Source organism: Natator depressus, chromosome 10, assembly GCF_965152275.1.
Source record: "Natator depressus isolate rNatDep1 chromosome 10, rNatDep2.hap1, whole genome shotgun sequence".
Taxonomy (NCBI): Eukaryota; Metazoa; Chordata; order Testudines; family Cheloniidae; genus Natator; species Natator depressus.
The window spans coordinates 71,423,086-71,704,162 of NC_134243.1; the positions used below are offsets into that span (position 1 = coordinate 71,423,086).

At 45.4% G+C, this 281,077-nt stretch overlaps 1 protein-coding gene across 1 annotated transcript; it reads left to right on the forward strand.

Moving 5' to 3' along the window:
* The first annotated feature begins 14,351 nt into the window (after positions 1 to 14,351).
* SLCO3A1 (solute carrier organic anion transporter family member 3A1) lies at positions 14,352 to 227,264 on the forward strand. The gene is made up of 10 exons (XM_074966503.1): positions 14,352 to 14,696; positions 47,466 to 47,931; positions 174,848 to 174,946; positions 181,068 to 181,331; positions 195,001 to 195,165; positions 199,476 to 199,674; positions 201,211 to 201,349; positions 207,280 to 207,455; positions 212,397 to 212,461; positions 217,310 to 227,264. Exons 1-10 carry the CDS (start codon positions 14,523 to 14,525, stop codon positions 217,687 to 217,689), a joined length of 2,127 nt encoding a protein of 708 aa, XP_074822604.1. The 5' UTR covers positions 14,352 to 14,522; the 3' UTR covers positions 217,690 to 227,264.
* Positions 227,265 to 281,077: the final 53,813 nt, after the last annotated feature.

Sequence of the window (281,077 nt, forward strand, 5' to 3'; positions counted from 1 at the left end):
ACAAGAACATTATTTCTGAAGCTCTCTGGTGCAGCCATCAAAGCAAAGGGGTGAGAGGCCTAAGGATTCTGGGGTTCCAAATATACTGATTCAGTTCGTGACCTTGAGCAAAGTCACCTGACACTCTTGTGCCTCCAGATAAAGCCAGCTGGAAAACTGATTAAAATACAGGAGCTCAATGAAAGCTACATCCTTCATCGGAGCTGGGAAAATAAATGACTAGATAAGCAAACAAATGTCCCCATCAGAATGCCCCTTCTAGGAAGCAGCAAAGTCCTGCGGGTCCCATAAGAGGTGACTGCATGCTGTAAATGCCACCTTCCACTGGAGCCTATTCTAAATAAGCTTTCTAGCTTAAGACTTCTTGTTCTAGGAAAGTCTCTTCTGCTAGCTAATGAATCACAGTTTCACTTTGCCATCGTTAAGTACAGACACCTGATTTACTGGGACGCTACATTAAAACTAACCAAAAACCATCAAGGAAATCTAAATGGATCTGACTCGCCACAATCTCTCTAATCTGTAATTTCTCTGCAAATAAAAAGTACTCATAAATCAGGGGAAGCCTGTCAGTGTATCCCACTAGAGACTGTATATCTGTGGGGAGTGCAGGGGAGGAAGGGAAGTCACACAAAGCCAAGTTGGCAATGTAAGTCATTATCATCTGATGGCTGCTGAGAGCCCTATGTAAGCTCAGTAGTGCTATTACTCCTGTTCCTAATAGCCAAGGGTTTACAACGTACAACTGGCTAATTGGGGGGGGTGGAGGGGGGAAGAGGAAAACAATTTCATGGAGATGTTTGAAATGTTGAAGGTGTTTCCCTTTCGCAAGGTTAGAAATGGACTCCTTTTCCATTTTTCATGGAATCTCCCATGATAGTTTTTAATCAATATTTTTATCATCATTTTTATCAATCTGATTTTCAACAGCATTGTTGTCAACAGGTTTTTTGTTTACTGAAAGCTGCATCTTCTTACTGAATACCAAGGAAACGAGTAATTTCAATCATGATTTCAAAACCGATTTAGATCCAATTCGTGATAAAAATATGGTGGCAAATTTCACAAGCAAAAAATGGGCAACCCCGCCGCCCCCACCCCCAGTAATCTCAACAATTTTTCACAAAAATGTTTAATTTTAAAAAAGGCAAATTTTTGACCAACACAGTTTGTAGAAATATTTTGACCCACCCTGCTACTTAGCTCTTTTGCTGACAAGCCTTCACATTAAATGAATGAAGAGAGATTGTTCCCCTAAGTCAAGAGGACACACGTTGGTAGGATAATGGGACTGACTGGAGAAGCACTCCATATTACAGCCACTTTGCATGGGTTTAAATGGATACTCAGTGTGCAAGATAGTGGAATGCATCCGATGAAGTGAGCTGTAGCTCACTAAAGCTTATGCTCAAATAAATTGGTTAGTCTCTAAGGTGACACAAGTCCTCCTTTTCTTTTTGCAGATACAGACTAACACGGCTGCTCCTCTGAAACCTGTCAAGATAGTGGAGAGTCAGGCCCAGTGTGTGTGAAGTCTTTATTTCTGCTGGCCATGCTACAGATTTACTACTGTTCTTCAGCGGCCATTCTTAAGGAGAAGGTACCAGTCACCATGGCTGCATGGACACTGAACCATTTTTGTTGCTGAGCTCAAGGAAATGTCTCTGACGAAAATAGCTTGGGACCTCATACTACCAGTAAAATGATTTCCACAAGTAAGGATGTTGGGTGTGACTAAAGTTTCACTGTGGTTAATTAGTTTTAATGGGAAAGAGGATACTCTATGCTAAAGGGAGAAAGGATGGTGTTGTGGGCTATAACACAGGAGATCTGGGTGCTTGGGGATGGTGCTTCTGCTCTTTGTCTGCTTAGACTGCAAACTCGTTTGGCCTGGACTGTCTCTTACTAAGTCTATATATACTGTCTAACACAGTGGACCTCTGATTTCGATTGGGGCCTCTTGGCACTATCATAATACAAATAAATCATTAATAAAAATCACAAGGAGGACAAGGGTATTTGAATGTGCCATGAGAATTCAGCTGACAATTATTCTCTCTCTGTATATATACACATCATGAAAACTCACTGATCTGATAGATAATCATAATCCAAAGCCTTCACATCTATACCCTGAAGGGGGAAGGAGGTAGCCATAAAATTGAATTTCCCACTGAGTCATGGGGTTGAAATCCCCTACACCTGTTGTTGAGGAGCAAATTCAACCTATGAAATTCCAAAGGCTTGCCCATAGATAAAACTAACTGTAACTTCCAACATCCATGGAACAGATTCTAGGATACTTTAATGAACCCACTTTGTTCTTTTTTTAAAACAGCCGTGAAAACTGGAGCAGGAATGTAAGTTTAGTAAGTAGCTGCCAGTTTTTCCTCTCCTTGCTGCTTCTGTTCATTTTTGCTCCATTTTCTTCACATTCATTGTGTGTTCTGGAGTTGGAGCCAGACGGGGTTACAGTTGGGAAGCTTCAGAACCCAGATAACAAGCTTGCAAATCTCCTTTAATAACTCCCTACCCTCCCATGCCATGCCTTTAAGGCCTGTCATTTTCTGCTGTGGTTTTCACATGAAGGTTTTGCAGTTATCCTAGCTGAAAATACTGGCTTTATTAGCTCTGTGGCTTGAAAGATAATAAGAAAGTAATGAATTGTTGCATTTGTTTTCCCAAAGGCACAGCTTGTTTTGGGGTCACTGAGAAAACCATTTGCTGGCTTGGTGAGGAATTAAGTTGCTGTTGAACAACCTGTTCTTATCCTTTGATTGACCCTTTGTTTGCCCGTCCCTGTTTATATGTTTGAGAGTAAGTTCAAGAGCAAGTGAATCTTCTTTATCTTCCCCTGGCTAATCAAAGTTCTAGCAGGGTGAACAACATCTCCCTCCTCTGATTCCGCAGGTTCTGCATTATTATTTGTACTGCAGCAGCAGCTAACTGAAACTGGGGCTCTATTGTGCTAAGTGCCGTGTGAGCACACAATAAGAAAGTCCCTGCCCTGAAGAGTTTGAAGTCTAAAGAGACGAGACAGACAAAAGGAGGTTGATTTTCCCCATTTTACAGATGCAGAACTGAGATGAGACTTGCTTAGAGTCCCACAGGAAGTTTGGTGTAGAGAGGGGTATGTAGCCAGCCCTAATCCAATGCCTTAACCCCAAGATCAACTTTCTATTCAGATTTGAATTGAATGGAACAGTGCTGATTTACACCAGCTGAGGATCTGGATCTGAATATCACAACGAAATATTATTTACTACAGTAGCTAGTGCTATAGATATTTCAGTGTACAGAGTTGCAGTCATCTCAAGTGCTTTACAAACCCCGAGGAAGGCAAGGTTCCTGCCTGAGGAAGAAAGCTGGATGGATATAGGAGAAAGAATATTAACTAATACTCTCTGGAGTAAAACTAATCAATCTCTCTGATTGCTTTGCTGGTAGGCCTACCACCATCCATTTGCTTATTTGCAAATATTCCAGAGAGCAAATGTGATCTACAAGAATGTTCAGTTTATTGTACCGAGTTTTCTTAGCAAGAGAGAGACCTTGCACCCAATGAGTTTAGAGTTGAATTTAAGACAGAGTAGAAGCATCATGAATTTTGGCAGAAATAAATATTCACTCGAGTGTTCATTCCAGAAATGCTGTCACTGCCATTTTGTAAAAGCTATTTTTTGTGATTATTTGTCCCATAGATTGCCATCCAATTCAGGACACATCACTATGTGACTTCTGTGACCAGTTATATGGAATGAAAATGCAGACGGTGTGCCTAGATGATGAAAAAGGTGCTTTTTAAAATGGTTAGCTTGATCCAGTTTGCACAGCCGGAACCCTCCATAACTCTTGAACAGATGCAGGTCAACACCCAACAATCATATTAAGTGGTCTGAGAAGGGAGCCATCGATTCCTCTGTTCAATTCCTAGAGTCCACTAGTCAACAGCCGGTGAGAATTCCAACTCTGGCTAATGAGAACTGCAATATATTACTTGGCTTAGGACAGTTATTTCACTTTTTAAGAAGCCATCATAACAAAGGATGGAACCTATACAGTTCCTCTCTCTCTCTCTCACTCTCCCTCCTTATTTCAAAATCCAGCTATTTCTATTAAGTGTTTCATAACTGACTTGGTTCTTTTATTGTTGGTTAATTGTGTCTACTGCTGTCCATGCAGAGGTTAATCTGATACTGTTCCATGGGTATCACTGACTTTACTTGACAGAATTAACATCTTCCTAAATGGAAAGTGGCAGATCTTTGTGCCTAATATACCATGACTAAAGAGGCTGATACACGTTAGAACATGATTTGGCCAGTTGTTTAGTAGTAGCTATAAGAATATAAAAATAATTACATCTTTCAGTCCTAGGCAAAAACCAGGACACCTGAACTCAATATGGGCCAAAAGCTAAAGTGCTTGCTCTGTTTTCCCTTAGTCAAAATTTTCCCAGGCAAAATTCCATGGACTTTGGGATTGAGTCATATGCACATAACCAATGTGGTTATAAAACAGAAAAAAGCTGACCTATCTCCTACAGGTTCAGCCAGAGGGATTCCTTGGTAGAACTACTAGTTTTGCATCCTAGGGAATCTAACTCGCATCTCTGTGGCAGTAATATGTAGGCAGCAGATCCTGCCATCAAATGGGGAACTGCACCAGTAGGTTGTTTGGCTATTAACCAATAGACATAATGGGGCCAAATTCATCCTGTTGCTCTGACCTCACGTGAGTTACAGCAGGGATATATTTGACCCAATAGGTTTTAAATTACATTGGTCACTCACTCTCCAACTAGAAGCAGCCAACCATGGTTGTCTTTGTGTTATTTGAGTTCATCTGTGTGTAACCTACTGGTTCGATGTGTTTTATGTGTATCCTGTTCTAGTGGCTGGTCCACATAAGATGATAACCTAATACTGCTCTCTTAATAGAGTTGCTCCTTTAGCTCATATGTTAGCTGTCTGTGCTATAGCAATACAGGTCCTCAGTTCTAGCCCTGCAGGGAGTTTCTACAATTGCAAAGAAGTCTTTATTTTTTTAAAAAAACCATTCCCTATATTTGCCAAATAGGCAAAGTATGTCATGACCAAAGACATCACACCTAAGGCTCAGACTGCTTTTTCTCTGAGTTTTTGTTGTGAACCAAAAATAAAAAGGCATATTTTCCTGCTGTTTATTTGTGCAGTACAAGTCTTCACATTGTTTTCAACATCCAGTCCTGCATGCAATTTGGGGATTTAACCAAGTGATGAAGATAGTGCAGCAATGTATTTTGCAATTATGTAATTCTGTAAAATGTTAGCAAACTCTAGGACCCTGCACTGGATTCCTCTGTTAAGTCATCCTGTTATCAGGTGCTTGAACATGTGGATTCAGTAATTATTGCTGAGTCATGTTTGCATGTGCATTCAATTAGCTCAAACCAGATTATAAAAGGGCTGAAGCCAGTTTAAGGGTGGACAGTAAAACCAGAGAAATACTGCAGGGAAGGTGCTGGTATTAGCAGCTGCCAAGTGTTGGGAGATGGCTTAGGTTTATGATGAGCTGCTGTTGTTTCTTACTAAGACAATCAACCCCCAAGAAAGGGTAAGCCTGGCTTTTTTAGAGTGTGTATATCCTATTCAGAATAGAGTTGGAATTCCACCTGCTTTCAATTGCCTTCCATCCCTGATGATCTCAAAGCACTTTCAACTTACTTATAGAGGCCTTTACTTCCCTTAATGCTGAAATGCATTAACCTACATGGGGGAAGTGGCAGTTGTCTGACAACACTTACATGATTCTAACTGTTCTGTATCCAGTTGAAAGCAGAGAAACAAAGTAGGGAGCTGCAATGCACAAAGGGCTCTTTGGCTGACATGCCAGGGCTAGCATTTGTATTGGACACAAAGTGTCATGGTATCATTAAGTGAGAGACCTTGGTTTGAATTCTCATCTGCAAGATCACACCACCACTACCCAGGCACTCGCTACTATCTGGAAAACTAGTTCTGAAGGGACTTTGAGGGAAACATACCCCCTAGTTCAGCTAGCACGGCTCCCTGCACAACCATGGTTTTCCTTAAAGGTTTCCCATTCAGGTGCTGAGTAGGTCCGATGCAGCTTTGCTAATGAGACTGGACAAGAGCACATCCCAAAGTGCTATTACAGCTCGAAGTAGAAGACTAGCTCTGTAGAAACCTGTATCTCTTACCAGTATTGTACTGGCTTTGTAAATGCACACGGATCTCTCTAAGCTCCACACGCTGCACTGAGCTGACTTCAGTGGGAAGGCATTAAGCTCTAGCTCCAAAGTGCTTCAAAACAGAAGGAAACGTATGCTCGTAAAACCCCTTTGAGCTAAACTAGCATTTAATCCCATTTTATTTTCCAGCATGTGTACTGCTACTTATTTACCTTTACTCTATGTCCAGCACATGCTTCTGTCTCCCCTTCTATAAATGGGTCTAATAATGATAGAATCATGTTCTAGCATTACAGTGTCCAGCTCTCTTCCTTTACAACAAAGCAATTAAGCAAATGTTTTTATTGAATATTGACTTATAGTTTGGATTATAATTTCCTTTATGAAATGTTGATTAACAGAATGGAAAGCTGTAGTCTATTGTCTAGTACTTTGCTCCGCAATTTCTGAATCTGCAAATGACCTCTCCCATTAAATGCAATGGAAGGCCCATGTCAATATTTGCAGGTATGCTGCAATTACACTGTATTTGTTAGGTCACATTGATTTAATCCAAAAGTTACTCTGGCTTCCATTTGGGGCCTGATCCTGTGAGGTGCTGAGGGCCTAGTGCAATATGCCCTCATCTCCCACTGGAGTCAATGGAAGCTCGGGATATTCAGTACCTCACAGGTTTGGGCCCTGATTAGTTGGAAAAACATAATTATGGGTTAGGAGCTAGGTTTATACAGTGTAAATGTAGACTGTCATCCAGTTCTTTCATTTGTGAATCTCTCTCCTATTTTATGACCACTTGCTAAGTGGGAGACTTCAAGGTGAACTTGTACCTCTTGTTAAGCGGATGTCTTAATTTTCCACATTTTTTTTAGTTTTAGTGAGATGCTCTCCAGTCTTTCATCATCTAGGGGAAAGGAACAAGGCACCTAATCAGTCTGTCTGAAGGAAATGCCTTTTTAACGAGCCCAAGTCTCTGGCAGAACTCAAAATAGTAATGTGATCAAGTCTGACATCTGTATAAAAAGCAATTGTATTAAGAAAGTTAGCATGCCATTGGTGCCCTGTAATTATTGTTGCTGATCCACAAGTCACTGCAATGTAAAGCTGACTCCCCATCACCATCTCTGTTGTAGTCAATTCACTGGACTTCCCTGCAACTCTTTAACAAGATGTATGCCTTAATCACACATGCATTCTGCACTAGCAAGTAATTAAAATCATTCTCTATCACCACCTTAAGGGGGCAGACTCCTCCACAGGATTTTGCATCAGAAAATTGCAGAACACAACTTCTGTCCAAGTCATGATGGAAGGCTTTCATCTCGCATGGCCGGGAGGTTTGTTTTAGTTCCTAGCTTTGAACCATTTCTGAAATTATCCCTTATTTACTTAGCCTGACATTGTTCCTCCATACAAATATACCAAGTGGGGCTTTGCAGGGTGGGGAGATATTAAGCAGATGCGATTTATGGTACCTGTAAATGCATTTTGACAGAGCAAACCTCACACAATGTGAGGCTGTTCTCTTCATCCAAATGGCTCGTGCTGAGCTAAACTCAGCCTCTACATAGCAAGTTGCACAGGAAAAAAAATGCCCCGTCTGAGTAGTGCCATTGGGCCTGGCTCTCATCTCCCTGGGGAATCTCCATTGACGTTAATGGAGCTGCTCCTGGTTTACACCATTTGAAATAAAAGCAGCAGAAGGCTCATCACTACCATTCTGCCTATATAATACTGCCAGAGATACCAGGAGCAGTAGGCCGAGAAACCTCAGGAAAGAGGTAGCCTGTGCTCGCAGCAGTGTGCTCTACCTGGAATTTCTAGCACACCCCCTGCACAGACGTGTCCCCTTTGAGAGCCCTCACACTGCAGTAGCCCAAATTGAACTCCTCTCTCTGCTCCCCTGGGCTCCTCCTGAGTGGGCACCTAGGACACCAGGAGCCCTTCCGCCCTATCCCCTCTCTAGTGTAGTGTAAGGCATATCTTATCCCACTGAGGTGCTGAAACTTAAATAGTCAGTTTGGGGTCTATAAATATGACTCTGAATGGGACTGCTGGGATGGCACTTGATGGTACAGACCAGCTTCCTGTGTAACTTCAGTTGCTATCTGGTCACCCTACAGATAAAGGAGGTGCTTACCCCCGTCCCCTCTACAGGGGACTCACAAGCTGCTCTGTGTTCCACCTCCTGCTATTAATCCAGTTGCCTGCTAGGTGTGAGTTCTGAAGTCTTTATTAATGGTGACAGCTACTGTTGATGTATGAACTTGGGGGAGAGGGTGACAGTTTTTAGCCTCCACAACAGTGGTCCCCAAACTTTGGGGGTGTGCTTCTCTCGGCATGAAGGAACAGTCGGAGGGGGTGCGGTGGAGCCTGAGCCAGCCCCCATTGGGAGCGGGGAGGGAGTGCCGTTCTGCCCCAGCTCCTGGCTGTGGTTCCACTCCCAGCCCCGCCCACCTGCGGCTCTGCTCCCAGTCACAGCCCCAGCCTCGGACCCTGGCTCGGATGTGACTCCGGCCCCAGCCTTGGCCTCCAGCTCCCAACCGTGGGCGGGGGCAGGGCATTGATGGGGTGGAGGGGCGCGAGGTAAAAAGTTTGGTGACCACAGCTGTACAACTTGATGTGCTGGTAGGGAAGAGAGATCTTGGCTTGGTTTGTAATGAACCAGGGTTGACCTGGGGCACAAGCTAAGCAGAAGGCTACCTATGGCCCCACATCTCAAGGGGGCATTGGTGGATTGTCACTGCAATCCGCTGCTAATTGGTCAGTTCTGACCAGCTGTTTGGGGCATTGTTGCACACGTGGCCTCCATCCGCTTCTGCACAGTCCTCTGCAGTGTCCTCCTCTGGGTTACAGGTGTCCCAGAATCCTTTGTAACACCCATTGCAGTACTGGCTTTAAAAGTAGCATGAAGCAAAGAATTGTAGGGCACAGCAGAGGTCTGACCCTACGGGATGTCCTTTAGGAGGAGGAAATAACAGGGTAGAGCTGTGGAGGGAGCAAATGTCAGGTGGCAGCACAAAATCCCACCTTCGCTCAGGCCATTCCTAGCATTGCCACTATCTCGGGGTGTGACACTGGGCAAGTCAGTTAATCTGTGCCTCAGTTTCTCCACTGATGACCTCGGGGAGTAGAGTCTTTGTGAATTACTGCCTCTGGATGGAAGGTACAGGAGAAATGTGAAGTATTTCATCTGCTCTGTGCTTTGGCAGGTTCTGAGGGTGAAGCTCTCAGGACGTGGCATATTGCAGAAATCCTGGAAAGCTTGGGTGCCTGTTCAAACCCTTTGAGCCACCTTCCCATTCTTCTTCCTCCTTCCTGTCAACCTGGTTGGGCCTCAGCAGGTGGCGATAATCTCATTTCACCTTTAAAGAAAGAAAACTAGTTTTCCTCAAGAAACAAATGGGCAAAACGTCCAAAGCTTATTCTCCCCCAGATGCTTACTCCATTGGCTTTATTGGGATTTATGTGCACAGAAAAGTATTCTCATGATGGGGAGGGAGTGACCATTAAAAGACAGAATTAGCTTTCTTTATTAGTTCTGTGTTCTATATGTGTCTGTTTTTCACCAAGCTTATAAACTTATTAATGACATGCTATAACAACATAGGCATCAATAGTTACTTTGTATTTTCCTGAAGCAAAGCATGACGGGGAAGTCAAGATTTATTATAGAGCTGGCTTCCAGCTTAACACCAAAGAGAAATCAAAGGGCTCCTTGAAACTCTTAACCAGTAGTTTTCTGTGGATGTCAATGGTGTAGATCTGCGCACGATATCAGGAGCTGGACAGGAGATGCTGTCCCAATCACAAACCATACCAGGAGATTCTTTCTTAAGGAATCATTTCCCCTTTTTTTCTAAAAGGGAAAACATATTATGGAGGCATTGCAATATTTTCTTTCCTTGCCATCAATAAAATTCTAAATGTATGTCATTATTCAGTGAGGGGAAATCACAATATTATTGCATTTTTGGAGGCTTATATTAAAATAACTTATAATCTATAATAAAACTTTGGTGGAAGCAGATTCCTGAAAACATTTGGTATAATGACTTAAATGTCTGGTCCTTGGCTACTTTGCTATGAATGTTTTGGATTCTCTAGTTTATTGCAAAAACTTGTGGTTGCTATTTGTGGATGGAACTCAAAGAAAGGTGTTTAGCCAGAGAGGAAGGTTCGTCCAGTGGTTAGACTCAGGGCTTGTCTACAGTACGTCTACACTCTTGTCTACGTTGAGACTCAGATTCAATTCCTGCTCCGCCAGAGGCTTTGTGTGTAACCTTGGACAAGTCACTTATGTCTCTCTGCACCTCAATTCCCCATCTCTAAAATGGGGGAATAGTGCCTCATGACTTTTAATGTATTTACCTTCACAACTCCTCCGTGAGGTGTTCAGATGGTATGGTAAAGGGGGACTATATAAATTCCTGAGATAGTCCTAACAGACTATCTTCTAAAAATCTTTATCAACTGGTAAAGATGTGGCTAGAAATGAGGAAAAGGTTTGCTTGATGATGTGAACAATAGCTGCTGATTTTAGGAATGGGAAAAGAAAAGTTGTGTGTCGACAGCTTAAAATAGCCCACAACAAAGGCATAATTCTTCATTCAGACTGCCGATAAACAGCCGAAAAGAGCTACAAGTATGAATCAATGTCTGGAAAACACACCTTATAGTAAAAAGAAAAGGAGGACTTGTGGCACCTTAGAGCCTAACAAATTTATTTGAGCATAAGATTTCGTGAGCTACAGCTCACTTCATCGGATGCATGCAGTGGAAAATACAGCATCCGATGAAGTGAGCTGTAGCTCACGAAAGCTTACGCTCAAATAAATTTGTTAGTTTCTAAGGTGCCACAATTACTCCTTTTCTTTTTGCAAATACAGACTAACATGGCTGCTACTCTGAAACCTTATAGTGAGAGACGACGGAAACTCAATCTATTTGATTTGTTCAAGAGAAGGTTAAGAGGTGAAACGATCACAGTTTTACAAGTACCTGTATGGAGAAGAAACTGCTGCTGATAGACAGTTCTTTATGCTAGCAGACGAGGAATAATGAGATCTAATGTTTGGAAGCTGAAGCTAAACAAATTAGACGAGAAAGAAGGTGCAAATTTTTAAGTGAGGGTGATTAACCATCAGAACTGAACAACTTACCTAGGGTTATGGTGGATCTTCATCACTTGAAATCTTTAAATCAAGATTGGATATCTTTCTAAAAGAGATGCTGTAGCTCAAATAGGAGTTATCGGGTTGATGTCGAAATTATTGGCTTGTATTATGCAGGAAGTCAGATTAGATCAGAATGGTTTCCTCTGGCCTGGAAGTCTGGGAACATGACATATCTTACTAAAATATCAGTATCGGTAGAACACATTTCAGCAAGACAGAGGAATTGCAATGTATTCTCTGCTGAAATATTTCAATGCCACAGATTTATGGAAACCTGGAAAAGGGAATTCCAGGGCTATTGATGTATCTGACTGAAAATATAATGAACTTAATTATTTTGCTTCACACCAGATCAATTCCACAGTAAGTCAATGGAGTTATACAATGCTTGAAACCCAGTATAAATGAGAGGAGAATCAGGTACACTGTCTCTGGAGGACAGAGTACCTGATGTCTGCCATTTGCTGGAATAAAAATGCCCTGCAATCCAGCCAGAAGTCTCAGGCAATCAATATGAAACTTGGATTCCTTAGGAAGCTGTTCTCCTTGTCATAGACATGTCAGTGCATCTGCCTCCTCAACCTGAAATGTTAACATAGAAATCTTTTGTGACACTCCAAGGAGACCTAAGACTCTCGCTTCCCTGATCCCAGGCGTTGAAGCTTCTCATTCTGTCCTATTAAGGAGGGAGAAGAAAGATGAACGCAATTGTTAGACCCATGGTCCATCTCCTCTGATATCCTGCCCCTAACAGTGACTTGTTGCACACTTCAGAGGAAGGTGCTTGTTCTTTGTTTAGTCATGGAAGCCGTTACTAGGCAACTATATGGACTAACCTGAACGGAGGGCTGGTCAAGGAATGGAAAAACTAGTTTGAAATGAAAACAACTTAAGCATTTTTAGTAAGTGTTTGAAATGGACCCTTTTCAGTTTAAAGAGATTTAAAATGAATTATTTTAAATATGATTGCAATAGCTTATCAAACACTTATTAATTTCTCATTGCCTTTTTGCAACCCTCCCAGCTTTTCAAAAAGGCAATTTTTCAAATGAAGAATGAAGAACCTTCTACTTTAAGCCAGTTAGTGGTTATCTGATGCCCTGACTGATGATGGGGGAACATTTTCAAAAGCACCAAGTCCCATTTGAAAAAGTGACTTTTTCAATCAGTGCCTAGATCACTTTTGAAAATGGGACTTGGGTTCCTGAATCATTTAGGCACTTTTTACGGCACTTTTCCTATATCCTCATAGAACTGGAGGCTAGAAGGGTTTAGCAGCTCATCCATGCTGACCTTTGTCACAGATCACTACCCAGCTACCCATACAAAAAGCCCAACAAGCAGAATTTCCAAATGCAAGTACTATCCACAAAAACCAGAATTTCCCGTAATGCCTGGTCCACATACCAGTGGTTGGGGAATTAATAAGGTAAGAAACCATGATAGAATATGAGAATGCACACTCAAACTTGAAAGGTATGCCCTCAGAGAAAAGCAGGAGCTCAGGTTTTTGCTGCTGGACAGAGAAGGAATGTGATCTGTAATGGTAGAAGTGCTATACAGTGGCCTTTAAAAGGAGATCGCTTGACATTAGAACTCTGGAGCTGGTGACAATGTAAAGCAAGTGACGATTAGAAGGAGAAGTGGTCATGCATATACCTTAGAAAAGAGCTTGTCAGGGGCATAGAAAGCGGTATTGGGAGTGGATTTCCATTCTCATTAATTGTCTGCCAGCAGCATAACTTGCTTTTGGTAGGGTTCTTAGTGGCCGAAAGTCCATGTGTTTTCAGACACATAAAAGCAAGTGCATGACCAGAAAGGAGATGGGGCTGGATCCTCAGCTGCTGTAGCTCATTGTACCTCTTCTGCAGTCAGCAGAGCTATGGCCATTCACATTAGCTGAGGATCTGGCTGTTTTGTCCACAGTTCCCTTTTTTGCCGAGGCTTGTGTTCAGACAAACTTCTGCACGTGCTTTCTCTCTACCTAGGCTTTCCTACTGGGCCCTTCCCCATGGTATCAGAATATTCCCCTTCCCCCTCCCCATTTTCCTGATGGGAACATCTAACATTTCTGGTCTTGCTCCTAAGAGGCAGTAAAGCAGGTTGCACTAGGAAAAAAAGTCACAAAGGTCCAAAAACTAGAACGAATTGTAATGCTGGTAGCCCGGGATCCACCCCCTCTCCCTCCAAAGTGCCAGAGGGAGCAGCACCGAGTTGAACCACGCCGTTGGGGAAAGGAGCTGGCTAATGGCTGTTCTCGAAAAAAATCTCTCCATCCGATATTTCTGGGGGCTCTTACACGCTAAGGGCAGGCACCCCGCAGTCAGTATATATAACCAGCCGCCTGGGGAGTGCTGGCGCGAAAGGAGACGCCACCGATGTGCCGGGGAGCAGTGGGTTTGCCTGAATCCTTGGCTGGTGCCCGAGAATTGTCTGTTTATTGTCTGGACTCTGTTGGTCAGCGCCAGGGCGCTGGGGGTCTGCCTGGGGTTGGCATGGGCGAGGGAGCTGGGGTCCACCAGTCAGTGCCCAGGAGCTGTGGGCTGGTGGGTGCCAGGGAGCGGGTGGGCAGCTGGAGGTCGCCGGGGCAGCAGAGCTGGCGGGATCCGTTCAGCAGCTGGATCCTTCTTGCCACCGTGGGGAAATGGGCTGCGATGGGCACTGCCCCTTGCTAAGAGCTGCCGCTGGGACTCTGGGAGGGGCTGCATCGCTCCCGGCCCTGCCTGTCCCGGGACAGGCCAGCCCAGCAGCCCCCTTAGCCCAGGCTCAAACCCCCTTATTTGCCCCCCACACAGCCACTCCCCGCCCTCCGCCGGCTGCAGCCGCAGGAGGAGAGGGAGCGCGCTTGGCTGGAGCCGGGCTGGCGAGAGACAGCGGCGCTGCCAGCCCGTGCGCAGCAGGGCGAGCGGAGGAGGAGAGGAAGGAAGGAGGGAGGCAGGGCTAGCGGAGGAGGAGGTGGGGAGCTGGCCCTGGCAGCCAGAAGAGAAGCAGGGGCCGGGCAGCGGCCGCTGTGATTGGCACACCCCGCTCCGGCGGAGGCGGAGGAGAGCAGCCGGGGACGCAGGAGCCCCGCTGCGCCCCTCCAGCCCCTTGGCAGCCCGGCAGCAGCGGGAGCCGGGAGCTGCTGGGCGCGGGGAAGCGGCGGCGGAGGAAGGATGCAGGGGAAGAAGCCCGGGGGCTCCGCGGGCGGCGGCGGCGAGCTGCAGGGGGACGAGGCGCAGGGGAATAAGAAGCGGAAAAAGAAGGTCTCCTGCTTCTCCAACATCAAGATCTTCCTGGTGTCCGAGTGCGCCCTGATGCTGGCCCAGGGCACGGTGGGCGCCTACCTGGTGAGTGTGTGCCGGCCCCGGGCACGGGGCATGTCTAGGGACAGCAGGATCCGCTCCCCCCACCCCCAAGCAAGAGGCTCTCAGCAAGTGCTGCAGAGGGGATGGAGAGCCCCAGCCATCGGGGAGGGGGCCGGGAGGCATTGGTGCCCCAGATTGCAGAGGGGAAAGGGCCGGGAGCTAACCCTGGGGCTGGGCTTTCGATCCTCAGGTAGCCTGATGCGGTATCGTCTCCCCAGTGCCGGGGCTGGCCGCTGCGCCCTGGCCCCGGCCGGGGTGACCCGTCTCCGCTAAATCTACTCCTGCCTCCGCTTCCTGCTCTGTATTTAGTAGCGCCAGAGCGGTGTGCTCCTCGCTTCGCTTCGTGTCTTTCGGTTCTCTGCTAATTCCCCGCCAGTAAATGGGAGACAGACAGACAGACACGCGTAATTGACCGAGCACTTTCTGTGCGTCCCACTTGGCAACCCGCAATTGTTTGATGCAACAGACAAGCTCGATGCGGTGAAGTGTGTGGCCCAGATCTGGTCCCCGGGCTGTATGGGTAGCGGTTTCCTTTTCCCCTCTCCTCGAGAGCCATCTTCCACTGCGGCGGTGGCTAAAGTTACAATACCTGATGAACGGCTGCAAGTCGCTGTACTTTCTCCGGCTAAGGCTTAAAGGTGAATTTCCTATCGGCCGCTTCTGTGAATGCGTCTGGTGATTGCAGAAAAAGACAAGGGGAAGTGGAAGGGTGTTTCCGTTAACCCACAGCAACGTGGCTTGCAAAATCCCAAGGGGGAGCAATCGTGTTTAAGCTGTGAAACGCTTGGCTGGTGTAAGTGACTCAGCACTGCTGAGGGGTTACCCTTCTTCTGTGTCTCTTGTTCGTGTGCCTGTCTAACTCTAGGGAGACTGGGGGGCTGGTTTCCAAACCCAAGCGCATTTAGTGGGCGTACAGAATAGATCGGTAGGGTTGCTGGGTTTCCAGCTGGCCGGTGACTGAGATCAAATGTCACAGTGCCCGAGTTCTGTTGAATAGATACGAAGTAGATAGAATAGGGCATTTATTCCATCTCCCCTGTGTTACTGGTATTCCTTGTGCTAGTCAAGTGATACACTGGTAAGTACAACACTACCACAAATCTTCACTGTTAGGTAAAAGTGCTGTAGATTGTCTATCACAGAAGCTACATAATGAGGTCTGTTATGGGAAGGTCCTTGTGTCTGGTATCAAAGGCAGAGGTAATAGTAAAAGAGTGAGAAAATGATGTACGTCAAACTGAGTTTGCTTTCTGTGTGAACAACTTAGGGACACCTCTGCAGAAACACGCACACCCTTGCATATGTGTTGGGACAGCCTCCGGAATTGAAACATATTCTTCTTTCAGTGTGTGTAAATATGAGTGGGATTTTTTTTTCCAAACAGCCTAGGTGATTTAGGGGCATAGATCCAATTGAAAGCCCATGGCACTTGCGTTTCTAAATAGGTTCTTGAAAATCTCTCTCATCCCGCATAGTATGGTAGACCGTCTGTAACTTAAACTGATATGTAACTATAATAAGCACCATTAATATGCCCTAGCATATGAAATAAAAATTCGCAGTTGTTTCCATATAGCAAAGCATGTAGCTTTATATATGTATAATAAAATGCACCACACTTTAAATTCAGCAATGAAATCAGATTATATGAGCTTCTACGGATATTTAATGTTTTAAGTGACAGCTTGTGCCATGCTTTACTCACACTGAGTAGTATCTTACTTCATGAGTAGGTACCCCGATTTCAGTGGGAGCTACCTGTCAGTGTGAATGAGTGAGGCACAACCTGATGCTAGACTAATAAACCAAGGAATAATATACCACTTAGATGGTCTCGCTTTCAGTGGCACCAGTAGAGGGAATTCATGTGAATTTTTACGATCGTAGGGGTTTACGCACATCCATCACCGTAGTATCTGAATGCTGACCATGTAAAATCAGTAGCAACAGTGAAGCTCCAGATGGAATTCAGGGAGACTCTGGCACCTCTGCCTTTTGGGGGTATAAATTCGACATAGGCCTTGCTAAATTTTACCCTCCTCCATCTCTTTTAACAGCATGCTATCGTCAAACTTTATCTTGTACAGCAGGATATCCTGCATTAACACCCAGCCAGATCTATAAACAGTACTAGACAACTAGCCAATGAAAAATATCACAGCGTGAACCAAGGCCAGTGATTAGAGCTGCTGTTTTCCTGTATCACTTATTATTCAGCCTCAACAAACACCAGACAGTCTTTAGTACAACTAACAGATGCAAATGTGGAATTTCATTTGAAGAGCAATATATGGCTGTGTCTACACTAGCATTTCCCCACCTGCGCCAGCACCTGTGGAGCTGAACTTGTCCCTGAGCAGGCGTGGGAAATGTTTCATAAAATACTGATGTCAAGGCTGAGGACCTGGTCCTTATTCAGACAAGTGTCCCAAATCCTATTCTCAGTAACAGTGGTGAAAATCTGGAGTAACTACTGCACATTGAAATCAGTGGAAGTACTACAGAATTGCACAGAGGTGACTGGGAGCAGAATTTAACCCATTGGAACTACTCATACGAGTAAGGACTATTTGCATGAGCATGCATGGATCGCAAGACTGAGCCCTGAGTGACAACTCCGGCTGAGAAGGAAGCCACTGAGAACAGAGAAGGAAAAGCAAATAGGGAAATGCTATGTGGTATAATTACAATATGTAATACTGCTGGGATGTTGAATAAACACCTTATTTTGCCTTGTTAGAAATAACCAAATAACTCATTCATGGTTCCATTTTGCTTGACCACATAACTTTCCTTAGTTATATGTAACTCCTGGAGCCGGTGGGGGGGGGGGAATTACCTTTTGGGGGGGAGTGACAGACTGGCTTGCTCAGAATTCATTTCTGCTGTGTCACGCACACAGTGAGGATGATTGGAAAACTTAACTTCTGAAAAGCGGGGGGGCAGGAGCTTGCTTGTTAGGCCTGACTGAATAACTCACTCCTGGCTGTGCTTTGCTTTGACACTATGGAATTTGCTAGTGGTCACTGGTTTCTTAGGGAAATAAAAAACTTCTTACATATGTGCAGATTCTGCATGTGTATTATCTAATCTTATTTACATACCCACACAAGCATGAGCTGTGTGTGTACATGCTCTCTCCAGCCATCCTGTAGCTGCTGTGTGCACGGTTCTCTTTTTGTGTGTGTCTGTAAAGCACCATGAATGGCTATGATACTATAGTAATCATCTATATAGCTCAATCGTCCTGCTCAGTTCAGTGGCAAAATACCCCAGGACTCCAAGTAGTAGATGTGTATGTTTAATCAGTCTGTCTCTTTGAGATTATATGTGAAATCTTCTGGAAAGTTTGATGGTCATTACCTTCTAGAGCATTTGTCAGTTACACTGCACTTGTCTGCTGTAATTTACATATGTGAAATGACTGTGTGTACCTATCCTTATTATGAGCCTGTTTTGCATCGCGTATGCAAATGATAACCTCCTCTGCATGCTTAATTTTTGAGGCTGGGGCACACTCCCTGTTATTTGCATGTTCGCTGAAAAATTTGTTTGGCTTAGTCAAATTGTCCTGTGTCCTTTCTGAAAATAGAATTTATCGGCAATTGTCGCGACAGCAGTGAAAGAACAGCTCATCAACGGCAGCCTTTCCTGCTGCAGAAGGCTGCCAACAAGTTGCTCAAGATTTTAAGCAGCAACTTGAAAAGATGGGATTTTTTTCTTCTTCTTCTGCAGCATAGACCCACAGGAGAAAACCGAGATTTACTATCTTTACTTGTGTGTACGACGAATAAAGTGCCAATAGCACGAACAGTGAAAGGCCGGAGCCAAGATCTTTCAAACAAATGCAGCAGTATGATCAGTCATGCTGGCCATGCACAGTGACAGTGATTTAGATGAGGCTGATTCAGATACCTTGGCAACAGTTATTTCCCTGAACTCTTACTTTCATTATATTTTGGAATAGTTTAAGTGGAGATAATGCAGCAAGTGCACCTGATGGTTGATCACCAAGGTGTTTTATCGCCCTGCCACTCAAATCTCTGCATAACTGGTGGTGAATTCATTGCTTTAGCGTACGAGAAGAGATCTGTTTGACAGCTAACATCTGTGGAGCAGGAGCACAATTTAATTTTCTCTCCTCTGTCTTTAGCCTCAGATAGCTCCAGTGCAAACTGACCTAGTTGTGAGGACATAACATCTGCTGAAGTCAAGGGCCGTTTAGATAACGGGCATGCATATGGGAAATATGTTTGAAAAATACTATGCTTTTGTGCACCTGTTTTTACAAGGATCTACTGAGATGTCTGTTTGCTATAAACAGCTTTGAATGCAGTTATTCATGTGTTTTGTCGAGTGATGGAGGAGGATTGGTTAGCGTAAAGGATGCAAAGGAAAAATAACTTTTGGAACCTCTTAGTATGTTGGAGCTCACATGGAAATGAATGCAAAACTGGTTTTTTAGTTTCCTGAAAGAAAACTTTAGAGGACTGCACTCAACTCCCTCTGCAGAGCTTTACCATGGAATAAATGTTAGCTGGAGCTGGCAACAGGCCCCCTTAATATGTGTGCAAAACTGAGTGTGCTTTAGGTCTGTATGAGATTGGAATGTGCTTGCATTTGGTATCTGAGGAAATACTCAGCCTGTTCTTATTTTTGTATCCAGAATTATGTTACAAAGCTTTTTAAATGCCAAATTCAAGAAGAAATAATCATCAAAATGATTCCAGCAGCGGTATACACAATCAAAAAGCCCCTCAACCAGACTCTGCCCTTAGGCACAAGAATACAGTTCTTAGTGACCAGCATAACTGAGCTGGCTCTGACATCTTTGGCTTGCTTCAGTTTAAAAAAAAAACCCACACAGACACCGAAGATTAGCAAACATGGTACTTATGATGCAGTTATTTCACTATAGGTCACTAAGAAAGAAAAAAGATGTTCCCGTGATGCAGACATGCTCCAACTCCCAAGGGAGGAGGATTTGAATCCAGATCTTCATTGGACATTTCTTAGAAATACTTTGAGTATATTAGCAGTATTACAGTAGCACCTCGAAGTCCCAGTTGAGGCTGAGGCCCCATCACGCTTGGTGCAGTACAGACAGATAGTAAGAGGCATTCCCTGCCCCCAAAGGGCTTGCACAAGACAGATAAAAACAATGGGAGGAGGGAACTATCATCCCAATTTTTCAGATGAGAAACTGAGGCACAGAAGCTTGATCCCAGGCTCATTGAACTCAGTGGCAAAGCTTCCACTGAGTTAAATCCTGCAGGACCAGGGCCCAACTGATTCATCCGAGGTCAGACTGTGATAGTGCAAACAATGGAACCCAGAGCTCCAGTCCACTGGCTTAACCCCAAGGCAAGCTTTCTCCTGCTAGTTTATCACATAACTTTGATTCAAGTAATTATTTTCCTATAGTGAGAATTTGCATTAAAACCTCTTTCTTAGCAGTGCTGAGGAACTAGCTGTAAAGTTAATATGTTTGCCACTTGGGTATTTTTTAAAATAATGTAGAGTGAAAAGAAATGTTTGGTTGGGATGGAATTTGCCAGGAACTGTCTGGTTGTCATTTACGGGTCATTTTTCTGTGATACATCTTTGCTGGCTGTGTTATTTCTGGGAAGCTGTCTCTGATGCGCCTTTTCCATTAGAGAATATTGTCTGTTTTGCAGCTGAAAGTCATTCTGGCACTGAACAAAACCGGCTGGTTTGATAACGTTTCTACTTGCTGTGTGAGGATCCTTCTGATGTTTCTTATTTTGGGGTCAGAGAGGGTCTGTGACTGCAAAATGGGTATCAACCCCATCCAGATCAAGATGCTGGGGATGTTCTTCAAATTCCTGGGGATGTTCAGATCAGGAGTTTGGGTTTGACCCACTGGAAAGCTTTTGCATTGCAAACCACTGCAAATCATTTGCAACATTCTGATCAAGATCTGGGCTTGGATTTTGAACTCCCCTAAAGCTTGGGGGAGATCATATTTGGGATTTTAGTTTGGGACCTTCTTTTACTTGCTGCTAATAGATAAGTATTTATATGGGTAGCATTATAAAGATGAAGAATGCTATAGTACGTGTCTGTTCTTTGTCTTTTGCTGAATGCATGTTTTGATTATGGTTTTTGATTAAATGTGTAAAGGATTAAATGTCTGATCCTACAGCAGGCGTTTGGGCTGATTAGTTTCATGAATTAATTTTTTTAAGTAGAGAAATGCTTAACAGTAGCTTCTGCTGCTGTTTTCCTTAGGGGCACAACAAGTACTTTTGATCTCTGGAGGAATGATCAGCTGCTTAAAAGTACTAAGAGCCATCACAAGACCAAAGTCCTCTACCGCTTTCCTTGTCTTTGGCCAGCCTGAGCTTCCAAAATACTTTTGCCTCACATATGCATGGCAATGGCCAATCATATCTGTGTGTATTTTAATGGCCTGAAGTATTATAAACATAATTAGTGGTTGAAGGGGCCTTGAATTGGACAGCAGAATGAACTGGATCCAAGAGCACTGTGGAGTTGTTCTCTATGTACAGTATGAAAGAAGAATTGTTCTTTTCTTTATGTGTTTACCCTGCTTCCAAACCATCCTTTCATACAAGCAAACATAAGTGTATTCCACACACAATTAAAGTAGTACTTAATGGGGCAGATTCTTAGCAAATGTGAACTGGTGTAGCTCCATTGACTTCAAACCAATTCAGGTTAACACTAGATGAGGATCTGGCCAGGTACTTCAATGAATAGCCATACGATAGTATGAAATCGATATGTACTACATGACAGTACTTTGCACTCTACCTCTCCGCCAAACAAGCCTTTGATTGAAGTAAGTAAGAACTACTGTTTCTATTGTCTAGGTGGGCCAACAAAATCGTGAAGTACTGAGATGTTTTAGACTTACAAGGTTTCATAACAACTCAGTGGCAGACTGAGAAATAGAACCCAGGAGCCCTGATTCCACATCACCCTGCTATAACCACCAGCCATTCTTCCTCTTCATGCTGATTATTTGTATCACCGTATTGATCTATCTTGGGCTTTATACTGCTGCCCGTCGTGATGTCTGAGTGCCTTCCATGTAAAATCAATAGCAACAGAAAAGTCCAGAGTGGAATTCATGGAGTCTCTGGCACTTCTCCCCACCAGTAGTACTGCCTGGAAATCCCAACTTGAAATCCCATAGGAAGAGACAATCCCTGTCCCAAAGACCTCACAATCTAAATAGACAAGAGAGACAGAGGAGGGGAGAAGAGTGCAGTAATACTTCCTGTTTTAGGGATGAGACACGTGACTTTCCCAGTGGCACACAAGTGTGTCGCAGACCTGGGAACTGAATTCAGGTGTCCTGAATCCAGCAGCCAACAATTTGTTTCCAAGCCCCACTTGAAACGCTAGTATGCTGGTGGAGCTACACATATAATAATTGACCTGCCTGGGGGTAGGGACTGTCTTTTAGCTTGGTTTGTGGAGCATCTGGCACAATGGGGCTCCTAGGCTCTCACACTTCCAATAATCAAGGATTCAAAATGACTGCTCACGGCATGAAAGGGAGAACTCAGTAACTAAAGAGACAGAGTTGTTTGTGTATGTATTGTTTTCCTTCCCTGCTGCTTAGGAAGCAGAAAAGCAAAATGTGTTTTCCCTGATGATGTCCCTTCCCATTTGGCAATCACGGATCTGATTTCCCTGCATTTCTAATTGACCTTGAAATTAACACGTCTTTATCTTTTGTTTTCTGCATCTACCTCCTGGATGACAGCACCACTGTAAGAACCGCATGGTATTTTTGGTTGGTTGGTTGGCTTTTTTATGTCCTACCTACATTATGGACACTGCTATAGAATAGCTATGCCTCTATAACCCTGCTGTGCAGATGCAGACTGGCATTGTCACTGTAGGAACTCCACCTCTCTGAGCAGCAGTAGCTAGGTTGATGGAAGCATTTTTCTGTTGACCTAGCTGGGTCTACACCAGGGGTTCCTAAACTTGTTCCGCCGTCCATTGGCCTGGAGCAGCGAACCGCGGCCACTGGGAGCCGCGATCGGCCAAACCTGCCGACACGGCAGATAAACAAACCGGCCCGGCCCGCCAGGGGCTTTCCCTGCATGAGTGGCGGAACAAGTTTAGGAACCACTGGTCTACAGAGAGGGCTGGGTTGGCTCAGCGATGGCACTCGAGGGCATGAATTTTTTTTTACTGAGCACAATAGCTCTATCAACCGAAGTTTTAAGTGTAGACCAGGTCTTAGCTAACAGCTATGGGAGCACAGAACTTTGAATTTGTTTAGGTCCTACGTAATGAGTTACTTTCCCCGCAATCCTCCTCTTGGCAATAGAACGGTGGAGATTTTTTTTTAAAAAAAAATGATTTAAATGTCATTGGAAAGCCCTTACATCATAAACAATCTAAATTCTTCACTTATGTTACTAATAGCACCTGAGCTTACTGGAAGTGGAAAAATTTAAAACTGCCAGTTTACTGTCACTCCATGGTGTTTATTAAAAAGTTCTTGGACAATGCTGCTGCTTTCGAGGTCCTTATAGCACACCAATCACTGTAGTATATAAAGTAATTAAGACAGTTTCACTTTTAGGTGCTTGGTGTCTCAATGTTTGTTTCTGCTACTGTGGGGAATGGGAGGAGTTTTTGTAAAAACAAACAGACCAGGCTGTTTTTATCAAGATTTTGGGGGGAAATTGTAGAAATATTTTTAGTTGGCATTTCAAGTAAACTCTGGGCCAAAATCAAGTTGACCCCAGCCCTTTATATCTAGAGCATGTTGCTTTGAAGACTCTATATAGTTATTTGTAGAGCCTGGCAGCTCCAGTTTTGGATCAGGACCCTATTGTACTAGGCACAGTACAAATACAGAACAAAAATACATTTTAAAGTAATGTCCAATTGGCTGAATTTTGTGCCTAAAGTACTTGATGTGTTTTCCCTTTTAATTCTAGATTTGGCATATAATGGTCACATGTCATTAGGCTTGGGAGGATTAGATTTTTATCAGTAAATGCCAGTAAACATTGATTTCACCCTACCCACACAAACTGATAAACATCGATAATTGACATTTCAGATAGGCAAAACAATGCTGTTTGAGAACTTTTGATTTTAGCCTTTCTCAGGGTATTTACTGTTTATATTTTGACAGGTGATGTTGACAGTTTTGTGTTTGAATGGTTATAAAGCTTTAACTTTTTGAATCGCAACTGCTGTCATTAAATTGTCTGATTCCCCCAATGTCTGACCCCTCGCCTATAATTTCCCACAAATGTAGAAAAATTATATCAATATCAGTTGAAATTTAAAAAAAAAAAAAACGTGCCAGGCCCAGATACAAGCATGAGTGGTGATTTGTTCTATTTCAGTTATGTGTGAGTGAATACTTGAAATAACAAATGTTATACTACAGTAGTGGTGGGCAACCTGCGGCCCGTGGGCCGTAGGCGGCCCGTCAGGGTAATCCGCTGATGGGCCAAGATACAGTTTGTTTACATTGGCACGGCCGCCCACAGCTTCCAGTGCCTGCGGTTCGCCGTTCCTGGCCAATGGGAGCCGCAGGAAGGGGCGGCCGGCACATCCCTGCGGCCCGTGCCACTTCCCGCAGCTTCCATTGGCCGGAAATGGCGAACTGCAGCCACTGGGAGCTGCGGGTGGCTGTACCTGCAGATGGTCAATGTAGACTAACTGCTCATGGCCCGCCAGCTGATTACCCTGATGGGCCGCAGGGTGCCCCCACCCCTGTACTACAATATTTGATCAAAAGATGGGTGTTTGGTTTTTAACTTTCACAGTTCTGTTTTTCTATGTTTCTAGGGTTGCCAGGTGTCCACTTTTCGGTCCCACCCCAGAGCCTGCATCCCCAGCCAGAGCTCTCACCCTGCCCGCACCCCAACCCCATGCGCCAGCTCGGAGCCCCTCCTGCACCCTGAACCTCTCATTTCTGGCCTCATCCTGGAGCCTGCCCCCCGCCCAGCTGGAACCCTCCTGCACCCCAAGCCCCTGCCCCTGCCGGGTGAAAATGAGTGAGCGTGAGGGAGAGCGAGTGACGGAGGGAGGGGGGTGGAGTGAGTGGGGGGTCAGGTCTCAGAGAAGAGGTGGGGCAAGAGTGTTAGGTTTTTTGCAATTAGAAAGTTGGCAATCCTATTTATTTCACATACTAAGCTATCTCTTCTTGAAAATCTGAATCTATTCTCCCTTCTCCCACCCCCTCACTAGCATCTAAAAAGCATGAGTGACTCACTTCACATGGGGTTATTCAGTTTCTTCACTGTCTCTGAAACCAGGTGGCACCGTCACTTGGCACCTAGGTTCAACTGTGGCCTGATGTCGTGTGCACTCTGAAACAGATGAATTTGTATGTGAATTCATATAAGCAGAAATATAAGCAGAATTTTCTGTAGTATCTGGCTGATGAATCTTGCCCATATGCTCAGGGTTTAGCTGATCGCCATATTTGGGGTCGGGAAGGAATTTTCCTCCAGGGCAGATTGGAAGGCCCTGGAGGTTTTTCGCCTTCCTCTGTAGCATGGGGCACGGGTCACTTGCTGGAGGATTCTCTGCTCCTTGAAGTCTTTAAACTACGATTTGAGGACTTCAATAGCACAGATATAGGTGTGAGGTTTTTTTGTAGGAGTGGTGGGTGAAATTCTGTGGCCTGCGTTGTGCAGGAGGTCAGACTAGATGATCATAATGGTCCCTTCTGACCTAAATATCTATGAATCTATTAATCTATGAAATGTAAATATTTTTCCCCTTGAGTGCATTTGGAGTCTACATTAGATTTGGTGAGGCTCAAACATTCTCAGATGCCTATGAGCACCTAAATGCTGGGTGGGCAGAAAAGAGCAAGGAAAACTATGCTCCATATGATGCCTAGATTCATTGTGACAAACTGATGGATACACATTTTTGCGTTAAAGATCAGGACAGGGCCCTAAATTTCCTGTAGCTGCAGATTTGCTTTATTACTTCCATTCTGTGAGGGAACAATGGAATGAGAAAATACTGTACTACTCAGGTTTACAGCCCATCGTGTTAAACAATGAATGTGTTTTTCATTGAGCTCCAACAGGAAAAGTGCTGCAAATGCCTTTTTGAAAGGGAGGATGTGAATTAGCTGCTACTTCTACCCACTTCTGGCCTCTCACCCACAGAATATAAATTGGCATGACATTAACAGAGGACTAGTGTATTGCTGAGTGTCATTATTACAGAGGAGTTAGGGCCGAATTGTGCGGTCTTGACTCAGACAGAAGTCCTGAAGACCGTGGGAGCTTGGGCCTGAGTGCAGCACCAGGAAGAATCCTCACTGCTGCCTAAGTTCACAGTATGACATATTTGGGCAAAAAGGGCAAAATGCAAATGGAATGTCACGCTCTGCATTTTTCCTTTCTTTTTAAAGAGACACTGTGTGCTTAGAGGCAATAATGTCAGCTTACTTTATATTTCTTGTATCTGTTTGCAGTTATGGTGTAATCCTATTTTGAGGGTTTTTTTTAATTTGCTCCTTTTTCTTAGAAGGCCAGCCGTTGTGCATGATGCTACAGCACCAGAGTGCGCCCTGCCCAAAGCTCATGGAATCCCTACTGTAACGAACCAGCTTTCGCAAGGAAAGCTGTGCGAATAACTGATATTTTTTTAAGAAGCCTTTACATTTAAAAAAAATAAAATTGAAGTATAATTTGGAACAAAAATTGTTTGGAATCCAAAGTTAGAAAGGATTTTATTCAGATCTCTTGTTTGTTTGTTTTGATCAAAGCAATTCGGCATACCTGACAAGAACTTTCAAAATGTGCGAGTCAACCTGAATCTGCATTTTTTTCAGTGAAAAGCTCCCCCCACCCCCAAAATCTTTGCCTAGCACTATTCATGAGCAATTTTACAATAACGTGTGTCTGTGCAGCCGAGTGATTGAGACCCTATAATAACAAACCAAATTGTTCAGCCCTGCATTCATGAGCAACTCTACAATAACAAACCTGTGTGCAGCCAAACTATCATGAGAACCTATGTTAAAAAAAAAATAAACAAAAATCCCTGCTGTGCATCCACAAGCAATGCTACAATAACAAACTGGTGTGTGTGTGGTCTAGCCCTTACCAGCAACACTGCACAAAACCCATTTGTGTGTGCATACACCTATGTAATGGGGAGTATTCAGAATGCAAAGATTCAATGTCAAGGTTCCAAGGAGGAGTTATAAAAGGTGAGTTAAAGAAAACCATTTGGAAAATTATGAAAAACACCCTGATGTACTTTTAATATTCATTGAACTCTTCCAGCCACTTTTGTGCCATATTCATGTTTTTTTTTTAGTGTGAAGATATGTTTACTTTTTGCTTTGACATTTGTATTGTGCACCATTTATTTTAAGATACCAGATTATAAAAAGATCAATAGATAGTAAGGGAGACAGATACAATGTTTAACAGATGGAAGATTCCTGGTCTCTAAAGATGTGAGCTAGGATTTAAGTTTTCAATCTTATTACCTGGTTCTCAACTTCTGACTCACCAGCAGGTAGAATTGATTGTCACAGCTCGCTTAGCAAAGTCTATCTCAAAGTCACTTTCCCAAAGCTTTACATTTTCTAAACTGTATCCATCCTCTTGGCAAAGTGTGCACCCATAGTTCTTAAGGCTATGATGTCCTTCTAACCTGACCAGGATTTAGATTGGAGACCTCCAAGGATAGGACTGGAAGTGGTGTGAGTGGTTTGATAGTAATCCTGATCCTACTGAAACAGTATTGCGTACATTCCCCCAGTCCAGTGGTGGGTATGCTCTTCTGAAAAAGGTGCCATCTTTTGGACCTGAAACGAAAGCCTTAACCACTTGCAGTCACTAAAGATCCTTTTGTACTTTTTGCACAAGTATTGGTATTAACTCCAGCGTCCTGGCCAAATTTCCATTTGGGAAACAGTATTCTCCATCCATGAATTCCTCCTGCAGTTTCAACTGCACACAGTAGTCTCCATATCCTGACTGAAACTGTTGTGTAATATCGCTGTTTGATGCTTCTATGTTCCATCCAAGTGAGAGGTGTATTTCACTGGTGGGCGAAACCATTCATGTGGATGTAACTTACATGTATAGTGATCTTGAATAATTGTGTGCGTATAAAATTTGAGATTCATTGGCGTGAGCAACACTATATGTATATAAAAACAACAAGGAGTCCGGTGGCACCTTAAAGACTAACAGATTTATTTGAGCATAAGCTTTTGTGGGTAAAAAACTCACTTCCTCAAATAAATCTGTTAGTCTTTAAGGTGCCACCGGACTCCTTGTTGTTTTTGTGGATACAGACTAACTTGGCTACGCCCTGATATATGTATATAGTATCTTTCATTTGTAGAAGGAATACATGCTCTTATAAAGTCTTCATCAGTTTAGGTTCTTCATGTGGCATTGAGAAAGACAACATTTATTTGGACTTCTAGTACCAGCAGAGAGAAGCCTGTGTTTTTTGTTTTTGTGCCTTGTTGGATAGACAGTACTAAGGGCAACTTAGTTACAATGAGGCCTTTCAGCCTCTTCATGGGAGACGTGCACTGTGTTTCCTGCAGCATATTGCTGGTTATAATGCAAGCCCTTATGTCTGAAGTTATGCAGCTGAGCGCTGGTAGCTTTAGTAGAAGGGAAGCCTTGTCTTAAAGGGGGGATCAAACATATCTTTGGTGGCTGTTCCCTAAGGGCAGTAGCATTAGCTGTAGTAAGATCAGCCAGTTCAGAAGATACTGTAGTTCACAAAATGGATCCTGGGCACTGGCTTAATCCTGACAACCATGGAGCACCCTCTTCAGCAGTGCTTCTGCAGGGATCTGCTGGTGGCTTTGGTTCCTCCAGCTCTGGGGTTGGAGGGCAATGATCCCGTCCTATGCTCAACTTCTGTCCTCAAAGCGTTGTTGTATCGCATGCCCTATTGCTAGTTTGAGCATTGGAATCCCAGTGCTAGCTTAGTTTTTCTCTTTTCTGTTTGAAGTCCTTTGCTGGGAGACTAGATTTAGAGACCTTCCTAGAGTGGGGAACCAGCCATTCTGGACAGTTTGCACATGGTTACTGTAATCCCTTCCTATAAGGGACTGGGAGTCAAGTCCACCATTACCATGTGCTTGAAAGCAAGAGCTGAGCCAATGAAATGTGCTGTATACTCACCTGTACAAATTCATCCACCGCAAACCGCTTAATTGCCTGGTTAAGTCCCACTCTCTGTTCGTATGTCCCTCCACAAACAGATCAGTTTCCAGAAACCTGTTTGGTGGGAGTTACTGCTGGCTGCTTTAGGATAGCACACTTCAGCCTCTGGGGCGCTTGCATGCTGTTCTGCTGAGCGTGTGGCCTTGGCTATTCGATTGCAATTTGAAACTTGAGCTGGTTTGTTGGGATAAAATCTTTAGCATTCTGGAGCCTTATCACAGAACTCTGGGATGTTTTCTTCCATGAGTGACTTTGTTGCCTAAGGGACTGCTGTAGATGTCATTCTATACACCTAGGAGTGTTGTGCTGGTGGGAGCCAGGGCTATCTCCCTGCTAGGGAGGAGAGCATTTCAAATTTCTAGTCTTTGCCTTGTGGAATTACTTTAATTTTATGATTTCGGCTCTGAGAGCTGAGGCAGTATTGATTGATATATATATATATTTTTGGGCAATCAACTTAGTTCTAACCTGGCTAAGCTTCTGCTGGTATTTTTATGTTGCCATCTATCATTTAAATAGATCTCTAGTCTCTTACTGTAATGGTACCTGATGGCTCATGGGAAGCTGTGGACACGGTCTCTAGAAAGACTTATACTTACAATCTCAGTTTTAAAAACATGACGTAAGCTCTTTGGGGGTGTGGCCCATCTGTGTGTTTATGTTTGTACAGCGCATAGCACAATAGAGCCTTGATCCATGTCTGGGGCTACCACAGTGTATATGTGTGTCATGTTTATCTGTTTCTTTCAGTAGGAATTTATCCCCAAAACAGAATCCAGGGGCAAGATAATGTCCAATAGGTAGGGGTGTGTGAGTGTGTGTGTGTGTAGTGTTCACTCAGTTGGGATGGAGTGGAGGGGTCTGTGGATCAGCTGCATCTGGGCTTCCACTTTCCCCACCCCCAGCCTTCAGACTTTGGACCATATGTGCTCCCTTCAGATCTGGGGATTTGTGCATGGGGAGAGGTTGGAAGGGAGGCAGGAGGGTGGTGGTTAACTTCCCCATGGGGCCCACTCTGTGCTTGGGGAATCCCTTTACAATGGTGCTATGGCAGGTAGGGGAAATCCTGGTAATGTGTCTCCATTGGAACTGTATTTCCAGGAACCGAGAGGACGCCACAGTAGGTCTGGGGGCGTGTGGCCTCTTTGTGGTTAGTCCTGTGTGTATACCCACAGATTTTAGTGGATTTCAGAGGGCAGGAGGCAAACCTTACTCCTGATGGAGGGATTTCAGGATACTACTGGAGTGGAGTCTCCTGGAAGTTTACCGTCTCTTCTGTAGGAGGCAGTTTTGGCATCTCTTGTGACTCATTGTGAGTCTCATAACATTTGGTGTTTTTATTTTAAGCCCCAGCTCCTGGACTCCTGTGACTACATGAGAATCTCAGCTTTTTTTAAAGTAAATTTCTCTCCCTCGTGGTGGTGGTGGTGGCGGTGGTGGAGAAAAGCTTGAAAATAAGAATTGAGTGGCCCCTAAAGACTCATACACCAGAAAGCAAATAAAAATCCCCAATTTTTAAAAATATTTTTAAAACCACATGATTGTAAAGTCAGTCTCATGACTTTAGAGCACTTTGCAATGGCACATGGAGGCATGCTCTGACTCCATATTTTTGTAGAATCATGGGACTGGAAGGGACCTTGAGAGGTCATCTAGTCCAGTCCCCTGCACTCATGGCAGGACTCATCTGCTCCTGCTGTCTGTTTCCCCATTTACATCATCAAAGCATCACTACCCATGTGACTCTCACCACAGGTGGACTGTGCAGATGTCAGGTGGGCCTGAGGGTCTAGCTCTTTGCTTTTCAAATCTTTCATAAGCTGTGACCATTGTGGGCTGCCTTACTCATTCAGTGGCAGGGTGGTAGCTTTTACAAAGAGATCTAGGGTTAGGCTTTCAAAAGCCCCTAAGTCCTATTTTCAAAAGTGACTTATTCTTATATATAATATAATATAAAAATATAGAAAATAGCACACATTGGGAGGTGGAACTTGTGGGTTTGGCACAGAGATGGGAGTTGGGGGTTGTATTCCCAGCATTGCCATAGGTTTCCTGTGCACCTATGGCAAGCTATTTCCCACTCTGTGCCTCAGTTTCCTCATCTGTAAAAGAGTCTGTTTCCTGGGAGTGTTGAGCTGGGAGGCTAAATTAACGTTTGCAAGCACTTTGGGATCCTTGGACGGGTGGCAATCGAGATGGGCAAAAGATTTCTATTAGCTGAAGAAAGTGGGCTCTGAACAGAGGACCAAATTCTCTCCTGTTGTAAATCGGCACCGCTTCAATGTCACTGATGGAATTTTGCTTCTTTACATTAGGGGAGAATTTGGCCAAGCATGCTATGCCGTTTTTCATGGCATGTCATCACTGTGATGTTGCAAAGTGTGCTTCTGTATAAATCTAAATAAAACTCCAAGGTACTGGAAATGTAAGTTAAAAACGAAATGACCTCTGCTTTCTTCTTTTTTCAATGGCTTGTAGTATATAGATTCAGACATTTTTTTTCGATTTGGTTCCCGGCGTCCTGATTACACTTGGAACTCTTTGTATCCAAACGACATCACAAAAAATTACATTCATGGAATATATCCAGGACACAGTGTCATCATGTGTTTCCTTAGCCTTCCCCCTGATCCCTACCCCTCCGACCCCCACACACAACTGAGAGAGATTAAATGATGGGAAAACAGTAACTTGTTCGCTTTAAGCCAGCACTCACTATGCAGAAAATGTGGATAGTGACATTTTGGCAGGGACTGCTCAGCATTCCTGCTGCACTTGGTAATGTTTTAAAACTGGAGTCTTGCTCTGCATTGTGCTCTCTGGAGCTGTCACATCCAAACTGTCTCCCTTCATGAGTCAAGCCTTTAATTTCCATGCCCAGAGAAATCAGCTTTCACTGGCATTTGAGCAGATGTGACACCTGGCAGTCGTGGGAGCAGGCACCCTTGTATATCTCACGGTACCAGTGGTTAAGAAACTAAGAATGGGTGCATGGTCTAGTGGTTAAGGTACTGGCCTGGGATCCAGGAGATCTGAGTTCAATTTCTGGATCTGTTTCAAACTTCTTGTGTGACCTTGAGTGAGTCACTTGATCTCTCTTTGCCTCGGTTCCACATCTGTAAAACAGGGATAATAGCATGGGTGTTGAGAAGATAAATACATTAGTGTGTGAGGGTCTCACAACCACTAACTGTTATCTGATGCTGTAAAGTCTTCGCTGGCAGAGGTTTGGGATGAACCCGCTATTTTATGTGGACCAAACCCTGGCATGTGCCCCACACAATTACAAACTGTGCCTCATGGCACTTCATCTGTTTTTTTGCATTTCTGTAATATGGTCAGTATTGTGTATTTGTCACTCTCTAATTCCAAAAGGGGGGGAAAAAACCATATTGAATGTGATGGAACAGAGGTGTTGTGAGTGTAGGCCCAGGGCCCTATCCAAAGGAAGGATCAGACCTACTGCTTATTGCTACCTACAAATGCAGTATAAAGCCACTTTTATATATTAGTTTGAAATGTAGTCTGTGCTGGAGGAGTTGATGGGATGTTGATCATGACCACAGGCATAGAGTGCACAGATAGAGAGGGGTGCTACATACCATGTCTTAGTTAGAGCCATTGTCTGGGCATCAGTGGAAATCTCAGCACAGCTCTAGGATAGATAACTAACCTCAGTTAAAACTTTTAGGCTCTCTGGGCTGTCCCATGGGTGGGGGGAATGAGGGATGGGGAGCTTCCCTAACCTTGAAGAAAGGAATCTCTGGGGGCTGTAGAGTTGATATAGCCAGTCCTATGGTGCCTGCTCCTGCCGCACAGCCCCAGTGTAGGAGACACTTCGGGGAGGAGAGGTGGGAAGGGGGTGTCATGCCAGGGATGGGGGAGGTTGTGGTCCAGCTGTGCTCCTGTTTCAGCTAGTGCTCAGCTGTCCCCATGATTGGGGGAGGAAAACTACTCGTGTGACTCTCACCCCAGGTGCACTGTGTAGAAGTCAGGTGGGCCTGAGGGTCTAGCTCTTTGCTTTTCAAATCTTTCATCTGCTGTGACCATTGGGGGCGGCCTTATTCAGTCAGTGGCAGGATGGTAGCTTTTACAAAGAGATCTGGGGTTAGGCTTTCAAAAGCACCTAAGTTCTGTTTTCAAAAGTGACTTATTCTAAGTGATTAAGTCACTTTTGAAAATGGGACTTTGACGCCTAAGTCACTTAAGTGCTTTTGAAAAATGTAACCCTACTTAAAATCAAGAGAACCTGACTTATCAGATTCTAGCAGCTTTAAGGCCTAAACATAAGGATGGTGGCCACTAAATTATATCAGGGCTACCACTCTGACTAGGCGGAACCTATGGAAACATCCATTGTGTTCTAGGAAGGAGAAATAGCTCCAGAGGGTCCTTTGTTTAAAAGGAAGAGTGAAGAACTGAGGATGTAGATAAAAAGAAAGGAACTGAAGGAGTGGCAAAAGCTGTAGGGGGAATGGAGCTGAGAGGAAAGGCTTAAAGGCAAGAGGGAGAAGACAAGGGAAGTCAAGGGGGATGGGGAATAGAATGGGGCAAAGAGTCTCCTATCATGCATCAGAGCTATTTGGTTTTCCCTGCTCTGCAGGAGAGACTGACATCCAGCAGATGCCCATCTTCCTGCTTTCTCTGTGTGTGTTTAGGGGATGAGTCATTCATTCTGTTGTCACATCAGCTCCCCAACAACACCCAGTGTGATCCCGCTAGTCTGTAAGTCTCTTGGTTACCGTCCACTTAGCATCACTACCAGCTTCCAGGCTCAGGGTCTGCATGCCCCGCTTTACTGAGAGATCTGTGGCTCTGCTTTGCCCAGATTAATGCACGGCATGCAGACGGGTCCCTTCACATTCCCTTGCTCAGAGAGTATCTCGGACTGGAACTTGTGCAGCTGTGGAGAACGTAACCTTGGGGATGGCTGGCTCCTGTTCTACAGCCTGAGTGCTGCACCTATTGCCCTCAGATACTGCGTGGCCTGTGTTATCTCTCCGCGATATGAGGAGCAGGAGAAACTGAGCAGTCCAAAGGCAGTACAAGGAGAAAAGGGCAAAACTAGGGCTTGCATTGGCAGCAGTAACCAGCTGGATACTGAGTCAGTCTCTGATCCGGTCTGGTTTTATTTAACTGTTCATAGAAAGCTTTTTTTTTTTCTCTCTTCACCTGCCAAGACTTGAGTTCCGAGCATGTGGGGGAGCAAAATACCTGCCACTGAGATGTCGTCAGTGGTTGCAGCAGAAACACAAGAGCCTTGAATTTGGATCTTGGCAGGTAAGTAGAGGAGAAAAGAATGTAACTCCCTTAAATATATTTAACTTTCAAGGGCCCTGGAAGGGTGCTCTTAGCTCTCGTGGGGCATTCAGCACATGGCAGAAAGTAAGATGGCACATGCAGCCTGCTGGGGCAAAATTCAACCCTCTGTGTGCAGTCACTGAGCAGCAGCCTTTATGAATTGGCTTTCTGAGAGTGCTGCTTGCTGCAGTGTGTGGCACTCTTTGGTGAGGGAGGTGGCTATCAGTGACCCCATTTAGTGGGAGAAACTGAGGCGTGGTGAGCCTCTGACAAAGCTGGGCATTGAACGCCTATCTCTTGTTACCAGTGCTTTTATCACAGGGCTCCTTTCCTTCCCCCATGTTGAGCAATTGTTTGCTATTTAAACAGCCTCATGGTTACTCATGGCCTTTTGCAGATGCATAAAGGGTGGCTCTCAGTCCTAGTGAGAGATGGCAGAAAGAGGGCAAGGGAAGAATGAGGTTCATTCGATACCAAGTCACTAGGCTATTTGCTGTGTCATTGACCACCCCGAGTATTTAAAAAATCGTGAGCCAGGGTCCTGAAAGGTCTGAGTGGCTCAAAAATCACAAGAACTTTACCCAAAGACTGTTCTTTTGATTTCTGTTCATGGAGAAGAGTCACATTTTCAAGCTTTTCCCCAGAACCTCCAGTGATACAAACTCACTTTGGAAGGAGGCTGAGAATCTTGGGTAATAACCTGATTCCAGCCGCCAAGGCTTTAAGAAAAATGCCAGAGAACATGAGGCTTACAATAGACTCACAAGGGTCAGCAACTCCATTTGGCTATCTGGTGAGGTCCATTTTTAAAAAAGGCTTTCCCTTTCCCCCCTCGCTGTATTGGCTTAAATATTTCGGGAACAGGACTGAACATCAGCAATATTGTCAGAACCTATGCAGCAGAAGAGATAGGTCCTGCTCCCCATGTCATCTGTTTTCCCCTCTTAGTACGTAGCTCTTGTATAATCACTACTGTCCTCCAAACATGAGGCCTGAACTCTGCTTCCTTCGAAACTTTTGTTAATGCTGCTTGAGAATGGCCGGCATGTGTCACTTCTGTCCTGGTTCCCTGCTCCTGCCTCGGAGCTGGGAAAGCTCCCATGACCAATTCCATTGGCCTCGTTCACCTTTGTCTGCATGTGGGCGTAACTCTGACTCAGCCTGTAGCCCCGGATTTGTCTCTTGACCATAAATTAGGCTAATTATATTAAGGCCTCTGCGTGGCATATTTCCCTATGATGGTGTCCCCTGAATAGATATGTGTACACAGTTGGCAACGGGCTTTGTTGCAAGGATAGGTTCCTGGGTTAGTGGTTCTGTTGTGTAGTTTGTGGTTGCTGGTGAGTATTTGCTTCAGGTTGGGGGGCTGTCTGTATGCAAGGACTGGCCTGTTTCCCAAGATTTGTGAGAGTGATGGGTCGTCCTTCAGGATAAGTTGTAGATCCTTGATGACGTGTTGGAGAGGTTTTAGTTGGGTGCCAAAGGTGATGGCTAGTGGCGTTCTGTTATTTTCTTTGTTGGGCCTGTCCTGTAGTAGGTGACTTCTGGGTATTCTTCTGGCTCTGTCAATCTGTTTCTTCACTTCAGCAGGTGGGTATTGTAGTTTTAAGAATGCTTGATAGAGATCTTGTAGGTGTTTTGTCTCTGTCTGAGGGGTTGGAGCACAATGTATACCTTCAAATCAGCAGCACTGCTATGGGTATCCGCATGGCCCCACAGTATGCCAACATTTTTATGGCTGACTTAGAACAACGCTTCCTCAACTCTCGTCCCCTAATGCCCCTACTCTACTTGCGCTACATTGATGACATCTTCATCATCTGGACCCATGGAAAAGAAGCCCTTGAGGAATTCCACGTTGCCAACTGTGTCCACATATCTATTCAGGGGACACCATCATAGGGACTAATCACATCAGCCACACTATCAGAGGCTCGTTCACCTGCACATCTACCAATGTGATATATGCCATCATGTGCCAGCAATGCCCCTCTGCCATGTACATTGATCAAACTGGACAGTCTCTACGTAAAAGAATAAATGGACACAAATCAGACATCAAGAATTATAACATTCAAAAACCAGTTGGAGAACACTTCAATCTCTTTGGTCACTCGATTACAGACCTAAAAGTGGCAATTCTTCAACAAAAAAACTTCAAAAACAGACTCCAACGAGAGATTGCTGAATTGGAATTAATTTGCAAACTGGATACAATTAACTTAGGCTTGAATAGAGACTGGGAGTGGATGGGTCATTACACAAAGTAAAACTATTTCCCCTTGTTTATTCCCCCCCCCCCATCCCCCACTGTTCCTCAGACATTCTTGTCAACTGCTGGAAATGGCCCACCTTGATTATCACTACAAAAGGTTTTTGCCCTTCCTTCCCCCCCGCCCCCCCCCACTCTCCTGCTGGTAATAGCTCACCTTAAGTGATCATTCTCATTACAGTGTGTATGGTAACGCCCGTTGTTTCATGTTCTCTATGTATATAAATCTCCCCACTGTATTTTCCACTGAATGCATCCGATGAAGTGAGCTGTAGCTCACGAAAGCTTATGTTCAAATAAATTGGTTAGTCTCTAAGGTGCCATAAGTACTCCTTTTCTTTTGCGAATACAGATTAACACGGCTGCTACTCTGAAACCTGTGATTATATTGTAGTGCAGAGTGCTACCCTACCGCATGACTCTATTGTCTGTTTCACCTCTGAGTCATGTGGCTAAGACCTACTTTTCATCTTGTCCGAACTGACTCGTAAATCAACGCCTTTGTTCAAATTAAAGACGTCTTCATTCTACTCCACGCAATTGCACACTGAGCACAAGGGAAATCGGAAAGTTCATATTAGGGCCAATAGGAACCTCATCAGGGACTGCTTCAAAGGTCAGTCCCCAATGCCTTAGCCATCCCCATATAAATAGTCTGCACAGGACTCCATTAGTGCATTTCAATCCGATATTAAGCACTGCCCTTTGCTAGTGCTATCGAGGCGAATGTTCCACTTTCACTTTTGTAATGCATCGTTTGTCTGGATGTAACGTTTAACAATAACCAAGAATTGAAATGGCCTCTGGCTTCACCATATTTGTATTATTAAAGACCAGTAAGTCTCACAGACCACTAGACTGGATTTACCACGTAGATTTGTTTTTCCAGGCCAGAAAATCAACTGGGTTCGCATCCCAAATGTGAGGGTACTGAAAGAGTGATGATGGTTAGTGTTATCCCAGGTGCCAAGGGGTGATCCCAGTCAGGATTTATACCTGTTTATTTCTGAAAATAAAAAAATACTTTTTGTTAGTGAAGTTCAGTGCACTCTAGTGGTTAGAACAGGAGACTAGGAGTCAGGACTACTGGGTTCTAGTCCCAGCTCTGGCCCTCTGTGGTCAGTACATTCATGTTGTGAGGGTGCTTATAGTGAAGCTGACTACCTGTGACCGTCTGGTCAATTGTCCTTCTAGCTGAAATGTCCAAGAGTTTCTCTGCTGGTGAGTCAAAAATGACCAACGGAACCTTGTGAAAGGGCCATTCCTGTACTGATAGATTCTGGTAATGGTGCCTGATCTGCTAGGAGACGATGTCCCTTTGGGATTTGCCATGATGATGATGATATGAGATTCACTGAATTTGCGGATGACTGTTAAGGGAGGTGGGGAGCAAATCGCAGTACTTAATCCCTCTTTACCTCATCATCCCTTTCCATAAAATGGGATGATACCCCTTCCTCAGAGGGAGGCTTACTTCCTGGCTGCCTCCCGTACTTTGGGATCCTTGGACAGTAGATGCTAAAGAAAGTGGCAGCAAAGTATTGTTACTCACTGCTGCACAAATCTACTTGTACACATCTGGATCCTAGAATTATGGCTTTAAACAGCATGTATAATGATCTGTAGGCTTACCAGACAAGCTTGAAGTTGTTCTGGGTCAGGTTTGAGATGCACCCAATTAACTTACTGTGGCTGGAACAGAGGGATCCTTGCTGTGTTTGGTTCCCCTTCTTTTTGTTATCCTCCTTTCTCCCATATGCCCTTGTAGAATGTCCGGCCTCCCTTGTGTCACTGACAAGATCTGTGTGATGGGAGCTAGTCAGCAATGGACAAAGGTTTTCCATTCTGAGTTACGACCCCCTGACCGAACAGGATATTCCATCTGAATGCTGAGAGTTGTCTGATCTCTTCATGATGCACAAATATTCTGGTTCCTGGAAATTGCGTGGCATGGCTCGGACCATGCAAAATGGTGTCACAGAACTGCTTGCATTCAGCTGTGTCCTGCAACAGCTGAGGGCAGACAAAACAGACTGAGAGACTGCTGGAAAGCTGAGAGGGCAGGTCTTTCAGATACAACCAGTGATTTGGGCAAACCTGTAGAACAGCTCTGTACGGATTCCAACCTTGGAAAAACACCATTTCTGGAGTGGGGTTAGGTGGTGACAGGTTCCTTCACGGTGCTCCAATTTTACAGGCTGTAGCCTATAACAAGAGGCTTAATAGAAATTACAGGAGAAACAGTAGACACTGTGTACCCTGCCGTACAGAACTGGGATAGGTTAGATTAAACCACAAGCTATTACTGAGCCCCATTCTTGGTTTTCCTTAGCTTTAATATGGCTTGGGATCGCAGGTATTTTTTTCCCCTCACTGCTTGAGATGAGACTGTAGTCTCTTGTCTCAAGTATTCATGGTCGCCCCAGTAGACTCATGTCTTTCTGCAGATATGGCTGGGCAATGTCGGCAAAAAATGTCCAGCAGTGAAAGTCACAGGTCTGGATAGCCTTCCTGAGATATCACACCTTGAATCTTGCCCATCCTACACTTGGGTGGGGAAAGAAGGAATCATTTGTCAGATAGGTCGTTTTTAAAACAAAACATGAGGCACGCACACAATGTTGTGAGCAGTCCTGTGCAGAGATGGGTTGGTAGGCTGGCCGCAGCTGAGGCCATCAAGGATGCATGATAATGGTGGTCTCATTTTTCCCACAATTTATCACATGGCTGTTCCAGTTTCATATATGGATTGCATGTATATGTGTATCATTATGGATAAAGTTAGGTATCAATTCTTGGTAAGACTTAGTGGCACAGTTCTCCCCTCTGTGCACAGGGGGCATTGCTCTGAAAATCCCATTAACCCCAGCGGCTAAAAGACCAGTTCATCCTGCATTTGAATGATGGCAAAAATAAACTCCTCTCTCTCCCCCAAGCCTTCCTTATTGCTGATTTTTTTACATCTAGCATCTATGTCCATGGCTGCTGATTGATATACCTGGTGTACTGTGCAGAAGGGAGAAAGCATCTTCCATGCCATGCTGTTGAATTTGCCCGGTACATCCTCAAGCTGCAATTCATCGCATGGGCTGGAATTTTCAAAAAGGCCTAAGGGGGCCAGATGCCCAATTCTCATTAACGGACTTTCAGTGGGAGTTGGGCACCCAACACCCGTGGGTCCCTTGGAAAATCCCAGCTTTAAGCACATGCTTAACTGTAAACACATGAATTATCTCATCCCTATTCAACAAAGCACTGAAGTGTGTGACTTCAGTGGGACTTATGCACGTGCTTAAGCTTTAAACGCTTTAGCTGAACGGGTTCCTGAGTTCACTGGAATGTGAACAGCATTGTAATAGGTGACTTATGACCTGTCATGCAAGAATGAATAAATAAGGTCCTTTCTACTGACCTGAGCAGAGAGGAGCACAACTGGGCAGAGCAGCAAGGGAGGTGTAGAGCTGTGGCTTTAAGGATTCTTCTGGTAGCTGCATGGTTGGGTTCTGTGGTTGGAGTCCAGGAGAATCATTTCCTACCCTCAAAATTATTCAGCCAGGCATCTGTGCCAGGGTTAATACTGATGCTTGTGGCAATGATTGCTGTTTCTTCCCTTCACCTCTCTGTGGAGGGGGTGGAAGTACTGGGCAAGGTGCAGTAAGGAAGCTCTTGGTATGTCTACACTGCGACTAAAGACCTGCGGCTGGCCCGTGTCAGCTGACTCAGGCTTGTGGGACTCAGGTTTGTGGGGTGGTAAAACTGAGGTGTAGACGTTCGGGTTGGGCTGGGGCAGGAGCTGGTGCTCTGTGACCCTGTGATGGGGAAGGGTCCCGGAGCTCAGACTCCAACGTGAGCCAGAACATCTACCCCGCAGTTTTGCAGCCCAAGCCCTGCAAGCCCAAGGTAGCTGACATGGGGCAGCTGCAGGTGTCTCATTGCAGTGTAGATGTGCACAAGTCTTCACGTATTAAAGAGGCTCTAGCTCAGCGGCAAGTTATGGTCTTGAGGCAGGATTTATTGGGTGAGATTCTCGGGCCTGTGCTATGCAGGAGGCCAGACTAGATTATCATAATGGCCCCCTCTGGCCTTAAAATAACTCATCTCTGGGCTCTGTTGCCTGGAGGGGAACAGGGAGGCCAGTACTCCTGAGGAAAGGAATTCATTTCCCCCCCCTCCTGCTCCCAAATACATGTAAGGGAGACTATCCAACCTAGGGATTCTCCTGGGCTCAGTTCCCATTCTGTGGGCTTTACTGGAGGAGAGGACCATGTGTTCCAAATAAATTGTCTGTGGAGTATAAGATGGAAGCTGTGCAACTTGGTAAGGTTGTGTTGGCTCTTCAAGGAATCTGAAGCTCTATGGATCTGTAATGGAGGCTCTGGAAACCTGTTCTCTTTTGTTTCTCCTTTGAGGATATAGTTACCAGGCAATTATTTCACACCCTGTAGCACTGCAGACATGTCTCTTCAAGTCCAGTCCCTTACCACGTGGCTGAGAAAATGTATTTTACATTAAAAAAGAAGCCTTTAAAGAAATGCCCTCCAGGCATAAAGCCAATGTGTTTTCTGCATATAACTGTTATTAATACAATGAACTTCTCTTCAGACTCGCGGGGAGCGGGGAAGGGAATGTGACTTGATCACTGGAGATATGAACGATATGATACTCATTTTCAGTGCATTGTAGGTCTGATTCCATCACAGCGCCCCAGCCCGGGATTCATTTTGCAGTGATAAAGCAGTGCGACACTGTAAAGCAGGTTTATGTGACGTGCGTTCCTGCGGAACATTAGTATAAAATAAACAGATTATATAAGCAATTTTACGTTGGCTCAAAGATGCCAAGATATATAGATCTGGGCAGAGTGGAATGATAAACAGCAAGTATGATTGAAAACTTGCATAACAAAAGCCCCACTGGTGTTAGTGATGGGAGTAAAAGAAATGTTGCTTAGCTTTTAAAGGTGATTATTGATTTTTGTCTCAGTAATTTGTCACTGTTTATTACATGAGATCTTTTTACCTCTGGTTTGACAGTCGCCCTGCACACCTCTAACAACATCCCTTTCTTTCACTACTGCTCTTCCATGACGCTTTGGAAATGGTGGAGGCCACTTTGCTGGCACGGATGTCAGCTACTTTGCTCGCAGATGCCAGTTTCCCCTGGATGCTTGCCACTGGTATGATGGGGTTTGCCCTTACCAGAGAAGTGCAGCCAATTTCCCCGTCCCTTTGCTTCCAATGACAGTTAGCTAAGGGCAGCATTTATATCAACTGCGAGAGCGTTGGTAGCCACTTGGGCAGTACCGCCACATCCAGTATGGGACAGGGAGGGGCTCAGTGCCCCAGCCACGGAGAAGGGGGAGCTGTCTGGGAAATGTGGCTGAGCCAAGCAAGGGAAGAGGGAACTCCCGTCTGCTTCTCGCAGAGGATGGGGAATAGCACTTTCCCTGAAGACATTCCCTTTTGATAAAACCCTTGGAGACATCCATCCAGTCTCCCATGTTCCACATCCTTGTGTCACAAAGTAAGAACCCGCACTCCTTGCTCACTTGTAACTTGTGCTTGTGATGCGGGCAGGGAGGATCCAGATGTGTGTTTGAATGGAGGTGATTATTAGGTGGAATGTGAGAATTGTTGAGACTTGGGGCCACATCCACGTGGGATGTTAGCTTTCAGGAAAGGAAAAGATGAAACCAAACCACCCCCCACACTTAATGGCTGAAGAAGCAGAATAAGAATCCGGACTCCTGGGTAGGGTGACCCAGATGGCAAGTGTGAAAAAGCGGGACACTTTTTTTCGGGGGTGGGAGGGTATAGTTGTGTATATAAGACAAAGAACCTAATATCAGGATGGTCCCAATAATATCAGGAGGTCTGGTCACCCTACTCCTGGGTTCCATTTCTGGGCCTGCCATTGGCCTGCTCTGAAAGTTACCTCAGCTGGAATTTTCACATTAAACTGTTTAAAATCAGGCCTTACTTTCTGCAGTGTTGAGTACTCCACAGGGCATCTTGACTTCAGGAGGAGGTGACTCTCTGCATCTTTGAAAATCAGGCCACTTTTTTAGGTGCTTAAATATCGGTGGGTGGTTAGGGACTAAATGTAGACAGCAAAGTTGGATCCTGTTGGGAGAGACTGCCAAAGGCCACAAGGGATAGTTGGGGACCCTTGCTGCCTTTTGACCTTTGCAAACTCTCCCTTTGACTTTAACCTTGTAACTCAAGTAACTTCGTCCTCATACTTGCCTCGTTGATTAATTTGGCTACCTGTGACTCAGTTTACACACATTAAGAATTGTCACTTCTATTCTGATCTGCCCCATAGGGCAAGTGGGGGTCTCCAGAAGAGAAGCTCTAGGGAAGTGTTTTCTGTATTACTGCGAAAAACATCTCTGGACAGATGAAAGTGCTGATCCCAGAGGAAGGGTAAATTCTCTAGAGAGTGTCTTTTAAGAGCAAGAAATGTATAAAGTGCACATAGGGAGAATCATCACTGCTGTGTGCCTTGGCTTCCCTACCTATAAGATGGAGATGATGGGCAGGTGTTACTGTGGCAAACTGTATTGCACTCCTCAGATGAAAAGTATAATGGGAAAGAGTTATAATTGTTCAAGTGTCCTGAGCTGTAGGTGGATAGGAAATGGGATAATGGACACAATACCTCTTGCTGAGAGTTGCTTATGAATCTTAACGGAACCTGCCCCTCCTCCCTTTTAAAATGGGTGTGAGAGGTTGGACCCCCCTTTCGGGGTGCCACCAGATATGCTGGAGTCCCACTGAGCCTGCCCATTCCACAAGCCTGGGCTTCCTCACCCTGTCCTTGCTGTGCCAGGCCCTCAAGCCTTCTTTAGCACACACACAGGGAAGGCCACACCCAGCTGCAGACACAGACTGAAATCATCTTTTTGTGGGAGGATCAGCTCGGGGATTTACCCAGCACTGATGTGGACACCTCCTTTGGGGTGTAAACCCAAAATAATATTGTCTTGCACTGTATAGAAAGCTCTGTACAATGCAAGCTCATAAAAATCACCCCCTCCCTCAGTGTGGAGGGAGATATGCACAGCTTTTTGCTTTTTGCCCCTTCCCACCCCCAACCCCCAGATATGAATTGCACAAACTCAGTTTTGGTATAAACAAGAAATAAGTTTATTAACTACAAAAGCTAAATTTTAAGTGATTATAAGGGATAGCAAACAGAACAAAGCAGATTACTGAGCAAATAAAATAAAACACACAGACAAAGTTTAATACACTACATAGGTAGGATATAAATTAGCAAATTCTCACCCTGAGTGATAAGCAGGATGGCAGATTCTTAAGGCACAAGTTGCCTGGGCTTTCCCAGGTTTTCATACACAGTCTAAAGACCCTTCTAGCTTGGGACCATCACTTCCCACAGTTCCGTCTTTGTTCCTCAGGTGTTTCCAGGTGTGTTGTTGTAGGGAGCGTGAGGTTCCCCCATAATGTCATTGTCCCCCTTTTATGTCTTCTCCCCACTTGCTAGAAAGCTCTTTTGCTGTGACATAGGTCAAACAGTTCCCATTGTGTGGTGCTAACTCTGAGAGGTTTCTATTGTACACAATTCCTGGGGTAATCCTTGTGCTTGTGCGCATTTCCTCAGTAAGCCATTAACATCGTTTGGCCTCTTTACTCTTGTACCTGAAAGGCTGCTTGTGGGTGTTTTCAACCTCAGGACATGTTTCAGTGACACATACATAGCCAAACTTCATAACCTCACATATGACAATAGCACATACAATCCAACGAGATATTACTGTTGAGACTTTAAGAATGACACCTCACAAGGCATACTTTGTATAAAGCATATCCTAATTACATGACAGTGGTGAATATTGGTGTGTCAGGATGTCACAATGGGGGTTATGGTTTCCACAGAGGATGTGGAAACAATGCCATCTCTGTTAGATTCTGGGTTGGACTCTGAATTCAAGTTCTGGCTGTCTGAGCGCCGAAGCTGCATTTACTAGAGAGGGTTCCTCGGCGTGCTGTGTATCTCAGAACAGCAGTTTCCCCTTTGAATCACACTGTTTCATCTCATCAGGCATCCTGCCTCTTAACAGTGATCACCCCAGTGCTTGAGAGAATGATGAGCAGTCCCCTCCCTTCCATAATGCACTTACCCAGTTGTTTAATGCTGTATTTCTGGGGTACAGAGAAAAAATATTTCCATCACTTTGTCTTGAAGCATGGGATTTGATTTTTTCCCTCATGTTGTCTTACATTCCATATGCAAATATTACTAGTGGACCCCTTCAAATCCAGCCCCACCCAGTATCTGACCTGACCTTTTCCTGCTGCAGAATGTCTATGGAGAGCCAGCCTACTGCTTATAGTCAGCGTCTCATGGGAGTAGGCCCTTGATCATGTGTTTGATCCTTTAGGTATGTAATCATTAGAATTTTGGCCCTAGGTGCACCCTAGATTTGGGGTGCTTGGTTCTGGCAACCATCACGTTCACTCCAAAGCATTTCCAGAATCGTTTGTGCTGACTGCAGTGAGGATCCCGATAATGGTTGCTCTTAGAGGCCCCCACATAGAGATTGGTCTCTCCCCATGCAAGGTGCATTTTACTGACCTCCTGCAGATGAGTGACCATGGTGGTGTCTCCTAACTGTGGTGCACTATGGGGGCTGCCTATTATACTGATGCCTAAATGCAGCTCTTGGTACATTAGAAAGGGGGCACTAAGTCACTAGCACCAAAAAAATAGTGGTTTGGATTCAGGGGAGGACAGTTGCAGCTGCAGAAATGATGAAAATTGTTTATCATACTGGAGTCTTTGGATGTCCAGGAACCCGAGGTCCTTATCTTTCACACAAGTAAAGTAACAGAAGTAGGCTATTCTGTTCGTCCATTTTATTGCCAAGAGGCATTTCTTTGGCATAACAGCATCCTGGTGTATCCTAATAGGGTCTAGCTGCCCTGAGAGGAGAGCTGCTGTCAGAATACTTTAAAGTTGGACAGAACATTTCCTGCTTTTTGAGGTATATCAGCAAACATTCTGACCGCCTCCAGTGGGAGACTATTTTTATACTGTCCAGGGGCTGTCTTATATTATGAGATAGCTATCACTTTTTTTTATTTGAATCCTAACTGCATGTCTTAGGATGACCTTAAAAATATCATCTCCATCTCTGAGAAAAAAAACCAGATACCCTGTTTCCAAGATGGAATTGGGTTGTCTTTTTTAAGGAGACATGACCATGAAAATAAAAGTATGTTGGATTTCTTCCATGAGCGTGGCAGAGAGCAGTTGTTGTACCCAGTGCTGCATCTTCTTGGCTCTAACCTGATGTTGCATAAAACCCACAAGTGTATTTCTTTGCATTAGGTAAATCTTAATTGGCCTATCTCTTTTGAAATTGTCTTGTCAGTAAGTGAAGCTCCCAGCTATTAACTAATCTGTAAAAGATTCTTTTAAAATGTTTGTTCAACTTAATTTTTATTTATTTTGCAAAGAAACTTTCTGTTGGGGCTCAACTCCTTACCTTTGTGGCTGCTTCTTGAGTCAGTTATGTGACACGCTGCCGATGTGTGAGCCAAGTGTCAGTGTGTCAGCAAGGCCATGAGTTCAGGCAGAAAGGGATCAGGTGCCTAGCTTGTCTGATATGAGCTTTGGTGTGCGTTCTTCAACTGCTCCATGGGAGAGTTGGGTTTCAGTGTTAAAACCACGGTCCCAAAAGGGAAGGGGTGAAAAGTTAGGCCAGCCCTTGACAACAGGCAATTCAGCTTTGCAGAGTGCACAGTAGAAAGGAGCTCTCCGCACACACCAGCTCCTCCAAAACATATCTACTTCTGATGGGAACTCAAACTAGTACTGAGGAACATGGGTGAGTTTGAGGGGTTCACCGCTTGTGCTGCTCAGTGTTAAGGATGTGCTTGAATGATACCCATGCACCCAATCAGATTCAAACTTTGGGGTCAATGTTTATAAAGTGCCTATGGGAGTTGGGAACCTTTGGCTTTTAGGACTCCAACCCTCTTTGTGAATGTGACTTAGGTGCCTAAGTCATGCAAGCATTTCTGAAAATGTTGCCTGTGGTCTTACACCAAGGTCTGGAAGGCATTGTGGTTGCCTTGCCTAGTGCTGCGAATACAGCATCTGATTATACTAGCACCCTTGATCATGTCCCATAGCCCCTTGCTTCACAAGCAGGCAGACGTTCCAAGGGACTACTTGCAGTGTAATGGCCTGATCCTGTAGGATTCATACAAGGTTCATGCGCTTGGCAACATTCAGGGCACACCCGGAGTGTTGTGCTGGACCTGTGCACACACAGCTCCTCTCAAGGGCATCAACCTTGGAATCTCGCCCAAATGACATGAACCGTGGGAAGCCTCTCAGGACTGGGCTAAAGGCCCGAGAGCAAGGAATGCGGTAGATAGAAATTGGTAAATAAGAATGTTAAACAAAGCCAGTGTATTCCTTTTATCTGTTGGAGAATGTAATGCGCGGGGGGAGAGAAGGAATAAAGGGGAAGGTGGAAAGCTGACAGGCAGAAGCCTGTTAGCAGACTAGCCAGCTTGCTTGCTAAAAGCTGTGTTCTGTCTTGTCATTGAACCGCCACATGATCCAAAGTCCACTGAAATCAATGGAAAGACTCCTATTGACTTCCCTGGGCTCTAGATCAGGCCCAAACATACTAACAGCTGTGAGTCATCATGCAAGATCTGCAAATGGAGTAAACAGAATACAGGTTATTAGCCAAGATGGGCAGGGACGATGTCCCTAGCCTCTGTTTGCCAGCAGCTGGGAAGGGTGGACAGGGGATGGATCACTTGATGATTACCTGTTCTGTTCATTCTCTCTGGGGCACCTGGCATTGGCCACAGTCAGAAGACAGGATACTGGGCTAGATGGACCTTTGGTCTGACCCAGTAAGGCCGTGCTTATGTTATGTAGGTTATGTGCTCTTTAAGTAATTGTCTCTGGATTTCTCTCTCTTTGTAGGTGAGTGTTTTAACTACCTTGGAGCGGCGATTCAACCTGCAGAGCGCTGATGTGGGGGTGATAGCCAGCAGCTTTGAGATTGGGAACCTGGCCCTCATTCTCTTTGTGAGCTACTTTGGAGCCCGGGGGCATAGGCCACGTTTGATAGGATGCGGAGGAATAGTCATGGCTCTGGGCGCCCTCCTTTCTGCGTTGCCTGAATTTCTGACCCATCAGTACGAATATGAATCTGGGGAAATACGCTGGGGGGCTGAAGGGAGGGATGTATGTGCTGCCAACGGGTCCACCAGCAACGAGGGACCAGACCCGGATCTTATCTGCAGGAATAGGACTACCACGAACATGATGTACTTGCTTCTCATTGGAGCGCAAGTGCTCCTAGGCATTGGTGCTACCCCTGTACAGCCACTAGGAGTTTCCTACATCGATGACCATGTGAGACGGAAAGATTCCTCCCTATATATAGGTAAGAGTTTCAAGTTTCTTGAATGCAGTTGAGGTGTTCCTGCTATTGCAGCTCATTCTGTTGTCTGGTTTATCCGGCATCAATAGAAAGGATGAATTTGAGGTTCTTCTCTGTGCTTCTATGTCTGTGATGGTACCTTGGCTTTGGTCTACCAAGAACTAACTACTACAAGAAACATCTCTCTGCCACCTCTAACCATTGTGCCCTCCCTGTCCCTTTTCCACTTAAAATACCATGGCAGAGAAATGCAGGGGTCTTCGCTCTTAGTAGAGAAAGCTGGTGATGTGTTGTCATCCTTTGGGTTGGCAGTCATAATGAGGAAGTGGATGATTAGGAAAGATGTTCCCTTGGTATTTCTTTTCATAGCAATTTCCCATGTCCCTCAAACTCCAATGATATTGGTCACTTGTCGCTGAGCTTTAGCTGCAGAACATCAAAGTAGCTCATAAGACAGTAATTAACCACCTTATCCAGCATACCCTAGCTGCCTCCATAGCGTGTTAGTTGACATGTCTAATGGTTACTCTATGAAGGCACCGGATGCAAGGGGACATTTCTCCTTGCAAGTTTTCTAATAATTCCTTAGAAAAGCTATTCTGAGCACACACCCCTGACAGACAAAGTTCTCTTTGTAGAGCCAGTGCTCCTACTCAGCATCTTGTGGAAAGACCCCAGAAAATGTTACCGATACGGGTGCAGGATGGCAAAGCTGGTAAGTCTATTGTGATCTATGGGGAGTTAGGCATCTAACTCCCAATAGTGGTGATCATGCTGCAAAATTACTCACTCTATCTCAGGCAGCTTGGAGTTAGTTGTATGATGTTACATGTTCAGGGGTAACGCTCGGTTTTGGTTATCAACTGAAATATCCTGGCCTTAGGGTAAAGAGCTCATGGGTTTCTGCGAGGAACCCCTCAGTGACTGTGCTTCAGAAAACTTTGTGAGTGAAGTTGTCCTCTGAAAGCCTCTAGACTCTGTGTCCATCTGTTGTCTATATCTGCTCCATTTCCATAGGACTCAGTAGTAACTAGCCACCAATTCTACTGGCCCCAATTCAGCAAAGCACGGAGGCATTTGCATATCTAATTTGCCTGCCTGCCTGTGTTCCTCTTGTGTCCCTCAGCATGGTATTTAATGGCTACAGAAACTTCACCCCCTGACCTACTTTGACTGGAAGCCAAAAGACAATCCCATCAACAAACCACCCTTGCTATGACCTCTCCGTTTGAGTTACCAAATAGAACAAAATATACCTGGCTGGAATCACCACTCGGGTAACCCTGCTCAGCTTCTGTTGCCATTTCTGAATATGTCCCATGATATCAAACTTAGTGAAACAGCGGGGACACCGATCGGATAGGTTGGCTGTTGTAGTCCTCTCCTAGATTAATGCCTCTTGCATCTACTTAATAAGGTTCCAGCATGTGCACGGCACAGCCCATTCATTCCTTAAGTGGTCATAAAATCATTATTTCAGCATTTAGCTCCGCACACTGGAATTTTATGTTCTGAGCATTTTACTTGAATTTTGTGTGAGGGTTCCACTGTACAAAGAGGACTGGAAATATATCACTTTGTGTGTAAAATACAGGATAACAAATGGCCTCAAGGTAAATACAAAGCTGAATTCACTGGAGCAACTCTGTCAATGCCACAAACCAGGAGTTTAAATTAAGCCTTATAACGATTTCAGAATCATTGATCATAAAGAAATATCTTGAAAAATTAGCAATTTGCTTAAGTCAGTGGAGTAGATACATTGGCAAGATAGATATGACAGCTCTGAGATCGGGACTGGGGAGGGGTATGTGCGCAGGGTGGTAAGGAGGAGGTGCTATCAGGAATTTTGTTCGAGACATTAAACTTGCTGCTTTAACATAACCTTTAAAGAGTTGGTGGTTTAACTGATGCTGGGAAAATACTGACAAAACAAAGTCCACTCAACAATCATTTGAATTTCCTCATAAACTTGCTTCCCAACTGTTTTGGTTTTCACTTTTTGCAAACAGCGTGTTTTTGTTAAACTGGCATGAATGTTCATGAAAACTCATTCCTAGCAGTTCAAAATGTGATTATTTGTGCCAGAAATGTGTGTGCACTTATTCAGTCAGGGACCAGCAGTATCAATGAGTAATTTCTGACCCATCGCACCCAGGCATCACAACTTGGCTTGTTAAATACTGTTTATCGAATGCTTTCTTCAGACTGTGATCAATTCATAGAGTAAAAGAGTGAAAATCATTCTCTGAATAAATATGAATATAAAATAAACAAGACGGAATCTGGATCTGCTTTGTATTTGTCACTAGCAGGAAGGAAGGTTAAATTCTTCAGATAAAATACTGATTGTGAATTATTTGCTCAGCTTTTAATTTAGTTGACTTTGTCAGTGATGTCAAATGATAGAATTTTCAGTGACCTTGGCAAAAAGACCTTGGTTCGTTCTCCATTGTGTTATACACCCTCAGTTATTCCCTGTTTATTGTCACCATGCAGTATTTTATACCAACCTTCTTCTCCTATAATAAAGTGTTCACTCTGTAGGTTCACTCTGTAGTGTTCACTCACTCTGTGCTGTATGCATCCAGGATAACAGATTCCTGGGATAAGTTCTATAATTTTAAATCAGGAGTAAAGTGAACACAGATTACTGCCATAGGAGAGAAACTAATTAATAATGATAGTCCAGACAGTCATGTTGTCACATTAGACAGCTGCAAAGAAATGATCATTTCTTGGCCAAACTATGTAACTTTTGCCATATGGCTCACTTCAATAATGTGCAAATTGTGTCTGGTCTATGATTGAGCTAGGCAAAGCATTTATCTGACTCCTAGGTATTAGTTAATATCTGCTCACCCCTGACTTGACCAGAAAGGATAAGAATTCCTTCAAGAATGCTCATACAGTGAACTGGATGGAACTGTCCTAGTGTACTGTGTCTATTTCTATTCATTCATGTTGCACAAGAGTGAGACATTCTGGCAAGTAACTGTAGAAGGTGTCTAATGCCACCTATCTAGTGAGAAACTGACATTTGGGAAACGCTTCTGGTGGGGAAACTCCACCATAATATGAGGTGTGGGGGGCAGGGGGGAGCGGACCATGGATTTGAAAAGTATCATGAAACCTGATAGAATTAAGGGAAGGATAAACAAATTGGGAATGTAACTGTGTGAGCCTCAGGGCTGGAAATTTGTTACTACATAATGATACAGATATTGCAGTTCACGGGCCATCCATTCCTCGTGTAACTCCACTGAAGGTGATGGAGAAAAGGATGAATTTAGACCATTCTGTTTAGGCTCAAAACCTTCAAAGACTTATGCATATGCTTAATTGTACCGTCTCCGTGAATAGTCCCATTGGATCTAAAATACAAACACTTTGCAAACTTAGTGTATTATAGTCCCACAAAATTTAGATATGTCATTACATGCACATATGAAGTTATGTTTAATTAGCTACCCTGACCACAGCTGCATGTACAATTGTGAAAAGTGTGTGTGCTAGTTAGAGCCCTGATCCAGCAGTTGGATCCATGCGGGCAGATCCTTGTGCCTGTGCTCGTCATCATGGACTTCAGTGGGATTCCATGTGGGTCCCGTTACAGGTTTAAGAGTGCAAATTTATGCATGCACAATTTCCCCCCCTCCACTTTTGGAAAACCTGACACATGGCATTGGGGAGAGTGTCCAAGGCCCTGACTTGGCAAGATACATAAACATGTGCCTAACTTTAAGCATGTGTGTATTCCCATTGAAATATGGGACTTCTCGGGTGGTTAAAGCTGGGCCCATGTATATGCACCTTGCTGAGTCAGAGGTGCAGCTTCTTTGGATTTCATCCTCGCAAAGAGCGAGGGGTGAAATGCTAACAGAAGGATATCTCATCGGGATCGGCTCCTGCTATGTTATATTTCAAATTTCTAGAGACAGTAGCCGTGCTTTGGGTTTATGATGCATGCAACATGTTGCTTCCAATCGCAAACAGACTGTTGCTGAAGTAACCAGCCCTAGGAAAATAAGAAGGAGGAACTTAGTGGTAACTGAAGGAATATCAAATCAGAGTGCCCCACTCCATACAAGGATTCTTAAAAGAAAGACAGTTTTGCCTTAACATAGACAAGGCTTTGCTGTCTCTTGATATCTTTTCCTACTAATGACGGGATACATTTTCTTTCTTTTCATCTACCAAGAGTTCATTTAGCTCAAAGGTCATGACAATAGCAAAAGGAGCCAAAGAGATTTAAAAAAACAAAAAAACTGTTAGATCATTGAGGTTGTGAAAGGCATTTGATTCAGTGCTTGTTTATTTGCTTTTTTTTTTCTTATCCAACATCATACTGTTTCATCTCTTTAAAACAAATCTGATTTCCTCTCAAAAGATTCCAAGCCAGGGAGCAGTTCCAAAGCAGTTTACCTACTTTACATGTATGTTTCTCTGTAGTCATCATAAAGAAACAATTTTGGATGGGGAATTCCCCCCAGGGGAACCTGCGTAGCTCATTATTCCTCTACCTTTACTGACAGTGATGCTTCCCTCATGATATCCATTTTTTCCAAACGGTAAATTATTTCTATAAAATAAATGTTAACTTCTAAATAGTGCAATTCTCTCCCATTACCCCTGCTAACAGCTTTTATTATGAGGAATTCTGTGTTTATACTGTTCAGCTGCCCATGGGTCTGATCTTCACTACTGAAGCCAATGGGGATTTTGTTACTAGAAGGATTGGATGCCATATGGGACATATAGTATAACTGGGGAAAACATATTTATGTAAGTCCCTGTTTATCGTTTTAAACTTGCTGCCTTCTGGAGGAGTATTTTGTGGTCATTAAACATCCAGCAGTTTAGACATTAATTTGTATATCCCGGCAAAATTCCATCTTAAAGTAAAATAAGCCATCTCCCTAAAGTCCTTCTGCGTGACAGTGGATGAAGGTTACTTAACTGTTGCATAAAGTTGCCATTAAAGGCTGCCCCATTTCACTCAAGTAATTGTTGCCTTTTGAAGCTGAGTGAATGACCTTTGTATAGTCAGCATATGACTTGGCATAATTAGAGATGAAAGATGCTACGTGCATTCAGGAGATTATTACTATCTAAATCATTCTGTTGATATGGAAAATTAAAAGGGACTACATCAGATCACACTGGCTTTCCGTTCCTTTCATTGGGCACCGGATTGGGCCCTTAATGTATTAAGTTTGAGACGGCCCCAAAATTTGTCCTTCCCCAACATTGGTTTCTTTATTGACACGTCCTCTGAATTCAGGATTCCCATCACTGTAAATCTCCCACAGGCTTGCAAGAGTGGATCCCCTCTGGAAGACGGAAAAATTGCATTAAGGCACTTCCAGAATGGTGCAGAGCAGTTCTGAGCACAGGAAGCAGGCAAACTCCTGTCGTGCTGCAGGGAAAGTAGAGAATGAGGGGAGGGAGAAAATAGGACAGGTCCAGTTAGGCCCTCCTAATTCCATCTTTCAAACTCCATGTCCTTGCACCATATGTAGTCACTGGCACCTGGGCAAGGTAAATGCCATCCCTGGTGTGTGAGTGGAGAATTGATTTCAATGTGTTCTCCATCCACTTTGCACAGGTATAAATGATTAGATGAGGCAGGCGGGAATCGGGCCCTTTATTTTCATTATTCACTTTCATTCCTGCAGTTTTAGCATCTTTTTATTTTAATTTCCATGTGACTGTGTGAAACCTTTTTTTTTTTTTTTTTAAGTTCCGAAGAAGTGCCGATACTCGCCTCGTGTGAGCTCTTGTTTGATTTAAGCACCAGCTCAAGTCTGCTGAGCTGCAACACAGGGAAGACCGATATAAAGTAGCTTGAATCCTGAAGTCTTCAGTGATAAATGTCAATTGAAAACCCACTCAAATTAGTTCGTGTCCGTCAAAAAGACAGCAACCATTGTGCCTGGGAGAAACAGAAGTATTTTCTTTATTGACCAGTATTAAACCTGCAGATCAGTAACTGTGGCAATGGGTTAATAGCCAGTTCAAAGCATAGGATGCTGAATATAGAAGGGCATCAGATTTTGTATTCTGGCAACCACTGCTTTGTATTACAACACAAAATGTTGACATGTTTTTATTTGAGAGGTCACTTTAGCAAGCTAAGCAAGTACTGTGAACCTCAAGACCATACATCTTATATGTTCATTATGTTAGGGCTGGTCAAAAAATTTCTGTCACTTTTTTGATGGACAATCAGATTTTAAATTAAATATATTTTTGTGAAACTGAGCACTCGAATAAGGTCCAGGTTTGTCAAATGAGCTCATCACATCCTTGCAAATCTGGCCATACATTTTGCAGTATTTGCTACTGGGTGCACAGAGTACTTCTGAAAAGTCTGGCCCTTATTTAGGTGCCTAAATAGGAGCTGAAGACTTGAAAATCTGCCCAGGAGCTCCATTGGAAATTGGTTCCCATGTTTCCTTATGTAACACATTATCCAAAGTATGGTGTCTTGTTAACACTGTAGATGGGTCAGGCCTCTGAGCACAGGCAAGAAATGCTGCCAAATTCTGCAGAACTGTTTTTCTTACTTTCTGCAGAATGTGTGTGTGACTTTTTCCCCCTTCTGCAAGCAAATTTACTCAGATTTCCATGAGAACCCAAGTAGTTTGCTGGTGCTACTGATAAGTTTAAAAGAAAACTTAATTTCTCACCCAGTCTCGTCCATCTTTCTGAATTTCCCTTCATTTTCCTGAAATGTATGCTTAGGATCTACACTGTAAAACAAAAAACATTTGCCTTTAGAATGACGTTTGACTGTATCACTTTTCTCTCTTGAATCCCTTTGCTGGCACCCCTTGCTATCACATAGAATCAATGGCGTAGCTAGGATAGAAAAACTGGGTTGGCCCTGGCTGTCAGATGGGTGAGCAATGAGAGAGGGGCCATCTTCCCCCACAGAGGGGACGTATGGTTTTGTGGGGCCTTGGGCCAGGACTAGTGGGGGTCCCTCCCCACCCCTTCCACCTGCAGTCCCGCCCCCAACCCACGCTCCTGCCGGGGAAATGGGCTCGGGACATGGGGGCTTGCCCTGTCCTCCTGCCCAGCGCTCCTGCTGGGGACCAGGGTCTAGGCACGGGGACTTGCCCCGTTCCGCCCACCTGCCCAGTGCTTCTGTCAGGGAGCAGGGTGGGGGTGTGATTTGGGTGGGCTGAGATGCCGCTGCATTGAATTTAAGCTCCTGGCCACCTTGAAATCTCTGCCCCGCCCTTGCTGAAGCTTCCAATTGCTCCCAGCCCCCTTCATCCTGCCCATGTTCTCCTCACCCCTGACCCATCCACTTGTCAATATCCCACACACTCACATCAGTACCTTCTCTCCTGTGGCCCTTTTATGCTTGGTCCTACTTCCCTGAGCTCATCCACAAGGCCTCTGCCTTGTCCATATTTAAGACCCTCTAAAAGTCCACTTCCGTCATGCCATCTACAGTGACTCTAGTTGGCTTGTCTACATGCACCCTGTTCCCTACCCTTAATCTCTATCTGATTGTCTCTCAGACAGTATGAGCTCCTCAGGGTAGGGATTCAGTGATGTATTGGTAAAAAATGAAGTGGGTAAACTCCCCTTCCTGGTGTTCCAGGGCAGTGGCCTGGTAGACACTGAGGATTCCTTTATTTTGGATTGGGTTTAGGGTAGGATGACATTAGGGGTTGGAAGTGACATTAAAATGCACTTTGGGGTGAGCATAACTAACTAGTAGATAACGTGCATGGCAGTTGTGATGTTCATACAACCAGGATGTACTTGTCACAGGAGAATGGGAATGAATAAATGCTTTATCCCTTAAATGAAAAATGGGTAAACTCCAGATTCTCCAAATGAGATGTTTTCCCTTGACTACACTACTGTAGGGACCATCCCTTTTGAATAGCTGGAAAGCATCCTACATGTTGTGAACCATAAACATACAATAGGTTTGCTTGTTCCAACTCTGTCACTCACATTCACACACACTCTGGGCACAAGCATTGAATTCCCTACGAGTATGTACAGTTTTAAAGGTATGTAATGTTTTTAGCCTTAAGGATTTGGCAGTATTCTGTAATCATATTTGCTAGCACTGCAGTAAACTCCTTTTCCGGCTGGTGATTGGAGAGAACCTTTTCTTTCGGCTACATACTCCCCACGGGGTATATATTGAGAGGGGACAATGTACTAATGCCAAACGAAAAGGAGAGCCATCTCCCGCTTGAATGCAAGGACATCTTTCCATCATTAAAAGGTGTCCTCACATCAGATTCATTTCTCCTCCCCCACCCCCATACTGATTCTGATAAGATTAAATTGCATGGCTCCATAGGGATATCCCTGCACTGTCATAGGCCACTGATCCATTGATAACCTTGCAGTGTTTTAAAATAAATCATTGCGCTTTGGAGGAATCCATGTTGATCTCATTTGCTGTATTTGAGTGGGGCTGGGTCGGTTACACATGTCCCCTTTTACAGCCTGATGCAGGTAGTAATATCCTGGAAAATTAAATTGCAACATAAACAAGCGTGTAGCCTGCTTTAGAGGGCCAACAATAGCCAATTAATGGAAATAACCTGACACACTGCAGGCGGGAGAATTGAGAATGGAGGCTGTTAAATGGACGTACTTATTCAATTACAAAAATACACAGTCATAACTGCTGTGAGCTCCATTATTTTACATCAATTGCTCCAGATCCCTTAGCCCTCTGCTAATAGCTTTCTGTGTCATGAACTGAATAAACAAAGTGTGCATCCGGACAGCCACAATTCATTTTATGTTTGGTGGGTAGGTGATGCTGGGAGTTGTTTGCATGTTACTTTAGAGTCCTTAAGCATTCTGCAGTTGCTTTTGATTTTGTGTGGGTCTGTACTACAGTCTCACTTTGAGTATGTTGATTTTTATGCTGTATTTAAATCAGTTGTCAGTGGGGAGAGTCTCATGAGATGTACCATCCCCACGGAGAGAGCTGCTCTATCCTTAATTGGTACGCACACTAAGGAAAATACACAATAAACTACCCAGAACTCTGTGGTATGGTTCCTAGAGACAATTAAACAGAGGGGCTCGTCTCTGAAGATAAGTTGGTTCTGAATGCTCTGTTAGTCATCAGAGAGACAAGGTGGATGAGGTGATATCTTTTATTGGACCAGCTTCTGTTGGTGAGAGATGCAAGCTTTTGAGCCACACAGAGCTCTTCTTCAGGTCTGGAAAAGGAACTCCGAGCGTCACAGCAAAATGCTACAATATGTGCTAAGGGACCATGTGCTAACTACTTATGCTAAACTATCTCTTCTACCTTTCATTTTGCTGTTATGCTAGGAGTTCCTTTCCCAGACCTGAAGAAGAGCTCTGTGTGGCTCGAAAGCTTGCATGCAATGCTACCAGAGTGGTGTACTGTAGCCATAAAAGCACAGGAACTCACTGGAGGAGATTTTCTCCAGTGAAAGAGTACAAAGCTCCTGATGAAGGGAGTAGGCCAGAATGAGAGGGGGCTTGTCAGGCATGTGTTGGGCAGTGTTGCTGTAACTTATGCCGAGGATACATTGGTCCCTATCTGGCCCAGGATCTGGGCAAATATAAAGGAAGTTTAAAGCCATATTTTGCCCCCTGGGCTTTACCTGCTGTGTTGTCCCTCAGTCCACACTGAGTAGTGTCCTCGACTTGAACTGAGGACCTAGAGGGGAGAACCTCCCTAGCCTGGCGTGAAGCCTCTGATGTGAGTCTTCTCAGCAATAGCAGCAAATACAGAATTTGGTGTGGAAGATATCTTAATACTTGTCAGAAAAGATTATCCCACTTGTCCTCAGCCAAATGAGCAAAAGAGGGTTTTCAGGAATTTCTCCTCTCTGTCCTTGTAACCTTGCAATGAGTGGTGAGCAGCGAACAGAGTGTCAGAGGAAGTAGTGTTAAAACATAATCACTGCCTTAACAATTGCAAAATAGTTACCACTCTTCTTATATATCCTGACACACACATGCATGACCGACCGAGGCTGGTATCTTACTGCTTCTGGAGCTTACCAGAATGTGTACTGATGCAAAGATGTGTGCGTCCCTTCGTATCTGCCCTGCCATGTCTCTTGACTGTACCTCATTGTGAGTGACCGCATTCATGGTGCACAACAATGTGTGTTGCATCATCCCAAACATCTTTGCTTCTGGCTCCCTGTTTATTTCTCTAAATAATCTATAGGGCAAGGTGTTTCAACTAAGAAAACTTGAAACTCGCTCAGTGCAAGAACCTTGGTTTATTTTATGCTTCCTGCTGCGAAGTGCACATTTATGTACGTAACACACATTTATTGACACTTTGTTATGATTTATTGTCACACACAAAGGCCAGGGTCACACATTGAGGTCTGAGAGACTTGTAAGCGATGTCCTCTGGGCTTAATTTCAGGATCCAGTGATGTCCTTATGAGAATGATGTCCACTTGCTCTGGTAGCTGGGTGGCATGTTAACCCAATTTTCATCACTTGCCGGGGGCTCCCTACAATTCCTGATCTTTGGCCCACTGTGTGCACACATTCTTCAGATGCCAGACATGTGAAATATGCCTAACCTTCTCCAAGTTGTTTTTTGGAAAGCCCTGAATAGGACAGTCGGATAAACATAAATGTCAGGCCGTGTTCCCTTGACATATGAAGGTAGGAAGAACCTTGCATAGTTGCCATTAAGCTAAATTTTTATCTTGACGGCCTTCCTGTACGTTGGCTTTTCAGTGTAGGTCACTCACTGATCTAGCGGCTCTATTGCAGCAGAACTGTTAGGAATCATATGCATGGGGGGGAGGGGGTAAGAGAGTGAACTTAGACAAACCTTAGAGGGGGAATTAAGGATTGATGACAGATCAAATGGTGGAGGAGATTTCCCCATGGCCTTTAACTCTGCAAGCGTAAGTGGTATCAGACATCCAAGGGGCTGGCTAATCAATGCGGTGGGTTCGATACGTGCACCCGGTGAATGCCAGGGGAGTGGACATGGCAGGTGTTAAAGGGCCCATCAGAACATCTGGTATTCCTTTCATGAGGCCAAGGGACCAAGCTATTACATGGCTGTTGAAACATCAGCATGATGCCATTAACAGCAAATGTATGGTCATTCCAGGTGGGGACTGGGACAAGAAAGCTAGTCCAGCGAGGTTCTATTATTGGGGACACAGACAGCAGCAGTTGACCACTAGATGGGATAGTAATGAGTGCATTGGAGGTGGATAAGACCGATCAGTTTCTAGGAAGCACCCCTTGCTTATGTTATTAACCAACAAGTAGAGACTGGTAATGGGTGCAGTATGTGGGCCCCGGGTGGAGGGAGGGTGTGGCTGCTTGCTGAAGAGCTCTCCAGCTTCCCACTCTGACAGACTTTCCAGTGCTGGGGTGCCAGCCCTGGGGTTTATGCCATCAAAAGCCTGCACAGACTCCTGTGAGTCTGGCTCATGATGTTAGCGAGAGACCACGCTGTATATTGCCCCCAAGGTGTGTTCGTGCTAACTGACTAGTGATTTAGTATCTTTCAGAGCTGCCTAAGCTATCAAATAAGAATGCTTGTCACAGAAAGAATGTGCTGCGTGTTCCTTTTAAAAAAACAAATAAATAAAATAGCCAGCTTATCACACATGGCAAATCTAGGGAAGTGTTTGCTGGCTCAGACTGAAAAACAATGCAGGGCAGAAACAAAATCCACACCCCTTTTTTAAATTTTATAATTATATCGGACTTCCTGCAATCAGACTCAGATTTTCTGTCCTTTGGTGTGTTTACAGATACTGGGGGGCACCGGGGCAGGGGGGTGGGGGGAGGGGATTAATCAAAATGGCAACTCTATGACAGAAGTGAAAATTGATGAGATGCCTTTCACGTTACTGGTGCATCAGCAGGGAGACTGGAACAATTTTTATAGTGAGGGTGCTGAGAACCATTGAACCAAACTGTAAACCCTGGATATAATGGGAACCACTTCAAGCCGGGGGGTGAGGCAACACCCCTAGTTCCAGCACCTATACGCACCACTTCAAATACCCATCTGTGTGGACAGAAGGGCAGATTCAGCTGAACATGATTCTCTCAAAACACAAAAGTGTGTGTGAGTGAGAGAGAGAGAGAGATGCCATGACAATACGAAGAAGAGGCTGTTTATTGAGACAGAGATGTTGGGCTTGTGGTCTACATGCTAGGCTGGGACTTGGGGTCTCTGCCAGCTTTGCTACTGGCTTTCTGAATGGCTTTGCCCCCTCAGGAACAGGCCACTGATCTTTGCTCTTTGCTTACTATTTTAATGGCACTGCAGTGCTTTACATCAGTTGCCAATTTCTTATTGCCAGGATACCACAGATCCTCTAACTGCAGTGCCAATTACTTCCTTCAGTTTCCCTTAGGCCAAACTTGGATCTTCTTCCTCAGTCTAACCGTCTATTGACTTGAGTGCAGGTTTTGTCTGAGTGAAGACATCAAGATTTGGCCCTTTCTTAATTGTCCAAGATTTGAGGATTTAAATAGTCTTCATGGGTGGTTTGCAGCAGGGTCAGATTTTTCACTTGTTATAAAGTTTGACTCTGAGTATTTCATGTTAATTAAAGCCTACTCCAGGCTGAATCCTACCCTGGGAAGGGCAGGATCTGAAGGCACTCTGATCAAAGCAGCAGGAGAAATTCAACAAGAATGTTTTCTAGATAGGAGAGCATGGGGGGGGCCCTTTCTTTTCCACTTGCTTAATTTAGTCATCCTGGTTTGTTTTTAGGTTTCTGAGTGTTTGTGCGCAGGGAGGGGATGGCTCTTATTAGAACTTACAGGAAATAAAAAAAAAATTGACAGCTTTGCTGTGGCGAATGTTGTTTGTAATTGTTGCACATACCAATTACCCCCCCCCCATCAAAAACTACCTGCATCTTATTAACAATCAGCTAATGACATATGGATCTCTTAATTCAATCAGACTGATCATCCAAAGAATAATATACTAGCGGGAGAAAGCTTGAGAGCTTTGGTCTTTGGAGCTATCATGAGAGACTAATGCACTGTGGGGATAGAAGTGGGAGGGGGCATGCGGGAAGTGAATTACCTCCCATCAGGAGGAAACTAGGAAGAATATGTGAGTGCTAGTCAACTCTTCAGTGACCAAGGCCAAAGTTTTTGTTGCTGTTTTTGAATCACTCGTTTGGGCCCGGGCTGTGATTGTTTATGTTGTATCATAGCTATGCAGCATCGTTTGCAAATATGAAAATGTAGTGTGGTAGCTTTTTCTTTCCTTCATGCACTTTTCTGACAGACAAATTCCCCCCCTCCCCAAATGTAAGGCTGTTTTACAGCTTAGTACTTTATGGGAATAGATGGTCGTGATGGATGTCCCCTGTAAAAAGCAGAATTTACCGGTATTTCTGGTGGCAGGCTAGCAGGCTGCTCTCTGGAGCAGTTGCCAGTGAGCGTGGAGGTATTTAGAGAGGCACAACTGAGGGTAACTGAACTACCTTAATTTGCAGAAGTTCGACTTAGCCTTGGCAGAGGAGGCTACAGTCACAGTTGCTTCTCTTAAATTCGGTAGAGGTACAAGATTCTGTATCTGGTTATAAGAGAGATCTTCTCCATACACATGCATAACTTTTGATGCTTGTCAATGAGGGCAGTTTCTTGCGGTTGGAGCTAGGGGCTGGGACTCAGGATTCCTGGGTTCTATTTTGACAATCCTATTGATTTGCTTTATAATCTTGGACAATTCTGTAAACCTTTCTTTGTCTCACTTGACCTATCTGTAAAACATCTACCTATAACTGAACAAATACGGTTTGAGCTGATGTTTTTTAAAAGTAAAAGCTATTTTCCTTTGTCCCTGAGCCTGCAGCCCTTACTCCAGCAAAACTCCCATTGAGGTACATTTTGTTAGTAAGGATGGTAAATGAGCTTTGCCTGAGTAAGGACTGTGAGGTTGGGCCCACAGCATTTTACTTCTGCCAAATAAGTGGATGAATCCAATTTGCAGCACTCCATGGGACCTGTGTTCTTAATAGATTCTCCTTGTACACAGTATTATAGCTTAGACAGTGAACTATGTTATTTGAGTAACTGCCGACAAATTGTATATTGATCATAACATCTCTGAATGCTGCATATGCCCTTCTTTCTGACAGCAGTTCCAATGACATCAGCGAGAGTGGCAAAGTGGGTCAGGGTCACTGTATAGCCCTTTAGTGATCATTTGTGTACCAATCTAAGATGGCCGCCACAACAGAGAGAGACACAACTAGGTAAACATGAGCATCTCTGCATGCGCCTTGGAACAGCCAGGTGTCATTCCAGCATTCAAGAACTCAAGCCACTGCCATTAGTGAAAGAACAGACATTTGTAACTCTTAATATAATGGGGACTGATTACCAGACGTTGCCGGGGGGTAAAAGGGGGTGGGAGGTGTCGACTGGTTGAGGTATGCATAAAACCTCATAATCAAAGGTATATTGCACTGAAGATATTAACCCATTCCTTCCTGTTATGCACCAACATGTTGTAGCTCATGCAACTGTCCCATTAAAAACAAATACAGCAAGTGTTTTCATATGTAGCCCTTCATAAAATGTATTGAAACCACTTTGCAGACATGCAGAATAGTCTTTACACAGCAGGATATGGTGATTCATCCAGCAGGAAGGGGGAAAACGAGAGAGAGCGAGCGAGAGTGAGAGCGCGTGCAGGCTAAGAGAAATTAAACTTGAAAGATGGAAGAAAGTGTTCCTGCAAGCTAGCCCCAGGTACAGGAAGATGGAGAGAGGCAAAAATGTGGGCAGGGTCAAGGAAGAGGTATGGGAGTGAGCGTCAGCGATAACCTAAAGTGGGCCGTGAAGGTTATAAAGTGAGATTGAAACCAAAAGTATTCAGCGCCTCAGAGGGAAGGAGAGAATTCCACATAATAGGGAAGTAGAAGTGAAGGTTACCCTTAACATTAGAGAGCTGTGGAGAGGGGACATAGGGAAGCCACAATGGCAGTTTGTTTAGGTTTATAAAAATCTCCCATCACTAGGTCTCCAAGAGCATCCCCAATATTCAGCGCCTACCAAAAATCTAATGGCATATTGATTAATATTGGCTCAAATCCCACAGTTTCATTGGATTCCAAAGCCTGAGTAAACAGATGAGACTGACACTGTGCCTTATGGTCAGCAAGGCTGGGCTTTGTCAGTCCTACAGGGCTGGTGAATTCCAGCATGAGTGGGAGGAGGGAGAGGAGGAGAGGTAAGAAGGTATAACATCAAATAGGATACGGTAAAGCAAGTCGACGAAGCACACAAAGTCAGGAGGGCAATTTTGAAATAAATCTACAGAGCACCGGGAAGCTCATGAAGGTGACTAAGGGTAGGGTGGTTCCCTAAATGGTAAAGATTCAGGAACTCCATGTGTGGAGATTGGATGTGATTAGACCAGGAATATAACATAAGAGGGGATTCTAATACTGGCACAGAGGTGGGGATCAGCATATTTACAGACTGGTGGAATATGAGAGCCAAAAGAAAGCTCAAGGTCAGGAATTTCTGGCCTTACAAACCAAAGATTACAGTCTGAGCTATGCAGAGCTATAGCAGAGTCCACGATATGGGTCATAAGAACTCAGGTGCATCCTGATTTAAATACACTGAACATTTAAGGAGATTCTGCATTATTAAAAATCTGCTAGAAATGACTGAGTACCTCCCAAAGGCACAGCTCCATGCAAGCAATCTTTTTATTATTGAAAGGGGAGCCTATTTCATGAATATACAGTACATTTGGGTGTTGGGGGGAAATGTGTATCCTTGTTCCCCACAAGATCTCTGCATGTTCTAAAGATCCTGATTATCGCCTCAAGCCCATTATTATTTTTGTCTTCTGACAGCGGTATGCAGACACACTGCACAAAGATGCTGACAACTGTGCTAAAAAAGAGTAGCAGTTATAAGTAAAAAGAACCCAGTCACTGTGAGGCTGCCTGCTATTGACCTCCAGAGCTTATTCCTTGGCTGCCACTTTTGGAGAGGCAATTTTTTCTTTAGAATGAAGGTGGAAGAGGAAGGAAATAGATTATATAAAAAAAAAAAAAAAAAGACCCAGCGGCCATTTCATTAACTGGGGAGCCTCCAGCTGTGTAACTGGATGCTGTTATTGCAGCTACAAGGCAAATCTCGTTCCTAACTGTGCAACCAATAATAGTTTCTCTTTTGTGTGAACCTGCCTCCTGGGGTTGCCATGGATCAGGGAGGAAAAGAAAAGTGACACGTGCCGTATTCTGCCGACCCAATGAAAATGTTGTTTCGTTTGTTCCGGGAATGACCATTTTTTGAGTGGAATGTGAGAATTTGAATAAAAATCCTGTCAGAAACTTGTCAAAATGAACTTCGGTCTGAGCGGAGGTTCCAAGGATGACAGAACCAGCAGAAATATAGTGGGGTTTTTTAACAGGCCAAGTTAGGCTAATACGATTTTTGGTGGCATGAGAGATGGGTATGAGCTTTAAAGTTCTCCAAAACTTGGAGGTTACTCTAGTGTAGATTTCTACTGCAGTATGCAAATAGTGTCTTGCAAATGATATTCACATGGAAGAAGGCAACAGCACCTGCATTTAACATTATCCACTGGGCACTATCCAGATATTTAATGAGTTAATCCTCACAACATCCCTGGATAGGGAACACGAACTCTGGCTCATTTGTTTTTTTACTCGCTGGCATTACAGATGGGAAAGCTGAGACACGGAAATTAAGTGATTTCCTCAAGACCACACAACACATCAGTGACAGAGCTGGAATGAAAACTCAGGAGAAGCTCTGAGTCACAGGATTGTTTCACTCCGCCACACTGTCTTTTGTATGAAGGAAGACTGATTGATCTATAGGTATATACATATAACTAGTCTATTATCACCTGAGTTTGGTCACTGGAGGTCAATGGAACCTATAAAAAGCCATTTTTAAAGTGATCCACCACTTCTAGGGGAGTTTAATCCATCAGTTTGTATTAAAGATGGGTCTAAACCAAAAGACTGGGCCTACTTCCACCTACTACTGAGTCTGGCAGATTTGGGTTACTTTACCTCTATAGGTTTCAGAGTAGCAGCTGTGTTAGTCTGTATTCGTAGAAAGAAAAGGAGTACTTGTGGCACCTTAGAGACTAACAAATTTGTTACTAAAAGTACTCCTTTTAGTTTTATCTTGATAGTGAGTTGAGATTAAAACACAGAATCTAGACACCTTAGACCTCTAAGGAACTTCAGATTTAGTCCTAATTTTACCCATTAGGCTCCTCTTCAATGTGTGCCCTCTTTATCCCAACTGCCCCATTCCAGGTCCTTCTCCACAGTGTATATAGTAGATTCTCTAGGTACCCTGCACCAGTGGGACTGATGGTTTCTGGAGGAGGAAGAAGTGGTCACAAGAGTGAAGCATTCAGAGGCGCGTTCTCCTGGCCTCAAGTCCCTCCCTCTCAATATGGTAACAGCAGCAACTTCACAAGGGGATAGGTAAGTGGTTCACTCCCTAGTGGTACGACCCTGAAGAGCTACAGGACAGCCAATGAAACTGATCTGCTTCCAAAGCTTTCTGACCCTTTTGCTCTTCCTTCTGCTGGGCTCTAAATGCCATGAAACCCTTTGCTGCTCCATCCCTTGGGATGCTGACCCTGTGACGTTCGGGTGTCAGTCTTGTGCTTGTGCCCCTTCATTCGGTACGACTATGGAATAACACAAAGCTAACAGAGTGGTACAGCACAGTTAGCTGTACAGGAGTGCTAGTTTATTGGGTACGCGTGAAGCAATGAAAAGAAGGGGCAGGCTAAATAACAGAGATGCCTGTAGGATGTGAGTATTTCCAGGCTCTCAGAAATGGGCCCTAGTTGTTGGGCCCTAGTGTCTCTGATTTCCAATAGGCTGAGGGCTGACCTTGTTCATTGCATGGCTTAGTGGAACACCCAGCAGCTGCAGGATGGAGGTCAGCCCAGCGGCATCACTTGTTAGGAGTTCAGCAGCTGACTCATCGTTTCCCCTGCCAGCTCTCCTTTTGAGCTGTATTGTGTGGCACAAAGGCCATGGCAAGCAGGCGGCCGTTATATTTATGACCCAACAGAGGGTTGTAAAAGTTGCACAGCAGTTCATGTGAGTTCTCTATCTCCAACAGTGGGAGGGTGACCAGATAGCAAGTGTGAAAAATTGAGATGGGGGGAGGGGGTATAGGGCCTACATAAGACAAAGCCTTGAATATCCGGACTGTCCCTATAAAACTGGGAATTTGGTCACCCTGGGGGACTCTGCTTGATTCCTCCCCTTTCCCACAAGACTCCTTTTGAAAATGGGAGCCAGCATGCCAGAGAGTAAACAAACCTGTTACACCAGGTGTCTTGCAGGTAGGCAGAGGCATCAGAGCACAGGTGCAAAGCTCACTGCTGGTTAGGTCAGGAGCTGATAGAACCGTTTGCCAGGCTGAGAATGCAAGAGCTGAGCAGAGGGAAAGCAAAGCTAGCTCCCACTATATTGCTTCCCGTAACAGTGACACTGTGCACCTTCATAGGGGTCCGAATGCGTTTTATGAACACAAGTGCCCTGAGGTGAGGTAGGGAAATGGGTGCTGTTAACTTACAGATGGGCAGATTAGAACACAGAGCCGTTAAGGGTCCAATCCTGCAAGCTGTAAGCATCATCTGCTCTTAATACTTGATTCTTCACTGTATCTGCGTTCAGCCCAAAAGGAGCATGTGAGCAAGAGAGGGGGCCTGTATGAAGCCCATTGAGGCTCCCCGATTCAGAGCAGCTTTTCCCCAATACGGGCTAGCACTGCAGAAGGACAGCTCTGCTCTACTATGCTCCCTCCCTCCCAGTTCCACCCCGACAGGCCCTTTTCTTCCTCTTACCCCCATAGTCCCTGGTGCAGGAGACAGCCTCAGCTTTGCAGTGGTAGAGAATTCCCTTATACAGGGTCAGTGGAATTCTCCAGCTGGTTAGAGCTACTTTGTTCCATGTAAGCAAGGCAAAGTGATAGTGGACTGGAGAATCAAGTCCCTAGTTCTCACTGGCTTCTGCAGGAGTTAGCTTTGCAGGAGGCACTCGCCACATGGTAGAACCTGGCCTCAAGAGATTTGCCAAGAGGTTCACAGCAAGTCTGTGTCAGAGACAAGAACCAGAGCCCCCAGTTTCTGACCCCTAGGCAAGTCCATAACTACACTAGACCATGCTTCTACCCTGCATACCTTATTCTCGTCCATTTTGGTGTGTGCATGACTATTACACAGAAACATAGCTGAAGAAGAAGAATGGCTGAAAGACTCCAGTGGTCTCCCACTTCAATCCTAGTAAATTGATATGCTTACCTGATCTTCAGGGGCAATCCCTGCACAGTGTTGCAGAGGAAGGTAGACAAAGGTTCCTGCTAACGTCCCCACAGGGAAATCGCAAATCTACCCCTGTGCTTTTGAGTGAGAATCAATATAGCTGAGCGTCAGTCACTCTGTTTCTGTGTTGTATTGAGCTGTTTGTTCTGTCCTGTACCAGCTGGTGCAGTTAGAAAACAGCCACATGCTATTTATTTACTGTTTGTTGAGTGCTCCATTGTGCTTGATGTGGTATAAAATCTAGAGGCAGGCCTGGTCCCTGCTCCATGGTTCTTCCATTCTGTCCCAAACAATACACTTCAAACACACGCTGCCCTGGATTCGCACAGGATAATAGCCCACTCCCAGGCAGTTCGGATTGCTTAATCACTCTGCTCTGTCCATAATGGATTAATGTAATTAACGTAAACCCCTTTCGGACTGGGGACCTGTTCTTTGTCTGGCCCTGCTCTCCATTTGTACAGGCTGAACAGGCACACATGGGGCTATAAAAATGATGACAATGATCTAATCCCACTGATGTCCCTCAGTACCAAGTTAGTGTCCATTTAGAGGCAAGTTCTCTTCATGGGGGATTTTGGATTATTAAGAACAGCCAAGAAGGCCTGAGGTCAGGTCAGAGTGATAAAGTGCATCACAAGGAGAAGTGAAATTGACATGTTTTAAATGTAATGGGATCTCTTTATGGAGCAAAATTAAAGCTACTAATAGTTCTGGGTTTGAGTATGCCTTAGAGGCACTGGTCTGCTTAAGGGGCAGTGCAGAGTCTCCCCACCTAGGGAGCTCCCCAATGTGCAGAAAGGAGCATGCCTGCCACTGCTCAGGGGTGCCACATGCTGTCTCCTGCACTGCCGGCCAGCTCTGCTACCAGGAGCACATGGTGGGAGGTGTGTCATGACTCGATCTCCTTTTGTGGCATCTTGATTTCCAGGAGGCATTAGGAGAGAGCTCTGAGCACCACAGGGCCTGCAGTTGTGCTTGGCTGCTGTGCAGGAACACAAGACTGTGGGCCGAACGAGCCTTTCCCTCCCCTCTGCCTGCATCTGCTGAGCAACTGAGCATGATCTGGTCCAAAGTGTGAGACGTAGTGTGTCTCCCCTTTCCACTCCCTACATGGTGTTCCAGCTGCTGTAGATAAGGAAGAGGGTGAACTGAAGAGCTGGGTGGAAAATGCCAATGATTGTTTATTGGGAATTCTTTTTTTAAGCATTTTCTTCAACGTTTCCTGTGGCTTTTTTATATTAAAAAAACCACAAAAACTTTGGCTTTAAAAACCCACTGGTTCTGGTTTTTAAAAAATGACTGAATATCAAACGTTTGTTCTGAAAAAACATTCCGTTTTCAGCCAAAAACTCAAATATGAAATTTTTTTCTGCAAAAATTATTTTCAACAGGTTTTAGGTTTTGTTTTGGCGGGCTGGGGGAGTTGACAGTTCATGAGTGGCTTGATTCCTGGCGAAGGTGTAAGATCCTTGGCACGTTTTCCAGGTAACCGAGCCTGCCCTTGAAAATTAAGCTGAAAGTGACATTTACATTTTGCCAGCAGCTAAGAAGCCTGTGTTCTGTCTGAGGGGTCAGAAACAACCACTGAGGAGCTACTCTAGCCTCCAGGGCTCCGCTCAGAAAGAGACTCACACAGATTCTTAAAGAAAAGTCATAGAAGCCAGTGATTTTTGGGTCTGTCTCGCCATGGAAATTGGGAGAGCTCCCACACACAAGCTCTCCAGCAGACTGATTTTCCATCGTGCTTCCTTCGCACACAGTACAGGAAAGCAAAAAAGGCCTTTCTTAAAGGGTCAGGCTACAGAAACAGTATGAGACTATCAGCCGATTGTGCAACAGACAATATAGACTTGACTTTCAGAAGCAACCTCTGATTTTGTGTCCATAGGGTTCTCGCTACCTGATCTGCGGACATAAACAGTTCAATGTCTCAAGCAATGGCATTTCCCCACCATTTTCCCTCACACATGAGCCAAGCAGGCTTGAGGCCTGCCCATGTCATGTGAGCATATGGAAACGGTGGCCATCAGGCCCAGGTACAGTTGGGACAGATACGTACACTGAATGGAGGAATGTTTCTCTTTTGGCTGAAAAGCCCAGCATTTACACTCAGAGCATGAGGATCATTGTCTGCAACAAAATAAGCGTCCTGGTAGGTCACGTTTTTACACAGCACAGACCCTGCTGCCTTCCCAGCCCTTGTATCTGTAACTCGCTTGAAAAAATTGCTGACATCTGCCTGAATGCCGATATCTCCTTAGCCACGTGAGCATCTGAGCTTCACAGTGCTGCCAAATGCAAGCCGCTGTCGCAGCAGTTGGAGAGATCCGAGCTTTTAACTCACTGGCTTTTTAATGTTCCCCTTCCCTCCTTCCTTTCCTGTGCTCCTGGATTGTAGCTGCTGGTTCAGTTACTGATTTTTCTAATTGGCCTATGATTTTCAAAGGTGGTCGTATCTCTTGGGCTGTGATCTTATCAGATAGTGCATGCTAAGTGGGATTGGGTCTGGCCAGTAATTGGGTGGTGCTGCCATCTCCTTCCTTGTCACTTCCTCCCTTCTTCCCTCCAGAATAAAAATGGGGACGTGTTAAAGCAAAGGATAGGGTGAGAGATAACTCTATTGGCTCCTCTGCATCCTCTTTGCTGCTTTCTCCCTATCTTTAACCCCCTTCCCTTTTTTTTCTTATTGTGGTCTTACTTCTGCAGTTACTTTCTTGAGTAAATCCCTCCTGTGCAACATTTTACCTTGTTTTTATTCTCTCCCTTGTCCCTATGGTGTCTTCTCCTTCTTCTCTAGGGTAGATTCTGCTGACTGCCTCTGAGCCCTTCTAGGGTTTTATTTTTCTCTTCCCATTTCAGTGATTCTCTTTATCTGAGGGTCCTCGAAAGTGCCTTTCAGCATAGTACATCAGCCCATCTCTCTGCCTTACTCATTCATTTTCTCTCTCATTCTCTCTGCCTTACTCATTCCTTCTCCACCCAGAAACAGGATCGCTTTTGTCCCCAATGCATACCTCCAGTTAATAAATTTGGACTCTGACAAACTGATGTTTAACGAGGTAGTCCTATAATTAATTGAACCTTCTGAGCTCTAGTCTGATGTAGAGATGGGTCCGAGCTGCAAAGTTTTAGATACCAGCTTTCACCCAAACTGATGGCTGGATCCGGGGCTTTGGTCTGGCTCCTTATAGAATTTGTGTCAAGGCCACGTGTGAAATTTGGATCTATCACAATTAATGATAGTAAAAAATTTTGCAAGGAACATTAAACATCATGCTTCAGGACTTAAGCCAATTGTTTAGATACCAGGATGAGACCTGGCTGGGAGATTATCACACATCTGCCTTTTGCAGGGCTCTTGGACCATCTTCTGAAACATCTGGGGCTGGCCCCTGACACAGGCAGGATAATAGATGGACTGCTGGTCTGATCCAGTCTGGCAATTTCTGTGTTCTGACCTGAGCCTTCCCAAATGGAGGGTTGTCTGAGGTGGAGATTTGGGGCCAGCTCCTCCTTTGTTTGATTAGATCGCAGTTCAGTGCTCTGTTGCAGATGCAGCAAGAGTTGCCAGTGAGTACCAGAGCTGAAAAAGTAGGGAGTCTTAACTTTGGACTGAGCGTGTGAGAGGAAGGAATTAATGCCATGTCATTCTTATTATTACTTTTTCTTAACCATTCACTCTTATTTAGGGCCTGATTCAGGTCCCGCTCTGCCTTTTCTCCCCTAACTTCAGCAGAAGTGGGACTGGGCCCTCATATCCTTACTGATGACTAGACAACTATCTTTTTTCTTGAAAACTCACTCTCTTTATAATGCTATAAAGCCTAGTTCACAGCTCCCTTGAAGACGGCCGTAAGCTACCTCTGTGTAACACGCACCTTGCTTTCCCAGGTAGAAGACTCCTTGAGCAGCAGAAGCTGTACTGAAACCCACTGTTTACCCCTGAGGTGTGGTGGATCTCACGCCACTGCCGAGCCAGTGATTTAAGATTGATAAAGCTTATGCATCATGTCCTGGAGCAGCAGTTTGAAGGTATGACATTCAGGGTTAACTCGTATGGACTGGCTCACTCAAGAGTTCTCTGCTGTTGCCAGCAAAAGGACAGGAGGGGGTGAAGACGGTATGTTTCTGCCTACAGTACTCAAGGCAGAATTTGCCCTAGGAGGACAACGGCAAGCAAAGCTCCCGTCTCTCCCCTCCTGCACTTTGAATGACACTCTTTCAGTGTCAATAGTAAGAGTTTGGAAAATAAATATTATTTTCAGCTTGGAACAGCTATTAAAATGTTACTCGCTGCAGGAAGGCTCTTTGAGGAGGACAACAGTCTTCATTCATGTGGAATAAGTGCTGAATAATGGAGAACTGTAGTGTTTCTGTAAAAGAAAGTGGCGTTTAAATCCAGTGTAGATGTTTCAGAGATGGAGGGAAAACAAATCCAAGCCTGGAAATGGTGGGCAGAATTCACGTGGCAGCAGAATGGCAGCTTCTTTCTTCTGGTTGGTGAGGCCACCGTAAAGGCCAGCAGTTGGAGCATTAAGTCATGCTTGTCTCACCTGCTCTGGTGGATATGCCTTGAAATACTTCCCCCCAAAACTCCCTCTCGCACAACCCCTCTATTCAGACTTTCTCCTCTTATCTTTAGTCCAGGAATCCAATTTGTAGCTGCTTCCCCTGCTCCCCAGCCCAATTTACCCTCCATCTCCTCTTGAGCTAATTCACATTACATGCTTTTTCAGAGTCTTCTGGCAATGTGTGAGGCATTTCAGCTGCTCATTTGTGGAAAGAAGTGTGTCCTGAACAGTTTATAGGCTTCCCACCCCCTTCCTTGAATGCTTTGATTCTAGGAATTGGTATTGCCTACTGTCACCTACTGTTGAACCCTGGGGGAACTCTACGTTCCCACCCCATTGTCAATGCTAAGAGTTTATGGCGTGGTTAGGATCTGCAAAGTGACTCTCTGAGAATAGCCCCTTCTTACTCAAAGGGTTGTTTCCTGTGTTTCTGACTCCAATCTTGTTACCTTATTGACTAATATCTTTTTGTGGAGCCGGTACAGCTCTGGGCATGCTAGCTGGATTCTCTTCTGCTCATTCATCCTCAGCCAAACATCCGGCAAATTCCACTTGCAGTGTCTCTGTGACTAGTGGTGATGTAGGGGACAGGAAGATCAGGTTTTCAGCTCCCAGGGGAAATTTGCTATTGGAAAAATTTTAGCTTTATTTGACTCGTAAACAGAGCAAATATGATCTGCAAGCCGCCGAAAGAGAATGGATTTTGAAGGTGCACAAGGTCAGTTTTCTGAATATAACTGAATGTTACTTTGTGGTTCCTTGCTATAAGTCACAATTTACTGGCACCAGTATCATTTTCACCATTCCTGATGCCATCTCCTACATGCTGCTGTGTGAACTGCCCGAGCTGACTCTTGACATCTGCACTTTGATGCTAATAGGATCAGCCTTTAGTCGAGAAGAAAACCTGTCATGCTGATTTAGCACAGCTTTTTGTGTTGCATGTGTGTTTCTGTCACCGTGAAAAGAGGACAAAGTCCTTTTGGTGTGCGGTTGGTTAAGGGGTTCAGGGGAACCTTTGCTTCACTGATGAGGGCTGCTGGGCAAAGTTACAAAAAATAGGGCACCATTGGAAGGGAGGAGGACAGAAAAATGAGGTTTGGGTCTCGGAGAGCAGGAGATCTAGAAACTTCGCTTGTTGCCAGTCGTGGGGTTGTTCAAAAACAGCAAATACTTGTTTGCAACACTTGATGATAAAGTATTCTCCATTTTGTGGTCTGAGGGTATTACCCATCTGGCACTATGGACATATGCGATGCTGTGTTATCATGCACAGCTACCAAGGTCTTGAGAAACCAGGCTCACCTGCAGTGGGACAGAGAGCCTCTCCACACAAGGGAATGAGAGCCTTGTGCCGAAAGCCTGGCACTAGGCATCTGGGAAAGAGAGTTCTATTCCCAACTCTGCTATGGACTTGCTGGGCCATATGCTGTGCCAGTGTAAATAGATGTAGCTTCATTGATTTCACCCATTAACGCTGGCAGAGAATTGGACCTATTGGGTGGCTTTATGCAAGTCACTTAAGGTATGTTTACACTGCAATTAAAAACTCATGGCTAGCCCATGCCAGCTGACTTGGGCTTGGGCTAAGGGGCTATTTAATTGAGGTGTAGATGTTTGGGCTTGGGCTGCAGCCAGAGCTCTGTGACCCTCCCACCTCGCTGGGTCCCAGAGCCCGAGCTCCATCGAGAACCCAAACATCTACACTGCAATTGAACAGCCACTTAGCCCAAGCCCAAGTCAGCTGGCATGGGCCAGCCACGGGTGTCTGATTGCAGTTTAGACATACCCATAACCTCTTTCTGCCTTAGCTTTCCCCATCTGCAAACTGAGCATAATAAATATTTAGCCCTCCGCATAGTGGTGGAGTGAGATTTAATTCCCCAATATCTGCAAATATTCTTGCTATTGATTGCCACATGAAGGAAATCACTCTAGCCCTGGTTGTGGGTATGGGATCAGCACAAAAGAGGGTTAAACAAAGGAATGGTAGTATATCTACAGGGCATCTACCATGCCACAAAGACTCCCTAGTCAGCCAACCTTTCAGACTCCTCTCCTGGAAGCCCTGCCACCTCCTTTCCGCTTTGCTTGTAATTACAACAAACAACAGCAAGAAACTGTCTCCTGCATCTCTCAAGATCTAATCTGCCGGGTATCCCCGCGCTGCTGCACTAAGTGCCCCGGAAAGGTTTATAAAGGGTAAATATTGTACAGCATGCTGCATGTGCAGCGGCATTGGTGCCAAGCTCAGAGTAGGTGAGCTCTGCTCTCCACAAGCCATCTAGTATTGTTCTTTTCAAAATCCCCATCATCGATTAAAAAATAATGAAGTAATGACAGAAAACGTGAGTCACTGGTATGACACTGGGGGCCACATGAATAGCGTTAATGTTCTTGCACAGGATTGTGGAGTAAAGGCTCTCTTGTACATTCGGCTTTTTGCTTGTCTCTGTTTTCCGGGCACTTGGAAACTCAGGTTCTTCAGGTCAGGCAGGAAATCAGACTCTGAAATGTAAAGCTCTGGGTTGCTGTACACCTGTTAGCAATCATTCTGTGTGCATTGTTAATGTAAACATGGACCACTGCTCTCAGACAGGGCATGTTTGTTTAGGGGCTATTGTCAGTTTCAGTTGCGAGGAGTTCATGGGGACTTTTTCCCCTCTCCTTCTTTGTGTCTGTCTCACTGCATAGAAACACAAGAATTGCCAGACTAGCTCAGATTCATGGTCCATCTAGTCTTTTATCCCACCTCCAACAGAGATCACCACCAGATGCTTCAGAAAAGGGTGCAAGACACTGTAGGCCAGCTTTTCAAAGGTATTTAGACACTGAAAGGTGCCAGTGGGCATCCAGTGGGATTTACAAATGCCCCTAAGTGTATTGGGTACCTGGCTCTCATTGAGATCGATGGGAGTTAGGCACCTAACCTATTTAGGCTCCTACTGGGATTGTCAAAAGCATCTATGACAGGTTTCAGAGTAGCAGCTATCTATATCTTTAGGTGCCTAAATACCTTTGAAAATGTGGCTGAACATATCTTGCCCACAATAGACAACCATGGAAGTCTAGGTTGCGTAAAAGATGGTTTTCAGCCCTGAAGCATGAGGTTTTATATTCCTTCCACAATTCATCTTTTAGCATTAAGTTCAGGTTTTGAACACCCAAAAATATAAAGCAAAACTGAGTCAAAATTCTCAGATGAGCCATGTTTCTAGTAGAAATTAGGTACTGAGCCATGTTTGCCAAAAAGTTGAGAAGACCTCACCCAGCTAGTTCTGGACCCTTGGTCTTTTTGGGAACCGCAAAGAATCAAGCACATTCCAATCATTTAGCAAGTATGTAAAACCTCTGTGTCTCTGCTTCCCATGGTATTTTATATGTAACCACTCTTTTCATTCAGATGACCCCCACCGCCCCCCCAAAAAATCCTTAAAAAACGGTGTTTTAATGACCAATGAAATATTTGTCAGAAAAAAATAAATTTTGCCAAAAAGAAAACCATTTTTCAATCAACTTTTTTAAATGACAAATTTGAAAATTTGAAATTCTCTCACTCCTTAAACTTTTCAGAAACTTAAAAATGTGTTTACCTCAGTTTCCCCTCCCCATACTTTCTTTTTTTATACCTTAATTTTTTTCTCAGTGGAAAAAGGAGGAGGACACAATTTTTAAAAAAGAGTAGGACTTACCCCATTAAAACAAAACAAAACAAACAAAAAATAAAATTTCACCTGAAATTTAAAAAATCTTTAAATTTTTCATTAAACATACTTAGCTATTCCAAGCACTTCTAGCTAATAGGTCCTTCTAGTTCCATCATCTAGTTTAATAATTGGTGAACTGCAACAAATTTGTTAAACTCGTATCAAGAGAGTAACATTTTTGAGTACAAAGTGTACTGGACTAGGGAGTAGTTGTCGGATAATTAATTGCAAAGCGGATATGGGAAAGGAATATGCGTGTGTGTGTGTAGTCATATGGGCTAAGGTGTTAAAGTTTTACATACAATAGCAATGGCTTTTTAAAAACCAATATATTGAAAAGGCAGAGCCACAGATTTAGCCTTACACCTGTATTGCTTGTGCAGTAAATATTTGTGTAAAAAATCAATACAGGAAGCCTACTCAGCAGTGTAAATCCTGTGTAATTATTGAGCAGAGAATTATAGTTGTCACATATTGATTTCCTTCTGCTTTGCCAAACCTTCCTGCTTTCCAAATACCTGATTCACATTCACAGGGCCAGCATTACACAAGTGAGGAAGGACTGCATATGCATGTGAACCAATATCTGTAAAGTGTTGTGCACACATACCTACACATACATTCCCTCTGAGAGTACTTAACCAGCTGATTTGGAAAGTAGAATCTCCATTTCATGGGAAATTTAGGTATGTCAACATTTTGGTTTCATCCTGAATACGGACAAAGTTAAAATTTAAAGTCTTTTGCAGATGGAAAGTTCAGCAAAAAATTAAATTTGGAAATGCTGAAGTGCTCTATTTTGGCTCAGATCAACATTGAACTGCATGCATTTGAGGTGCCGTAGTGGCTCATGGGAGTTGTAGTTACAGTTCCTAGCGACCCTGTTCTGCTCCATTGGCAAGGCTGCCTAACTGGACTACATGCCCATGGTGGGCTATTGCCTCCTGTCTCGATGAATCGTAGGAATCATCTGGAGTACTGTGTCCAGTTTTGGGCCCCACACTACAAGAAGGATGTGGATAAATTGGAGAGAGTCCAGCGAAGGGCAACAAAAATGATTAGGGGTCTAGAGCACATGACTTATGAGGAGAGGCTGAGGGAGCTGGGATTGTTTAGTCTGCAGAAGAGAAGAATGAGGGGGGATTTGATAGCTGCTTTCAACTACCTGAAAGGGGGTTCCAAAGAGGATGGCTCTAGACTGTTCTCAATGGTAGCAGATGACAGAACGAGGAGTAATGGTCTCAAGTTGCAATGGGGGAGGTTTAGATTGGATATTAGGAAAAACTTTTTCACTAAGAGGGTGGTGAAACACTGGAATGCGTTACCTAGGGAGGTGGTAGAATCTCCTTCCTTAGAGGTTTTTAAGGTCAGGCTTGACAAAGCCCTGGCTGGGATGATTTAACTGGGAATTGGTCCTGCTTCGAGCAGGGGGTTGGACTAGATGACCTTCTGGGGTCCCTTCCAACCCTGATATTCTATGATTCTATGATTCTATGAATCCCGTGACTATAGAGTATCCAGGGAGGTGTAGTCTGGCAGGGCAGCCCCACCCACAGATAAAAAAGGGGACAAGAGGCATTGAACCACAACTCCCATGAGGCACCACATCAGTTCACGCAGATACAGATTTCTGTTGAACTGACTCAAAACTAAATATTTCAGTTTGGTTCAACAAACCAAAATATTTCAGTCCTGTTCAACATTAAACTTTTTGTTTCAATTTTCCTTTTAGGAAAAACAAACAAAAAAAAAACCTGGCAAAATTGAAAGTTTTCTGTGGAAAACTTAGATTTTGCTTAAACTGTATTCTCTGTCGAAAAACAATTTGATGGAAAACTTCCAGCCAGCTATACTGGTGGCTCATGCTCACTGCAATTAAAATTAGAGAACGCTCTGAAAGGCATTAGTAGAAATGGGTCCGTATTAGGCTTCAGACAGTGTAGGGTTTTGACAATGCAGCCTTTTGGCAAGCTCTCCTTGTAAAATTTGGAACACTCGTGAAACTGACTAATTCCTAAAGATCTCTGCCCTCTTGTGCTGCATTAAATCCAGTACAGGGAGCCAAAGGCCTTTTCCATTGTGAGATCCAATTCTTACTCAAAATTATTGTGGTGGGTTCAGATCTGGAGGTTAGTGTGAAGTTGGATTTGAGGTTCTGGCTCAGGCCTGTCTTTCTAGCTTTAAATAACAGCATCAATTGCTCTCCTGAAAATTATTGTGTAATCAGCTGCCATGGTCTACCCCAGAGGTGGTTGCAATTCAGAGGTGGGCAAAGTGATACATGAATATTGTCTTTAGAGTACTATGGATCTTTAAGATGGCATTTTTCTCCAGCTGTATTGTTATGCTAACTTATATTTTAAGTGCAGTAAACTAAAGAACAGAATAAGGGATTTGAAAGAGATTAGGAAATCATCTTATTTTACAAATATTCTGGAGAGGAAGGTGTTGGACCTCATCACCCAGAGTCATGGGACCGTCACACTGTGTGAGGAAGCAGTTTTGGTTTAAAGCTACTCTGGAGAATGTTCGTCTCCCTTCTGAACACTGGGAGCATCAGCACAGGTGTAAGCCTAAAACCCAGATCCTAGCAGCGACTTAAACTGACAGCACGCTGGTCCAGGAGCAAGAAGGCTCATGTTGTGAGCACTGTTCATTTGTAGCAGATCAAAGCCCACCTGCTTTGTCTGCTGAACAAGAAACACTTGGCCTTCAGCTTCCTTACACTTGTGAACGGTGCCCAAACCCCTTTCAGATGCCAGCTGATGTAGCCTCTCTTGCAAAGCTGCTGTTTCATTACTCCGCAGAGGCATTTCTCTTTTCTGGATGGCTTGAGTGCTTCATGATTCTGGCACCTTTGAACGTTCCAAGATATTACCGCCAGGGCGTTTCTGGAAGCCGCTGAACAGGGCGCGGTTTCAGCAATAAATGCACTGACATAGAACTGATGGAATCCCGGTGCTGCACCTGGAAGCATCGGCGCAGCTCTCGTCCTAGGGGATGCAGTAAAGTCCTCCTCAATGGCCTTCCCAAGACCCATATCTTGCCTCCGTACAGATGCAGCCTCTGCAATCCCCTTCCGTATCCATAGCTCTGAGGCAAAAACTGCTCTAAAGTTTGGACCGAGGAGGAGAATCTTTTGGACGTACAAAGCCACCTTGGCAGCAGCTATGCCACTACTACCTTCAGCTGCAGGGGTGTGTGTCTGTGGCTAAATGAACCTTGAGGCTGCTGGGAGCGGGCACAGATTAGGACAGCTCTGAGGTTGCTCTGATCTGCATTGGGGATCAGTTAAGTGCAGAGCAGGCTTCAGGATGAGGGAGATAGATGCAAAGGACTTTTTTGCTCCCTCCCTCCCCTGCTCAGCTGAGCCCAGTGCTCCCTGAGCACCTGCTGCATCCATGCCGCCACCTGACAGCTTTGGCAGAGTAGTGATTGACAGGCTGCAAGCCCGTGGCCTGAGCACCACAAGATGTGCTGTCCACGGAGAGCCAGACTCACAGTGCTCCTGGGGTCCCTGATTGGCCCACACTACTTAAGCCCGGAGGGAACACCAGGAAGGAGTCTGTGCAACGAGGTGACTCCCTAGTTGGCTTCCACAACAGGCCTTGCTCCTGACCTGCTCCCTTTCCGCTCCTTCTTTGTTCCTTTCCTGGCCTAGTCCAAGCCAGCCCTGCTCCCTGGCTTCTGACTCTGGCTCCATCCACTAGGCCTGGCCGCCCACACCCTGGCGGTTACACAAACCCCATAATAGTTGCTCAGTAGCAATGATTTATTAATATAGGGCTAGATTCCCAGTCTCCCTCACACCGTGTAAATCTGGTGGCTCTGCTGATTTACTCTGAATTTGAACCAGGGTAACTGAAAGCAGACTTTGGCCTAGAACAAAGGTGGGCAAACTACTGCCCGTGGGCCACATCCGGCCCGGAGGACTGTCCTGCCCAGCCCCGAGCTCCTGACCCGGGAGGCTAGTCCCCGACTCCTCCCCTGCTGTTCCCCCTCCTCTGCAGCTACGCCGCCGCACGGACAATGGGGCTGTGAGCTCCCGCTGCTCAGAGTGGCATGGTAAGTGGTGGTGGCGCATGCGCGGCAGTGGAGGGGTTGGGTAAAGGGTCCCAGGGGGAAGACGGGGCAGTTAGGGGCGGGGGATCCCGGGGGGCAGTCAAGGGACAGGGAGCAGAGGGCGGTTGGATGGGGCAGAAGTTCTGGGGCAGTCAGGGGACAGGGAGCGGGGCGTTTGGATAGGGGATGGGATCCCAGGGCGGGGGGCGCAGTTTGGGGCAGAAGGTCCCAGGAGGGGGCAGCCAGGGGACAAGGAGCAGTGGGGGTTGGATGGGTTGGGGGTTCTGAGAGGGACAGTTAGCTGGCAGGAAGTGGAAGGCGGTTGGGGCCAGGCTGTTTGGGGGGCACAGCCTTCCCTACCTGGCCCTCCATACAGTTTCACACCCCAATGTGGCCCTCGGGCCAAAAAGTTTGCCCACCCCTGGCCTAGAACCTCTCTTACATCAGGCCCTGGCATGCAGCGGTTGACATGACTGTCATTTGTGGAAGGCAGTTGACTTCTTAAAGATGGGGAAGGAATTGAACAAAAGGGTCAGAGCAAGTTTTCTAGGCAACTCTTGTGATTCATTCAAGCATTTCCAAATGCCACCGAAAGAGGAGTGTACCCGCTTTGCGTCGTTCATAGCTATGTTCGCTGCTCGTTAATTATTACGTTTGTTTTCAAGTATAAGACTTTATTTTGATGCCCTGTTCCCTTATCACATATAAAATAAGAAGTTGGTTTATTTTTTATTACTATTATTTATTCCATTTGGAGGAGTGGCAGTAACCTCGTAAAGAATTCAGCCATTGTAACTATGGTTAGCATTACATGTTAGAGGAACTTCCCACTTCTGAAGAAAGCAAATTTTACTTTTTTTAACAGTAAAACACAAATAGCTCCCAATTTTTCCCCCCTCAGGCTGCACCAAATCAAAGCTGCATCATTGCTCTGCTGGTTTCTATTTACCACTATATTTGGGTGTAAGCTGCCTGCAGTGGAGAAAGCCAGGTCGAGGATGAAAATCCTTTACTAATCCACTGTCTATTTAATTTCAGCTAAAGCCTCCCTCCTTTCTGCTGTTTACCTCGGCAGGATCAGCTGCCTGGATGCTGTATTAGGCTCAGTCATGCACTGTCACCTTGAGGAGGAAGTTGCCACGTTTGTTCTCATCCTGATAAAATGCCCTGTAACTCCATCACAGTCATGAGAGCCTTCTCCTTTGTAGCCTCCGCTGTCTGGAGCAGCCTCCTGCTGTCTCTCTCTGCCTCACCAACTCTCCATTTAATGAAAGGCTGCAGCAGTGACCAGTCAAAAGCAAAACCAATCTGGATTTTGGCTGCAGAACTCCACATTTGCACACTCTGTCTCAATATATAAGTACATCTGCCACCCAGCTAGGGTGACCAGACAACAAGTGTGAAAAATTGGGACAGGGGTGGGGGGTAATAGGTGCCTATAGAAGAAAATGCCCCAAATATCGGGACTGTCCCTATAAAATAGGGACATCTGGTCACCCTACTCCCAGCTAACCCGCACACCCGCAACGGCTGTGGCTGAGCCCATTGTACTGCCGTCCTTTACTCTTAATATTCACTGCTTTTCAGATCTCAACTGGAGGCCTTCATGCCAGGGCCTCTTTGTTATTCCTCTGGTTATTATTTCGCACTGGTTTTCAAATGTGGTCACTTAGACTGTACCCACAAGCCCCACATTTGTGCACAGGAATGGACACTTGGATACAGTGGCGGAGCACTCCATAGGTTGTCGCTTTGGAAGACTAGGCCCCCCCCTCTGCAGAATGTTTGGGAGGCAGTTTTGTTTTCTAAATAATTGCCTGCATTGCAGATTGTGACTCTTCATCTCAAAGAGACGGCCCCGGTGCTTGGGAAAAGTGGAAGGTGGAGAGTCTGGTGAACACGTAGAGAACACTTCAGTCTTTGTCCCCTGCTGAAAGAGGCTTCAGCTTTAGAATCCCTAGTATGGAACTTTGTTTTACAAGAGCTGGAGGTGGCTGAGGTTTTGTAGAGAGATGAAAAGGGACACGAGACCAATTAATTCCAGAGATAATGCGCCCCCCCCAAAAAAACCCTCTCCCAAATCTGTCTCCTAGGTTAGTGGAGAGCATAGGTAACAAACACTTGAACTGTGTATCTTGGAAAGTCCAAAAGCATTCTCAACCCGAGTCATAAAGCAGGGATTGGCAACCTTTGGCACACGGCCCACCAGGGAAAGCCGCTAGTGGGCCGGGCCAGTTTGTTCACCTGCAGCATCTGCAGGTTCGGCCGATCGCAGCTCCCACTGGCCGCGATTTGCCATCCCAGACCAATGGGAGCTGTGGGAAGGGCGGCCAGCATATCCCTCGGCCCACACTGCAGGTAAACAAACTGGCCCGACCCGTCAGCAGCTGCGTGCCAAAGGTTGCCGATCCCTGTCATAAAGCAACAAATGTCTCAATCCCAAGGATAACACAAGGAACTGAGGCCAGATCCAAAAGTGTTTAGGTGCCTAACTCCCATCAAAATCTAACCCTCCTGCTTGGTCCCATGCACACAAATATCATCTTCTATTTTTATGCCAGAGCCCCAAAATACCCTCCTCCACAGTGTCGCTGGAGGGGACACGAAGCTGGAGATGCTGCATGAAAGCTCATTTCCATGAGATTTACAACCTGGTTTTGCAGGCATAAGGGATTTGATAAGCATCCAAACCACCCAGCATTCAAGTCAGGTGCAGATTTGGGGGCAGAATTCAGGTCTCCTGAGTCACAACCTCTGTATTAACCACCTGGTAACATACACTCCCTTAAATATATGTACATTTATCAGTGCAATGCTTCTTTTCACTGTTTGTGTTCAATGCATCTCCTCTCCTGAGATAATGACGTCGAAAGCAAATAAATAGTGCGAGGCCGCTGTCTTAAATATTTCTACAGTGCCTTGATATCTTAGGCCTTATCTACACACACAGGTTGTACCACTTTAACTACAGTGGCATAGGCAAAGCAGTACACCCCTTAGCAGTTTTACCAGTATAAATGTGTGTGCAGGAAGGGGAATAAGCGACAGTGGTACACAGCATCTTTCTTCCACTACAACTTCATCCACACTTGTATAATTATATTGGAAAAAAGTTATACCCCCTTATGATATAAAAGAGTTTAGACCAGGCTTTTAGTAAATATTCAAGAGCCCATCTTTGAGAACTTGCCTCTCAGGTAGAATTAATCCTCTTGCAAGTTTTGTTTGTTTGTTTGTTTGTTTTGTTTTTTGAGGCCCACAAGTTGCCTTGTTTTGGTAGTCATCTGTCCAAAGGCATAAGAACAGAACGGCCATACTGGGTCAGACCAAAGATCCATCTAGCCCAGTATCCTGTCTTCCGACAGTGGCCAATGCCAGGTGCTTCAGAGGGAATGAACAGAAAGGGTAATTATCAAGTGAGGCAGAACAGTGATGCCCATGAACCAGAAATACTGTAAGCCCAGTTGCCTCAATATTGCTGTATTTACCAATGACTGCAGAAGAGCATGATGTTTAATGGAACTGAAAGGCCTAAAATCTCCGATAAACATTGCATCCCTCCACCCCCAATCAAAAAACAAACCAAGACAGGTTCTATTTGTTTTGACTTGTTGTTCTGGGATGCACATGGAAACAGAATATTTATACCCAGCTAGAGAGTTTCTGGCTGAAACAAGGTTAGCAAACTAAACCTTTTTTGTATTAATACCTAAATATGAAATTATGCTGCCATCGAATATGAGGGCAGAACAGACTGGGAATGGAACCGTGTGAGCTGGGCCACATCCCAAGCAGCTCAGATTCTATCTGACCCCCTCAACGAGAAAGTCAGACCACATGCACACCACAAAAATCAAATATAAATCTGATGCCATATTTTACACTCAGCTGCTAGGCACTCATTCCCACGCAGCCTGCCAGGAAGAGCTGAAATAATGGAGTCAAGTGAATAAGAACAGACAGTTGGGGAATGGGAGTTATTTGTTTCTTTATGGGTGGCTGTGAGGATAAATGCGGGGGTGGGAGGAGGAGGCAATTGCTGTGAAGAAAATTTAGTGAATTTTAAAAGCGCATTGTAAGTAAATAAATAATAAATTTGAAAATTCAAGCCCTGGGTGTCTTTGCAAGCACTCCCCAAGCCATGAGGCTGGTTCCTAGGAAAGCTCAGAAGCTTGCAGCCTCACTTTGAAATAGCGGGGAGCAGGCTATGGATTCTGGGTGTTGGCAGGCATCTCTGCTTTGCTTCTGGATTTCAAATTCCAATATCCAGCTTGGCCAGAACAGGGAGCTTTGGCATCTGGCTGGGAGATGGAATAAAATCCTATGGCCAGATTCTGCTTTCCAGATATGCTGGTGTAAATCAGGAGTCATTTTATTGAGGTAACCAAGAACAGAGCTTGGCCTTTGGTTGCCCGATTAGGTACTGGGCAATCTAGAAAGAGCTCAGCACATTGGGCGCCTAAATGCAGTTGTGTAGATGGCAGCTGAGCATCTAGGCCTTAAGTGATGCAGACAGCAAATCCACGACAAAGTCGTGAGGAGGACCCTGGTGTCCTTACTCCTTGTTCCTTGCTCTGATCACTAGGTCATGCTGGTTCTGAAGATCAGAGTTCCTGTGCACGATTGAACATATCCTACCTACACAGTTTATACAGCTCCTCAGCTTGGGTAAATCAGAATAGCTCCATGAACTTCCATGGTGCAATGCTGATTTTCACAACCAAGGATCTGGCCTGAGCTCATTCATATTTAGTATTTTATTAAGTTCTGTTTATAATGAAAATGTTCAGGTTTTGACTCCTCCTCACCTGCCGTTGGTCTGCGTCTCCTTCCTGTGGATTACATCAGCGTTCTTGTGTCGTAATGCAATGTCATGCTGGATAATGATGCATCAGGCTAGGAAACATGACTTGGCCCAAGATCAAAGCTGTTTCACAGTTCAATGTACACTTCACAGAAGATTTTTGGGACATGTGAATTAGACTGTGCAGATTCTGATGCACTTTTCTTTATCCTCATGTTTTTAGGGGGTTTGGACATGCCCCTTTTGAAGACTTTTAATTTTTTTTTAAGTTCCTTTCATTTTCTCGCATTTGAGCAAGTAATTAATCCATTCACTGCTGCATTTAAGAGCAAGACAAAAAAATGCACCTAGCCCAAGCTCTGGGTGCCCTTGACAATTGTATTAAAACACACATCAGGCATGAAAACAACTCCAGCAACATCCTTCACCATATACAGTAAAAACTGACTAAGCCTTACAGCAAAAGGGGAACTCAGGGGGAATAAGCTACTCTCATAAACTCTGCATCTCAAGCCACAATCCCCATCTCCAAGAGCCTCTGCATGAAGAGCATTGGACTAAGGAGTTGATTGGCTGTTTTCTGACCAATGAGGGAGCACGTTTCAAAGCTGTAGGATACTCTGCCCACACTGTTTTCTTCTTTATATTGAAGGAGCTCCTGTTCGAGCACCTCTGCTGATCAGTTGTGACAGCGCCCACGGAGGGAGAGGGCATCTCTCAGTAGGCAGATCCTAGCCTTTTAGGCCTTTATAGGTCAGAACCCACATTGTGCATTTCACCTGGAGAGCCACAGAGCATCAAAGTTACATGTTGACAGAGAGAAAGCCCACTTCTCAGTTGGGGTTTTTTAAGAGCTCTGCTTCTGCTCTTTATTTCTGACTTACTTCCCAATCATCTATTTTGTGTAATCAGTATCTTCTCCACAAGCAACAAACAATGTCTTCACCTTGGACTCTGGTGTCACTGTGTGGTCTAGTGGGCTTGAACGTCAGAAAGGAACCGTGAATAAAGTTTCTCTTCCTGGCTTTGACACTCATTAGCTGTGTATCCTTGAGACCCAATGGAGCACAGAACCTAGCTTGGGTTTATGTATACATAGAGTGTGCATCCCCAGTTGCTTTTCTGCTCAAGCAGAAGTGCATGTTCACATTTTCACGTGCACTCTTGAAAATAGACCCTCAGCGTCTTAACCTTTGTTTTATTTTTATCATCCATAAAATGGGGATGATAATATTTGCTGATCCATCTTACAGGTATGTTGACAGGCTTAATTAATGTTTGCCTGGGGCTTTGAAACATTAAATAAACACTATTAATGTGATGTTGGGAGCAGCAGGAGAATTGTTTTAAAAATAAAGCAACAATCCAGTGTTGTCATGCAAATTGTCTAGAATAACGATAAGAAGGAAGAGCAGAGGAACAGAAGAGATGGAAGCAAAACTGGCGTTTCAGCTGAAAATTTCCAAGAGACGCGAATGAAGCAAATTCCCTGCATCATGTTTCAGGCTTTGCAGCTTGAAGCCTCATCTGGTGACTTACAAGTGTTTTAAAAAATAATAATTAAATGAGCAGAGAGAGCTTTATTAAATGGAGTAATTACAGGAGAGAGACAGCTTATAGTGATACGATATGCGAGACCTATTGTTATTTATTGAGATTGCTACAGCACACACAGCGCACTAACCACACACGCCGCAAACACGGAAGGCAGTTCCTGCTCTGACAGGTGTGTAATCTAGAAAGACAAGGATGGGAAAAGGGTGGGGATAAGGGATATGACATCCCCAGAGAAGGAGTCAGGGTAGTAATAATCGCATGGTGCATGAGCGAGCATTTTAGTTTTTTAAACTAAAGGGCAAAATCATGGAATACTGTCCCCACTTACTCCCTTGGGCTGGTATCACAGGTTGTAGCATGGGAGGAAAAGTGGGCTCTACAGAGTTGCTGCCTCCCACATACCCATGAAGATGGGCAAGAGGGAGGGGTGGATTTTATGGAATGGAGCCTCCGTCTCCCAATACGCCCAGCAGCATGCAGAGCACTGAGTATGGTCCTGGCACTGTTTATATCCCCTACCCCCAGATAAACAAGGGAACTGGGTGGGTGATTGTGGTAATGATTGGGCCTGGCTGGGAACTTTTCATCAGGATGATTCTCAGATAGAAACTGACTTTCTGTAGAATTGACATTTTTAATGGGAAAATTTTAACTTTACTGGGAAATTTTGATTTTTTTTCTTCTATGGGAAAATCATTCCTAGCTTCATGGCTCCTGCACTCCTCAGCACTGCTGGAAGTTTAGCCTCTCCGGCTCTGAAACAGCCTTCCAGGGCTCCCAACTCTCAGCCTCCCTGAGCTGCCCTGCTCTCTACCTGCCAGGTTGTCAGGGCTCCAGGCAGCTTGTGGAGTGCAGGAAACATTTTGAAAAGGTGGAAACAAAATGTCACTTTGCCCTTTTTTTTCTTTCTTTTTTTTTTTTTCAAATGCAGTTTTATGAATTTTCATTCTGCAAGAAATTCCAAACATTTTGATATTACGGTCCATTTCAGAATGAAAATGGATTTGAAATTTCAGAGTTTCCTGTGGAACATGAATTCCGGTTCCCAGCCAGCTCTGGCGATGATATAGCCTGAAATTTCCCTCTTTCCCCTGTCATCGTTCCACAACTCAATTTCCCCCATCTCCAGTTCTCAGCTTTCATCCAAGTATCCAGGTGTCCTTCCCTCCCAGTACAAAATCCCCTCCCCGTGTATAAAGGAGCAGTTCCCTCATCTTGTAAACAAATGATCCCTGCTAGTCAGTTGTTAGAACTTCTGTGGCATCTACATAAAGTAGCTAACTGTAATGGATATTTCTAATCCCCGAAATCATTCAGGAGAACGTACAGTCTCTCCCACACAGCCATATTCTCACACACTAGGTTTGTGGGGTTTTTCCAGGATTTCTGTCCTCCTCACCACTCTCAGGCCATTAAAGTAAAAATTACCACAGCCCATCACATTCTAGAAAGCTCCACGCACAGTTGCAGTTATGAGGTACTCATTAAAGTCCATGGGAGGGTGGGTGACGTAAACCTCTGCATGAGACACTTTCAGAAATTGTCATTTCTCATTTTTAAGCCCTTTCAGTGGAAAAATCAATCCCATAAACACAGGGGACGTCCTGTGAAGTTTTGAGTATGGAAAAATAATTTCAGTGAAGGGGAAGAATTTGTTTTCTCCAGGATATTGAACATGTGTGTAGGATATCTGTGGGATATTTGAGAGGATAGGTATGCTGTGTACACGCTGGATGGGATTTTCAAAAGCACTTGTCTTAGGCCTCACCCTCCTCCCAGGAGGAGAATTAAGCCAACAGGGAGTGGTTTTTGCAAATCCCCTCCACTGTGTGTGTGTGTGTGTGTGTGTGAGAGAGAGAGAGAGAGAGCAAGAGCTCGAGGATACCTGCTCCTAATATCCTGTTTTGATTATTTTCATTTCCTAGTAGTACCCCCTCTGCTCTTCATTTTTTCTTCCCCTGGAGACCAAGTTTCACCTCTCTGTGGGGCGTGTGTTCTCCAGCTGCCAGAAAAGGAGGTTGGAAGTTCTGAGGTCACCCTTCATGTCCCTGCTGCTAGGGATAAACCATGATTGTTGTGCTTTTGCCTTAGTCTTTATGTGCCTGGAGAGTCTTCTCCTTTCTACCTGTCCCCTCCCTATGGGGAAGCTGCTTTCCGTACAGCTAAGGAGAAATGGAAAATCCAGACCAAGTAATTGCCTTTCCAAAATCCGCCTGTGCCTCATCATGCAGCTGAATTATGTTAGTCTAGGATAAGCACACAGTGCACAGTTACCTACATAAGTACCCTGAGCACCCAGTGTGTGGGGAGAACATGCAATAGAGATGATACAAATCAGTGTCACAGACAACAAGTTTGAGGGTGTCCTTGCTAGAGATGGGTTACCTCAGGATGAAGTGAGTTGGCCTGGATGTAATGTGAATAATGTTGTTTTTTAGCAGACTGATTCAATAAAGGAGGGTTAGCAGCACCAGTGAGGTGGCAAGAGGGGTCAGGGAAACCATGTTTCTTTTTCTAAGTGTGTGCATGAGCTAGTTTCAGTTTTTTCATTAGATTTACCTGATAAAGAACACACACTGCCTGCCCTGCTGAGACGCGCTCTCGAAAAGCTCTCCGGGAGATACTTGTGGAAGCCGGTAAGCAGACTCTGTACTGAGAGGACACAATGTTTGCAGAAAGCAAACACATAAACCATGCAGCTCACCTCCAGAGTACCAATGTCGGTTGTGGGTTTGTTTGTTTTTATTCCCTTCCCTTTATTGTTCATGCAGATTAATGATATGTCAGGAGTTCCTGTAGGTGTTATAGAGATTGCGCACGGCTGGCTTTAGCTTTTCCCCTCTCAGAATTTGGCTGTTGAGTGGCTTTTTAAATATTGCTGCTATGCATTGATATCTGGCACTGCAGAGCGAAGAAATGAGCCTTTCTGTGGACATAAAGTGTGCGGAGCCCATGCCAACAATCTTTAGAGTTTTTAATTACCAAGCCATTCAAAACCTGCCACCTCCGAGAGAGATAATTTGACACCAGTTTAAGGTTTTAACATCTGCTCTTTGTACAGAGCTGAGATGGTTGATGGAATCTGTTTAATTTTTCATTGTCAGATGTTTCCTTTGTGTTCCTGTAACCGCGATCTTTAGTTGACTGAGTGGAAATACTGACCTCCAAGGAAGCCTGGCTAAAGTGGATCTTTGTGGTGGGAAAATTAGCTGTTTCTCAGTCCTCAGCTCTTCCATAAAGAGATGAGTGTGATCTAGTGTTCAGAATATAGGAGTGGAAAAGAGGATGGCCTGGATTATAATCCCACACTGACGCTAGCTCCCTGTTAGATCTGGGTAAATGATTACATCTCTCTCTCTGTGCTTCAGTTTCCCCATTTGTAAAACCTCCCACAGTGTTTTGGGTATTACTGATTGGTATCTGTAAAGTGCTATTTCCCGTGGTTGCCACTACGAGTACCAACCTTTGTCACGCCACAGAGTTTTACTTCTCCTTGGTTGAGAATTATAGCTACCACATTTTGTGTTTTCACCATGGTGTTTCCTATGCTGGGGAAGTTCCATCATTTGTGTGGAAGCCTCATATTTCAGTGAGGCCTGTGTTGGTGGTAAGTGCCGATGTTATAATTACCCCTGGATTTTTGCTAGGGTTAGAGGCAAAAATAGCAAAATGCTGCAGATGCGTTACGCCTGGCACGAGCTGAAACCAGGAGCTAGTGATCCTCCACTAATATGACTGTCAGAACTTTCAGAATGAGTGGGGGATGAGGTTCAATAGATTTCACGGTCCAAATTCAGGAAAGTATGAAGGCACATGCTAAACATTAAATATGTGCTTAAGTGTCATTGAAGTCAGGGCAGGGATTGTCTGTTACTGTGTATACAGTATGTACCATGGTGGTGCTCTGATCTCAGCTGGGGCTTCTAAACACTACTGTTCTATACGTATTAAGTCATTTATGATTTGTATTGCAGTAGCACTTAGGATTCCCACTCATGGGCCAGGATCCCCTTGTGTGCTAGGTGCTGTATAAGCACAGAGCGAAAAGACGGTCCTTCCTCCAAAGAGCGTACACTCTGAGTAATAGTAAGTCACTGACGGAGAAAGCTGAGATTCAAAGACTGATATCTTACAGCAGTGACCACCTCCTCTCCCCCCATATATTTATTTATTTTATTCCCACAGCTTTATTTTCGGAATCAAAAAGTGAAGCAAATACAAAGGATTCATAAAGGGCTGAAAGGAAAAGGGACGGGGCATTTGCCTTTTCACTTTATGGTCGTCTGCCTTGAGCTCCAATTTCCTGATGCCATGCAGGCCCGGGATTTCTGTAGCGATAAAGGGCTTGCACTGCTCACTGTGTGAAGCTCACTTGAATGCGACAGCCTTCCTAACGTCACGAGTATCATTCATATTTAATTCCAATTCTAATTCTGGGTTTGTACCACTGGAGTGGAGAGAAATCTCTGAGCAGAAACTATGCCTCTCTCCTTAACTGCGTCTCAATTAGACACCTGCCGCTGTGGTTTCAAGCTGCTCCGTTCCCCCCAAAGGCAACGTTTTATAAATAAAACACCCCATCCACTCACCCTCCTCCACTCTCTACCAGCTTAGCTCAACAAGTCAGTGGTGCTCTTTCATGGGCTACAACTGCTGGCCATCAATCCCACTTGAATTCCAGAGCTGTGGGTAGCATTAGAGTGCTGTGCCCAGGATAGCTAGTAGGAGAGGAGTTCAGAGCATCGCCCCTGTCAACTGCGGTAACCTCCAAAGCGTGCTGCGCTCTTCATGCCAGCCGGGTTTTAATGATTCTATCGTCGTGCATGTCAATAGTGTCACAACGAAAATGATGATCATTTTAAGGCACTATTATTACTTTATTAAAGTGTTTGCTGCCGACAGTATTGTAGCATCTGGGGTATCGGAAGGCATGCAGTGAGACCACGTTGTGGTGAGACCACATTGTTTAAAACACCCAGTGCACTTTAAGGCAGGCAGCACCATCACACGGCAGCGGCTGCCTCCTCTCGACCTGGTGACAGGTGGCTGCACCCAGAAGAACACTTTGTTTCTGTTCCCCCAGCCTCTCCTTCAACAAACCAGGCCCACCTGCAGCCCAGCTAATGGGGGCGGGGAAGCCCATTTTGCTTGGACTGGTATCAGATAGGCAATGAAGACAGTCCCTGCCACAAAGACCGTTGGAGAGGTTTGGCAGCACATAATGTCTCCTCCTTTGTGGAGATGGCTGGAGGATGTAGAAGCACAGGAGGTGCGGTCTGTGTGAACGGCCTACTGGCAGAGTAAGGCACTGCCCACTGTGTGTAAAGGTGGGAGAATCAAGCTACAGCAGTTATTGCAAAACCATAAGGTCTGAATTTTCAGACCTAAGATCAGATCTTCAGCTAGCGTAAACGGGCAGAGCGCCAGTAAAGTCCGTGTAGCCGCTCCAGTTTTCACCTGCTGGGATCTGGCCTACGGTCTCCACATTTGTGCATGCCCAGCCCATCTCTGACTCCACACACAGAGCAACAAGGGCAACAATCAAGTCATTTCATTTTGAGCCATCTGATACGTGGGTGCAGAACTGCCCATTTGTGTGTGTTGTATTTTGCCTGTAAATTTTGCGTGTGCATATTGAGAAGCTGGTTTGAGGATGGCTGAATGTTTTGCCCTCAGTCTAATCCCTTCAACTACATCTTGACTATGGAACAACATCCCTCAGGGACGGGCCCCTCTCCTCTCCCATTCTCCAGCAGTTGGAGAGAAAGCACAAGCACTTCTTGCTACGCTTGTAAGGGAAGCCCTCCTAGCTGAGTTATAGAGGGATCGCAAACTTAACTTTGGCATAGGTTTTACTTGGTGTCATGGCAATACTTACACAAACACAATCCCAGAGATGTCTCATTTCCTGTTTTAACAAGCCTCGAACAAAAGAAGCAAGCTTACTTTTCCCAGAACTGGGGTGATAAATTTGACCAAAAAGCAGGAGAGTTTTCTATACTTGTCCTTGCAGTGCATGGGAATCAAAATCTCATGCACACAACCACCATGACCCTCTCTGGAAGTGCAGGTTCCATAAAGAATACAGTGTAGTGCAGCTGTTTGCTACTTGTCAAAGGCGGGTTTGTAGAAGCTATAAATAGGGAGTGTGCACTGTTCACACACATCTAAGAAGCGACGTCTCAGCCATGCAAATAGCCAGGGCTCAGTCTGGTGTAGATCAACATTCCATTTCTGCCATAGTGTTCTCCCCTCAACACCCAGGTGGGGAGCAGTAAATTTTGAAGACTGCAAACCACATTCTTGGCTGGGTAGCTGAAATCACCGAGCGCCTCACTTACTCCCCTCCAGCCTCATGTCAGCTGGCAATATATCAATCGCTCTTTGTATGTACAGCTTGGCCTGTCTGTCTGTTTCCAGCTGACGCACCGACAAGCTGCATGCTTTCAGGCAAGTCACTTTTCTTGGTGCCCGGCCTTCCCCATCTGTACAGTGGGAGTATCTGTACTTTACCCTCCATGTGAAGTGCTTGGAGTGAGATCTTTGGATGAAAAGTTCTATATAAAAGCTAAGTGCACGCTCGCTCACTCGCTCGTTGTTTTGTGTCATTATTAGTGCACTCGTTACTATGGCTATCCAGGCAGCATCAATTATATTTCCTTATTTCTCCTAGCCCTGGTGACCTATTCATTCAGTAGTTGATAGAGCGGTTAGACCTGGTGATGCTGACCATAATCATCTCTATTTTATGGAATATGCTTTTTTTCCCTGCGTACGCTGTAACACAGACCATTGAGTACAGTCAATAAGCTATTTATTGGAATTAATATTGAGGTGAGATTTGATCAATTAAGGCCCCAATTTAGGGAAGCACTTAAGCATATGCTTAAATCCCATTGGAGTCAGTGCTAAAAGGTAACATGATTAAAGCTAAGCGGCTACCTTAGGGATGGAGTTAGGCACATGCTTCCAGTGCTTTGCTGAATCAGGATCTAAACCTGTCTAACATACACATTTCTTTGTGTGTGAAATCCTTTGAAAGCCACGATATATATACTTTAGACATCACCAATCAAAAGAGTATACAAACGTATCAGCCCACACAATAACTATGCAATTCAGTGCAAAAACATCTGGTCACAGGAAACATATGCTTGCAGGAGAATTGCCACAAAACTCTGGAACTCCATTTATCCTGAGCCAGGGATGTATTTCTTTATAAGTGTCTAATGAGGGCTGGCAAGGCAAGATCTTTATGTGGAGGTGTAAAAACAGGAGACATGAGCTAGATGGACCTTTGGTCTGACCCAGGATGGCCGTTCTTGTGTTTTTATGTAGGCATCCACCACTACTTTAAGAGCTGATGGTTTATGGTTTTGAAATGCTGGCACTTAATAAGCATATAGCACAGTGGTTTTCAACTTTTTTTTTCATTTGCGGACTCCTAAAACATTTTGAATGGAGGTGCGGACCCCTCTGGAAATCATAGACATAGTCTGTGGACTCCCAGTGGTCTGTGGACCACAGGTTGAAAACCACTGATATAGCATCAGACTGAGGAGGGATGGACAGATGTGGGAGATCTCTGAGGCCAAATGAGGTGCTTTCCTGACAGTCAGCAATGGAAGTGCACAGTTGCGGGACTGAGAGGCAGGGAAAATTCTCCTTAGCTTTAAAGCGTAGTTTTGAAAAGGAAGACAGCAATTCTCTCATATAATGACATGCAGTCATGTGCAGCTGTACACCAGCAGAATCCACCATCAGCTATGGTAATAAAGGAGCTGTCCATGTACTCAGGCCAATGCTTGTTGGCTGTGCCACTTCACCTTTTCTTTGTACCAGGGTTAGACACCTATTCCTTCCAAGAAGTGCCATGGAGGTATTTAACTTTCATCAGACACAGGGCCAGTTCCTTGCCTGATTTACACTAATCAAGGATCTGGCCCTTAGTCAGTAGGGATGTCACAGTAACACCACATCTACAGAATGGCACACCTAACAGCCCACCAACCCCCCACTTGCCCTTGTTCTGCATTATAGTGTCAGCAATTAATTTGTTCGGGGCCACTGCACCAGTATTGCCCCTCATGGCCCAGTAGAGCACCCCCTCTAGGCTCCTGGTTTCTTAGCCGTCACCTCTCCTGGGCAGAGACCTGCCTCTCTTCCCCCTCCTGACCAGGGTTTTTCCAGGTTGCACAGTTCCCCACCTACGCTATGAGTTCCCTGGCAAGTCAGGCTGTCTAAGCAGGCCTATTGTGCTTTCTCCTCAGCTGCTATAAACAATGTAATAGCCCACAGTTAAGTTACCACATTACATTACAGCATTACAGTCAAAACTTTAAACCATTAAAGAACCTACATGCATGCTAATAAGCTGACCAGAGATCGCCCCAACTCCAACAAGGACTCTGACAGGTGATTAGTCCTTCACACCCCACCAAGGGATTTTTCTGTGGTTACAAGTTCGCAGCAGCTCTTAGCTCAGAACAAGCACTCCCATAAATCTATGAGTCACATCTTTATTCAGTATGGACCTTTGATCTTGGGACCCTGGGAACAGATAATCAGCAGACAATCGCCTTCTCCTCAGGACTTAGTTCCAATGGGCTGAGTTTTTGCATAACCAGAGGCAGGATTTACATTCACCTCCCCCTCAGTATTTAACAGGAAATCCCCTTCACACGTATTGTCCCAGAAGTTCATTCTTGTCTGCCACATTGTTCAGTATAGTTCTTTGATCATCCAGGCCCTCAAGAATACATCACCTTTGCATTTAATACAATGGACTCCAAAGATACTTAAACTTAATTCAGTAAGATCTCCCAAAGATAGTGCAGGAAATTGCCATACCTGACACAATATGAACCCAAAATCTGGTGACGAGGGAGTTTAGACCCCATAACCTTCAGCCCCAGAGGTAAGAGTGCTGCCGACTGAATGAAAACAATACTCTACTGCAATCACACCAAGCTTTGTTGTGTTCTTTTTTCTTTATAGGCCTGATTTCAACAATCTTTATATGAAGATTTTTAGGCCACCATGGTCAGAAAAACTACTTGGCCCAACTTAAAACAACAAATTCCCATTGCAGTTTGGATGCACTAAATATACATGGGTTTGATTTTTGAAGGAAGTGATTTTTCCCCCCACCCCCAGTGGGAAATTCTGCCATAATACTTGCTGTCAAGAGCAATGGGGACTTTATCCAAGAGGCGAGAGGTCATAACTTCTGGGCACCTATATATAACTCTGGTTATATAAATATATCTAAAATGTGCTCAAATAATGTTACATTTCTAGTCCATAAAACAGCCATAATCTGGATCCAGAGGCCATAGTATATTTTCCAGCTGAATCGGTTTATATAAAAAGAAAAGGAGTACTTGTGGCACCTTAGAGACTAACCAATTTATTTGAGCATAAGCTCACGAAAGCTTATGCTCAAATAAATTGGTTAGTCTCTAAGGTGCCACAAGTCCTCCTTTTCTTTTTGCGAATACAGACTAACACGGCTGCTACTCTGAAACCGGTTTATATAAAGTTTGTTAATAAAAGGAGCAGAGTCACCGGGAGAGATAGAATCTCTGCAGTTGCATGAGCGCCCTCACTGCTGCTGGGTTTAAAGAACGGCTCCTGCAGTTGGACCTGGCAAAGACTCTTTCTAAACAAAATTCCTGATACGAGTCCAGAAAAGAGCAAACACCCCAGCTGTTCCAGACAGAGGCTGAGCGAACTGGCCTGTTTCATTCTTTCCATTGCTGCTGTTCAAATGGACTGCTCTGGGAGAAGTGGCAGACAGAAATAATGATAGGAAACCCTTCCTGAGAGGCTGATTCTGCCAGTCTTACCTTGAGTAGCACCTTACTCCACACAGGGTACATGGGTCTCAGAGCCTGGGCGGGACCGTCTACATGGCTATTTTAAGCACTAAAACAAGAGCCCTGAGACTGTAGAATCAGTTCTGAGACTCACTGTGGTGTGGTGGGTTTTTTTTTTTGCAATATAAATGTGCAGACACAGAACTGCTGGGAGGGAGGACAATGGAAATGAGTTTGCATGAGTGAAAACCAAGGGGTAGATCAATCCCCCCTGGTGTGTGAAGGCAAGGGCCTTGGGAGAAATTCCCACTCCCCTTTTTCAGCCTGCACTGGGGCCAGACAGAAGTGCAGACCCTGCGCTCTGGAGAACATAGGTTCTGCTTCTTCTGTACTCCTAGAGAGTACCAAGTAGGCACAAGGAGGGATAGGCAGGCTTAGGGTTGCCAATTTTCTACTTGCACAAAAGCGAACACCCTTTCCCTGCCCTCCTCTGAGGCCCCACCCATGCCTCGCCCCTTCTCTGAGGCCCCACCCCTTCTCACTCCATCCCCCCTCCGTCTGTCGCTCACTCGCCCCACCCTCACTCACTTGCTCATTTTCACCGGGCTGGCTCAGGAGACTGGAGTGTGAGAGGGGGTGAGGGCTCTGGCTGGGGGTACGGGCTCTGGGGTGGGGCTGGGGGTGAGGGGTTTGGGGTGCAGGAGGGTGGGATCCCCGGACTGGGATTGAGGGGTTCAGAGGGCAGGAAGGGAATCAGGGCTGGGGCTGGGGCAGGGGGTTGGGGCCCAGGAGGGGGTCAGGGGTGCAGGCCCCCGGCGGTGCTTACCTTAAGCAGCTCCTGGAAGCAGCGGCATGTTCTCATGCCGGCTCCTATGCAGAGGTGCGGCAAGGCGCTCTGCGCGCTGCCCCGTCTGCAGGCACTGTCCCCGCAGCTCCCATTGGCCACAGTTCCCAGCCAATGGGAGCTGCGGGGGCTGCCCCTTCACATAGGAGCTAGAGGGGGGATATGCCGGCTGCTTCCTGGGAGCCGCGCAATGTGGAGGCTAGCAGAGAGCCTGCCAGCCCCAGTGCACGGTGCTGCAAACCGGAAAGTCAACAGCTCGGTCAGCAGTGCTGACCGGAACTGCCAGAATCCCTTTTCGACGGGGTGTTCTGGTCAAAACTGGACACCTGGTCACCCTAGGCAGGATGTATGTCCCTTCTGCCCTACACACTTTTCAGGCTTCAGCAGGCTGGCTTTGCATCGGGTGAGGGGTATATAAGGTTTAACCTCACCTTACAAAGGGGAGCAGCAGGCAGAGGCTGCCTCCGAGTAGATGTCCGTGGTCTGGGCCCGAATGTTAGTGCCCCCAGTAAAGACTTCATATAACTGTCCAGAAGGGACCACCAGACCTGACCTCCTGGATATCATAGGCCACCAACACCACCCCTCACGGCACACTCAATCCAACAGCCAAAGTGAGAGCAAAGCATTACAGCCCACAGGAGCCTCTGCCACCGGCAGAGAATAGGAGGGACTGAGGTGCGCTGGTGCCTGAGGCCCCGCAATTGCAGGGGAATGATTAAATTACACCCAGAGAATGCTGGCAACTGACATGCACCTGCATCCTGCACAGAAGAGTGAACCCGCCTCCCGCCCCCAAATCTGCCCTGGGCCAATCTGTTGCCAATCTGCCTTGGGGAAAAATTCCTTCCTGACTGCTGGGTTTATCCCATAGTTTGGCATCAATAGTTCGCGTCTCTCTCTCTCTCCCCCCTTGATGCTTCTGTGGAGCATTATAAGGTTTTAGATTAGTGCAAACATTCTCCTCAGAGCATCGCCCACTCCTGGTGTTGCTCTAATGATTCTGATTGTCAAATTCACTGCAATATCTGCTCCTTGTGCCTTTCTGAGCAATGTCTCCTTTTGCTTCTCATCTTGGCCAAACAGGCTGTCCATCAGGCTTAACAAATAGTACAGTAACTCTCACCTCTTCTGTGAAGTAGGTAACTGAGTACTAACCCCATCTGACAGGGAGTGAAACAAAGGTAAAGAGCTCAGTGACTTACATATGGCCACAGGCGGAGAAATTGTTGATGTCAGTGTTAATAAGCAGGAGATCCTAAAGTCCAGTCTTGTGCTCAGACCACTAGACCATGCCTCTCTGGAAATAACTAGACTTTCTCATGGAAATACTAGACTGAAGTACTTGTGTATTGTGCAAGGTGTGGGACTTCAAGTGCTAGAATGGAGGGGGTCAGTTTTCCTATGGTCTGGTGAGGTACTGGAGTTGCTCCTGGAAGTAGCTAGCAATGCTCCAACTCCGACTGTGGGTTGCACAGAGCAAGTGATAATGTTCATAGCTGTCATTGCTCACCCTTGAGATAGAATCAGGAGTTGAGCTGATCCGAATTTTGATTTTTTTTATGATTTTTCATTGAAATTTCTGATTTAGAAAAAAAACCCAAACCAACCAGATTATTTCAGGGGTAGGGGCAAAACATTCACAACAATTGATGAAGCATGTTCTCACTTTTTGACCAACTCTAAGCACCAGGAAAAGTAACAAAGTAACTCTTGTTACTTTCTGATTTGAAAAGTAATCCTATTACTTCTCAGGATTAAGTCTTTAAAAAGCACCTTGTTATTTAAATCAGCTAATTGAACAGCCTTGTATAAAGGTTTGGGGAGAAATGGCATCTCTTGCACAGTGTTTAATAGATGCATAAAAACATCCTAGTTCTCATTAAATAAGATGTGTGCTGGCCCTTTAAATTTTTTGCTCACTAATATGGGAGAGGGAGAGATGGGAAATCCATGGTCTGTCTGGACTTGTAAAGGAAGGAGAGATTATTGTCTTCAGCATGGAATGAATGTCCTAGTGCAGATAGGGCTATGCAGAGTCTGAGAAAATGGTTTTCTAATTAGATATGCAACATTATAGATATTTAAATCATATTAAAGGTCCCTCCCTGTGGACTGCTTTTGAAAATGCTCTTCATGTGTGTTTTGCTCTGGATTGATCTCGATTTATATGCATATCCAACTCTATTCAAGTTTATTTTTTGTTGGCTCCCATCTCCAAGCAGTTAATAAGATTTATTTTTATCTCCTCACATATGAATTCTTCAGGATGGCTGGCAAAGAGGCCTCAGCTGCTATCTTGATATCACTGGGGCAGATATCAATAGAGTTTGAAAGGACAAATAAATAAATAAATAGCTCTCTAGCATTGTCAGGCCAGCTTTGTAATAATCAGCCAGCAGCCCAGGTGGGAAACAAGATGAGCTTTCTAGAGGAAAAAGGATACAGATATAGATAGATCCTTCCTGGTATCTGTGGGGAAGTCATGTCTCTCTGGGTCTCAGAGGAATATCTGAGCAAAGAATGGAGCATGGTTTAGTGGTTAGGTCAGAGCACTAGGCGTTTGCATGTCTGTGTTCTATTGCCCTTCCGACTTACTGTGTGATCTTGTGCAAATCATTTAATCTCTCTTCAGCTCTATTTTCCTATCTATAAAATGGGGATAGTACTTATCTGGTGGTATGAGGCTCCATGTATTGTATTGAGCCTCTACCACTGATCTGCTGTGTGACCTTGCAGAAGTCACTTTACTTCTGTTTCCTTTACCACCCTGTGTCTGTCCTGTCTATTTAGATTGTAAGCCCTTCATGGAAGGGGCTGTCCAGAGCTAGGTGTCTGTGTGGTGCTTAGTACAATGGGAACCTGATCTCATTTGGGGCTACCATAACAAACAGTAATAATGTAGAGGAGTGCTTTGAGATTGTTGGATAAAAGGGAAAGTATTATTATGAATAATGAGCATCTCCTTTCCCTGTGCATTGATCAGTGGGGGAAAGAATAGTCCCCTTGGAATAAAAGGGACTGTAGATGGCATCGTGGCCACATTAATTTGTTCTGCAACCTGATTTCTCATAGAATAATTGTACTATCACAGCATTTACCAGCTAATGAAAACCAATTTGCCGAAACAGCAATATAACAGGGAGACTAACAATGAATTTTTTAGAAAGCATCCATTATTCATGAGTCCCCTTTGTACATGTATCACTGTGATGGGTTTGTCCAGGACTCTCGAGCGAACTCCTCAAACCTAATAGAGCCACATATAAAAATGTGTATTCAGATAAAGAGGCGCTTATGAAAGACCAAGTGCAGAGCCGTACAAGCTAATAATGGTGAATAATGTATTTGTCAAATGTAGTCCTCTTCAGGTACTACTATTTACTTGTGTTGTTGTAGAGAGCCTGGGAGCCTCAGCCATAGACCAGGACCCTGTTAGTCTAGGTGCTGTACAAACGCTGAACAAAAAGACAGTCCTTGCCCTTCTCTGTGCCCACCCTGGGTAGCATAAGGAAGCTGCTGCCCCAATACACAGCTCCCACATGGGCTGACAGTGCTACTGGGGCCTTCTGCAGAGAGAACATTGTGAACATCTCTTTGAAAACGGGGCTCCCAGTGGCACCCTTCCCTTTTTCGTCTGACTGGGCCACAGGCTAGATACTGGAAGAGAGAGAACACTTCCACCTCTCTGCATCCAAATACCAGTGAGACCTGGCCCTGTTTGTTCTGAATGTATCACAAGCTGAAGATGTACAGGTGCACGGGAGCAAGTCCAGGTACATCCCCGTGCTAGAGGGAGAGAGAATCTTTACTGCCCCAGGGAAAGCTCTGCTTCGGAAGGAGCCAGGGACGGCAGTTATGCCCAGCAGTTGCAGCAAGGGCACAAGTGTGAGGGTATCGCAGGCTCCCCCGGACGCATACAGCATACTCATGCACTGCTTGGGCACAGCAAGTGAGCGAGTCCCTCTGTAGTAAAATGTGCTAGCTCTGACCTCTGTTGTTAGGTTGCTGACTAACGAGGGTGCTCCACATCCAAGTGCTTAATTACATTATTTAGTGGAGTGGGCGTTTGGGATCCCAGACTGATCATTTTCAGAGCAGCTCAAACAGCAAAAAGAAAACAAAAGGGGGTTAAAGCTGCGGTAGGGTTTGTTTACATGTTGTCTGGTAGCTTTGTGTGCACGGAGGGTGGGTCTATTTTGCTTCCGTTTTAGCTGCACATGAATTTCAGGATGTGGGACTAAAAGCAGCCCAGGAAGCCAGTACATACAACGTTTAATCTTGTGGCTTCCGACGCATGAATGTCTGAGGTCTTTGCTGGGCGAAGAAACATCCTGGCTCCTTCTGGAGAAGGTGCCCTGTAAGAATTACAAGCTAAATACCGAAGCCACATTGGTTACTAAAGTACTGGGTTCTTCTGCATTAAGAGTGGATTAGCCAGTGCCACGGCAGCAGCTACTGCCTGTGTGTTTGGAAAGGGGATTTACAGAATTGATGGCTTTTAAGCTTTTTGAGCCGCAGTACGGCCATCAGATGCTCAGCCCCACTGGGGAACGGCAGCAGGGCAGGGGGGAGCTGCGCCTAGGGTAGGGACCCATTGAATGACAGATTGTTAGAGAGAGTGAGAGCAATAGGGAGGGAAAACAGGGCTGGATGCAAGTGAATGGTGTATGGAATTAGAAGGGGAAGGGGGTATTGTCCTCTGCTGTGGGCAGCATGGGAGGTGGTTATCGTAGGCAGGGGGAGGCTGTGCCTCCCCAAACAGCCTGGCATGGCCCCACCTATGCTCCGCCCCCAAACCCCGTCCTGCCTGCTGTTCCCTTCTGTGGCCGAGAGGCTGGGGCGGGCTGGGGGCTGCGGTGCGCACAAGAGCCCCAGGCTGGGACCACGCCGGGCTGCGCTGCCCGTCCTCCCAGTGCTGCGGCCGTGCTGGGTCCAGGGGCGCTCTGGCCGCGCCGCCTGCCCAGAGCTGGGGCATGGGGGGGGGCAGCAGCCGTGGGGGGGCAGTGTGCTCTGGGCTCTAGTGGGGAAGGAGGAGCAGAAAGGGCAGGGCCTCAGGCACAGGGGGAGGGAGAGCAGATGGGGCAGGGCCTCCGGCAGAGCGGGAGAGGCCAGGGGCCCCCCAAAGGGCGCATTCACCTGCCGCCCATAGTGGGCGGGATACTGAGCTAGATAGATCAAAGGTCGAGTGCAAAGCAAGCATCACACAACGCAATGGGCAGGCCACTGCAGCTGTTTTCCTGGCTTTGCAGTTGACTCCCTATGTGTCCCATTCACTTCACTTCTGTGTGACTGTTTCCCTAACAGGGATAACAATTAGAACTGGGTGGGAAATGGTTTTCCTGTCCCATGGAAGTTCTCGAGACGTCAACAACTTTTCCGATCCCAAACTGGGATTAAAAAGTCAAAATCCTGAATGTTTTTATGAACTGAAAATCTGAAAATTTTCAAAAAGTTTCATTCTTATTTTGACCGTGTCATATTTCTTTTTCATACAATTAGCTCACATTTTAAAACAAAATAAAAAAATCATTTGAAATGGGAGAAACTGTTTTGGTTTGTTTGTTTTTAAGAAATGTCAAAACAAAATACTTTCACAATTTTGAGACTTTTTTTTTAAAAAAAAGATTTTGATTCAAGAAATTTGTTGGAAGTGACCCTTTCTCGTAAAAGGTTTGTTTCGATTAATCGGCATTTTCCAACAAAAAACGTTTAATTGAAAAATCCCAACCCGCTCTAATAATAATGTGCCTCTGCTTTGAAAAGTCCTATGTAAGTGCCAAGCATTGTTATTCTTTACCATCATTTATTATTATAAGAAATCCTGCTCTCCTGTGTGGGAAGGGGACCATGTCGTTTTTTTGTGCCTGTCTCTCATCCCATTAAAGTTAAACGGTAAAGGGCTATTGGGTAAAGTGAGCAAGTTTTGGCATTAAAATGGTAAAGACCCTGTTCACTGGGGGAATTCATCCTGCTACAGGGAGAAGTTTTATATTGTTTAAGAAGAGAGGTTTTCTATATCAAGCTAAACCACTGGTTGTACAGCACAGAGGGTGGGATGCTGGGGAAAGTGTAATGAGACTGCTAACCGTGTGGTCTTGCCTAGAGGAAAACACACGGTGAAGTACCACCAACGAGAGAGACTGGTGAATCCATGTAACTTCATTCTGTTCATGTTTTTATGTTGCCTTCCTCACTACAGTATCTGAGCCCTGGTCTACAATAGAAAAGTAATACCAGTACTGTATAAGGATGTTACTAAGGGGTGTGACTTTTTTTTCACTAGTTATTGCTGTAAAAGCCCTAGCACGGATGAAGTTACACTTGTACAGTTTACACTCATGCCACTGTAACTGTATCCACATTGTGGGGGGCTGAAGAGAGTTGCCTCTTTAACTACACCAATATAGCTAAAGCAGCAAAACTTTCTAGTGTAGACAAGCCCTTGATTTGAACTGCCTGCTCCAGAAAGTGCCAGCACACTGGATCGCATTCCCCTCAAAAAGCCTGTGGATCCCCTAAAGAGACTTGCATACTTCACCATTCAAGAGCAACATTTTTTTTTTAACTGCAGTTGTCTCCTTGACCTTCTACTCTAAGTCGTCTCCCCACTCTGATGCTATCCTGTCAGTAATTGAATGCTTGGAGATAAACATTCAAGCTTAATCAGAAAAGGTAATGAATTTCTGTTAAAATGTCACGTTTTCACGCGCCTTTCAAAGCTCTCATCCTCAGATGAGCAGCTCGTGGATAAGAATGTATAAGGGTATCCTTTTTGTCTGACTCTCTCCTCTAAGCAGTCTTGTCCTCCTGCTGCCTCTTTAGTGTGATAAATTCTATTCTCCTGTTCTGTGATATTTATGGGAATGGGGGTAGCAGATGAAATCCTGAGGCTGAGCATGGTGCTGTTGAAGATGGAGATGGAAAAATGTTAGAGAGACAAGGTGGGTGAGGCAATAACTTTTATTGAACCAACTTCTGTTGGTGAGAGAGACGAGCTTTCGAGCCACACAGAGCTCTTCTTCAGGTCTGGGAAGGGGACTCCCAGCCCCACAGCAAAATGCACAGTGGAAAAGATGGTTTAGCATGAGTAGTTAGCGCATATATTGTAAGGAAGCATTCAAGGTAGAGTGACCTGTTACCACCTCCGCAGTCATAAGACAAGGGTATCTCTTCCAAAAGTCTTCTTCGGTTGAAAGAAACCACTAAATCTTTGAGGGCCAGGTCTTTAAGAAGGAAGGGAGTCTCCCTCTTGCCATCACAGTCTGCATCCACATCTAGACTAGATGCCACAACTGCCCAGACTAGAAGTTCCACTGTCATTTGATTGGAGGAGCAAGTGGTACTCACAAAAAGGGCGGTTGGGCCCCCGCCTTTTGGACACAGCCCCCTTTAATTGTGGTGGCGGTGAAAGGGTGATTGTGACTTTGAGAGTGGGGTAGGCAGGAAAGCGGAGGATAAAGGAGGGGGTTATCCTAAGGGCTTTGATTAAGGACATTCCTTTGGGGACGGAGAGAGAAGAAGAAATGCTATTTGATTGTGTACGAGTGCAGGGGGTGCAAACTTCTAGCACGCACAAATCTCATTTTAGTGCAGAAAATCAGACAAATATTTAGGATTAGGACCTAAATCCAGCCTCAGATGTCTGGTAATCCCCCAAATCTTCCCATTTTTAGGCCATTCATTTAGCTCTAAATAGCTTCTCTTTGTGGTCATATTGTTTATGATGTAGGTCACTACACAGCACTAGAGTCCTAAACCTGCTACGAGAGAGACCAAGCAGTTTAGAGAGTACCTGGCCGTACATGGGATTTCAGCGTGTCTAGCTGCTTGAAATGGTGTAATTACTCTGCGCTATTTTTTGGCACTGCTGAGGCCCTGTGACACCTTGTGTATCCTAGGGTGGGATGGAAATGACACCTGGTTTATACAGATGATGGAGTTGGGAGAGCAGCGATATTCATGTTGGCTATAAGAAAAAAACAAACTTTAGCTCCTGGTGAAAGGGAATGAGGCTTTAGGATTGGTAACACCTTAGGACTGTGAGGTGCGTTTGCTCACATACCTGCCCCTGTCTTGATATGTTGTGCAAGGAGACCCGTTGTACTGAACTTCTCCCAAATTTTCCACAGGTCCCTTTGGCTGGGTTGAAGCTAATGTTCTTTAGAGAGTTCATATTCCTTAATGATACACGCATTGCACTGTTAGGCAGATTGCATATTGGATAAGTAGATACAGTGGTCCTCATCAAGCATGATGAGAGTGCAACCTTCATCCCTTTGAGGTCAGTGGCAAAACGTCTACTGATTTCAGTGGAAGCAGGATCTGGCCTGCCCCTGAGATCCTCCTGCCCTTACCCTGAACTTACAACAGGAAATAACTGCAGAATCTCAGGTACGGTCCTGTGGTGACTGCTGGTAAATGTTAGCTTTTTGATGGCGACTACTCACTTAGTCTGATGGTACAGCTGTACTCCAGTGAGTAGTTCCAACGGCTGTGCTTCTCCCAGGGGTAAGGACTATAATTTCCAAACCCTAAGTAGATGGCTCTATAACCTGCTTGAAACATTCATATTGAATGGATCCTTTGCCACTGGCGCACTCTCTCTGCTTAACTCCACCGCAGCACTGACATTTCCGTAGAGACTAGATATGTGGGCCAGCATTGGTGGTGGTTTATGCTGCATTGTTTTGCCTACCACATAAGGCCTCACTGGAACATCACTAACTTTGGAGCCTGTACTTGCATTAGAGAAACAGCGTAAAGTCAGTTTGGGTCTCCAATTTAGCTTCTGTAAATTAGCATGACTCAACAGAATCCTAAAATCATTGGACATGTTCCCAATATTGTGTTTGTTTTAAATTGCAATGGAAAAAGTTTATTTTTAAAGAAACAATACACTCCTGCAGCGTTTGGTCTCTGAGCATGGGAACATCTGGCTCATGCAGGAGAACCAGAGAGCGAACATTAGTCAACACGGGCTCTCAACAAGAGTGAAATTGCCAGGGGCACAGGAACATTTCAAAGGGCAGCCCTGCTAGCTGCCAAGGAGGGCAGGACATTGCTGCTCATCCATCTGCCACTCCATCAGTTGTCCCTCCCATGCCACTACTTTCTGCAGACCTGGCTGTTTCTTTCTTTCTTTGCATAATTGATCTTAAAAGTTGCCCCTCCTGTCTCCAATGCTGAAACTGGCTGCCAATTAACCCTCTAAACATGATGTCTCTTGGCAGACTTGAAAAGGGGAACTAGAGCTGAAGCAGTCTACAGGTGTTGCTTAGTTGTGCTCTTGGGTAAACCTGCCAAAAGGAACTTTAAGAAAAGGAAAGAAAAACAAGTGTTCTCATAACTGTACAGCCACACAGGGTAAGGTTCTTAAATGCACTTTCAATATGCCTTACATAGGAGAAAACAACCCTTTCTGGGTAAATCTCTGTTTTTCTATGTTGCTGTGGGACTCGGGAACTATTGTTTCTTGTTTTCTGATTTCACACACAAACTCCCAAAGAATTCAGTGGATTTAATAAAAACCATTAGTCTGTACTGGGGAATTATTGCTGCTTAGCTGACCTTGTGCTGAAATGCAACTGCTGGGCACATTGACGTTTCCACTGATATTGCTGAAGTTCCTAAGGGCCAGGTTTTGCTACATTTAACAGCCTGATTGATTTTTAGTTGGGAACAGTTCTTGGGATAAGGCACTGCTCGTTGTAAATAAGCATGGCAAGATCTTGTCCTAGGTAAGATGATCAGTCATTTTTCAGAACTTTCTGCTTTTTCTGGTGTTCAGGTAGCCAAATTTTCTTGGTAAAGTCATGGCATAATAACTACCCTGAGTAGTGCTGAACCCATAGAAGCAAGCAACATCTGAAATCTGCCTACAGAATTTGCACCCAGGGCATCATGCATTGCAAAGGAACCAAAGGTCGATCATACAGTTGGCCTTAGGGGACTGCACACCTCAGGCCAGACAGATGGACTGTGTTGTGTGCATCATTCACTGATGTTATTCTAGGGAGATTCCCTCATGTTTGTCATAGAAACACTTGGCACTGTTTTTTTAGCACAAACTTGGCTTAATATTTATATTTATGCTGCAGTTAGAAGGTCTGCAGCCCTAATGCCATACCCATTATTGCTCTGAACCCAGCTGTGTCAAGATCGCATGCTGGGTTTATTGGTAGATACAGCAGAACTAGTTAAGATAAGAGTTTACCCCCAAACTCAAACTGAACGTTTTTTGAGGTTTGTTTTAAAAAATTCTTTTTTGTGCCCTCCCCCCCCCCTCCCCCGGTTCCCTTATTATTGTTCATTTTTGTGGCTGTCCTCGCACATCAGGACTCCAGCTGGGCCTGGAACAACCCAAGTACCACGAGAAAGGTTGTCATCACTGTGACCGTTATTTACATTAAAGTAACACCCACGCACTCCCAATGAGATCAGGGCCCCATTGTGCTAGGCGCTGTACATATGCATAGCAAGAAACAGTCCTTTCCGCAAAGAGTGCACAGTCTAAATAGTCAAGCCAAAGGAGGGGGAGAAAGGAGGTATTACTATCACCATTTCGTTGACGGGAAATATGGGGGCTGTGACAGCCCGGGTGTCCAGGCCAGGGCAGCAGTCAGCAGAGCAGTCAGGGAAGTGACAGGGGGGAGGGTGCAGCAGGCTGCTGCCAGGGCAGGGTGGGGCTGCTCTGCCTCTTCTCCCCCCACCCCAGCTCCCCTGACCACTAGGGACTTCCTGTGCACTCTCCCCACTGTTGCCCTGCCCTGGCCCAGGCACCTGGCCAGCCGCAGTCCCGTGTCCATCTCGTGCCCCCCCACCCCCATTACCTCATTGCACCTACCCTCAGAGAGGCGTGCCCCACAGTTTGAAAACCCAGTGCCCTGTAGGTGTCTATTTGCTTTGTCTCTGCAGAGCGGTTTGCAAAGCACTATCTAGAGCCAGCATTCAGCATTCACCCAGTGGCCGGAGGCAGCTCTTATGCCAAAGGGTATCCGCTTGGTGCAGCGCCAAGAAGGATGGGGAATCCTTTTGGCTTGGTGTTGAGGGGAGATGTAAGGCAGGGGATCTGCTGGGTGAAGAGAAGCTTACTGAAAATCCTGGGCAAAGCAGGAGTTATTTTAATGAATAGAAACCAAGGCTGCAAAGACATTCATGGCTTTTTGGAGCTCCCCACCTCAGCTGAGGTCTCACTGCTGTCATCTGAGGTTCCCTCAAATCCTGGGTCTTGAATTTGCCAACACGCCAATATTAGAGGACCACTTTTTTTTTTATCATCTCCAAAATGTGGCCAGGCTGATGTCCCATTCCAAAGGAATTGAGGATGCTGATGCATGCTGGATTACTCTAATACTTTACATTAATTTGGCCTCCTAGAGGTAAAAAATCCATCATACTAATTGGGTGCAGTACATTGCTGCCAGGTTCATTTACAAAAAAGTTAGATGAGGAAATTTCAACCAGCTCTGGTCTTCCTTAAACTGATGAAAGCTCACACTGTTCCTACTCAAGTTTTTAGGGCCAGGCTGTGTAGTTCGTACACAGCCCATGTTTGGGAAGCAGCACCACCATGGTGGGAGCTCAGGAAGGGATTGTGCTCTGTAGGCTGCTGAGGACAGATTGTTAGATCCAATTCTCTTTGGGAAGCTTTCCAATCTCCTGGAAAAAGAAGGCTGGATTATGACTAGCATTACCCACTGATGGACATCTTCCTCATGTAGTCATAGGCACAGAATCCAAGAGATGGGGCAGTTGTACCGGTTGAATCTGTAGTCTTAGAGGGATGAGCCCATGTGTACCTCTAAGGAATAAAAGACTTTCAGAGATGTTAGCTGCAGGAACTCTATTTCTGCCAAATAATAGAGCCCTAAGTTCGCCTTGCCCAGGTACATGCTGTCATGCTGTCTGGAGTGACTAACAATGTGAGTGCCTACCTCAGGGCAGACACCCAGAACTGATGGAATGTCTACCTTGCCACCCAGACCAATTGGACTTGGTGATAAATGGTCACCTACACAAAAAACCACACAATATTCAGGTTGCTTCCAGTCCTGAAAGATCACTCACTTACCCCAGATCAACTGGTAGCCTGGAACTTACACCAAAGACCCATGCCTGTAGCCAATCTTGTAATAAACTATCTAAAGGTTTATTAACTAGGACAGAGAAATAAGAGTTATTAACAGGTTAAAGCAAGCAAACATATACACAAATGAATTGCAATCTAAATCCTAAGAGTAGCATAGTTGTAGTGCTCTGTCCATTCAAAGTGTCTTTCAGGGCAGAGCCAGGAGGTAACCCCTGTGAATCTCTGGCTTCAGTTTGGTTCCTTTGGCCCTGTGAGAGTTCAAACAGCAAAGGGATGAAAAATCTTCAAATCAACTATTTTTATTTCCTGCTCCCAGCGTTCAAAGCAATGGGATGATACTTCTGCATGTTCTCCTCAATGGGTGTGATAGGGCCTTAACCAGACCTTCATATTGCAATGTTCCTTGATGGCCCATCTGATTTGGATAGTTCTTTTGGATGGGCCTGGGAGAGGATTCATGGGCCTGGGTTCACAAGTACAGAGCACATATTTTCAAAGTTATAAAGCAAAACTTATTTTCTTACCGCATGGAATACAGACATTACAGGTGAGATTAATGCGTGCAGCAATTTACAAGCATTTCAGAGTCTGAACACTTGATACATTCTTATAAAGCTAATACCTACTTTGAGCAAAACTAACATAGGTGTGAACTGGTCAGGTTTCCAGCTATGAGTTTGTTAGTTTTTAGCTAATGCCTACAGTCTTGGCAGCAGCTGGCATCTGGCCTGCCAGCGTCACACATGCAAAAACAATCATATCACTGCAAGGGGGATGATCTATTTGAAAGTCTAAGGGCTCTTTAAAGGTTCAGTTAAAACGTTGACTCTTCTTATATGTTATTTGGCTTGCAGCGTTATTAACCTGACAGAGAAATCCTGGAGCTGACTACTTTGTAGCTGTTGTGAGCCAGCAAGTAAGAGCTAGAAACTTGGTCAGTCTTCACAAAATGAAAGCACCTGTGACAAGAGGAAAATGATGGGGAACAATGAAGGCAGCAGTCACTTTATGCACAGCACCTGTAGTTTGTTTCGGCAGGAAGGTTTCAAGCTGAAGCATCTGAATGACCACGTAGTACCATTCGACTTGGCCTTGGCCAACCTGGGTCAGTTCCTGGCTCTGCAACAGATTTTCTGCTGAGAGCCAGTGCCTATTTCAGAGAGCACCACAGCTGTTTTAAAGGAAGCTCTCCTGTAGAAATAGACCCACTTGAAAACAGTAAAGTCTGGCTATTTCAAAGCCTTCTCCTGTGTGAGATTTAAAGCTGGAGACCTTGACCCAGCTAGACCAAGCACAACATGTGCTGCAAGTGGGTGTTTTACTTCTGGCTTTTTCTCTTATCTTTGTCCTCTTTACACCATAGAATCAGAGAAATTAGAGCTAGGGAACATCTATAACGTTATCAAGTCTGTCCTCCCAGTGAATGCAAGAGTATTCCCTATAGTATACTTTCTAGTGCTCTGTCCAGTCAAGTTTTAAATGACGCATCTGATGGGGTGCCCCATGGGAATCTGTTCTACAGTCTAATAGATTATGATTGACAAAAGGGGCCTACGCTTAGCACCCCCCGGGGGAGAACGAGAGGATTACTCAATTTGACAGTTTCTATCCAAAGGAGAACGGATGTTAATTTAAAACCATTATTTTAAAAAATATTGAAAGTGATTTTAGTGCTTCTGAGGTCTGCCAGATTGACAGCCTCAGAGAGCAATTTTTCTCTGTCCCCAGAACAGGAACAACAGTGAAAAGTTCACCCCACACAGTGCCCACCACCTGCCAATCTGCCTCATCCCAGACCGGGAGTGATCACCTCTAGGGGTGAACTCACTCTTCATGTCTATTCAGATTCTTGGCTTTGCTGCTGAGATGTCCCACAAATAAGGCCAACTGGTGCTGATTTGGGGGTGGGGGCCATTTGTCATGTAGACAGCCATCACCAGGGACAGGACTGAGGCCTGCCAACTCATTTTACATAGGTCACTTAACAGCTGTCAGATGATAGTGACTTTTGATTTCTAATGACCTGATTCCTGATTAACACCTGTAAACCCCCTCTGTATTCCATAATCCTGTGAGCCATCTAGATCCTTCAATCTCCTCCACACAAAAATAAGTCTTTTCAGGGACACATTCTAGCTCCAGTTGTAATTAGTTGCTTCTCCCACCTTCTTTTTTAAGGGCACGTCTTTAAAATGTTCACCTATGAGATGCCCCGTTTTCCAAGCGTCTTACCGTGATCAATCACAGCTTCATTTTTATGGAAAAAATCTTTGCCAGTCAGTATTGCCAGTCAGTATTTTTACACGTGTTAAGCTGCTAGTTGTCAGTCTCACTTGGTTGCTTCTGGAAAAACAAATGTTTTCTTGTTGCTTTTGTATGCTAAATATTTCAAACCGAAAAGCACTCGGGTACTTTTCTTTGGAGCCAGACCTTGCCACCCTTACACATGATGAACAGTCCCATTCTCCAGGAATAAGGTCCCATCAATTTCAGTGGGACTAGTCATAGAGAAAGTTACTACTCAGGGAGTAAGGGCAGAAGAATCTGGCCTTTCATTAGTAGTAGTAGCAATAGTTCCACTTACAGCGTGAAACCCCTTTCCTCTGAGGATCTCAAAACTCTTCTTGAGGTTGAATGAAGCTGCTCATCACCCTTCTGAGGTCGGTACTTGTTACATCAACATCACATAAAGGGAAACTGAGGCACAGAGCACTTCAGTGACTTTTCCAAAGTCATACAGTGGGTGAGTGGCAGAAATGGGAATAGAACTCATGATCCTAGCTGTCAAGCCAGAATTTTGGGCCTGAAATCAATGGGAGTTAGACGTTCAAATACCGTTGAGTAACTGGGCACCAGTCCTTTATACTAGTCACTATCTATAGCGTTTGGGCCAAAGGTGTAACTCTACTGAAGCAATGGACTTGCATCATGAATTAATTTAATCCCTTTATTGTCACTGATTTGAACAAAAATATTTATTTGCAAAATTGGCTAATGTGGATCTCTTAAATGTCTTTACAACGTTCCCTAAATGATCTCTCCAATGATGTATTATACATCTTTTATTGAAAAGTCATTTTACAAAACAAGACAACATTATAAATTTATCTGGAACACTTTTTGGTGCCAAGTGTAACAATTGGTGCCAAAACTTTTTGTTTTATATTTCCTGACCGTTAAAAAAAATCCCTCTGTAACATTAAAGTTGCATGTGCAGAGTTTTTTGCAATTAATTTCCTAGGTTTATTTTTGAGAAGATAAAAGAAAATAATGTGTCCTCTGTTCTAAGAGGTGCCATGCATCATCTATTTATATCTAAAATCCTATGTGTTACTGGTAGAATGTCATGGTCAAAATCAACTCTTGAAACATGAAATCAAGAGTGACGAAGTTCACAGCTGAGGTCCAGAGCAAGATCTCTGCTGCAGCCACTCTATCTGAGAAGATTTTATAGATCTCTGATGTGTAAAACGATTTTGTATCATCATAAACTGAGTCTTCGGCAGAGAGAAATTCAAGTATATTGTTTTTGACATTTTTTTCTGACATTGTTACACTTTGACATTTCTCTATCCCAACTTGTTTTCCTACTCACTGACCCACAATATCATAACAGTCTGGATCAAGGGCTGCAACTAGCCTCAAATTTTGTGCTCTGTTGAGCCTTCACTTCAGTTTAGTTTAGTGAGCTGTCAAGTACCTACCTTTAAAAATCAGAAAGCATTAGAGACCCATCACTGGAATCCTGATGACTGGGAAATCATGACTGGGGCACAAGGCAGGATTCTATACTGTTGCTATTGCATTATTCAAGAGAATAATAAATAAAAAGTTTTTGCCCTTGGGATCATCCCATCTCCTCTCTGCCTCTAAGGTTAGATGTGTAAGCCTCTGGCGACCAACCGACCCAGTTGCTAGTCAGTCAAGAACTTAATACAACTGGGCGGGGAGAGGAAGGGGTTGTTTTAGCTCCCATAACTGCTGAGCTGTCTGATCTTTGTTAACCTCTGGGTGCATTCAGCTGAGTTTTGGGGTTTTATAAAAGCTCAGTCCAACCTAAATGTGCTGCTTTAAAAGACAGCCATGCAAAGGGCAGAGTGCTGAAGTAATATAACCCCCGGAAGACACATCTGACGCTGCAGATCCATGATATGAGTGCACATGGAGGTACCAGACGTTCTGGCATTGCAGTTGTTTAGCATCAGTTTTGAAAAGAGCATCCATTCAAGGTGTGCAGAGAGCGCTGCAGCAGTGCAAGGGTTAAGATCTGATGCCTACCCATCTGTAGAGTTGCATAAAATAGAGTGCATCCTGGAGAAATGCCGATCACACATTCACCTGCAGTGACAAAAAGGAGATTTGGCAGCATGAGATGCCTTTGTACTGGAACACCCGCTTGCTCAGTGCTTAATTTGTAATGAAAGAGGTGCCAGGGCTCAAACAGTTAGGTGCTGGGGCTCAAGCAATTTTTCGACTTTCATAATTGACGTGGCAAGCCCAGAGGTGCCGGGGCTAGAACTGCCAAGCCTAGAGATGCAGCCCCGGCACAAATTAAGCATTGCCCAGGCTCCCTGGCAATAACACTGTGAGACCACCTCCCGTGCAGCGAAGGATAGAGGCGTGGAGAGGGTCTCATTATCTCATTTTGGGAATGGTGGCTAAAGCTGGGGACAGGGAGCCAGAACTCCTGGGTTCTATTCCCCAGGGTGGCTCCAGGCACCAGCTTTCCAAGCAGGCGCTTGGGGCAGCATTCAGAATGGGGCGGCAGCCCGTGTCCTGCAGTGGCAATTCGGCGGCAGCTCTGCTGCTGTTCCGGGGGTGGCGGCAATTTGGCGGCGACTGCTTGGGGCGGCAAAATTGGTAGAGCCGCCCCTGCTATTCCCGACTCTGCCACTAACTCCCTGTGGAACCTTGAACAAATCGCTCCATGCCTCAGTTTCTCCATTTGTAAATGGGGATGATGATTCTGACCTGCTTCCTGGGGGTGCTCTTTATTCGTTCAGATTTGCAAAGTGCTCTGAAATCATACAGTGAAAGGTGTCATACAAGTGCAAATCGTTATCACTGGGCTACGTCCTGCAGCTCTTTTCAGGCAAAGCTCCCTTTGACTGCATCACGATTATACTTCCGTATGGATGTGTGCTCCATGAAGACTCTGGGCTAAGCAAATTATGCTCCTCCTTGCAACTGACCAGACTGCTTAGATCAAAATGGAACATTGCATGCTGGGACATGTAGTTCCCAGAGCAGCTACAGGATATGGTGTGGAACTTCCCAGCTTGCATTTGGCCCGTGGGTCACACTTACAAAAGTAGACTAGATAAAGCAATAGAAAATATTCTGTAGGGAATCGTCCCACGCTGGACAGAGGAGTTGTGATCTTCTACGACTTTTGAACATGCTACGTGTTGCTGCTAGCAAAGAAAAGTGGCTTCAAAGCAGAAGGTTCAGAAGAGAAGCAAGAAAACAGGATGCAAATTATAGAAATAGAATAAAACAACCTCAAGAAGAGCTGTCCCTTAGTGTATCTATTACTCAGCTGCTTCACGGGGCAGGCTCTGTAGCGGTTGATGTGGTGACGTGCCTTTGATTCATCCTCAAGAGTGATTATTTCAGCACTCGGTTATTTTAGCAAATGCAGTTAGGCCATATATTTATATGATGTGATTGTCATTCTCCCTGTGAGTAGTCTGTTGCTAGAAGAAAACAATTACTGTAAACTCATTGCTGCTTACTTTTCCAGCAGAGATTAGCGTACAGTCGCCATTTCCATTTCTGCTAAGACATAGTACTGTGGCGTCTTCTCATGCTGGCTGTGTCCTGCATGTGTAGGGGATGGACTCCAGAGTTTCATGGCTCATTTCCATCTCTAACTCCTATGATTCTATGGGAGACCATTAAAAGTCTCTCTCTGAGGTGCAGCCTCAGTTGTTTAATAATAATAATAAAGGAGAGAAAATGAATATTCCCTGGTAAGATCTGATAAAAGAACAGGCTTCCCCAAGCTGGGCAGGGCCAGCCCGATTGCCTGATGTGTGCTTTTGGGGTCCTTCTCATAAGCATCCCTTTCCCCTGCATTTATCTACAACCTTCCTGGCCTGCCATGGCTTTCCCCCTTGAAAAACAAACTTGGAGACTCAACCCTACCCCAGTCCCAGCAACAAGCAATCCTCCCTAGCAGCTACTTTTTGACCCTCATTCCACTCCCAGGTGCCAAAATATTCCCACCACAGTGGCGACAAGTTCCTTGACCCCCTTCCCAATGACTGGAAGCTTATTATGCTTCATAGGGCAAGCCACAGGGGTCAGCCTCAGGCCTCCACCCATCAGACTTTGCACAGGACCCTGCAAATCCTAAGATAGTCGGATGCTGTACCACAGCAATGACGAAGTGCCTGACAAGCCCTGCAACCGGACCAAAGGTCTGGAAACCAAAAGGTCTGGGAGCAGAGATTGGCTTTCTCATGCATAATGTGTTACCTTTGCCACTTCTCTGTCATGCCAAGGTATACAATATAGATATGAAATGGTGTGTATGTGTGTGAGAGAGAGAGAAAGAGAGAGAGAGAGAGTTTATCCCACAGTGACAAACTACCAAGAGCAGTGGTAGAATCTCCAGCTCTTGATGTCTTCAAATCAAGACCGGAAGCCTCTCTGGAAGATAAGCTTTAGACAAGCATAAAGCTTTGGGGCTCAACATAGGAGTGACTGGGGGAAATTCTCTGGCCTGTGCTATGGAGGAGGTCAGATTAGATCATCTTCTAGTTGTCCCTTCTGGCCTTAAACTCTGTGAAGCTATCCAAGGCCAGCACCAGGAGAACTGTCTTTCTCCTAGCCGGTTGCCAGTAGACATCTGGGCTGCACAGACAGGTGCGAGGTACACTGTGACTTTTTCATAGGCTGCTCTGTCCCTTGTAAGTAAACCTGAAAGAAAAGCCATGAGGCAGGTCATGGAAAGTGAGCCTGTCTCGAGCCTCTCCTGGAGGCCATGAGGAGGGTTTAACAGACAAATGGTTTGAATGCACATAAAGCACAATCGCTGTGTGGTAGGGTTACCGCAGCAACTGTATCATACCGTAGTGCATCATAGCCAGAGTCCCCTGAGAAATTTCAGACTTTTTAAAGCATGCTGTTACAATTGTTCTTTGACATTTGAACCGACCTGTCAGCCACCAGCGCATCATTATAAATGCAGCCAGCCCACCATGTGGAAGAAAGAGTGGATGGGTAAGTCTGCCATATGCAGCTCCTGTGCTAAGGTAGCAAAGCTGGATCAAGTTACAGGAGAATCAGAGACTGGTTTGTTAATGACATCTCCAAAAATTATACATGCCTGTGCATGGGTGCATGCACTCCCCCACCACCCTCACACACACACACTCTCCTCCAATTTCAGTGCAGGCCTTCTTGTGCTGCAGTTTCTTTAACTGTTACTTTTGTAGTTCTCGCTCTCCTTTTTTTAAAGGACAAGTAAAAGTAACCATGGTAAAGTAACCAAGTAAAAGTAACACAAAAAATAGTAAGGAATTGAGGCCAAGGTTTCCAAAATTGACCAGTGATTCTGGGTGCCTGGTTTTGGGTCCCCCAACTTGAGATATCTGAAAGGCATTGATTTTCTGAAAGCGCTGCATAACCCTTAGAAAGCCCTTAGAAAATCAGGCCTCTAAGATATCTTCACAGTTGGGCTCCCAAGAATTGAGGCTTCTCGTCACTTTTAAAAATTGGTAATGGCCAGTGCTGCCATTAGAGGGTGCAGCTTATTCCATTTGGCTTAAAAATACCAAATGCCTAGAGATATACAATGTTCTCCCTTCAGTCTGACTGAATCAAGGGGAAACCAGACCTCTCTAATTTTCACCCATTCCAGTCATGCCTCCCAGCAGTCATGGTGGAAATCTCTCTTGTGACACCAGCAAGAATCTGTGGTAACCTGCCATCTTACTGGATTGTTGACCATTATGCATTGGTCAAAATGGGGAGGAAAAATTTAAACTCCCTCCTCTCCTGCTGTGGTACCTGCCCATCTCTCTGTAAGTCAGATACACAGCTACGTGGGCTGCTCTCACAGCATGAGAGAAGCCCAAGTGCTGGAATGGTTTAGCCCGCACGCAGCTGAATAGAAGGGTAAGATTTTAGTCTGGACTCTGAAAAGGCTGGGAACTGCAGAATCACAGCATCCATCGTCTACAATAATCAAGTCTACACCAGCCTTTAGAATTCCCCAAAATAAAGTCATTTTAAGAGTGTGTCATCCATGGATCACACTCGCCACATCCTATAAATACTTTGGCCCTGCCTGAACCAGGGGCATCATTTGCTCGAGGGGCAAAAGGGGCAGTCATCCCCTCCCTCCAACCTTTCTTTGTCCCCCGCCAAAACTTTTCATAGGTCTACATGCTCCATTTTTTGCCCCCTGAAGACTTTGCAGGATATAATCTAACCACAAGTAACGTTCTATATGCTGACACAACTCCCCTCCCGCTTCCCAGAAACGATGCCCAAGTCTTAACATTTCTGTCCTGTAGCTCTGCCATCAGGCCAGCCAGATTTGTACATGCTTTTAAACTGCATATACATGTGCTGTAAATGTAGCCACGTATTGTAGCATAACAGCTGGAGCCCATTATGCTGTGACAACATTGCTCTTCTCCATTTCATAGGAACTTTAATTTTCCGACCCACGTGTATCTCCGGTTCCACGCAAAGCTGCTCTCTAATCTCACTTGTGTTACTGGAAAAGACTGCCATCTGAAACACGAAACAGAGGCTCACAAAAGATGTGTGTCATGCTAAGGAAATGGAGCCCATGTTCAGAATCTGCCTTGCATTTTGGGGTCTTTTTCTCACATACTTGTCTGCTGCCAAGTTGAGAGAGACAGCACTTGTGGATGCAGTGCCTGGGATTATTCGTTACCATGAGTGCTCACTGTTTTAAATCTTAGGTTAGAGCTGAGTGTTTCATCAGTATGGAGGTGGGGCTGAGATAAATCCTGATATGGCTGCTGGCAGCAGCTTTACAGGCCTGGTGCACACATGCCATCTGAACAGGCTAAAGGGCATCCTTTTGGGGCAGGCTATTTTTGGAGGTTGCAAATCCTGCCTCTTCCATGTGCTGTGCTATTTTTAAACAAGAGTGCTGCCTAGCGTGGCTCCTAGATGGGATTTACACCATTCCCGTATTATTGTTTAGTTGAAAGCATGTTGGGCATTACAGAACAATAGACTCATGCTAACTGCTTTGGGTTTCTCAGTGGCAAAGTGGTTACCTTTTAGTTATATGACTTTGTTGGTTTTCTCTCTCTGCCGTTATTCCGAGTCACCCCCCGCAGCGGGGGCTTAGCTAATCTTGCTTCCAGCAGTGGCTCGGTAAAAGTAAATTCAGGTTAGCAATGACTGAGCAAAACTGCACATGTTGGTGGAGCCATCACAACATTTACAGTAATAGAGGCATTACGCAAGTTAAAGCAGAGGGGCTGAATGGGAAAGTTAAGAGTATTGTGTAACCTCCATTGGAGGCCTCAGCTACAGGAGTGAACTCGGCACTTCTGCTCCTCAAGATCAGGGAAGGGTGAGGGTGCCATGGGGTGAGGATGCTCGCTGCCTCCTGAGGGCTAGGGAAAGGGAGGCGGGGCTAACGGAACTGTGCATCCAACTATCTTGCTTTGATCCGCTGTAGAGGCAGTAGCCTCCCCACAGTTAAGTTGCAGCCACGTTTCCTTGACGATATGAGATGGCAGTTCCCCCCTCTCAGGTTAAGGGTGAGCCTTGCAGTAGTCAGTGTAGAGGACAAAGGCTATGGGGATATAGCCAGGACCAAGAGAAAAATGAACTAGCACCTACTGCCCAGAAGGATGGAGGCACGTGGTGTCACCAACTGAGATCTCTGTGGGACTTGGTGGTTGGTTCCCACCAGGCTCCAAACTCAGCTTTGTGTGAGAGGTATCCCAGCTCCAAGGATTTGGGCCTAGATCCTTCTACAGACTGAGTTCTTATGTTTCTATCCACTCTCTCATTCCAGTCCCCTCCCACGCTGGATGACCTGGTCCTGATGTTGACCAGCCTCGGTTGACTGGGTTAAGGCAACATCGTGTGCAGCAAGAGGAATCATGGTGCTCCACTAAGTGGTGAAGAATCACTGCCAGTATGGAGCTGCAATGACCTGGGCCAAGAAACCAAGCAGTTCACTTCCACCTTGGGGGTCTGCTAGTCCAAGAAATGGTCCCTTCCAAATAGTAGCACATAAAGAGCAACCAAGACTGGGGCCCCATTGTGTTAGGCACTCTGCAAACACAGAGTATTGTTATTGATTATTTGTATTGTTGTAGCAACTAGGAGGCCTAGTCATGGGCCAGGATCCTATTGCGCTAGGTGCTGTACAAACACAAGACAGTCCGTGCTCTGAAGAGCTTACAATCTAACTAGACACAGAGTGGGGGAAGGGGTAGGAGAGACAAGCAGAGTGCACAATGCAATGGTAGCAAACATCATGTTTGTCCCCCAGTATGTTTTATTTTTTAGGGGGTGAGTTTAGTTAGGAGGGGATCCGCTCAATGGATAGTAAAAGGAGGACATTGAAGGGAAAGGGGGAGGGGGACAGGGCAGGGGAGAAGAGGGTAAGAGGGGCAGGTGTGGAGTGGAGCGGAAGTGAAGAGACAGTGAGGGATGAGGAGTGGGAGGGCTGGAGCAAACAGCCAATCTTCCTGGGGCAGAGAAAGTCCAGTCAGAACTGTAGGGAGTTTTCTGAACGGCCAAACACATGGCTGCTTCTGTTCTGAGTCTCTGGCTGGTTCTGCCCTGCCATTTTCCCTCAAAGCTATGTGATGAGGGTGGGGCCCCTAGTGCCCCCAAAATGGTGGGTCTCCCCTGCAAAGTTCTGGGGGGAGGGCTGGCCCTGGCTGGACCCCATTTTACCTCCTCCAGCCCAGTGCAACAGACCCTGCTTTGATCACTTCTGCAGCTGCTCCTACCTGCTGAAACACCCTGCAGCACAGGGGCCCGGGGATACTGTAGTTCACACCCCTCCTGACTTTCACCCCCAGCTATTCTGCAGTCTGCACTGGCAGAGGGATGTAGCAGGAGGGAGAATACCTCCCAGACTCTGACTTAATAGATACTGTACAGGACAGCACTGCTCATGCCTCTTGGGAGTCGCGTTCGACTGGGAATTTGGCTTGCCCCACTGCTTTGCCCTGTAGGAGAAAAGAAAAACAAAAGGGATTTGCCAAGGCTTTAATGCAGATCAGAGACGCTGCGCCCGAGCTCCCCAATGAGAACCCGTAACCAGGCATCGCAGCAACATTCGAGGCTAAACTTGCTTTGGCAGTTGTCAGCATTTGTGGGAGTCTCCTTCCTGCGACAGAGCTGGAATCTGCAGCCTTGGGGCAGTTGTTTAGAGCTAGAGAAAGTGGCTTAGCCCCCATCTAGTTCATCCCCCTTCCCAAGGATCCAATGCAGGATTGCTCCCTGCTGCACGTTCTCTAGTGGTTCATCCAGTCATTCTTTAACCTAGGGTAGAATCCCGGCCCTAACCAATTAATAGACGTTGACTGTGGCTATGAACCATATGGACCAAGCTGTGTTAGTTTTTCAAGAGTGGTGTGGTGAAACTTAGCGAGATTAAATACTCAGAAATTCTTCCTCAGTTATCTTTCATCATTTGAAAGTAGCGAATGTTCAGGTGTAAGCAAATTGCCTCTTTCCCAGTTTAATAATAACAACAATAAATAATACCTAGCACTTTTCATAAGCAGATCTCCATGCGCTTTACAAAGAAGGTGTCAGTATCATTATCCCCATTTTACAGATGGGGAAACTGACGTGCGCAGTGGGGAAGTGACTTGCCCAAGGACACCAGCAGGCCAGTGCCAGAGCTGGGAACAGAATCCAGGTCCCTGAGTGTCTCTGTTTACTAGGCAGCACTGTTTAATCCAAGTGTCTCATGCTTCCTTGATGAGTGATTTTTTTCCATTGAATGCAGATGTTTCTTTCAGTCCTGTGTGTCTAGACGATTGGCTGCTGCTTAGCCGTGCTTCAGAGAGCCTGCAGCACGTCACTCGAAGAGCTAATGCTCCCTGGGAGTTCCCACTGGAAAAAGAGCTCTAAAACAGCAGCACAAACATTTCTAAAGTTACTTAACAGATTTTATGAAGTGCTATTAAGCCCCATAAAGGAATTTGTATTGAGCGAGGCCTTTGTTTATATTGAAGTTGGTTGCTGGCATAATTGTGCGCTTAGCCAGCGTGTTTATGGGGGAGAGGTGATTCTTGTATGGCTGATGAATGCCGTCTGTCTGTAGGCATGTATGTGTCTGTCTGATCTAAGTTTATAATATCATATTCTTAAAGCACCTATTACATTGGTATCTCCGCACCAGACATAGTTATTTAAATAGACCAAAATATCTAATAGTAGCTAGCTCTCTAATTTAGCAGAAAAAGGCATAACAAGATCCAGTGGTTGGATGCTGAAGCTGGACAAATCCAGAGTAGAAATAAGGTGCATATTATTAATAGTAAGGGTAATTAACCCTCTGAATAACTTAACCTAGGGATGTGATAGATTCTGCTTTACTTAAAGTCTTTAAATAAAGACTGGGTATCTTATGCAGGTCAGACTGGATGATTGCAATGGTCCCTTCTGGCCTTAAAATCGATGAATTCCCAACGGGTGCTCTTTTCTCTGCCTTCCCATAACTCCACTCTTTTTTAATGGGTAAAAAAATCATAATTGGGGAAAGACATTAGTGTAAAAAAAAAGTGATCCTTGCCTTTCAGTCTGCGCACAGTCAAGCTTCAGCAAGGAGTCTCGCAGCAGAGAACTCCCACCTCGGTGCCTGAACTCCCATGCACTGCCCCTGGATTGCTAGGTGGTCCTGGTTCTCTCCTGATCTGATCTGCTACATTGATCTCCTTGTGATCACTCCTTCTCTTGCAGATCCCTGTTCATTTTACACGTATAAATTAGATCCATCAAGAGAATGTGGAAAGTAGGAGGAGGGACAAGACCTCAGCTCCAAAGGCAGATTAACTCCCCGGTCCTGGCTGAGAAAAAATGGTTGACACTATGATGCTCGAATGAGGGATGGGAGAATCCATTCAGCTGGACAAAGGCCTGGGTTGCTTAATATTTTATCATACGAACATAACTGAAACCCCTTTCTGCGGTCCATGACACTTCACAGAAGTGTTATCATCCTGTCTGCTTACCTCTGGAGTGGGACTGCAAGTGGGCATGTTACAGCACTATGATGTCTGTCTGTCTGTCGTACTTACACGGCCCCTATCACCATCATATCTAAGTGTTTAATGTGTCCTCACAACATCCCTGTGAGGAAGGGCCTTGCTATTATCCTCATATTACAGATGGGGGACTGAGGCTCAGAGAGGCTAAGTGACTTCTCCGAGGTCACTCAGGAAGTCTGTGGCAGAGCAGGGAATTGACCCCAAGTCCAAGGCTAATGCCTTAACAACTGGATAATCCTGCCTTTATGAGACAGGCTGTTCTTATGGTGCCTCCATCACAGTGGGAACAGGAGGTACATGGCATCTCAGGAGACGGATTATTCTTGTCAGATTTCATCTCCACTTTGCAGAGCCAAGAGGTTCCGAGATATGTGTGAATTTTTGGGTGGTTATGGGAACCAGACTAGCTCTGAGGTTTCCCCATCACTAGCTATATAATTCTGCACCTGCTTTCCCTGTCTGTTCCAAAAGCATTTTACTCCTGGCAGGAAGGAACTGGTTTGGCAGAAGAATTAATATGTTTCACTCAAGTAGTTTTTTTTCATTTCCCATTGCTAGGGTTAGTGTGAAGGGCTGCCCTGGTTTACGGAGATATTCTCATTTGTTGGGACAGTCCCAAATGTCCTGGCCACACTTACTGAGAGAGGTGATGGTGTAACTCCAGATCTAGGCACAGAAGAAGTGCAGTGAAAATGAACATTGCAGTGATCTATTGTAATCAGGAGCATCCCTAGCTGTTTTGCTGGCCGGGGCAAAAAACATTTTTGCCCCTCCCCCTACCCCGTGTGCGTATGAGCGTCCCAGCAGTACTGCACCCTCTGGAAGTTGGTACCCAGGGTGACCTCCCTGCATGACTGTCCCTAGAACTGGCGCTGATTATAATACCTTAGGGCACAACAGTGGCCTATGTTATGTACCAACAACGGGGAGTAAGCAGGCACATGGCACCTCCTGACTCTCCTATCCAGGTGACATTGTGGGAGTGCAACTTCTGAGTGGCTGCTACTCCCCATCTTGCAAAGGTGGTTGTGGGGTGGTTGAGCAGAAATTAGAGTGGGCAGGGCCCCCATCCAAATGTGCTAGCCAGCACAGGTAAACTGGCACAGAGGGGAATAATCTCTGCCAGCCAAAAGGCTGGTGCAGATTATATCCCCTATGGAGCAAGAGAAGGGACTACTGTCCACATAGTAAGTCTCTGAGTCATAACACAGTCCCTGGTATTTTACGGGCCACTGCCCCTTTATTCCCGGTGAAGTCGCAATCTCTCTCTCTTGGAGAGTCAAATAGATATTGCCTAAATAACACTATGGGCTCAATCCTCCCTGTCACTATTGCCTTTGGGTGAAGAGCCCGTTGCCCAGCTATATTATATTGAAGCTCAATTTTCAGAGGAATATTCAGTGATCCCTTTCATTCTGCTGGTATCGCCACGTGGGAAATGGGCCTAACGTCTCTGGCAGTGGAGGCTGCCATTTTATTGATACAGCCCCGCGTGTCCCAGCAGGAGGCCCAGATTTAGCCGGCTCTCAAGATGGCATCTCCTTGTTTGATTTGTTAATTATTATTCTTCATTATATTTCAGACACTTAAACCATTATTTTTAGTGATTTACTCTTCTTTGTAATTAGGCATAACGGCTGGAATTAGCTTTTCTATTACAATATGTTTCCCGTCAAGGCTAAGATTGCAGCCAAAGTTAGGGATTTTTATCCTCCCTTGCTTCTGTGCATTTTTTACAGTCTGACTCAGCTAAACAGATGAAAAGGATCTGAACATCTATGAACTTTGGGAACCTTCAGATTCAAACTTGGGTGTGGGGGGTGTTTACTGAATTAGATAATCTCTGAAAGCATTGTGACTCTATATTAGGTGGGGTTGGATTTCTGGCTTGCAAGCCTTACTGTGTAGCAAATGACAAGTTCTTCTTTATGAAAGCACTAGGCATAAGAGACGTGCCAGGGTGCTGTGAAATACAGGATTTATCCACTGCGGCAGCCGCACTCAGAGCAGATTATTAATATTTTGCACAGTCTGCCACGGAAACGCCAAGTTTGGCTGGAGGATTCTGGCATAATTGTGTCACAACCCTATCTGATTACATTTTACGCTACAGCAACCAAAAGTGGGGCAGTTACTTCGATAGTACCACGTGTGATAAAGACTTGAAACAAAGCTGATACAGTAAAGGCACTCAGCAGCTTCTCCCCTTTCTAGTAGATCTGAAAGCCCTCTAATCCTCTTCTGATTTGTTTTGTCTGTGCTTTTCCTAAAGGCAGTTTATGGTACACGGTAAAATGCTCCCTATATAACTTCCCACAGTGTTGATGTTTGATTAAGCTAATGGTGAATGATTCAGTTAATAGAGTGCTATTACTTATGTTGAGATAGATAGCTATATTAATGGCACCTACATCAATATTGGTTGATAGCACAAAACTGCTGTTTTCAACCCTGAAAACTATTCTGTAGACTTGCAGAAGAGTCAGCTTAGATGCAAAGAGCTCAGTGACACTGGTGCAGTTCCACGGACATCAGGGGAGTCAGAGTGGATTTACAGTGGCATTACCAAGAACAGAACAAGACCCAGAGTGCGTACATCGTAGCTTAGTCAGCAGATTTTCAGGAACTACAGGTTTCTTTTTACTTTCAAAAGAAAGTGTATGCACATAGGAATTGCCAGACTGAGTCAGACCCAAGGTCCATCTAGTCCAGTGTCCTGTCTCTGACATTGTCTAGCACCAGATGTTTCAATGAAGGTGTAAGAACTCCACAATAGACAGGTCTGCGCCCCCGCGCCCAACCCCCATATTAGATTTCCTCCTAGTAGTTAGCTTAAGTCCTGAAACATGAGGTTTAATACCCCTTCCAAAAGAGTTGTTGGTATTGCTAACTATTAGAAAGTTTTGAGAAATGGAACAAACATTATGGCTTGTCTTGTGTAACAAACTGGCCTGGCCCGCCAGCGGATTTCCCTGATGGGCTGCGTGCCAAAGCTTGCCGATCCCTGACATAGACCATGGTCAGAAGGAAATCTACATTGAATTATGGGAGATGCAGGGAGCTCAGCCCATAGGAGAGAATGGGTGCCTGAAATACAATTCCCATAAGGTAATGAACTGACAGGGACATGCTATTTAATATTTTTTAACAGTAATCTTGTGATTACTGTTCTCGTGTATTTTGACTATCCGTAATTCTCCCTATGTATCTGCACAAGAAATCTTGAAATCTGAGACCTCCGTAATGACATCATAAAGGCCATGTGTGTTGTGGAGACCCCTTTCACATGAAGTAGTGGTTTCCCAGAGGTGGTTGGTACATTAGCTGAAATTTGTGCTCAGCAGAGACAACATTTGTAAGACAATTTCAAGAAGAGCCACGCTTAGATGTGTATGATATGGTTCCACCATGTGCAGCGGAGGTGGATCAGATGGTACCCTTGCTACTGCACTAGGAGTTAATAGGAGAATATGAGCCAGGCCGAGAGCTGTGGGATTTTCTGTGCTTTAAAGATGCTTCAGATGTACTTCATGTCGGAGTCTGAACATTTCACAAAAAAGCTGGTCAGGAATTTGTAGTTTGCACAAAATCAAAGTGTTGGGTGAGGGCAGGGAGGTGGAATCTGCTGGGGTTGTGTTCTTTGAAAGAAGAAAAAAAGAGAAGGAAAGATTTTTATTTGAGGAAATATTTTGGTTTGGGTCAATTCGACCTGAATTGGAATAACTTGTTTTGTTGAACTGATCTGAAACATTTTTTCATATCAGTTCAATAAAATATTAAATAGCATGTCCCTGTCAGTTCATTACCTTATGGGAATTGTATTTCAGGCACCCATTCTCTCCTATGGGCTGAGCTCCCTGCATCTCCCATAATTCAATGTAGATTTCCTTCTGACCATGGTCTATGTCAGGGATCGGCAAGCTTTGGCACGCAGCCCATCAGGGAAATCCGCTGGCGGGCCAGGCCAGTTTGTTTACCTGCAGCGTCCGCAGGTTCGGCCAATCGCAGAAACAAACTGGCCCACCAGCAGATTTCCCTGATGGGCCATGTGCCAAAGGTTGCCGATCCCAGGTCTATGTGGTGCATCATGGGAGACGTAGTCCAGCCGGGGAGCCTAGCTCATAGGGAAGAATGGGGCATCAGGCTCTCAAGCCACAACTTCCATAAGGCAATGTGCCAAAATGGGGAAATGCAGTTGAATGTTTAAATGACTTGAAATGAAGTGTTTTGGGTCATTTCAACAAGTCAAAAGTTAAACATTTTGATTTGGCAAATGTCAGAATGTTTCGTTTTGATCAAAAATGTTGAAACGGTTTGCGCGGACATTTCCAAACTGACACTTTTCAGAATTCCCATTCCATGAAAAATGTCAAAATTTCAACTTTTCATCCCGATTTTGGACAGAAACATATGTTGAAATGTCAGAATTTTCCACGGGATGGAAATTCTGAATTTCCCACAACTCTAGTTTCATGCAATGCATGTGAGTGAGCTGACTTGAAATATACCAGTCGGGGAGGGACTCATTCTCAGGGCTGCTTATTCATGGGCAGCATATTTTCCCCTGAACACCAAGATAAGTAGGCTAATTGAAGACAGGAAAAACCAATGGAAATGTAGTGAAGGAAAATAAAAAGATGGCTGAGGGTGTTTCTGTAGCGTGTGTGAATCTTTGGGTAAATATCCCCTTATATATGTGTTAAACTCCTAGATACCTACGCGGATACACTTGGTCAAGGATTAAATTCCTGTGCCTCAAACAGTGAAATATGATTATTATCAGAGCTGCTGGATGAATGAAGCTCTTACATGAATACATCTTTGCACCAATTAATGTCAGTGGTCAATAAAAGACCTTTTTGATGAATCCATAATAAAGGAGCAAACCTCTAAATACATTTGTCACACTTATTCCTAGCAAGTCATGCCACTCTGGTACCTATGCCCTTGATGGTGACCTGATCCCAAATTTTGTGGAGATATTAGAAAGGTGTTTTTAATATAATTTCTTAACCACCAGCTTGGTTGTTTGGGGTTCTTTAATCACCCCCATGAGAAACAGCAGTTTTAGCCTGGCAAGAGAAGGTTTTGTCTGTTGGCATTACAGCACAGAAGGGGCAGGGCATGGAATGGGACCACACTAGTCATTCTTTAGTATGTTAGGTTTAAAGAGTGGCTGGTCTCTGTGTTTGACACCACTGGCATTATCTGATACTTGGGCACTGTGCTACCTCTTGAAGAATCGCCATTAGAACGCTGGCTGTGATATCAAGTTGTTGTTGTTAACTTGGTGCTGAATGGCTCTGAATACCTTTGAGCCATCCTCAGCCTGGTTTCTAGGGCTGTTGCTCTGAGTTACTGGATCTGCACAGATTTACACTAGCCCCAGCATCTCTGTAAAATCCCTTCCTTGATATGGTCCAAATGCCTAGGTCCCTCTGGTGGCATTGCAGTACCACAGAGTGCATCCTGCCAATCTATTTCTGATAGAGTACAGGGTCTGAAAACAAAGCAACAGGAGTCAAAGTCTGCTGTTGGTGACACTAGTGAAAATCAGTAGAGTTTCTCTGGATTCACACCATTGTGATCCAGGAAAGCACGTTACTTATTAACTGAACCAGTATGATCAACCAGTGTCGACAGGAAAGGAAGTCGGGGTGCACAGTAGAAGAAACCACAGATGAGATCCTGGAAGCCTCACTCAGACAAAATTCCCACTGGTATCAGTGGAAATTCTGCCCGTTAATCGGGACTCCCTGATTTGGTTTCATACGCATGGGGTGAATCAGTCAGGAATTCAGTGGCCTGGATCATGGTGAGATTATTACGCCTCAGTCCACTCACTGGTGATACGTTCAAATGTCCATAAATACATTATATCTGAGCCCTAAACTCTTCTTCCAGTGTTTGTTTTCTAACCAATCCAAATGTCTCTTGTGTGTGTGTGTGGGGGGTCTAATCCCAACACCCATTTCAAGTCACATGCGCTCACTATCCTCCTTCCGTAAAGTTCTCAGTGGTCTTTAAACTAAAGGCTGGGTTTTAAAGTCTCTAAAGCCTCCTGGACCCATGAAATGCTATTTTGTTCCACTGCCCACCCTGCAGTACCAGGCTTCCCCTGCTCATAATTTGCTCCTCTCTATCTAATTTATGTTGTTACTCTGCCCTTTGCAGTGTACAGTGGCACTTCATCTGATGCGAGCTGTGAGAACCCCCTTGTAAGCTAAGACAGTGACGGCCTGTTATCTAAGCAGCAGTCAGTATCTTGTGACTAAGCATAAAGACAAGATTTGACTGTCACAACAGGAAAGGGGCACCTGTAACACACACATGGGCCGTGACGTGCTCCTGTGGGTTACCACGTTACAATCCATGGATGTACACACACAGAAACAAAACAGGCACCAGTTGACTTCATGCCTGCAGCACATGGCACTCATCACCCTGACTTCTACCCGCTAGTAATAAATCACTCCCCTCTACGGGGACAAGTGGAAGGAGCTGGTCACCCATTCCACAGCTCGGGGCAAAATTCAAGCTGGCTGACCTATTCTATCCAGTAGAGGACAATAATACACAAATACTTAAGACAGTTCAGAGAAATACTTTCAAACAAATAGGGCATGAGGACCCTGTCAGCCAGCAACACCACACTGGGGAGCAAGCGCTCAGGTGCCGACAACCTCTCTCTCTCCCCGTTCACACTGGAGCTAAATGTGGATTTGCTGACCGGTCTTAAATTGCTTCAGCCAACACACTTTCAACCCAGTTTGGCTGGCCAGCAGGGCGCAGTGTGAACCCCGTTCAGCTTTGGGTCCCTCATTGTTAGCAGAGTAGATAGCAATGCCAAGGTTGCCTGACACTTCTCATTCGAAGACGCTGTTTTCAGTTGCTTATAACTTTGCCAAACTTTACCTGTTTTGGCTGAAGTGTCCCATGCCTGGTGTCTGCCCTTGCAACATTGAGGCCCTGTGTGAGTATGTATGGTGAGACTTTAATTGCTATTTTTCCCACCAGGGTGGCCAAGAGTCTATCTTTTCCCCAAGCCAGTGGGCACTGAGGGTGAAATCTGCCCCTACTGAAGTTAATGGGAATTTTGTCATCTGCTTCAGTGGGACCAGACTCACTCCAAGTGCATAATGGAAGATACACCCATTGGAAACAGGTGGCAAGGGAAAGGGTCCAACCACAGCCCCTGTATTACATCATCCACAAAACGGAATGGACATTGGGAGTAGGGAAGGGGAGAGATGGGGGAGATGGAGCCAAACTAGAACTTCCTGAATTTCCAGGGGATCAGAGGCAAACTGGTAGAGTATAGGGTATAAAAACAAAGCAACCAGAGTCCAGATTTGAACCCTCAGATTGAGACCTGCCACAACAATTTTGGGTGTAGGTTGCATCCAAACCCAGAAGGGGCCTGTTTTGTGGATCTGCCTCACACACGCCAAGATGACGAAAATCTTGTGAGATCAGCTGCTTTCATGAGATTGCCACTGTTGTGAGCCTAAATCTCATGAGTGGCTCATGGAGATATGGCACCGCTGAATCTAAACGCAAACCCGAACGTTCACCCGTGTGCAGACTCGAGCTGGAAGCTCTGAGGGCTACGCTGGACCAAAGGGGTTTAGAAAGGGAAATCCGTGCTCTGATTGCTGAAATCTGCACTCCCTGACACGCCATACAGAACGTGTGTTACAGTAGGGGAAAAAATCAGTGTTTTTCTTCCCTGGGGCTAATCTGGGTATGAGTGCAGAGCAGCTCACACTGTTTATAACTCTGGGGCAACTGCCCTAAGGCACAGAAGCAGTTTGGACAAGATTGTCAGCTGGTGTAAATCGGCACTACAAGACACAGTGGAGCAGTGCCGATTCACACCAGCTGAGGATCTGGCCTGCCCCCATTTTTTTCGTAGTGTAAAAGTGGCCAGAGTCCGTGTTTTCCCTTTTTTGGTGAAATAATGAGCCACAAACCAGCATGTGTGTTATCTGGATAGCGTCTGAGCAATAATGTTTTTTTCCTCCAAACCGCCTTGGCTCGTTGCCCATGTAATTAAGTCACAACGAATAAGCAACACGTGCCTTGACTGTGCCATGTGGCCACCTATTGTATGTCTTACAATAGAGCGTCTCAGGACATGTGGGTTAATTAACATCTTTTAGGGCCCTGAATAATAGATAATGGTGCACAGGGCTTTAATGGGTTAGTCTCTAATCAGTTTATTAGAAGACAGATGAAGACAACACAGCAGGATCATATTACTCCTGGCTAAAGCCCTGGAAAGTAAATTGCATGGCATTTATTTTAAATTTACCAAAATGCAATCTCTTTAAAAACCCACTAGGGCCCATTTCATTCAGGTCAGTCTGTAGTTTTTTGGGTTTTTTTTTAATTGACTAAGAAAGGGAACTCTTGGAAGGAGATTGCAGCCATATTTAACCCTTTACAGTGTCTTTGCCCCAGTCATCATTAAATCTACGAAATTTCCCTTTAGTTTGATTAACATAACTGTCTATAACATTAATTAATGACTTTCAAATGGCAATATTAAAGTTGTTAACGGTGACCTCTGGTCACAATGACCTGACCTCTTGGCAGTACAGAGAAAGCATAAGGGAGCCAAAAGCAAGCAACAAGGCTTTCTGCTGATCTTTTGACCATAAAATCATAGAAATGTAGGACTACAGACAGCCCCCCAACCTGAAGCAAATACTCACCAACAACCACATACCACACAACAGAACCACTAACCCAGGAACCTATCCTTGCAACAAAGCCCGTTGCCAACTGTGCCCACATATCTATTCAGGGGACACCATCACAGGGCCTAATAACATCAGCCACACTATCAGAGGCTCGTTCACCTGCACATCCACCAATGTGATATATGCCATCATGTGCCTGCAATGCCCCTCTGCCATGTACATTGGTCAAACTGGACAGTCTCTACGTAAAAGAATAAATGGACACAAATCAGATGTCAAGAATTATAACATTCATAAACCAGTCGGAGAACACTTCAATCTCTCTGGTCACGCAATTACAGACATGAAGGTCGCTATCTTACAACAAAAAAACTTCAAATCCAGACTCCAGCGAGAAACTGCTGAATTGGAATTCATTTGCAAATTGGATACTATTAATTTAGGCTTAAATAGAGACTGGGAGTGGCTAAGTCATTATGCAAGGTAGCCTATTTCCCCTTGTTTTTTCCTAACCCCCCCCCCCCCCGAGACATTCTGGTTAAACTTGGATTTATGCTGGAAGTGGCCCACCTTGATTATCATACACATTTTAAGGAGAGTGGTCAGTTTGGATGAGCTATTACCAGCAGGAGAGTGAGTTTGTGTGGGCGGGGGGGGGTGTGAGAAAACCTGGATTTGTGCTGGAAATGGCCCACCTTGATTATCATGCACATTGTAGGGAGAGTGGTCACTTAGGATGAGCTATTACCAGCAGGAGAGTGAGTTTGTGTGTGTATGGGGGTGGGGGGTGGGGGTGAGAAAACCTGGATTTGTGCTGGAAATGGCCCAACTTGATTATCATACACATTGTAAGGAGAGTGATCACTTTAGATAAGCTATTACCAGCAGGAGAGTGGGGTGGGAGGAGGTATTGTTTCATGGTCTCTGTGTATATAATGTCTTCTGCAGTTTCCACAGTATGCATCCGATGAAGTGAGCTGTAGCTCACGAAAGCTTATGCTCAAATAAATTGGTTAGTCTCTAAGGTGCCACAAGTACTCCTTTTCTTTTTAGAAATGTAGGACTGGAAGTGACCTCGATTGATAATCTAGTCCAGCCCCTTGAACTTCGTATTATCTAGGCCATCCCTGGCAGGTGTTTCTCTAACCTGTTTTTAAAAACCTCCAGTGACAGATTCCATAACCTCCTTAGGTAGTTTGTTTGAGTGCTTAACTACCCTTCCAGTTAAGAAGTTTTTCCTAATGTCTAAGCTAAATTTTCCTTGCTGCAATTTAAGCCCATTGCTTTTTATTCTGTCCTCAGTGGATGAGGAGAACAATTTATCACCCTATAACAATCTTTTACATACTTGATGACTATTATCATGTCCCCCCTCAATCTTCTCTTCTTCAGACTGAAAAAACTAGGTTTGTTTAATCTTTCCTCATAGGTCATGTTTTTGTTGCTCTCCTCTGGTCTTTCTCCAGTTTGTCCACATCTTTCCTGAAGTGTAGTGCACAGAACTGGACACAGTACTCCAGTTGAGGCCTAATTAGTGCTGAATAGAGTGGAATAATTACTTCTTGCGTCTTGCTTACAACACTTCTGCTAATATATCCCAGAATGATGTTTGCTTTTTTGCAATGGTGTTACATTGTTGACTCATATTTAGTTTGTGATTCACTATAACCCCCAGATCCCTTTCTCCAGCAACTCCTTCCTAAGCTGTCATTTCCCATTTTGTACTTGTGCAATTGATTGTTCCTTCCTAAGTGGAGTACTTTGCATTTGTCCCTATTGAATTTCAGACCATTTCCCCAGGTTGTCTGATCATTTTGAATTCTAATCCTGTCCTCCAAAACGCTTGCAACCCCTCCCAGCTTGGTATTGTCCACAAACTTTATAAGTGTACACTCTGTCCCATTATCCAAATCATTTATGAAGATATGGAACAGGACCAGACCCAGGACCTTTCCCTGCAGAATCCCACTCGATATGCCCTTCCAGTTCGATTGTGAACCATTAACAACTACTCTCTGAGGATGCTTTTGAACCAGTGGTGCACCCACCTTATCGTAGGTTCCTCTAGGCTATATTTCCCTGGTTTGTTCATGAGAAGGTTATATGAGATGGTGACAAAAGCTAATTAAAGTCGAGCTATTACTGCTTGACCCCTATCCATAAGGCTTGTTACCCTGTCAAAGAAGGATATTAGGTTGCTTTGACATGATTTGTTCTTGACAAATCCATGTTGACTGTTACTTATCACATTATCTCTTGTAGGTGTTTACAAATTGATTGGTTGTTTGCGCCATTATCTTTCCGGGTGTGTATTTCCCTGAGTTGTCTTTATTCCCCTTCTTATAGATAGAGGTAGGGATATAGTTAGATAGGGAGGGGGTAGATGCTTGATTCTGTGGCTACACATCTCCGCCTTATCTGTCCACTGAACAGAATGCAGTAGGGTTCTGGAGGATGAGATCTAACAGTCTGGTGCTTCTACATTTTGATGCCCTCTCTTGGATGTGCTGTACCATCACTTGTATGGGTTAGAGTGGTGTTGCATTCTCTGCTGTTCCTGATCTATGGAATCTTACGGAAAGGCTATCGTACAACCAAATTGGGGTCTCCCATCTGAGTACAGACTGGGCCGAACACTGCTTAGCTTGAGAGCTGATTACGTTGTATCTAGGGAGGGTTGTAGGAAACATAATAATCAGCTGCAAAAGTGGTATCGCTCCATCACAAAAACTAGGAAAAGTTACAAGTGAAGGATGAGCCTCGTTCCTTGGAAATAATCTGGGCAGCAAGCATAATGCAGAACGGTCCTTGATAACTCCGGATATGCATCCTAAATAACTCATGCTTTTGTGGATCTGTGAACAAGTTGGTTTTATCTTTCTTGGCAGTGGGATTCTACAACATGGGGGAAAAACAAACCGCTCAAGTCTGATGGCAGAGATCACTGTGTCCCAATTAAATATCTCCTTGCCAGCCCTTCAAGTTTGGACCAATGATGTCCAATTTTTAACTTGTGGAGCTCCCAGCCTCCATCTAGTCTGGATGTTCCCCAAGTGGTTCCTCCTGATTCAAAGCTAGGCTAACAATGCTGTTGTGACAATGACTTTATCACAAGTGACCTGTTAAGGTAACTCTGCCACGCTATCCCTTTAATCACGAGCGTGTGGTCAACACCCGAGACCATGACGAGCCTGGCTGGACTCTTGGAAAAGCTGGCAATTATGCAAATATCATTGGCACCTCTTAAAAAACACCAGCATCAGGTGTCTTCCCGGTGCCCATCTCAGCCTCAGCATTCTCGTCTGATGGAGGGGGGAAGCAATCTTTTATCATTATTTTGGTTGCTTTCCTCTAGTGAAGCATGGGAAAGGTGCGGCTAGAACACGGGCTGTGTTTCTGTGTCCACCAGTCCTCCTGTCAGCCTTGCTCCAGTGTGTGTCATCAGCCACATTCCTCCTATTAGGGACCTGCGGTTCTGACATCTCCAAACTTTGCCCTCTGGTGGCTGGAGCTTACAGAGCCTGTATAAGCTCTACTACTAATACAGGTATATGAGGGTTTACCGGGGACCCGTTGGCCCTGGAAAATTAGCTAGTGAAATGTGACTGTTCATACTGCAGTTTCAGAGGGAAATCCATTCCCCAAGTAAGGAGAGTGGGGCCAGGGATGCTTTTAAAGGCTTTACTGGTTAGAGAGCACAATTCGGTTTTGTTTAGACCCCCTCGCTCCGAGCGTCTTTGGATGCCTCACTCTCTCCACAGATGCGCCGCATTGGGCAGCAGCCTGTAAGCCTTTGCTTGAAATCCTGGGGCTTGCTGGTATTATCAGAATGCAGCAGCCTCCGCTCTTGAAGGGCTTTAGTGAGATGAGTGAAAGTGAGCTGCCTCGGTCATGATAGTGGAATGAAAGGGGAGCTTTCATCCAAAAGAGAGAGAGGAGAAGGAAAGGAGTGGGAGGGAATTCTCCAGCGCATCAGCTCAGCATCTCCTTCCTCATTCGTGTACGAATAAAAATATCTGCAGAGACGGTCGAGCAGGAACAGAGCTGCTGCAGCTGACGAGAGCGGTAATATGGCCACTTGGTGACACAGTTGCAGAGGTGAAACTCCAGAGCACTGTCCTGCAGCATGGTCCACAGTCAGATTACAGTGACCGGAATGCAGCGGATTATGCCTGTACAGGTTCAAATCCTGGAAAATGATCTGTTCAGCCCCATAACTGAAGCTCCCTATCCCTGTATTAGCAGTTAATGGGCCTGATCCTGTGAGGTGCTGAACCTCTCCTGAGCTAGCGTTCTCAGCTCCAGGTGAAATCCATGGAAGTCCATGGCTCAGCACCATGCAAGATCTGATCTTTAGGAAAGCGAAAATTCAGCCCTCTAGAAATTATTACCAGCAAATTAATGAAGAGTTAGTCAGCTAATGGCCCATGACAAAGCCAAGGGCAGTTAATGCTCTGATGAACAGGACATTAACTGCTGCAGTGACCAATTGCCCAGAGATTACTGAGCCTGTAAAGCAGACAGGGAAGCGATGCATTTTTACGCAGAAACAAATGGCCCGAATGAGCCTGCAGCATTCAGTTTAAATATTAAAAGCGAATGAGGTTGTTTTGTGCCATTACAGGCCCACTTTTCCAAATCAGGCCTGCACCTTTACTGCAGCCAGGCATGCAAATGGCCGATGGGTGTGATATTACAGTCATTGTACGTGCACATTAGGCGGATGATTAAAAATGTTGGTTTTGTGCAATACACTGTGTGAAAATTAGGTCCATCATGACCTTTTAGTACCTGAGTGAGGATAGATTGGGTATGTCTACACAGCCTTCAGCAGCAAGCCCCCTAGCCCAGGTCGACGGGCTCAGGCTTGTGGGGCTCGGGCTACAACCCTGAAAGTAGCTGTGTGGACAGCGCTTTGAACTTACAGCTCAGGCTGCAGCTCGGGCTCTGAAGCCCACTCCCCGTCCCTAGCCGCAACATGACACACATATATTTAGTGCGGTAGCATGAACCCAAGTCTGTCAACCCGGACTGGGAGGCTCGCGCCCGCGGGCTGTGTAAACATATCCAGTGAGGTTTGTAATCGTTACACTTCACACTTATATAAAGAGATGGGCCTGAATCAAAATCCTAAAAACACCCCAAACACAGGAATTGGCAGGTCCATCCAGTGCAGTATCCTGTCTCTGAGAGTGGGCAGCACCAGATTCTTCAGAGGAAAGTGCAATAGTAGTGAGCGGATGTGTGTACATCTGTCCCCTATGCTCGGTCTCATCCTGGTCTCCAATAGCTAGAGATTCCCTTCAGTCTGGAAACATGAGGTTTAATGTCTCTTCCAGAATGTGTCTTATCATTAATAGTGATAACTCTGGATATTCTTGCTTTCCATATACATGTCCAATCCCTTTTAAAATCTGTTAAGTTCTTGGGTTCCAACAACTTCCTGTGGCAGTGAGTTCCACAGTCCAATCACAACTTGTGTGAAAAGTGTGTTTTCCTTCGATCAGTTCTGATTTTCCCACCTTTTAATTTCATTGAATGTCCCTTTGCTCTTGTGTTATGAGGCAGAGAGAACAGATACCCCCAGTCTAACTGCTTTAGACCCTTTTGAGGAAAGTTTCCAAAAGCTGCATGGTTTGGCTCCATCTCTGGTTCCCCAACACCTCGTTGGAGGATGTAAAATTGCTTTTCAGACAGCAGGAATGTAATGTAGGCCAGTGGATAGAGTGGTGAGCGGGGAGTCAGAAGACTGGGCTTCTATTACTTCCTGTGCTGCTGACCTGCTGCAAGAACACAGGCAAGTAAATTTTGTGGCTAAGTTTCTCTTATTTTTAAAAATGGGGATAATGAGTGTTACCCTTCTTTGAGATCAGTGGATGAAATGTGCTATATAAAAGCTACATCTTACAGCACCTCCTCTACAGCAGGTTATATCACTATTATCTAGAGGAGGGAATCAACGTACAGAGAGATTCAGTGAATTGTCCAAGATCAGAGTCATTAACAGAGCTGAATGTGGAACCCCGGAGACCTGGTTCCCAGTCCCCTGTTCTAATCGTTACAAGCCCTTCTTTAATAACTATGGAAGTCCAGAGCATGTGACACTTACAGGCTGAACTCCAGCCTAGGAGGGTACAAAGCAGCATATTCAGCCCAGTAGCTTCTGCTGTTCTGTGTTGTTTAATTCATGACAACATAACACCCTGCTGTTTCTTTACTAGCAGGGCTAAAGGGAGACAGGAGAGGAATTTGCATTCCTTCTGCCAGCAAAGATTAAACAGGGCCATCGTGCAGGGTAGAGTCTGTGCACTGCAACTCTTCCTAAACTGCAGCATCTCCTTCAGATATGCTATCTGCCTTTGCCTTCTCCCTGTGGATTATTCACCAGCCAGGCAACATGCTGCCAAATACCAATAGCAAATCAAGAGATATCAAGTGTTACCTCTAACTGCATTATTATGAACAATTTAGATCTTCGTTTTCAGGCTTAAATGATATTTTGGTGCAAAAAAAGGCAAGTCTCGGAGTTGAGCTGGAGTTGGCTGTGATGTCACAGGGACTGTGATTTGGGGCGGGAGGGACAAATCCACCATAGGGCTAAGCTTGCTCAATCTTCTTATGTTGATGCATTTGAGAACCTCTTTCAGTTCACTGTTAGCAAGAGTGACAGTTTTAATATATAGCAAATGTGATTTGTGACTCTGCTGCATATAACAGTTTTCCTCAGGCAAATCACCTCTTCCCTGAGCTACAACATTCAGATCCAGATCATAATTTGGGGGAGGGAGGGTATTTGGACCTGCGGTTTTGCCTTGGTCCATTAGAGAAATAAGGTCAGTTGCGAAATTTGGAATCTGATAGAGAATTTATCCCTGGGTGCTTGGCTCTGGAGGGTTGGTTCAGGCCCATTTCTAACCTCATCTTCTCTCTCCCATTTTAAGATGCTCTTGTATTTCTTTTGTGGGGAGGGAAGAGACAAGCATAAGTTTCATTTTTCTCCTTGCCTGGCCCCAGGTTCAGAGAAGGTAGCACTGAGAGGCTGTAGGCACTTATCCCTCAGCATAGCCAACAGATCCCAGAGATGACAGGGGCATATATGCTTGGACATGTGGTTTTCTCGCAGGTCTCTCTGCCCCCTAAGTCTCTGATGGTTACTTATTCTCAGCTGCACTTTCAGGGAAGTAAGTACCTGATCTTGCATCATGCACTGAGGGTATGTCTACACTGCAGTAAAACACCCCGCGAGGGGTCCCAGAGCCAGGGTTCCAGCTTGAGCCCAGATACCTAAACTGCAATTTTACAGTCCCACAGCCTGAATGTTTTATTGCCGTGTAGACATGAGAGGCTGTGACTTTGTTGGTTACAATGGTGATTTTTTTACCTCATCACTCGCCTCTGGAACAGGAATGCCAAGAAAAAGAAGCACCTGACTGGAATTCAGGTTGCTCTGTGGCTTGACAAAGGATTGTGTAACATTTTTCCCAAGTAATCCATCACTGTGAGCCTGAGAGGCCAGATCCTGCAGTCAGCATGGGGGTTGAACTGATGAGCACCCAGGAGCAGGGACTGCTCAACCCTGCCCTTCCTGGGAGAGCCAATCCCTAGAAAGGGGCTGTGAGGAGAAGATACACCCATCTCTATCTTCCAAATGGCATTTATGGTGCAAAATCTCTTCTGGTACTTCCCTGGCAGCAGGATGGCTCCACGCTTCCCCCTACACACGGGGCTGTGAGTAAAATGCACTGTGCGGCCCTTACAGCAGCACCTGAAGGCTGTCAAAGCACCTCATAAACTCGCCCCTAAGAACTCCAACGGTACTGACCGTAAACAGTATTCGGAACATCCACAACCTGAAATTCACATCACACAAATGTGGGGCTGCCTCGTAAAACAGTCACCATTTCGGTTCAGAAGGTCGAATACTGCACTGATGTGCCTAGTATAAACGCAAGGATAGGCAGATGGGAAGTTTGCTTAGAGTTACATTTAGAGTTCCTCTTGTGGAATCCCCACGGAGGTCAGTGGCAGTTTCATGCACAGGAGTGGCTGCAGAATGTACCACTAAGTATGTAAAATTTTGCCACATACAATCTTTAGCAGAGGCCTGATCTCTGATAACTTGTGGATTCCAACACAACAGCATCTGAGTATCTCGCCCAAGATTTGGGGGAAGAATGGAGCTGGAAAGCCAAGAAATGCAGTGTGAGGAGGATGCTCTCTGGGGTGGATGTACAGGGGTAGGGACTGTCACAGATGCTTGCTGAAGTTTTGGCAGTGTTGGCTAGTGGCTAGAGCACTGGACTGGGACTTAGGAGACCTGGATTCTATTCCCAGCTCTGCCACTGGCCTGTTGGGTGACCTTAGCCCAGTCACTTTACCGCTCTGTGCCTCCGTTTTCCCATCTGTAAAATGGAGATAACGATACTGAGCTCTGTGTAAAGCATGTTGAGATCTACTGATAAGGCTTTAAATAACAAAAAACAGCAGTAACAACAAGAAGCCATGGCACGAACATGGCATTTGGAGACCATCACTATTCACATGTTCAGTCCTTTTCCCTTTAACCCTGTGTCTCCCTTGTCCTTTACACTGCAAGCTCTTCAGGGCTGGGATTGCCTCTTCCTCTGTCTGTACAGCATCTAGCAGAGTGGGGCCTCATTTTCGGTCGGCCCCCTAGGCACTACGGTAATAAAGATGTCTGGAGGCACACATGAAGGCATGGCAAGGTGCCTTACTTTGAGAACTTAGGGGCAATACTCGGAGGTAGCATGCCTGAGTGGAACCTTCCTCAAGCCACTGGCTTGAAAACCTAGGCCCTGCAAAAAAAATGTCAAATCATTCACATCGTTCCAGAGAAGCCACCGAATTCCCTCTCCCACTGAAGCCACTTTTGCTGCTTACTTCAGTGGGGCTCACAACATATGTGTCAGAATACCGGAACTGTAGCAAAATGCACATTAGAGAAACCTTAAAAAAATTCTCCAGCAGACCATGAGACCAGGGTTATTCAGTCTGAAGGGTCTTTCACTTCTCATCACCACATCAAGAGAAAACTATCAAATCCATCAACCTCCCATTTTTGGTGAGTGCGCTGTCAGCAATTCAGTGGCATCTTAAATGACAGATGATCAGAGCCACAGATACTCCAGCAATGCTACATTTGATGTCTTAAGCATGGGCCTTATTCTTATCAAATACATTGAACTTTTGGTCTGTCTTTGAAATTTCTACATCACCCTAGAGTTGCTCAAATTGCCAGTATTAATGAAAGGGCTGTAACAGTTTTGTGGAAGTCCAGTCCCTGGGCTACTGAACAATGCAGACCTGAAGTAGACATTTAGCATTTCCAGATGAAAGGCATTCTCTTGCACAGAAACGGAGCTCTGAAGTCTGTGTTCTGAATGTCAGGAGCTGAGAGTATGTAATGATGATCTAGGCTAGGAAGAGGTTCAGACATTATCCCACAGCTTCATACTACTTTCTCTAACTTCCTCTGTTTTCACTGCCTACCTGATCAGCTTTTAGGTGAGGTCAGAAAATGCTCTCCAGAGCTCGGAGCAAACCATACTTCTTTGCAGAATCCTACCCACAGTAATGCCATCCGAAAGACAAAGATTGGGAAGAAGATAAGGAGACAGACAAAAAACTTCTATGTTTAAGTGCCTAGTTACTAAGATGGCAAAGCAGAGCAAATTATTGATTGTTTTAATGTAAGTGGTACCCATGAATTACAGCAATTGGCCTTCTATAAATACCCCAAGATAGGCAAATAGATGAGACTCATTCTTGACCTGTACTCCTTGGTTAGATCAGGCCTTGTAGGACACATCAAGAGGTATAGCTCTCCTGGTGGCCACCCCACTACATTCTCTTTTCTACCACCTATGAATGCTGTCACTCTCTACCTGATTATTCAAGCTCATGGTTCAGCTAAACTGGAGTCGGAATGTTGAGCAGTCCAGTAACATTGTGACCAGCATGGCATTGTGCTCTGAGTGATTTAACATTGCTGAAAATGTTAATTACTAGTACTCCAGTAGCAATAAGAGGCCCCAACTGATATTGGAGCTTCATTGTGGTAAGCACTGTACAGACCTGGAGTAAAAGACCATCTAAATAGACCAGACAGACAAAGGATGGGAAGGGAAATGTGAAGTGACTTGCCAAAGTCACATAGCAGGTTAGTGCCCAAGGCAGAAACAGAACACAGATCTCAGTCCAGTACCCTATCCATTGGACCATGCGCCCTCTCTGTAACTGGATCCAGTGACCTTGCAGATCTGTGGTCCTCAGGCCTGGAGAACTAGAGAGTTGCTTCATTGGCTAATAGAACTTCAGCAAGCCACCAGACTTTAGACTGATGTCGTGATGGGCTGTTGCATTGTTCTATCCATCACTCGTGTGTGGTGCAATGAACACCACAAACACCGCACTGCGACATCAACACATTTTGCGCTAGTGGTTCTGTGGCACAGAACTTCCTCTGTCCACTCTCCTTACACATAGACCCTTGAAGCCACAGGATATTTCTTCCTGCTTCCTACTTGAAAGGAAGGTTCAGTGTATTTTCTCTTGCGTGCCATTGTTCCACTTGCTTTGCAGGAGAAGAACCAAGCCAGATGCTCACCTGAGACATCCTCTCTATTAGTGTTAACATCATTAGGGCTTTAACCTTGGGGGGAGGGGGTTTACCTTCCTCTGAGACATATAGGTGTGGGTCACTTGCCAGGACTGTCTGGGTACATCTCACTTAGTCGTTTCCTTGCCATTGTGGGGGTCTCGGACAGTGGTGCACCTTGATTCTTCATATTCACTGCCTGTGGTACATACCAGTCTAGATTCCCATGGGCTGTAATACTTTGGTCTCAGTTCAGTTGTTGGGTTAGTGTGAGAGTGTTGGGTGGTGTTGGTGTCCTGTGATATACAGGAGGCCAGAGTAGATGATCTAGTGGTCCCTTCTGGTCTTAGAGTCTTAATAAAACAAACAACCCTAGCCCTCTCTGCTACAGCCGGAGTCTGAGCAGCAGTTCTCTAGAATAAAGAGACATTCAGGCAGCACTTCCTCTTTTGTTTTTTTTTTTAATCCCCCTCTTCCAGTAAACCTCTCCTGGTCTGGGAGCCTTTTGGTTTTACTCTGTGTAATCGTCTGTGCACCAAAAGGAGACCTGCTTTCCTCCTCCTTATCCCAACTGTTGCCGCAAGGCCCATGGGCATTTTACTTTCCAGACTCAGAGAAGAGTGGAGGAGAAATGAGCCAAGGTAATCATTCAAGCTGCAGGTGTTCTGTTCACTGTCTCCTTTAGTGAAATGTGGCAGTCACAGTATGCACTTCTTCACAAATAGGTTCAATACTTGTGAGCAGTTCACAGGCTGAATTAAATGCCCCTTTGGTGGCTCTGGCCCATTGTGCTGTCATTTTGGAATAAATGAAGGGTCCCTTACAAATAGGATCATTGATCTGCATATACCCAGAGGGGTTTTATTTTGCAAATATCCCAATCAGCGCAAAACTATCTGAGCCATTAAAGCATCTGCTATTAAGAGTAAGTTCAAAAGCTTCTCTCTTTCACCAAGAGAAATTGGTCAGATAAAAGAGATTACCTCACCCACCTTGTCTCATTAAGAGCAATAGTGGTTTTTTCTACACATAATGGACCAGATCTTCTCCTGTACTCCCTGCCCTCTATATGCCTGCAATCTAAACAAGTTAGACATCTGTGCGCATAGTTACTAGTTCCCCAGTTTTACACAATTATCCATGTGCATGTCTGAAAATCGATCCCGTACGAAAAGACTGGAAAGTACAATACTTTGAAGAAGCAATCCTGCATTGTCTGTGGAGATTCAAGTAGATATGGTCTAATACAGGGGTCATCAACCTTTCAGAAGTGGTGTGCCGAGTCTTCATTTATTCACTCTAATTTAAGGGTTCGTGTGCCAGGAATGCATTTTAATGTTTTTAGAAGGTCTCTTTCTATAAGTCTTTAATATATAACTAAACTATTGTTGTATGTAAAGTAAATAAGGTTTTTAAAATGTTTAAAAAGCTTCATTTAAAATTAAATTAAAATGCAGAGCCCCCCAGACCCGTGGCCAGGACCCGGACAGTGTGAGTGCCACTGAAAATCAGCTCACGTGCCGCCTTTGGCACACGTGCCATAGGTTGCCTACCCCGGTCTAATAAGTCTTTTCCATGTGTATTTTGTATGTCCCTATGTGAATAATACAATGATTTAACTATAAACTTTGCTAATGTCAGACTAGATGGTTTGATCTGATATTGCAAACTGTATCCACTCTGTAAGTACATACCTCTATTAACATTCAGAATTGTTACTAACCCACTTTATAGTCTGGCTAATGGTCAGTGACAATGAAAGAAACCTGCTTTTCTTGTTCCTAAATGGTAACATCATAATCTTCCTGAGGGCTTCAATTTCTTCACAGGAGATGATAAAATACATCATCCAATACCCAGGCAATATCTTTTAGTAGTGTATTTCCAATTATAATCTCATTTAAGATGTCACAGAAGTGCGTGTTGCCTTGTTGAAATTCTCTGATGCACCATCAGTTTGTCAGAGAATGTTCATAACATTTGCATTAAGTTCAAGAAACTCTGACTTGTCATTGTCAGATGGATCACTTTTCTGTCAGACAATACTAATTTGACAAAATCTAAATGTTTCATGGGAACTTGTTGACTTTGTTGAAATTTTTAAAAGGAAATTGTTGAGATGATTTGGTTTGGTAAGGTAAAACGTGAATATAATGTAGTATGATATATAATATTTATTGAAACAGTAAAATCGAAATGAAACATTTCTACCTTATTGAGATGAAACATTTCAATAAAGGTGAAATGAAATATTTTGGAATATTTTATTTTGCAAAAAAAAAATCCCAGATTTTTATTTTAGTCCTGATTTGGGAATACACGAAACTTCAAAATCTTGGAATTTCCCATGGGATGGAAAGTCCATTTTTGACCAGCTCTGCTAGGCCCATTTTTCTAGCCTACCGTAGAGACCTGTGTCATTGGAACTGCCAGTTGCGAGTTCTGGTCCCTGTGCTGCATTGTATGCAATTTGCTGATGAGCCCAGTTGTGTCTGTACATGTAGGTGACTACAGAGCAGTAGCCCCATTTAAGTGACTTAGAATATGGGTGCATATAAGCCAACACATCAGGAGAAAAACGAGGGGAAGTGAACTAGGTATGAGCATGCTTTAGAGCTGTACTTACACAGAGAGGGGGGACACCAGTAGATAGTAAAAAGAAACATGGCCTCCTCAGGTCTCAGCAGTTGCATTTGTGGCTCTGGGCTTTGTTGCCTCTACAAACATACCTTGCAGAGATTAAACTATCAAGGGGCCAGGGCAAAGCAATTGCTTCTTAGATCTGCAATGGGTACATTTAAAGTTAGCCAGTGCAACCGTTCCAGAATGAAAACCTACTGGAGAAGATAAAGTGGCATAATCGAAAAATAATAGGTAAGGCGGTAATAAAATCAGGGGCTGTGATTTTGTTGCATAAACCACAGCTTTCAACCCACATTGAAACTTTTTATTGCCCCAATATTATTGTGACCCCCTGCACCAAGTCACAATACCACTCACTCAGATTTGACCCGGCTGTCTCTCCATCATGAATTGTATCTGTCAGCAATCACCATTTCTTCCCTGGAGAAACCTTAGTATGGTAGAAGTTAGAGGAGACCTCTCCTCCTGTCAGGGCAGAATTATTACCTCTTACCTGCTGCAGATGAACTGCAAAGTCACATCCTTTGGTCTTTTTCATTTCTAATAATTGCAGTAAACAAATTTAATTTCTATAAATAAAAAGGGGGCACATTTTTATGGTCAGTTTGCTACTTCACGACCTTTGGTCCTGGAGCTCGGCTGAGAATGGTAGAAAGGTCAGAATGATGTCATTTCAGTCACGGCAGGGGACTTTTTATTTGCAGCCACTGCAGAAGTTCCTGTTGTGACCTCCCCCTGCTCTGGCAGCGAAGAAATATGTGCTAATGAGCTAGCAAGCAATCTTAGCAAATCTGACTTCACACAGCCAACACTTGGAACCAAAGTCGAATTCTCAGGCTAATGTCAGCATCTGGGGACCAAGTGAAAGGGGACAGCTGTGTCAACTTTGGAGGAAGTGGGAGATGTATCAGCCTGTGTTGGTTGTATCATTGGAAGGGGGGTGTCACATCAGCGCGGGGCTTCAAAGTAAGGCAAATTACTCATACCAGAATCCAGGTGTTACCTGGCATGTTTGCTGAAATTAGGGAATGATGTAAGGGGATGACTCTTTGCCCATTATGAGGTCTCATGGCCATGCCAATGTTGCACACACGATTTTCTGTTTTTAGCACATTGTGATCATACCACCTTAGGAAGGGATTTCATCTGCTCTTGCAAGCAAAGCAGGGCTGGGCTTGGATAGGAATTTGAATGGGAGACATGCAAGGAAAACCCAAGGTGTTGTAGGACACGGTGCAGGTGATTGACTAGGGAGTGTTCTTCCTTGTGAGCCAATACTGATCACTGTTGTTCTAGACTCTGCTTCAGGGGCCAGTTCTGGCAATTCAGAAGAAGCTGCCATTCACGAGTCAACCGAGCTAATACCCCAGCCTGGGGTGGGTGCATTGTGCTGTGAGAGGGGCAGCCTGGAAGATGAAAGATAAAATTGAGTTCTTCACTCTTACCAAGAGCCCTTGATGCTTTTCACAAAAACAGCCTAAAAACAAAAATAAAGGGGAAAAGTGAACCGGAACTTGTTCAGACATAAAGTTCCAGAGTTGCAATAAGTTTGGTTCAAGTTCTGGGTGGAGATGAGGGTCGGTTGTGATTGCATCCGAACATTGTATCCCTAATTGAAATGAGGCCAAAAGATGAACCGATTTGTGCCTGTATTTACACCAGTGCAGTGCCACGCTCCAAAATCTGTGCTGCTTTATGCCCTACAAGCCTGTGGCATGGGGGTTGCTGCTGATGTTCCCCCCTATTCCTCAGGACCTTCCAAGCATACACCACACTCTAGCAGGAAGATTGACATGAAAGCTACCATACTGGAAATGAATGCTTCTCGCAATGGTTCCAGCATGGTTTTAATAACAACTCGAGGCTGGATTCCTAACAGGTGATTAAAGTGGGCCTCTTGGTCACCAGATTGACCACCTGGCAGACAGCCTTTCCTGGAAAATGTAATTACTATTCTAAAGAATACAACAAACTCTGCCAAAAATAATATAAGTAGATCATCCTCCAAAATGATACCAGATGAAACATGTGGCAGTAGCTACTTGTCAGTCAACGCGTATACTGCAGGGGCTGATTTATGGCAACTTCAACCAAGCACAGCCCAGTTTCTTGTCATAACAGGAAGATTGGGGGGAAAGTAGATGAGGCTAGGTTCTGATTAGCTGAAGCCAAGCCTATAAATGGCCTCAAAGACACACTGAAGCTGTCACTCCCTGACCGTATTGAAATTATTTGGAGTTGAGCCTGGAAAAGTACTACAGAATTTGGTCCAATACGATAGTCTTGTGAAGCAAAACAGAGAGTGATGTATTGTATTAACTGACTGAGTTTTGACGCTATCCATTTGTTTCTTCTCATATTGTGTAGGCCACGCATAATGCTCCTATACTCTCTCTGTTCCTATGTTGCTCAAGTACATTGGATCAAAGAAATTTTATATTGCTACATTTCTGATCAATGATCACCTACTCTTTGTGTGATGTACAGAAGAGTGCACAGTAATTCAAGATCCCCTTTATCTGTACCAACTACAGTTGAAACTATATGAATGATATTGTATTATTTGAGAACTTGTAAGTAAAGTTGTAAAAAGGCATGAGGGCAGAGTTATGGTGTTTTGACCAACCTCTACTGTGGCATTTCCAGGCCTCTGCCTCCTTCTTATTTTATTTTATTTTATTTTATTTTATTGCATATACTGACTTACAAAACCAGAAAACCTGTTTTCTTTTTCATTTTAAAATAATCTTTTTGTCTGCATCTGTGAGTGCATCTGTGGCACCCCTGAGTGCCAGCCTGCTTCATGCCTTGGTCAGAGCACAATCCATGTCCACACACCAGTTCATCAGCCATGATGCAGCGAGCAGCCGTTGCAATGCTCTGTGCCACTGACAGCAATTGCAGTCCCTGGGAGCTGGGTTCTGATTGTCTGATCAGCTTGCTCACAGGTTTCCATTACAGTACTGCGTTGTACTTGTAAAGAAATAGAACATCATGACAGAATAATGGTCTCCTACTTTGAGAATAGGTGTCCTGGCTGGGCCTCATTCACGCTGAGAGCATTAGCCTTTTTTTTAAAAAAAATTCATAAGCGAATTTAGCAATGGTGAAAGTTGCTGGGTTGATAGCACCAGAAATTGGAGGCTTCCAGTTAGCCACAGCACGGGAAGTTGCCAGGCAGTCCTCTCATGCTAAGCAGCCCCTATCCCTACCATTGACATGCGTCTAACTGCAGAGCTGCCCTGACTTTATGCTCCATTCGGCCCTTAGCCTCTGTTGAGGCTGCGAGCGAGGTGGTGCTGGCGTTTTAATGCAGGCCTCAGGGACTCCACTGAGCTACACTACTACACTAAGAAAGGCTGCTTGCAACTTCTGAGTGATAATCAAAGGGCTGATTTGGACCTCTTGTCTTGAGAGGCAAGCGGCTAATATATCAGGTCACTGCACACACACACACACACACACACACACACACACACACACACACACACACACACACACACACACACACACACACACACACACACACCAATGTTCATGTTAGGATTTGTGTGGCTGGCCCATTATCTCAGGCCTTTTTTGCTTTCCTCAGACCCAGAGCTGACCCCAAAGAGACAGCTTTAAGTGGAGAATCTGGATGTGTTTAATTCACTTCTCACGCTGAGAAAGCGCCAGATGATAGTGACGCTTTGGTGGGTGGGCTGCTGATTGTGTTCACGTCATCCAGCACTGCCATCTTATCCCTGCCTTAGAAGACAAAGGGGCTTTGTTTTCACCTTGGAGCTTTGGCTATAGCTGCTTAATTATGGGCAAAATCCCCACTCTGATGGCAGCAGGTGCCACATATGCTGGAGGGAAGGAAAATCTTTGGGGGGTCTCTATGCTTCTTTGGAGGGCGTAGGGGGGAGTTTTCCCACAAAAGCAAGACTGAGGGACCTGCTCACTACTGATGGTGTAGGAAATAGCAGCATGATGTAGGCACATGGCCGAAAGCTTTGCCAGGTGGAACAGTCCAGCTGTAGAGCTGTGTCTGTGTTCTGCTCTTGCCCTCAGAAACATATGGCTACACTGGAACCAGCAGGCCTGATTCCCAGCTCGAGGAGACATAGCCGTGATTGAGCTAGAAAAAGCAGTGTAGCCGTGGTCAATAGTCACTATTAGGCTACTATACTATTAGTGTCCAAATTCGCTTCAGGATTTCATCTTTTTGTGCTCCCGTAGACGCTAGCAGGAGGAAGAGCTCAGTAGAACAATGACAACCCACAAACTGGAAACAGCACCCAGCAGTCCTGGCTCTCTGTCCCCTGCTCTAGCCACTGGGCAAGTTACGGTATAATACTCTAGCAAAATTGACCGAATAGTATAGTTCTGCCCTAATCTCTGTCCGAGCAATCCCACTGGTATGGATGAGATAATGCAATTTAATCAGGCCTGCTGTGTTTCTGAGTTGGCATGAAGCAGCACTGCGTATTTGGTATTAAAGATAGGTATTGTTTTAAATGGATGGGATGACACTGGAATGAATACCATACAAAAACATGTTATTCAAACCCTGTAAGTGTACTTGTCTTCTAAGTGCACTTATCTTCATTGGAGTAAATGGCAGCTGCTTCCCACCGAAATTAGTGAAGAGATGTTTGTCTGCAATGTGGAAATCTCCCATTCAGGTCCAAGGCTATTAGTAACATGTTTGCATTGTATGTCAAAGGTAGGGAATTCAATTCCCGGCTGGGCCAGACTTCAGGGTGTAATAAATCTAGCACAGAATAGTGAGCTACAGCTAGATGCATTCTGAGGCCAGCACCTTCCTCTTCAGCCTGCTGAATTGGCTTCTGTTGAAGATATGACAATGGACAAGTTCCAGTGCAAAAGTATATGAACGAAGCGAGTCATTGGTCTCTTCAGGCACACAATAAGACAAGATAGGGGATTAGCTGGACCATTGTTTTTCCGGGCTGGCAGGGGCCAGAATACCAAACTGTTGTTCTGTTAATGTACCAGAAAGCAGGACACCGGATGGAATGGATGCTGGTTCATTTCTCTTACGGAGGGTGATGGGATACTAGACTAAATCAACATTAGTCTCCTTTCCAAAGGTGTTTGATCCAATTCTTGTTGTTAGTTTCTTACCTCTTGCTGCGTGTCTGTCTAAATTAGACTTTAAATTCTTTGGGGAAGAGACATGGTCTTTTAGGGCTGCTACGGAATGTGTGCACCTTCCAAGAGAATGCTCTATAAATAACATCATTGAATAAAAACCAACGCAGGACAGTGTAATGGAGACATGGTGTTGTACAGTGCAAGTAGATGCACCTTAAAACAGCAGTCAGAGTACATAGATTTGCAAAGAATGCACACATAGATTGCTCGAATGGCAATTTTGTGGTCTTTTGAGACTCTTGTAGGTTGCTTATACACACAGTGTATGTAAATATTAGGAGACAGGGAAAGAATTGCTGTGATTTAAATAGGAAAATACTACTACAATGCAGGCTCACTCTTAATCCTACTCGAGTGTTCACTGCCTTAGTTAAATATGCAGAGACTGATGGAGATTGCTACAGGATTAGCATCTAGTACCAGTCACACTGTGGACTGTTTAACATAAACAACTTTGCTCTAAGATTTATCACAACTGATGATAGAAAAGGAGCAGCGTCTCCATTGCTTGAATTCTAATCAGGAAGAATATTTAGGACAAAGGGAATATCAAACTCTCAACGCCAGCTGCAGTGTGTCAGCTTAAGTCAAATATTTTTAACACAGATCTCCAGGGGATTTACTTTTGCAATCTTATTCAGGTTGGTGCGGTGGTTTGTTTTCTTTTTTTTTTAATTCCCACCCTGCTTCAGCTACTGGCCAAGGCAATGACCCAACAGACCAATACAAGCAAAAACCTGCCTTTTGTTTGTGTCTTCATTACTTCAGATCATATCAGGGAACACAGCAGAGACTAATGACCTTCTGTGTCTCTGGACTTCGTGAAGTGTAATTATAGTCACAGGAAATTCTGGGCTGGCTGGTCAGCCCAGCTCCCAGTCTAGGTGTCCAATCCTTTTGTGAGCTCCTGCACAAACAATACTGTGTGCTCATCTGGATCTCCTGAGACAGCAAGTTAATGGCATATGTTGCACTGGGAATGAGGAGTTGCTGAAAAAACAAACTTTAAGGCTTAGTAATAATTGAAGGTGCAAGATGACTCACCAGGCAAAATAACTGCTTACAGGAATCACATTTCATCTCTCTGTCAACAGAGATCTCCTTGGAGATAGCCTTCTAAACTCTGATAGAAATCGGTATTTAAAAGGACACTGCCAACTTGGGTAAATGCCTAAATTTTATGTACCTTAAAATTCTAGCGATCTCTTTGTGGATTGACACTTGGACTCTAAACATCTTTCACAACAAAGACATTGTTATCGTGCTACAAAGCCCTTGAAATAAGTAGCCACCTTTTTGGTGTGGACACACTGAAAGCATACTGTGTGAGCTTTCTCTACTGCTCTGCGGGGGTCATGTTACCAGAAATCGTTGTCCCTAGCACAGTGCTGCCACCTCCTGAGAAAGCAAATGCTGCACCAGCCTCCCAAAGTGAAATAAATATAAATATAACGGTCTGTTAAATAGGAGGGGTAAAGTCGTATCTCAGCATCGGAACGTACGCTACAAACCGTGGAGAGTAGAACATCTTTAAAAAAAATTATAAAATAGTAGCTGATGGATGTTTTCCAGGTTAACTTCCTTACCAGAAAGTGACTTAGTAAATCCCTGTCTAGCTGCAGAGAAGAATGGTTTTCTAAGGGAGTGTAGGGAAAGGGGTTGAGGGAAGCTATCCTAAGACAGGCATTCTGAGCGGCATAAAATTCATAGTTTAACTCCGATGCAGATTCCACTGGCAAGCGGGTGTCAAAGCCACGATCACAGTTCACAATCAGAATCGGGGCTATGGGGCATGCATTTCAAGGGGCTTTGGAGAGACGTATATACCACGAGAGTAGGAGGAGAGGCATTATTTTGGGGGTGGTTGGAGAAATACAGTTCAGTATGAGGCTTCCGTTCTGCAGCATGGTTATAGTCTCATTGTTTGGTTAGTAACGCTGGCTAATGAATGCCAAAGGCGGAACTTGGGAAAAGACTCTGCACACAGTTGATCCATGGGAAATCATGCTGGTATTCGCGTTCCCTTGTCCTCGCTGCCTCACCCCCTCACTCGTTTGTTTGTTTCATTCGCTTGGGTTGCATCGTTGCAATTACAAGGCTGTAGGCTCTTTGGGGGAGGGACGGTCCCTTTATTACTTGTTTGTGCAGCGCCTTGCAAAAAGGGATCCTGATTGGCACCTCGAGGCGCTACTGCCAAACAAATGATTGATGATGATGGTAATGCATTCACTGTAGGAATGGATCTAACTATCCAACTGCAGTCATAGATCCAACAGGTATATGGCTACACAGCAAAGAAAAACCCGTGGCTGGCCTGTGCCAACCGGCTTGGACTCGCAGGGCTCTGGCTGTGGTGCTGTTCCATTGCTGTGTAGACTTCCGGGCTCAGGCTGGAGCCTGAGCTCTGGGACCCTCCCACCTCGCAGGGCCCTAGAGCTGGCATGGGCCAGCGATGGGTGTCTAGTTGCTGTGTAGACATACCCTGAGAGGCACAAGGGCTTGGATTGATACCCACAGTTCGTTTTGCAGGCACAAACCATCCTCCCCACTAGGAGTTCCCGCTGTGACATGTGGGACCCATTTGTGCTGAGCTCTTCTGAAGATTTGGCCCCAATTGTTGGCGCTGAGCACTGGAAATTTTGGCTCTTAGAGTCTGTGCACTTTCCATGAACCCCCTTTGGCCGTCCACAAAACCCAGCTGCACTTGGCATCAGATATAGCTAGCCAGGTGCAATCATAATCAGTGATTCATTTGTGCAATCCCATTTATATTTAAAATGTTAAATAATAATTTAAAAAAACACTCAGTCCTTTCCCCCCCTGTTTGTTTGATGCAAGTGTATAGTTGAAACTGCTTTGATCCCCATCAGAATAGAGGCTAAACATTAAAGTGAACCATCCCAACACTGCTCCTCATTAATTAGCAGCTGCAGGCACTTCGAAACATCTGTCAGGATTGCTTTGACATTCCCTTTGCTTCACTGGCTGCACTGAAGAAGCAGAACAAATCAAAGTGAGCCAGTTTTTTTGGATGATGCCTGATCTTGGTTTCTGCATTACACAACAAAAATAAAGCTAGGTGTTAGTAATGATGCCACGGACGCAGGCTTCGTGCCATGTGAGTTAATAAACGTCAGGGAAGATGATGTCTCTTCTTGGGTAACCATGGAGCAAAGAGATGAAAAATGCCCCAATGGGGTCAGGAGCTGATTCCTGGTAGAAGGTTCTTTGATCGGCTCTGTAGGGCCAGGCAGGAATGGGGACAGGGGCAGCTTGATGCACTTGCTGAACAGAGAGCTGTCTGGCATGCTGTGTTTCAAGAGGAGTAGGGTGCATTATGACTAAAAAGGATTTGACCCCAAGAAGTTATCAAACCAGATTTCTCCTCCTGGCATCCTGATCCCCGCATGCCTCAAGGACTAGATCATCAGCTAGTGCATATAGGAGTAGCTCCGCTGAAGTCAAAGGCATTTACTGATTTACACCAGTTGAGGATCTGGGCCCAGGAGCTGATCTTCCAAACTGCCTGAGGATGATTAACCCTTCTGAAGATGGTGGGAAGGAGGGAGATCAATGGGGAAGTCAGGGAAGTGAGAGAGAGCATGAGGAAGAGGGATGGTAAAGTAATAAACAGCCATCATGGCTGACTCTAGTCTAGAGGTAGGGAACCCCTCAAAATTGCTTGACTTGAGTGCTAGCCCCTACTGGCAAAAGTACATGTATCATGCTGAGGCCAGGCTAAAAAGCTCATGCCCCTGCCAAGAGGCGGAGAAAAAACTAAGGTTCCTGCAGTGTCCCTGCAAAGTACATTCCTGGTAGTATGCACTGGATTCCAGCCCCCACTCTCCCCCAGTCAGGCCGCAGCCAGTTTGCCTGGCCTTTATTGGGGAAATTTTACAAAGTTCCTTCCCAGCAGAAAAGTTTCCTCCCTCAGGAAACCTAGTGCCTGAGGCAGCAAATCATTTGTCGCTGAATGATCATGAACAGAACACATTATAAAGCGAGTTAATCAACACGCTGTTCTCCTGTGGGAGCAAAGAGAGACCTCTCCAAGTGCTGGTCAGTAGCCTGTCTGGGTCTCAAGGACTCAGTGAGTACTTGTTAAGCAATTCAGTTATGGATGATAAGGGAGCTCCTAGTTTCAAAGCCTCCTCAACGGTCATCTTGCCGCTTGCATTGATAGAGCGAGATCAGTCTGCAAGAAGAGAAGCTGTAGTGAGTCTTTCCAGCTCTGGTTTTTTTGCTTTCACACAGTTGTGTCATAACGGGGAAGTATGTGAGCATCATGGATGGGGGCTCTGTGCTTGTGGCCTCCGTAACCTTTCACCGGTGCACTCTGGAAGAGTTCTCCAAAGCGCAATGCTGCTTTGCTCATTGCCCCACCTAAACCTGAATGCGATTGTATTCATAACCATTGGGCTTTGCTGGATGGGGCAATGGGTAAGATCACCGTCAAATTACAGGTGGCTCTGTTGTGTTCACGTGGTGCTCTCAGCACAAGGAAGTATCCTCCGCAGCAGACACAACCAGCAGGATGGGTGTGGGCAGAAATGATGTCTAGGGACAAGCACGGAGTCTGGAAGTGGGAATGCCCGGTTCTGTTCTGGTAATTATGCAACCTTAGGCATTTTCCGGTCTGCATCTCGCGTTCCCCATCTGTAAAATGGAGGTGATGACACCGCCCTACCTCCAGGGCCGCCGTGAGATTTAATTATTAAATGGTAGTTAAAATGAACTATGTGAGGTTAACAGTAGTAAAGTTCTTAATGATATTTCCCTTGTGCTTTGCAGCAGAACTGAGCTCCTGATCCTCCCATCTCTACTCTCATTTCCTCCTGCTTCCCCTCCTCATGCTGCCCACACATTTCCCTGGATGTCCTTCCAACCACCACTTCTGCAGTCTTCTACCACTTTTGCCTTCACACATTCTTCTATGCTGGCTCGTATGCTTGGAATTCCCTTCTTCCCCTTGTGCACCAAACAACTGGCTGCTCCTCATTCAGCTCCCTCTGCAGCCTTCAAGAGTAACCCGCTCAGGTAGGGAGTTTGTCACCCAGCAAAGGGCTTTCTACCCCACTGAGAGATCTGACCATTGTCCCAAGTAGCTAAGCATCCTTGTCTCCAATTGAGCTTAGTGGGAGAGCTCCCCTTAGAAAGTAATCACCGTGGGACAGAGATTGTCTCTCCTCTGGGTTCCGTACAGCACTGATCTCACGAATATTGCTCGGTATGGTGTAATGCTGAGGTCACATTCATTTCCTTGGCAACAGGCTGTGATGTCACACACTGAGTTATGACCACGCTGCAGGACTGAAGAGGAGAAGCTGGCCTGGGCAGGAGAGATGCTCTTAGGCCACATCTAAACTATGAGGTAGGGGTGTGAGTTCCTGGTTTCTGTACATATAAGATAAGTGCGGGGGGGAAATGCAACAGAAAGTCTCAAAACCATGGTCAGCTTGAGCTACAGGGCTGAAAATAGCAGGGTGGATGGTCCCACTCGGGCTGGACCTCGGAATCTGAGACCTTCCCCCTTCCCCAGGTTTCAGACCCCGAGCTCCAGCCCGAGCAGGAATGTCCACGCAGGTAGTTTTTAGCCCTGTAGCATGAGCCCTGCAAGCCCGAGTCAGTTGACCCACACTCCGAGACATGCTGCCACAGGGGGGGTGTGCAGCATAGACACACCCATCCTCACACTAGTGCTCCCTGAGCTAGCGTGAGTATAGATAGTAGTGTCACTGCGGTAGCATGGGCAGTGGCAATGGAGCTGAGCCGAACCAAGTACATAGCCACCGGTTTCAGGCAGATTTGTACTCGGCACAGCTAATCCATGCTGCCGCTGCCTTGCTATTTATACTTACGGTCGCTCGATGAGCGCTAATGCGAGTGTGCATACTCAAGCCGGGGCATCACACCCCTCGCCCACAGTAGAGATGTAGCCTCATTCAGATGTGACTGTCTGCAACAGAAACGGGCCTCAGCCTAAACCCTGGACGTGAGCAAGGCCCAGTTGCCAGATGTGTTCAGGATCAACACCTGCACCTGCTTCTGACTGTGGATTTTACCAATCGGCCCCTGTCTTTATGATGGGCTGAACCACCTACCTTGATCCAAGTGCTTAGGGAATTTGAATTCAGAACCCCGATCCAGGCCTTGTAAAGAATAGGGCCTTTTGCAATGGGCTGAACCAAAATCCCAGCTCTGAGTCTCTGGGCTTGGCTGGGGGTTGAAATCCAGATGGAAATGGTGCAGGTTGAGGCCACCTCTAGAAGCCATGGGCTCGCTCGGTACAATGCCTTGAATCTGTACAAATGTTCCCGTTGCTCACGTCTGCTGCAGTGCAACAGGGGCTCTTTAAGGGCCCATGACAATATGGGTTGAGTATATCATAGAATCATAGAATCATAGAATATCAGGGTTGGAAGGGACCCCAGAAGGTCATCTAGTCCAACCCCCTGCTCGAAGCAGGACCAATTCCCAGTTAAATCATCCCAGCCAGGGCTTTGTCAAGCCTGACCTTAAAAACCTCTAAGGAAGGAGATTCTACCACCTCCCTAGGTAACGCATTCCAGTGTTTCACCACCCTCTTAGTGAAAAAGTTTTTCCTAATATCCAATCTAAACCTCCCCCATTGCAACTTGAGACCATTACTCCTCGTTCTGTCATCTGCTACCATTGAGAACAGTCTAGAGCCATCCTCTTTGGAACCCCCTTTCAGGTAGTTGAAAGCAGCTATCAAATCCCCCCTCATTCTTCTCTTCTGCAGACTAAACAATCCCAGCTCCCTCAGCCTCTCCTCATAAGTCATGTGCTCTAGACCCCTAATCATTTTTGTTGCCCTTCGCTGGACTCTCTCCAATTTATCCACATCCTTCTTGTAGTGTGGGGCCCAAAACTGGACACAGTACTCCAGATGAGGCCTCACCAGTGTCGAATAGAGGGGAACGATCACATCCCTCGATCTGCTGGCTATGCCCCTACTTATACATCCCAAAATGCCATTGGCCTTCTTGGCAACAAGGGCACACTGTTGACTCATATCCAGCTTCTCGTCCACTGTCACCCCTAGGTCCTTTTCCGCAGAACTGCTGCCTAGCCATTCGGTCCCTAGTCTGTAGCGGTGCATTGGATTCTTCCATCCTAAGTGCAGGACCCTGCACTTATCCTTATTGAACCTCATCAGATTTCTTTTGGCCCAATCCTCCAATTTGTCTAGGTCCTTCTGTATCCTATCCCTCCCCTCCAGCGTATCTACCACTCCTCCCAGTTTAGTATCATCTGCAAATTTGCTGAGAGTGCAATCCACACCATCCTCCAGATCATTTATGAAGATATTGAACAAAACCGGCCCCAGGACCGACCCCTGGGGCACTCCACTTGACACCGGCTGCCAACTAGACATGGAGCCATTGATCACTACCCGTTGAGCCCGACAATCTAGCCAGCTTTCTACCCACCTTATAGTGCATTCATCCAGCCCATACTTCTTTAACTTGCTGACAAGAATACTGGGGGAGACCGTGTCAAAAGCTTTGCTAAAGTCAAGAAACAATACATCCACTGCTTTCCCTTCATCCACAGAACCAGTAATCTCATCATAAAAGGCGATTAGATTAGTCAGGCATGACCTTCCCTTGGTGAATCCATGCTGACTGTTCCTGATCACTTTCCTCTCATGTAAGTGCTTCAGGATTGATTCTTTGAGGACCTGCTCCATGATTTTTCCAGGGACTGAGGTGAGGCTGACCGGCCTGTAGTTCCCAGGATCCTCCTTCTTCCCTTTTTTAAAGATTGGCACTACATTAGCCTTTTTCCAGTCATCCGGGACTTCCCCCGTTCGCCACGAGTTTTCAAAGATAATGGCCAAGGGCTCTGCAATCACAGCCGCCAATTCCTTCAGCACTCTCGGATGTAACTCGTCCGGCCCCATGGACTTGTGCACGTCCAGCTTTTCTAAATAGTCCCTAACCACCTCTATCTCCACAGAGGGCTGGCCATCTCTTCCCCATTCTGTGATGCCCAGCGCAGCAGTCTGGGAGCTGACCTTGTTAGTGAAAACAGAGGCAAAAAAAGCATTGAGTACATTAGCTTTTTCCACATCCTCTGTCACTAGGTTGCCTCCCTCATTCAGTAAGGGGCCCACACTTTCCTTGGCTTTCTTCTTGTTGCCAACATACCTGAAGAAACCCTTCTTGTTACTCTTGACATCTCTTGCTAGCTGCAGCTCCAGGTGCGATTTGGCCCTCCTTATATCTTTCCTACATGCCCGAGCAATATTTTTATACTCTTCCCTGGTCATATGTCCAACCTTCCACTTCTTGTAAGCTTCTTTTTTATGTTTAAGATCCGCTAGGATTTCACCATTAAGCCAAGCTGGTCGCTTGCCATGTTTACTATTCTTTCGACTCATCGGGATGGTTTGTCCCTGTAACCTCAACAGGGATTCCTTGAAATACAGCCAGCTCTCCTGGACTCCCTTCCCCTTCATGATAGTCCCCCAGGGGATCCTACCCATCCGTTCCCTGAGGGAGTCGAAGTCTGCTTTCCTGAAGTCCAGGGTCCGTATCCTGCTGCTTACCTTTCTTCCCTGCGTCAGGATCCTGAACTCAACCAACTCATGGTCACTGCCTCCCAGATTCCCATCCACTTTTGCTTCCCCCACTAATTCTACCCGGTTTGTGAGCAGCAGGTCAAGAAAAGCGCCCCCCCTAGTTGGCTCCCCTAGCACTTGCGCCAGAAAATTGTCCCCTACGCTTTCCAAAAACTTCCTGGATTGTCTATGCACCGCTGTATTGCTCTCCCAGCAGATATCAGGAAAATTAAAGTCACCCATGAGAATCAGGGCATGCGATCTAGTAGCTTCCGTGAGTTGCCGGAAGAAAGCCTCATCCACCTCATCCCCCTGGTCCGGTGGTCTATAGCAGACTCCCACCACTACATCACTCTTGTTGCACACACTTCTAAACTTAATCCAGAGACACTCAGGTTTTTCCACAGTTTCGTACCGGAGCTCTGAGCAGTCATACTGCTCCCTTACATACAGTGCTACTCCCCCACCTATATCCCCCAGTAATCCCTTCACACGGCCCCACCCCTTCCCCATCCACCACGGAAGCAGGGAATGTGGGACAGGCAGGGTTTTGCGATTATCTGGCATGCTCCATATGCAGCCAGTCCCCTTTTGCTGTAACGAACAGCTCGTTCAAGTGCTGGGTAGAAAGCACCCATGCCAGGCAGGCTGGGAAGCTCACCCCCGAGTGTTAATTCTTTGTTCATGCACACCCACATGCATGTGTGCACCTCCTCCTCTACCATATACACCCACATGCACCCATGCAGCCCTTCCCCCACCATACACATGCATGTAACCCCTCCCCCCACCATACACATGTGCACACATCCATTTGCTGCCCTTGAATGATCTCTTCAGGATCATTCTCAGCAACTAAGAATTTAAACTTTTCCGAATCTGGATGTTTAGGGGGATTTTTTTTTCTCTTCCCTTCAAACCAAAGAAATAAAAAACAAATCTATTGTGAGCCAGTGATCGGGCCAGGAGTAGAATCTAGTGCACCCAACATGTCAGTTCCTGTCTTTACCCACCGGACAGCACTCCCATCCATGCTGATAAATAATACATTGGGCCAGGCCCTTGGGCCCAACTGAGCTGAACTCGACAGAACCTGGGGCTAGGAGCTGTGGGGAAAGATGCTTCTAAGCCACCCATTCTGGGGCTGAGCAACAGTCCCATTGGGATCTCTCAACCAGCCAGGAATCACAGGAGCGCAGGCCACTCCAGCCACACACCCCATCTTGCCCCTCACTCCATCACGGTGTGTCCCCTATGCCGTGGCAGGCAGCTGCACTGGGGCCTGAGGATCTGCCCCATTGAACCTATTGTTATCTCTCTGTCAATATTTTTTCCAGGGGATATAATGCATCCACAGTGCGGGCCTGCATCCTGCATCCCTGCCAGCCATTAACGGAAGGCTGCAGAATCAGGCTTCTCTCTTAACAAATACCCATGGGGCTGGTTTTCCTGACATCACTGTAGTTGGCAGTTTTAAAATAAAAAGTGGCGGTAGGTCCTACATGTAAACAAAGCTGTGGCACAGGCATCCTTTGATTGTTTTAACATGCTTCTTCCGGAGAGCTCAACTACGAGGCAGCAACCTCCAGATTTCAGAGTGGCCCCTTCTTTCTATTGGTTTTTCCAGTTGGATTGACTGAGGCAAAAGGAATTCAAGTGACTGACCGGAGGCCTCCTGGAGGGAGCAGCCCTGCACTCATGTCAAATGCTTCAATATTTTCTCTCCTGCTTCCTTCATCAGTGTGTGGGAATAAAAATGCCCACAATGCAGGAGGGTGCTGTTTCGCCATAGAGGATTCTGTGAGCTGCTTTCATTCAGCTGCTTTCTGCAGATGGGGCACTGAGAGGCACTAGGGTTGCCAGGTGTCTGGTTTTCGACTGCAACGCCCGGTTGAAGAGGGATCCTGGCGGCTCTGGTCAGCACCACCGACCAGACCATTAAAAGTCCTGTCGGCAGCACAGCAGGGCTAAGGCAGGCTCCCTGCCTGCCCTGGTTCTGCGCAGCTCCTAGAAGTGGACAGCATTTCCCTCCAGTTCCTAGGCGGAGGTGCGGCCACAGGGGCTCCGCATGCTGCCCCTGTCCTGAGCGCCAGCTCCGCAGCTCCCATTGGCCAGGAACCATGGCCAATGAGAGCTGTGGGGGCAGTGCCTGAGGATGGGTGGCAGAGCCACCTAGCCGCGCCTCCACCTAGGAGCCAGAGGGACATGCCAGCCACTTCCGGGAGCTGCCTGAGGTAAGTGCTGCCCGGAGCCTGCACCTTGAATCCCCTCCTGCACCCCACCCCCCTGCCCCAGCCCTGAGCCCCATCCCATACCCCAATTCCCTCCCAGAGCCCACGCCCCATCCTGCACCCCCGGCCAGTCTGGTGAAAATGAGCAAGGGTGGGAAAGAATGGATGGAGTGAGTAGGGGCGTGGCCTCAGGGAAGGGGTGGGCCAGCGGTTTTCGGTTTTTTGCAGTCAGAAAGTTGGCAACCCTAAGAGGCACAGGGAGATCCAGTCACTTTCTCTCCTTGGCTCTCAGTACTAGACAGCACAGCTGGTGTCTGGGAGAGCACAGCGCAGGGATCCCCACGTGCTTCATTCTGAGTCAGGTGCAGGTTTCTACACCCTGAATTCCTGGATCAGCGGCATCCTGTCTCTGGATCTCAGCCCATCGCAGCCCAGATCAACCACCGCTCCTTCACAAACCAACACTGGAGCCTCAGTATTGATGCCAGGGACTTGTCTGTCTTGGGGGGGACCCAGTGCAATTCTTATGCGCCCCCCCTTTCTATCCCTAACATTCTGCTGCTTCACTTGGAGCCAGCTCCGATGCTTTTGCCTGTTAGCCCGAGATGTGTACATCTGGGGGCAGGCTGCTCTTAGGTAGAGGATTCTGGGCTCTGAAATTGTACTGCTCTGCCGGTGCTAGGCATCAAGGCAGGACAAAGGCTTCTGCTGAAGGGACGATGATTTTGCTGGGGTGGGTGTGCATGATTTTCAGTGGAGAGAGAGTGTAACCTTCTCAGAGGCAGCGTGACTTAGGCACCTGAGTCACTGTTAAAAATGGGGGTTAGGTTCCTAAATCACAAAGGTGCTTCTGAAAAGGATACTCGGAATCTTTATGGGCCAGTGAGTTGCTTTTGTGCCTCGCCCGGAAGCTGTGTGACGAGAGCTATTCTAAATCTAGGTCCCCTGCCCTCGGTGCTCAGTAGATCCCCACCCTGAGAACTGATTTCTTCTCTCCTCCTCTATGACTTTATTGCTTATTAAACGAGTCCTGTTCGCCTCACACGCAGACTTGAGAGATGCTGTATCTGTCCGCTCACATCACCCCTTCCCCATGCAGGCCCCTCCCTTGAACTAGGGTTGCCAATTTTGGATGGACTTATTCCTGGAGGTTTCATCACACGACATGACCTTTAATTAAAGACTGATTTTGAAATCCTGGAGACTCCAGGGCAATGCTGGAGGATTGGCAACCTTTTCTTGAACAGGTTTCAAAGTAGCAGCCGTGTTGTTAGTCTCTAAGGTGCCACAAGTACTCCTTTTCTTTTTATGTTGAACAGTTGCCCGGCAGGTGTTATAGGTCTCTGTGTTGGAATATAGGCCCACGTTAGATCTGGGTGAACTATGGTTTTAAATTGAGTTGGGATCTAACATGAACAATAGCACCAAAGCATATGACCAGAAAGAATGAGATCATGAGAAAGAAGAGTTGTGTTAAACTTGTAGTCACCCTCCGAAATATTAGTGTTCTCTTATTTAAGGCTGGGCTGAAGTAACAGGAATAAAACGCAGTTAATTGGGTACCAGGTGCAGTAAATAACTGGCTATATAAGAAACTGCTTCATCTGGTCTTAGCTAAGGTCCGATAACTGGCAATGACATCGCTTGTTTGTTCAAGGGTCTAAAAAGTAAACTCTTAAAGGATTCATTGCTAATCCCTGCCTGACCAAGCTGGAGCCGAGCAATATGAGTCTGAGCATCCCAGGGTTTAGCCTGTTTGTAAATATCTTGATCAGATGCTTATAAATGGTTTGTTACTGTTTTGATGTAGTCAATTTGCTTATTATTTAGGCCTGGTTAGAGCAGTTGTATAAATAGCATTCAGACTGGATTTAATAAAGGAATTTACAGTTAAATTAGTGTTGTGGTAATAGCCTGCATAAACAATAATAATTCCTAGGCTGTGATAGGGAGCTAGAAATAATAATCAAGATTAGCACTCAGTACAGACGCTAACTCAGCAGCACAAATGCCCCGTGATGCAAGGAACAGTTAAAAATTCTACATGAGGCAAGGAGGTGAGTAAGGTGATTTGGCCAAGGCCACTCAGGGACTCGGTGGCAGAGTCTCTAATATGCTAGAGATAATACCTTGCACTTAAGTCTCTTTCCATTAGTAGCTCTCAGAGTACTTTACAAAGGAGGGCAGGATAGTTATCCCAATTTTTCAGATAGGGAAACTGAGGCACAGAGCGGGGAAGTGACTTGCCCAAGGACACCCAGCAGGCCAGTGACTATAAGAACTTATATGTTTGAGCTCGGCTGCCTAGGCTACATTGTCTCACTTTAAAGGCCTATCCCAACCCAATGATTCATTTTGGAAACCCTCATAATACATAGTATTTTCCACGTTCAGAGCGCTGCACAGACATCCATGAATGAATCCTTACACAGCCCCGAAGGGTGGGTCAGTACTATAGTATGTCCAACTCTAAGGGTTCAAAAATCATGAGTCAGGTTCCTAAAAATTGTGATTTTTTTTAAAGAAATCTAACAAACATGGGCTTCTTTTCTGTGCCTCCTGAGCCTTTAGGTGCCCTCAGGTCAGATTGTGATTCCAAGCTCTTCCCTGCAACCACCAGGGCTAAAAAACAATGAAAACAGAGATTCTCACCTGATTGCATGCCTCTGGGAGCTGGGGCTTTAAGTAAAACATCAAATATTGTGAGAGTTGGCAATGCTAGTAGTATTAGGCCGGTTTTACAGTGGGGAAACTGAGGCATGGGGAAGCAAAGGGACTTGGCAAGACCACAGTGTGTGTCAGTGGCAGAGCCAGTTTGAGAACTCAGGACTTAATTCCTAGCCCTTCCAATGACTTGGTCTGATTGCAGAGGTTGGTAGGAACTAGAGGAGATGAATTTTGTTAGAACTATATAGTCCATATGTAAAATCATTAATGAGATTTTGTCAGTCTCTGTGGCTCTCTGCTAGTTCTTGGGATTGCAGGAGCGCCTTCTGGTGGCTAATGTGACACCTGAAAATTCTTAGCTGTTTTTTTAAAAAACCCAGTTAATTTTACTATATGCAGTGTAATGTGCAGTAATTTTACTGGTAGATAGGAATTTAGCACAGAGAGCTGCATGTTCAAATTCCATTTGGGATTCCCTCTGGATTCTTGGCTGGGCATTTATTTTGTTTTCTCTTAGTGTGATCTAAGTGAATCTGTGAACGACAATCAATTTGTTAAACCAAAAAAATAAGTTGCAAGACTTGATCCAGAACATCGAATGTGTCGAAAATGATAAAGTCAAGGCAGCAAAATCGTCCATCGAGGGAAAGGATTACTGAATAAATGGCCATGCTTAATGGGACACAGTAAGAGCACTCTCTCCCTTGCTCACAAATAAACTAGTTATTGAGAGCCCCTAAAATAAACTGTTACTCTGCTTGACCTTAGCCACAAGGATATCACCCTCGCACCTTTTTATACAGATGCCCTTTTCTACATTGGCTTCTGATGCGCATGTTAAAAGGATGCTGACATCTCAGGGAGACTCACTAAATAAAGACATCTGCTTATGTATTTATATTTCTCCTATGATGCCTCAACACACCTGCTGTGTCACTTCACCTCTCACCCCCCTTGTTAACCTTTCCCCTTTCATTGTCTCTTGCTTGGGGCTCATCACCTACATAAGGCCCCAATATACAGCAAAGCTCCTCTTTAAGCACATGAAAAGTTCCTTTGAAGTCAATGGTTAAAGTTAAGCACGTACGTAAGTGCCCTACTTCATCAGGTCCTAAGCCCGTAACTCTAAATCTTGCAGGGAGCAATATATAAATATATATCCTCCAGGGAGTGGGGGTGCACGTGTGTATAAATATTATACGTTACTCTCTTCAAAAACAGCTCAACCATTCTGTCTCAGTCATTCACTAAAATAAATTCAACTTTGGGCAGAGACCAAGCCTGGGAAATTTCTGAGTGAGTGAAAATGGGAGGTTAGGAATGGAAACTGTTATGTGACCTTAACTAGAGTTGTGGGTTCTGAATAACCGATGATCACGTGCACCCTTGTATGAATGCCCTGTGCATAAGAAAATATTGTCACTCTCTTGGCATTTCTCACCTGGTCTCATACTACGCACCTATCACTCGTCAGGAATGCTGTGAAATATAGCCATCTCTTGCTCTTTTGCTTTGGGCACAACCTGGCTTCCCTCAGTTCCAATCCCCACTCGGAGGCAGCTGCCAGAGTAGTGAAATCGCAGATGGATCGCTTTGCAAAGCTTTCCAGTAGAGATCACAGCAAAGCATTCTGGCTTTGCTCTGACCTGCTTCACTTCATGTTCGTCTCTGCAAGGTGCACTCTTCTCCTTTTGCTCGAGCACCTGCAGTGGAACTGGCATTTAGCGTTTAGCACTAACGGGTTTTGAAGTGAAAGTTCTTGTTCCGTGACCCGTTGCCTTTATCCAGCCCACCACTGTGCACTGGAGCTGCTCTTCTTCACGAGTGATCCCTTCCTGAAAACGAACATGAAACAGGCTCCCTAAAGAACAAGCATGTTCGTCCGGGTATTTTTCATGTTGGAGTCTGGTTTCCAGCCAGGAGGCATTTCTGCTGTGAGTTACTGTTCCATGTTAACTCACTACAGGGATTCAGGACAGATGCTTCTCCCACTTCTCATTGCAAACACAGGGGGCTTGAGTTTTCTTCAGTATCTCTTAGCCAGCAGTGTGTAGCAGGGTTTGCCTAAGGATTGCTCTGCTTCACTGCAATGTTGAAAACCATTCATTCAGTGGGATGTTTCCCAGCTCTGTCACTGACCTGCTGTGTGACTTTGGGCAGATCACCTCACCTTCCCTGTGCCTCGGTTTCTCCTTATGTGTAAGGGGGGTAATGATACTTCCTATCACTCCTCCTTTCCCCTCTGTACCGTGCTTGGAGAGTTCTAATGAAAAGCATGACTGATGCGCTAGGTTTTATTATAATTGACTAGAGCTGGTCAGGAATTTTTTGATGAACTTTTTTGGTTGGGAAATGCCGATTTGTTGAAACCAAAACTTGTGGGAAAGGACTGATTTTTTTTTAAATAAATTTTTCGTTTTGAAAAACATTAGAAAAAAGTTTCAAAGAGATCTCATGTTGACATTTTCTAAGCAATAAAGACCCCTGTTTATTTCTGTTCGAAATTACTTTTGGTTTGACATTTAATGGGGGGCGAGGGGGTTAATTAAGATCTTGAAATCAAAATATATGAACCAAATATTTATTTATTTACTTACTTTTTTTATTTATTGGATTGTCAGTTACTGAACATTGTCCAGATTATGACTTTTCGTCCTGATTTGGGATAGGAAATCTCAAAAGTTTTCCTGGGATGGGAAAACTAGTTCCTGCCCAGCTCTGTTATTGACCCTTAATAGGAGTCAAATGCTGAAAAAGAGACACTCCCCCAGTTGGTTAACCATGGGGCCCAACAGGTGACTATCACCTGGGAAAACAGTTGAATCACCTGGGAAAACTGGCTGGAGTGAGTGCAGCTGTCCCAAAGACCAGGAGAGCTGCATTTCCAAGGCAGCATTGTGTCCACCACTGCTCATGCCTGTTACTGAAGCAGGGAGGTGATGACACACTGCAGCTGAGCCCAAGCTGGGAGAGAGGAACCCACACAGAGACAACCAAAGGAAGGAGGCTGAAGCAAGACATACCAGGCCAGTCCTGGGGCCCGTTGCAGTCACTGGGAGTTTTGCCACAAATTACAGTGGGGCCAAGATTTGACCCACAGTCTCTCTGCTGCTGAAAACAGATCACAACCTACTTGGAAGAGTAGTTTTCCATTAGCAGGTTAGCAGGGCCTACGGGTCCCTCATGCCCTCCACAGCCACATGAGACTGATTTCAAAGCAAGAGGCAAACACTGGAAAAGGCCTAACAAGTGGGGATAGATAGGCCAAGCCACAGGATTCAGGATTTTAAAACACCCTCCTTTCCATACTGTATCCCCTTCCCCCCCAAGTTTGGGACAGGATATTGGGTCAGGCCTATCTCTACTAATACGTAGCTCCTGCTCCTTGATAGCATTAAAGGCTCTTTGTTGCTGGTGGGTGAGATGGAAGCGTTCTTAATGAGTGGGGTCACAGAGGAAGGGGGTGACTGGAAAACTTTAACATGGGTTATTCCACTCCCCTAAATCTGGATACAGTATTCTTCAGCTCCTGTCTCAAACTGTTGTGCATTGTGGCTTGCTCTGTTGAACCTCTGTCATGATCCACCTATCTTAGGTACTTATATGGCCCCCATCACTGTAGGTATCTGTAATGTATTTGTCCTCACAGCACCCCGGTGAAGTATGGCAGAGCTGTTATCCCTATCGTACCCCTGGGAAACCGAGGCACAGAGAGACTAAGTGGCCCACCCAAGGTCACACATGAAACTGAACATTTGTCTCACAAATTTGAGGTGATCACTTACCCAGTGGACTGTCTTTCCGCTTCACTTCCATGCCAGGTGCAGAATAGCTGTACGTAGGGGCTGTGCTTTGGGAACCCTCAGATGAGTTACATTTTATTTTAAAGGATAATACCGTACAGGCAGTCCCTGGGCTCATGACACAATTGGCTCCTGAAAATCACATCTGAAGTCGAAACGTTGTAACTCGATTTTCCCACAGGAACAATGTCGGCTTGAGCGTCACAAAGTCGAAAGCAACATCAGAAAGTCCAAACAGGATTTCAGTTTAGAAACGTCGTAAATACTGTTCATCCTAACTCGAACGTCGTAAAGTCGAGGACTGCCTGTAATATATTGTTAGTACATGGCAGGCGTTAAGATGGGATCCTCTGAAGAGGAACACGGGGAGAGCTTGCTTTTAGGGTAAACTTTAAGGAAAGTAAAAAACACAGTTACCTTTGGGGGGGGGTAATTGCAATTAACCTGGAGGTGAAAGATAATTTAATGTTTTAGCATAAGATACCTTAAAAGTCCATTCTTTTAGCAGACACTTTAATCCCACAGCGCCCTCTAGTGGTGAAAGTTCAGCGTGACGTTTTCCAGTGTTCAGTTTTACCAGTCTCTCTAATGCTTTATCAGCTCGCCTAACACATTCTTGTTCGCTCCCTGCGTTAGAAAATGGATCTCCTTTCTCACATGCTGATGTCTTGCTCCCTCGGATCTCTGTCTCTGTCCCTTTCTTGGTCACTGCAGTCCCAAACCAAGCTCTGATTCAAGTGGGCCGGCTTACATACCCCTGGAGTCTGACACAACTGAAACTGGGACTTGTCACTGTGCAGGAAAACAGCATGAGGCCAAACGCAGTCCTTCCTCAGCCCAAACTCCCACTGACTTCAATGACCCCATTGCCAGAGGATTAAGGATTTCAGGGTTTGGCCTCTCGTGACATGCCACGTGTGACTTACCCCAGTGATCCCGCGTGGGCAGCAAACAGCAGCCTTTGAAAGTTCACAGAGCTCCCGAGAGTACAAAACACTTTGTGAAAACCAGTGGCTGCAATTCGTGGACTGACGCCCTGCTGGCTCTGGAGAACAGGTCAGACCCCAATCACAGCTGGCTTAGCCTGCCTTCTGGGCTCCAGCCCAACACCACATGTATTTCATTCTAAGCTGCAGAAAGCTACATGTCGCCTGCCCTGGTGATGGCCCTGGAACTTGGTGGAAAAGCCCGTCTGCTGACCAGGACTATCCTCGATCCACATACACAATGCCCACTGGGAGTACTGGGAATTTAGTCTTGGCTTTAGTGTGGCTGTTAGGACACTGATGTCTGTGGGAGTCCGTCACCACTCTAAGCCGTTCTATTGCCCTCTGTGACCTTATCTCAGGAAGAGAGCAATCTCTGTAACTGCTGTAACAATAATATGGGGACGTGTTTGCCTGAGAGCATGGTGCTTCCCAAGAGCAAATCATCTGTGTGCGCTCGCTGGGCAAGGACCCAAAGAGTGCATGTTAGATAAGGTCTTATTCATATGCTGGGGATCACGTTAAGCCCAGGGGTGCAAGTAAGTTAGAGGACCTCCCAGTACGCTGGAGTCCTGAGCAGGGGGCGTGGCCTCAACCGGAAGAGGCGTGGCCTCAACCGGAAGAGGCAGGGCCTTAAATCCCCGGGCCCTTTAAATCTAGATTTAAAGGGCCAGGGCTCCAGCTGCGGTAGTGGCGGCTGGGAGCCCAGGGCCCTTTAAATCACCCCCGAGCTACCAGTTGCAGAGGCGGGGCTCGGGGGCAATTTAAAGGGCCCAGTGCTCCTGCTGCCACTACCGCAGCAGAGCCCCAGACCCTTTAAATCACTGAGGAGCCCTGGGGGTTCCCGGCTGCCACCGCTACCCGGGGGCTCTGGACTCTGGGCGCTGATTTCCAAGAGCCATCTCCATTGGCTTCAGTGGTGCTATGCCAATTTTCAGCAGATGAAATTCTGACCCTGTGTTTGCTCAGACGTGCCTGTTCTGCCCCCCACCCTCCCTTGCAGCCCTGCGCACCTGAGAGCAAGGAGGCAGGGATTTTGAGACTCACTTCTGCTCATTGCAGAGGGCTACCTACGCCTAGTGCTTAACCATAGGTGATAGGGGGCTTATTCTGTCACCCACTTACTTCTCTGGTCCTTCTCGCATGAACAGAGAGCAACAATACCCGAAGTCCAAAGATGCAAACAATTCAATGTTTATTGGGGTGAACTTCCAGCAAGCATGATTCCAGTTTCTTTCCTTAGTGTCCCCCTTCCCAGTTCCGACACCACAGAGCCTTACCTGTGTCCCTGTTCCCATTCCTGCCCTTAGCTAAACATGATTCCAATTTCCCCACCCCCATTCCTTGTTCCCATTTCTCCCATTTCCCCCTTTAGGAAAACATGATTCCAATTTCCCCACCCCCATTCCCTCTTCCCATTCCCTCCCGCCCCCACACACACACTTCCTGGTTGACTGCAGACTACATAGTAAAACTGGAGTTCTGCTTAGCTATATCATTTTCCTGAAATTTAACTAACCAACCCTAACATATTGTTACATGATTATTTAACCAGTTATATCCCACCACCTTAATTAGTTTACACCCAGCAAAATTAATTATACAGCAGACAGGAACAATCACAGAACCAGACAGAGATTATACAGACAAACAATAGGGAAATGGGGACTACAGTGACAGAACAATACAGAAATGAGGATTTCACATCCCAGCTATTGATAAGTGAGTTCTTGCCAGACAGGATGCTATCAAACTAAGTTTCCTTTTACATCTTCTAGGCACTTCCCTTTCTCTGGAGGCGATAGGCATTATCAGGACAGGATTGTACTCCTCACAGCCCAATAGCACCTTATTTCAATGTGACTAGTTTGGAATGTGAGGATGTGACCATTCGCTTTTTCCCAGCTTACAGCTGCCTCTGCTGCTTAGCCAAAGGCCTTAGCCTAAGCACAGGGCCTCAGACTGTCACAGTAAGAGAAGGCCCTTACACCGGCGGACAGTGATTTTGATTCTTTCTTTTATAGCTCTATAACTAGCTAAGTGATAAGAATACACCTCAATTCTTAGAGTATAGGCCTTTACAGACAGGCCTGAATATCTATATCCTAACAATAGGTGCCCCCGTGTGTAGCCTCTGCTCATACATATACTAGAGTGCAATAGGCTTGCACATGGTGTGCTGTGCAAGGACTTCCAGGATCCAGGCCTTATCGTGTGCCTACAGGTATTTAGCAATAACTAAGGCTACGTTTTAGTCACGGGTATTTTTAGTAAAAGTCATGGACAGGTCATGGGCAGTAAACGAAAATTCACAGCCCGTGACCTGTCCATGACTTCTACTATATGTACCATGACCCCTGACTAAAACTTGGGCCGGGGGGGCTGTGGGTGCTCTGGAGGGGGTAGCAGTCTGGGGGCGACATGGGTGCTGGGGGGTAGCCCGGGACCCCCGCTGGTGCTGGAGGGTATGGGTGGGTGGCAGCAAGCTGCCCAGGACCTGGCGCTGTGGGGGTGGCCTGGGACCCCCACTGGCACTGCGGGAGTGGGGGGCTGGCTGTGCTGGAAGGCTTCCTACCCAGCTCTGACCGGCATGTCCCTGCAGCTCCTAGGGAGAGGGAAGGCCAGGGGGGCTCCAGGCACTGCTCCCATCACAAGCATCAGCTCCGCAGCTCCCATTGGCTGGGAACCACAGTCAATGGGAGCTGCAGGGACAGTGCCTGCAAGAAAGGACAGCGCACAGAGCCCCCTGGCTCTTCCACCTAGGAGCTGCAGGGACATGCTGGCCTCTTCCGGGAAGGCCCCCCCACAGATAAGCACCACCCTACACCCCAACCCCCTGACCCAGCCCTGAGGCCCCTCCCACACCCAAACTGCTGCTGGCCCAGGGGCTGCCCGAGTTTTCGGGCACCCCCTGAGCCAGCCACACTGGCCACTGCAAAAGTCATGGAGGTCACAGAAAGTCACAGAATCCGTGACTTCCATGACCTCCGTGACGGACACACAGCCTTAGCAATAACACATATGGGGCTAATTCGCAGTGGATCCCCCAGTCAACAAAACTCTGACTTTGCACACACACACAATTATTATTACTGTCTAGCACTATTATTATGATTAATATTACATAGTGGCATATAAACAAATTATTAGTGCATAACTCTGTGCATACCCACACACATATAGCAGATCCTTGCTCATTCCCATGTTGACTGGCAAAGCACCTGTGAATTAGTGAACCTTGTGAACTAGCAAAAAAAGTGTTCAAACATGCTGATAAAGCCTGAATGCTGCATTTCAAAAAGTGTGCTCCTTTCCTTTTCTTTTGTCAGTTGTAGTTTGGTTTGAATGCTGGGAGAGTTTGAGTAAGTGTACTGCGGTGTGTTTGATAAAAGTACCAGTGTCTCTGTCACTTGCGGCTTTTGCTGTACTGTAGATAGATGGAGGAGTCCTGCCAGCTTTAGTGTAGAGTCTCAGGTTAGTGAGGTTCTCCTGCACGTTCACTGTGCCATATGCCTGAGTCTGAAATGTGGCAGATGGCAGCGTGGGATCATATCTAGCAATCTCCAGCACACAGTCTGAAGTGGGGACTGAATATGATTTATCTTAGCTCAAGATCAGCGTTTCCCATTACGCTGAGTTCAGCCGTGCTCTGTAGGCTGCGACTTACTCTTTCTCAGTAGGTCTATTTGCAATGTTACCTTTGACTCTCAAAGTGTGTCAAGACAATATTACAAGTTAATCCTCTTAGATAACTAGTGACATCAAGAAGTGTTTTCCCTTTAAAAACCATGCACCTTGTTAAGAGCACCAGGCTAGCATGGTGCTTTGGACAAATCCAGCCCTAGTACTGCCCATCACCTCTTGCTGTATCTGGAGACGCTCCCTTCCCCTCTGACCCCCGTCCATCCATGTCACTGCCACCCATAAACAAATCCACTAGCCCCACAGTGCTCCAGGGGCCAGCAGAGAGTTGATCTGCTTATTTTTAGAAACCTCTGCAGTCTTCATCCAGCCTCTCCCTCCCCCATAGCACCAGCTTCCTTCATGCATTTTTACACTGATGGCAAGAGACCCTTCTCCTCTGCAGCTCCCACCCCCTGCAACAGTCTTCCCTGGACCCCATTTCTCTGAGAGAGATCCCACCCCCGCAGTGTCCGAGCCGTGAAGTGGCTCACAACACCATAGTGTCTGAGCACCTGGCAGACATTAGTGAACGTACCCTTTCCTCACCAATGTGAAGTAAAGGAGGAGTATCCTCATTTTACAGAGGGGGAAGAGAGGCACAAAGAGATTAAGGCTTGGATTGTCAAAGGATGCCAAGTGATTTAGGAGTACAAGTCCCATCACCCTTCCATAGGATTTAGGCACACACCGGGCCTTTGAAATTCCTACCATAAGTGACTTACCCAAGGTCACACCTATAGTTTGCACTCGAGAGGGGAATCGAATCCCGATCTCCCAGCCTAGTGCTTTAACCACAAGGCCACCATCTCTCCCTCGCATCATTTACAAAAATCTCCTCAGAAACCCGCTCTTTTCTCCCGGCCTCTCCCTTTCTCTCTCCCCTTATTGGTCTTGATTTCGGTGCCGGTATCGGTGAGCGCCGTTTGCACGCGAGACGCTGGAGGGGATAATGGTTGCTCCATGGCATCAGTTATTAAAGCCAAGCCGCGCTCTTGAAGGAGCTAACACATGCACAGAACTAAGGCAAAGTTATTTCTGGCCAGGCAAACTCTTCCTTGCTGCCCAGCCAGGCTTTCATTAGGGCACGTGGCTTTGTTTCAGTAGACTTGGTGTTCCGTCACGGGTATTAAAAGGCCACTGCTTTTCTCCAGCTCCTCTCTCTGCCCCCAGCTGTGCAGGTCATTTCTCTGATTGCTGAGAATTGCGCTAGGAGAAAATGCTTCGGGCTGAAATCTTGTTTCGGGTTAAAGGGCTGGGAGGCTGTGGTTAACCAGTGCGTTACCAATCCGCCGAGATGTCAGGGCAGCGGCAGACAGCTTCTCTGGATGGCTTCGCAGAGGGGACAAGGGATGCGTCCCACTGCCAAACTGAAGTGTGAGTTCGATATACAGAGTGCAGGCAGAGGCAGGGTGGTGGGGGGAGAAATGTCCCAGCTGGGACTCAGATAGCTCCTTGCAGGCCCCACAGCCCCCAGGGGGGAATGAGCCCCATTCAGCTCCTCTGATGTCAAGACAACGCCCCCTTCACCCACCCCCAGGAACACTGTGATGCTGGGGCACCTCAGTGGAGTGGCAGAGTGGGAGCTGCAACTGTAAGGGAGTATTTCAACAGCTGAAAAGGCACATTTACACCATATATTATAGCAGCTCAGTATGTCAGGGATAGGCTGGCCCCAGGCGCTGAAAGTATCCAGGCCTGTCTGGTAAATGGATGGTGTTTAACCTGGCTGGACACAGGTGAGGATTTCCCTGGTGGAATCTGCCCTGGGAGAAGAGTTGTGTCTGCAGTAGCTTGTGCTCGTAGCAAGGCATCCTGGGAAGTGACCCTGCCAGTTGAGACCTGGGCACATCTGGCCACTAAGCTATTTGCTGCACTTGCTGTGAAAATCAGGGTCCAGACACCCCAACAGAAGAACAGGGGGTCTGAACCCCAAAGAATAAGCAATTGAATTAATTGATTGTATACAATGTTGTTGTGCATAAAAATATATCGAGTAAGGTCTCTTATGAAAGCTTGTAATGTTCTGAACTTGATGGTCATTACGAGATATGTATACAAACTGCCGTCACGAGTTCATGTATTTGTCTGTATGTATAAAACTATACTGTACTCCTAATTTGTGCTACAACATTCAGCTCCACCTCCTGATGGGGCAGTGGGCAGTCAGCCAGGGAGGGGCTGCCTCCCCAACCAGATGAGACTAGCTCCAAGCACCTAGGAAAAGACAAATGGTGGGCCATTACAGTGAATGGGAAGACACTGAGACACCCTGGCTATCAAGTCAAGAGGGAACTTCTCCTGCTCTCAGTGACCATGCGAGAGAGAGACAGAGAGAGAACTGCAAACCCTTTTAAAAGAGAAGGGTTTTGAAGTGAAATCTAGTCAGAAACTGAGGGACAGCATCTAGGCTGGAAGCTGTCTGGGAAACACTGATCGCCCTTGCAGTTAGGAGGTATGCTGGTGTAACCCACACACCTTCAGGGTGTGGTATTCTGTCCCATCTAGTGGCACCAAGACCACTTAGAAAGAGAGTTAATGAGTCTGCTCTACAGCCTTAGCTAACAGGCAGTTGGCTTTTAGCTCATGTGGTAGAGGCTCATGCACTAAGCTCCAGAGGTCCCTGGTTTGATCCTGCCCACCGACGACCAGCGTCTGTCAGCATTGCACTGGGACACTGTTCAAAGGTAATAGGTACCTTGTATTACAACAGGGGTTTCATCTAATTTAAAGTGTAAAGCCTGAGGTTCCATTATGATGTTTATTTTCTGTGTAACTTGCATACATCTGCTTTCCCTCATGATTTCATCTTTGGCTCTGGGGGTTTTCTGCTTAAGAAGCTTTTTTTTCATTTTTACCCCAAGCAGGTCTCTGTATGCAAACTGTATGGCGTGTGCATGTCCGAGCAGGCTGGGGGCTGGTTTCATACCTTGCGGGGGTGACGAACCAGAAGGGAAAAGTCAGAGTATCTGTTAGTTCAGAACTCGGCGTGGACAGGTTTGGGGAGACTCGGGACTGGAAGGGCTTGGGGTCACCAGCAAAGTGTAACTAGGCTGACGAAGCCAGGATAAGACTTTGTGCATGTGGAGGGGCTACTGGTGTCAGGGCTGTGAACCAAAGATATCCAGCATAAATGCACCCAAGATTACAGGGCAGGAGGTGAGAGAAACCCTTCCTGGTCTGGGTGGTCCCCAAAATGTCTCACAAGCCATCGCTTCAGGTGTACAGAAATCCTTCCTGGCATTCAGCCCCATCCATCCCTCTCCTCTGAGGAGCTGGGGCAGCACAGAGAGCATTATGGGGGAGCCCTTGTGTTCAAAGCTTGTGTCCAACCGGCATGACATCTCCATGCTCTACAACAGCGTTTCTCAAACTGGAGGTCCTGACCCAAAAGGGGGTCGCAAGGCTATTGTAGGGGGATCGGGAGATCACCCCAATGTCGCTGGGGGGGGTAAAGGGGAGTTGGGGGGGATACAGCAGCTGCCACTCTCTGGCCACCCTGCTCTGAAGGCAGCACCATCAACAGCAGCACTGCAGACGTAAGGGTGGCAATACCATGAGTATGCACCTATGAGTATGTACCGTAATTTGCTATCACTTGCGGGAGGTCACAGCCTGAAATATTTTCAAAGAGTGGCCCAGCGAAAAAAAGTTTGAGAACCCCTGCTCTACAGTATTCTTTGGAAGCAAATCTTGACTTGATGTCAGTAGAGCCTGGATTTGGCCCAATGTGTGATGAACGATCTGTGCCTAGTGTTTAATTTCCCTGTGTTGTTTTCTGCTTCTTTGCAGGGATCCTGTTTACAATGCTGGTATTTGGACCAGCCTGTGGATTTATCTTGGGCTCCTTCTGTACCAAAATCTATGTGGACGCTGTCTTCATTGACACAAGTAAGGCGAATTGTTTCTGAGTTGCTGTTTAAGAGCATTCATGATGTATTGTGGGACTAAGATGTTGAGATTCACTCATAAAGCCCCCTCTCATTGAGTCTCTTAGGCTCATGAGCATAACAAGGCAGGAGGAGATCCTTTTGAGAGAGACTCAGCTGCTGGGTGGGATTCAAAGCCTTTCGCCTCGATTCCAGTGGAGAAGAGGTTGGAAGCGGCTGGAAGTTGTTCCCATCTGGGATGGTTTGGAATCTCATGTTAAATGAGGCTGAGGGGATCACAGCCCCGTTCTTAGTAGACTGACTTTGCATCGAGATGCCACCATCACAGCTGGTGCTAGCTAGCTCCCATGCATGCACCCTCCACCAAGGGACTGGGGACAGTATAGGCCAGGGAGAACGAACTCCCCATTTTGCCACTACAGGAAGTCTTTGCAGCCCAGCATAGAGGCATATCAATAAGGAAGCTTCTGGTGCTATCTGTGCGCTATTTCTCTTGGTGATAGTTGCTATGTAACTCTCCTCCCTGAGCCCTACTCTTTAGTTTTTCACAGTTAATGATATTCTAAATGTCACTCTCTCTTGATCTGTCTTTCTGTCTCCTCTTCTATTATTAGAGATATTATTCCTTTTGTCAGTAGACTCCAGTTACACTGTACATTAGCCCAGTACGCCTCTGAAAGGGGAAGAGGAAAGAAACAATAGGGTGATAGATAATAAAAATGTTCATGGTCCAAGACAGGGAATTCAGATCCTTTATTATTTAGACCCTGATCCTGTAAAGACTTAAGCACACACTTAATTTTATACCTGGGAGTCATTCCATTGAAGCCAATGGAGTAACTTCAGTCAATGGGCCTACTTGTGAGTGGAAAGCAAGCTCATAAATAAGACTTTTTAGAACTGAACTTTTAAAGTGCCCTTGATAGAACCTTGGTATTAATTCTGGGGGTAAAGCTTTCACAAAAGCAAATAATAATTCCTGCCAGGATGCTGCTAAAACTTAGCAACAGAAAAATGTCTTAATCAGAGCGGTTAAAAATATTTTTAAATTAGGTGACGTTTTTCGTGAAAAATGTTTGTGGATTTGAAAATTTCCAAATTTTTGATGAATGATTCAAAATGAAAATGTTTCCATTTGGTTTGTTCTTTTTTGCCATTGGAAAACGGGATGGGGTTATGAACAGGGGAGGAAAAGCCTGAAAAACACAAATCAGAAATTTCCAAGTTCACTTGAAATGATCGCTTTTCACTTGAATCATTTCATCAAAAAATTGCACCGAGGTTTCGAATGAAACGAAAATGTTTCATTCTGTTTGAAACTTTTTTATTGGAAAAGAATTCCCATTTTTGTGACAAAGCCTACCAGTAATAATACTCTCACTTTATTCCATTAGCCAAAGATAGAACTTCAGGGGAGGTAGGTCAGGGACTCTGAGTTGTTATCCCCATGTGACCAATGGGGAAAAGGAGGGACTGTGATGGGTCATTTGCCCTGGGTTTCCCTGTAAGACAGAATTGGGGAGGAGACCAAGGAGTCTTGATTCCCCACTTTCCCGCCATTCCACAAACTCAGACTATTAGGAAAGTCAGGAGCTGGTCCCTGACAGAGGCTGGATCCTAGTTAGATCAGTAGTCTGATTCATGTGGCAGCTCTTATGTGTGAGTGTCAAAACGTTTTCAAGTAACTTCCATGTCCTGCTTAAATTTTTGTAGGTGGATGGGTACATTATTGTTCAAGAAGCAGAACCCTTTGTTCATTGCCAATGTCATCCCTTTGCCAGCAGAGGGAGCTATAAACCAACCGATCCTCTCCTCTGCTTTCCTGACTGCTTGGTTAGTTTACAAAGCTGGAGCTTCTCCCTTTTGTAGAACTTTTCTCCGCCTTGTTCAAAGGCCTTTGCCTATGTCTCCCCTCCAACAGGCTCTATCAGCATCTCTCATCTTTCTTCAGGGGTGTTGTCCCCTTTGGGAACGTGCTGCACTTCTGTGATATCGCAACACATCACAACACCATAAATACGGTATTTTGTACGTCCCATGAGGCTGCCTTGCAGGGCTCGGAACAGGCCTCTGCAAATTGGCTCAAAGGTGCGGAGCAGCCACTGTGTCTTGTTCTATCATACACAAGGGGCATGTACAAATTCATCTGAAAACCAGACACTCACTGGCTTTCTTTGTGCTGCTTGCCCACCTGTAAATATATCTTACTGGGCAGCACCTCTGACTACCCAGCATCCCTGCCAGGGAGCTCCTTGTTCAAACTTTGAGTGGGCCCATTTAATCCATTGATTTCAGTGGAGTTAAACCAATGATGAATTTGGCCCTATAATAATAATACCTAGCTTTTACATCAGTAGATCTCAAAGCACTTTACAAAGGAGGTCAGTAGCCTCAGCTCCATTTTACAGATGGGGAAACTGAGGCACAGAGAAGGGGAAGTGGCTTGCTCAGGGTCACCCAGCAGGCCAGTGGAAGAACCAGGAATTAGAACCTAGGTTAGCTGAGTCCTAGTTCAGTGCTCTGCCCACTAAGACACACTGCCTCATAGACAGCGTAGGCCTCCTTTAACCATGCACACATCAGACTACTGAGTCTAAACCACTCCAGAGCGTACATGGTCACATTTACTGCTGAACAATAAAATCAAATGTGGCCTGTTCCTAGTACCACTATGGCACTGCTAACGAGGGCATTGGACCATGAACTTTGGGAAACGCAGCGGGATGGGATGGGATGGCTCAGTCGATGATCAGGGGCATAGAGAACTTTCTAGATCTGGCCTAGGTGGTTGGTGACGGCCTGTTATTGTCAGCTGAGGGTTGTTCAGAGGTCTGCTGGGTGGAAACCAAACTGGCGGCCTGAGTCTATTTTCAGATGGATGAGGGTGTCCACGCCCCAGCTGGACCTGCAGTCTCAGCGCAGAGGCCAGGAAAGGAATGTTCCAGGAGACTGAACTGCGCTCTTATCCCCAGGCCAGTTCTCAGGCACAGGGACAGAGCAGTGAGGGGGAGAGATTGTGGCTCCACTGCCCATACTGCACCTGTCTGGGGAATATACAGAAGGCCTGGCTGTCAATCTGGCACCATTCCCGGGAGCTAAAGAAATGCATCTCAGAGGGGGGGAAATAACGGGCACGAATTCAATCCCTCAAAAATGAAAATATTTTCGAGCTATACAGTATTTTCCCCTGGGACTGAAGCGTCTCCTTCCCTCTCCGCTTGAGAGACAACTTGATTACTTCACGTCAGACACAGCTTTTCAGATTGACTATAACGCAAAACACACAGAGGAGATTGTTATTCGAGCCGCACACGCACGCAAACCCCCACCAAGAATGAGCTCCCAGGAGCGAAGGCACACATTGGCCTTGCTTTCCCAGCGGATCTCTTCAGAGGACACAATGTTATGCTTTCCGTCTGAAAGAGAAGTTCTCATCTGCCACAGGTTTTATCCCCCAGAATGACTCTCATGATTTACAGATGGGCTTTTTTCTGTGTGCTGATTGATTGCCGGGGGTAGGGGGGGTTACAGACCAGGAGCCAAGACATCCCGTCCTGGTCTAGTAATCGCACTCAGGAAACGGGTTGCAGCCATGGCCTTCAATGAAGCCGGACCTATTGCTGACTTGGAATAACAGGGGAAACTGAGGAGCAAGGCAAAAAGGCTCCCACGCTCGCTCAGCAGAGTGTGCTCATCATTCCCCTGCACTCAGCTGGACGGCCACGCTAAGCACATTCAGAGTAAGTCAGGTATGGGGTGGTCTTATATGCTCACCAGAGCAAGAAGCTCTCCAGGGAGGCTGTCCCACCGAGGCATCAACGAATGTGGGTGGCTGAGGGGCCTGCTCAGAGTAACGCATTCCAGGGGCTCAGAAGTTACTGGGTGATGTCCAGCCCAGCCTCACTAATTCACATAGGCACCTGGGAGACCGGGTGCCAGGTACTGAATTTGGGCAGTGAGTGAGCGAATGCCAGAGCGGAGCAAAACCAATGCATCACTAAATGTGCTTTATTCATCTATTTAATTATGATTTGTTATGAGAGCACAGAGGGGCTCCACCTGAGATCAGCCCTATTGCGCTAGGAGCTGTACAAACACAGTGAGAGCCAGTCCCTGCCATGAAGAGCTTACATTCTAAATAGACGAAACAGGCAGGAGATGGGAGGGGAAACAGAGCCCCGAGGAGATGAAGTGAGTTGGGCAAGATCCCTCAGTAGGTCAGTGACAGAGCCTCAGAAACAGAACCCAGATCTCCTGACTCTCAGCCCAGGGCTCTATCTATTGGACTACGCTACCCCTCATTTTTTGCCAATTGCCCTTCAATTTTCATTGCTCATGATGGTACGTAGATTCACAGATTTTTTTAAAGGCCAGAAGGGACCATTGTGATCATCATCAACACAGGCCTGAGAACTTCCCCCAAAGTAATTTCCAGAGCAGATCTTTTAGAAAAACATCCAATCTTGATTTAAAAATTGTCAGTGATGGAGAATCCACCATGCCCCTTGGTAAATTGTCCCAATATTTAATTACTCTGACCTTTAAAAATTGAGGCCTTATTTCCAGTCTGAATGTGTCTAGCTTCAACTTCCAGCCACTGGATCGTGTTAGACCTTTCTCTGCTACATGGGAGAGCCCACATCAGTAAGTGCATGACAGAGTGTAGGTTGTAACACGAGAACTGATTGCACCAATTGCTCGGGAAGTCTTTTGCTGAGAGCTGGGGACCAAACAAGTTTGGTGTGGATGACAGGGTGTGCAGTGGAGTGGGGTTCACAGCCTGATCATAATGACCAGCAGGAGCAGCGGAATTGGGGGGCAGAGAGGGATAGAACGCCTGCAATGGAAATGTTGGGGGACTGATGTATGTCCCCCCCAAAGTTTTCTGCCCCCCACAATATCTCGCTGAGGTGAGAGGGGAACCCGGCTATGTTTCTACCTCTGCAATGCATGTGTTGTGAGGGTGGGACCAGGAGGAGGGCCTGGAGCAACTCTCTCGGCACACAAGATCAGGCTGGCTGCTGGGGAGCAGGTAGGGTCAGTGCTCCTCTCCCTGCCCTGCAGCCACCAGGATTCCTGTGGAGACACCTGGCGTGAGGGAGGGATGGGAGCATGGGTGGCAGCTGCTGGGAGGGCTGGGGGACAGGGGACCAGCACTGGGGCAAGGGGGATTGGCACACAGGATGCTGGAGGGGAAGCACAGAGTGCTGGGCACCGGCTGCAAAGGAGCTGCCTTAGGAATGGCAATAGGAACTGTCTTCTGAGCCTGAAGCCAGCCTCTCTCCTCCCCTCCTTTCCCCCCACAGCCAAGACTCCCCCTCCTATCCCTCTCAGTGAGCCGCCACCCCACCGCTACCAGCGACAGGTCTTTTCACTCGAGGAAGAATGAAGTAACTTTTGGGAATGCAAAAGTGCAGGGGAGGTTCCTTCCCAGTTGCCTTTTGTGGTGTTTCCTTTCTTTTCCCTCCTGTGGGGGAGCGAAGTCCCCCCTGTGTGCCTCCAAGACTTGGGGTCCATCGCTTTGTACTCCCGTGCAGGACACACGTGAAATCTGAAAGTGATCGTGACCCTACAATGAAAACTCTGCTGAACAGGGAGCTTGTTTCCTGTGTGTTTGGGCAGCACCCAGCGCTTACAAATAACAGTAGCGTAAGCAGGGGCGTGTAATGGGGGAGGGATGAGTGATCTTGGGGCAGTGTCATGGAGCAGATTGCTGTTTGGATCCCATTGCCACTAATAGATAACAGTCACTTCAACTAGCTGTTTCGAGTCTGCAAGCTTGTGTCACGCAGAAACGCCAAGGGGCCTTTCTGAGTTTCAGACGCATTCAGCCTTCAGTCGTGTGATCCAGATCCCTCCATCCCTCTTCATCAGTAATAATATTAACTCACAGTTCTATGACCTAGAAGTCCCAATCAGGATCAAGACCCCATTCTGCTAGGTGTTGTACAAGCCAAAGTGCCAGGTTCCTTGCCCCAAGCAGTTTCTTTCTGTGTCTGTTTTATACCCAGATTGCTACTCAATGGGGATATCCTGGGGTTGACTTTAGCCCTCTGGGTCTTTAACCCTTTGTGTCTCTCTCCTTCCATTGGAATCACTGATGTGTGGCTTTGCCGTTGCAGGTAAATTGGATATCACCCCCGATGACCCTCGGTGGATCGGCGCGTGGTGGGCAGGCTTCTTGCTGTGTGGTGCCTTACTTTTCTTCTCGTCCCTCTTGATGTTTGGATTCCCGCAGTCCCTGTCCCCCAGGGTGGAGCATGCAGTGGAGAGCGAGCAAGCCATGCTCCCCGAACGGGACTACGAGAGGCCCAAGCCAAGCAATGGGATCCTGCGGCACTCGCTCGAAGGGGAGGACGGTGCCTCCTGCCTCCAGCAGCTGAGAGGTGACAAACTCCCCTGCAACTCATTGCGTTTCTACGGCAGGTTCATAGCTCACTAGATTCATAATTTGGCTCTGATTTTGGCTACCCCACCTGCCCACCCACCCACCCCAAAAAAACCCTGTTGGAATTTCTCTCCCTCACTTTTACTTATCCCTGATAGTGCACTCATTTTAATGGGAGACATTGTTCCACTTAAAAGGCTTTGGTTTAAGCTACAAGATGTAGAAATCCAGAGAAAGCCATTAGGGTTCATCAAAAATGGGGCTAAGGGAGGGACGGGGGAGAATGGAGGGAATAAAACAGTGGACGACAGAAGTTCTCCAAGACACTTTGTGAGTTTCTACTCTCCAGAACCTCACCGTCTTGTAGCTTGGCTATGCCTGCGGCTCACACAGTGGGGACAGGCAGAAAGCAAGTATGGCTGATTCAAAGAGGTTTGGAGCTGCCTTTTGATGGAGCCATGGCAGGGCCAACAGAACCCCATGCTCCTGAGTGTAAAGCAGTAAATGCTGGGCACCGACACAGCAAAATACCAGAGTGCAGAATAGGGTTAGGAGGAAGCCTTTAGAAAGGGCAAGGCCAGAGAACAGTCTGAGTATCAACAGAACCCTTGTTAGGTCATAAAACAGCCAACACGTGTCAGAATAGAATAATCTGGGCCAGATCCTCAGTTGGTGGAAATCAGCATAACTCCAAGGAGGTCAAATGACACCAGATGAGGTGTGTTTATGTGTGTGTGTACACACCATGTACATATGTAGTATTACAGAATTCTTTAGGTGAGAGGACAGCTCTACTAGGGCATCTGGTCAGCTCCCACTTGCTGTCATCACAGCAGAGAGTTGGTTTCCTTATCCCTTAAAGCTTCCTGATAAACAAGGGCCAAACCACTTAATCCTGTCCAACCCTTACCGACTTCATTGGGGCGTGCGTGGTGCGAATGCAGGGAGGGGAGAAAGGAAGCTTGGAAGGATTTTGAATAGAGAACATTTTGAGTAATGGATGTTGTTGCTCCTTAGGAGAAGGTCAGTTGTGATCAGAAAATTTCAAAAATTTGAGCATAAAAGGAGGAAATTTTTTAAAAATTTGCTGTCATCCAATCCTTCAGGCTGCAGGGATTTGGAAATGGAATGTTGCATGGGTGGAGATTGGCTGTCCCACCAGCCAGTCCCTTCTGCCAGTGGACATATTTGTTCCATCCATCCAGATAATTTCATGGCTGTCAGTACTATAGCATTTGAATGTCGGTGTTTGGATCTGAGCACTGAATTGACGTGAAGGACAGCAGAGGTTCAGACCAATTGGGTCATTGCTCAGTTTCAGACAACCGTGTATGGTAACATGTAACACAATTTACCTGCTGCACCAAGTGGAAGGAATTCTGCTCAAGAGTGGTGTGGAGCAAACTGCGTTATTGAGTTACTTGCTGAATGACTGCCTTGCAGCATAGGTACTGTGTATGCTCTAGGGGCCTATGTGTCACCCAGTTATACCAGATAGTGTTTGTATCCCTAGAAATGCACTCCAGAAGAGGGTGATGTTCTGATTGGTTAGTACTACAATGGAAAGCGGACAAGGACAAACCATTCCACTGAAGTCGATAGGCTGAGACCAGGGATAAATCTGGCTGTGTGTACACTTCTGTGTGTTTGAGAGGAGACACTTCTTGCAAACAATGGCAAGATATAACTAGGGGTGTTTGGAAGGGAATACTACATACCTTCAAATTCCATTGAAACTTTATGTTTCAGAAGGTGGAGGAAGTAAACCAAGGGACCTCCATTTTAGACTTGATTCTGAATAATAGGGAAGAATTGGTTGCGAATATGAAGATTGAAGGCAACTTAACTGACAGAGATCATGAAATGATAGACGTCAAGATTCTAAGAAAGGGAAAGAGAGCAGCAGCATAAAGATAACAGACTTAAGAAAAGCAGACATTAACAATCTCAGAGAACTTGTAGATAAGGTCCCATGGGGAAAAAATGTAAGGGAAAAACAAGTTCAAGAGAGTTGGCAGTTTCTCAGAGACAATATTAAAGCCACAACAGCAAATTCTCCTGGTGCAAAGGAAATCTAAGAAGAATAGTAAGAGGCCAGCATGGCTTCATGAGCAGCTCTTTAATGACCTGAAAATCAAAAGAGAATTCTACAAAAAGAGCAAACATGGACAAATTGCTAAGGATGAGTACAAAAGAACAGTGCAGGCATGTAGAGACAAAATCAAAAAGGCCAAGTGAAAAAATTAGTTATACAGAGCAAGGGGCATAAAAGGCAACAAGAGAAATGCAAAGGAAAATTCCCTACTTAGCAGAGAAGTAAAGCTAGTTACGGACGACATGAAAAAGGCAGAGGTGTTTAATGCCCATTTTGCTTCAGTCTTCACTAAAAAGGTAAATTATGACCAGATACCTAACACAATTAATATGAACAATAAAGGGAAAGGAACACAAGCCAAAATAGGGAAAGAACAGCCTATAAGAACAGATGTATTTGAGTTGCCAGGGACTGATGAAATTCACTCGAGGGTACTTGAGGAACTAGCTGAAACTAGCTATTAGTGATTATCTTTGAGAACTCAGGGAAGGCAGGTGAGAACCCAGAGGACTGGAGAAGGGCAAAGGTAGCATATATATTTAAAATGGGGGAAAAAAGAGGAACCAGGGAATTATAGACCAATCAGCCTAACTTCGATATCTGGAAAGATACTGGAACAAATTATTAAGCAATCAGTTTGTAAGCACCTTGAGGACAATAGGGTTATAAAGAATAGCCAGCATGGATTTGTCATGAACAAATCATGCCAAACCAACCTAATTTCCTTCTTTGACATGGTTATTGGCCTAATGGATGTGGGGTGGGGGGAAATATAGATGAACTGTATCATGATTATAGTAGGCTTTTGACACAGCCTCATATGACATTCTCATAAGGAAACTAGGTGAAATGTGGTCTAGATGAAATTACTGTAAGGTGGGTGCAAAACAGCTGAAAAAAAATATTTAAAGAGGACTTTGCTGTCAGACGGGGGGGATGAATTTAGTGGGTTCCCACAGGCGACTGTTTTGGATCTAGTCAATATTTTCATTAATGACTTGGATAATGGAGTGGAGAGTATGCTCATAAAATTTGCTGATGACACCAAGCTAGGAGGGTTTCAAGCACTGTGGAGGACAGAATTAGAATTGAAAATGATCTGGACAAATTGGAGAATGGTTGTGAAATCATAAAATAAAATTCAAGAAAGACAGGTGCAAAGTACTACACTTAGGAAGGAAAAATCAAATGTAAAACTACAAAATGGGGAATAACTGGCTAGGCGGCTGTACTGTTGAAAAGAATGTGGGGGTTAGTGGATCAAAACTTGAATATGAGTCAACAATGTGATGCAGTTGATAAAAAGGCTAATATCATTGGTATATTAGGAAGAGTGTCATATGTAAGACATGGGAGGTAATTGTCCTGCTCTACTTGGCAGGTGAGGCCCGTGTCCAATTCTGGGTGCCACGTTTTAAGAGCAATATGGACAAATTGGAGAGAGTACAGCAGAAAGCAACAAAAAACTAGAAGATTTAGAAAACCTGATCTCTGATGAAATGTTTGGGAAAAAAAACCTGGCATGTTTAGTGTTGAGAAAAGAAGAGTGAGGAGGGACTTGATAACTGTCTTCAAATATGTTAAGGGCTGGTATAAAGAGAATGGTGATCAATTGTTCTCCATGTCCACTAAAAGCAGGACTAGAAGCAATCGGCTTATTCTGCAGCAAGGAATATTTAGGTTAGATATTAAGAAAAACTTTCTAACAATAAGCACTGGAATAGACTCCAAGGCTGGTTGTAGATTTCCCATCGTTGGAGATTTTTACAGGTTGGGCAAACTCCTGTCACGGGTGGTCTGGGGTATACTTGGTCCTGCCTTAGTGCAGGGGGCTGGATTAGATGACCTCTTGAAGTCCCTTCCAGCCCTATAATTTCTCTGTTTCTATGAAATCCATTGGACTACAATTGCCTTTGGGAGTGTTAAGCAGTTGGCATTTATTTTGTTGAAAAATAAGTGCCATCCCTTCTAAATAGGGGCTGTTGGTATATATGGGCTAGTGTGTGTGTGTGTGTGTGTGTTTGTGTCTTTGGGTGCATGGGGTTGTGGTATTTATGTATTTGTGCAGCTGAGTCAAGGAGGACAGGTGTGTATGTCCATGTGTGTCTGGTTGCATGGGGTAGTGTGTGTGGATTTGTGTGGATGTGCATCTCTGTGCACAGGGAGGCTGTGTGTGTGTGTGTGTGTGGGTGTATTTGTGTAATAAATCTTTGGGTAGGTGTGGGGGTTGTTTGTGAATATGCAGGTGTTTACATGTTTCCGGTTGGATGGTGTTCTGTGTGCATATTTGTGTAGGGAGGTTGTGTGTGTGTTTTTGTGCATGTGCATTTCTGTCAATTGATGGGCTTGTCTACACTGGGAACTTGCATGTTGTCTCTCTCCCGAGGGGCTTGTGGGTTTGTTGTGTGGACAAATGTTGTCTGTCTGGGGGAGCTGTGTGTGTATGTTGATATGAAGGATGAATTTCAGGGTTCAACTGAAGCTTCTTTTGAATGCTTTTCTCCAGTCCGTTCCATATCTTGCACCTTTAAGAACTGAGTGGACACTGAGGAGCCATGTTACTTTGAGATAGATGTTTCCAGCTGTGTGCTTCACACCAGACACCAACATGCTTTAGTCAGGGCTGTGGAAGGAAGTTTTGAGGGCTGGCAAGCTTTGTTGGGAGACCATAAAATGTAGGAATCGGCTGAAACTCCTGGTTCTCCACAGATCTTAGCACACAGAAAGGATGTGACTCTCATATAAAAGCAAGCAGCTCAAAGCCTTGGAAATGCCTTTCACATCTCCGCCAAGGTCTAAACGGGAGGGAGGGACCGACCGGTTGGAGGCAGAGGCATCTCGCCCCAGGGGTATTTTCATGCTGGGATGAGAAGCACCCTTCGGAGAAGTTTAAAACCTGGAATGAAAGCTGTGCCTTTGAACAACAGAAGGAGAAGTGGCCATCAAAGGCAGCAGAGTCGCCTCGCTGCCTCGCTGCCTGCACAGCTGCTCCTAGCACAGCTAGGGGAGTGACCCAGGAACTCTGCTCCCACTCGGAAGGAGGGAAGGATGAAACTCTGTGTAATGGGCTATTAGAGGTTACCCTGGGGTTCTGGTCTAGTGGGCAAGAATTTACATCTGGGGAGGCACCAGAGTGGATTCCTACCTGGGTTTCTATCTATCTATGGTACTTCTGATTTAGTTGGGGATTGGTCCTGCTTTGAGCAGGAGGTTGGACTAGATGACCTCTTGAGGTCCCTTCCAACCCTGATAGTCTACAATTCTATGGCCCTCCTTTACTGTAGTGTCTGAACATCTCATAGTCTCTATCCTTACAGCACTGCTCTAATGTAGGACAATGGTATTCTGCCCATTTTATTGGTAGGGAACTGAGAGATTTAAGTGACTTGCCCAAGGTCAGTCAGGAAGTCTGGGGTGGAACAGGGAATTGAACGCTGGTTAACAAGCACCTAATCACTGGCCCATCCTTTTTTCCCCTAGTTTGGCATATTCTAGATCAATCCAGGTGGTGGCTTTACACTGTTGCACCTGGGAATGGGATACTACACTCTCTTTCTTCTTTTGTGTGTCATTAAATGTGAATGTGTGTTAGAGTGCGGGAAAGGGAAGGGTTAATAGCACGGGTTTACAGCAGGGAAAGGATAGGCAGATGCTGCCCAGGTTTTCCCTGGCATCTCTGCCAAAGCACGTTATTCCTGATCTGGAGTGCCCCTTGCTACTCCAGTCCTAGGCTCCCCACATAGAGCCCTGTGAATGCACCTCACTTCTGACCTGCAGTATCCCTTGCTATCCTAGTGCTTGGCACTCAGATCAGCTTTGCTAATTTACCTTCAGTCCTGACCTGCCCCTCCAACCCTGCTATTCCAACTCTGGGACAGTGTACAACTCTGCCACTGTACCTCAGCCCTCGCCTGTACCCCCAGCTGATCTAGGCCTGGGATTGCCACCTAGCTCTACCATTGCAAATGAATGATAACTGGCAGCGCCTCCTGCCACTAACCAACAGTCCCCTACTCGTCTCTGCGGCAATATATGAGCTTCTGTCTGCACAGAACAGCTGCCCTGTTTCCTTGCCCAGTGCCATCCTCACAGCTTTCCTTTCTGTGCTTCTGGATACCTGAGTGTGACAGCTGCCAAATTCCCTTGTTCCACCTCCCAGGAAACTCTGCCTTGGGAAGAGAATGCTGCTGGCTGGCAAGAGGCTCCCAGATCCCGCAGGTGGATTCCAGGCAATTAAAGGGCTGTACGCCACAGCGGGACATAATAGTAATAATCATAATTAACCATTAGCATGCACAATGGTTTCCAGCTTCAAAGCGCTAACTGATCATTAGTGAAAACTGTCAGACGCCTTGGTGAGCCGGGGCTGGGTGAGTGTGCCTGTAGTCAGCTAGCAGCCTGTGTACCCCGTCTGCAGCAGTGGTGGGGGTGTGCTCTCTCTGGGGCAGTCCCTTGCACTTTGCCCCTTGCGATCACTTCTTAGCCCATGGATAGTGTGATTTGCTCCGTCCTTGGCTCCTGTCAATGCCCTTTCCATCCTTCCCCAGCTAGCGCTAGTGTTCTGCTACATTTTTCTTAATTAGGGGCTGTGCCTCTCAGCCCTATTGTTGTTGTGAGAAGCTGGTGATTGGAGAGACCTTGCTCTGCAGGCTAAATGGGAGATTGGTTTTCATCCTGCAATTTGTCTTTCTAGATGTACTCTCACCTAGCACGTTTCCTCTTGCATTTGTCTGTCTGGGCTCGATGGTAATGCAAAGGGAAGGATCCCCCAAATCAGAGGCATAACGGATCATATTCTGGGCCATACTCTGTTCTCACTTACACTTGTGTAAAACAGTTGTGTCAGTGAAGTTGCTCTGGATTCAGCCAGGATTAAATTAGAACAGAGTTTAGCACTCGGAGTCTGCATATCTTGCTTCTGCTGAGCATAATCTGTTGGATGACATTTTCATTCCATCCCACTCTCCAGCTTCTATGCTTGAACTATTCTGCCCTTAGGGCTTATTTCGGAGCAGCCGCATCAGAGATTAATCGGGTTGGGTCTGATCATGTGGGGTGAGGAAGGCTTACAACTTCCACAGACTGTTCGTCTGTTTAAAGAGGGGTGTGATATTGGAAGAGAGTTAAAAGATCCTGTAGGTATTGAGATTGGAAGCTTTTAGGGGCAAAGAATGTCTCTTCCTATATGTTTGTACAGCACCTAGCACAATGGGGCTCTGATCTCAATTGGGCTCTACTGTAATATAAATAATATGTACTCCCTAAAAATCCATTTAAAAGTCAATGGGAATCTTCCCAATTAATTTCACTGGCAATGAATCAGGCACTAAGGGCCAAAGCCTGCTCCCACTGAATTCAGTGGGAGTTTTGGTATTGACTTTAATGGGATTAGATTTGTCCTTATAACCTCCTTGTCGTTTTCTGCATCCTGTCTGTGGAATGGGAGATAGGGGAGTTGCAGTGTATGTGTTAGAATCTGAGCCTGATCCCTTAATCCTGCAGCCCAGTTATAATCCCTGGTTTACCACTTTGCATTCTGGTACCATGGAAATGGTGCCACAGATTTGATCATTCTGTCTAGACATGGAAAAGCCTCCAAAGGTTTGGGTGCTTCTGGGGATGTGAACCAATTTGGTCTGGCAATCACACCACGATCAAGCTCTCTTGTAAGAGTCCCAGAGCTGCCTGGTTTTGACTGGGTCAAAGATGCCATGAGAAGAATTTTTCTTATGCCCTAGTATTTCTGCTTCCCGCTCTGATTATCCCAGGATGCCCCAATATTGAGGTATTACAATGATACTGCCCTTATACTGACGCTAGATTTAACATTTGGTGCTATTCTGATATTTGATAAATGTGAAGCATGGTCTGGTGGTTAAAGCACAGGACTGGGAGCGAGGGTTCTCAGCTCCATCTCCGACACTGCTTCTGTGTGGCTTTGGACAAGTTACTTCACTGGGTGGTCCCCGTCTATAAAAGAAGAAACAATGCTTCAGGGCATACTAAACTGATCAGCAGCTGAGGTCAGGAAGAGAATCTGTTTCCATGAGGTCGTATTGCACAGCTGGCTTATAGGGGTGAGGGAGGTTTGCATCTTCCTCTGAAGAGTCAAATAAAGGCCACTGCCAGAGGCAGGATAGTAGATCAGAAGGATCAGCAATCCTTTTCACAGTACATGGCAATGTAAGAATATTTGTAGTTGTTTCGAGCCCATGTCTCTTACAAGAAACCCATTTGACATGGTGTCATCTGATTTCTTCATGCCCTTTGTGATATTAATTTTACTTGAGGCCTTGTACAGCTTGGTATATTAAAGTAAATTTCATTATCTTTGATGTCTTTCTGCTTCTTCCATCTTCTCTTTTTTATGAGCTGTCTCTTTCCATAAGATGTTTTCTTCATCTTCTTTTCCTCTTTTTCTTTTCTTACCCTGCAGCCAGGTTGATATTTTGCCTGTGTCTCTGATTCAGATACAAGATGTGTATTGCTTGGGAATGGGTCTTAGGCTCAGTACCTAATATGACCCTCTTCTCATTGCACTGTTGTAGGAGGACTAGGCTATTAAACCTCTCTCCCCCAATGCTTTCTATGTTTCTGTCTTTACTGTAAATTGAAAACATGTCTCCATAAGATGCGCCCACTGGAAAAAGGGCCCCCAACGATAATAGTGTCCCAAACAATTCATTTCAAGGATGATTATTGTAGTTTGTTGTTTCTGGAGAATAGCTAACCCTGGTATAAGGAGGTTATCCCCTGTATTTTCCAGTGGTTAGGTGCAAATCAAAGCTACTCACTGGAAATAAAGTACTTGCCAATGACTTTGAGGGCCTTAACGTCAGAAGAGTCTGGCACCCAAAATGCCACCACAACTAGAGCCAGGACTGCTCAGCACCTCTGAGAATGAGCCCCCTTGTCATTGATTCTGGAAGGAGTATGGAGTATTATAGAAGTGAAGTCAAGGGGGTAGAGATGTTAAGAAAAGGAAGGGGAGGCGTCTGAGGGAAGTGAATGGCTGAAAATGGAAAGCCCTCTTCTGTTAAGAGTTTGAATGAAATGTTTCATAGTGAGGAGAAACTCAGGCATTTATGATTGTGCTGGAAATCAAAAAGACAGATATTGCAATGACAGCAAAAATCTCTCTTGTGACATCTATTTCCACAGTATCAGTATGTGGTGATAGTGGTAGGGACGTGAACTGATGAGTTACTCCCTTCAAGTATCCCAGTGTGATTCTTCCTTCACAGCATCTGCTCTGGCCGATAGATTCTTCTCTGAGGCTCTCTCTTTATTTTGCATGCAACAAACCCCTGCTCCCAGGCTATCGGTATGAGTTGAAACTAAGGCCTGTAGCTCCAAAGTACAACTGTCCACCATGTGAGCTAAATGACTCTGCTCGTTCAGCAAAGCCCTTAAGCATGTGCTTAAGTCCCATTCAAGTTGACCAGTCTTGACCACATGGTAAAGTTAAACACATACTTAAGTGCTTTTCTGAATCAAAGCCTTAGCTGGGAGCAGTAGCAGGTGGCTTCCACTGTGGATCAGCTACAGAGTAGTACACAGACACACTTAGCCAGTTTACACATGGATTAGCCCTTCTCCATCAAACTGCTCCCTCCTGCACCCTAGTCTAGACAGCCACAAGCACAACATTTGTTCCTCCCTCCCGGTAGGGGATTTAAAACTCCATGCCAACTTTTAATTTAATTCCCAGAGGTATTTCACCCCAGGCAGTGATGCACCTCAGCCAGTATCAGATGGCAAATGGAGCAAGTGGCAGAGCTGAGATGAGAGGAGTTCTATTTCTATGGAAAGCTTCCAATTTATTTTTCTTTCCTGTGTAAAATTAAAGGAAATGATGTGGACCTTATTGATGAGAAGACATAGGCTGCACGATATCTGTCCTCTTCCCTTTTGAACTATTTCTATTTTATGTTACAGGAGCTCCAATTGATATTGATCCCTATTGTATTAGACACAGTATATACCCACAATAATAGACAGTACCTACTGCAAAGAGCTCATGGCCTAACTAGACAAAGGGTGGGATGGGCAAGAGGCACAGAGAAGTGGAGTGATTTGCCGAACATCACACAATGAGTCAGTGGTGGTGCTGGGAATAACCCAGGTCTCCTGCCTCTCCATCCAGTCCCCTGTCCAGTGATCAGATTGCCTCTGATGTACAAGATAATTGATACTGCAAAATAATCTTTGTTCTCTCTAAGCTGGTACAGTGCAAGATAAAGCTTTCACCCTTGGTCTTGCAAGGTATTTTTGGCACTGGCCACGTAGAGTGTCTAAATGACTCTCTGAGATATATTTTTCCATCACTTTAAAAGGTATCCTGCTGTTGTAAAAAACTATCAGATTTTTTTGTGTCTTTACCTTTGAGCTGGGGCAAACCAGCATCTTGCGGAATCCATTGGTATTTTACTAATTGAACTCCAGAGGCACAAGAGGAGATAACATATTAAATATGACTCTCTGAGCTCAGCTTTGTTTTCATCCTCCAAGTTCCGCTAAGAGGACAAATTCAGTAGATGGCCACCAAAGGACTGAATGAGATGGCAGGGTGGCCATTGGGAACTGATGTGAGGCTGAAATTTTTTTTCTGTTTATCTGAAAAATGCTGTCTCCATCGAACATTCATTATGCCCAGTAAGTCCTCAGGAAGCAAGGATTTTGTGCAGCATGGAAAACCATTGTGATGAAAGGGACTTGAAACTGAAATAGCCCTTTGCAAAGGGCCAGATCGAGCTAATTATAGTCTCACCAATGGAACCCAAGCAGAGCGTTAACAAAGACCCTACATTTGCCCAGTGCTATTAAACTTTGCAAAAAGAAGGAAAAACCTGTGAGAAAACAGAGGTGTGCACTGGAGAAATCAGTTGGCTGCCAGAGCCTAATACGCAGAGCAGAATGAGGGGGGAAATATTTTAAAATGCAAACAAGGCCCATTGAGGCTTCACCAGCACTTCAGAGAGAGAATTTTTAAACTAAATGATTTTCACATTTAATTCAGGGAGAAATTAGTCACCAGGTATTAAGATAAAGCAAGGCTCTCGCCTGTGTTAGTATTCCATCCTGTTCAAGCTGTCTTATCTCTGGAATAATTAAAATGCTCACTGAAGTAGAAAATGTGGTATCTGATTCATTAGTCAGATTTCCCTTTGTAAGGTAATTGCACCCCAACTCATGTTTGGTTTATTGGAAATAGAGAAACGGGGCCAAGGGGATCTCAGGCCTTCATGGATGAAGACGGAGGGGCCAGGGGATCATGGGGATGGAGTGAGCATATTTAACCACTCAGTGTGTGCATTGCAGCTTAGTACAAGGTTCTCAGTCAGTGGATTTGGTGGGGTGTGTCCAGTGATGAGCTGCCAAAATCTTAACAACAGGTTCCCTCCTCACCCCATGAGGGGGGTCATTGCCCACCCCCGCCCCCCTGGGACTCCTGCCCCATCCAACCGCCCCAGCGTTCCTTGACGCCCCACCCAGGACCCCTGCCCCATCCACCCCCCTCCCCTGTCCCCTGACTGCCCCCAGAACCGAGCAGGAGGGTCTCGTAGGCCACTGTAGTGGGTGCCCACCCCACCCCTAAGAGCCAGAGGCACCTGCCGGGGGGCGAGGTGGGGAGTCCCAGAGGTGCTTACCTGGGGCAGCTCCCAGGAAGCATCCAGCAGGTCCCTCTGGCTCCTAGGGGCGGGGGAGCGTAGCTAGGTGGGGAGCAGGGGGAGCGGCCACTCCCCCCTCTGATCACATCAAAAGTGGTGCCTTAGGCACCAGCCCCGGAGCACCCACGGGGAAAATTTGGTTGGTGCAGAGCACTCACCGGCAGCTCCCCGCCCTGTTCCCGGCCCCAGTTCACCTCACCTCCGCTCCGCCTCCTCCCCTGAACGCACCGCCCCGCTCTGCTTCTCCGCCCCCTCCCCTGGCTTCCTGCGAATCAGCTGTTCGGAGGAAAGCCAGGGAGGGCTGAGAAGCAGGCGGCGGCTTCACACTCAGGCCGAGGGTGGCGGAGGTGAGCTGGGGCGGGGAGCGGTTCCCCTGCACCCCCCCCCGGGTTACCTGCTGCGGCGCAGGTGGCCTCCTCGTGCCCCCCCCCCGCCCCAGCTCACCTCCGCCTCCCTGGCCCTGAGTGGGAAGCCGCCACCTGCTTCTCAGCCCGCCCCAGCTTCCCGCGCGAACAGCTGATTCGCGGGAAGCCGGGGGGGCCGGGAGGAGAAGCAGAGCGGGGCGGCGCGTTCAGGGGAGGAGGCAGAGGCGGAGCAGAGGAGAGCTGGGGCCGGGGGCGGGGCAGGGAGCTGCCGGTGGGTGCTCTGTACCCACCAAATTTTCCCCTTGGGTGCTCCAGGGCTGGAGCATCCATGGAGTCAGCGCCTAAGGTGCCACTTTTGGCTGGTTAAATTTAGAAGCCCTTTTAGAACCAGTTGTCCCTCGCAGAACAACCAGTTCCAAAAGGGCTTCTAAATTTAACAACTGGTTCTAGCGAACCGGCTCCAGCTCACCACTGGGTGTTTCTGGGAGGGTGGAGCCCAGTTCATCACAGCTGTCAAGTCTTTGCTCTGTGTGTGTGTGTGTGTATGAGAGACAGAGAAAGAGCTTCTCCACACTACAGAAAAAAAGTGAAAGCAGCTAAAATCTACCTCTGCCTATGACTGAAGTTTGCAAAATAAATAAAAAACATAGAAAAGAAGTTGAAGGTGTAATATTGACCTGAGTACCTGTGACACACACTGGCTAATGCGGGAACTGGGTGGAATAATGAAGGACAAGGAAGAAGGCAGATGGAGGTATAGAGAAGGAAACCAGGAATCAGAGGGCGCTCTTAGTATTTTTTCCCCACAGAAGAAATGAAAGAATTATAGAAACGTAGGACTGGAATGGACCTTGTTAGGTCATCAACTATGTATTATCTAGAGCATCCCTGACAGGTGTTTGTCTAACCTATTCTTAAAAACCATCAATGACGGGGATTCCATAATCTCCCTAGGTAATTTCTTCCGGTGCTTAACCACCCTGACAGTTAGGAAGATTTTCCCAATGTCTAACCTGAATCTCTTACTGCAATTTAAGCTCATGGCTCCTTGTCCTGTTCTCAGTGGCTAAGGAAAACAATTTATCCCCCTCCTCTTTGTAACAACTTTTACGTACTTGAACACTGTTACCATGTCCCCTCTCAGTCTTTTCTTCTCCAGACTAAACAAACCCATTTTTTCCAATTTTTCCTGGTAGGTCATGTTTCCTGGTAATCATTTTTGTTGCTCTCTACTGGACTTTGTCCATTTTGTCCACTTCTTTTGCCAAATGTGGTGCCCAGAACTGGACACAACGCTCCAGTTGAGGCCTAATCAGTGCTGAGAAGAGTGGAAGAATTACTTCTTGTGTCTTGCTTACAACATTCCTGTTATTACATCCACAGTTATGTTTACTTCTTTTTTTTTTTTTTTTTTTGCAATAGTGTTACACTGCTGACCCGTATTTAGTGTGTGATCTACTATAACTCCCAGATCCCTTTCTTCAGTATATGGGAAGAACCTTAATGAAACCATGTCTTCTGTCTCCTTTGTTGCAGTGATACCTAAAGTAACAAAGCACTTGCTGGCCAATCCTGTCTTCACCTGCATCATCCTTGCTGCCTGCATGGAGATTGCTGTGGTCGCTGGCTTTGCAGCCTTCCTGGGGAAGTACCTGGAACAGCAGTTCAACCTTACCACCTCATCAGCCAATCAGCTCTTGGGTAAGTAACTACATTAACCGGCCACCCAGTCCCTCTGCTGTCTCTAATATGTTGGCCTTCCACCTGCGGATCTTTCACCCGAGGATCTCAGAGCTCTTTGTGAAATGAGTGGGTATACAGAAAGAGAGACAGAGAGTGTGTTAGAATCCCCATTTTGCAGAGTAGAAAATGGATCCTGGAGAGGTGGGGTGTGTGTGTATATAAATCCTCTCATTTTTGGGTGCCTTAGCTTTTAGGAACCGAAATTTAGACACCAAGGGCCTATTTTCAGATGTTCTGAGCTCTCGCAACTGCAGTTGAACTCACTGATTATGGGGGTGCTCAGCACTTCTGAAAATCAAGCCCGAGCTGTCTAAACTCTTGCATACCAAAAATGATTTGCCCCAAATTAGAAAATGTGGCCCTCGGTGAATTGACCAAGATCACATTCAGAAGGCTAAAAGAAAAGGAGTACTTGTGGCACCTTAGAGACTAACCAATTTATTTGAGCATAAACTTTCGTGAGCTACAGCTCACTTCATCGGATGCTCAAATAAATTGGTTAGTCTCTAAGGTGCCACAAGTACTCCTTTTCTTTTTGCGAATACAGACTAACACGGCTGTTACTCTGAAACCATTCAGAAGGCTGAAGATGATAATTCTAGGAGAATTGGCCCTAGCTACAAAGCTAATGGTGCTATTGTTCATGACAGTTTCTCAGTTGAAGACTTTAAAAGGGAGGTGGATTGACGAAGTAGGCTTGATCAGGATTCTTGTAAGATTTCTAGCAAAATTGCCTCATAGAATATTACAGGCCTCAAAAGTAAATCCCAGGAATTGGATTTTAGGAATTATTTGTCTCAATTTAATTTAGTTTTCCTCCAGGAAACTTGGTTTACGAACGAGGAGTCCTTTTGTTTATTGGGCTTTGAATCCTTCTGAGAAGGGACCTTAAGAATGGTTAGAATGGCATGTGGACTGGCCCTTTTCATTCTACCAAATTAAGAGTCATAACTAGCATGTTAATGTCTTCGATAACTCTTATTTCCAGGACTATCATATTAGTTTCTCAGCTAACTCTATTTTGTTAGCTCTGAATGTTTATTTGCCTCCTTTGGGCTCTCCTTTGTGTAATGAATCTTTATGGACAGAGCTTGATGGATATTGACCGGTTTATGGAAAAGGTTCCAATAGCAAATTTTGTACTCTTGGGAGCTTTAAACGCCTGATTGGGTGCGAAGGATAAGAAAATGTTAAAGGTTTCCTGTAACTCAGTAAAGGGGTATCGCCTCCATTTCCCCCAGTAAGGAATTCTTCGGGTCATAAACTTTCTGTAATTTTAGATGTAGAATGGTAGAGATGGTGATCATTTGCAGGGTCATTTTACAGTCACCTCTTCTAGAGAAAGTAGTGCGACAGATTATATCACAGTTCTGATTTTACGCTGGTCTTGTTTCTCTAACTTTTTAGTGGCTTTTAAACTGGACAGCTGTCACCAACCCCTGCAAGTGAATTTCTGACCTCCAGCCACTTTTTCCCAGATGAATTCTGGCAGGTTGGGTATTACTCCTAATTTTGAAGCTCTAAACTCAAGGCAAATTAAGTTGACTCCATTAGTTAAATCAGAAAGAAACTCTCATCCAGTGATTTGTTAGTTTTAAAGAACCAGCTTTTTCACTTTAGCGATTCAGCACAAGTCCATGTAACATTTATTAAGATCGTTGAAAAATTACAGGATGACCTAACCACCACCAAGGGTCATGTTTACCTTTAAAAGGTAAAAGCATCTGGTATGATTCAGATTGCTCCAGCCAGAAGAAACAGCTTCAGATCATGGCAAGGGCTGCTAGAAATAATGGTTCCCCAGATTCTAGTAAGAAACTTGCTATCCTTAGAAGCGAATATAAAAAAAATGCCGAATAAGAAGTTTGAACAATTGAAAAATTGTATGACTGAATGACATAACACCCCTCCCCCCACCAATGTCTGTCACTAAGTACGGTAATTCTGTCATGAGTCCGTCATCCAACATGATGTTGCCGACCCCTGGAAGGGCCAGTATAGGTCTCCTACTCTTTCCAAACTATGCAGTTATGTCCTGAAAGCCGTAATCATCTTTGTCCATGCTGGTCTAGCCAGGTTGAAGACTGGCCACACTATTTATATGTCTTCTGACCTGTACTGCCACCTGAGAACTAAACGGCTATATCCATTCCTGGCTCAGAGGCCTTTTGCCACACCAGCTCAGAAATTAGGATCCTTGCTACATAGTGCAAATGTTTCACTTGCACAGGCTGTTGTCCTAGGTGCCTGTTCGGCCACAAAAATAAGAAAAATATGTGAAAGGGAGGCTATTTTGACTTAAGTGAAATAATATACTCCTAATATTTTTTCTTATTTTCCTACATATTTTAAGGAGTGGTGATGTGAAAAGGTATCCGTTTTTAAAATTTGTATCTGTTTTTTGGAGTTGTGAATTTACAATTTGTCTTTATAGTATTATGAGCAGTGGCCTATGGCTAAGGCATAATATTAATAAAAATAAATAAAACCGGGGTGCTTCAATTTTTAGGAACCCAATTTTAGACACCAAGGGCCTTGTTTTCAGAGGTTCTGAGCTCCCACAAGTGCAGTTTGAATCCATTGGGAGCTGAGGGAGGTGCTCAGCACTTCTGAAAATCAGACCTGCGCTGTCTTAAAATTTGGCACCCCAAAAATGGGTCACCCTCAATTAGAAAATTTGGCCCTTAGTGAAGTGGCTGAGATCACAGAGTCAGTCAGCACCAGAGGCAAGAGCAGAACCCAGGAGTCATCCTTTCCAGACCCATGCTCGATGCACTAAACTATGCTCCCTCCCCGAGGGCTCACATAAATTGTTTTATATAGAATCAGTTGTTTCTGTGAGAAATCATATTCTTCATTCTTGCAGCAAGGGCATAAATAGCCTTTAGAGCTCCTCACCTAAAGCAGAGGTGCCAGCCTGCTGCCCACGATGCTATGCGGGAAACCTGGGAACGCAGGGGCAGAACTCCTTGTCTGACTGAGTGCTGCCCCGTAACTGCCTGCCTGATGATTCACGCAGTCTAGCGTTGCCCTCTGTTCTCAGTCTGAGATGGAGAGCCCAGTTCCCCAGCTGAGCTCCCATCTCCCCTGCAATTTGGCCTGCGTCAAATTGGAAACACAGTCAACAAAAGAGCCGCAAGCAGTTGTTCTGCTAGCCCATCTGATGCATCCTGGTCACCTCTCCAACATTTTCTTTCGGAGCCATCCTGCTGCTGCCCCTGTACTCTCTGTGCTTCTCCTCTTCCCTCCTTTACATGAAAGGACATGGATACGAACACAGACTCTTTATTCATCTGCTCCTGACACTTATTCCCCACAAAGTCCCAGTGCTCTGTTTGTGACAGGCGTCCTTTCCCCAGCGCCCAGTTAAGGCATCTAGGTGTTGATTCTGAATAACCTGCAATCACCACCATCCACATGGGCCCCTGGCATGGACCTATCAAACACTGACAGCATACAATGAGTCTGGTTTAATATCAAAAGGAATAGCACACAGGCTGCTGTCCTGATTGTTATGCATTTTTCTGCTGAACTAATTGAAAACCTCAATTTTTTTTTAATTTAAATGAAATTGCTGCAGAATTTCCCACCTGCCCCAGAATCCAGAGACCTTGTTGCAGAATGGGCTTGGGTATGACCTGCAGCGATAGGGTGAAAGTGAGCAAAAAGAGGCTGAATATTGTGAGAACTTTCCTGAAGTGGGAGGCTGAATTTTCAGAAGTGACTAGTAATTTTGAGTACCAAACTTGAGACTTCATAAAGAGGCCTGATTTTCAGACAGCACTGAACACCTCTCCCCTGAAGATCAAGCCCCTTGAAAGTGTGTCATGTTGGGCAACCACAATCACTGGTCAATTTTGGAAATCTTTTACGAGATCTATTAGACTGTGGATTAGTCTCCCTTGGGAAAAGCAGTGGAGACGCCACTGCCTGGACAAAGCACTGTGGAGGACCAGTTCTTTGCTGGCTGGGGCAACAGGGAGGCAGGGAACAGTGACCTATAGCCTTTCCGTCATCCCAGGGACGATGTAACTCTGCTACAGGTGAGTGCTAACAGCTTCTGGGGCCTGAAGTCTCACATAGTCACTCCTAAGGAGAACCCACATGAATGGATAAGCATCTAGTGGGTACTCTGAGCCTTTAGCGCTTACCCCATCACTAGCTCACTGATCTAGTCACTGGAAAATAAAATGCTTCGACATGCAGTGTATTTTTTCAGCTCCTGCTTTCTCCTTGTGCATCTTCCTGACCCTTCTTCCTTCTTGCAGGGATGACAGCGATCCCATGTGCATGTCTGGGCATATTCCTGGGCGGTCTCCTGGTGAAGAAGCTCAGCCTGTCTGCTCTAGGAGCCATCAGGATGGCCATGCTCGTTAACCTGGTGTCCACAGCTTGCTATGTCTCTTTCCTATTCCTGGGCTGCGACACGGGACCCGTAGCTGGGGTTACTGTTCCCTATGGAAACAAGTGAGTACAGAGAGAATTTCAGCTCCATCTCCCACCTCCAGCCCTATGATACCACCCAGGAAGTATCACACAGCAGTGTTAGCTAAACTAACCTGCTCTTTTCAGTACTGTTTCTCTATTTTTCTAGGGTTTTATACCACCCACATCACTGGTATTTGAGTGCTTCTAGGATTAAGTTGTATGAAGTGCTGATGTAGCTGTTAGTCCCAGGATGTCGGAGAGACAAAGTGGGTGAGGCACAGGCCAACTTTCTCATTTCCCCAGGGGTGCTTGACCCCTGCTCCATCCCAGGCCCCACTCCCACTCTACCTCTTCCCCCAAGGTCCCACCCCCGCTCTGCCCCACCTCTTCCTGCCCCATTCTGCTCCCTCCCCGAGCGTGCCCCACCCTCGCACCTCCCCCTGAACAGCTGATTGCGGCGGGCAGGAGGCGCGGGGGGGCTGATCAGTGGGGCCACTGGTGGGTGCTCAGCACCAGCCCTGGAGCACCCACAGAGTTGGCACCTGTGGCGTGAGGTAATATCTTTTACTGCACCAACATCTGTTTATTGATATTACCTCACCCACCTTGTCTCTCTAGGAGTAAGTAACAGTGTAGAGTAATAGTGTTACAGTAAATGCATTCCTGGCACAAGTGGGGAGGACTCCATTGAAGTCAGTGGAGTGGCACCCACTTCCACCGTGGCTGTATTAGGCCCATTCTATAGAAGTGTCTTGGGGGGAGTCGGAACAATAACAAGCTTGAGAGCCGAATTCCACTGAGCTTAACTGAAACTGACCCAAGTGGCTCGAAACACGAGGCCAGATTCTGATCTCAAGTAGGCTGGTGTAAACACAGAGTGAATCCACTGAAATAAGTGGAGCCACTCCAGCCTGATCTTTGCAAGTGCTAAGCACCTACCTATCCCACTGAAATCTAGGGAAATTGTGGGTGCTTTTACTGAGGTGGTCTAAAGGGGATTTAGGAGTCAAATTCTAGGCACCCAGTTTTGGACGTTTGGGGCCTGTATGATGAGCAAAAGGCGCTTTCCCACTTGCTGCTTGGCTGCAGGTGAGACCCATTTTGAGGCAGGCTATTAGGACTCAGGAGTCCCCGCAGAGCTGGGTCCTAACACACATAGAATGATTCTGTATTTCCAAAGTTTCTCAGCATGGGAAAGTGGCTCTTTGAGGAGGAAAACGTCAGCACGTCTTCAGCTTGCTGTTGTTGTGCTAGATAAATACAGCCCCTCCTGTCCTGGAGGTCTGATCCCAGGGCTGAGACAATGCCCACACAACTTCACATTAGATTTTTCCAGCACCATCCTGAGCCACCCTGGGGAGATGGTGGGAGCCGGAAATAATGAACCTCAATGTGTTTCTGTCACAGAAGGAGCGTATGGCCTCAGGTCCCTTCTGCTGGCACCCAAACACCCCACCCACCCTTCTCTCCCTTTGTTTGCAGTGGTTGGTTAAGCCCCCTTCGTGTGACGCTTCTCAGAAAACCAGCTGGTGTTATTGCACTGTGCGTCCATTTCTGATTCTGATTCTTTTGCAGCTCAGCTCCGACCTTGCCCTTGGACCCATATTCCCCCTGCAATAACAACTGTGAATGCCAAACCGATTCCTTCACTCCAGTTTGTGGGGCAGATGGGATCACCTACTTGTCCGCCTGCTTCGCGGGCTGCAGGAGCACGGTAATTGTCGTGATTTACTCAACATCTCCTATCCGTGTGTGGTTGTGAGATTAGTGTATATACAGTAAGAGTCATTCATTTACAACTGAGGATGGCTGAAGGCCCCAGAGATTGACTTCTTCTTATTATTATTATTATTATGTGAATTACCATAGTACCTTGGAGTCCCAGCAATGGATCAGGCATCCGTTACGCTAGGTGCTGTACAAACACAGAACAAAAAGATAGTCTCTGCCCCAAGGAACTTGCAGTCTAAGTTTAAGACAAGAGACAACAGATGGATACAGACAGATGGGGAAGCACAAGGAAAATGAAACAACGTTGGTCAATGATCGGCAGTGGTCTATGCAGACCAACAGCCATGACCATTGTCAAGTATTTGGTAGGTGTCACGTCAAAGGAGATTTGAGGAGGACTCTGAAGGAGGATCATGAGTTAGTTTTTGCACCTCCCAAGCTTAGGGGGCAGCATGGGAGAAAACGCAAAGGTGCTTTTTTGAAAATGTAACAAGTGAGCGATGGAGGCTGGTATCAGGGCCAATCAGAGGTGAGCATTGACAGCTCGGTCATGAATGAGACATGATAGGTAGGGTGAGGGTTGACTGTGAAGGGCCTCGCTGTGTCTTCGCACCTAAGGGTGAGAGAAACTGAGTACCTCATTTTTTATTCTCTCATGCAAATGTCCTGTTAGCGCTGGCCGTGGTCCAATGGGATCGTCTCTAAGTGAGGAGGGAGCTCCCTTCTCCTCTCCACCATCCATGGGACTCTGTGCTCTTGGGTGCACATGTGGTGCTTGTCTCCTCTTAGCCCAGACGCTCTGTGGGAAGCCACATCATGGACAGAATCACTCAAAGGGAGACCACAGGCAGAGCTATGGGACGGTCTGCGCTTGCCACCTCTGCCATCTGGCTTCTAGCCTCTCGAATGTGATGAAAATCAGCTGACCCACAGCTCCCTACTGCAAATGCAAATCAGTCAGACACCAAAACAGAGAGAGCACAACTCAAAGGCCGACCAACCAGCCTGTGGCAGAGTCTAGTCCCATCATGGGGACTACTGGGTTCCGTTACCAGCAGGTCATACAGACATCTCGTTTCTTGTTTCTGCTCACTCCCATTTCTCCTTCCCTTGTTCCTCCCCTCCCTCCTGCTGTCCCCCAGTGCTGCCTTCCCCATTTCCTCTTCTCGCTCCTTCCCTCCATTTCTTCTGTTTCCTTTCCTCTTTCACTCACTTCCTGTCCTCCTCTCCTCTCTGAGTCAACACCAAGAGCAGGGGAGCAAATGAAGAGCGGGGCCTCCAGCAACCCCCTGAAATTAATAGCCATGGGTATTCTGTATCCCCAAAACCTAAGGGTTTATTTCACTTAGAAAATGCAAACCCTCTCTGTGTGAAGGAGACCTGCTATTTGGGGTCTCAGAATCTCCTAAAATACCTGTTAAGATAAGGAATCTCTTACGATATCTTGAGCCTCTCCTTTCCATTCTGTAATTCGGATTGGTCTTAAAACACTCCAGCAGGAAGTGTAAATCCCCACTTCTCAGGGAAAATTCTCCCCTTCTCCATTGTGCCAAAAGCACAGATGGGAGAGTCCTGAGACGTACCCGCTGTTCTGCTGGCGGGTGCGCGGGAGGGGCAGGCCACTCCAAAGAGCAGGCTGGTGCTTTAGGAAAAGAGAGAGGGGAGATATCAAACCCAAATGGTGAGGTGTGTAGCAAAGCCTTGGTTCCTTCCCTGAAGGGCCTAATGGACCTGGAGGTGCCAGGAAGCTGAGAGAAAAGCTCCCGACTAACAAGTGAAGAATCACCGCAGCAGCTGAACAGAAATCTTGTCTCCATTAGCTCCCTTGCTCCGTGGAGCCGCAGCATTGGCACTTTGACTTCACGGCCATCTTTACAGAGTCAGAGAGTGTCAGTAGGCAGGTGCTACATTGGCAATTTTTACTTGCGAGAGGGAGTGGCATCTATGACAGTGACAGGTGAATTTGGATGGCCCTCCGTTTAGCCCTCTAGTTAGTGCATTGCTAGACGTCTCTAAGTGCCCCTCTGGCCCAGACAAGCAGAATTCTGGGAGCTGAAGGTAACCCTTCTCTGTCTGTGTTCATCTCCAGACACATCCTCATGTCCTCACTTTGCTTTTACACCATCCTTTCCCAAGTCAGACTCATTCAGTAAGGGTTCACCACTCTGTGGGTAAACTGCGACCTCTACCTCAGGGCATTGCAAGTAAACTGTACAAGGACAAGTGTGCGGGGGGGGAAGGGGGACAACAAGTGGGTGCATATTTGGACTTGTTCTTTACTACCCTAACTTCTGGCTTCCCACTCCAGCACCTGAATTGTTTGCGTTCTACTGAGATGAGTGAAATGGCTTCTGAGCTACCGAAGTGCTTAGCCACAAAGGAGATAGCATGATGCCAACTCCTGGATCTTCATGTTATAGCTAAGAGAATAATTTTATCCGGGATCATTGGATGCAAAGCTGCAGAAGCTGTACATGTTAATCTCGTGCGTTTCCTCTGCCATTTGCCTTACAACTAGCACTTCGCTCCAATGCGATTGTTTAGACAGCAAAACTTTTGGCACGGAGCAAAGTGTCAGTAGGAAAGAAGCATCCACCTGCTGTGCCAAAATCATTCATTGGCAAGGAGAAAAATAATGCTAGCTAGTGGCAGGGTGTAAAAGTTGCTTTTACACTGTATTGCTCAAAGCAAACCAGTTGCTCCTTAGAAATGAGCATAGTAAAGAAAATTCAGACTCTCTCTCCAGGAATTGTTTCAAGTCTCTCTACTATGTAACTATCAGAGCTAACCTGCTATAAGCATAAACCCATCCAGCAAAAGTCTCCCTCTCTCTTCCTCCCTTTCCTCTTTCTCACTTGCTCTCTCCAGTTTAACCTCTTCATTGGCACCATCATCTTGGCTTTTTCAAAGTAATGGTTTTGGACATGAATTAATGAAGCAACAGCATCCTCTGGAAAGGGCATTATCAAGAATTATGGACCAGTTTGGCCATGTAATGGCCCTGAAGCAACGCCAAATTGCTTTAAGCCCATAATCCAGAAAATGACCTGTCTAGAGGGTTTTGTGGCTATTATATATGTGTGATGAGCCAAGAGTTGCTTTTTACTGGGGCATAAAATTCTCTGAATGTTTTATTTAACTTTACTGCACTGTATGTGTCCAGTCATGTATCTCTGCTTTCCCTTTCTGTGAATGGTCTCTAACGGTATTTTGTAGTCTACTGAGTTAGTTTACCTTTCTCGTATGAATGCCATTGTTCTTTGTGATGAAGCTGGTCTGCAGAGAGGCTTTGGGTTTATTAGTGCTAAAGGGGCGTAGGGGTGGCGCTTTTATTTCAGCGAATTCTTTTTCTAACCAGTCCTCTACTCTCAGTGACCCTTGTGAGTTAAGCCATTGTCCATATATCTTTTTTTGTTTCATGGTGTTGTTTTTCTATTTCCCCTTTGGCTGGGGGAATATGCATTCCAAATCTAATGTTGTAGCACTGAAGTCTTAGGGATTCACATCAACATGCCAGCCTGTTCCTAACCAATCAGAGCCAGGTTTTTAAAACCGCAACACATGGGTCATTTGCACACATAATTTCCACAAGAAATTGAGGCCCCTGGGTGTGCAAATTTTGTACACGTGCACGTTCAAAAATCTTGTTCCCGGTGCATGAGCTGTTGAGCTGCAGAAAGACAAAAGTTCCATTTACAACAGAATGGTGATGGGATTGCAGAGTAGTTCAGGAAAATCAATAGCAATTTGGCACATGCAGCAAAATATTGCCTCTTCATAGAAGAGGATGAAAGTCAGTGTTCGATGTCGGTGTGTTACTATAGCACGTTACAGTGTCGGTAACAAAGGATCAAAGGTCTCCGAGGGAAGAACTCAGAAGAGCACCAAAAAGATTGTTGCATTCAGTTCTGTTTACATTAAAGTACTTTGGGATAACAGCTTTGGTGCACGGTGATTGAAACGGGGCAGAGGGGAGAAGGATCAGGCAACGGAGCTACACACACAGGGACTGGGGGATATGCCATGAGCTTCTTACGGATGGTGCAACTGCTGTGTTGATCTGAATTGCCAGCATCCAGGAGGATTCCTGGCCAAATCAGATTCCAGTTACTATGCAGTCCCTTGTCACTCTCTCTAAAGTAACTAAAGCACAGTCTAGCCCTTTACTTACCATAAATGTAGGGAGACTGGATTCTGACCTCATGCTAGCTTTATTCTAGTTTAATTACGTTGACTTCAATAGAGTGACATCAGATTTGGATTCACGTACGTAAGAGCAGAATTGGTCCCGCTGCACAGAAGAGATGGGTCTCTCCTTCCAACTGTATATAAGTCACGTGGAAAGATCAGCCAGGTCAGTGCACAGGGATGTGACCCACTTGGCTTCCTGAACAGTCAGCCATCCCCATAACAGATGGGCTAGCAAAGTTAACTTAGGCCCTGTCTATGCTGGGATTTTTGCACCAGGATAGTTATTGCAATATGAGCATGTTGGTGCAACCCCCTTTGGAGATGCACTATGCAGGGCTTGCATGGCTGAGGTTTACCCTGTTAACTTACCAGGACAAGTCACACCGGTGCAGCTCATCTGCATTAGAGACTTTGCATTGGTGTAACTACACCGATATAGTCACACTAGTGTTATTTGCCCTTGTCTAGACGAGCCTTCAGGTGGCCATGTCACTGCTGGGAGAGGGCCTCTTTACATTCATTATTGCCTGCCAGCCGTAGAGTCACCTGCAGTCATATCATTAACGTTCACCGAGCTCTGAGTTTCTGTTTCTGCCGCACTCCATGCAGTTGTTTTAGAAGGCAATGCTTTCGACTCCTATGCAGAAAAAGAGATCAATGTCAGAAAGAATAGACTGGGGTCCCCACGGATCCGTGGGCACTGAACTAGAACATGTGGTAGTGTGGAGCCCTAAAGAAACCCCGGCATAAAAGCAGAGGAATTTCTATTTGAATACTGGAGGTTTGGTTTTATTTTATTTTAGTGCTCCTTTTTCTTACACGCATGTGACCTGCAAGCCTAGCAGCCTTGCAAAGACAGACAAGCAATGAATCATTTATGATAGTTTTTGCTCTGTATTCATTAAGGGATTCCTGGCTATTATTCTGTGCCTTAATTGTGCTGACATCCCCGCCATCAGAAATTCCGGGAGGGGTGAGCGCAAAAACATCTGTGACTGGAAAACAAAGCCTCTTTTGACGTCCTGTGCTTGCAGGAAAGATCAAAGGGAATGTGGTTGCTTTTTCCTCCTTCTGATCGCATATTGATAAACTTTATCTTGTCTGACTGCAGCTTTCAGTTCTGTGCAAATCCTTCTAAACCAGATGGCATCTGTTAGCCCTGTAACACCCTTGAGGTTGGTTCCATAATCACTAGTGTCTCTGCTGCCTTCCCGTTGATACCTAGCTCGCTGTGAGGGTAGGCACACATCCTGGTACGCTCCCTGCCATCGTTAAAGGCGCCAGAATGAGGCAGTTGAACCCGCAGCAGCGAAATGTGCCTTCTTGAAATGCACAGCCAGGGGTATATTGGGAAGTAGTTGTAACTTTAATATGGCAATATTTTATCATGATGAAGGTACACAGATCCTTCCTTTCTTCTTTTCACAAGGGTCCAATTTGGTGGTAATTTTCTTACAGACACATTTGTTTGGGATGCGAAAGGACAGGAAGCCAAGAACAAGGAGGAGGAGAAGCTACCCTGACAGTAGAATGCATTGGAGCTGGAGTTCTTTTGAAAAGCCTTTCCAAACCAGCTCAGCAAGTGACTTATTAGCAGCTAATTAATTGACCGCTGGAGGGTGCACACTTGCCAGCTGGCAAACCCCTCCTTGTAAAGTGCCTGTTGTTTTGGAAAGCGGGCCTTGTTCTCCCTTCACCCCCGTGCCCTGTGCTCCCTTCCAGAATCTCACTGGATGCTCATGCCTCAGTTTGGTCCCAGCCGAGAACGCTACAGTAATGCACGGAAAATGCCCCGGTCCTGGTTGCCAAGAGGCCTTCTTGACATTCCTCTGCGTGATGTGTGTTTGCAGCATGATTGGAGCCATGGCACAGACGCCGTCAGTTATCATACTCATCAGGTAAGAGCCATGCTGAGGATCTGATGAGTTGCTTGACTCTCAATTCACCGCTTCTTTCAACAGGCTGCCGCAGATTAATTGAAAACTGAAAGGCTCCTCCCCTGGGTCTAGATCGAGGGGGACCGTGGTGGCCCACAGGCCATGGGTGTGTAGGGAGGATGGACTCCCAGCGCTGAGTGTTTCTGACTACCATTGGAGTTGACAGGAGCCACAGACGCTCAGCAAATCTCAGGATTTGACCTGCTTTGAGTGGGAGGGCACTACAAAATTACCCAACCTTATACTTTCAGCTGCACTGAATTCAGCCTGAGAGTTCCCTTTGGCTTCAATGGGGGCTCAGGCCCTCTGAAAACCAGGCCCCTTATTATGTAGTGCCTAAACCATTTAGGCACCTGAAACAAGCAGCTGTAATGGGTTGGGTCACAGAGACCCTTTTGGGAACTGCCACCTGATGTGCCTAGACTACCTCTGAGCCCATTTTCCCTGCCAGCTTAGAACTTCAGTGCCTTGCCTGGTTTGAGCCAGACATGCTAGCCTGCTACAAACACAGACCCAGGTCTGAACCACGTCCCCCAAAAGCTGCAGGGTTTACTGAAAACAGCTTAAAAAGTGGTCCTGTCTCCAGCACTCAGATACCCAACTCCCAATGGGGTCCAAACCCCAAATAAATCCATTTTACCCTGTATAAAGCTTATACAGGGTAAACTCATAAATTGTTCACCCTCTATATCACTGATAGAGAGATATGCACAGCTGTTTGCCCCTTCAGGTATTAATATTTACTCTGGGTTAATTAATAAGTAAAAAGTGATTTTATTAAATATAAAAAGTAGGATTTAAGTGGTTCCAAGTAATAACAGACAGAACAAAGTGAATTACCAAGCAAAATAAAATAAAACACTCAAGTCTAAGCCTAGTACAGTAAGAAAACTGAATGCAGATAAAACCTCACCCTCAGATGTTTCAATAAGCTTCTATCACAGACTGGACACCTTCCTAGTCTGGGCACAATCCTTTCCCCGGCACAGCCCTTGTTGCAGCTCTGGTGGTAGCTAGGGGATTTCTCATGATTGCTGCCTCCTTTGTTCTGTTCCACTCCCTTATATAGCTTTGGCACAAGGCAGGAATCCTTTGTCCCTCTCTGTGTTCCCACCCCTCCTTCTAAATGGAAAAGCACCAGGTTTAAGATGGATTCCAGTACTAGGTGACATGGTCACATGTCCTGTGAGACCCCCCAAGCCTTCATTCCTCCCAGCCTGACTCACAGGAAGGCTTGCCTGCAAACAGAGCCATCCACAGTCAATTGTGCTGGTTGATGGGTGCCATTCAGATTCCAAACCACCATTAACGGCCCACACTTTGCATAATTACAGTAGGCCCTCAGAGTTATATGTCATATTTCTAGTTTCAGATACAAGAATGATACATACATACAAATAGGATGACCACACTCAGTAGATTATAAGCTTTGTAATGATACCTTACAAGAGACCTTTTGCATGAAGCATATTCCGGTTACATTATATTCACACTCATTAGCACATTTTCATAAAATCATATAGAGTGCAACGTCACAATGCTCATCTCCCATTTAGGCATCTGAAAGAAGCGGCCAGAGTTTCAAAAGATCTCCGCATCCCGAGCACAGTGGCAGCTGCTGGATGCTGTGCACGCGTCAATCACTTTGTCTCTGCAGGTCTCTGTTAGGTTCAGCATGACCACATTCATTGCTGGGGTAGCTCCACTTACTTCAGTGTCTAATACTGACCTGAGGAAAGAAAAAGGGAATTGATTCTGTGCAGCTCAAGGGGCAAGGAGGGCTGTGAATCTGGTAAGGAGGAGTCCATGCAGGTATGCTGCAAAGGAAAAGGGCAGACCTTGTTCTCCCCATCTGTCTAGAAACTGTGAAGTGGAAAGGAAATTAGGAGAGTTCTGCTTCTGTTGCAGGGAATAAATGTGTTAAAGCTAAAATCAGTCAGGTGGCAGGATCGCAGCTGCATGACACCTGCAAGCAGTGGTTTCATGAGGCTTTTTTAGATATAGCCTAGAGATCCTAGGAGGCTGCAAAAAGAAACCCAAAAAGGCCTAGGGATGGATTTATGAGCTAGTGTAGGACAACATGCACGCATCACCAGAAGCGAAAACTCTCATGCTGGCCCAAATGCTGACATCAGTGGGAATTAGAGATGCTCAGTATCTCTCTGGATTTGGCCCAACGTGCATACAAAGACAAAAGCATCATCTCCAACTGAATTACTGTGTGCTATTTCCACACACAGACCTTCTAGGCAGCTACACACACACACAACTGTCTACCCCCTGAGATGCATGTGCCTACCTAACTTCGCCTTTATTCAGAATCACTGCATCCATCCATGCCATTGCTTACAGCCTATTCTAATCTGAGGGGCAATAAGCAGATCCATTCTGCGGTCTTGAAAATTCCAGTAAAGTTCAATCAATAGGGTCTGTGTTAGAAACACTTTTGAGTGGATCTCAGGCAGATCTCTTATGTGAGGGCATGTCTCCCCGCAGAGAATAGAATGAGATATTCCACCTATTAGTTCATTTCTCTCCTGGCATCTGTAGTAGCTAAACGGAAATCAAATTTTCAGCGATCAATATTGTGGCAAAGGTAATTTGAGGCTTGAAGGGTTCTTTGTTGAGAGAAATTATCAGCACTCGTAGGATCCTGAACAGAGTCTTCTTAATGTGCATCTTCAAATACAACAAGCCAATGTCCAGGTAGGAAAGAGAACACAAGAGAAAAGAGGAAATGTTCAAAAACTTCACTTCACAACCCTGTGAAATTGACAATTCACAGCCCTGAAAGTCATATCTTAACTATATTCCTGCCAGAACCACCAATATCTATCATAAATGCACAGAAGAAGAGACAGTGAAGGGCCAAGCATCACCTGGTGTTCTGGACACTCCACAGGTTTGAATCAACTGGTTCCACAAACCAATGTCACTTGGTATGTGGGTCCCAGGTGTTACTGGTGTTGAGTTTGAATTAGAACTCCCAGTTCTCCCAGATCAACCAAAATGAAGCCCATCCCTGGCTGACCCGGTTGCAATTGTGCCGAGTACAGCTGAGCAGGGAAGTGTCTTCTCCTGGTCCAGCCAGCAGGGGCATATTCAGAGGATTCACCAGGACATCTGGCTCTTTGCACAACCTTGAAGTCTGGTTTAAATGTCCATACTGTAATCTCAGGCACTGAAGTTTTCAACACAGCCTGGAACCAGATAACTAAGGAGACTATGGGAGATAACTTCATGTCATTCCGGGATGTCCTAACAGTGCTGTGATCAGAGATATAAAGGACGTTTTCGGGACTCTCTGGTATTATTATTGTTGTTATTTATCCATCACCCAAAGGTGTGGTAAGTGCTACACAGACATAAATTAAGACAGGTGACACCCTGAAGAGTTTACACCCTTAGAGCTCAATCCCTTACCTATTAGATTCAATGGAAAAATTCACACTAACTTCAGTGGGAGTTAGATAAGATCCTAAATATACAAAAACAGATGGAAGAAAAGGAGGAACATTAATGCTGGTTGATAAGTATGTTTCACACAGAAAAATAAAAAAAAATCCCTCTTCAAATTTTTCAACGAAAAGTCGAAAACTGACAATTTTTCATTTTTTTAACTGAAAAAATTGAAAATTTTAAACAAAAATTTAAAAAGCCATTTTTTATTTTAAAAGTTTCAACTGAAAAACTTTAGCCACTTCTAAATCAACCCCAACAAAACAAAACACAACAAGCTATGTAAGAAACCTGACTGAGGTTAAGTTTGGTAACCGTCTATTCTTCACTTTTTCCCTCCCTTTCACAGGACCTCCTTTGAGCCAGGCCATTAACCACTGAAACGCCTTTGCAAGTGTTGAGGTGGATTTTTCATCACTTGAAGTCTTTAAATCAAGACTGGTTGTCTTTCAAAACGCTATTCCCCTCCATTGCACATGTACAGCGGGCACCCGTTTCAAGCACAGGTGTCACTAACAACACCTAATGAGACCATGCAAGGGATTAATAGAAGCAGGAACCGGACACTTTTAAGTTTCCTTTCAACACAGACCTTTTCATCAGGGGTTCATTGCCCTGCTTCCCTGAACCGTTATGCACTGTGGAACATAAAGTGCTGAATAAGAGAATGCACGTTCATGATCAGATTAATCCCTGGTAAAATTCCAATGACTTCAGTGGGTTTATTCCAGTGGCATGACTTTAGCCTATAGCATCATATGAACTATGTGAATGGGAAGTTAATGCTTGTTCTTAAGGTGTCTTCAGAGATTAATACCAGCCAGATAGAGTGGGTTACATTCAAAGTGAAGGGCCACGATTAGCCTGGCCTATTATCTTCCCAATTTAAAACTAATCAGAAAGTAATCTCACTTTCACAAACATCACCCTGTATGGGCAGGTCGGCGTATCAACCTTTGCTCATCTGGCTGATTTAATAGCTGGACCTGGGAATGACAAGTTGGTCATTTGTCCTCCCTGCTATTTCACTCACATTCCCTCCACCCCATCTCACACACAATTAAGTTATAATAAAAAGGATTTTGTTGGTTTATAACCTGCTGATTCAAAGCAGCCGGGGCCTGAAAGATAATACAGGGATTCTATCAGTGATAATTTTCTGGGATGGGATTTGCATTTTTTTCCCTTCCATTGACAAGATTAGTTCCCATTATTAACAACGCAGCTAAATTCCAGAACCCATCATGCGGCTGCAGTTGCAGTTATTTTTCAGGCTTCAGGCAGATGGACCAAGGAGGAAGAAAAAGAGAAGAAGCCTGTTAATGATTTTCTGAAGAGGTGACAGTGGCGTCCTGATTGACAGCAAAGCACAGCGACGGGGTTTGTTAATGAAAGCAGTATGGTAACAATCAATTTTCCTCTCTCCCTTTCTCCTCTGTACAGAACAGTGAGCCCTGAACTTAAGTCTTATGCTTTGGGTGTGCTTTTCCTGCTGCTCCGTTTGCTAGGTACGTGCAGTGATTTCTTCTTTCTTCCCCCACACCCTAAAAAGTAACTAAATGTTTATATGTGCGTCAAGGTGTGCGTGCCCATTGATTCCCCATCTTCGGATGTTGAACGCCTGTCCTATGCTGTCATTTATCAGTGGGGTCTAAAACCAGGAGATCCAAGTCCTTTCTCTGCAGTGCGGATGGAAAGGCCTCCAAGGGTCATGGCACATGGCTCTCCTGCCATTTCAGTCACGCTCATGTTGGAAATCGTGGTGTTGAGTGAGATAGCCTCCCTCCCAACTAGTTAATTCTCCACAGTCGTCATTAACATGTCAGCAGCTTGTGAAATTACTTCTTTACTGTGCTGCTGACTTACAGGGATAAACAATTTCACACCACTTTGAGGATAGGAGCTTTGTTATTCCATTGGGTGGCGGCTGAGTCCTCCTGGTCTCTGTGGGAGGAAAACAAAAGGAAAAAAAAAACAGGCTGAATCTGAATGCTGTTGCTAGGTTTAATCTCCCATTAAAATACATTTGGTCAAACCGTTGGATCAATGTATGTCTCTTCATGCCTGAATAAAAGAGAAAACGTTACCTGTAATTGTCTTTTCCCTTGTAACGGGATGACTGTGGGGGAGTGGGCTTAAAGGCACAGACCCTGTTTCTCAGAACTTTGGACCACATTCTGTCTGATGCATTGCTCTGGGGTCGGTCTCACTGATGTGTTCTGTTGGTATTCTACTCGTGGGTTTCTGCTGATTCAGTAGGCCAGATTTCACTCTCACCCAGCAGGAGTGGAATAGTCCCTTATTCTGTGAGTGCTCCCAGTGATTTCACTGAGCAAGGTGCAATTCAATATGAGTAGATATGTCAGAATCTGGCTCAGTGTTAGTTTTTTGCAGCGTAGATCCATCTACTGTGTGGTTGTAGTAGAAGGATTTTACCCCATACTATGACTGTGTGGTATAGACGGAAGTGCCACTATTCCAGTGAAGCCCTTCAGGATTTGGCTACTCGTTTCTTCTCTACTAGGTGATTATTTACTTGTGCAGTTTGGAATCATAGAATATCAGGGTTGGAAGGGACCTCAGGAGGTCATCTAGTCCAGCCCCCTGCTCAAAGCAGGACCAACCCCCAATTTTTGCCCCAGATCCCTAAATGGCCCTCTCAAGGATTGAACTCACAGCCCTGGGTTTAGCAGGCCAATGCTCAAACTACTGAGCCTTCCCTTCATTGGCCTTCACCAGGGCAGCCTTTTTTCTTTCATAGAGAGGGGTTGAAAACCCCACAGTCCCATGTATCCCACTGAACGGTCTCTTTGGGTCAGCCCCTTAATGCACGGTGTTTCCTTTTGCTGTCCATACTGTTTTAGGTTCTTGTCCTGTTCTCAGCTCTTGCAGGTTGAATGCAGAATCCCAAACGCAGGACCTGGCAGTTAAGCAAGGGAGGGATTTTGATTTTACATTCCAAATGTAAATTATTTGCGATGGTAGTTACTAATTTTGTATTATTGTAGTTGTATTGTAGCTTATTATTATTGTTGTTTGAGAAGTCTGCATGTATGATTCTGTGAGGGCTAGTTTCTGCCACCCGTACTTGGGATAAGAAGCACCTTACTCTTCCATTAGTCCCCTGGACACTGCAGTAACTCTTTTTTGTAGCAAAACACATGCTGCCCTATCACAGCAGAATCCCTGTGGAATACGATAATACAGCCAGGAGGATATCAGCTCAGCTATGGGACTACACGAGGATAAGGTATTACTCAATGTGAGTGAAGATATCCAAAACGCGCCCTTAATAATTTGAGGTTTTCTGGGTAGGTTGATTTTAAAAGCTTTTTCAGTTCACCTTTAAGCTTAGACTTAAAAGGGGACTAATAATAGCTTCTTCTTGAACCAAAGAAGAGTATTAAATATCTGAGGTACGAGACCCGGAGGTGCAATCTGAGTTAATAGATTTTAGTAAGACAGAGGATGCTTCTTTAAACAGCTCTGCAGTTTCTGCTCTACAATGTATATAGCAGCAATTTGTTCAACACTTTGCAATAAGAAGTAGAGCATGATTGAATCTCTTTAATATTCACTGTAATAACATGAAACATGACTGAAGTCTCCTGATATCCTGCCGGATGTATTATCTTATTCCATAGGAATTCTGATATGATAGAGCAGCATATTAATGTCTTGCTATGAAAGTGTTTCTGTGGGTTCTTAGAAAAGAAACTAAAACAGTTCCGGTGGAGCCCCCATGGTATTGAAAGCTTCAGCTACTGTATAAGAGGCTCTGATATGGAGATTCTTTTCCAAATACCATCTCACTTCTTCATATATGCTGTCATTGAAAGGACCTGAGTTGAAAGTGCATACCTAAATACGTCATTCCTAGTAGCTGGGGAAGTTCAGATCTGGATTGGAACTTTGCATCTCAGGCTTATCTAAAGGTGAAAAAACTTTTGCAATGGCACAAGTCGAACATGTCTGGTAATTCCATCCTGATTGCATTGGCAACTGTCAGCATTAACTATGCACGACTGAAATGGCAAATAGATTTATGCATGACAATAAGATCCTGGACATTTCCCTTTCCAGATGGTGTTTGCAGTTTGTCCCCAAAACATGCAGCTCAAGTGCAATATCTGGCTACCAATGGAGTTTCTGATAGTTTTGTTTTAAATCCAGCCTCCTAGCATCACTCAGTGTGACACACTGAAAGTGCAAGGCGTGTCCATCGAGCCAGGCTTTGGAGGCCATAGACCTCCCTTAATTCCAAAACACTCTACCTGTCAAGTCTAGTCTCACTTTTTGGAAGTCTCTAGCCCTTGTCCTTGTGGAGATAGCACTCAAAAAGGTCATCAACACAAACTGGTTGCTAGGGTTGAAAGTTTTTCACAGCTGTTTTCCCTAAAGACCTCAGTTTATTCGCAGCTCCTATGCAGCTCAGGTTTGGCTCTTGGGGACAATGAAACAGATCCCAAGAGCTTAAGGATCCCAGGGCGTTTTGTTCATGCCAACATCTAGTTTTTACTCTTATTATGGCACTCTAGAGCCAGTTCAGCACTGGGAGAGTAAACTGGATTCCATTCTGCCTTGTGTATCATCAACACCATCTGTTAGCTTGGTTCTGGAGCTGAATTTTCAGATCCGAGGTTGAGTTTGTGGTTGTCCACACTCATTTAAAAAGAAAATCACCTTTTAACTTGCAAACCAACCCAGCTTGATCTGGAAAGCGTTAAGAAAACAAATAGTGAGAGGTGCAGTGTCATTTCTCAGGTCATTACCACACTTTACAGTTGAAGGGAATATCCTTTTGTTAGCCAGTTATCTGTTTTTATTTACTGGTTTATATCCCTGGTGTTAATAACTGATTAAAGGAAGTACTGAAAGCTGACATAGCCTGATAACTTCTGCATTTATTAGCCAATGTGAAAGATCAAACAAAAATCTGCAGAGTTCTAGTCATTAACAGAGTGAAATAAAGAGGTTTCACATCCCAGAGGCAAAGGAGAAGGCAAACAACGTATTTGTATTCCTGCCATATATTGTCATACAGCAAAGAAATGGCATTCATGTCAAGCTAAGGAATGGTGTCTCATTTAAGCCAAGAAATCCAGGGTTAATGGTGAAGCTTGATCCTTAATTCATCAGCCCTCTGCCAGATAGTGCAACCCATATGTCTCTCTGTCTACATACGTATTTCTAGAGCTCCTGTCACCTCAGTATCTGGAAATGGGGTGTTGGCCAAATTCCAGTAGGAGAAATTATGTTCTGCCAACCTAAAATTGGCTCTGTTGTTTTGTTGGAGACTATATTCTTCTTCACTTCCTGTCCTAAACCCTAGCAGTGATGTTAGTAGTCAGTTTTAAATAAATGTTGTTTTCCACTACCCAAAAATATCTTAGAGGTGAGTGAAATGATTCCTACTACATAAAGCATTCAGAACTTTCTTTTGATTGTTAAGGTGTGCACAAATGCCAATTTATGTGCTCAAAGGTGGGATTTAGATCTCCTCTTTCGGTGCCCACTGTCTGTAAAGCACTTGTGGATCTTGTCAGAATGAAAGACATTTATGTATTTGATTATATAAGACTGGAGACCCCTGCAGTATCCAAGCAGAAAGGGGAACCCAAAGATTGTATTGCTGAGTGAGTTTAATGAGACTTCAGGCATTGCTTTAAGGTCGTGGCCCTGTTATGAACCACTCGCAGCAGAGTTCAGCTGAGAAATGCTGATTTGCCCTTAACTGCAGTGATTCAAGGAGAGAGTTCTGCTGTGGTATTTCACTTTGTGGGATAATGACAGAATCACTTTCTTTCAGGTCCATTCCCCTGCACTTATTAGAGATCATTCTCCCTCTTCCTTAGATCCTGGATCTGGACGCCCCCAAACTTGGCGAAAGTTCAGATCTGGATCTGAACTCCATGGCTAATTTCAGGCTTTGTAGTGGACTTCAGGAAAACCCTGGATGCGAACACCATGAACCATCCAGAGCCAAGTTTCGTAGCTTAGGCCCCTCTCTGCTTCTTTATGAAACTCTGTGACCAGCCTTAATAGGCTATGTTCAAACAGCAAATCAGAAGTGTAAGGACAAACTACTTAAAACTGAGTTGTGGTGTTTGTGGGATAGTGAGCGATCCCCTCCATAACTGTTGAACCCGGGCCAGTTCTTCAGGGGATCATGTGGGGTGACAGTCCCCACCAGATATGTTTAGTTTGCCTTGGAATTAGAGATCCTGAGAGAACCACAAGATTTGTCGGCATCCACCAGCCTTAATTAAAAATCCCCTTTCCACTCACTATGGCTGAGTCCTGTCCCTTTCCCCTAAGGGTCACTACAGCATGATATGTCTTTTTTATTTTGACAGGTTTTATCCCACCACCCTTGATCTTTGGAGCTGGAATTGACTCAACATGTCTGTTCTGGAGCACGTTTTGCGGCGAGCAAGGAGCCTGCGTATTGTATGACAATGTCGTCTATAGATACCTGTATGTTAGCATTGCTATAGCTCTGAAATCTTTCGCATTCATCTTATACACAACCACCTGGCAGTGCTTGAGGAAAAACTATAAAAGATACATCAAGAACCATGAAGGTGGGCTCAGCACTAGTGAATTCTTTGCCTCTACTCTCACCCTAGACAATCTGGGGCGGGACTCTGTGTCCCAAAACCAGTCACAGAGGACAAAATTTATCTATAACCTTGAAGATCACGAATGGTGTGAAAACATGGAGTCTGTTTTATAGTGACTAAGGATGGATGAACTCTATATTAATAATATATGGGTCCTTTTTAATTAAAAGAGAGAGAGAGAATAAAATTTAAAAAACAGGAAACTTTTGTCCTTTTCTCAAAAATCAGAGCCAAGGATTCAGAATAACAAAATCTTTTAATGGGATCATTTTTGAAATCCTGCCGGAGTGCTGGAGAGAACACGAAACCACTCCGGTTGGGTACCAGCCCCTTTGATGATGGTACAATCTTCCAGGATAGAATCACCTGCAAGGGCATTGGGAGCTGCAAACCCAGGGTTTTGTCGGAGACCTCATCAGATGGACATTCTTGGGCACCTGGTGAGAAGAAACAAGCAAATAACAGCAATTCCAGAATAAGCGTTAGTGACACTGCATGCCATTAGGGATCTGTGTGGCCCTGTCACCTCTGCAATATGGGCTAAAGGGTTAGCCAGTCTGGGTGCTGTTGAAGTCCAATGCACTCTCTCAGTGATGTCAGAGAGGGAAGAGTGCTGGAGTTATTAAACTACTTACACTCTGTCACCAGCCATGATTCCATGTTAGATACTTTGAATGCTCCCGTATACCCTCTAGCCAGCACACATTGATGGTCAAAAGGCTCCACTGTCCTTCCAGCAGACCTCAGATTTCGGTTCTCTGTGAATGGCTGTGCTCAGATCTTTAAAACCCAGTAAAGTTCAAGTCATTTGCTTACACTTGCCAAATGTTCTGTCATTTTTTAAAAAATTCCAAACATTTGTCTGTATAATCCTTTTAAGATTTTTTTTAAACTACTTTCAAATTTTTATTAACCCTTAAATCACTGACAGTGTTCGATAGGGGGAACTTATTATACCAATTGCATTTTTTTCCCGGTTTCTTTTCAATATGCCACAACATCATGCCAGGGATTCAGCTAATCCATTGCATTTTTTTTAGTCTGTATGCCTTCTTTCTGATGCACTGTCAAACCAATGAGGACATGCATTATTAAAAAGAAATTAAAAGAGAGAGTGAATGCTCTGTGTCTCTATGAAAATAAACATCAGTTGGAGAATTCTAGTATGCTATAATAATTTACAGATTATTTCTTCATATGACATATGACTCTGTGAATACATAGATGGAGAGACCCTTTGTTTATGTACTCTCCAGTTTTTAAATATATATTATTTGCAGTCAAAGGTCAGGTGGGAGTGTTCCTTAAAATTAGTGTGTGTGTGTGTGTGTGTGTGAGAGAGAGAGAGAATACTGAGCTCAGTCCTTCAATCCATACTCAGACAATTTCGGTTCACATGAGTAATCCCATTAATTTCAAGGAGACCACTCAAGTGAGGAAACAGTGCAGGATCTGACTTACTAAGGGCCAAATGTTGCCCTTAGAGTTGCATTCAGGGCTCCTATAAAGGGGCAGAATTTTCAAAAGCGCCCAATATTGGCCATTATTCACTTGGACCAGAGTTAGGGCAATACTGAGCACTTTTGAAAATCACACCCAGATTCTATAGGAGATGCCCCCATGGATCCTCAGAAAGAACCGGCATGATCTCTTGAATTAGAGTCTTGTCCAATGCCCTTTGGGGAGTCTTTCTGTAGACTTCGGTGGGCATTGGATCGGACTTTTCCTATATAATCTTTTTCCAGGACATTCCTACTGTTAAGCAATAAAAAGTGGCTGTATGTAATGAATTTTCTCCAACCATAATTGAAACCAGCCATGTTTCCAATGGAGTAAATGTCAGTAGCATTTTAAGGGTTAGCATTGTTAATTCAAAATCTTGGTTTTTTGGTTGGTCTTTTAAAGCGGTTGTGAACCTGCAAACATTTAGAAACATAACCCGTCATGTCAGATTAAACACAGGACGTAGCTCCCATGTATCCCAGGAGTGGGTGAGCTTCCCAGAGTCATGTTCATTGCTGGCAATGGACACACCAAAATCCTCAGAATGGAACAGTGAGGTTACCTTGCCACTCGTGTTCAGTACCATTTTAGCAGACCTTGCTCTAACTGAGACAATTAAAAGCTGGCAGCATAAGACCATTTCCAGCTGACTTACTTTACTTTGCTTTACTGGCGTGTTTTGTAATTTATGCACTGCATTAAATGTTCAGCAACAAAAAGGGCAAAGAACCCAGTATATCAAATAAGCTGCACTGTGCCAAATACTCAACCAATATTGTAACTATATATGTTTTTATTCTTGGCTTGGAGCCTTGTTCAGAATCATTTGATAAAGAGAGGAGTGGGAGGGGAGAAAGGCGCATTATGCAGTACCATTTGTATCTATTGGGTGGTAAATGATATTTAGATCAGTTTATTATATCCTGTCTGCTAAAATAGAGATACTGCATCCATAAGCCAATGAATTAAACGAAGGGACAGGTTGCATAACTGTCTCATAAAATATGTATAATTGTCAATTATAAGCCTTTGAAATCTTTCTGTACAGTTTTCCTTATTTTGAAAATGTATTGCTTATAGAATGCTGCCTTTTTCAGATGCTAGCTCATTGTTTTATACTACACACACGCGCGTCACAAACAACATGTCTCCATGCCTGATTTCTTGAAAATCTATAACCCCTTTTGCCGTTTGGATTCTTTTTCTCTCAAAATCCAGGGTGAATGAGAATAATATGCTGGCATGACGCAAAACAAACGGAAAGGCGCTCTAGAGCTATGGTTTGCCAGTAATTGAATGTACAATCAAAAGCCCATCTTACCAGTGTTACGGAAAACAAGATTGCAGGGCATGAACTGTCACTTCACTTGTTTGTTTGGGGGATTTTTTTATTTTTCCTTTTTTTTTATCTTAATCTGATGTCTTGGTTGTGTACGGGAAGCTCAGCCTGAGCTGGGTTGTTTTATACTTTTGTACCTAATTATTTTGTATCTTGTGAAATTGTGATTTTCTGTTTCTTTCTTTTGATAACATTGCTTTTGAAATGCTCTTTTTTAGGAAGCGTCAGATCCCAGTATCATCAAGGGCTATAATCATAGAGTTTTGGTGCTGTCACAGGGGAAAGAGGTGTATCCATGCATGTAAAACAAAACTTGAAACCAAATACTCGGAGTGCCCCAGCTGTTTCTTTGCTTTCCTCATTTCAAAGTTTTGCATGTTCCCTACTTTTAATTGTACAGTCAGGGGTGAATAATCTCAACTCCGCCTCCTACACCCCAAAAATGGGTGCCACATAGCTTTAGGGGGCACTTCAATTCCTTTTTCAAGAATAACTTAACCATGCAGGAGATGGAATTGGAAAGATTCTCTTCCTGAGAGGAGAAAGCAGAGGCAAGCCCCAAGTTCTGAAGCTCAGATCCTACCTTCCCCCAGGCTCAAAGCCTTTGGATTCAGGTTTTTTGTTGAACCTATCTCAGAATCAACAGTGCCCCCAAACCCTGTGCTTTGCTGCCTGGTGACAGCCTTCTAAGGAGATATTTTGGGAAATGCAGCATACCATTTGGAGCCTGATTCTCTTCTCACTCTCACAGATGTAAATCAGGAGTGGCTCCAATGAAATTAGTGTAGGGGGGATCCCAGTGTGAAAGTGGCACAAGTGAGAGCAGAATCAGGCCATTAGTACTTTGCACATTGGGCTCTTTAAATGACGTGGTGCATTTTGAGACCATCCCTTTATACTTGTGGAAATCATCTCTCAAAGTTCCTACCCCACCCTTTTGTGCATCTCACCAGAGCAAAGAGCATTCTCGGGAGGAGGAGACATCTTTCCATTCAAATTTCCGGCCTTCCCCAGGGTTTTGGTTGCACGATGACATGACGAGAATTTTAAGATCACTTGAATTACCAAGCCAAACCCACCCACTTCCCCCTGTTCAATAGGAGGGTCCTACACCACGCTCTGGAGAGCCCATACATTCGAGGCATCAAATCTCAGCTCTCATTCTACCATTATCCTGTCTGAGAAGGATATGAGCCTTATGGGAGAGAGGAGGAATTCACTCCCAGGGAGTTGAACTAGCAATGCTTACAAATGAAATGATGGGGTGAGCAGAAGACATTTGAGGAGGGGTTTAAGAATTTACCAATAGTTAGGGCATGTAAAAAGAATCTTTTAAGAAAATCTTTAGACTATCTTTATATCCTCCCTTCAAAATGCAATATGTGATCCCCAATTATTTTTCATTAACTAACGGGATGCTAAGGGCTGTGCATCGTACCCACACCTTTCTGCATCAGCCAGTTGTGCTTTCTCCCAGGGTGCACCGGGTCTTGGGAGGGAAAGCAGACTCAGTTTAGCAGTCCGCAGTCTCACTCCACAACAGACCCAGAGGCAACCGCAAGGCTACCAACACTGTGAGTTGTGAAACTTTACCAGGAGACAGAGTCTGTTGCTGCTGCTGTTCGAGAACATTTCTCACAGCTGGACATGTTGGGCTCAGCACTTCCCCTGTGATTCAGATGAGCTAGGTGCGTTGTTTGTTTTGTTTTTTGTCAGAGGGAGTGGGGAAAATTGGTGTTAAAAGCTCTTAGGCAAATACATATAAGACTGAAACATTTTTTTGTTCTTTGTTCAGAGAGGTTTCCAAACAAATTCCCATTCTGCCTTTAAAGCCAGCTATCCATATGTATCCCTCCCTAGTGTCACATGAGCCATCTTTATAGATATAAGGCTTCCAAATCACTCACACATTCTTGCTCACTAGATGTGATTAATGTGTGCAAAGTTCACACCATTTCTTTGTGCCTGGGGCCCTGGAAAAACACCTCCTAAGTATAAGTAATAAAGGTCGTGATTCTGAGCTGCTTTGACCTTGCAGAGAGCGAGAGAGAACAGGCAAAGGCCCCTGCACTCTTCTCCTTGTCTAAAGCAAAGTTCACTTGTTCCCGTGTTACCTACTCCTCTCATGACTCACCATGGCGGGAGGGATAGCTCAGTGGTTTGAGCTTTGGCCTGCTAAACCCAGGGTTGTGAGTTCAATCCTTGAGGGGGCTGTTTAGGGATATGGGGCAAAAATTGGGGATTGGTCCTGCTTTGAGCAGGGGGTTGGACTAGATGACCTCCTGAGGTCCCTTCCAACCCTGATATTCTATGATTCTATGATCCCACTGAGCCGGGGTTCCAATCCTGGAAGGTTGTGGCACTCTCAGTTCGCTGTGACTTGGCAGCTTCAGTCCCCTGCAGTATATCCTTGCTTAGAGATGGCCAAAATACACTTCTTGTAAATGAGCATGAGCCAGTGATTGTTCTAGTGATTAGTATAAGCCCAGCTTGGTGTGATCTTATGATGGATCAGACGGACCCTAGAAGGGAAGAAATGACAATAAGGGGGCATTGTGGCTGGGTTTTTAAAGGTCCCTAAGAGAATTAGGCACCCAACTTCAGCTAGCCTTCAATGGGATTTGGATTTTAGCCCTATTTCAAAGCCTCCGCCTTTAGGCATCTCTTACAGGCTGTCCACTGGGCTCTTTCACCAGCCTGAATTTCACACCAGTAATTTTGCAAAAGACTGTTAAAGTTCCTTTGCCTAGGTGGTGCCTTCCTCCTCCCCCCACTTAATAATGCCAAATGCAAATAATGCAATTTAGTCCTACCAAGCCAATAATCTCTATTCAAAGATATTAACACTGTCATTTACATTGGCCTGAGAGACCAGAACATCTCATTTGGTTTCGGCCCATCAGCTACACTAAAAACAGGACCCATTTTTTCTTGCTTTTACACATTAAATCTGTCATTCCTTATAAGCTGTAAATGACATTTTTTCCATCATTCCACTGACTTTTCCAGGAAATGCAAGTCTTAATTCAATTGCTTCACAAGAACATACTCTCTAGACAGTTTTTAGATATTGGGTATTTTTCTTTTAACTAGTGTTGCCTAGTAAAATCTTTGGCTCTGATCTTGTTCCCTGAATTCAATGGGGCAGGGGCAGGCTCTGTATAATTATGAGCAAATTAGTCATGTTCTTTTCCTTGGAATGAGTGAAAATATATTATCCTTGTGATTAAAAAGAAAAGAGAGAAAATTATGAACAAAAGCTGCCAATTGTCAAGTGGGCTGGAGCAGACAGTCACAGTCTGATGTGAGGAGTCCCAATAAAAAAGGAAAATACCAGTTATATGCCAATAATTTCAAGTGCAATAATTTTTAGAGCGATTTTCCATGAAGTGGGTGTCACCACTGGCAATAAGCAATAAGAAACACATCAGGAAGAGTGGACAAATAATTTATTAGCTGAATTTCCATTTCTGCCCCCCTTTGTGAATTGTCAGTGAATAGTTTTAAAATTTCTCTAATTTATTTGCCCAGAATTTCTGCATATAACCCTTCGCCTGTAGATTGATTGTGAACCACTTATTAAGAATATTTGATACTTGGCCTGGGTTGGTTAATTTTGATTGGACATGTAAGTCAGGCGGGATGTTTCTATTTCCAAACCAGATGGATGTAATTTTAGAATCGGGTTTTTGGTGCCTCTATTCATGATTAGGAGTCCAGGGTCAGATCCTTCGCTGGTGTAAATCAGCATAGCTCTACTGAAATTAGGTCAATTAATACCAGCTGAGGATCTGACTCTAAAAATTCACTGTTCAGGTACATGAATAGCTGCTTAAATTTCTCTGCTTCTGAGAACATTTCTGCCGGTTAGTCCCTTCATTAGAATAATCACAGAGAGCAACCACAAAACGGTCATGAACACTGGCAAAGCAAACAGGTACCAAAAGTTAACTATTTGTGGAAATTTGTTTGCACTGTTTGTACAGCTATAATATCAGGCACAATAGCCCAATAGAATCGTAGAAGTCAGCGTCGTGAAAGGCCTAACATAGTCCACCTACCTAACCAGGTTGTCAATCATCAGGACAACAAAGAGGTATCTGTTCTCTGCCCCATACTTTTTTACCCTTCAAAATGCTTATCCTTCCTACAGAATAGTCTCTCACAAACATTGAGGCATTTACCGTTGTCAACCCTCATCTCAGTGTTGTCTTTTGGGGTCCTCATGACTCTTGCTAACACACACTCGAATAAAGATGCCACCCTTCTCCCACAGTCTCTGATGCTTTCTGCCAGACCTGAATGCTCTAAGGCACCTGGTGGCTCCCTGACATTTCCACTTGCTGAAGAGTTCTAGCCATTGTATCTTATTCCTTAGTGCATGAAAGCAGTTCCCGTCATCCACACCTGGAAAGCATCTGTCCTAGATCAGAGCTCAGCAGGGAAGTCCAGTGGCCCTGGGACAAGATAGCATTTTCAAGCAAAAGTGATCTCTTGTTTCTCTTTGGTGCAATGCCCAACTGGGTGGGGGAGAAGAATTGTGACCTTTTAAAACCCATAGTGCCTACCGTTGAAATGGAACGCTGTGTTGTTTTGCATTGTGTTATACATGATTACCATGTAAATAAAGTATCGTAAATGTGGTGTTCATTAGAGTTGTGATGCACCCCACAACAACAATATTTCTTCTTCTGCTGTATGGGCTTAAAAACCATTCCAGACCTGGGAACGTTTGTGGCTGTGTAAACTAGAAATGTGGCAAAGGCATTCAATGGGAAAACACTGCCTATATACAGCATTGCTTTGCCGTACGTACGATACATGAGCACCATCAGAACCTCAATGAGGCAGGCGATTTATACAAGAAAGAGCAGCTCTTTAGTTAAAGTGGGCAGTGAGTAAAACAACCAGTATTTCCCAGCCTGAACTGGTCAATCTCATTCATGATGATGGGAAAAGCAACGTTACTGAGGATCTGATTTCTCTTTCATTGTTTTCTTTATGCAGGGTGTTAATGGTGAGGAAAGTTTTCCATTCCAGTGTGACTTTATTACTTTCCTTATCCCCTGAGATCTTTCAGCTGTAGTTCCCACTGAATAGACTGGGAGTGTTTAAGATCAGAGCGGGTTGGGAAACAAGCTTCCCTGATCCGACTCAGCCAGCTAGTCCCTCCGGGGCTCTAGAAAACATTGCAGGCTTTTAAGCAAATGGGAACTTTAGAGACTTTTATTCCCTGCCTCCATTCTCTCCTCCTTATCTTTTGCTCTGTGAAACTAGAGGGAACAAAGTGCCAGTGTGTTAAGATGCAGAAGACCTACCACCTGCCCAGTCAGCATCATGTTTGCCCTTCTAGAGAACTTCCAAATCCTGACGGAATCTTGTTTTAATTTTTTTCCCCATTCTTAGAAAGTTCAAGTCTTCGCTGGCAAAAGTTTGATGTCACTGCTCTTGGGTATGAGACCCTCCTTGGGTGACATTCCCAAGTGCATGAGATCTTCTATTAGCTAAAAATGGCTAAAATCATTCGGGGGTGTATTATCAGGATTGTCATATGTAAGCCAGGGAGCTAATTGTCCTTCTCTACTTGACATTGGCGAGGCCTCCGCTGGAGTACTGTGTCCAGTTTTTGGTGCCACACTTTAGGAAAGATGTTGACAAATTGGAGAGAGCCCAGAGGAGAACAGCACAAATGATAAAAGGTTCGGAAAACCTGGCCTCTGAGGAAAGGTTAAAAAACCTGGGCATGTTTGGTCTTGAGAAAAGAAGAGTGAGGGGCAACTTGATAAGGTTTTAAATATGTTGAGGGTTGTTATTAAGAGGATGGCGATCAATTGTTCTCCATGTTCACTGGAGGTATGGGCTTAATCTGCACCAAGGAAGATTTAGGCTAGATATTAGGAAAAGCTTTCTAACTATCAGGGTGGTTAAGCTCTGGAATAGGCTGCCAAGGGACATTGTGGGATTCCCATCATTGGAAATTTTTAAGAACAAGTTGGACAATCACCTATCAGGGATGATCTAGGTTTAATTGATCTGGCCTCGGCACAGGGAGCTGGACGTGATGACCTCTCGAGGTTCCTTCCAGCCCTGCATTTTTATGATTCTGTCAGACAGCGTTAGCCATGCCCATGAGACACTTCCATGTGTAGGTCATCCTGTTGAACATGCAAGACAGCCCCACCTAGGTTGCTTTGCCTGTGCCTATGAAACTCTTCCACAGCCGTCCCCCTGCTGCATATACAAGATGGCTGAGTGGAGGTTACTCTGATTATGAACATACAAGCCTTCCACATGCTTCTCTCTGCCCATTTAGAGCCCCCTGTATATGCCATCCTGCCTTTGCGTGCAAGAACCTCTCTGCATAGGCTGATGCCACATCTGTTTCCAAGAAGTCATATCACAAGTGACCTGCAGCTTCCTGCCCTTGAACCTTGATGAGCTGACTTTCCCCCGCCTTGGGCTGCATGTTAATCCATTGTTATTGTGCCGGAGTGGAAGGATTCTTTTAAAAATTCTTTGAAACATGCTATCTGGACTGCTGCTGATTTTGAGGGCTTTTTAGCAGCACTTCCGAAATAAATCCAAACCTGGTTTGGAAAAGAAAATATTTTACTGTACGATTGATTTGGGGGCGGGGAGAAGAGAGAGAGAAGAAAGAAAAAGAAACTACATACTCAGTAAAAAGAAAAGGAGTACTAGTGGCACCTTATAGACTAACCAATTTATTTGAGCATATACTCAGTATATTTTGAGTACTGCATTCTGTATTTTTTCAGCTTATATTTTCGAGATGAGCAGTTTAGAAATGCGTGATGTGAAAATGCATACTGTAAGTTTGCTGTAAATTATATTAAAAGCACTATTTTCATTCTTATTCTGCCTCACTGGGTGATCTCCTTGGCATTCCTTTTATTTGGTTCTTGGCTGGCCGGGTTGTCTGGGTACCTCTGCCAGAGAGCTCCCAGCCCCAGCAATGGGGCTTTTAAGGTCTTAGATATTTCTTTGTTAACCCCACTAAGTCACCCATCTCTCACTCACACACACACGTGTGCACACATGCAGCCCCTCCCCCCCACACACACACACACACCAGAGGTACAAGTGGGTGGGAGTCGTGGTCCATTTGAAGGGTCATGGGGAAAGAGGAGGGGTGTGAGGCTTTTTGGAAAGTCATTAGGAGGGATTTGGCAGAGGCATATTTGGGGGACACAAGGAAGATTGTAGCAAGGGCCTATTGAAAGGAGGAGGAGGCCGTTCGTTGGGTTCTAGTGGAAGGTTTTATGGAGGGAGGGAACTGGGGCCTACTGGATGTTTGCAGGAAGAGCAAGCTAGAGCTTACTGGAGTGTGATGGAGAGTGAGGAGGTTCACAGGGGGTGGGAGATGGACATTTAAGGGGTCTGGATGGGAGGGGCAAGACTGCTGGCTCAACTAATTAAACTATCTCAGTTATTCAGCTTTTCATTCCTGTCAGTTCACCTAATGAGAAGCAAAGGCTTTCCTCATGCTAAAAACAAATCAAAGTGATGATGTGGGCTGAACCCTGCAAAGCAACGTGGGAGAGTCACACTGGATCCCTCAGATATTCTTTCTCTAACTTCTGCACAGTGCTTCTCTTTTCATCTCCAGCAAGGGATCTTTCCCAAGAGAGGGGAAGGAAGGTAAGTTTGGTCCAATTGCCCCTGGGGGCTTAAGTTAAATGGGTCTAGATAGCCATGAGGGTTACTCCACACTTGTACCATTTATTGTTGTCTAGTGACCTAGGTAATTCCTTCCTTGTTATTAGACACTGCGGGAGCTGTGGCATGGAACCAAGCAACACTACACAGACTAGGACAGGATGTGGTGTGAGATGCTTATATCCTACTAGCAACAAACAGTGAATGGTTTCAGAGTAGCAGCCGTGTTAGTCTGTATCCGCAAAAAGAACAGGAGTACCTGTGGCACCTTAGAGACTCACCAATTTATTTGAGCATAAGCTTTTGTGGGCTACAGCCCACTTCATCGGATGCATGCAGTGGAAAATACAGTAGGAAGATTTTATATACACAGAGAACATGAAACAATGAGTGTTACCAGACACACTATAATGAGAGTGATCAGTTAAGGTGAGCTATTACCAGCAGGAGAGAAAAATAAACCTTTTGTAGTGATAATCAAGATGGGCCATTTCCAGCAGTTGACAAGAAAGAGTGAATGGTAACTGCTAGTGATGGGCAAACATTTTGCATCAATTCTTCTTCAATGAAAAATGCCTGTTTAAACTATATGACTATTTTTGTGAGAAAAAATCTAAATTTTCCAATTTTTGACAAAATGATGCAAATAAGAAATGTTCATTTTAGTTCAACGGCAATGGGATTATTGTTTTTCAGTGTTTTTGTTTTGTTTCTATTTGTTTTCTCTCCCTTCCCCCCCTTTTCCGGTGAGGAAAAGGGTAAATAAAAGAAATCAACAAAGACTGAAAGCCAGAATATTTCGGTTTCTGTTCCATTCAATTTGACTCAAAACATTTTTATTGGAATTGATTCACCCCCCCAAAAAAACCCTGAAAATGCCGGGGGGGGGGGGGGGAATGTTGAATGAAATTAAATTTTATTTTGTTTTGTTCGAAAACATTTCTTGGAAAGCATTGGCATTTTTATTTTTATTTTTACCAGATCTAGTAACTACCCGTACTGCAATCTGATCTGGACACCAGGGCTAGCATTTGAGCTACTTGGGTAAGACGCTACCCACTTTTCGTTGCCATAAGTGGTCCGGCCCTGAGTGGGACATCCCACCCCAAAAGCAGCATGTCCAGCACTACAGTGTCTCTCTTTTACCATGCTTTTTAAGCCCCTGTTTTGGGCATTCCAGACCCAGCATGGTGCTGTCTCTGCCACTGAAACTAGCTGACTGTATTTACTGAAGAGCTTTGTTTTGGATGCAGATTATTAACCTCTGTCACCTGGAAGACATTCATTACACCTGGTCAAGTTAATGGTTTGAGACTCGAAGATTAATGTTTGGGGTCTCAGGCCTCCCTAATTAGCAGCTGTGTGCAGTATGTGAGTGTGCTACGCCACTCATTTTAATCAGAAAGGTCCTCTCCCACAAATGAGACACATTACCAGTGTAAATAGCCCGTTGAAGTTAATTCCCTCCCTTTCTTCTAGCCCTCCTTGATGTATCTCTTTGCTGTCATTCCCAATCTCCTTGTCCTGTTCCAAGCTTTGTTGTTGTTGTTATTATTATTAATCATATTTATCACAGGAATACCTAAGGCCAAACCAAGAATGGGACCCAATTGTGCTAGGAGCTGTACAAAGAGGAGCAGAAAGTCCCTGCCCCAAAGAGCTTCCAAGGGAAATAGACAGGCCAGACACAGGGTGGGGGAAGGGGTAGAACACACAAGCAGAGTGAACAATGGAACGGCAGCAAACAGCATGTTAGTTCCACGATTTTTGGGGGGTGGGGGCAGATAGGAGGGGATCGGCAAACTGGAAAGAAAATGGAAGAGAAGTGGATGAGGAGCATAGGGCAAGGGGGAAGAGGGGCTATGGAGTAACGCGAGGTAAAGAGATTATGAGGGAGGAGGAGGGGGAGGGCAGGAGCAAACTGCCAAGGAGGTCTGGGCAGAGAAAATCCAGTAAAAACTGTAGGAAATTGTCTGAATGTCCACAGGTCCTTGCTTTGCCTGCTTCTGCTCCTACCATCCCAGAGCCTCTGGCCGATTCCTCCTTGCAGTTTCTCTCCAAGACCGCTGTAATGTTGCCTTCACTGATTTAAGAGCATGAGTGCCAACCCCAAATTGGGTGTGAGCTCTATACTTGGATTTTACCAGCCAATTATCAAGTGTAAACCCCTCAGACACTTTAACAGCCTTAACAGAGTCCCAGTCAATTCCCCTTGGGTGCTCCATCTATGTCACCCCACAAGTGAACATGCCTTTTTGATGGATGGTCCATTGCACCAAGAATCACAGCAATATTCAGGTTACCTCCACTCCCGAAGGACCAGTCACTTACTCCAGATCAATTGCACCTTAGATCTCACACCAAAGACACTGCTTGTAGCCAATCTTATGATACGCTATATGAAGATTTATTAAATAGGAAAAGGAAACGAGTTATTTACAAGGTTAAAGCAGGTTGACGTATATACACAAATGAGTTACAAGCTTAAGTTTCAAAAGGTAATAGAAGCTTCTCTAATAAGCAAGCTCTGAATGTCCTTCAGGGCTAACCCAGGCTAAGCAGCTGGGGATCTCTTGCTTACACCTAAAAATACTTCCCACCCTCCCAGTCCAAGCAGCATAGAAATAATCAGTTCCTCCTTGTTCAGGACTTTATTCCCCTCCGGCCATATGCTCTGAGCTGCTAGTTCAGTTGGTGGGAGGAGTCCAGTTGCATGACTCATCTTCGCAGGAAGGAGGGCAGAACAACAAAAGTCTTTTGTCCTCTTGTAGACGATACGTAGGGAAATTCCAGTTGCAACCTCCCACAATAGTCTGGTGTTTATAGAACATTCCTTCTGTTGAAGATCAGCCCCTCACACTAATTAATGTCTCTCTCCGCTCTCGTGGTTTTCACAGTCACTAAGGGCTTGTCCACATTACCTGCAGGATCGATGGACAGCAATCGATCCAGCAGGGGTCAATTTATCGTGTCTAGTCTAGACACGATAAATCGACCACCGAGCGCTCTCCCGTCGACTCCTACTCCACCAGAGCGAGAGGCGCAGGCAGAGTTGACGGGGGAGTGGCAGCCATTGACTCACCACAGTGAAGACACTGTGGTCAGTAGATCTAAGTATGTCAACTTCAGCTACGTTATTCACGTAGCTGAAGTTGCGCAACTTAGATTGATTCCCCGCTCCCCAGTGTAGACCAGACCTAAGGCTGGCAGTACAACCTCTCAAATATTGCCTTACAGCACAAGATACAAATGTGATAAGTGAGATTAATGCAGGCAGCAACTCACACGCATTTAATAAAGGCTAAGCACTAAACACATTCTTATCATTCGAATGCCTATTTTAACAATGCTAGCACACAGGTGAGCCAGCCTGACTCCAGCTGTGTATTTGTCAGTGTTCACTTGAGATATGGGGACCTTGGCATGAGCTAGCGCCTGGTTTGCCAGCATCACCACCACATAGCTGGGGAGAGGGGAGAGGCACCACTGTGCCCTAGTGACTCCAGAGTATGTGTGGGGATTCTCTACTGCACGGTCTGGGTCATGGGCTCAGGGGGATTGGTCCTGCTTTGAGCAGGGGGTTGGACTAGATGACCTCCTGAGGTCCTTTCCAACCCTGATATTCTATGACTCTATGACTCTATGACACATTTGATCCCCTTTCTCCCAGTGCAAAAGTAACATGAAATAGCCCCAAAACACATGCAATGGATATTCAGCAACCAGCCCAGCAGAAACTGCTGGATCTGCACAGAACTTAACAATCCTCCTAAAATGTAGTTTCTTTACTACAGGGAAGCAGAGCTGGGAAAATACCATGACATGTTTGCTGGGAATATTCATTCCAATGTTAAAAAGAATTTGCTTTGCCTGTGTTCATGCCCCTATTGTGTTTGCTTCCTGTGCATAATTTCTCCTCCCTCCTGTGTGTATCCATTGTAACAAATAGAGGTCAGGAACGAGCATGAATTTGTGCCTTGTCAGACAGTTAACTCATCACTCCTGCTTGTTATAAAAGATTCTGCAACCAGACTCTAATCAGGCACTTTCAGCATGCAGGTCTATCAGCAGCCAGGTTAGCTTTGCCTTTGTACGCACTTACCATGATGTGGTATAATGCCATCTTCTCACACAGTAAATCCAAGGGAGTCTCATCACCATAAGAAAGGAATTATCCCTTTAAAGGCAGCTGACCCTGCCCATTGATAGCTCTGACATTCACTCTTAACCAGCTCTTTAGGGAGAGATCCTGGATCAGAATGTTAATAGAGTGTAATAAAATCAGGTGGGTGCTTTGGAAACTCAAAGATTTCTCTTTCAGCTACTGCTCTGAAACAGCAGGTGTGTTCCAGACAGACAGGCTTTTACTGGTGTTTCTCTTCTGTCAGATTAGGATATTCGACCCTGATCTACACTACAGAATTACTTCGGCATAACTATGGCACTCAGAAGTGTGAACAATCCACAGCCCTGAGTGACGTAAGTTACACCGACCTAAGCACCACCGTAGACAGTGCATGTCGGCGGGAGAGCTTCTTCCACCAACACAGCTACTGCCTCTCACAGAGGTGTATTATCTACATTGACAAGAGAGCTCTCTCCCATCGGCATAGAGCATCGTCATTAAAGCACTACAGTGGCACAGCTGCAGCGGTGCAAGAGTAGACCTGCCCTTACACTGGACCAAGACAGATAAGGAGGGACACAGAAGGAGCACTAGGATCTACCTTACCAAGCTACTCAAGTCCGCTCCAGCCCGATGCCATTCAACTCTTCCTTTTCCATTGCCCCCAAATGAACAGACTGTCTTCTATCCTGCAGCAGATAATTGTGCCAATGCAACCACTTAGGAGGCTTAGATATTGTGCTCAATAAACACAAACATCAGTCGTATGGGGTTATATTTCTGCACATACTAGAAGCAAAACAGATACAACCAGCCCACATTTGATTATTATTTATTGTCTGTATTGCTGTAGTACCTAGCAGCTGCAGGAATAGACCAAAACCCCAGTGTGCTAGGTGCCACACAAACACAGAACAAGAGATTGGGAAAGGAACAATCTAAGTAAAAGACAAGATAACAGGTGCATACAGGCAGGCAGAAGAACTCAAGGATACAATAAGAAAATACTGGTTGGCATGATATAGGCAGTGGTTTCAGCACACCAGCTGCCTAATCGGTTTTGATTGGCTGGCTTTCATTTAAGATTTAGGGAAACAAAGCAAGAAACATGAAAGTAAAATCTCCAGCATGGAGCATTGCATGCATGCATGCTTGGTCCATGAGATTCTATATTAGCTCTAAGAAAAGGAGGACTTGTGGCACCTTAGAGACTACCAAATTCATTTGAGCATAAGCTTTCGTGAGCTACAGCTCACTCCATCTCTGCCCCATGCCTGTGCTTAACCCCCAGTAACAGTAAGGCCTGATCTACACAGGTCTTTTTACCAATTTAAGTATTTTGGTTAGGGGTGTGATTTTTACTGTCTAGTTTTACCTGTACAAGCCCAAGTCTATATGCGATTATGCTTGTATCGCTTATTCCTCTTCCCTTAGGGGCATACGCTACGTTGGTGTTGTCACTACTAATATGACTAGATCTACACTCAGGAGTTTGTGCGGCTTTAGCTATACCTGACTTTTTTGTGTAGATAAGCTCTGAGTCTGGGCTAGTTTAATGCCCTGCAAATGTGGGCAGCACACTGGCAGAGAAACATGATTAAGAAGGAGAGGCAGCATCCAGTGACTAATTGGATTAATAACATGAGGTGCATTCCCCATAGAATCCGTGAGACCATTTCCCAGCTGGTCTGTGTTTTTGAAGCATGCCTTCAACATTCATTTCATGTATTAATTCCCCACCAAAATTAACACTCATCCAGTATTTACACACACAACCTCTCTGTGACTTTGGATTGAAGCAGAGCCACTTGACAGAAATCTGGATGGCTGGGTAAAGCCTGGAGCCACAGAATAGTGGAGCTTTTTGTTGCAGTAACTTTTGGACAAAGAGGTGTTTAATTTGCCACTATTGTAAACATACCAGCGAATCTGAAAGTGCATGTGGAAACACATAACAGGTTATTGTACTGCAAATCACAAGCTGCCCACCACAAGAACTCACTTTGCAACAGAAGATGAGGCCTAAAGAAAATTTGGTACCTTGCGGATCACATTCCACCTGTCCATATATACAGACTATACCTTCAGACCATGAAATTCTGTGTGAACAGCATATTAAATGTTGTTAGTTTGTGGGTATGTTCTCATAAGGGACTTTGTTAGCTTTCAAGGCCTGATTCTGATTACACTGACACTGATGTCAACCAGGAGTAGCTGCACTGAATTTTGATGGAGCTGCAAAACTGATGTGCGAGGAAATCAGGCACATAGAATTTAGGGCCAGGCTTTCAACAGGACTCTCAAAGCCAGATGTTAGGGCAGCTGCATAGCAGCCAGTTGGGGGGTTCAAAGTGGCATTAGATATGTGAGTGTTCATATGGATGTGTACCTGTGTTGGCAGAGTTTGAATGTGTGTGCATGCAGGTGTTCAGTGGATGGGTGTGTGTAGATTAGTGTGTGTTGGTAGGTTTCTGGGCTGGTGTGTGAGAGGGTGCATGTGTGTGCAAAATGCATGTGTATTTGTGTTTGCATGTGTTTTTTTGATAGGCACCTCCATGAATGTGTGCATGAGAGAGAGGGCATTTAAAAGGATGGAAGAAATAAAACCTGCTGAAGCTAAATATATTTTCTGAGCAGAAGGGGCCAAAAGACATAGAAAACTCATGAGAGAAAAGGAATAAATCAGTTACATAAATATGTTTTCTCTGCACTAAAACTATTCCATTAGCAAAGCAGCCTTCTCAAATGAATGTTAAGAATATCTGTGAAAAGGAAAAATGTGTGGGTGATGAACTAGGGGGTTCTCAGGTTTCATAAATAAACTTTACTGGAGCAAATCTCCTTCTCTGTTCACACCTGCCAGGGAAGCTGGGTTCATGGGCTGAACTTGATCTGAATTACCAGGAGTGACATGAGCGCTTCTTGGAGTCATGTGTCACCGTAGTTGGTATGTGGGAGCTCCAGAACACTAAAGAAACCTTTTCCATGGTTAAAAAGTAATGAAAACCCAGTTTGGGTACGTTTAGTGCCTGAGCAACCTTCACCTCTTCTTCTTTCCTCACACTCCAACTCAGAGCAAACAAAGCTGGAATGTACCAGAATGGTCCTTCAGTTACCTCCGGAGAAAACAGTCTAAGAATCTACTGAACATTTTCATTCTCCGTATTTTTCACGCTAGGAAAAAAACCCAAAACAAAGCCCCTGCTGGCTTCATTGAGGCATTTCTCTTTAAAGGTAACAACCTCCCCAAAGAGTTTAAACAGCACATGTGTTTCTATAGTCCATTCATAGAACCCAATGTACTTGCATCTAACAACTTAACCTCCCCGAGAGAAGTGAAAATGAGTTTTTCACTTCTCAGAGCTCAATTTAATGAAGCCACCTATTGACTTCCCTGTTACAATGTGTCCACTTACACCAGATTAATTGAAAATGACAGATTCTTCTATACCTAGAAGCAGTGTAGCATTAGCCAGGGCAGTGTGCAGTCTACACTGCAGGGCATTCCGCCCAGTGGATTTGAGATGAGTTAAAAAATAAAAGCGATATCACCACACACTGGAAAAACACATGAAAAATAAATGTTTCTCAGAGCAACGCACGTGACTTTGTCTTCATTTGAATACTGATTTCTCTGCTGGCTTCCTGATAAAAAATTAACCCATCTGCCTCCTTGTCACTAGAGTATCCCCCAAGGAAAATAAACTAATGAGCGAATGAGAAGGTTTTGTTAACAAACATACCATAATGGTGGGCGAGACACCCCCACGGAGCTTATGCAACTTGTTGAGGAGCAAGAAAGTTTACGCAGCTTTATGCAACTTTAAAAATCCATTGAAGTCTCTAGTTTACTGGTTTCCATCCAGGCTGGTAGAAAGAGAAAGTCATTACAAAAGCAGGAGCAAGGCAAGATGATTGGAATGATGCAGATGATGTGGATACGAGTAAATGGTTAGGGACTCCTTTTTAAAGCTGTGTCTTTAATGTCCTCTGACACAGTCCACAAACCATCATAGAGCAGTAAGGGTGGGAGACTGAGAGTCACTGTCCACACAGAACCGGAAGTCCCACTTTAAGCACAAGATATCTATGCCCTGCCGAAACTCTCACGCTAAGTATTTGTGCGGCACGGTCTCTCAGGAGTGAGCCATCAGGGCACCAGAGCACACTGCGTTTGCTGAGGGGCTGAGAAGCAGCCTCAGAGCATCTGTTGTGAGGTTGATTTAATTTTTCACACACACACACTCCTTTTTTCCCCCTTATTTTTCTAAAGACAGTTACTGGATCTGAAAACTTGGCAGACATGATAAAACAATCGACTGACAAAGGCTTGGGCTGGACTCAATGTGCCCTGATAAGCCTAAATCCCACCTGAGGCCTAGGGCGATCTCTGGAGAACGCCTGCACTGATGGATTCCTTTGCTTTTGAAGATGGTTTGAGATTATACAGATTCCACAGGTAGGTTCCATCATCTGAGAGGTGTCTGGATCTGCTCTCTCCTTATAAATAGGGCCCTACCAAATTCATGGTCCATTTTGGTCAATTTCACGGTGAGAGGATTTTAAAAATCGTAATGTCATGATTTCAGCTATTTAAATCTGAAATTTCACTGTGTTGTAATTGTAGGGATCCGGACCCAGAAAAGAGTTGTGGGGGGTGTCACAAGGTTATGGGGCGGGTTGTGGTACTGCTATCCTTACTTCTGCACTGCTGCTGGCAGTGACTCTGCCTTCAGAGCTGGGCAGCTGGAGAGCGGCGGCTGTTGGCCAGGAACCCAGCCCTGAAGGCAGAGTCACTGCCAGTATCAGTGCAGAAGTAAGGATGGTATGGCATGGTATGGCACTGTCACCCTTATTTCTGCGCTGCTGCTGGCGAGGCGCTACCTTCAGAGCTGGGCACCCGGTCAACAGCCGCCACTCTCCAGCCGCCCAGCTCTGAAGGCAGCACAGAAGTAAGAGTGGCAATACCGCAACCCCCTTAAAATAACCTTGTGACCCCCCCTCGCAACTCCCTTTTGGGTCAGGACCCCCAATTTGAGAAACACTGGTCTCTCCCGTGAAATCTTTAAAGTATAGGGTAAAAGTACACAAATCACCAGATTTCACGGGGGGGGACCAGACTTCATGGTCCATGATGTATTTTTCATGGCCGTGAATTTTGTAGGGCCCTACCTATAAAGATCTGATGAATTGAGGCCTATGGTATAAAATTCAGATGAAATGCCTTCGGCATACATCCCGATCAGAGTATGGGTGAGAAAACACAACAGAGAGATGATTTCCAGTTCAGCAACATAGCTCTTGTGCATGGTGCTGAAGAGCTGACCTGAGGACCCTGCCCTGGTAGCTGGGAATAGTATTTGTTATCCACATTAGTTCAGTGAGTTTCACATCCCCTCAAGTGGCTGGTCTGCATATGTGGTTAACAACCTACTACAGCTATTAGGTGAGAGTTACTCTTTTAGCACAAGTGGTAGATACTTATACTTTCAAATCCAGAGGTCCTGGATTCAAACCCAGCTCACGACCCAGACAGGAGGTTATTTCATATTCACAGTGAATAATTTAAATGACAAATACAATTCTTTTTGCTGATAATAAATTGTCCATGAAAAGACTTTTCATTTTTATGAATGTGTTCCCTATTCAAACATGTTCAGAGATATATCTCAGTCTACTGGTTCACTTGAGCTATGTTTTTGGCTACCTGCCATTATTTCATTGTTATTTTCTGTCATGTGTGATGAGTTACCCAAGTCAGAATATTTCTCTTCCTTTACTGAATGACTGAAACTTTTATAAACAGAATAGAGATTTTTAGATTGGCTGCATGTGCCCTTTCATTGTGAACCTTCACTTGAGTGTGTATTTGGGAGAATTTCCCTTTCTGCAAATGTTCTTGCAAGCAAAGAGGCCATTCATATGGCCAATGAATGGAAGAGGTCACAATGACCATTGATGCAAATTCTCAGGATTTAGTTGCCTGAAGCTTCACAATTACGTCACTGATGTATTTGCCCATCTGTGCTTGCACAGATTTTGCCATGGAGATGTGGACAGCTCACCAAGCCTGCCTCTGCAGAGATCTCCAAGTCACCTGTCATCATGGACAGTATCACGTGGAGGCTCCCTATAGCACATGTATTTGCTCATAACTGGTGGGGTCAAGCAGAAGAGTTACTGAAGGTGACAATTATGCCACCAAGGTGTTCGCTGAATTTCAGGCTGCTTGTTGTTTCATTTGATGAGGGTCCCTTCAGAGAAAGGACAGCCTTGTGGTTCAGGCCTCTAGACTGGGGCTCCAAAGACCTGGAGTCAATTCCCAACTGTGCCACAGATGACTTCTAATCCTCCATTTCCTTTCCCCCTCTATAAAATGGGGATAGGGACAACTTCCTTTCCCCCATTCTTTGTCCGTCCTGTCTATTTAGGTTGCAAGGTCTTTGGGATAGGGACTGTTTTTTATTGTGTTTGTACAGCACTTCACACAATGGGCCCCAATCTCAGCTGCTGTAATAGAAACGATAAAGAAAAATGTGGGAATAAAGCAGCACCAGTGGTGAGAGGCAACAGCCAGCTGTGAGTCCATCCAGCACAGGCATCCTATGGCTGAAATACCCAGCATAAGGATCATTGGCTGTGCACCCTGATGTATGGCTGCATTACCTGATTTGCTGCTGCATACTTGAGTGCACGACTGATGGATGCTCATTGCTCTGATTCATCCCTTGAAGCACATAAATTGGAGGAATTAAAGGAGAGGAATTTTTTTTCCCCAGCATAGTTGTGGTCACAGCTTGGAAAAGGTCAAAAAGCTCTAGAGAAAGAACTGATTTTAGAAAGAGCACATCTTTTAAAGGCCTTCTGCATCCTGAGATCCATTTGTACAGAGACAATTATTGATTATTTCCAAGAGGTGCCAAACCAACCCCCCGCTGTCCTTGCTCCAAACAGCGAGTACACACAGATTCTGTTGTCTTTATATTACTTTCTTCAGTCAGGGAGCCTATGGTTTACAGTATGGATTTTTTTAATAGGGAATCTGTTCTGAAGCTTCCGGAAGCTTTCAGCCCTCTTATAAGGTAGACTCAAGTGGTCTGATCTGCCAGAGGTGCTGATTACCCACAGCATCCCTTCCCATTGAATTCAGTGGAAGTTGTGAGTACCCAACTTCTTTTGAAAATCAGGCTTTAGGTCTTTTCTGTGGCTCTCCTGCCGGGAGACCTCCGAGAGAGCCTTGGGATACTGCAGCAGGTGATGAGGTCTCTGAGCAAGGGGAATGCTGTGATCCCAGAAGGAAGTTCCATCTTTCAGAGGCCTGGCTTGTTTCTGATCATTTCAATCCCCAGGCTTTTTTAGCAAACGTAGGGGGTGCTATTTCTAATGTCCGGGCTAATGCTCCCCCACAGTGGTAGCTGAATGTGTTATTGTTCCGTACATTTTCTTCCGTGGCGAACGTTTGTGCAGTGTTGCCCTGGGTGGTTTAAAATTTGCCACACTTATGCCCAAAGGTGGTTGTGTTTCAGCAATGGGTGACATGATTCCAGTGCACATGCTTTGTAAGGTTTGCCGAGCACTTTGGGATTTTTGGATAAAATATGCTATGCAAATGTCTGTTCTTATCTGCAAGAAACCGACACGACAGCCTGCCAGTCAGTGACATGTATGCACTTCAGAGAACTGGTGTACCACGCAGCTTAGCTGCATTCAGCAGCACAATCAGTCTGTGCTCTGGAGAATAACAACAGCAAGGGCGTTACAGGTCAGGATTGAGTGCATCAGTAGAGAAATTGGGGAGTGGGGCTCACAGCGGGGTCAAGATTGAAGTGGATCAGCAGAGCTATTTTTGGGGCCTGACTTTGAATCACTGGGCGTTGCTGCATGCTAGGATTGAGGGGTGTCCGCAGAGCTGCGTGATGATCTTTGACCAGAAAAGCAAGGGATATTGCAGACTTGGATGAAGATGCATTGGCAGCCCTGGGGGAGAAGGCGGGTAGAGAATCTCAACTGGGATAGCAGAGGGGACTACAGGTCATGAGTGAAGTGCCCCAGAGGCATTGGCCAGTGGGGTGAGTTTGCATAGCACTTTTCACACTCTATGGGGCTGCAGCTCACCCTACTGCGAGCAGTAAACTCACTCATGGATTGAAAGAAGCAAGCATGCCAGCCGTATGGGAACCCCAGGCAAAGCCACCAGTATCCCTGTTAGAGGAAATGAAGGCAAGTAGGACATGTGTACTTGCATACAGCAAACTGCTACTCTGCTGTTACCACCAGTAGTAACCCCATGATGGGCCTGGCCTTGTCTAAGTCCACATTCACATGGCTCCAAAGTGGCAGTATGTTCTAGTCCTTCCCATCCTTCCTGTGGATCCATCAAACCAGGATCCATCTGTATATATTTCAGAGTAGCAGCCGTGTTAGTCTGTATTCGCAAAAAGAAAAGGAGTACTTGTGGCACCTTAGAGACTAACAAATTTATTTGAGCATAAGCTTCCGTGAGCTACCGCTCACTTCATCGGGTATGCATCCTTAGTCTCTAAGGTGCCACAAGTACTCCTTTTCTTTCATCTGTATATATGTGTCCCTCTCCCACGTTGCCATTGTGCTGCTAATCAGATTAAGGTTTCCCTGCTATCTGAGTCACCCTGCATTCTTTAAGGCTATTTTTAGATAGCAAGGTGACTCTTCTCCCCTCGGGGAGAGGATCCATCTTGCAGCAGTGCTATGAGAAGGCAGAAATAGCATCCGGGCTCACAAACCACTGAGGTGGAAACCTACTGCCAGTGAGAGAGAAAATATACCGGTTGCACACTTCCTTCAGTCCAGTTTCCTTTGGCTCTGAAAACTCAGCCAGCCCTGTGGTTCGTAGGATACCTGTGTGTGGCTTTGTTTGACTTGACACCCAGACCCAGAGCAGCGGGATGAGGTGTTGTTCTCAGTGAATGTCTGGGGCTGTTGGGAGGGCTGTTCGTTTGCTGCTGAATCGAAGGTTTGGCCCCAGGTTTGTTTTAAAGGTTCTCCTCGGCTGACAGCTGGCAGCTCGCAAATGGCAGCGAAAGAGACGAGCGCAAAGGCGCTTCCTCCTGCGTGGCTTTAATCTGGCCCGGCAGCTTCTCATACAAAATAACAGCAGGACACACACTGTCTCTTTAGATTCTCGTCAAGATCACCCTCGTGAGGGTTTGTGGGGAGGTGGCGGGGAGAAGGCAACGGAAGGAAACAGAGACTTCATCTGTGAACCACAGCAATTCCCCTGACAAGGCAGCATTTTTGGAAACGGGTCCAACTGTGCCATCGCCAAGAGCAAGGCTGAAGCTAGGAAGAGGGAGCTGAGCTCTGAGTGGCTCCCAGTGCTGCAGAGGCCAAGGGCAGCTGTCACTGAGGAGGACAAGGAATTTCTGGGGAGAGCACAAGACAGGCTCTGACTCAGAAGAATGGGGAGCACTTGCTGAGGAGGAGACATATTAGGCTAATGATTCATCTCCCAAGGGAAGCAGTGGAGGTTCTACCACTTGGGATACTTAAAATCCATTGGGCAATATCCCACTGCAAGCAATCCTGCATTGGTCATGGAAAATAGGAGCAGCAGGAGATGGGAGGTCTTTCCCAACCCGAGTTCAGAGGGGCCATGTTTCAACCATCTGGAGGGCTCTTTGCCTAGCACTTTCCAAAGAAGAAAGCTCAGTGAGGTGAAGCCAAGAGTCCAGGGAGAAGAGGCAAGCCCAGTGACCCCAAAGCCAACATTTCCATGATGCACAGAGTGAGTGATGCTACCAGCTGCAGGTTGAGGGTCACCAGAAGAATGGCAGGTTGGATGGTATTCAGAAGCCAGGGGAGCTTGACTGAGTCAGCATCTTTAAAATGTGCCCTCTGAAATGGTGTGTGCCTGCTGCTTGCCACGATTACAACAGCTGCTGCCTGGAACTGGCCGCCTCCAAGTGGTGGCTGCTTCTGTGCCCTGCTCATTGTGCTGCCCTGTGCAAGGCAGGGAGAGTTACGCCAGGGAAGGCCTGGCAGGGTGTGCAGGTGAGGAGAGGGATTAGATCTGTCTGATGTGCTGATTTGGGTAAGGGTGCAATCAAGGTCTTGTCTACACTTGCGGTGGTGAGAAAGGTACAAGTAGCTTTCTGTTGCCGGAGCCTTTCCCCGCCACCTCCCCCCGCCAGAGCCTTTCCTTGCGGCCGGCGTCTTTTCCTGAGGCAGGGAGAGGCTCCAGCAGTGGTGAGGCAACAGGACACTACACTGCTAAAAACAGCACAGCTTGGGTGAGTAGAGAGCCCTGTAGGGATAGAACCTAAGGGTTCAGGCATGTCTAAGCCGTGCCTCACTGTCTACACTGCTCTTTAGAGCCATGCTTGTGGGGCATGCGGTGTCTGTACTCTAAGTGTAAGGGGACTGTTGCCCCCTTACTAACATTCAGTGGGGGTGTTTTAGTTGCTAGCTCCCAGTACTAAAAGGGGAAGGGTCTATGGGAAACCAGGACTCTGAGACTGACAGTCCCCAGGAACAATGGGGAGAGGCCAATGCTCCAGGTCAGCCTGAATGACAGGGCGGGCAGGCTAATCAGGGAGTCAGGAGGCCAGGGAGGTCCCGTCCTCTGTGTGAGCTGGATTTGCCTGGGTCAGACAGAGTGGGGCTGAGCTAAGGAGAAAGCAGGGGTCCAAGCTGAGCTGGGGAGCAGAGCTGTGCCAGATCCAGAGGGACCAGAAAAGCAGCCCAGAGAGAGCAGACCCTGTCCTGGGAGCAGAGCTGCAGCCCCAAAGCCAGAGGCACAGACCAGAGAGAGCAGACTTGTCCTGGGAGCAGAGCTGCAGCAACCAGAGCCAGAGGGGCCAGAAAAGCAGCCCAGGGAGCAGGTCAGTGCTGGGAGCAGAGTCACAGAAGCAGCCTGCAGAGCAGACCTGTCCTGGGAGCAGAGCTGTAGCAACCAGAGCCAGAGGGGCCAGAGAAGCAGCCCAGGGAGCTGGAGGCAGAGCAGCAGGAGCAGTGTAGAGACAGAGTGGTGCAGCTGGGGCTGGAGCAGTCTGGAGCTGGGTGCGGTGAGTAACTGGGGAGAGCGAGGGGGACCCTGGGCAGCGGGCCCAGCACAGGGAGATGCCTCAGCCAAGGGGCTCTGCAGGCCAGGCTTGGATCGTAACCCCGACAGGGCGGGGACAACGCTGGGAAGAAGGGTCCTACCACTTAGAGCCTGAGAGCGTGTGGCCACCACCAGAGCAAGTGTCCAACCCACAGCATCCCTGCAGCACAGCCAGGGCCGGAGAAGGAGGCCTGGGACTTACAAGGAACAGACTGTGAACTGCCCTGACGTTCCAGAGACACTGTTTGTGATGCTCCCTGCCACAGAGCGGGTTGATGAGTTTCCTATAACCTTTCCCATTATTCCTTATTCTTTTTAAAATTAATTATTGATTAAATAACTTGCATTTGCTTTAACTTGTGTGTAATGGTCAGTGGGTCAGAGAAGTGCCCAGTGCAGAGAGAGTACCCCGGAGTGGGGACACCCTAGCCCCTGTCCTACGTGACCACAGCAGGGTTGGGGGTCGAGCCCCCCAGGAATCCTGGGCCCAGCCTTGTTGGGGTTATGAGGACTCTGCCAGACAGGAGAGTGGAAGGGGAGTCCTCAAGGGCAGGGAGGCCACTGGGTAAAGGAAGTGGGAGTGAGGACTCAGATCCTTTCGCTGGCCCACTTCACCAGGGTGGTGCAGAAGCCAGGAAAGTTCCCCACAATAGCGGGACTATTCCCCCGCTTACATAAGGGCTGCCCCAAGGATAGACCTCCCTGAAAAATTACCTCACGTAACTAGAGAGGAGGGGGGAGGGGAGAAAGTGAGACTGTAAGAGAGAGAGAATGAGATTGATTGAGTGTGTGTGTGAGTGTATGCGTGTGTGGGGAGAGAGAGAGAGAGAGAAAGCACCATGGATTTCTGGTTCACCTCATTCACTCTACACCAGGAAGAGCGCCATGGGCAAAACATCCCAGCTTTAGACTCGTGGGTATCTCGCTGCGTGAAGCTGGTTTTTCCACCCAGCACACAGAGACCAGTGATGTGGTCTAAGACCCAGAAATGAAACGGGACAGAATAGAACCAATCTGAACCCCTGGCACAAAGGCTCCTCCAATTTGCCAGCAGCCAGAGCGAGGGGGAGCTCTGTTAGCAGGGGGTGCGCCCTGTTCTGACCAACCTTGTGGCCTAACTGAAGGCAAGCGGAGCTATTTCCACAGAGTAGACCCCCCTAGGGGTTTCCTAACTGACACGAAGGCGTTCATTACCAGGGCTTGGCTGGATTGAAATACAATTGACTCTGTTTAATGCTGGGAGAATGAAGGAGTGCCAGACTAGATCTCTGGAGTGGCAGGCAATGTGTCACTTTTAATAATCTTTCCCTGAACAATAAGGGTTGGTCCCAGCTGCTGAATCTATCAGAGTTTGTGTTCTTCTTTCCTTACATTTGAAACCAGAAATTCTCCCTCTCCTGTGCTACTAAGAACTACATGGATGGGTTCTTTAGCCACAAAGCTGGTATCGAAGACGTGATGCTTGGAGGGCAGAAGAAGGTGGGATGGAAAGGAGTAAGTGCATCTATATAGCTCTTGTGTGGATGTGGAACAACTGCAGTGGAAATCAAAACACAACAGTGTAGGTAGGTGTGTCTGGTTTGACATCAGCAACAAACTCTGTGTAATGAAATGTACCACTATAGTGGTACGTGATAAATAGAGCGAGGGGCCTGGGGCTAGCATAGAAAGGAATACAGCCAGAAGACCCACAGCATAGAGTCATAGGACTGGAAGGGACCTTGAGAGGTCATCTAGTCCCCTGCACTCATGGCAGGACTAAGTATTATCTAGACCATCCCTGACAGGTGTTTGTCGAACCTGCTCTTAAAAATCTCCAGTGGTGGAGATTCCACAGCCTCTCTAGGCAATTTATTCCAATGCTTAACCATCCTGACAGTTAGGAAGCTTTTCCTCATGTCCAACCTAAATCTCCCTTGCTACAATTTAAGCCCATTGCTTCTTGTCCTATCCTCAAAGGTTAAGAAGAACAATTTTTCTCCCTCCTTCTTGTAACAACCTTTTATGTATTTGAAAACTGTTATCATGTCCCCTCTCTGTCTTCTCTTTTCCAGACTAAACAAACCTAATTTTTTTCAATCTTTCCTCATAGGTCACGTTTTCTAGACCTTGAATCATTTTTGTTGCTCTTCTCTGGACTTTCTCCAATTTGTCCACATCTTTCCTGAAATGTGGCACCCAGAACTGGACACAATACTCCAGTTGAGGCCTAATCAGCGCGGAGTAGTGTGGAAGAATTACTTCTCCTGTCTTACTTACAACACTCCTCATAATACATCCCAGAATAATGTTAGCTTTTTTTTGCAACAGTGTAAAACTGTTGGTTCATATTTAGCTTGTGGTCCACTGTGACCCCCAGATCCCTTTCCGCAGTACTCCTTCCTTGGGATTCATTTGCCATTTTGTATGTGTGCAACTGATTGTTCCTTCCTAAGTGGAGTACTTTGCTTTTTTTTTTTATTGAATTTCATCCTATTTACTTCAGACTATTTCTCCAGTTTGTCCAGATCATTTTGAATTTTAATCTTATCCTCCAAAGCACTTGCAACCCCCTCCCAGCATGGTATCATCCACAAACTTTATAAGTGTACTCTCTATGCCATTATCTAAATCGTTGATTAAGATATTGAACCGAACCAGACCCAGAACTGATCCCTGTGGGACCCCACTCATTGTGCCCTTCCAGCATGACTGTGAACCACTGATAACTACTCTCTGGGAGCAGTTTTCCAACCAGTTATGCACCCACCTTATAGTAGCTCCATCTAGGTTGCATTTCTCTAGTTTGTATATGAGAAGGTCATGCTAGACAATATCAAAAGCTTTACTAAAGTCAAGATATACCACATCTACCGCTTCCCCCCATCCACAAGACTCTTTACCCTGTCAAAGATAGCTATCAGGTTGGTTTGACACGATTTATTCTTGACAAATCCATGGTGACTGTTACTTATCACCTTATTATCTTCTAGATGTTTGCAAATTGATTGCTTAATTATATGCTCCATTATCTTTCCAGGTACAGAAGTTAAGCTGACTGGACTGCAATTCCCTGGGTTGTCTTTATTTCCCTTTTTATACATTGGCACTATATTTGCCCGTTTCCAGTCGTCTGGAATCTCTCCTGTCTTCCATGACTTTTCAAAGATAATTGCTAATGGCTCAGATATCTCCGCAGTCAGCTCCATGAGTATTTAGGATGTATTTCATCAGGACTGGTGACTTGAAGACATCTAACTTGTCTAAGTGATTTTTAATTTTTAACAGCAGTCAATCTTCCACCAGCAAGGCACTGTGAACTGCATCCACTGAGATCCCCTAGTGCTCTGAGGCACTATTTTAGGCCCAGGAGATACAGGTTGCTACCTGGAGCCTGTACTGATGCCCTAGCCTTTATGGAGTGTCTGTGTCATTTGGATTTGCAGGCAATGTATGAAAAGTCAAACTGACTTGTGTGCTTCTCATGGGAAAAGCCAATAAGGATGCCTATTCCTGTTGATTACTAGAGTGTTTTCCTAAGCAAAACCTTAAGCGTAACATTCTGCCAGGGTGCCCTGAGCACCAAAAATGAGATTCTGGCTCTGCACATCTTCCCTCACTTGGAAATACACCCATGCAAACAAAGCCAGCTTTATTTATTACTTCTAGGTAAAATAACAGTGTGAACGGTGATCTAGTTATGCAGCATGAACTTAAAAAAAATCTTGAAGTGTAAACATCATCTACTGAAAAAAAATGTCTTAACCCCAACTTATAATGATTATTTATATTACGATAGCACTCAGGAACCCCAATCCAGGACCCGCTGTGCTAGGCTCTGCACAGGTAAGTTTATTTGCTTTGCTCTGGTTAGCTGAATGTCTTAGATCAGCTGAGGTTTTTGTGTGTGTTGAATTTGCCTCTCAGTCAGATGTAGTTGGCACTGGCCCATGAGACAAGGTTCAATGGCCAACAAACCTCACTTGGAAAGAGTTGCTTTGACCTCAAGGCTGAGGTAGTGATCTGAGGTAGTGATCTCATTTCTGAGAAGTAGTGGAGCTATAAACCTAGCTCGCTCCAAGCAAATCCTATACAATGTTTGCATGAGACATGGAGGATAATGTTGACAGAGGGGATATGCTCAATGTCTGAGCATTGAGAAATGCACTTTTCTTTGCATACTGAGTGCCTGGTTTTCATCCTGGCTGCGGCCCACCCTTGTTGTTTGCGCAAACAATGCCTGATCTGAACAGCTCAATGGAAAAATTTTCATTGGGATTGGGATCAGGCCCATGGTTTTACAGGTGCAAATGGCTGTGGGTGCAATTGCCCTATAGGCTGACTGCAATTATGCCTGCAGAATTTGTGCCCTCAGAACCACAGGCATAGAAAGAGAGACAGGCCATAAAATCATGCCCTTCAATGTCTGCCTCTCTGACTGGCACCTAGACAGACCCATTAGAAATATTATATATAAAACAGACAGACAGTTAAGGCATATCAGGCAGTTAAATTACACCAATCGCGTCCACAAAAAGGAAGGTTGGCTTTAAAAACTTGTAGCTGAAGTGTCCATTTCTAGACCATTCCCACTGATGGTCCCAACCAGATACATAAATGGAACCCAATAGAGGTGAGCTGTTTCTTTAGCCGAAGCAATTCTGAATCTAAGGTAATCTAAGTCTCTGCCATAGGTTGTAAGTGGGTAGACAGCATATGCAAGGGAAATACTCACAGATAAGCACCAGTAATTTACACACCTATTCTAGATAGAATCCTGTTACATATCATTTCTGCCCAATCTATAAAATGCCCCCATTCATCCAGCAGGATAAATTCACAGGCTAGACCGGGGCAGCACTGTGATCTGCGTATGTTTTATGAGGTCTCTTTGACATGACTTGAGTAAATCCTTTTGTCCGTTTTTTGGTTACTGCCTGGTCTGTAATCTTCTAGGCTAAACACAGCCCCGCTGAATGGAGACTGATATTAAGCAGTACGATAAAATACATATAAATTTGTGTTTCATCTCACTTCGGAGGTAATGAGGTAGTTTAATGTGAAATGTAATTTAAAAGCAGGTTTTTCTCTGTAATAGATTCAATATCCCTGAGAAGCTGACTGACAGATTAGTAACTGCTACCAAATGAAATACATTTTCTCCCAAGAAATAATAAAAGGTTGAGGCAGCTGGGGAGAAAGAAGCTGAAATGCAATGATCTGGGGACTTCAGAAAAAGACTCAAGTCTTTCTCCAGCAGGTACAGATTCATCTGCATGGAACAGATTCAATTCTTAATCCAGAGAGGATGAGAAATTTAAAAAAAAAACATGCAAATTAAGCTACAAGGTTTAAGAACAGTTTTCAAAAGGGAATTTGAAAAATAGGTACCGAGAGCTTTCACTTTAGAAAAAAAATTGTTCGTTGCTTTGAGTGTTGTAGAAACTTGAAGGCCTGTTCCACCCAAAGGATGGGGTTACACAGTAGTGCTTAGAAAAGAATCTGTTTGAGAGCCTGGAGTGTGGAGTGCATTGTATATCCATAGTGCAGGTATAGCACGGAAGTGGCTGTTGAGCTGTAGGCAGCCTTAGTGGGGTTGACCCCAAAATGTACAGTGGTAAAAGCATAAGCCACAAATGACTAAGCCCCTTAGCTGGCACCTGTAACAAGCTTATTATCCTTTTATATGGACTTGGTACTGGAGGGGACATGTGGAACACACACTAAACAGTGAAGTACACAAGATTACACCTCTGAGAGTACACCTCTGAGAGTACACCTCCCTCACTGGCTTATGATGAAAATGGCTCAGTAGGCTGTGACCTTTGCCTCTAGAGAGAGAAGGGCTACGTGAAGGGTCACCAGCGAAATCCACCAGGAAACGCAGGACCCACGGAGACAAGGACAGAGCTTTGTCACATTGGGCAGGAATCCAGCCCATAGTACTAAGTGAAGAGGTCCATAATGCCTCCTGGCATGCCTGTGCTCCTGGCCATCTACAAGTGGCCGGATGCCAATGAAAAAGGCCATTGGCCAGTCTCAGCTGGTCCTGGTGTCAAGAAGAAATGGGTTTAGGATGGTAGCTTGCAAGATGTAGAAAGGTTTCAGAGTAGCAGCCATGTTAGTCTGTATTCGCAAAAGAAAAGGAGTACTTGTGGCCTCTGTTGTGTCAGAAGATCCTCCTGGTAGTGAGCGATACTCAGCATCGGACCACATGGTTCCTTATTATTAAGGATCCCATCTGTTGATTCTTGTGGAGTATTTCTACCATCTCAAAATGTCCTTTATCTGGTATCTCTTATCTCACCCTACCTCTACGAGTGTAGATGGGAAAGTTGCATTCTCTTGTAAGGACAGCAATAAGTAAGCCTAATCTAAGAGTTATTTCAGTATGTTTCCTTTTCCTCTCCTCCCAGACCTTCCTTCGCATGGGTACATGGGAGACAAATCTCCGTATATCATAGCATCCAAAAGACCAAGAAAGGTGCAGCTCATAAGATATTCAAAAAGTAGTTTTCACTCAGGACAAGCTCAGAACAACCCTTATCAGTTCATCAACCATGTCCTGAGCCTCACTTACAGGACATGTGTTGAATGGAAGACTTCACTAACTTGCTAGTCTTCTGAATATCCTGGCCATGACCTAAGGTGGAGAAAACAGGAGCTGAGGAAGGGAGGAGTGAGTTTGGATTAGGCCATAGAATCAAAGAATATTAGGGTTGGAAGAGACCTCAGGAGGTCATCTAGTCCTATCCCCTGCTCAAAGCAGGACCAACGCCAGGTCTATCGGGGGCCTTAAAAGACAGTCCATTGCTGCTGAAGGGGCTCATAAGTAAATCAAATTTATTTCCCAGTCAGTGCCTGGAAAGTCATAGACTCACATTTGCATAAGCTGTGTCTGTGTTTTACGCATTGTTTTTCCTGTCGTTTCTTTGTCCTGGTGCCTCCTCATTTGTGTGCATTTGCTGATATGCTCGTCTAACCACCACAGTCTTCCCCAAATCTCATGCCAGTCAGCTCAAACAATAATTAGGAGGTTTCACCCTCCTAGCATGTTTTTCTCCAAAGAAGACTCGAAAGCGTGACCTGCTCCGTTTTCGTCATGTCGTCCTCTTTCCTTGCTCAGGTACCAGCTACACTGAGAAGTGGAGCCTTTTATCATAAGATGAGGGGTATTCTCCTTAGGGAATGTTTCTTCACCTTTCACAGAGGTGAATTCATAACACAGACAGATTTGCCCCAACCAAACAGTCTGTTTTAGCATCCTGGGCACTTCCAGGCTGGTTCTTTTGTTTTATAAGGTGTGAGAATCCTTTGTGAATTCCCCCCTTCCTCCTATTTTTCTGTCACATTCAAAGATTGCTGCATAGGACCAACCCATTCATTCAGTCACGGAGGACTAATTGCATGTCTCAACGGAGCTCCATCACCCTCATTACTCAGGGGGTTACTCACCTTGCTCCTGGGAGCGTCATTTTAATTAGATCATTTCAGTGGGGAGAGAACTGAGTTGAGCAAGATGAAGGTGTGGCGTGCCCAGTGAGAAGCATACTCCACTGATGGAAGCAAAGGAGCAAACCTTTCGAGGCTCATGTAAGCACCTTGCCTGAACTATCTGACTTTCTTTGGTCTCCAAAACAGAGCTGGCAATTGCACGAGAACAGAAAAACAGCTTCTGACACTGTATTGTATCCCTTGGTAAAGTACACTTCCCCCAGGAAGCCTTGCAACAATAATCCACATGTATAGATACATGTATGCAAACAAACAAATTTACCCACAAATGCAAAACCTCTTAATGCTTGAAATTCAGACTTCCAACCTATCATTTTTGGACGTTATTGTCTGCATTTGACTTATACAAAAAGATCCTTGGGACCATAGACCAATAGAGCTGGTCAGAAACATGGATTTTTTTTTTTGATGGAAACTTTTTATACTTTGACAAAACCCCCAAAACTGAAAAATTTCAGCAGAAAATTGCCAAAATTCTAGCGGGGCAGGGGCAGGGGGGAGAGATTGTTTTTTAGCTGGCAATTTGGGGTTTTCTAATGAAAAATTGAAATTTTTGAAGGAAAGCAGACATTTGCCATGAAATGTTTTATTTCACTGAGAACCCAGATTTTCCATCAAAAAATATTTTGATGGAAAATCTTTGACCAGCCCTATAGACTGTCTAACTTTGTATTTGAGCAGCACTGAGCACTTTCACCAAAACAGCCTTTCTTGTAGTATTATTCTGCTTCTACTTCTGGCAGGGCAGAGCAGCAGCTAAATGAAAAAGAGTAGGAAGGACATAGGTCATTCTTCCTCCAAAATAGATCTTCTCTGAGACCAGTTTGTGCCTTGGATGACGGACCATGTGGGTTCATGTAGTCTCCAGCCTGGCTTGCTTGTCCCTATTTATTTCCAAAGCATTTCTGCCCCTCTTCAAAAGTGGAGACAAGAATGGGCTTATTCTCATCATAAACCTGCATCCTTTGCTATAATGAGTATGTCAAGTAGTGGGACCTACCAGTGTAGAAATTATTTACTTTCTCCAGGGTTTTGGTTGTGTATTCACAAAGAACTTAGCACATGCAAAGTGCACTCAGAATGTAGGCAACACCAAGCACAGGTGAGTCACTCTGAAATTAATATTCCAGTGTCATTTATTTGGAGTCATTGGATGATACAAGGGACATGTTAATGGGAGACAGAACTTTCACCTCTAAGTCACTGGGTTCCAGTGTGACCCAGGGCAGTAGTGACCAACCGTGTAATTAACAGCTGATATCTGTTCAGAAGCCTAAATTGAATGAATTAGGGATCTTAATCCAATTCCCACTGGACTAGTGTTTGACTCATCAAAGCCACTATTCCAGTTAGCACTAATTTGCATCCTAGCTGACAATCTCAGTCCAGAAGACATGACATTTCAGCAGCGATTTCCTTTGAAGTACGGCTATTTTTCTTGCAATGCTACAGCACCACTGAGCCTAAAATCTAACTGGATGTAATCCACAGATAGCAAAATTCAGAGGAATTTTTAGCTGTGCTGGCACTGAACTGGGGTTAAAGAATTGATGTGCCATGTAAAACCATTGTGCCAAAACCCAGTAACAATATGTAGCACTTTGCACATTCAAACCACTGTCCAAAATGGAGCAAATTCATCCTCACATCCCTTCCTCCCCCATGAGGTAGGTATTAGTAACCTTTTTTACATTTGGGGAAACTGAGGCACAGAGCTGTTGTGACTTAGTCAAGGCCACAGAGAGGATCAGTGGCAGAGCTGGGAATAGAGGCAGTATTGTCTAGTAGATTGGACACTGGACTAGGACTCAGAAGACTTGGATGCTATTCCCAGCTTTGCTACGAACCTGCTGCATGAGCTTGGGCCAGTCACTTTACTTCGTGTGCATCTGTTTCCCCACCCACTCTCTTGTCTTGTCTACTTGGACTATGACCTCTTTGTAGCTGAGACTGACTCTTTCCATGTATGCACAGCACCTTGCGCAGCAGGGCCCCAATCTCAGGCGCTGCCTTAGGCATTGCTGTGATACAGATAATAGGTCTAGGAACTCCAGGCTCCCCAGCCTGTGCTCACCTCAGTAGACCTCATTGCCTCTCTGCTGCCCTGAGGCTGGCAGGTGTGTCTCAATGCAGGATTGAGGCCTCTGGTTTTACCTTTCTTTATAGGAGCGGGTTTTTTGCTCTTATATTTTTTTAAAAGAGAATGTCCTTGAAATCCGCGCTTTAAAAAATTGGCCTACAAGTGCTGAGAAGCAGTCATGTGTTTTTATTTTTAGCGGGGACTCCCTTTGCTCAGACCAGCAGAGAGCGGCACCATCTCAGCGGCGACACATGGAATCTATCAGGTGTGAGCAGCCGACTACAGTTCTCTCCGGAGTAACCACTGCTAGTCGGAGAATGGTGCTTTGCTCTGCCACAGGTAATAATGCATTGCACTTTTACAGCTGCACTCATCCAAAGAGCTTCAAGCCCTTTGCCAACACTGACTGAGCCTTCCTGGGTGGTGTAAGTATTATCCATCTTACAAATGGGGAAACTGAGACACAGAGAGTTTAGTCAACTTGCCCAGACTCAGTGAGTCGGTGGCAGGGCTGGGAATAGGCCCTGGAAACCTGACTCCCACAGCTCCGCTCCAATCGCTAGACCACGTTAAGTTCAGCTACAAGAGAGGGGTTTGGAGGAATGGGGAGGATAAAGGCACCCCCAGAAAGAAGCAGTGAGTCAGAGCAAGCACTAAGAGCTGGGGAGACACCCGCGAAATGGGAACAAAGGCTCAATAGCTTTGTTCCCTCCCTCCATTGCTATTCCTGATGTTGGTAGGTTGTGATGGCAGAGACAACTTTATTCTACGAGGCTAATATCAGCAACTGTCACATGCCCAGCAGGGGGCAGGCTTGGCCGGGGGGGGGGGGGGCGCACAGAAGATAACACATAGCTGTTGTAGATATCATGGTAATTTATTCAGCCTCAGCAGGCAAGGCTCTGCTCCAGAGCTGGTTAGATGAAGCATGTTCTCCGCTCAGCAGTCTGACAGTCAGCCCTTGGTTCCACCCCAACTCCCTCACCCTTGGAAGTTCTCTAGTCAAGGGACACCCTTCCATAATTCCACCCCTGGCAAGTAGCGAGAGGTTACTGCTACAGGTTACTGCTCTGCCTCCTTCTCAGGCATGAAGAGGAGGTTTTGTTACACTGGCATGATCCTGTTGAGCTTGAGAGTAGCATAAAACCTGTTTGTCTTGTAAACAAAGCACCACAGAAGCCAGATGTCTTGGAGAAAAAGCTGTCTGTATCAGAAGTATAAGCACTCGCATTCCAGCCCTTTATGCCTGGGAAGCTTTAATGCTACTATAGCTGGATAAGTAGCTTTTGTCACCATCATGAGGCTAAGCCACACATAATGCCTTCAAGTATCTTGTTGGAAAGAACCAACTATGCCCCAAGACAGCTGGGCGTTTTTCAGTGCTCCCTTTCCTTGAGGGATCTTGGGTTTCCCTAAACCAGAGGGATTTTGCATGAGATCCTTGCTGTAGCTGCTGCTCCAGTGACTGGCACAGAACAGAGCAATGAAAGAGCTCGGAGCACATCACAGAGTGTTGGTTTTCTCATCATAAGAAACTCAAAAAGAAGAGAATAACAGGCAAATAATAGGAATTAAGACAAGCATTTTATTGATTGAAATCCTGGGGGAAATGCTTGCTTCTTCGCCAGGAGCACAACAGATTCCGCTGGACACACTAATACCCACAGTGCCATCATCTGCTGTTTTTAACATATGAAATGGTAAATAATGCAACTGCCTGTTCCCCTGGTCAAATTCTGTACACTGCAATACAGAAATCTCTCTGAAGATGATCTGTAGCTATTTGAACGTGCAGGCTGGAAACTGCCATAGGAGGCCTCTCTAGGACCCAGGTGTAGCGATCAACCTGTTACATTACAGTGAGAAGGTAGAGGATTGGCATGTAGGGGCTTCCTTCCGAGGAGCATTTGCGGTAATAGTCATGGAACTAATTTGCTGTGAAAATCCGTTTCTTTTTAAACATCAGGTTTCAGCATGGCTGTGGTTGAAGCACAGGAGTGGAGTCAGCTGCTCTGTGCAGACTCCTCTCACCAAGAGTTAGTTGCCTCCTGCCTAGTTTGGACCCCAAATAATTTCTTTGTGAAGTACAGCTACTGTCTTGATGTGTTACAGAAACAAACCTGAAGAGATACTAGAGCACCAGGACTTTACAAGGCTGTATCCCAGGGTGGGCCAGGGCTTTGCTCTGATGCATTTTTCCTTTCTGTCTATTCATTAACAACTAAGATTGGGCAAACGTAAAACAACAGAACCAAAGAGTAGAACCTGGGTAATAATAAATCAACGAAGGACGGTGCAGATGGCAGAAGCTAGTTTAGAGGCAATTCAAATCCTAGGGCTCCTGTAAAACTGTAGCCTCCCCTTTCCTTGGAAGACAGCACATCTCTCAGTCACTTCTAAGTAGTGTGAGCTTTTCTATTTGAATTAATTTTTAATAAATATCCCTTTTTGAAAATTACAGCATCAGCCTAGTGACTCGAAGAGGTTCTGAGCTTTTTCATACTTTGATGCGACAGTGCCTCTGGGGCACCTGGCATTGGCCACTGTCAGTAGAGAGGATACTGGGCTGGATGGACCTTTGGTCTGACCCAGTGTGGCCGTTCTTATGTTCTTACAACCAGCCATTTATGACTGGTCCTTATTGGGTGTATCTAAGACTCCTCTGTGCTAGTCCCACAGTAACTCAAGGATCTTGTGCAATGGTGTAGGAGAAGGATCATGTAATTCCACAGACCTAGAGTCATAGGGACAAAACTAAGGGTCTTCTTCTGCAGGCCCTTTCCATTTGATCTGTAATCTCTAGTGGCATTAGGGCAGACCCTCTATGAGTCTGTGTGTAATATTAAGAAACCTTTATGGGTACTAGAGGGCAGCAGAATTGCACAGATTTGAACTGGTCTAACATTCCACCCAGCAGAGGACAGAAGTCTCTCTCTCTCACACACACTCACATGCATGCCAGTAAAATCTCATCTCCCTCTGTCTAAATTTCTTGTCTCTCCCCTTCTCACATGTATAATTTTACCCCCTTCTGCTACCCTGATGGTATATTTTTCCTTTTGCTCCACTCCAAAGGTTGGGGGGGGGCATAATCTTCCTCCTCCCTCCCCCATCTTCTTGACATGAATTTTAAAATAATTTTTCCCACCTCTTTTCTGGCACCATTTCTCTGCTGTGTACTTGTTGAATGTCGCTATCATAAGAGGAGTAACATCAGTCCATTTTTATAAGCCTAATGCCATCTTCCGTGTATTACAGAGATGGATCCCCAACTCGAAACTGAAAAGAACCCCAAATTTCAGGGATGGGTGGCTTGGATTTGAATCCCTAGATCAGAACTTGCTCCCCCAGCTTTTATTCCAGGTCAGATCAAAGCACAAAGGGAGCCACTTTTCCAAATGTGGTTTAGATTTAGCAGAAGATGGCAAGAATCTCGTGTGAACAGCTGATTTCCAAGGATTCTGTCATTTGGGGCTGAAATCTTACAAGAAGAGCTCTCAAGATATGGCAGTTGAAACCTCAGCCCCAAATGGGGCTCAACCTCCAACCCAAACCCTGAACCCTTGCCTAATTTAAGCCAATTTAGATCGAAACTCCAGCTCCTCAACCTATCCCTAATTTTAAACATTGATCAAGTCACAAACAGGGTACCTGAGAGTCAGCACTGAATACTTTCTGGAATGCAGGAACACTGAAAAGGATTAGGGGTCATAGTAGGTAACCAGTTAGACATGAGCTCCCAATGCAATGCTGTGGGCTAAGAAGGTTAATGTGATGCTTGGACGTATGAGCAGAGGAATATCACATAGGAGTAGGGAAATGGTGTTACCTCTGAATACAGCTTTAGTGAGACCATTACTGGAATACTATGTCAGTTCTGATGCTCCATACTTCAAAAAGGGTGTTGGCAAATTGGAAAGGATTCAAAAAAGAGCTACACAAATGATTTGAGGTTCGAAAAACATATCTTACAGTGAGATGTTTATGAAGCAAAATCTATTTAGCTTATCCAAGAGAAGACTAAGAAGTGACTCAGTCATGGCCTACAAGTACCTGAATGGGGAAGGGATTTCTGGTAGAAGATGGTTTTTTATCTAATGGAAAAAAGTTAGAACAGCTTTTGCTTGGAAGCTGAAACTAGATACATTCAGACTAGGAATAAAGTATATTTTTTAAAGAGTGAGAGTAATTAACCATTGGAACAATTTACCTAGAGATGTGTTGGATTCTCTATTACTTAGAGCTTTTAAATCAAGACAGGATATCTTCCTAAAAGATATGCTATCGCTCAAACAGAACTTATGGGCTTGCTGCGAACATTACTGGGTGAAGTTCTAAGGGCTGGTGTTATGCAGGAGGTCAGATTAGATTAGCATAGTGGTCCATTTTGGCCTTAAAAAATCAATGAGTCTATGAACACTTTCAGTACCTGATTTCCGAAGTAAAAATGTAATAACTTATTAAAGTGCCTTTCCACCATAGGTCTGAAAATATTGGTCAAGTTATTAATTATTTACTCCTGACAGGTTGTACTGATGAGGAAGCCGAGGCAAAGAGAGATGATGGAGCTTGCCCAAGGTCACGCCACAAGTCATTGGCAGGTCCAAGAACAGAACCCAGGAAATCTCACACCTTGTCCCCTTCTCTGATACCTCTTTCAAGGAGAAGTGGTAGCATCAGGCAGGTACTGAGTGCCTTTGAAATCCCCTGAAGGGCTGTGACTTCAGTTCACATTTTCTGATTCAGCACTGGGGTGTGTGTTTCTTGAGACATCACTGTAATTTACGAGAGCCTGGCTTCTTATGCAAATGTGTCTGACCTGTGCCCTGGGCCCCAAAACCGGTGTTCTGGGGGACTTGATTTGCTTGGTTATTTGTAAGTAACATTGAAAGGAATGCAAGGTATGGTCCCCTTTGCCCGCAGGTTAGCAACTAAACACATTTGCCTTCTCAGTTAGTTCAAATAAAGCTGCTTCTGAGCGCATAAGCTTTACTTAAAAATCTGATGATGATTCCATTTATTTCAGAGTTTAACATAGTCAACAAATGTTAAGCAGCCCCAGGTTCATCTATTAAACAAGGCAGACAATTAGTTCCTCTGCATTGATTCTTAGTGAGAGTCAGAAGGGGAAGAGGATATAACCTTGTTCCTGTATCCAGCCACTGACGAGAGAGGGTAATGTGAGCACTTCACAGACCTTGGAGAGCTCCAAAACAAACCACCAATCTGGAGAGAACAGTTTTCTTCCATCAGACAAATGAGCAGTGGAGCAAGTGCCTGGTGCCTCCCGTCTGGTTGCCCTTTACTCCCCGGGTGCCCTGTTACACATCTGCTCAGAATGAAAGGGGGAAAAAGAAGATACGATGTTGGCAAGCATCATTAAAACCAACTCTGCTGCCCTGCCTCTATTTGCTGTATGGAAGGATGTTGTCAGGAACTTTTTAATAGCATGTGCCTCCCCTGCCTCCCAAACCCAGTGGGAATGGATGATTTAATAGAGTAAGCCTGTCAAAATGATGAAACTGAGAAAGCTTTTACAAAGCGAGACCGGGGCAGAAATTTGAGCTGTCTACATACACTGGGCGAAATGCAGTGCATGAAACAGACACGAACAGAGACAGCGAGGATCAAAGTTAAAGATGGAATTAACCTATTAGATCATTCTGTCCATCTTCCTGCCATGGCAGGAATGTTTCCTATTGCACATATACGAGTCTTTTTCCAGCTTAATTGTAAAAGTCCTAGATCATAGAATCATAGAATCATAGAATATCAGGGTTGGAAGGGACCTCAGGAGGTCATCTAGTCCAACCCCCTGCTCAAAGCAGGACCAATCCCCAATTAAATCATCCCAGCCAGGGCTTTGTCAAGCCTGACCTTAAAAACTTCTAAGGAAGGAGATTCTACCACCTCCCTAGGTAATGCATTCCAGTGTTTCACCACCCTCCTAGTGAAAAAGTTTTTCCTAATATCCAACCTAAACCTCCCCCACTGCAACTTGAGACCATTACTCCTTGTCCTGTCATCTTCTACCACTGAGAATAGTCTAGAACCATCCTCTTTGGAACCACCTCTCAGGTAGTTGAAAGCAGCTATCAAATCCCCCCTCATTCTTCTCTTCTGCAGACTAAACAATCCCAGTTCCCTCAGCCTCTCCTCATAAGTCATGTGTTCCAGACCCCTCATCATTTTTGTTGCCCTTCGCTGGACTCTCTCCAATTTATCCACATCCTTCTTGTAGTGTGGGGCCCAAAACTGGACACAGTACTCCAGATGAGGCCTCACCAATGTCGAATAGAGGGGAACGATCACGTCCCTCGATCTGCTCGCTATCCCCCTACTTATACATCCCAAAATGCCATTGGCCTTCTTGGCAACAAGGGCACACTGCTGACTCATATCCAGCTTCTCGTCCACTGTCACCCCTAGGTCCTTTTCCGCAGAACTGCTGCCTAGCCATTCGGTCCCTAGTCTGTAGCTGTGCATTGGGTTCTTCCGTCCTAAGTGCAGGACCCTGCACTTATCCTTATTGAACCTCATCAGGTTTCTTTTGGCCCAATCCTCCAATTTGTCTAGGTCCCTCTATATCCTATCTCTGCCCTCCAACGTATCTACCACTCCTCCCAGTTTAGTATCATCCGCAAATTTGCTGAGAGTGCAATCCACACCATCCTCCAGATCATTTATGAAGATATTGAACAAAACCGGCCCCAGGACCGACCCCTGGGGCACTCCACTTGACACCGGCTGCCAACTAAACATGGAGCCATTGATCACTACCCGTTGAGCCCGACAATCTAGCCAACTTTCTACCCACCTTATAGTACATTCATCCAGCCCATACTTCTTTAACTTGCTGACAAGAATACTGTGGGAGACCGTGTCAAAAGCTTTGCTAAAGTCAAGAAACAATACATCCACTGCTTTCCCTTCATCCACAGAATCAGTAATCTCATCATAGAAGGTGATTAGATTAGTCAGGCATGACCTTCCCTTGGTGAATCCATGCTGACTGTTCCTGATCACTTTACTCTCGTGTAAGTGCTTCAGGATTGATTCCTTGAGGACCTGCTCCATGATTTTTCCGGGGACTGAGGTGAGGCTGACTGGCCTGTAGTTCCCAGGATCCTCCTTCTTCCCTTTTTTAAAGATTGGCACTACATTAGCCTTTTTCCAGTCATCTGGGACTTCCCCCGTTTGCCACGAGTTTTCAAAGATAATGGCCAATGGCTCTGCAATCACATCCGCCAATTCCTTTAGCACTCTCGGATGCAACTCGTCCGGCCCCATGGACTTGTGCACGTCCAGCTTTTCTAAATAGTCCCTAACCACCTCTTTCTCCACAGAGGGCTGGCCATCTACTCCCCATGTTGTGATGCCCAGCGCAGCAGTCTGGGAGCTGTCCTTGTTAGTGAAGACAGAGGCAAAAAAAGCATTGAGCACATTAGCTTTTTCAACATCCTCTGTCACTAGGTTGCCTCCCTCATTCAGTAAGGGGCCCACACTTTCCTTGACTTTCTTCTTGTTGCCAACATACCTGAAGAAACCCTTCTTGTTACTCTTGACATCTCTTGCTAGCTGCAGCTCCAGGTGCGATTTGGCCCTCCTGATTTCATTCCTACATGCCCGAGCAATATTTTTATACTCTTCCCTGGTCATATGTCCAACCTTCCACTTCTTGTAAGCTTCTTTTTTATGTTTAAGATCCGCTAGGATTTCACCATTAAGCCAAGCTGGTCGCCTGCCATATTTACTATTCTTTCGACTCATCGGGATGGTTTGTCCCTGTAACCTCAACAGGGATTCCTTGAAATACAGCCAGCTCTCCTGGACTCCTTTCCCCTTCATGTTAGTCCCCCAGGGGATCCTACCCATCCGCTCCCTGAGGGAGTCAAAGTCTGCTTTCCTGAAGTCCAGGGTCCATATCCTGCTGCTTACCTTTCTTCCCTGTGTCAGGATCCTGAACTTGACCATCTCATGGTCACTGCCTCCCAGATTCCCATCCACTTTTGCTTCCCCCACTAATTCTTCCCTGTTTGTGAGCAGTAGGTCAAGAAAAGCTCCCCCCCTAGTTGGCTCGTCTAGCACTTGCACCAGGAAATTGTCCCCTACGCTTTCCAAAAACTTCCTGGATTGTCTATGCACCGCTGTATTGCTCTCCCAGCAAATATCAGGAAAATTAAAGTTACCCATGAGAACCAGGGCGTGCGATCTAGTAGCTTCTGCGAGTTGCCGGAAGAAAGCCTCTTCCACCTCATCCCCCTGATCCGGTGGTCTATAGCAGACTCCCACCACTACATCACTCTTATTACTCACACTTCTAAACTTAATCCAGAGACACTCAGGTTTTTCTGCAGTTTCGTACCGGAGCTCTGAGCAGTCATACTGCTCCCTTACATACAGTGCTATTCCCCCACCTTTTCTGCCCTGCCTGTCCTTCCTGAACAGTTTATAACCATCCATGACAGTACTCCAGTCATGTGAGTTATCCCACCAAGTCTCTGTTATTCCAATCACGTCATAATTCCCTGACATCACCAGGACCTCCAGTTCTCCCTGCTTGTTTCCAAGGCTTTGTGCATTCGTATATAAGCACTTGAGAGAACCTGCTGATCGCCCCTCATTCTCAGTATGAGGCAGGAGCCTTCCCATCACAGACGTTCCTGCCTGTGCTTCCTCCCGGTATCCCGTTTTCCCACTTACCTCAGGGCTTTGGTCTCCTTCCCCCAGTGAACCTAGTTTAAAGCCCTCCTTACTAGGTTAGCCAGCCTGCTCGCAAAGATGCTCTTCCCTCTCTTCGTAAGATGGAGCCCGTCTCTGCCCAGCACTCCTCCTTCATGGAACACCATCCCATGGTCAAAGAATCCAAAGCCTTCTCTCCGACACCACCTGCGTAGCCATTCGTTGACTTCCACGATTCGACGGTCCCTGCCCTGGCCTTTTCCTTCCACGGGGAGGATGGACGAGAACACCACTTGCGCCTCAAACTCCTTTATCCTTCTTCCCAGAGCCACGTAGTCCGCAGTGATCCGCTCAAGGTCATTCTTGGCAGTATCATTGGTGCCCACGTGGAGAAGCAGGAAGGGGTAGCGATCCAAGGGCTTGATGAGTCTCGGCAGTCTCTCCGTCACATCGTGAATCTTAGCCCCTGGCAAGCAGCAGACTTCTCGGTTTTCCCGGTCAGGGCGGCAGATAGATGACTCAGTCCCCCGGAGGAGAGAGTCCCCGACCACCACCACCCGCCTCCTTCTCTTGGGAGTGGTGGTCGTGGAACCCCCAACCTCAGGACATCGCATCTCATGCCTTCCAACCAGCGGAGTCTCCTTCTGCTTTCTCCCCCCAGACGTATCGTCTGGTCCACTCTCCGCAATGGTACCTGTGGAGAGAACATGAAAGCGGTTAGTTACCTGTGTCTGCGTTGCTGGAACCCGGACATTCCCCCTTCTTCTTCTGGAGGTCACATGTTGCCAAGCTTCTTCACTGGCCTCTTGGCTCCGCTGTGCAACCTGCTCTAAATCTTTAGAGCTTTGCGCCCGTAGAAGCATATCCTGACTTTTGTCCAGAAAATCCTCAGATTCTCGTATGCAACGCAGGGTCGTTATCTGTTGCTCCAGACCTTCAATCTTCTCTTCCAATATGGAGACCAGCTTGCACTTTGTACAGACAAAGTCGCTTCTGTCCTGTGGAAGAAAGACAAACATGGCACATCCAGTGCAGGTCACAACAGCTGAACCCCCCCCTTCCATATCACTTTCCTACTATGAGCTTCCTCAGAAAAGTTGACAAGATGTAAGCCTCACTGGGCTCACTCCAGGCAAACTCCCAGGCAAACTCCTGCTGTGTGCTGCTCTGCTGTCCCCCGCTGCTCAGCTGGTTCGCCGCCGCTCAGCTGGTTCGCGAAGCTCTGGCTATTTTTAAACAGCCAGGCTTCCCTGAAACAAACAAACAAACAGACAGCCCCAAGGCCCGCCCCCTGCAGGCTACCAGCCAATCAGGCACTCGCTCAGGCTCTCACACTGCCCTCCCAGCAAACACACACACACTCGGATACTTACTCGGCAAACAAGCACTCGGATACTCACCAATCCCAGGCAAACTCCTGATGATGATGGCCTAAAGCTTCCACTGCGTCCTGGGAAGACATTTCCTCAGCCTATCTGAGGCTGCTTCTCCTCATCTGCAGCCTGGATTTTCTCTATTCTATTCCCATGCACTACCCTCAAAAATTCATCTTCATCCTTGGTGTTTACACCCTTCAAATAGTTTTACCCTTGTTAGGTTCCCACTTAATCATCCCTTAACCAAACTGGATGTTTCTAGCTCTGTTAAATCCATCATAATAAGTCATTCTCTCCAGAGCCCTGATCATTTTCATTCCTCTTCAATGAACTCCCTCCAGTTTGTCAATATCTTTCCAATAACACAGTATTGGACTAAATACAGTGGGCTAGATTCTAGCCTTTGCACTGCTCTCTAGCCTAACAGGGTAGTGGGGGACTCCCCCATCCAGCATAGCTGACTCTATATCACCCCAGGGTGTGGCTTACGCAAGCTGCTGTCTGCTGATCCCTACTGGGGTAACAACACTGGGGCTGCTCTACACTGTGCCAGGAGCTGAGCCAGATGCCCACAGGATCAGGGGAGTGGAAGGGTAGTTTCAAGCCACCTTTGCCCCTCCTCTCCTCAGGTGTGCTCAGCAGAGCTCTTGCCCACCTGAGGGTTGGAGCTGCTATTCCGCACTCTTAAGACATCACTTGGATACATATGAAAAAGGCCTGCTCTTTCCAGCATGCTAACACCAATTGCACCACTCCTAAGTGGAGCACCCTCAAAGACCTCCTGCTTCAGCGAGGAAGAATGGGCAGTGGCTGGGTGCTAACCAGGGACTCAGTGGGTTCAATACCTTGCTCTACCAAGGACTCCCTATGCAACACTGATCAAGCCACTTAGCCCCTGTCCCTCAGTACGCCACTGAGGCTGAGCCAGAAAAATGCAGTTTAGAAACTAAGCCCATAACAGTGGCAATGATTAACCATTGGAGCAAACGAACGAGAGATTCTCCATCTCATGATGTCTTCAGATCAACACTAGATGTCTCTCTTCAAGATGTGCTTTTATCTGACACAAGTTATTGGGCTTGACATAGGGGTAACTGAGTCAAATGTCAGGTTTCAGAGTAGCAGCCGTGTTAGTCTGTATCCGCAAAAAGAAAAGGCGGACTTGTGGCACCTTAGAGACTAACAAATTTATTTGAGCATAAGCTTTCGTGAGCTATAGCTCACTTCATCGGATGTGACAGACAGGTGATCAGACTAGACCTTCGGGCCTTAAACTCTGTGAATCTGGCAAATGACAAGAATAGCATTTCCCTACCTCGCAGGGGTGTTGTGAGGATACATTAAAGATCGTGAGGCCCTCAGATACTACAGTAATGAGGGCCACATAAGTACCATAGATAGATGGATTGAGTGTGCCTCCTTGGAAGCAGCAGAATTATTATGTACAAGACTGGCTGTAAATTGAACGACGAGGAGGCTTTTGCAGCCCATTCATTAACAGCTGCCCTCTGCAAAGACTCCAGTAAACAGCTGCTTGGCCTGAAGTGATGAGACAATCTCCTTTCGCAAAGGGAGCTTTTATCCCCTTTCTCCTGATGTGTATAGCACTCCATCAGGGGGTAAATTTGCTGCATATTTTTTCGTAAAGGGGCCGTTTTGCAGAGGTCCTTTGGACTTTCACATGGTGACCACTCGGACTATTCAGCGACAGAAGCAACACCCTGGACGTGGAAAAACCAGAGCCCTCTGAATATTCACCAGGGTGAATGGCCAGCATAAAAATGACAAAATATCCACGGTCTGCCGTGAAATGCTGCAAGCCAGGATCCCCCTCCCTCCCTGAGCTGACCCACCTCCCCCAGAATGTGGAGCCACCTGACTATGAGTGGTTTTCTAATTTGTCTGTTTCAGTAAAACCCACTTCATGGATGAGCCCAGTTCACTTTAATCAGCTTTGGCAGCTTGACAGCGAGAGAGAAGAAAACACCCCAGGACACCCTGTCAGGATGCACATCAGCAGGCAGTGACAAAAAATAAACGTTTTTTGGTGCATGACAGATAAGTGCTTTCTGACAGTCTGTCTGCTTTTATCTCTTTCAAGTCCTCCACCAGCTGGTAAATGATTCTGGCCAGTGCAGCCACTTTACCAAGTAAAACCTTTTCTTCCTCGATTACCAGTAAAAGGTTGGAAACACGGCAAAATCCATGTCCACTTGCTGTTGTTTTTCTTATTTGATTTTATTTCATAGCAAAAACTGCTCCCTCCTCTCCTCGCCCCACTGTACATTTCATCTCTTGAATATTCAGGGAGATCTGGTCATTGCTAGGCAACATGTCATAATAAATATTTCATCAGTGGAAGAATGTTCAATGCCATCACCAAAAATCCTTATCTAGAATGAGTTTCAAGATTCTGTTTGACTTACATAAATTGGGATGTTCTGCATCTCTGGACTCTGTGTGGCTAAGGGACAATAGTGGTCAATGAAAAAACAGCAGCTCCCTTGGGTCAAGTGTTCAGCTCTGGCCCCCAATATCATGCACCCATTTTGCATCCACAATGGATTGTGCCCACAAAAGTAGCAAGGCCCCCCCCCATTTTCACACATGCAGGCAGCACTGTATTTGAACAAATGGGACAGATAGGAAGCCAGCTGCCTGATTTGCATGTGAAAAAAATGGATACACACCCACTTCTGCACGAGCAAGCCATTGGGAGTGCTAACCTGGGTATTTGAAATCAGAGATTGAGTTGAATCGTTGAGTTGAAAGCTTTGTGCGTTTGTGTGAACAAGAGAGGATGAGGGTGGTGGGCAGCCTGACAATGTGTGAGCTCCCGTATCCTGATCCCACTGAAGGCAACCAGAGATTGGGCAGATACACAAGTGCAATGAGAAAGTGTCAGTTTAACAGTGCAACCGGCACTCAAGAATCCCACACCAAGCCAAATAGAAGACTTACAATGAATGACCTACAGCAATGGACACCCCCCCCACACACACGCTGATACCCAGGTGTTCCAAAGTATAAGGCCAATGAGGTGTCTTCAGGCTTGCCTAAGTGCTTTCTCTTTGCAACGTTAACAGAACCTGGAGCTGCGTTCATCTGACAGGGCAGAATCTTGTCTGCTACTACAGCAGTCTCAGTCCTGACATACACCTCAAGTTGTGGTGAAAGATCTGCTATGTGGGCTGCCTTTTCTACTAAAAATAGGCTGTTTGATGATCATTACTCAGGCTATAGCATAATACAGGTCCGATTGGGACTTTAACATTTACAAAGGGATAGTGTCTTCAACTGAGACCTTTGTTCGGTGGCAGAACCAAGAACTAGTCAATGTTGGGGAAACCCCACATCAGGGACATTTTCAGCTGAAAGAAGCAACCACCATAACCACCTGCAACAAATTTTTGGCCCCATCAGGCATTGGGAGCTCAGCCGAGAATTCCAGTGGGCAGCCGGGACTGCGGGAACTGTGGGATAGCTACCCACAGTGCACCACTCAGAACGTCGACGCTTGCCACGGTACTGTGGACGCACACCGCCGAATTAATGTGCTTAGTGTGGATGCATGCACTCGACTTTATACAATCTGTTCCCAAAAATCGACTTCTGTAAAATCGGAGTACTTTCGTAGTGTAGACATGGCCTAAGTTACAGCGGCCATGTTACTATGTAGCACAGAATCCCCTGTAGCATCGTGCACTATGGGCCCACCCGGCACACCCCCGTATACTCTGGCTTGTGAAATGGGGTAACTTGGAGCCACTTACGGAGTCTGTCCCAGGATCTCTGTCCACAGAACAGGTACAGCAGGATCAGTGGCCATGCAAGCTTTCTTCATGCTGCCCTGATGATAAACATCAGTACTGAACTAGTGGGACACCATGTAGTCATTCTCCATGGCCCATCCATTCTTTAGCCTTGTTGCTGAGGCTGCTAATCAGGGAGCCAATGGTGGTGGTGTTTCTTTGGGATCTGGGCACTTGTCAGGTGAATTGGCCTAGCGTTGCTGCCTTTGACTCCCCTATGGGACAGCTAATCAGGGCTCAATGTGTGGATGTTTGCATTGTATCACAGTGTGATTCGCCATCAGCACTTTATCTAGAACCATCATCACATTGCAATACAACTTGGCAACATCATGATGTAATGCCAACATACCATGATAGGGCCATTACAGCCTGAAGTAATTTTCTGGACATGTCAGTGCTTCAGCAAGAAGAAGTTTCAGGGAGCAAAACTGTCCTGTTGAAATTAAGATATAGCCCCATAAAATTTGGATGAGTGGCAATCCTATAACTGGAGGAAGTGCACCAGCTGATTTCACACAGGGCCCTGTGAACCAGATCCTCAGTTGGTGTAAATTGGCATCACTGCATTGAAATCAATCTCTTAAAGTCATTGGCTGCAATGGAGCTATGTCAGTTTAGACCATGTGATGATTTGACTCCAGATTTGTAATGTTTAGTGAATCTTGTTCTCTCCTTGGGGCTGGCGAAGAATGTGTTGAACTATGTTGAGCTGGTGCATTTTCTGGCATGCCCATAGGGCAACCCACGGTAAGGTTTATTTACAGTCATTTCTCTATGTGGTATCAGTACGATGTAAAGTAAGAGACAGGCATCCCAATGGCAGCAGGATGCACTTAGAATTAAGACTGGAGAGCCATGCAGTAAAAAGACATAGCCACAGCTATAATACCTCAAAGTCCCGAGCACTACCAGGTTGGAATCTATGCTCCACTCCGGCTGCTAACTCAAGATGAAATGAGACCATGAGTGGTGTAGCAGGTGCACAGAATGTGCACTGATTACATGGCCCCTAAAATCCCTAGTCATTCTTACTAATATGGGGCTTATCAGCCCTGGGAAACTACATTATGTTAGAAGATGACCTGCAGATAACTAAGATATTGTCTCCGTTGATTACAGTTAACCCCAACAAACTGCTCACATGATGTTTAACAAGATAGCTTCCATCCACACTGAGTGCTAAAGCATATTTAGCATTTAATTAGTTTCCACGACTTGTCATTACATTCTGAAATGCTGAAATTTCCCAGGGCAGAGAAGCCCATGGACAGACCCTGTCTAAGATCAGAGGGGAGCTTTTAGGTGGCTATTTGGCCCACAAATAGGCCATTCTCCTTTCTAAGCTATGATAAACTGGTGTGTGCTGTAGCTACTATTGTTATGGAAAGTGGCACACTTGGAGCCCCGCTGACCTTTGCAGCTTCAGGCTGGTTGTTGAACATCACTAGTGGCACTTGAATATTGAGGTCACAGGGCCGCTAAACCCTTTTATTTTCAGAAATACCTGCCTACATTGCAGTGACCCAGTTTAGCTCGACTCTAAAAACAAATGCAGCCTAGAAGTACAGTATGAACACATATATTGTTCCTACCACCTATGTGTTCCTGCGCATTACTGAAAAGAATTCAATCTTCTGTGGGAGGGGAGGATGTTGTTCGTTTTTTGTTCTCATTTGTTTTGATTTTCGTTTGTGTTTTTCCCCCAGAAGCGATCTGCAGGGCTACATAGAAAGGGGCTGATTCTCCACCCCTTTAAGCCAGTTTCACATCATCGTACCTCTGCTGAAGTCAATGGACTTGCGCTAGCATGGTGGAGCAGAGAGCCAGGCTCAGAATGTCTACAGCAATCCATGGTGGGGCCCATATGTGTGACCTCCAGAGTTAAATGCCTGCAGACATTAAGGACAATTCAGGGCTGAAGTCATCCAGTGTCTGACACAGAGGAGCCAGCCATGAATCATTGCAGCTTAATGAGGAGTAGGTTGGTGGCTGTACATTGATGGGGGAATATATTCTGAGCTCTCCACCAGACATTGACTGATTGCCTCCAGCTTATTTTTTGTGAGGCAAATGAAATGGGTTCATAGAAGGTGATTTTCATGGTGGGATTTTAGCTGCATTCACAAAGTTTAAAAAAGGAAAAAGGCTCTCACCTGCTGTTAACCTTCAGTGATGGTGGAAAAGAGACACCACAATGAGGTAAACATCTATTAAGTTGCTTTTTAAAATGTCACCTTTAATTAAATCATTTCAAACATTTAAAGGGCTCATCAGCTCCAGCCTGGCCTCTTTAAAGGGATGTGCTCCAAATATTAGACAGAGCCCTGGTTTCATCTGCTGCCAACCTAGTTTGTCTCTAACAGGGAACACAAGAGAGCTTTGTGTTTCTCCCAACTATTTGGGCACAGAAAGCCAGCGGGTGTGACGTAGGCATCGTTCTGCAAGGCACATCATGTGATGGAGGCATCTCAGGTGAGGACACTGGTGAAGAGAATTGTCTTCTGGATTTGGAAAGAGGGGAAGCGTAGAAATTAGAGATGGAAAAGGCCTATCAGGTCATTAGTCCATACTATCTCTGCCAGCTCTGGAGTAATCCTATGATATGTTCTCCAGTGCTTTTGCCCACCCCAGTTACAAATGATGCAAAAAGGGGTCCTCACAGCATCCCTTAGGAGGCTATTCCACCATCTATTTCCTTACATTTGGCCCAAATGTTCTTTGGTTAATTTCATCCCTCACTCACTAGAAGCCAGTGATGTTTTTCTTTCCCTCTTTTTAGGACAGAGAAACTGAGGGGGCATCTTTGATAGGGAAAGGGTTGGGGGTGGATTCTATCCTGGAAGAACAAATAATACTAATTAATTGGGAAATATTATTGTAATTCTACATCACCCGAGCACCCCATCACAGGAGCTCAAAGTGCTTTTACACACGTTTTTGTAATTCACAGCACTCTGCTGAGGTAGGTTAATATTGCCAAGCAACTTTCTTCCCACATACAGAGCAGGCTGTGACCCAGAACCCACTGCAGGCATTTTTTACAAAATAAGGAATGAGCTGGAATGCAGCTCCCCAATGGTAGCCCCCAACAGCATAGGGTTCTCTCAGCTACAGTGTTGCCAACTCTCATGATTTTGTCATGAATATCATAATCTTTATTGTTTTCCTTAAAACCCCAGCTCCTGGAGTCAAGTGGATATGTGATGACTTCAGCCTTCATTCTTAAAGAAAAAGTAAGTTTCTAGCCCTCGTGGCTGTGGAGAAAGCTTCAAAATGTGACCCCAGTGCACCCGAAAGGTTCAAAAAGCAGAAGGCAATTAAAAAGAAACACCAAATCTATTATTTTTATATCTCGTGATTTTAAAGCCAATCTTGTGATTTTTGGTGAGTCTGACTCATGATCTTTGAACATTTGGTGTTGGCAATACAGCAGCTTCATCGTTCCCTTGCCATAAGAAGAGTTTCATGAACCACATTTCTGTGTCCACATAGGTTGGACACTCAGTGCTCAGGCCAGCTTATTGAGAGGGGTGAGCTTGTGTTCTGCCCTCCCGCTCTTCACAGCGGGGAGGAGTCAGGGCTTGGTATGGAACCAGCATGTTAGTCTTGTTGCTTAATGCATTACTGAAAGGTGCTCAGAGACGAGGGAGATGAGGCTGACCTAAGAACCTGTATAGGACAGAATAGAGATGATTAGACTAGAACTTGGGAAGGGAGAGGACTGAGGGCACTGGAATAGCTCCATGAATGACCGAAGGTAGCAAATTGGGGGGAGTGGTGATCTCTCTTCCCTCAGCCTCTTTTCAATCCCCTTTGTTCTCAAAATACCTCTTTACCGCTGTTCCTGAGCCTCTCATCCCTGCCCTACTGAACCAGCATGTTTGGGCCTGGGAGTTGAGGGAACCATTTTGCTTCTGAGGGATGCAGCTTCTGGATGCTTTGGCTGCAGGGTGTGAGTAGCTAAACAGATCTCAGAGGGGTCTAAACCACACAATGTGTATGGATCCTCACTTCATACACTGATATCTGAGGAGCATTTTCTATCAGCTGGTAACAGAGCTGGAAGAAATGTTCAGCACAAACCCCCAAACCAGATGAAACTTGTCTGGTTTGGGGTTTTGTTTCAAACCTGGAACTCAGATCAGGTTCACTGGAAGCTTTGGGGAATATGTGGGGGGGAGGGGCAGGGGTGCAAACCTTTGGGAAAAGCCTGAGGCACATTCACCATTTCAGCTGTAAGCCACATGAACTCTAGTGTTTGCATGAGTTTTCTGACGCAAAATCAGTCAAACCTTGGCAGTTTTGTCTGGGTTTTCCAGTGGCTGATCTGCTGATTGGGCAACGACTATAGCTCCAGAGCAGAGGTGCCCCAGCCTGTATGTATGTGTGAATGCCTAGACAAACGGTTTTCAGAAGGAAGAGGAAATGGACGTACAGCAATAATCCTCAGCCACTCCAGCCTCTTGGGCAGGGATACCCCACTCACTGCTGGGACAAAGTCAAACAGTGCTTAGAAAAGAAAATGGCTCCCCCAAGGAGGAGTGTCCCAATCTCTGACCCAGAGACTAGCAGAAACCATTGATCTGTACTCAAGGCAATGATCTGACATCCAAATGCTCCCTCTTATGTTCCTTGACCATGGTGTTGCTGCTGATTAGCATTTGAATTGGGCATCTAATTAGAGGGAGGGAGAGAGACAGACAGACCACAGGCAGGGCAAGTCCTCAACTCCTACCACTCACGCCTGCATATGTTCTACTGATTAGTGTCTGAATGGGACCATGATTAAAGAGGCCACGGCCATTGTGCAGCCTCTCAATAGAGTGGCTACATTCAAGGATTTATTTCAATTAAGACTTGAATAAATGTTTTGCAAATGGGAGCCTCTCCTGTTGAATGGGACGAGCTTTTAAACACCTCGGAAGCATAATTCTATCTTGTTCTTTGCCTTATCATGCCAATCTCTGCGTGTGTGTATAGCAGCGACATGTTTCAGTTCAAGTTTTGATTTGAACGTATCTATTTTTATTTGTTCGTGGGCTTTGTTGTTCAAAGAGCCGCTGTCGACCCCTGGTGGAAAACACTTGAAAACCATTCTTGGGAGAAACATTTCTGCTCTCTGAGGCTACGTCTATATGTGCAGCGCTGCCGCTCTCCTGTTGGCGTAAAGACGCACCGTCATGAGCAGCAGAAGCTATGTCGGCGGGAGTGCAGACAAGTGCTTATGCTGGCGTACTTTATGTCGTTCACGAGGATGGTTTATTCACCCCCCTGAGCGACACAAATTATGCCGGCGTAACCTGTGGTGTAGACATAGCCTTAGGCATTTGTGCTGTGTGTGAGTTCTTCCACCAATTGCATTATTTAGTACAATGGTTAATTCACAGTAGCATCTGGTAGATCGATCCAAGATCAGGGCCCAATTGTGCTAGGAACTGTACATACATATAGTAAGAGACTGTACTGACCCCAAAGAGCTTACAGTCCAAACAGACAAGACAAAAGTGATATTATCCCCATTATATATCCCTATTAGCTCGAGCTAGCGCCCAAAATAGCAGTGTGTCCACGGTGGCTTGGACAGGGGCTCAGGAAAGCATCCTGCGTACATAGCCAGGGGGTCGGATTGTACTCGGGGCAGCTAGCCAGAGCAGCTGCCCCTGCCACTGTGGACACACAGCTGTTGTGAGGCGCTAGCTCGCGCAGGTATGCCGCTGACAAGCCAGGTGCCAGCTCTGGTGTCAAGACTGCAGGCATTAGCTAAGAACTAACAAACTCATAGCAGGAGATCAGACCAGTTCACCTCTATGTTAGTTTTGCTCAAAATGGGTATTAGTCTTATACCAGTGTATTTCGCATTTAGCCTCTATCAAACGCTTATAGTTGCGGTACGTCTTACTCTCACTTGCAATGTCTGTATTCCAGGCGGTGAGAAAATATGTAAGTTTTGCTTTATAACTTTGAAAATGTTTTTTTCTGAACTTGTGAACCCAGGCACATGAATCCTCACCCAGGCCCATCCAAAAGAACTATCCAAATCAGAGGGCCAGCAAGGAACGTTGCAATATAAAGGACTGGTTAATGGCCCTATCACACCCATAGAGGATTACATACAAAAGGCCTCCTCCCATCGCTTTGAATGCTGGGAAAGGGAAATAAAAATAGGTAATGTGAAGATTTTTCTTCTCTTTGCTGTTTGAACTCTCACAGGGCCAGAGAAACCAAACTGAAGCCAGAGATTCCCAGGGGTTATCTCCTGGCTCTGCCCTGAAAGACACTTTGAATTGACAGCTCACTACAACTATATCACTCTTAGGATTTAGATGATAACTCATTTGTGTATATATGTTTCCTTGCTTTAACCTGTAAATAGCGCTATTATTCCTTTTTTCTAGTTAATAAACCTTGGATATTTTATTACAGAATTGGCTACAGGTGTTGTCTTTGGTGTAAAGATCTAGGGTACCAATTGATCTGGGGTAAGTGGTCTCTTGGGCCCAGAAGTAACCTGAATATTATGTGATTTTTGGTGTAAGTGACCATTTATCACCAAGTACAGTTTGGGTGTCAAGACAGGGTGGAGAGTCTCAGGAGACTGTCTGTGACTCCATGGTAAGACTGTTTAGTGATCCAGAAGTTCACATTTGTTACTGGCTTAGTGAAATCTAATTATAAGAACATAAGAGCGGCCATACTGGGTCAGACCAAAGGTCCATCTAGCCCAGTATCCTGTCTTCCGTCAGTGGCCAATGCCAGGTGCCCCAGAGGGAATGAACAAAACAGGTAATCACCAAGTGATCCATCCCCTGTTGCCCATTCCCAGCTTATAGAACATACCACCAATTTGGGGTGTCTGGCCTGTCTTTGACAGTCTGCCCTGAGGTACGTACTCACGTTTGTGAGCCACTCCAGACAGCATGACAACAGGTACGTCTCCATGAGCTGGTAATCACACCTCCTGGGTCAAATGAAGACATAGCCTAAGTGACTTTCCCACGGTCACACAGGAAGTCCGTGAGAGACCATAAATCTTAGCGCCGTGCATTAACCACAATGCCGCCCTTCCTCTCCTAACTATAGGCATGTTCATGTCAATAAGACTCTTTAGCCACAATTTTCAAACCTGGTTGCTGTTCAATGAAAATGGGAGTGCTGCTGCAGAGCCGCAGCTCCCACTGACAGCTTCTGATCTGACTGTTAATCAGATCTGAACGTGAGAGGGCCTTGCAGATCAGTTCAGGAAGGCTGCCCCATGCATGAGGAGCATTATGGACGAAAGCCTAAAGATTGGCTATGGGAGAAACAGAGTGTGAGCCCAAGCTGGTCTCATTAGCAGAGCACAGAGAGCAGAGGCATGGGCAAGTAAATAGGGAGGAGCAGAGTTTGGCGGGCTTTGGAGGCAAGGACAAGAATCAGAGTAACAGCCGTGTTAGTCTGTATTCGCAAAAAGAAAAGGAGTACTTGTGGCACCTTAGAGACTAACAAATTTATTTGAGCATGAGCTTTCGTGAGCTACAGCTCACTACATCGGATGCATACTGTGGAAATTGCAGAAGACATTATATACACAGACACCATGAAACAATACCTCCTCCCACCCCACTCTCCTGCTGGTAATAGCTTATCTAAAGTGATCATCAAGTTGGGCCATTTCCAGCACAAATCCAGGTTTTCTCACCCTCCGCCCCCCCGCAGACAAACTCACTCTCTTGCTGGTAATAGCCCATCCAAAGTGACCACTCTCTTCACAATGTGTATGATAATCAAGGTGGCCCATTTCCTGCAGAAATCCAGGTTCTCTCACCCCCTCACCCCCCTCCAAAAACCACACACACAAACTCACTCTCCTGCTGGTAATAGCCTATCCAAAGTGACCACTCTCCTTACAACCTGCATGAAAATCAAGGTGGGCCATTTCCAGCACAAATACAGGTTTTCTCACCCCCCCACCCCCATACACACACAAACTCACTCTCCTGCTGGTAATAGCTCATCCAAAGTGACCACTCTCCCTACAACGTGCATGATAATCAAGGTGGGCCATTTCCAGCACAAATCCAGGTTTTCTCACACACACACCCCCCACACACACACAAACTCACTCTCCTGCTGGCAATAGCTCATCCAAACTGACCACTCTCCCCACAATGTGCATGACAATCAAGGTGGGCCACTTCCAGCATAAATCCAAGTTTAACCAGAACATCGGGGGGGGGGGTAGGAAAAAATAAGGGGAAATAGGCTACCTTGCATAATGACTTAGCCACTCCCAGTCTCTATTTAAGCCTAAATTAATAGTATCCAATTTGCAAATGAATTCCAATTCAGCAGTTTCTCGCTGGACTCTGGATTTGAAGTTTTTTTGTTGTAAGATAGCGACCTTCATGTCTTTGACTGTGTGACTAGAGAGATTGAAGTGTTCTCCGACTGGTTTACGAATGTTATAATTCTTGACATCTGATTTGTGTCCATTTATTCTTTTACGTAGAGACTGTCCAGTTTGACCAATGTACATGGCAGAGGGGCATTGCTGGCACATGATGGCATATATCACATTGGTGGATGTGCAGGTGAACGAGCCTCTGATAGTGTGGCTGATGTTATTAGGCCCTGTGATGGTGTCCCCTGAATAGATATGTGGGCACAGTTGGCAACGGGCTTTGTTGCAAGGATAGGTTCCTGGGTTAGTAGTTCTGTTATGTGGTATGTGGTTGTTGGTGAGTATTCGCTTCAGGTTGGGGAGCTGTCTGTAGGCAAGGACTGGCCTGTCTCCCAAGATTTGTGAGAGTGTTGGGTCATCCTTCAGGATAGGTTGTAGATCCTTAATAATACGTTGGAGGGGTTTTAGTTGGGGGCTGAAGGTGACGGCTAGTGGCGTTCTGTTATTTTCTTTGTTAGGCCTGTCCTGTAGTAGGTGACTTCTGGGAACTCTTCTGGCTCTATCAATCTGCACATTGTAGGGAGAGTCTAATCAATCATGCACATTGTAGGGAGAGTGGTCACTTTGGATGAGCTATTACCAGCAGGAGAGTGAGTTTGTGTGTGTATGGGGGTGGGGGAGTGAGAAAACCTGTATTTGTGCTGGAAATGGCCCACCTTGATTTTCATGCAGGTTGTAAGGAGAGTGGTCACTTTGGATAGGCTATTACCAGCAGGAGAGTGAGTTTGTGTGTGTGGTTTTTGGAGGGGGGTGAGGGGGTGAGAGAACCTGGATTTCTGCAGGAAATGGCCCACCTTGATTATCATACACATTGTGAAGAGAGTGGTCACTTTGGATGGGCTATTACCAGCAAGAGAGTGAGTTTGTCTGTGGGGGGGCGGAGGGTGAGAAAACCTGGATTTGTGCTGGAAATGGCCCAACTTGATGATCACTTTAGATAAGCTATTACCAGCAGGAGAGTGGGGTGGGAGGAGGTATTGTTTCATGGTGTCTGTGTATATAATGTCTTCTGCAATTTCCACAGTATGCATCCGATGAAGTGAGCTGTAGCTCACGAAAGCTCATGCTCAAATAAGTCTCTAAGGTGCCACAAGTACTCCTTTTCTTTTTAAGGACAAGAATCTTGATCTTGATGCAGTGGAGAAGTTGAAACCCAGAGATGAGATCTTGCACACAATTACTTAAAGGATCAGTGACCATTCTCTCCTGTAGCACCAGGTCAAATGCTCACATCACACAGTGTTAATTCCAGAAATAGGCCATAAATGTGAGCAGACACTTTTTCTCATCGGGCATTTAAGAAACAACATTTTTTTCCCGTCTTTCAATGAGTGAAACCTCACTGGCAGAGTTTGAGAATGAATGTTCGGCCCTTTCTGCCTCTGAAATAGAGTTGTGAACCTAGCCCAAATCTTTGCCCTTCGCGCTTTCATAACCTCCAGGCTGGATTACTTGTTCATGGCTAGGGATGAAAATAAACCTCCCTTAAAGAAGGTGAGCAGCTGTAACATGGATCATCAGGAGTGCATTATCTAGATGCTTGGCTTACTACACTATGCCCCCTCAAAATACTGGGTCAAATTCAAAGTCTTGGTCCTATTCTTCAAAGCCTTCCAGGGAATTGTCCCTTGCTACTCAAGAAATTGCCTCTGCAACAGTGATCTCCCCTCACTGCTACATTCCTCAGGACCTGTCAGCTGGAAGGGTGAGACTCATGAGAGCAGGAGACAGAGCTTTCACTGTGGCTATTCATTCCCTCGGGAGATCTGAATGACCGTGGAACTCAGAAGTGTCAGAACAAAATGGAAAAAATCACTCCTTTGATTCGACAGCAGCTTTCCCAGACTATCAACCAGGAAGGCGAAAGAGGCAGAAAAAGAGAAGGAAAAGGTAGATGAAGAAAGAAGGGCAAATTTCTTTAAAGGGCCATCTTTGCAGGAAGGAAGAAAAGAGTGAGACGTGACTACAGGCCAGTCTTTGGAGATTTTGAACTATTAGGTGCCCTCTGACTCTGGTGGGGATCTCTGTAAAAACGTGTCAAGATCTCACACCCTTTGAACAGATGTTTCTTGGATTTTAAGACATTGTTTCCCATGGGCAAGACTGTGGATGTTCTAACACTCGTGCAGCCGGCTGACAGGTGGAAACATGCAAGGAGGCTCTCTTCCCCCTTTGAATAGCTTGTGCAAGTGTACAATCACACCTCCATTCCCTATGAAGCACAGGGCCTGCTGGCTGAGTGTGCATAAGGGCTCCTGGCTTCCATCTCCACATGGCCACCTGGAGCAGACCCCCTACTCACCAGGCCAGTCAAGAAGGAATTGAGGAAGGCCATAGTATGTTTTCCTCCCCAGCTATTCATCCTGGAAAGCTGTTTCTCTCTGCTGCATGGCTGCTACAGTGCAGAGTCACCCTGCCTCCCCCAACAAGCGTATTGATTGTCTGGCACAGGAAGATGAGTCAAATTCCTACTGTGAGGTCTAGTGTGAAAGTGGGAGCCACCTGAGCTCCTGCCCTCAGTACATTAGCTCTCTTAATACTCCCGGATTTTGGGGTCTTGGTGCCCTGATTGAAATTCAAAACTCCCAGCGATTTCTTTCCCCTTTCATTAATTTCCTAATGTTCCAGTTCTGCTGAGATAAGATCGGGCCAAGGGCTGTGCTCACACCACTTTATTTGTCACTCTGATCAATAGCAAACTTGTTCTGGTGCAAAGGAGGAAAGGACAGCGAGGGGTCTAATTTCCAAATCCATGGAGGTGGGAGAAGATTTGAAGATCCCTCTGTCCTAATTATCCTGCTGTAGAGAGGGGCAGCAGAGCCTAATCTAGACAGCAATAGACCAGGCAGACACACTGGGAGATGGGGGTAGGTCCTTAATATTACAAGGTTCAACATCTCCAAACCTCCAACACTTGTATAAAAAACTGATGGGGGGAAGGGAGGGACTTGATCCAGGTTAAAAGAAAGCAGGGTTTTTAAGCTTCTGTAAATGTGTGCATGTGTGATTGCATCCCATTTCATTCCCAGTGTGCACAAAACAAAGGATATTTTTATTACAAGCCTTGGAGCAGTGAGTGTGAATCCAACCCCTGAGTAGTGAACAAAAGTTATTGTCACCTGATAGCTGTTTGATGGCATGTGTGAGATGAGTTTGGTGACTCTCAGTACAGAGCCTAGTGATCAGATGTTAAATGATCACCAACATTCAGGCAAAAAGGACGATGGTATGAAAAATGCAGGATGGCAAGCCACAAATGTGTTGTTAATAGTATAGAATCATACACTGTACAAACTCATGTATGAATTTCATAATGTATGATTCCCTTGCATGATGACTTCAGAATAGCATGTTGCTAAATGCAGGACAGAGTGCTTCCTAGAGGGATGTAGGACATTAGAATAAAGGATGGCCCTTAAGAGAAGGGCTAAGTGGTCCTCCTACTATGTTTTGCAATGACAAAAAGCGCCACCTAATTGGCACCTTTGTTGGCAGTAAAGGTGGACTTCCAGTCATAACTTTCAGACCCCAAAATTCTGAGATATTCAGATCTAGTGTTTTGGTTGGATCCAGGTGACGGTATCATGTGCTAGAAATCCTCCATGGAGATGCAAAGCTATTCTGCTGACTCACCTGGAAACCAGTCCTGGTGGGTCCTATTAGCTGCAACCCAAGCATATAAAAGGAGTAAAATGTCCCTTTCTGAGCCAGAAACACAGAAGATTGCAAGCAACCATGATTGAAACAGTGAGGTTGATCTGTTGTCATTTAAGATAGCACTAAAGATAAGTCTGAGGCAGGGGGTAAGTTTGTACCTAACCCAGTGTGTGTATGTGTCAGAAACAGAGATGGAGTGTCTCCTGCTTACATACCACTATAAAGATAGGGGTCAGTTGTGAAATCTGGAACTTGATTATACATGTATGCACATTCCTGCCTGCTAAAAGTCTGGGAGTGTCTGAATATTGGGTTTTGGCTGCTTATCTCCAGTGTGAAACTCTGTAGAAATCCCTGCATGCTGCCATTTTTAAAATGAAAGCACGTGCCCTCTTCTCTAGCGCCTGATTTTGGGGAAGTTTGGCTCCAGATGTAGATTCAAACTTTACAGTCCAGATCCATCTCAAGTGTCTGTCTTTGGCCTTCACTACAGGCCAGAGGGTCTTCTCCACTCAGCAGCCATATGAGGGGTAAGAGCACTTATTGTTCTGGGGGATTGTTCCAATAAGACACAGAAACTAGAAATGGTCCCATGCCTGCAAAATTCAGTTCCAGGCCTGGAAAGGGTGGAAATGCTGGGATGTCAAGTTTTGGTTCAGCCCGTTATAAACAGAGGCCATTTGAAAATCCACACTCAGGTTCAGAAGCTGGCTATCCCAAAAGTTTGGATCTGACTGAAGGTGGTCAGAAAACCCTACAGTCAAAGGACACTGATCACATGGGGTAAAACTACTTGACCCTAATGGATGAGCTCTGATCAAAGCACAGCAGAAAAGTCTTAACACCCATAAGCCCCCGGGCCAGGTTTCTGTCCAACTCCAGATCTGTTGATCCCAGTGCACATGAGCAACACTGGCTGTCATTTCACATGTAATCCCAGCTAATCCCAGCAGTGCAGATCCTGTCCCAGCCTCCCACTTTCTAAATTCAGTATCATCAGAGGGTAAAGCTTTTATTCCCATATTCCGTGCTGCTTTACCAGACAGGCTCTCAAACCTAATTAAGCTTTGCATTATCATTGTTTTTATCACATTAAGATCCCACTTGGCTCTCAGCAGCATAGACCACAAAGTCAACACTGCATCTTTAAACAGAAACAACAGATTTTGGTTCAATTAAAAATTCATTAAAATGTAAATTAGTTTGGGATTTTTTTTCCTTCCAATGCCTACTCAGTGTGGTACTTTAATTGCACAGAGTGTTCAGAAGAGTGGGACTCTAGGCACAGAGAGAAATTGATCTCCATGTACTCACCTGGCTAAATGATCTTTGAAGGGCGTTTAACCCTTTTCCTTCACCCACTGCAGCGTCTGTTGTCACACAGTAGATCTTCAGTTCACCGCAACACAATCAATTGCCTTAATGATCTGAACTATGTTATTTTACAGCTATGGTGAATGACTGATTGACATTATCATGCAACTTTGATTCCTTTCCTCTCTTCTTCCTTTGAAATTCTCATATTGCTCCCAGGAAAACTTTTTCCAGTAAGGCCCATCTTGAAAGCCAGCTGGTTCATAGCAGATTTGACTCAGTGTGCCAGAATAAATTTACGAGCCGTATCCCTTATAGAATCTGCAGCAGCCCTGGAGGTGTAAGTCCATTCTTACTAGACCATGCTTTGCTTCTAATGTGCTATAAAAATATGTGTGTGCATTATTTTTTATATCTGTATTTTAGTTTAGTTTTCTTAACATGGTAAATCCAATCACTATAGCAAGTTCATTAGGTGTCCTTAATTGCTAAGAGCACGCTCAGAACGTATGGCAAATGCAACATAATTGAGAACTAATTAACTTGTTATAGTTATCTCGTTATATGCCAATTAAACTTTTAAACATTCTTTCCAGTAGATAAAGAAACAATAAAATTCCATCGGGCTAAATTCAGAGCTGGGGTAAATGGGGCAACTCCAGTGACTTCAACTTGTTTTAAATTTCCGTCTTTCCGCTTTTTCCATTAAAAAGATCCACACAAACAAGGGGCGGGGGGCGGCAATTGACTGTTCCACAGAAGCAGTGGAAATATTTATGCTCAAACTGTTGTCAAAAGCAAACAAAATCAAGAATAATATTTTCTTTAACCTCTTACGTCCAGTCATCTGAGGTGTTACTTGTAATAACGGGCAAAAAAATATTCAAATCAGAGAGTGACTGTTAAATTCATAGTGAT

Coding starts and splice junctions, on each gene's coding strand:
- SLCO3A1 (XM_074966503.1), top strand. CDS start 14,523: ATGCAGGGGAAGAAGCCCGGGGGCTCCGCGGGCGGCGGCGGCGAGCTG. Junction 14,697..47,465: donor GCACGGTGGGCGCCTACCTG/GTGAGTGTGTGC, acceptor CTCTCTTTGTAG/GTGAGTGTTTTAACTACCTT. Junction 201,350..207,279: donor TCGCGGGCTGCAGGAGCACG/GTAATTGTCGTG, acceptor GCTCCCTTCCAG/AATCTCACTGGATGCTCATG.